The sequence below is a fragment of the Ammodytes marinus genome (assembly GCF_949987685.1).
Source record: "Ammodytes marinus genome assembly, chromosome: 17".
In the NCBI taxonomy this organism is placed as follows: Eukaryota; Metazoa; Chordata; class Actinopteri; order Uranoscopiformes; family Ammodytidae; genus Ammodytes; species Ammodytes marinus.
The window spans coordinates 7923353-8137569 of record NC_137221.1 but is presented as its reverse complement, the minus strand read 5'-3'; the positions used below and the strand labels follow the sequence as shown (position 1 = coordinate 8137569).

Genomic DNA, 214217 nt, shown 5'->3' with positions numbered 1-214217 from the left:
CAAAGAAGTCATTAGCTTTGAAGCCCACGTCCCACGGTGTGCCTCTTCTGTGGAATATGACACGGCAAAAGTAACATTTGGCTTTCAAGGAACATCTCAAATCATCTCACAGGTCCCAAGAGACCACTCAAGTAGATCTTACAAGCACAAATAATGAATGATCCAGTTGTATCATTTAAAATCAATGCTTTTAACTCTTGTGTTTTCACATTTGCAGGGGTGGTGTAGGTGTTGGCTGTGTCATTGACCCAGACTGTCTAGAGCCAGGTTAAGAGCCACAAGGTGACACTTTCCACGGTAATGACTTAAACGCATGAGAAGCATTACACTTTCTCCGACCTACTCTGTTGATCCCTGACCCGCTGATCCTCACAACCTCCGCAGAGACAGAGAGAGAGAGGAAGCGGTGTCACCTGATTGTCTTGTGAACTTCACAAACGCTACATTCTAATCATTCCTCACATGTTTAACTGTGAGGAATGCACAGAAGAGACAAGTCCACAGTTTTGATTCTAAAAAACCACCATGGACAAAAGCATGGACAGCAATTTAAGATCTAGTAGGCCTATACTGATTCTGTTATTTTCTTCCAGACAAGTTGGTTCAAAGCTTTAAAAGCCTTGATTGCAACATATTCAACGTATGGATGTGGAAAGCATATGGAAAAAAAGGCATTTGTCAGCCATGGAAATTCCCGAAAAAGACGTGTCCCAACAAGGGCAAGCACGTTGTTTCAGGGGGACATACTACACTAATGTATGTAGTAAGAAAGAGACCCTGTAGTGATTGAGTCATCTGCAACGGTAAACAAACGTAAAAAAAATAGTACATGAACTACAGATTATGTCATTGTCCTGTTTGCAGTGTAGAAACGGTTTGATGAATCACTCTTCCATAGAAAGTGCACATGGCTTGGGGTCAACCCTCCTCGAAACACACCCAAACACACACACACGCCATCAGGCAGCAGCAGCATCTGTGGCCTATACGCACACACAGCCTCGCAGTCTTGAGGAGCTTTGTGTCGAATCCTTAAATAATAACCCCCCCCCCCCACACACACACACACACACACACACAGCACACCACACAACCATCCTCACCCACTCACCCTCCCTCCCTCCTCCTCCACCCCGCATACATAAACAGACACTCTTTCTTCCTGCCGTTTGAGGATATATAATTCAAACAGACCCTGAAAAGGATTTCGATGGCGTGCTTCTTTGAAAGGTCAAGCCTTAAAAAACAAAAACTATGACTAACACCTATACACCTTGTTTTGTTATTATTTATCACGCTATGAGGGGTGGAGTTGGCTGTTTTAAATGCTGTATAAGCAGTTCATTAGAAGAACAACAGGTCGCAGAGGGCGGCAGGAGTGTGTGCGTGTGTCTGTGTGCGTGCGTGTGTGTGTGTGTGGGGCAAGCAGCCATGGAAGCGAGTGAGGTGATTCCTAGATGTGATGAACCGGTGTGACAGGGACATTGTGCTTTGCTGGCGTTGCGTGACTAACAAATCGCTGTGGCCCGCCGCTGCTGCTTAACCGCTCAGTTCAGCCAGGTTGGGGGGGGGGGGGGGGGGTGAGTGTGTGTGTGTGTGTGTGTGTGTGTGTGTGTGTGAGGGGGAGTGGGGGGGTGTAGAATAAGGGAGAAAAAAGAAGGGCGGGCATTCTTAAGTGGAACCGACGCTATCAAACTCCCTTGCGCCCTCCTTTTCTCCGGCCCTCTCCCCCTCCCCAATCCCTTGTCTTTTCTTAACCCATCTCGAAATAGCTTGTGGTCGCGCGCCAGGTTGAAGCCTGATGCCTGGCTGGCTGGCTGCCTGGCCCCAACGAAAGTTAATCATCTGGTTTTAACCTAAATCCCCCCCCCGCCCCCTATACATACATACACACACACACACACACACACACACACACACACACAAACACCCTCCTCTCCCTCCCTCCATATCCATCCCTTGCGTTGCTTCTCTCTCAGCTCGCTGGCACCCGTTGCTAACACCCCATCTGCCACGTGCCCCCCGCCCGTTCACCCTTCGTAGCATTTCCTGGCACACTTCGGATTAAAAAATGGGAGGAAGCGGAGATTTAGAAAAAGGTGTAAAGAAGTGACTAGGAATACACCAGGAAGGATAAGTGGGACCCAGCGTGCCTTTTTTTAGAACCATGACTCTTTAGGTTTGACTCATCGATCAGGCTGAAACAATTTGCACCACACACACACTTGCTCACCTGAGCAGGGAAGAAATCCCCTATCAGTTTACCTCCCTGACATCTGAGTGAACTGTGCCTTACATTCAAGGTGACACAAGTCAACACGCCTTCCCACAAAACCCACACAGAGGAGCGGCTTGGTTTTCTATGAGCATCATCACAGGAAATGAATTCCCCAGCTCTGTAGACAGAGAATCGAGGAGAAAGATTCACATGATACCATCATTTGAGAAGGGAAACTACTCAATGGACTCAAGGGTCAGTTCAGGCGAAGCAAATTACTGGCAAGCTTGTGAGTGTGTGCTCATGCTCATTTTCATTTTCATGTCTCATTTCTTATCTATTTTTTTTTGACTCACTAACTGAGAACATATGCCACACACAAACATAGTAGGAGAACTTGATTGCCTTTTATAACATTTTCATGGTGGATTTACGATAAGAATTACAAAAATATTCCATCTTTATAATCTTCATGCTTGGTCAGCTATAGCAGTGTTGCATGTGAGCAAAATCAGGTTTGGCTGCATCAAGTGTCAGTGTGTGAGGCATTTTGTAAATGTTTTAAATAAGGCCTCAGAGAGATTTTATCACCTTGGTTTGCAGGCTTTTCTCACTCAGCATTGAACGGGGCGTAGAGAGGAGGAAGAGGTGAGAGTATGAGAGCTACAGAAGAGGAACGGCAGCAGAAAGTGCTGCTTATGTCAGACAGAAAAGGGGAAGGAGAGGTCCAAGTCAACCGCAATCAACATAGTTTTGAGCGTCAACAGCAGGCTCCAAAAGAAGTGTGACATCTCTCGCCACTATCTTCCTTTTAAAATTCTCTCTCTTTCTCTCTCTCTCTCTCTCTTGTGAGTCACTGTACAAATTCCCTTTTAAAACCTTGAAGACATGATTGCAATTATGTGCACCTGGTAACATGTCCAGGCATATGCCTGATGTCATTGAACAGCTTGCCAAACAGTCAGCTGACTGAAATAGCTCAGAGATATTGTGAATGCTCTCCCTGACTCACCTGAGCTGGTGCGGTCGTAAGAGGTAAATGGGATATAGGCACGGTAGTAAACAAGGGGGGAGGAGGGAACTGGTGATGCGATCAGACCACTTAGTGGAGGCCAAGTTGAGGAATCTAACTCTGTGTTAATGTCCTAAGTAAGCGAACGCATTATGTCTTTACATGGGTAAGTCAGAAGTGTCAAGGAGCTGCACTATATAGCGAAAGAATTAGGGTGACATAATGGAAGTTAAGGTGACCGAAAGACATGAAAAAGTCCCTGACCTCAAGCTGCCAGTGACCTCATGTCCACTGCCCCGCATCCACACCCACACACCCACACACACACACACACACACACACACACACACACACACACACACACACACACACACACACACACACACACACACACACACACACACACACACACACACACACACACACACACACACACACACAGTGCACCCTACTTTGTGTGCGAAGAACTCGTTAGTCAGCAGATCTTTTGTTTCTAAGTAACCCTATGCAGATGGCCCAACAGAATGTTGTTATGTAAGACAGAATTAATATTTAGCACCAAAGCTTTAATCAGACCCTACAAAAACAGCATTGACGATTCCATGACATTTGAAAGTTTAGTACAAGTTTTTTAGATTTAAATATTCATTTTTCTAATGTGCAGTATTAGTGACATATCAGTGGGCTGATTGCTTGCCAGTGCTTGGTATATAGGTTGTATTGCATCTCTATATGTTATTAGGTGAACAATCTATCATAATAAATTCAAATGGGCTTACCTCATTGTCTGTGCCGTATTCAAAGGTGAGGTTGCGCGGGATGGATGTCATGGCTTTGGGCAAGCTGAAGCTTGGGTCCGACACCTGGTCCGGCACAATGTAGGTGCAGTTGAGGGCAAACTCCACTTCCTTCCAGCCACTCATGTCTCCTGGTGTGCTATCCATCTTCATCTTGACAAAATAGGACACACTGCAGGCAAAGGATTTGGGCTTGGGACTTTAAGTTTGGTTTGGTTCAGTTTGGTTTAGGTTGCTTTGGTTTAGAAGCACTTTGGTTTGGTTGCGTAGGTCTCTTGTCTTAGGTACGCTGGTTAAAGCTCAATATCTGGAAAAAAGAAGGGAGGAAAGAGATTTTAGTGCCACTGAAATATATTGCAATCATATTAACTTTCAGTCCAGAAAGAAATCATTTTGTAAAGCCCATTTTTAACGACCTAATTTAATTTGACATCTTTACCTACTTCAACTGGACAGTATGTTGAACAACTTTCTTTACTTCAACTTTTTGTAAGACCCACTATTTTCCATTATTTGGAAATGCGTTCCGGCAGGCGTTCATTAATTCCATTCATGGATAACCAAAGTGCATTGACACTGACCCTGGCCAACATCCCATCACAATAGGTCAGCTTGTCCCTTTCTGTTCATCCTGTCTGGTTTATCCATGTTGTATCTATTCAAGCTTGCAATCCTTGCAAGCAAAAAACATTTAAAATACAACTTACTTTCACACATTCTTTCAGCAGTGGGATCCTCATGTCTTTGGCTATGTCATCCCTTGACTGTCCTTTCTCCAATGTATCTTTAGAGATTCTTCTCAGTTAGATCCTTTGGGTATCCGCTCTTGCTTGTGGTCACTCTGTCACCGTCACCAGAAACACACGGGTCGGTATTGCGCCAAGCTTTTTTAGCTCAACGCTTTGGCCAATCACGGGCTGCTGTGGTCATGTGATTAAGCCATCTGACACACAACTGTTGGTTTCGGACAACAACATCAGTGACGTTGTCTTGGCCAGCAAGAGGCTGTTGTGATGAATGCTTACACACACACACACACACACGTCCCATGTCCACGCGCACACAAAGAAGACATGTTAATGAATGAATAAAGGGAGAGCAGATGGCTGGCCTGTTGCCACTGAAAAACACACTCATAGACTTTTGCTTGGTTTGGCACTTAATGAGCAATCTGCTGCCACTGTATCTCCTTGACCTACATCTCACTCTAGAACATCTTTAACTAAGACCCCTAAGACCCCTGCCACACACACACACACACACACACACACACACACACACACACACGCACACACACAGGCCCACCCACACAAATGGCTGGGCCACTGAAAACCTCCAGTCAATGGGCCCCCCTTACTCATACTTTACTTGTATCAATGTGTGTGTGTGCGCTCATCCCTAGGAGCTCAAGTGAGAAAAAGGACTCTTTTGTGATTATTATACTGTATATATTTTTTTAAATAGTAGCACATTTCTGACTTAATTACCAGTTTATTGTATTACCCTAAAACTCACACAATTGTTTAATATTCAACATATTTTTACAAAATAACATTGGTTTTCTTGAGTATTCACTGGGTTTATCACAGGAGCAGGCAACAACAAAGGACACTATCACAGATATCGCCTATGCCCTGAGGTGCAGTAAATAACTGGTCAGACATCCTTATGGTGTGACACCTGGGTCTGGTCTATGCAGTATGTTCAGTATGTGACATGGAACTCATGGAAACATTTTCAAATTGTACCTGGCTGCTCTTGTCAACCTGAAGACATAGGGACATTTTTTAACACAAAAATGTAAGTTACGGATTTAAACCTGTTTGTAGACTCAGGAAAATAACAGAGTAATAACCCTGTCCACGTAATAAGTATGAAGAATAACAACAAAAGGTACACCTGTTTTCTGTTTTACCTGAGGGGTCCAAATAGTTTTCACAATTCACAGAATAACACCCAGACACAAGTAGCAGAACGACTCAGGTAAAATAATCCATGTGCCAAAAATGTACAACAACATATCAAAACCAATATCAAAACCTCCTTATTTATATTTTATTTCAATTTCAATAAGGATTTTATTTACAGTTTTAAAATAAAAATATATAATAGTAATACATATATTTATTTCTTACAAAAAGATACTAACATACCCCATGTTTATTTGTGCCTTCACCTATTTATAGGTGCAGATGTAGGCCAGGTTATTCCAGCACGCATAGAAGAGACTTAGACACGTGTCTGTTTAGCGTTTACTTTCAGACTCACACGTACGCACTCTATCTAGTTATATGGAGCTCTGGGTCAGCTCACCTGGCTGACCTGCGTAAAGATAGCCAGGGCAGGAGAGAGTTACAACACAAGCAGGTCAAAAAAGGGAATGTGACTGTGAATGTGACTTTCTTTATGTGGTGATGCGGCCAGTGCAAAAATGAAGCACATGAAATGGATGAAATAAGAGTTTTCATATGTGAATGCTATGGGGAAAAAAAACCTGTGAAGTCATGTTAATTCATTACATTTACCACATGTGATTTAATTGTCATTTACTTAATTAAAAAAGGGAAATTACCGCTTTCACTCATGATGTCTAATATTTCACAGATGAAACATCTGGTTTCATGGTTATTTTATGGTGACAAACACAACAGAAAATGTGCAGAAAAAAAGATTTATTCTTCCATTTAAATTGTTTGAAGTGCTTTGTGCAGGGTTAGTGTAAGATGAATGAAGAACTCAATTCCTAATTTCCTTGTTCCTAAAAATAAGCATTCCTCATCCGTTTTTAATCTAAACAATAAAAAAAAACATTTTGTTTCCTGTCTTTATTTTAAACATTGTAATTATATTTATGTCCGTCATTTACTCCCCTTTCTTTCCTAACTTGGCAGGTGAAATAGTAAATTGGCTGCCATATGGAGTGGAGCTTTACAGGCGAGTGCAGCATTGGGGGTTGAGGGTGATGGTAGAAGGAGTGTGTGTGTGTGTGTGTGTGTGTGTGTGTGTGTGTGTGTGTGCGCGTGATGGACAGGGAGGGGATGCAGATTTGGGCTCTTTCACTGGCCTGTGCCTGGCTGGGCTAATTTCTCTAATTTGCAGACAGTCTGGGCTCAGGCTCAGGGCTCAGAGGCTAAAGACCCGGCACTCCAGGATAAAATGCTTGCAGACTCATATCACTCATGTACACACATCACATCCGGGACTTCGGATACTTCCAGACACACTTTTTCTAGGGAGGGAAACCTAACCTGCAGTTCAAGGTGAATTGGACACCAGACGAGACAAAAGGGATCAGTGGAGTAAGGACCTGAGGTCAGCTGTATTGAAGCTGTCTGAGACAGAGACAATCAGTGGTGTGACCTGTGATAAAGCTAAGCGGATGCTACCTGGTTGTTTTGCAACAGACTGGTTTAAGTGCACACAACACCTGTTGCCATTAGATCGTCTTAAATAACAGTCGGTACTGGTCTAGTGTCAGTTACAGCGCAGAGAAAGCTGCCATGCGCCTGTTCAGATATATCTCTGGAAGTCACAACTTGTGCAGGTTACATGTGGGATTCCCCAGGGTTTAGTGTTAGACCCGTTACTGTTTATCTTACACACAAATATGTGAGGGTTCCCAAGTATTAAAATGTATATTATTTGCTGATGATACACATGTATACATAGCAACTTTTGGATGCAGTGTAAAATTAATTGGTATTGGTAGAAAAAAGAATTGGTTAGATTATAATAAACTAATGCTTAATTAAAGAGGCAACGAGTAACTTTTAAATATCTTTTAAACAGCCTCATGTTTCCTCTCATAATCATAAATTACCTTTAACAGCAAACGAGACCATCAGTGCAAAGAAAGACGTTTTTATATAGTTTTTATTACTGCATTTGATCTGGTCGTACACCCAGTCCGATTTTCGGTTCACGCGTGCATGCTCTATGGTCACATATCCGTATTGGTCACAGATTTCAGTGTGGCGCAGTTACGCGATTTGAGAAGCCTATCCCTCCAGGTGAGGGAAGGGGAGCGGGAGCCTTGTTTGAGACAGTTGTTTGTCGTCATAATGACTGATAACGGGGCTGAACCATAAAAGAAAAAAAAGAAAATGCAATGAAGAAAAGCGAAAAGGGAGAGTGATAGTCGGGCGGGAGGGCGTTGCCAAGCAACGTATACACAATTTCACGCAGCGAACGTAGACTGCAGTGTTTACTCCTAAATGAATGAGCGGTAGCCTACTAAAACAAAGTTTACTTTGCCTCACCAGCATCATCAGATGACCATTATTCATCTGAAATAGTCATTATTTACAACATAAACACATTACCTCATCGTGATCCATTCTAACTAACTGCCATCTCTCGTTCATTCGCTTTGTGTGGGGACACGGACTCGTTCAGCTCCGTGAGAGGTGACAATGCATCAACTCATTGCAATCAGGTGTGTTTAGCACTTACTGGCATTAGTTGATGCTGTGTCACCCATAGACTCACGGAGCCGAAAAGAGTCCGGTGCCCTCACACTTTGCTTTCAACACACGGACACGCACCATATTGCTTCCTGATTATTTGAATCTGAACGCCCTGCACGAGCTAGAAAACAGCTTCACGACAGCTGGCGTCGTAATAATACTACCGTTTTTGTTCAAAGGTGTCGCCAACGTGCCGACTTACTCGTAGTGGCTTTAAAGTAAAACTAAATGTATCTTGTTTGTTAATCATTTATCAAACACAAAAAGTTAACTTATGATGAGTGAAATTGAAATAGTGTAAGTTACCAAAGTTATTAAAGCGATACAATTAAAAAGATACATAGTGATAGTTGTTATTTTTTTTTTCTTATTGCTTTACTGATGACTGCAGGAGTACCAGAACAGTATTACATTGGACTACAGGTCACTGGATCATCCAACCACAGCTAAATAAAACCTACAGCTAATGTACTTTGCATATATTTTAATTACAATGCAAAGATGTCATACATTCTTTACTGATTCAACTAAAAAGAAACATCCTAGCATATTATTTTCTGTTCATATGGTTATTTCACACAACCTTTATTGTAGCCTATACATATCAAATATTTCAATAATTAGCTTAAAGTACAACAGAGAACTAAGGGTCATTTTAGCACGTAGTACATCTGTCTCCTTAAGCTATGAGAAAATAAATAGGGCAATTAAGAGTATAAAGTAAATAATCCTATTGTTTACCCATCAGTAACCACCGATTCCACCAACTTGCACCACCGCTAAGCCCCATTACACAAGTAGCCCAAACAATGTGCAAATGTATCTTTTGATGATTGAATCCATGTTTGACAGTGTTCTTCTAAACAAAATTCGAGATAAAATAAAGAAAGTGTGTAGATACATTTGTAAAGACCTATCTTGTATTTTTCCCAATTAAATGTTGACTATATACAGATCTAATATAGTAGTTAAATATAATCTATATGGTGCTATAATACTTTGTACAAATAACGTTCATGAACCCAAACATGGAAAAAAAAACAGTAGAGTTCCTTTTGTATATCATCTAACTTTTGAATTGTATCTTTATATTTATTTTTGAGAACACTTGCAGATTAAGTAGACAACAGGACAACAAAAAAAAGAAAAGAAAAATAATCACTTTGTAGTATGCCGGCTTGCTGCATACTACAAAGTTAAGACGATGTCTGGAATGTGGATCAGTCGGGTTTTCAGATGCGGGTTTTCCTTTCAGTGAAAATAAAAGTGGAAACAATCTAGAGTCATGAAAGAAATGTGACAGCTCACATTGTTTGTTTACAGCTGCTTGGCCACGATTCAAAATCTATTCTGTAGTTAAAAAAAACATACCACCCCCCACCCAGCCACCCCCTCCAAAGATATGAAACGTAGGTGATAGCAATCACTCACTCTGTCTTTCTTAGTTCCTTGGTGCCCCCAATCCTTCCTTTTCTATTGGTGCTCCCATCCCTTGGTGTTTTTCCCAGTTCCACCATTGTAAACAGTAAACAGCTGAGCGGCCGATCCTAAGAGACACAGAAAGAGGATTATTTGGCTGTTAATGCATTGTTAACGCGGTGCAGTTGTTGCCCCTAGCAATAACCACATCCATTTTACCAGGAAGTAGATAACCCATAGGAAGTAGCCAGAGAAACGTCACCTTTTTTTTGGGGGGGGGGGGGGGGGTTGTTTTTGTTGTTTAATAAGGCTGACCATGGAGCTTAGTTTTCCATCAGATCCCTTTAACCAGAGGGATAATCCCTGCTGACTGAACCGTAAATATGGAAGGGTTACATTATTGCATTTAATCACCAACATGAATGAGCAATTGTTTTCCTGGAAGCATCTTTGTTTTTGTAAAGCTTAATGGACAAAGGTCTTTGGAGGTTTGAAGTGTGGTTGTTATGTGTGTGAGTAGGAAACCCTTCTTCCTTTTTGTTTCTTAAAACTCTACAATGCGTTCAGCGAAAGTTTTTTTTTTTTTGGAATCTAGTGTTTGCACAGTATGGCAAGAGATAGAGAAAATGCAACTACTTCTGTTGTGTGGCTTTTAGAACCATGTGTTTCAATACCAGTTTACACAGGCCTTACAGTGTGGCCTGGCAAACATCCGTCTTCTGTCTCAATCACTCATAAACTTGTTTGACGTGTTGAATTGCCTCGGGGTAACACTGGAAGTTCGCTGGAAGAGGCCTTTGTGTGGCAAAGACAATAAGATGACGGATAAGAGCTTTAAAGCTTATAGCAGTAATCATGTTTTCTATGGGGGGGGAGGGGGCGGACACAAACATCCTATACCAAATCTATAGTTCATGGGGTCAATGTACATAATCAGGTACAATTGAGACATAAAAAGAGGTCATCATTTTAATCTTAATGTGTTATCTTTGTCAATCTATTACAGAGGACAACTCCAGGATCTTAAAACAGGTTTAAAAAATGTTTGTTAGCATAGGAGGTGAAAAAAGAACAACAGAAAATCCTCCTTTTTTCCATCTGCCTGGAGATTGCTGTGAGGTGTTGGATATTGTTTTCGTCCAAGCACATTCCACCACTGCCTATCCTCTCTTCCATTCTTTTTTTTTCTTGGTCATTGTTAAATCCCATCTTTTGGAGGGGCTTAGCAAGTTGACTAATGTGAAAACTTCAATGTCCTTTTTCATTTTCGTATAGTCGAGCCCAGGCATATAAAGACAAAGATAATGGTGTACGTGGCTAATGACAAATGAAGATTTGAAATTATTTGATTGGATTTCAACTTTCGATTGCCAAAATATTTATTCTGTGGGACACTGACGAATGGATTTAAGGTTCATACAGTACATAAAAGGTGTCATTCTTAAGCCAAAGCATGATCATTATCCGATAACCAACGCATCACTGAGTTTCGAAAACATTGCAAAACCTAGGTTTATTTAGGGCATGCAATGGTTGCGCTTGTGACTTCAGGCCATCAATGACTCAAACGTGGCAATGAAACAATGACTCTGCAAGACTATAATCAATTTACTGCAACTGTGTATGACACACGCTACTCAGCCACAGACCAATTCTGCATACATACAGTTGTTAACGACTGTCCAACTCAAAACTGGTCACATGTGCACAGCACGGTGACTTCAAATGTGTGGAATCAGACACTCTTTCTGGCTTTTGCACGTCTGCTTTTCCTTATAAGGGTAGCAGGACATGAGAGCTTAAACTTTCACACCAGCATCTGCAGCATCAGCCAGAGTTTCTCAGAGATTGACACACCAAAATAACCATTCTCATTTTCACACCTACTCTAGGTTGCATGCCATCATAGAAGAGGAAGGAAGGAGGCAGATGAGCCAGAGGCCTCAACAACAAACATCCTTATCGACAACATCATCCACAGTTTGTATACCAAGCAGAAGAAATGCATACATTATGGTTGATCTCCCCACTTGTATGCAATCCACGCCACACACAAAACTTAGCCGTGTGCCATACTTTCATGACCCCTAATGAAGGAAGTGAAATACATTTAATGTTAATAAAAGAGCCATGATCGCACACTGATACCGGCTCTCAGTGTTCGGTCGGCGTTACCACCGCAAACATTTGCAGCAATTTTTTGTCACTTCTCTTTTCTCCAAAAAGCTGACAAGTCTTTTAGCCGAAGTCTTTTGCACGTAAAGAGCCATATTTGCGATGTATTGAATGATGGTGTGATTCTCGCAGTTAAGCCGTGTGAATGTTCACACTGTAGCTTTCAGCTGGTAGCAGCAGAATGGGCATGTATGGATGGGGCTGCACGGGGCCCCGATTGCGAATATTTGCTTACTATTTGAAACCGTTGCTAATCTGAAACGATATGAAGTAACCACATCCCATTGTCGTATTGGTATTTGGAACTTAATTCTGCATTACATGATCCTCACCTTATTAGATTATATACAAGTATGATCTCTTGTCAGCATGTTCTTCTACAACGTTCTACTTGACGAACAAACCGATGCAGTTCATTTCATCCATTGCTTAGCAAACGGTGTCGGACATGCAGGTACATGCTACCAGCGCACTGGTATCACTTTACCCCTGGCCTACTGTACCAATAGCCTCATTGTCTGATTCTGATTCGCCACATTTGGCAAATTGAGAAATAACAAAAATGTCCACGGTCGGTTTAACCTGAGGGGGATTTAATATTTTGTTATGTAAGAAATGACATCCCAGAATCACAACATGACTTAAATCAAATGAATCACCTAATCCTACCAGCATAAGACAACTTTCTGTAAGCGTATATGCAGTTTGAAACTTAAAGAAAGGTAAAATGCAGCTGTGGTGAGATAAGTATTCAGATCATTTACTTAAGTGAAGATACCAATAACACAATGTAAACATACTAAATTATATAAGTATTATCAGCTAAATGTATTTACGGAAAAGTAACAGTATTCATCTTTAAATTACACAGTATCACTTCCTGTACATTATTTAAGCAATAGCACACGAGAGGGAGCATGTTGTCGCTCTATATCAGCACTGCTGTGATTCGGTCGTAGGCACGAGTGCCGCAGAGAAACACAGCAGTGCTGATATAGAGCGACAACATGCGACCTCGAGTGTGCTATTGCTTTTATACAGCAGTTTTACATCTGAAATTCACAAGTTAACTTTAAAATGTTATCTTTAATCATTTAAGAATGTATTTGCTTCCGCCAACACAAATAGTTCGACAACAGCAATCAGAGCGGAGCGCGTTGCTAAGCAACAACTTTACGCGAGTGAACTCGTCTTGCTTTGTTTACTCTGGTCACATTAACCACGGCGGCCCGATGTCCCGTAAAAATCACCAAAGAAACGGAACGGCGGATCTTAATCTAGTTGGTAATAAGGTCCGCTGCCCAATCCAAACCCCCACGCTTAATTTCCCAGAGTTTATGAGTGTATTTCGGCCCGGGGGAAGTAACGTTATACAATGAGGTGGGCAAGCTAGGCTAGGCTAATATGCTGCGCTCGTATTATTCAGCAGCCTGAGTTTATCTCCACACACTATTGCTGTCTTCAGTAATAGTGTGAGCGACTACCGCACACTGTCTCTGTCTGTGTGTGGCAGCGATGCCCTCTCACAGGGGAGAGACTCGCCACAGTCAACCTGAGTCACACACACACAGATAACACACAAGTGAAGCTCCGGCTCATCAGTGAGCCGCGGAGTGATTTTGACAGTTGGTCTACAGTTTGGTGAACAGTCCCGAGTGATGTTGTTGGCTAATATCAGCACTCCTTCAGAACGCTCAGAAGGTCTCTCGTCCAATCAAATCACTCGCTCAGAACCAACTGCTGTATAATAGATTATGAATACTGATTTCTTCAGTGTATGTGTAACATTCTCTTTTGAGCTAAACCAGGTGGAGCTAGTTTGAACTACTTTATACATGTACCAGATGTTCACAAGATATATACAGTTTGAGGGGCTGTGAGATGATTAACTGGTAAGAAAGAAGAGAAAAGAATGTTCTTTCAGAACGTATTCAGTGTTTGGGCTGTGCTCTTATCTATCTAAAGCAATTGTATTTGTTTGTTTTTAATGTAAAGATTTAATCTGAAAGGCAACCAACTAATCAAATAAATAGTTGAGTTGAAAGCCCCATATGTTCCCCTGAAATGAAGTAAAGAAGAAGTATGAAGTAGCAAATTGAAACACAAGTCTCAAAGTGAAACGTGCAGTAATCACGTAAAAGTCACTGTCCCTCACTGCCAGGCAGTGATGATTGTAAATTGTAAAACTGATATGTATCTGTTGACTCCAGAAAGAGGTGAAAAAAACTTTTGCAGATATTAGACAGAGCAGGCTGTGCTGACAGATTATGCTTGATTAGCCAGTACCTGCTTCCATAATCTGTCCCTGCCACTCAATTATCAGAGGGTGTTTATCTCAATCCGCTACATTCTGAACTAATGAGACTCTACTAGCCTAAAACCCTAATTACTGCTAACTCTAGTCGTGCCCTACGGCATATGCAGTTCATGTCCAGTATAAACCCAAATCACACACGCTCTGACAATAGGAGCGTAAGGGAGACCATGTGGGGCTACAGAGGGTATTGGGAGACGAGGTGTGATGGGGAGGCATATAGGGATAATAAAGGGGTGATGTAAGGGTGAAGCCAAGTCTGCACGCTTTTGGCATGTGGTCAACAGGTGGGCCCCTGCCCCATACACCATCCCCTCCCCCCCTCCCACAATCTCACAGACCACCAGCTAAAGAGAAGGACTTTAGCCAAGATCTGTCTGGCAGACAGAGAGCGGGGGATTTCAGCACCAAATCCAGCGGATCAATAAAAATGTCTGCTAATTAGGCTTTCCAGAAAAAAAAGGAGGGGTGGACGGGACAGCGGGATGAGAGTGAGACAGAGAGGGAGGAGAAAGAGAAAGAATGGAAAAACATTAGATCAGCAAGTGATTCAGAAGTCTAGACACATAAGGAAAATCCCCCGACAGGCGTGCCACTGCCAGCAATGGAAATCAGGTGAAGTACATGAGGTAACATCACCTATCAAGGGCTCAATCTAGTGCAGTCTTGCCAGGCATCATGCACACACACCCTCCATCACTCTCTTCACCACAACCTCACATAGGCTAAACAGTGATCAGTTTCTCTGATCCCAATCCTCCCTCCTCCTCCTCCACCTCCTCCTCCTCCTCCCACCTTTGCTTTGCCCTCCTCCCTTTCTGTGCCCCTCCTTCCTGGACATCACCACTTTGACCTAAATCTCCTCATTTAATCTTCTTCTCCTTCTTCTTCTCGTCTTTTGGATAACAGTCAACCCCCCTAATTGTCTTAATCTCACTGGTCTTTTATTGTCCCTGGGGCGCGATGCGTAGCGCAGAACAAAAACATTAACCACAGATCAATATTTGGCATCAGGTCTTGACTATACCGCCTTGGTTTTGTTATCGATTGTCACTCATTTAGGGTCGGGCTGCACTGCTTATGGGTTTAATTAAAAATAAATACAGGGTGGGGCATATCAGTTTGAGAGACAGTTTCTGAATAACTGATATTATGCTGATTAGAATTTGAATCGTTATTCATAACTCAAATCATGCTTACATAATCAAGTGTTTTTAGAGCAAAATTTGATAAAAAGTTGAATGGCAGCGCTGCTTGAGGTGAAGGATGATATAGTTTACAGTATGGAAATGGGAAAAAAAATATAAACATTGTGTGCGTCTGTGGATTAATGCCAACTTGAAAGCAGCATTGCAAGCCAGCAACAGTAAACACATCCTTTAAATCTCCCCCAAGCCTCTTGTGATGCTCTCTAAATAAAACAAATCTGTACATGATAAATCTCTAAAATGAGAAGCTTATGGAATGGCACTCTCAGTTATATTACAATACGGCTTTGGGACTTGAGCTAAAAGATATTAGCCTCAGAGCAGGATCAGGCTAAGGTTAGGTTAGGTTAGGTTAGGAGGTGATTTGTATACAATTGTGAAATGACAAACTGCACAATAATCAAAATATTCAGAACAATAAAGGATTATCTGTTTCAGTGGCTGCACTCTGCACCATCTGCTGAGGAGCGGGGCAGCCGGTGAATAATGTTGTTCACTTGTGTGTGCGTGTGTTTGTATTTCTGTGTGTGCGTGCACGTGTGTGTGTGTGTGTGCCCATGCGTGTAAGTGCGTAAGTGTGTTTACCTCGAGGGACTTTTTTATTCTTTAATTTGCAATATGCAGATGTGTGTATTCTTGACTCAGTATTTCAAGATGTTGTAACCAGAGGATATCAAATATTCTTTATATGAATTCCCACAGTCATACTTTGTTTGTATTTAATGGACCCTTCAAATGTACACATCTCTATCAACGCACTGTAGTCATCACCATCCTTTTTCCCCTTATCACAACATCAACAGCCCAGCCCCTCCCTGCCTCCCCCGCGTCTCCCTCTCTCAGTGGGTGAGTCTGGACTCGAGGCATGGCAGTCAGATGACACCGTCTGACTGTGCTCCGTTGTAATCTGACATGGCTAATCTGATCGTTCTTGTTTTGGCAGATTGGCAAACTACCTGGCTCTCTCCAGCCAATTAGGGGCCCATCTGCACAGCACGCCGCCCCGCATGGCCCGGGCCAAAGCCATGCAGCCGATGGGGCCCAGCCAGCCATAGTCGGGTCCGCTACAGGGCTCAGCGAAAAGGCTCAGGGCTGTCTGCCTCCATAGCAGCCCCATCTGCCTTTGGCTTGGCCTGGTCCACTTTCATCCCTCAATGGCCCCAAAGATTAGGGATACTCTGCAGACTTAAACTCCAATTAAAGCACTTGTTGCCATACAGTTGTTAGGTGATCACCAAAGCTATGATTCATCATGAGGGTTAAATTGGCTACTTTGGCACCGAGTGTTGTCTAATTATCGCTTCTGCAATTCAGAGAAGGTTCCTTCTCTACGAAGTTCGATAAAATCACATTTGACAACTTTCAGATTTCCTTTTTTGCATTTACAGTGTAAGGGTGAGACAAAGTATTCTTTAAATCTCCTCAGGTAACTTTTAAATGTGTATGTGTCTAAATTTTACTCTGTTGATTATAAATGACCAGTAAGAGCAAACAATACCATCAGCGAAAACAAGCTTATTTTTATTTGGTTTTTATTAACGCCTTTGCTTGGGTCAAATTTCGAGGGAGCTAAGACAAAATGATAAACGTCAGGCAGACCTGAACATCCTGTGTTTGCCGAACGATAATACATCAAATTTGACTTTGCTTCACTATTGTCATCATAATACGTATATGAGAGCGTAGTATGAGACCGAAGACGAATCTCCACACCGTGGACAATAAAGATTTAACTAACTAACTAACTAACTAACCGGTATCAATATGAAACAGTTACATATACACCGTGATGCATCCTGCGGTCTCTCTTTCACTTGCTTCCTTAACAAATGCACGCGCCGCCAGCATATGGTGTCGTAAGAACACTACTGCTTTTGACCATAGCATCAACCAAAACTAAAAGTTCCTCGCAGCTACTTTAAACAATGTCAGAAGTTCAGAAATAGATAAGATACAATAGCAGGTTGATCATATCTCATAACATGAATAAGTTGTGGCTAAAATAAGTGTTGCAACTCTACTAAATATATCGTTGAAATGTCAGGATTTTAAACTAGATCTAGGTCTAACTCTTGTATTGCCCAACATCTTGCTTTTTATAAGAACCTATTTTTGTAGATGTATTGTGATCATTGTTTTGTTTTTCTTAGTTTTTTACTTTGTACTAAAGAAATACTGTCATCTTTGTCAGTGCATAAACTATATTAATGCCACTCGTATTCTTGTCTGTCACAATCACATCATTATCTACACACAACCAATGAGACAGAGAGGTAAATACACTGGAAAAGGGTTAGGGGCCTTCCAACAGCTTATTTTCTCATCAAGGCAGTCTCACTTAATCACCTTAGCTAAATTAGTTTGAAATTAGCCGTCTTTCTAACTCCCTGTCCCCCCACTCGCCCCCCGGCCCACCCCTCTTTTCACCCCAGTCGTTTTCACAGCTTTATGGATTAGACAGATTACACGTCTGAAACTCTGTTTTTGTTCTTTCCCTCTCTCTATGTTGCTGTCCCCATCCTTCCGTCTTACAGGCGTTAAGCCAAGGTGCACATTGTCTCAACATGTTGTTCAACCTCCAAAAATGTCACAGCTCACTCATTCTCACTAAAATGAGAATGAGTGACATTGCTTTGTGCACCATAATGTTATGAAATGCTAGCATTGCATAGCTGTTGACATGCTGAACAAAACAGCCTGTCGCTCAAAGAATAAGTGAAGCAAAACTTTGGAAATACAGAACCTTTCAATGGAATTGGGGATTAGTGGTGTGATATTGTGGTGTGATAAAGTGACAGAATGATTTTTTTTAATAACTTGATACCGGATCTTGCTTTTATGGCTTTGTCTATGTTCCCCAACACTAGAAAACATTGTGTATTATGATGATGTTTATGTGTCGAGATTCCTGTTGGATTGCAAATTATACAACGCAGGTCTGGTTTCCACATGTAGCCCGTTATTTTTGTCAGATGACCAAACGTAAACTGTCAGGTTATTAATATGGTTGTCAGCTGATTATTTTTAGTCACCCTATACGTTGTAGTCACGGGTTGAAACTAAACGGAAAACATAGGCTACATGCTGGTGTGTTTACCAAAGGAATAATTGGAAATGCATTTTTGAGAAAGCTTTGAAACCGAAATCAATGAAACTACTCAAAATAATCAATTATTTTGTTTTTGTTATTTCTTTGAGGTCAAATGTCAAGAAAAATCGTTAAACATTTTCAACAACCAGCTTCTCAAATATAGGGAGGATCTACTTTTCAGTTTAAGTAGGGCAATTTGGTTCTATGATGAGAATGGTAGGCCTAATATGTCATCTCATTTTAATCCAAACAGAAGCAAAGAGTTGGTGTATATGCCCCATCTCCAAAAACCTGCAGTTTTAATTAGTTAGCTTAGTATCAGCTATGGACTGTATTAATGCACAATTTCCCCCAAAGCTCATAGGACTACTTCGTCAGGTCTGAACACTCTCCTGCCCCAGTGCTTACATGCACATTACATAGGCCTACTCTTTCTTTTTACTTTCAGGCTTACAATAATTTTTTGCTAAACTGTTTAACAGTGTCTTTTGTTGTTGTTGTTGCTGAATGAGGCTTCATTTTACAGTATGTTATTTTAGGTAGAGGCAACATTTTATATGAATTTTGCATTTACACTAATTTCTCAAAATAAAAAAATTAAATTTGGATTTTGACGGTTGCCATATTAAAATTATCATACTTACAAATTGCCCGCGAGCACAAGTAGGTTTCTTGGCAGCGCGTGCCTGTTTCATGACTTGCCCTGCTGGAGGGTGACGCATAATTTCCTGTTTAGAACCAGCCCCAACCTCAGCGATTTTTACCAGCATCCAATAAGGAAGTGACTATCTATGGCTTAGAACGAGCCCTGGCGGTTTGTCTGAAGTGTGTATGACATGCTTTCACTTTCATTTCCATGCCCTATTAATTCGTTCGGGACGCTCTAAGTTCAGAACAATAATACTAATATTTTAAAAAGGGTAGGAAACCTCGTCATGGCGTTTAAGTATCCGGCTACGCGAAGAGAGGAGAGTAAGGTCAGTGTAAAAGAAGCCCTGCCAAGTGCTTTCTGTCTGTCTGTCATTCAGTGTTAAACTCTGGCGCATGCACACAAGCAGAAAAAAAGCTAGAGCAGGAAGAGAAAGAAGAGTCATATGGGGTGGAGGGGTAGAAAGGCAATGGCGAGTGAACGAAGAAACAAAAACAAAACTTTGAGACGAGTTGTAAAAGTGATTCAAGGGAAACTCTCGCCATGTGAATAAGTAGCGTTAGCTTTTTCTAAATGTGTTGCACGTGCACGAAACAGTGTCCGCGTGGAACAACATGTCCCGAACGCCCATTCAGTTTGGTCACTGTCCCGAGTTGTGATTCATTGAGACGTGTGTGTTGCAGTTAACATGCGTTTAGGTTTCATTATGACCACTGGTGTAGCAGGACTATGCGGGAATGAATTACATTTCTGTCTAACTTCATGACATCCTTCTTATCTCGACCCAGCACAACCACACACCCCTAAACACATATTTCATCTGGCAGTAAGGAAAACATGTCACACAAAGGGTGTCTAGTAGAGGAGAGTGAAGTAGCCTACATCGTCACAAACACTGACCCACTCCGTTTTGAACATGACAAACATGCATCGATCACCTCGATAGATTCCATGACAGAATGAAGGCAAACGAGGCGCACTAGTGAACAACCAGCCAATAATGGTTTTGCTGGAAGGAAAATAAAGATCTAATTTCCATGTTAGATTTATAAAAGTAAAATCCAATCTGATAAATAACAACATTTTCTAAGAGTGCATTTCATTGCATTCACTGTCATTCTTATATTTTGAAATAATTAAAATGCAGGATAATGGCAGACAGCAGTAGCCTTATACATGTAGCCTACAAAAAACTTCACACTTTACTGTCAATACACTGGTAACTGCTAGTGCTATAAATGCTTGCAGCATGTATGCTTTAATGCTAATTTACTTAGCATACGATTAAAAAAACACAAAAAAAAACACTTGTTTGTGTGAAAATATTCAAGAGTTTGTCTTCCAGTGGGGGGAACATGCAGGAAAAACCTTCTGAGCAAAAGGTTAATAATATATAATGTAACGTATCCTTTGGTTTTGAATGCATGCAGGATTAACTATCAAGATTAATCAACACATCTGACAGTCTCAACTTGAGCAAAACAAGTAGTGCATACCTGCTTTCTCTCTGATCTTTTGAGATGATGCAGGTGAAATTCTCAGAAATGATAATGTAATGCTTCTCAGGAAGTGTCCTTTAGCTCTTGTTATTATAACAAAGAAAATGTCCCGGCTTTGGTATGTCATTCACATCTTTCACCACAAGCCAACAGCGAAGTGGTCAGTTGGTTGCACTTTGATGTCTAAATGGAAAAAAAAGTACGCATACCAAGACTTTTAGTAAGTTATTATACAAACCTGATGTTTAATTTCTAGGCCTAATATTTTTCAAAACATATTATTAGGTTAATAGATAAGTACTGGAAAATGATTTTATATTACTGGATTACTGGAAACAAGAACTAGAACATCGTATAGATGCCTGTAACAAAGTACCACCGGTTATTCCAGTGCTTCCAAACCAGCTAAATATTGATGACTTATTTGACAGTTGGGAAGCACAGAATGCTCTTCATTTCCAAGAAAGTTGTGTAGTGTAAACCACGGTATTGAGCAAGAGATTTATCTTATTTGAACACCAAAGACACCTGTTTAACTTGTACCGTATGTTTGTTTTTGCAAAGGTGGATGACTACCATGGAAGTAAGATCTGCGATCCCTACACGTGGCTAGAAGATACCGAAAGTACAGAAACAAAGGTATGTGTTAGCTCCCGCAGGGCGCTGAAGCTGTGTCTTTACTAAAAAAACATCTCTTCAAATGTATTCTTCTTCTCTTCTTCCCTCTGTATCTCAGGCCTTTGTTGAGGAGCAGAACAAAGTGACAATGCCGTACCTGGAGCAGTGTGCTGTCCGGCCTCAGTTCCACCAGCGTCTCACTGAGCTCTACGACTATCCCAAATACAGCTGCCCGTTCAAGAGAGGGGAGAGGTATTATTACTTGAAATGTAAAGGTGGAGTCAATGGTTCTGGAGAAAGCTTGTTGTCAAAATCACTTATTTTTTTCTAGATCAGTGAATATCTCCTCTCCATCCGCTACGTACTGTGTGCGCGCTGAAAAAATATCCAGTTTTAATACACTGCCTTAGCTCTGTAAACTCCAACAGGCATGTCGCTAGCTACGATGAGCCTTCTTTGTTTACATGCCCTTTTGTTTACATACCACTTTACAGAGCATAGGCTGTGTATTAACACCAGATTTCTTTTTTCAGCGCGCACACACAGTATGGACAGGTAGCGGATCTTGAAGAGATAATCACTGATTTTGACAACAATCATTCTCCAGAAACACTGACTACACCTTTATAAGAAAAGGCACTGCATGGACATAAAAAAAGCTACACTTCAGAACTTGAATCTGAAGTAAAATAAAAGTACAAAAAACAACCAACCAATGCTTGTAGTCATGTCACTTCCTGTTTATGTTTCCAGGTATTTCTACTTTCACAACAAAGGCCTGCAGAACCAGAGTGTGCTCTATGTGCAGGACTCTCTGGATGGACCTGCCACCGTATTCTTTGACCCCAATACACTGTCTGAAGATGGTACCGTGGCACTGAATAGTGAGCCAAGCCGCACAGCACATACTGCACACACACGTCACCAGACATAGTAGGGACATAAATAAAAACAGTGTACAATTGTGTTTCCTCCTGATCTAAAACCACTACACTTGTATTTCTCTCTCTCTCTCTCTCTCTCTCTCTCTCTCTCTCTCTCTCTCTCTCTCTCTCTCTCTCTCTCTCTCTCTCTCTCTCTCTCTCTCTCTCTCTCTCTCTCTCTCTCTCTCTCTCTCTCTCTCTCTCTCTCTCTCTCTCTCTCTCTCTCTCTCTCTCTCTCTCTCTCTCTCTCTCTCTCTCTCTCTCTCTCTCTCTCTCTCTCTCTCTCTCTATCCAGTGGGCCGTCTGTCAGAGGAGTGTGAATATTTTGCGTACGGGTTGAGCAGCAGTGGTTCTGACTGGGTTACGGTGCATTTCATGAAGGCCGATGACCTCACCAAGCTGCCCGATGTCCTGGAGAGGGTGAAATTCAGCTGCTTGGCCTGGACTCACGATGGCAAGGGGGTCTTTTACAACCGCTACCCGCCTCAGGAGGGCAAAACCGATGGTTAGGAAGAGTCACCCAAACACACACACAAATGCACTGGCCTTGAAGAAACATGCAAAGATTATTACAACTGTATATCAAAAGCCCTAACCCCTCTGTATTACACTGAAGGCACCGAGACCACCTCCAACATCAATCAGAAGCTCTACTACCACGCCATCGGCACCAAACAGTCAGATGACATTCTGGTTGCCGAGTTCCCCGAACATCCAAAGTGGAACAGTTCAGCAACCGTAAGTCCGTAGTAATCTTGAGTTACTAAGTCACTCACCTATGTGCAATCAAGGTCACCGAAAGCTTTATAGAAGGTCATTTAAAGCTATAGTGTGTAACTTCTAAGTGTAACAGCTCCACAAAATTCTCGCTGTATTTCTCAGTATGGCAGCATTCACAAACGGGTGTCAAACTCCGACACTGGCCCAAATCCCAAGTAGCTCCCAAAAAAAAAAAAGTATAAAATTCATGAACAATCACCAAAGCTTAGCTCAAATGGATGCGCCGACAGTGTTGTTGTAATTACTCAGAATTCCTCATGGGGGAAACAGAAGTTACACACTATAACTTTAAATCTATATTACAAAAAATATCTGTCAATCTATTTTTTAATTTAAAAGAAATGGTGACCAAGCTGGTTGGTTAGGATCGATATGTCGCACCCATCAATAGAAGATGTGAGCAAGTTTAATTCACGTGCCTTTCTCTTTCTCTTTTTTTTGTTGCTTCATTTTGTACCAATCTTCATTCCTTCTTCTTTGTAGATATCAGATGATGGCAGATATGTTGTTCTTTCCATTAGCGAAGGCTGTGAGCCTGTCAACCAACTGTGGTACTGCGACCTTCAGCAGCTAGCCAATGTCATCACAGGTCTGTATCTGTAACTCCCATCGAGTTTTAAGCACTTCACATATTTTTTACAGATTAGTTAATATTTTGATTTATTTTTTAAATTAGAACTACAGGTGCAGTATAAAACCTTAGGTCTCCTTTGCCTTTTTTTTTTTTTTTTTTACTTGATCTATTTAATCGATCCTAATTTGCTGTAAAATTGTTTTTCAGTGATCTAAATTGGTGGTTGTTTTGGTAGTTGACAGCATCAATTGAAGAATAAAGGAAAAGTCCATGGAAAAATATTTAATCGACAGAACTTTTAAAAGGATATTGTTTAAGCCTTGATCATGTTCATTTTCATTAACATGGCCATTTCTTTTTGATAAATTCCATATATCTATTTATTTTAAAGGATATCAAACAATTTTGAAATGAAAGCCCATCCCAACTTCCCAGATTGCAAGAGGATATCCCACCATGTCCCTTTCTGTTTGTTTAAAAGTCCCACACCCAAAGATATTCAATCTGCAATGGTATATGACTAATAAATAGAACATATCATCAACAGAACCTGTATTCATCACAAACCATGCCAACTTTGCAGCTTAAGCAGCAATAGATAATATCTGAAGCTTCATATTACACTCATAACCATGCCATATTGTCATAAGAGTGATTTGATGCCAATGACTCAACGGTTAAGATTTCAAAATTCACTGGCAAATGCAGCCGGTTTTCTGATTTTTAACGTGACACTTTCTTGTGCAAGCCTATTGCAAAATGTATAATTAGTTTTTACGATCAACTGTAATTCAAATGGACAGGAGTTTTTATTTTTGTTATTTTATTTTAATTTTTTTAATTCTTAGCGCTTTGTTTACGCAAACCCGCAATGGTCAATGATAGAGTTGAAAATGACATTATGCAATGCATGCATTTGTATTTATCTCTTCCTTCAGGCCTGCTCCCATGGGTCAAGCTTGTTGACAACTTTGACGCCCAGTACTCCTATGTCACCAATGAGGGAACCTTATTCACCTTCCACTCCAACTTGGAGGCTCCTCGGTACTGTCTCATCAACATAGACATCCAGAAACCAGACAGACAGCACTGGACTACCCTCATACCACAGCACGACAAGGATGTCCTGGGTGAGACTCAAATGGGAATTTTAATAGAATATTCAGTAAATGACTAGTATCAGTTCTCTACAGAAAACAGTTCCTATGCCTGAAAGAGCATACAACATTTGTGCCCATGATTTATTAAACAGACCATTATTTTTCATGACAGCTGTGGGCTTGTGAAAGAGTGTGGGAAAACTCCATCAACCTTTAGAAATGCGTAAAGGGTGTCTACGTGTATGCGTAGTTCCACAATTGGGCCCTTAAACTCTTGCAAAACACCTTTTTTCTCTGAATATCTCTCCTAATGTTTCGATGACAGACCGACCACAACAACTGGGAACTTCTGTGTCTGTGGTCGTAGACCTTCGTCAAAGGGAACTCTGCGCAAAAAGTGAAACTTCTCTCATAAGCATTTTGTCTAAACTTTTTATTTTTTTTTGTCGTGAGTCATTCGAGTTATGGTTACTGTAACTAGTGTTCACTTAAAAACATAAAGCAGTGAATAAGAACATGTTTCTGCTGAGATGTGCAAAACGCAAGGACCTAACCAGTACAAATCTTAAGGCAAATCACAAATGTTAAAATTGAAGAAAAAAAAATGAAATATGATAAACTTTAAGTTATTAATCCTTTGTTTTCTCCAATTTCACTTTTTGAGTTTTTAAATTAAGGTTTTTCAAAACATTTTTTAAACTAGTTCTCCACTCCACATGACATTTGAACAGGTCAGATCTGAGCATAGAAGTAGTATACACTCATTGCCATTGTTTGCATGCAGTATACAGTAAGGAGTCAATAGTTACAGTACATAATGCTAACGGCATGTGATTCCATTGCTATTAGAGGGAGATTATTAAAAAATATACAGTATATTTATAATTTAATAATGCAACATTTATGCTGCCATTACATTGACTGTACTGTAATTGGCCATTGCCTACACTGATAAGAGTGCATTGTCTCTCTTGTGATTAGGCTTTCTTGGGCTCAGCTTGTTTAATAGCCTTGTAATAGGTCCAGTATTAGTTCAGTAATATGTCCATCAATATCAAGTCCTCACACTATTCTAACTCACAGTGATGATGATGGTGGTTATGGGCATCAGACTGTTGAGTATAATAACCCTGCATAAACCGTAAAGTCGCCGATCAGTTTACACTTAATTGTCTTTTGCTTGACACTTACAGCACTTAAAGGAAAAATGCCATTAATTGAATTTTGGTTTCCGTCTATAATAAACAAAGAAACCAAGAGAAGGAAGCCTAGTCTGCAGGGCTACTGCCATCTGCTTAGCTGTAGTCCATCATGTTCATGTATTACACAATGGTATATCAGACTGCCCCCTGCTGGCTTTTATAAGATTTTTATAAGAAGTAAGTGGATCGATTGCCCTCAACTGTACTTAATTTGTCTCTGCCTGTACAGTAACATCTCGATTAACTGAAGTAATCAATAGTCATGTTCAATCCATAGCCATAATATTTTTTTGTTAAATAGAGAATGGGCAGAGAGGAAGTTGTTATTGGTAGTAACATGAAGACAACAATAATATCGTCTCCCTTGGTTACAGTGTTACAGCTACACCTTGTCATGTTCAAGTTCCATATCACTTCCTTTTTTTCTATCCTTGGGCAGGCTCTGTCTCCTGCTTGAACCAGCACCACCTGCTGGTCAACTATCTCCATGACGTGAAGGATATACTGCAGCTGTATGAGTTGACTACAGGCCAACTGATCCGAGACCTGCCTCTGGATGTTGGCACAGTGGGGGGATTGAGCTGCAAGAAGAAACACTCTGAATTCTTCTACAAGTTCACCTCCTTCACCTCACCAGGTAATTCTGAATTTTTTTTTATTAATTGTGTTTAAGTTGTCTCATGTCAGTACAATGAATTATATACTATACTACTATAAATACATTTGACTAATTCCATATTAAAAGGAACTATCAATCCATAGAGGACATTTTTAAGTATAGTCAAATGATAAGAGTTGCAATTTTTGAATCTACTGAGTTTTGTTTTTTTGATAAAGTAATTTTTTTTTTTTCATTTTAGAAAAGATTGAAAAACACTGTTTAGTTTAATCCTTTGAACAGTCCAAACCCCAAAAAAATCCAGTTTATATTAATGTATGACTTAATTAATCATACAAAAATTGAAGCTGGAACCATTTAATGCCGCTAAATTAAATTATTTTTCTCATTTAAATGAAAATGTAATGTTTAAAAGTCTGACTGAAAAGAAAGACCTAATAACCCGTGTCTAACCTTTGTTCTGTGGTGCTCAGGGATCATTTACCACTGTGATTTGAGTGACACGACCCCAGAGCCCCGAGTGTTCAGGGAGGTGGAGGTAAAAGGCATCAAGCAAGAAGACTATCAGACCAGCCAGGTAATGTCTCCTCTAGTCATCTTTATCTCTAGACTATCTGTCTCCACGCTCAGACTTCCCCATTGTTCTTTCTTTGTACTGTTATTTCATTTCCTCGCATCTTCTAGTTTTGTTCCTTTTGTATTATCACATCAGCATATTCAAATCATGACGCAGATTTCACAGAATCTTATTCACTGTGATCGAGGAAGTGGTAAATGTTGTGAACAGCTCATTTTCCAGATATACTGTATATGGATAAAAGATATGTTGAAAGATTTGATATATCTTCTTCTTATACATGTACAGGTGTTTTATCCCAGTAAAGATGGAACCAAGATCCCCATGTTCTTAGTTCACGCCAAGGGCCTAAAGAAGGATGGGACTAATCCTGTCTTCCTCTATGGCTATGGAGGCTTTGAGGCCTCCATACAACCGTACTACAAGTAAGTACAACTGCTTTTCACCAAATCTCAAACCGAATTGACTACTCTCAAGATCAAGTAGACACAGCTGAACACTTCCCTCTTACAAAAGGTCCAAAGTGTAGGGGTAGCTGAATCTATATCAACTTTCGTTGTTATTCTAAAATCCTAGTTTTTTCATGATTCACTTTGTTCCCTCTGTGTGTCTTGTCTGTGGTCAGTGTTGCTTACCTGCTGTATGTGAGACACCTGGGAGGGATCCTGGCAGTGGCCAACATCAGAGGGGGCGGAGAGTACGGCCTCACCTGGCACAAAGGTACAAACAGTCAAAGAAACACACTCCTAAAAAAACATGACCGTGAGAGAAAACAAAATAGTTTGCTGTGAATCTAATTCAGGTTTCATGAAAGTTTTGCTTTGATATGTGTTTGCAGCTGGTACATTGGGGAACAAGCAGAATTGCTTCGATGACTTCCAGTGTGCAGCAGAATATCTGATCCAGGAACAGTACACCACGACCAGCCGCATCGCTATCAACGGAGCCTCTAACGGAGGGCTGCTAGTGGGTCAGTGTGTGTGTGTGTGTGTGTATGTGTGTGCGCGCGCGCGTGCGTGTATGCAGTGTTAATGTATTAAGCCAGATATGGAGAACGAGAGAAAATGAAAATGGGTTTAACGTTCTTCCCTGGAAACTATGATGCAACAGTGCATTACGTGTTTCATAAAGGAGTTTAAATTGTGCAAGTCAGGGAATACTGCTCTTCATTTTTCATTGCTGAAATCTGGTAATGGAGCTTTACCTCATGTTCTCCCCCATTTTAACAGCTCAGCTCCCATTTCCTATGCAATTTAACCCAGGGGGGCTACTAACAATACATATACCGTTTAAAAAAGCTGACAAAGAGCCAGCTAAGATTACTGGTCCACTGCTAGCCTTAGCTGCATTCATCACAATCCTTTGTAATTTTTCTAGTAGTTATCTGTGGCATTATTGCTAATGTCATATTCATCTAACAGTAGATAGCTGCTTAGCTTCAATTAATATAGCTATTAAACAGCACATTGAACAGTGCTTAATCACATCATTAACCAAAGGATGGCTGCTGGCTGCCATATGGCTTCTCACAAACCCATCTAATGCCTACTTCCCTGGTGTGTAAGCGGCCATTTAGGAGTGATTGTGTCTTATAGTGTGAAGTAAAGGGGAAGTATGTATGTATGTGTGTGAGTGTGTGTGTATTTGTAAGTGAATGGAATCTGTGAATTTACATTTAAAATGCACACACAGCGGCATGCGTGAACCAGCGTCCAGACCTGTTTGGCTGTGCTGTGGCGGAGGTGGGGGTGATGGATATGCTCAAGTTCCACAAATTCACCATCGGCCATGCCTGGACCACAGACTACGGCTGTTCTGACGATCCCGAGCAATTCAAGTGGCTCATCAAGTACGGAAAGCACAGACACACTACAAATACCTAAAATATATGTGCACATTAGAATAGGTTATAGATATCTTATGCTCACATCCTAATTAAGCTGCTGTCAGTTTGAATTATACCTGAAAGAATATTTAATTCTCATTATTCATCCCCTGATCAATTTGATTTCCGTCTTTTCTCAGTAAAACTAATTTAATACTAATTGGAATTAGAATCAGGACCATCGATATTAGGTATGTGACTGGTAAAAAGTGACAGCAAGCTTACAGTAAAATAGACCACTCTGCCAACAATGAGAACAAGGTTATAATGAAGTTCGCCTCTATCTTGTGTATTTCACTCACATTCTTATGCACTTATGCTCTTATCACAGCATCATTACGCAAGGGGAAAAAAGTATTTGATGCATGGACATTTTCCTTTCAACCAGTATCTCTTACCTTTTTTCTTCAGGTATTCTCCCCTCCATAACCTGCCTCCGCCACCATACTCTGGCCCTCCATACCCTGCCGTCCTGCTTCTGACAGCGGATCACGATGACCGCGTGGTGCCTCTTCACACCTTGAAGTACTGTGCGGCCTTACAGCACGGTGTGGGCAGCAGCGCCGTGCAGCGACAGCCTCTGATGGTCAGGGTGGACACCCGCAGTGGGCACGGTGCCGGGAAGCCCACCGCCAAGGCCATACTGGAAGACACGCACATCTTCTCCTTCATCGCGGAGACACTTGGGCTCAGCTGGAAGGATTGAACTGATAATGGCAGGGAAAGGTAGGCAAAGGATATACACAACCAGGGAGGCTTTTTTAAGGGTTAAGTGATTTCTCCAGATTTTTTCTTATGTTTGAATGAACTGGTACAGCTAAAGTGAATGGTTAGGGAAGGATCTAAGAAAAAAAACTACAACTACAAATATGAGTTATCATTCCAATGCTCTAAACATTTCTTACTCTGTGGATTACCTTTTAATCAGCCTTATACCAAGAGCCACTGTTTGGATCGCGAACTGTTCTTGACGCGCATACACTTTTCATTCTTGCTGTTCACTTCTTCGGTCTTGCTGCTGCTTTTGTCAATTGTGGAATTTTCTTTGGTTTGTTATTAAACTGTCCAAATATCACCTGTAATGTGTATCAAAGATTTGACTTGCATTTTTGTATTTTGTGGTCAGAACTATTGTTTGTTGAACGTTCAAAACACACAAATAATGCACACCTGTGTCCAACTATCAATGATGAGGGTGATTTGAACCATCACCAGCATTCTACTGCCCCCCTGTGGTGTATTATTACCCAAAATAATATAAACCAATGACTCCAACATAATGCGAAAAAACACCCCTATTGGCTCCTACATTAACCGATCAAATGCACAAAAATTAATGTATTTGCTTTGAATGCACACTATAAGCTCGGATTTTTTTTTTTATTGAACTGAAAGCATTAAACTGTGAATTTTCAATAAAATTTTATCAACAGTTGATGTTATTAGACCTGAATGGCTCAGCACCATTGCTGAAAGAAAGATTAAAAAGTATTATATTAGTTTAAAGCAGCAGTATCTTTATAAGGACAAAATCACTCTCATCAAAATGTACTCTGAAGTAGGTGAATGTTGTTCCCCTCCTCAGTGTCCCCAACTACTGTCATCTCCATGGTGTTATCAATTAAATGAAGGCGTAAAATAACAAAGAAAAAATCATTTTAAAAGCATTAAAAATATGGCCCCTTTCAGAGATTGTTTTTTTTTTCTTTTTTACGTTTTCATGCATTCACATAAAGCAACATATTGTTTCTGTAAATACTTCATACAAGTGTCTGAAAAGTGTAGGAAAGTACTGCTTGGGTGAATGTACATGCTTACCAGTCATTGACGAGGGGTGCAATTTTCACATATTCCACCAAGTGGCAGTAGGGGACTGTAAAATCCCCCTCCTGCAAGCCTCATCCTGTACTAAGCTTGAACCTCTACTGATGCCTCAAGGTCAAAGGCTGGAAGTCAGTTTAGATTCAACCTGCTCGGAAGCTTGACTGAGAGGGATTTTGTAGTTAAATAAGTCAAACAAACAGCAGGGTGCATTCTGCTAAATCTGCAGGTCAATCCGCCCAGCAGGGGGGAAATCAAATCGGACAAGTAGGATACACAGCTGTATAAAACAGAACACACATGAATGAGGGCTTACGTACGTACATAAGGCAGATGGACTAGTGCAGTTGCAGTGAAGTAAGATGCAATTGAAGGTGCGCGGAAAAGTCGAGAGCTAGAGGCGTATGATGATTGACGGCGTATACGTACGGAGAGACAGGGAGAGCGGGAACATGCAGACCAGCTGAGAGAGACTCAAAGTGCACTTATGTGGGGAGTCTCGGGAGGCGCCCAGACAGACGGGTGTTTAAACTGTCAAAAGAAGAGAGATTGGAGAAACTCTCCGGCATGCCGCCTCCAGCCAACCTCTGAAGTTGTCCGTTTGGTCACTCAGAGTTTAATCTGTGCTCAAGTGTGAAGTTCTGATTTTCGTCAGACTCAACCCGGGGCCTTATCTAAGTACCCTCTCGGTGGATAGATACAGAACGGATGGGAAAAGGCAGAGAGAAAGCAGGGGAAGGGCTGCATGAGGAGGATTTGCAGACAATGATTTTCTTTGCCACATGGGGCAAAGTGGTTGAATGAAGACGGGAAAGACAAAGCCGGTCATAAGCCGGACATATGAGAGACGGAGAGAGAGAGAGGGGTTTAAGATCATGCAGCAGCAAAAAAAAAAATCAAATAAAACTTTGCCGTGTCGCTCTTCTCCCAGGAGTGTCCCAGAGGATTTGGGGAGGCTTTTGCTGCTTGGTTTGCCAAGTTAACCCCCCTGTCACCTCGTGAGCTCATACTTCCCTTCCTCATAGTACACACAAACACACTCACATTTTTTGTACTTCCATCTTTGTGAGGAAAATCATTGAGATAATGCATTCCCTAGCCCCTAACCACTAAAACGAAATGCATAACCCCAACACTTACATTAACCCTAAACTAAACCTTATTCTAACCTGAACCCTAAAACCTAATCTTAACCATCAAATAGGCAATTGAAGAAGTGAGGACCAGGGAAAATGTCCTCACTTTCCAAAAATGTCCTCACGCCGATGGTTAAAAGCTTAAATTGGTCCTCAAAAAGATCCTTGCACACACACGCATGCATGCACAAGCAAACGCTGCCTTCGCATCGCTCTTCCTCTGGAGAAGCACCAACTTCTTTTTCCCCCGTCCAAAAGCCTACCAGCCCCTCTCCTCTCTCCCCCATCTCACACTCGCAGGTCCCCGTCCTGTCCTACGTTTGTTTACTTTACTCCCCCTCCATAATGCAAGGATTAATTTCTAAAAGCCGATTTGAGCTGTGGCACGCCTCGGCAAAGAACGGAGAGCAGAACTTTTGTGCTTGCGGAAGTTTCCCCTTCACACTAGCTTAGAGGTGGACTGCTCACCCCTTTATGCCGCCTGCTTTAATCTTCACACGGAGCAGAGGGAGCGGGGGGATAGACGGAGGACAAGAAGAGGAGAGAGGCCTCTCAACACACAGCTGGGAATCTCTATAATGTCTCCACAGATGTGTCGTCTGTTTTCCTGTTTGCCTCTGGGAATCCCTTTGCCTCCTCTGGCATTTCTTCCTCTTACATTTCTGAGCATACTTTTGTCTTTTATTTTCAAACTGCAAACGTTTATGCCATATTGTATTAAAAAGGTTAAGTTAGCAAAATTAAAATAGGTCAGAATGTTTAGTTTGGCGGAAGTTAATGGGGCTCCTTATTGTTGAGTCTAACAATATTTCTTTTTATAATGAACTGCTTATAGTAGGTTCTTAAAATCAAAAGCCGGCGGTTACACACACACCAATTCAATCAATCAATATCCTTTATTTAACCAGGTAAAAATTCATTGAGATTAAAATCTCTTTTTCAAGAATGGGAATTAAAACAAACTGTATATAAATTATGATTAGATATAATGTATCAACTGATTGTTTCAGCTCCACCACTAATGGTTGGCCTTTTTTTCAACGAACAATTTAATTATTATCAAGATGATTGTCAATTAAGTTGATGTGATTGTTTCAGCCCTGCAGGTCTTGCCGTAGAGTTCAATATTTCTTTGTGAAGTTTGATTCTAAAAGGAAATCTAGCACTTGATGACTTGACCAACACCAAGCTGCATCATGTCGAGTGCATTTTGATTTCCACGTGGATATTTGAATGCCTTAAACACGTCTGGAAGTGATGCATATGGGGTTTGACGATCCATATCTTGCATTTCGAAAAACACAATTTGTGTTAATCTCTTGAAAGAATCCCTGCCCGTCTCCCTGGCCCAGTCTCATTTACAGTGAATAAATAGGCAAATCTGATTGAAGATTTAGGCTCAAACCGTGAGAAGCCTGACAAAAACCCCGTGCCACTGAGGATAGTAACTGTGGTGGGATATGATGTTTGCGTACTAAGACTCAAACTAATAGCATTTATTATATTGCACCACGAGGGAATGTGATGCAGAGAGCAGTTGATTAGGCCGTGCTATTCAGCTAATTCAGCATGCGTGGAGCTGCTTAGAAGGCTCATGACCCGGAGCAGCCAGGAGTCAAATGTCAAAGCTATTTGTATTTCAAAATACATAATTATGTAGACAAGAGCCTGAGAACATACAGTTATATTTCATTATTATATTGTATGTCCCAAATGCAGTAGTCTGCCTAGAATGGCAGCATTGCAATTACTTTTTCTATTCTTTTGTGCAATTGTTTATCTGAATAACTGTGCAAACAGTTCTACAGAGCCATCAGTTACACCCTCTGTGTTTCAGTCTGTTAGACAGAATCTTAATGAGCATCACATGTAAATAAGCTTTACTGTGTTTGCTTCATTACATCTCAAATGCAAGTGAGAAATCTATGATAAGCCTCCCGTAATGAATTATCCAAATCCAGTGTTACAGCAGAGCGGGTTCAAATGGCGAGGTCTGCCGCGCAGCATCTGAAGAAGGTGATGTTTGATTGCGTGGGAGGGTTTAGAAAAGGCTTGCAGCTAGCGATGGCTCCGAGATGAAACTCATTAAGTCTCAAACTCCAATCCTCAACTCCAATAAGACTGTAATATAAAAAGTATGGATTGCTTCTGCAACTGAATGAGATAAATAAAAAGATCTGACTCTCAAATGGATACCCATGGACTGTCAACATACTTGCAGTTCATTCACATATTAAAAAATGCACATACACACAGTATTATGCGCACACACACACACACAAGCGTGACCTATCCGTGACTATAGCATGTGTGGGCACAGAAGCACGTACCAGCCCCAGCACACTCACTTGCACACCCACACAGTTGCCCACGGCAAACCCAGGCAAAGTTAATTTGCATTTACAATTATTTCACATTGGAAGGTGGGTGTTGTGTAATAAAGCAGTAAGTAATATAACTTTAGTCCTGGAGTGATGTTATAAGTTCACATAGTAGCGAAGAGTGTGACAGTAGGCTAGGAAAATCTGAATCCTGTTGTAAGTGGAAGCAGGGCATTAACCTTGTAACACATAGATAACCAAGTACTAGAGGCCCAGGAAGGCTTAAGGAGTTATCATTTAGACCCCATTAACCAACTGTTCAGTTACAAAATGCAGCTTCCCTGCAACGAAAGGCAACAAATACCCGAAACTTTACTGTGAAGTTCATATAAAAAAGGTCAATTCACCCAAGTGCCTTAAAAAACATGTTCCTACTCACCTGTAGTTTTGGTCTAATTTGGCCAGATTTTGAGATATACAAGATTTCTGCTGCCTCTCCAACATAATTGAAGTTAATTACATTTTTACGGCACTGGAAAGTAACACAAAAACAACATTCATTAACAACAACACTCATAAAAATAGTGTCTATCTGTCAGAGTGTACTGATAAGTTTCATTTTCTGAAACTAAAATGTCCAACTCAGTAAATACCTTGATCACAGTTATTAGAAACAATTGTATTGGCAAGTGAATGGGGATTTGAATTTGAAGTTTCACATTTAATATAAAATGAGAAGATGAGTAAAGACAGTATTTGCTTGTATTGGAGATTTTTTAATAACACGTTTTAATATTGCAACAGCCATCGGATTTTCTTCTAACAGGTAAAAATCATCAAAAAACTAACAAAAAAAGAAACTTTTTTTTTCTTCAGTTTTATATTCCAAACACCGGAATTTATGGCGCTAAAATTCAAACAAATAAAACCCTTACACAGTGAGCAGATATTATATTCAACACATTGTTCTTCAAACAAATTATAAAAATAGATTTAGCATTTTCAAATACATATGTACAGTATTAAACATATATCATAATGGTCACAGTAGACAGAGGGGGGAGTAGAGAGGGGAAAAGACTTGTTTCATTCATCGTGGTGACGAGGTCCAGTTTGTTGTGTATAAGCGATTGTGTGTGTGTGTATTTGTAGTCTTTTGTGGTGTGTTTTTGTGTGTGTTTGTGTCAAAGGGACCTCCCCAAAGTGTTTCTTCAGATATGTTGACGTGCGTGATAACATCTATAACGGACATATCAGTTTTATTTCATTTGATAAAACTGTTAAATAGGGAAGGAGAGTACAAGGAGAAACAACAAAAAGCTAACTTTTGTACCAAATACAAAAAAGTACCAATATTCCAGTCAAAAAATGCATGTACCTTCGATTTTGTATGATGGATGAATAATGCCTGTATAGGACCAAAAAAAAAGGCTATGGATGGATCACTGTACAGAGAGGATTATCTGGAGAAAATAAGTGCAACATAAAATTAAACATGAAAATGCAACCGTTACAAAGAAAATAATAACATTCAGTAATACTGTATCCATACTGCAACACACATGCACGTACCCACACACACACACACACACACAAACACGCTGTGATGTATTACAGCAACTCCAATGATAATGGACCTAAAAATAAATGTAGGCCTACCAAATCCAGTGTTCAAGAAAAACACAGATACTGTGTGTCATTAAAAACAAAATCCTACAGTGTTCCTCTCACTTCCTGTATAGAAAATCACTTATTTGTCATTTAATAAATCAACAGAAAAAGAAGATATTACTTCTTTAATTTTTTTTGAAATACTAGTTAAATAAATACTTTTTTCTGGAGAGATTTGTGTTACAGTCTGTAAACATAAATAAATATGGATAAATATCTGAATCGGGCCGTCTTCCCGAGTTGGACCTGTGCTCTGTACAGAGTATTAAATATGGGAGATTAATGTTTTATCGAGATGACATCCAGCGAGCTAAAAGGGGGGGGGGGGGGGGGAGAACTAGATGTTTTAGACGCACAAAGAAAAACAACTTCAAAGAACAGCAGAGAAGATGATAGATTAAGGAAATAAAAGAAAAAAGTTTGCGAAACAGACAAACGACATGACGACAAAGTTAATGGACAATCAAACTAGTTTTCAACCTTTCGCTCTACAATTGTATCCTGCAGCTTTTGTTTAACCCCAAAAAAGAAGAAAAGAATAAAGCAGGCTGATGTTCCTGAAAGTACAGTATGTCATCATCAACCATAGCTTACTGTAGCTCATCCCATCAGCACAGTTTATATTGTACGAAATAACACTGTATGCTAGCCCTGTTCATTCAGCCTCTAACCTCAGACAAACTCGACATGGGACAGCACAGTCTTAAGCTGCTGCTCGGAAACTTTAAGGTTACATTCACCCCATGTTTAATATTCCCAAATGTCCCTTTACTATCTGATATATGAAATCAGCTCTGATGTGAAATGAATGATGCTGTACTGTGTCCTCGCAGTAAATCAGTTAACGTCTAATGTGAGATCGGCCGTGCCATATCTGGAGAGAGAGAGTAATTTGATCCTATGCCAGTGAAATAGTTCCCGACTTTGATTAAATATATTATTTTCGAGTGAATCAATGTTGTGGTAAAAGGAAAGTCCATCCGAAATGTTAGTGTTTTCCTTGAGCACTAGTCTATGCCCGATGTAGTTTGCAGCGTAGTACAGTTGTGACCCTCTAGCATATTATAGATGTCCGCTTCAGCACGTCTTTGCTACGGTCAATATTTCACTCGTCTTTACATACTGATCCGGAAAAACCAGTGCGACGGAGCTGACAGTTATTGAAGGTCAAAGTGCAGAAAGAGGTCACACACAAAGAAAAAGTCATGTGACATCCCTCCTCTGTCATACTCCCCGTAGCGCGACGGCAACAGCGATCGTCCTCGGAGGGGATTCGTAGTAAAAAAGAAAGGACAGAATCAAGGAAGGCATGAGGAAGTGTTGGAAGGAGGAGTGGTTTGGAAGAGCTGTCTCTCTTTCTCCTCTCTCCTAACTCCTCTACTCCGACCCCGGCATCCGCTGCACGTAAGCGTAAGGGTCTGCAGCAGTAGCAGTGTGAGAGCAGGTGTGTCGACTGTTTGTTAGACCTGCACACCACGGCCGTGCATTTGGATGACCTGGGCTCTGAGGGTCTGGATGGCAGCCAGTATCAACTTCTGGTGCTCAAGGGAAGTGATGCCAAGGCTCAGTACATCTCTGTGGAAACAGAGATCAAGATTTACAAAGATTAGGTAAAAAATAAATGTATTTGACTGCTTTCATAGTCAGGGGTGAGTGCCATGTGCACGTCTTGTTTAAAAGCCACCTGAAAACCTGGTTTCCGATCTGAAGTGTTTAGATACAACATTCACTATTCATTACTAAACAAAGCGAACTAAAAAAGGTAAAATGTAAAGTTTATTAAAAAAAAAAATTTGTCACGGTTTGAACTCAAAAACGTTAAAATATTCTCAGTTTTTGGACAAAAAAGCAGCAAGTCTTCACAAAACAGAAGCTAGAAACAGATTTAGGATTTTTAATTAAAATATGACCAACAATTACGTTATTACCAGAATAGCTGATTATCTTTATGTCAAATAAATTAATTCATACGTTCTGATGTATTTACTTTTTCAGGAATGCAAATACAACCTTCATAGCCAACAACTAAAAGTTGTCATTAATTTATCCACACAGATATATTTTTGAATGATTTGTTTTCTTATTATCACTCATAACCATCCTCTTTAAACGTTGATAGAGCTGTATAAAGCCACTTACTGTACTGTCATTCGTGCCACGGACTCCAGGTAGCAGTATCCCGCAGCGGTGAAGTTGTCCTTGTATCGGCCCATGTCCACAGCGTCCAGCCACTCGCCCACAGAGTTAAAGGCTGGGAAGGAGGGTAGAGGCCTTTCTGCTAACGTGATGGATGAACTCAGGGTTCTAGAGGAGAAGAAAGAACTAGGGTTGGATTCTTTGAAGATTTTAAGAAATGAATGAAAAAAGCCACCCATTTTACTGAGCCCATATATGGTACCAGACCGTACCTGCGTGCCAGTGTGGAGGAACCGATGCCATCCGGGGAACGAATGCTTTTGCTGAGGGCTGAGTGGATCTGGCTGAAGCTGGGCCTCTCTGTCCTCTCCTTCTGCCAACAGTCCAGCATCAGCTGATGGAGATGTGTCGGGCAGCTTATTGGAGCCGGCAGCCTGAAACCATCTTCAATGGCTTTGATCACCTATAAATGACATGCAAAAACAAGGAAGACAAATAAACCGCTTAGAAAACTTAATAAGTATTTCCAGTCCTGGGATAATTGGATGAATTCCCGAAGGAGGATGTTAATACATGGATAGGCAAGATGGGGGAAGTGAGATAATGCAATAAAGGTTTGTCCTACTTAAAAAAGTTGCATAAGGTCCTTAAAACTTTTTTTTTGCCAAGAATAGAAGCCTTTGGACAGCAAAGGCCCTACTTGTGTAAATACGATTTAAAAAGTGCTGGCGCTTTCATTTTCCCTTGTCACTAATTACACCATCTGCAATGTTACATCACATAGTTTTACTTCTTTCAATAATTTAACTTATTTTGAGGCAGCATCCTTCAAGGTCACCTTATGAGTTATAGCGAAAACTGCTAAACAAACAATTTCACAGGGAGATATTGCAAACCTAAACAATATGAGCTGAATACAAATCTGCGGTAAGGCCTCGACTAGAATGACTTCCAAAAAGAGAAGGAACTAAACCGCATATAGAAAAACTATTATCCGAAGAGAAGAAAGGTATTATTATTTCGTAGAACCCTTTCTCTCCCCCTTTTCTGCATATTACCGACCGGCGCACTCCACTATCCTCTCAGCCCCTTGAGCTCCGATCTCAATAAAGAGCATTCAGAAAATGCTTTTCAGCATTTGACATTTTCTATTTAATCAAAGCGGCTAGGTAAAGGTCACAATGGATCACAGGTGGACAGGCCGATCAACAGTTCCGTTATGATATCATGTTTAAATTTAAAGTGGATTAATATCCCCGGCGCTCTACAAGCTTGACCTTTGCCCTCTCAATTGGAAAGTTTGATAATATGAACCAGGCTGAGAGGAAACTTTCTCTCGCTTTTAGAAAGGGCAACAGAAAAAGAAGGGCTCTGAAAGGCTAGCTATTCTTGTACCTGCTGAATAACTCATGCATATTAATATTGGACATTCAAAAACTGGAACATGCTAATCATCTGTTGCTTTTTTAACAACACCCCTGCCTGCATGAAGCGTAGGCATTATTTTGTGATGATAGTCATTTGCAACGGCATTAGCATAATTAGGGTTTTGGACTTGATGAATGATAATGATACTTAAAAAGATCATTGTCCTTCGCAATGTTCTGTGTTGTCAACTTCAGGTACAAGTAAAGATACAAAATATAATCTGCTCTCTTTTTTCTGTTTAGCAAACCTGCATCATGTTTTTAACTGAAGGAGGATGATTTACTTTCGAAAGTATTTTTCACCACAAGATGACGTCAATATACAGCTTCATCACCCACCCGCATTGATTTGGAAATTATAGGTTGGCCCATGACAAGAGGCAGGGTCCTATCAAATCGAAATAGCAAGTGCTTAACATTTCCCTAAAGAAGCAGAATTTTTCTATTTTGTTTTTAACACAGCTGGTTAGCACTCAAGTCGGGGACACACTGAGGCCACCAGAAGGGGGTCAACGCGTCTATTAGAGAAAACAGGATTGGTCATGGAGGCTGATGCAGACTTAAAGAGGGAGTCTTAGACCCTGCAAAAGCTTTCAGGGGTAACTGTGGCTTTGTGGCTTTTTATTTTAATAAGATCCAAGCTGGGCATGGATACACAGTTCACTGATAGAAGGAGGTGAGAAAAAGAGCAGGGGGACTGGTGAAGTGCAGATATTAGATTTTTTTTTTATTTTTTTTTAAATGGTGGGAGGAATATAAAAAGGAAGTGACTGGAGAGATTAATCGAAAGTAGCTTCCTATCTTTCTCATTTACACACACACATACACACACGCTTACGTCTTGGTTGCCCATGTCCCAGTAGGGTCTCTCTCCATAGGACATGACCTCCCACATGACGATGCCGAAGCTCCAGACGTCGGAGGCCGATGAGAAGCGGTGGTACTGGATGGCCTCGGGAGCGGTCCACAGCACCACGCTCTTCCCTCCGTGCTGTGGGGACAGTCAGAAAGGCGTGGACGGATGGAGAGGACGTGGAGAGTTCAGAGTCAGTAAAGCTTTTAATATTCCCTTTGAAAAGCTTTTGAACATTTTTCATTTCATTCAGATCAAAAGAATCTTTAGAGGAGTGGGTTCACCTTGAGTGGAACCCAAACATATCCAGGGGAATATTAGCGCAGAGTGAGATATATATATTTTTTTATTTTTTTACTCTTGACAGCTTAATTATATGTAACCTCAAGCAAACCTGACATGATACTTGTTAACACTCATTTGCTCGAAAGGTTCGTTATAAATATCACCCATAGACGTGTGAACGAACGTCCTACTAACGTGAGTGATTAATTAAGGAAGTAAAATGTAAAATATAGTCGCCAGTTAAGTTGACCTTCTACAATTGCGGCACACATTCATTTTCTCAAGGTTTTCTTTCTCTTACCAATGTGGTGTAGATGGCCTCTATCTTGTCATCCTGAAGAGGCCTGAAGCCGGATACCTTGCAGCCAAGGTTGGCATTAACCAGCACCTGAGATCGGGGAAAACAAACTGATTAGCATTGGTTTCATTCGAAAGGGAAACAATCTCAGTGTGAGAGCTCACCACCCTGATGGGCAAAGCTCTTATCGCACCACAGACAATTGATTGTTTGCAAGAACAAATGGGGTAGCTGTTACTCATTGTTTCCCACAAAGTGACCACTGCGTTTGCACTTTGAAAGACGGGGCTATTGACGGAGAATGCCACACAGCGAGACTTAGGATTGTGACAAAAACAAATTTCCCAGGACTGTCTCGTCACTTTCAGCTTCATGTATTTCTCGAATGCCATGAAACCTGCAGGTGAGTGCTTGTCAAAGATGTTTGGCAGACAAGGACAAATTGCGAAAAACCTCAAATAGCCTGGGACATATTCACCCCCTACTACGCCCACTCCTCCATCATCTCCTCCTCCCACCTGCTCCCTTACCTTGTGTGCGGCCAACCGTTTGTGGACGAAGCCCATTTCGGTGAGGTACTTCATCCCTGATGCCACCCCAGTCAGCATATCCATCAGCTGCATAACACTCATCTGGCCCTCGTGTTTCTGAGGTCACCGGAGGCATGGGATGAGAGGGAGATGGAAAATGAGAAAAGGGGAAGATAAACGGGGGAGGGAGGGGGATGAACGGATAAGGAAAGGAGAAGGAAAAAAACAAGGTGAGTGTATTATGCAGTGATCCCAAATAAGGGGCAGCACTTCTGTTACTACAGTACAATGTTGTGCTCACTGAGCCAAATCCCTTTTATTAAAAGAATAAAAAACAAACAGGCCTATTAATTCATATCCTTATAAACCATGCCGCAGTGGTTCACCCAGCGAAGGGGGCACAATAACAGTTTAGAGAAGCTCACAGCATGTTGAGGCAGAAACACACTCCATTTGTGCCATTAATTATGTTAGATTTTCCCTATTACTGTAAGTATTGCTGCCCTAGGACTGCACTATCATAATCATGCGTTTAGAATTGTTGGAAAAAAAATGCATTGTTTGCAAAACGGCCCCGAAAACAATAAGATAATGAGGCTTAATTGCGTTATTAGACAATGAGCAAACACGTCTGCATGTACTTTTTGCATAGACACACGCATACAAATTACACACACACACACACACACAAAATACTTACTCTAAGGAAGGAATCTAAGGCTCCGTTGGACATGCTCTCCACTATGATCATCATGGTGTTGCCTGGAGAGAGACAAAAAGATCAAGACAGTATGAATATGTGGTAAAATGGAGGGAGTCCAGGGTGGAAAAAAGGAAGTGAGAGAGGTAATAGAGACAAGAAAAAGGGGAGGGAGAGAAAAAATAGAGTGAGTCTAGTCCGCTTGGCAGCACAGCAGGCGTTGTGCAAAGCCATTCCTCACTCAGTGAACTGTGGTGATGCCAGGAGAACCTGTGTGGCTGCCCCGGCTGTCTCAGCAAGTTTAACGACCCTCTAAGACACTACACAAACACACACCAACACAGTCCAGGTATGCACGCTCTTATACACCACCCACACACACACAGACGTTCGCAATAGACACATGCCTGCTCACACACATTTGCACGGTGCCCAGGCACAGATGGCAGGCATCCAGCAGTGCTATGAAGTGCACAGAGGAGGAAAATAAGACTGCAGCAGTTGGAAGAGAGATGAAACAAAGAGGTGGGGTGGATGAGACCTTTATAGATATGTAGACAACTTGATATCGAAGTATGATTGTATACTAAAAGTTTTTACAAAAAATTATAAATTGGCCTTGTCATATCGTCAGTTCATGGTTTGCCAGTATTACAGGGCTTTCAGGAAGCCATTTGGAAAGGTGACCAACAACACTGGGGAAGTGTGAGTCAGCACACAGACAACCGCCATAATATGCCAGCCAGCATGTAATTACTTTTAACGCGAGTTGGAGCGTGAATCAGTGGTTTAACAGTGTGTTGGTGGGTTGCACAGGGGCTGGAATGACATGATACATTTTACGACAAACAAGGACCTTGCTGGTTTTCTCGCTAAAAACATGTCGTATTTTAGAGGATGACACAGAAATGCAGAGCGAGGGCAAAACTGAGCCTATGACAAAGAACAAACGAGGGGGGATAAAATTGCTGTCTGCTGCCTCGCGCGAACACAAATTCGAACACAGTCACACAGACTCATAAGTCCTCATTTGAATACATATTGAAAAAGCGAATCCATGAACTTTACTGTGTTGTACTGTTTCAAACAATGTGTTGCAAAATTGTTTCTCTGAACTAAATATCTCTCTCTCTCTTCCTGTTTCTCTGGTCTCTGTGAACTCAATCAGGTTTGCCGTAACAGCTGATGATAATTGAAAGATCCACTTGTTGAGGGGGATGAAATATAATTCTAGGAAAAGTAATGGAGGACAAACATCATCACAGCCAATCATGTTTAGCAAAGCTGCACAGTCAGTGGGCTTTCGTGACAAAACGGTGTCAGCGGTGCAGGGTAATTTAAATGCTAGAGAATCCTCAAATCAGAGAGTTGATGAGCTTCTAGAGAGATTGGCTATAAGCTATGCTGTATATTGGATATTTCAGCGACTCAACGTTTGGATCAGTGTACGTATGAGTTGTTTTGGACAATGCCAACTGGGCCAGGATTTACTATCAGTGGATTGTATTCCATAACCTGATCTGGTAGTCATGGGCTTAGTGCCATATCCCATTTATTCTCGAGATGGAAGTGTAATTTCCCTGCCACTCATTCGGCCTTTACACTCACGATAAGGCATAAAGACTTCACAGTAAAACGAGGGCCAATCAATGAGAAATTGATAGAAACATCATCGTCATAAAAGAGAGCAGCATATAGAGGGACTAAAGGGCTTCACTTTCAAGTTAAACACTGATATTTTGATGTGGTTCTGAATTAGGTAGGAGATTAGTAAGGAGGCTGGGTGCTGTTTGCAGGTGTGCTGAGTGTGGTGGGGGGGTAAGTGACGTAAAGCGGGTGATTTGTTCTCTCACAGTCTGTGGCTAGGTGTGTGTGTGTGTACAGTTTGTGTATATGGACGTTTGATTTGGTGCCAAGTAGGGACGCAAGCAAGCAGGTGTGTGTGTGTGTTTGTGTGTCAATGATAGTGAAAGAGAAAGTGAGCATATGGGACTGACTCTTTGATAGAGCATGCACATGAGTTGTGTGTGTGTGCACTGTGCACGTGACGGTGCGGGAGATTGGAGTGGATCTCGGTGCCCCGCTGGGTCTCTAGCACCAATTACTGTACCCTGCACATCTGCTGCCATCCTACTGAGCACAGAGTGCATTCGGGCACCGCGCCCACACACAAACACACACACGACACACTGTGCATCACTGTGGCAGTAACAAAAACTTCTCAAACTCTTTAAAGCTTCTCCCTTCACCTTCCATTCCCATTAACCTCTACCTCATCTTCTATCTCTTGTCTCTCATGTCTCTTTCCTCCGGGTTTCTTCTTTCAACACACACACACACACACACACACACACACACACACACACACACACACACACACACACACACACACACACACACACACACACACACACACACACACACACACACACACACACACGGACACTCCTTCCATCCTGTTTTCGCGCTAGGACCTAAATTGCTATCTGTCAGCGGAAAATGGGCCTTGATGTAGCTCAGCTGCTGCCAGCGTACCACATCCAACCCGTCAACCCTGCTCTCTTCTCTTCAAACTCGTCTTCTTTTCCATCCTCCTGTTCCGCCCTCTTCGCGGTGGGCCTTGACCTTCTCCATGTGTGTGATCTTGAAGTGGTCAGAGTATCCCAGGTCTCTTCCCCTTTCCATCACCTTAGCAGCTCATTCAGTTTTCTTCCGGTCTTTACCTGAAGTCATCACCCTCCTCTAAACCTGCGATTTAAAAAGGTCAAATTCCAATTTTCCTTTTTTCATATCCAGTACTGCTTCGGCCACACTTTTTCTCCCACTCGGTAATGGAGGAGATGAACCTCTCCTATGATAAAGGAAGTGAACTCTCTCATTCCTCCTTTGATCCTTGGATACCCTGCCTTCTCCTGTTCTTTCCCCAGTGGAGTCGCCAGCTTTCTACCCAAGATGCATTTCACCTGTTTGCTTGATTTCCCTCAAATCTTACCGGTGGTGATAACGCCCTCCAGCCGAATGATGTTTGCGTGGTCAAACTGTCCTAGGATGCCGGCCTCGCTGAGAAACGAGCGCCGCTGTTTTTCCGAGCATCCGGCCCTTAACGTCTTTATGGCCACCGGCAGTTCCCTCTTGCTGGGCAGCTTGAGGCAGCCCCGACACACTTCCCCAAAGTCGCCTGTAGGGGGAGACAGACAAACAGAGAAAGGTCATGATCTGGTATAGCATGTCATTAAAGCAAAAGTCATTGTTGCGGTGGACCAGGGTTTGACTCCGGCCTCTGCCGTTTCATGCATGTCTTCCCCCTCTCTCTCCCCATTTCATCTATGTCCATAATACTATTCAATGAAGGTGAAAACACCAAAAGGTATCTACAATAGGTAAAAAATAAAATTATCCTGATCGATTGACAACCAACCGCGGGGATTGGGGAGATAAACTAGGGCAGGTAGTGCAGGTCAGCCTGAGTGTACAGAGTAATATCTGTGCAAAGATGAAAGGAAAATGAGAAGGGGGGGTTAGACAGAGGGGGGGCACAAACATTTTGGGGAAGAAAAGATGACGCAAATGAACAGACACTATTGAGAGAGAGAAAGAAGGAGAGAGATGTGAAATACAAAGGGATCAAAGGGAGATCAAAGATGGCGTAGGGTGCAAGGTGAAACAGTGGAACATCAAGTAGAGACAAGGCGAATATAAAAGCCAGAAAAGCCGAGCACGATTTGGGCAAAGATCAAGTAAGACGCCAGTCTGATTGAACCGGTTTCTCCAATTTGTCTCGAGGCGAGGGAGGGGAAAGTGAGAAAAAAAAATTGCGTTTGACCAAAAATAACTGCAACTGTCGATAGGCCTCACTGTGATGATGCCTAAGCCCACACTGTGGTTTATCTTTTCGTGTTTCATTATAGAAAATAGAAATATCTCAGACTGGGCTTGAATGACTTCAAATTGGTATGTAAAGTTTGAAAAGGGTTGGCATTATACCCGGCGTGGGAGGTCAAACCATAGATGCTAATGAGTTGTGTTCTGTAAAAAATGTAGAGTTGAGCGTTTAAGCAGCTTGACCCATATTAAAGATTAAAAAGTCTGGATATCTCTCAGAGTTAAAAAGTGTAACAATCCTGCTTTGCTGTACAGTCACGTTGCTGGCAACGGTAACTTGCTATAGCCTAACGTTTAGTTATTTGGATGAGAAAGGTTGTAGGCGTCCATAAGAACACAGACAGGTCGGAACTCGGAACTACCAAGTCGGAAATTTTCGATTTCCGAGTATAAAGGAACGCAGCATTCAACTGAAACTGGAGCGCGACTTCGACATCATCGTTCTCAGCCACTCGCTCTGTTCGCTGATTGGACCGCCAAAAGTCTGGACGAGCAGAATTCCATGAACACACCGCACCCCCAGACTGACTACTGAAGTGAAATGAAAATTGAGCAGAAGTAGGTAAGCGGGCAGAGCCAGGCTACAGTCACGTACCTGTGTGCACAATTCTCTCGATCTTGATGCTGGAGTTGTCCAGCTCCTTGGCGAAGGCATGCACGGCTTGCATGAGGTCCTCACAGGTTTCTGGGTCGATGTAGGTCCTCCGTGTTGGGATCTTAACTGAACACACAAAAGCACAATAAACTGTAAGACGTACCTCACACAAATAATTAAGAAGTGTTCTCGCGAGGCAAGACTCTTTCCATAGGTCTTTGAAGTCAACAGGACAGCGACACATAATAGCATGCTTGTCTGCGCAGTGTCACACAGTCTGGAGGCCCAGTAGCAAAATGTCCACATGAGGCACAGAATAGAAAAAAGGAACCGCTCATGGATTCACATACTGCATGAGCAAATAAATACGGATAGCTGGCCAACTGTTTTGCTAGCAAAAAAGGGGTGTCTGCGGCCCTGGCAGTACCTATCTCTCCCTTTTATCTCCATTTTCACTCTCTCTCTGTCTGTTTCTTTTAACACAAAGCAAAACATTTCTCTGTGTGTCTGCATCGAGGCTCCAGTCAGAGGAGAAAATTGGCGCCTCTGCCTACTTCAAACATAGAATTTCTCTCCGTACGATTGTTCGACATTAGACCAAAATGTTGTGGAAGAAGCTTTTGCTCTTTAATCCAGAGACTGGAATCAATATTGGAAGTTTTACTGTGATGTTTGAGATAGCCGAGACTTTTTTTTTTAACTTTAAAACCCATTATAACTATAGGCCTGCTGCAAATATCTCAGTTTGACATGTGTTTAGTATAGACAAGGAGCATAGGCACAGACAATAACACTATTAGTAGGACAAAGACAAACGCATTATCCCGGATTATGGCAGCATATTTTATTTGTCAATAACCAAGGTTTTATGTAGAGATGTTATGGTCCTTAGTTCTATGGGTATGGTATTCCACTTATATGCAGCTCCATAATAAAGGGCTGAGTTTGTACATGGTATTTTACAAACCACTCTTGTAGATGCTATGGCAGATTAGTTTGGATTTTCTTGAATTAATTCCTCGAGCGGAAGCCTATGAGAAATGTTATATACTTTCCTAACTGTTTTAAGAAGATGTTTTTGTTTTTCATTAAACATGCTTCAGCTTATGTATTCATCACTTGACTAATTTTCCGTTTTTGTTGGTTTTGACCTTGTGACCTCAAGAGTCGGGGGGGGGGGGGGGGGGGGAGCCACAATCAAAGGCTCAGAGCGCGCAAATCTGCCACACGGCTTTAGACAGATGAGTGGGCTCTTCAACTGGGGCTTTTTGTCTTTTCTGCTTGCTCCTAAATGTTATCTCACACACACACACACACACACACACACAAAACTACAGACACACAAACACAGCATAATCTTCAGTTAGAAACTGGGGCAGGAAATAATAGACATTGAAATGCTGAGGCCGGGGGAACCTTAAAGGAACACCGTACTTGTAGCTGGCTTTGCCTGTTTTTGTTGTCAGTGTTTTTGGAGCTTGAATACATCCCGTAAATAAAGACAGCTTAGGAGTCAGTCAACAAACCTCCAAAAATAACATTACTTTGTGTCCCTCATGTACAGCTGTGACATTTGATAAATGGCTGAGTAAGTATAAAATAACGTATTGCGGGCTACACAACTCGCTTACGTCAGGGTTTGATATCAGTTCAACAGAAACCTGAGTCTAAATTCAAAATAGATCCAATATTATTTTATGTTGCCTTATCCAATCTTCAAAGAAAAAGAGCTTACATTTAACGATCACCTCTGCTTTCATCTTTCAAAGAGCTTTACAAAACAAATTATGTGACAGTAAGGACAACTTTCAGCTGACATGTTAAACTGCAAGTGACATTGACCATACCTCTTTGACTGTACACAGCAAATAAAGGCACTACATGCCTTTCAAATAGCCTCTGATGTGTACTTCATCAACTGTCTATTGTATTTACTGTATACTAACAACTAGCAAATAAACTAGCCAGCAGATAGCCAATAACCATTAACCAATGGACTATAGCCTTCAATTAGGTGACCTATGACCCCTTGTTACTACATGCAAAGGCTAATCTTCCAGGAAAAGGCCTGGTACTTTTGCCAAAATCCGGGCAGAGGCTCTGAAATGTGATTACAGCTATAGATCGACCTGAAGGATCCTATACTGCCTGCCTCATAACGGCTTATTGATCTAGCACACACACACACACACACACACACACACACACACACACACACAAATAAATAAAGCCAAAGTCCAATTATGAAGCAAATGAAACCTTTTCTATTCAAAGCCAAGGCTGAGTAAAGATCGAAGACTCTTTTCTGTCAAATAGGTTTTTCAAACACATTGCAGTGTGCAGTGCATACACACATACGTGCGCACAAGCATGAATGGGTGCCAGCATGTCTCATGAAAAGAAGAATCTAGGCTGGAAATGGCTGCAAACTGTCAAATACATATCTGAAACACACACACACACACACATGCCCGCATCATTGCCTCTGCGGTTGATTAGTTTCAGTGTTAACTGTGTCACTGCCATGAGCGATTGAGGGGAAACTAAAGCACATTCACACTTGGCTGCATAATGTTCAACAGACCACAGGGTGAGCATGCTGCCCAACCCACAATATTTTCATTCCAAACCTAATGGCCACAAACTCGTTGACGTGCCTTACTATCATCCCTCCCGCCATTCTTTTCCCCTGACATTACAGTGGACGACATCTAAAACTGGTCTGCTAATAGAGATGGCAGATGAGTCTCGGTCCTTTGTCCCCGCCCCTCACTCGACCCCCACACTGCATGTTTCTAGGTCACGCACTCCAACGTCTAACTAATGTCCTGAACAGTGTCACTTGCGATGAGTCTCTCGCTCTCTGCCAGCTCACCTCATCATACTCCATCCCGTCTCACTCACTCATTTGCCCTCCTCTCTCTCTCTCTCTCTCCCTCCCTCCCTCCCTCCCTCCTTCTTTCTCTCTACTTTATTGCTCACACAATCATTCTTGCTCTTCCCCTGTCCTTCCGTGTTAAACTTTGAGTGTGTTTTAAAGAGTCTAGCAGGCGAACAGATGGGAGGAGAATAGGGCTAACATTACACTCGTGACCTCACACACTCCATATTTTTGCAGACGGGGCAGACCGGCAGCACCATCGCAGCATGTTATACTGTAGTACACAGTCACGGAATTGGAAGTGTGTGTGTGTGTGTGTGTGTGTGTGTTTGTGTTGAATAAAGAGAACTAAAAAATATCTTTGTGGCTATATATGTGTGAGTGTGTTCAAAAGAAGGTGTGTGATTTTGAAAAGAATTGTGTGTTTGTGTGTGTATGTGTATTTCAGTGTGTATTGCTGCATTGCAATAGAAAGCTGGCATGTCTTTGTTTGGGCAGATTTAATTCCCGGCCGCATGGCTTCAGCTCATTATTCATCAGCCGTAGTGCTCCAAACCTCTCCAGAGAGCTCGGCATGCTGGGAGATTAAACTACGCAAATGAGCACATACGCACACATGCAAGTATACCGAAACATACACACACAACCACACACACACACTTGAACAATCTAAAAACACACACCCCATTAGCGAAAGCACTGGCACGCACTATTACAACCAAATGGGCAGAGATATGTCAAACTACTTCCATTCTGTCACTGTTAAAGCAAATAAGCCTACGGAGAGAGTTTTTTAATTTTTTTAAATCAGCATTTACAACCTTGTACAACATCATATACAACAACAAGATTTGACATCCGTTTTGGAAGCCCAATGTCTCCTCTTCTGGAGCTTTTACCCTTTTTTCCCTTTCACCCCTCCCCCTCTCCTCCCACTATTCCTGGCTCTTTATCTTTTTCTCCCCTCCTCCCGATTCCAATCTCTCCCCATCAAACTCAGCCTTGCACAACGTCTAATCGAGTGTGCCAGCATGCTCAGAGTTTGGCTAAGCGTGCACTCAGAATTTAGGAATTAATGCCGTGGCGCCGAAGCCTCAAAAGTCATCTGTAATGCACGTCTGTTTGTGTGTATTGGCGTGCACTCCGGCACGTGTAGCAGGAAAGATAAAACATCCATTGACAGATTGCTCCCACTATGCTTGGAGTTTGAGCATAAACACCAACACACACACACGCACACACATTTGGGATATAATGATCACTGCTGTCACTTACACTGGAAGTAAAGTTCCTCGTCTCCCTCTTGAGAGGCCTTGCTGTAGCCGCATTGTCTGCAAAGAGAAACAAACACAGGCATCAGACAGTGTTTTTTTTTGGTCCCCATTTGGCAGACACAAACAAAATACAAGAATCAGTTCATCTTGCAACTCTTGTGATAGATTATATGGAATGTGCCATAAATGGGAGATGAGCATAGAGGACCATGGATATGAAAAGGATTCGCCAAGGCATTGAGAAAGACTCCTGATGCAACAGTAAGATCTGAGGCTGAATAAGATGAAATCCTGCCTGGGTCACAGAAACACACTGATACGGGCTGGAATTGATGCCGCTATTGTTGTTTCACCCTGATGGGACTTTTTGTGTGAAAAAGACTCGAACGCACACACATTACAACAAAACGGTTTGCTTGTGTACTTTCAACTTCTACGTGCACACACACGGTTATCTGCCATCCTGCTTGCCACTACAGGGGGTCTGAAGAGGAGAGAGCTCTCTATGATCGGACTGCTGATGGCTTTTCGGCTTAGAGGAAAACTTGGCATACAAACACAATCCACACACACACACACCCACACACCGAACAATCCACACACACACACACACACACACACAGTAAGTGACAGATTACCAAGTGATGAACGGACATTGTAGACCCAGCCCCAAGCTTACTTTGATTAGAGAGAGGGAGGATAAACAAAAGAAGAGGGACACAGCCGAGGAATTGAAGCAAATGTGATGGTGAAATCCACAGTCCATCTGAGATGCTTCTCTCATACAGGGTAGCTACTACTGATTGAATAAATTCTAAATATATTTCAGAAATGTATGGAAAATATAAGGTTAGTTTATATAGGCCAAGTTTCAAATGAATACGTGAAGGTGGAACATAATTATTGTGGCTGGTTGCCATGTTTTCAGAGAATAGAGAGCACAGGTCTGGCAATTGAGCCTTGATTTGCAAATTTCTGAAGTTAAAACGTGAGGAGTGATGACATTCGGGGTGCAGTCTGTAAATTGAGTGAGTGAAGTTATCCATGCACGTCTCCATAGACCCAAATGTATGTAAGAGTTGTGTATTCATGTGCATGTCAGGAAAGCAAAGGATTGTATATATTTTTTTTTTCTTTGCATGTCCCTGTGAGTGTTTGCGCGTGAAGGAGGGAGAGACGTGACGTGAGGGAGAGGCTGACACATTCCCCGGAGCCTGTGTGTGCGGGCGGCAGCAGGGTCTGAGACAAGGTCAGCACCCTGTCTGTCAAAACACACCAGCAGACACATGCAGCACAGATCCTCAGGGCAGGAGGTACCAGACAGGAGAGGAGAGGACGGAGCAGAATTAATAGATAAGGGAGCACAGCGAGCGGAAAGGCAGCGAGAGGGAGGGCACGGAGGTACTGAGAGTAACAAGATGCAGGAGACTTAAAAGGGGGGAGGGTATGGCAAGGGAATGAGGCAAAGCAGCGGATTAATCATTGTGAAAAAAATAAAACGTGGGGAAGTATCACCGAGAGGCACAGGAAGTGACAAGAAAATAAGAGGTTACGATTAAGAGGATAATTGGGCAGAAGGGTAGGAGAAATCGTAGAAGAATACCGTAGCCCCTAATGCGCACGGTTAGGGGCAGGGGAAGGAGAAAGGAGAAAGGAAAAAAGAAAGAAAAGGGTGGTAGGAAAGAGTGCAGGGCCAGGATGGATGCTAAAGCTGCAGCTATGACTTAACATAATGACGGGGGGGTAGGGTGGAGTGACGATCAGCAAGCAGAAAGTAGAGAAATGACAGATTGAAGGGGACAAGCTAAGTGCTATGAAGGAAGTGAGGAGAGTAGGAGGCAAAGTAAGCCTTGGAGAGGAGAGGAAATAAGGAAGAAACAGGATAATTGGCAGGGCTGCGCAAGGTCAAAGTCACGTGACGTGATTCCATTTTCCATTTCCGTTTCCCAAATGTCACAGATGTGACATAAAGGAAATGGCAGATGCAAAGTAGTTCTATAGGGATGGTGGCTTGTTTTTTGGGAGCCTATATGGATTCTTAGACAACACTCTCAATGAGTTCATCTCATATTGTGGTAGAGCACCGCATCAGAATCTCTTTATTGTCATTGCACAAGGTACAATTGAATTGCGGTAGAAGCTCTCAAATTCAAAGAGCTGATAGGATACATGGATTGGGCTCAAAATCATGACAAAAAGAGGAGGAAATTATGTTTGGCCTATTGTCATTCTCTTGGTATGAAAGAAAAGGATGAAAAGAATGGGAAGGGGGAAAAAGGGAGAAGGGAGTAGTAGGGAGTGCAGACATGCCAGTGTACCTGGGCATCAGCTGTGTGAAGGGAGGAAGAGGAGAGAGAAGAGGAGGAGGAGGAAGAGTGGAGAAGGAGGTCGAGAGCAGCACCACGCTAGCAGGAGTTACATTGGACGAGCTCGAGCAGACGCTGCTGGGAAAAAAACAAGGGGAGGGGGAGGGGAGTGGGGGGAGTGCTCATGTCAATTCTGGGCTCTTTTCATTACTTTAAAAGATCTTCAGTCAACACAAGTTTGGATTGATAAATAGAGTCCGTTCTCCCGAAATCTAATAATTCGAGCGACTGGAGAGATAAAAAAAAGTGGAGGGTGCCAAGAAAACATGCAGGAATGATAAAATGATCATAGTTAGTCATTAGTATGACAACATATACAGTATATAAAAAAATATATCATAAAGTCTATTAAAGCATTTCCAGAAACTGCTTTTTGAACTGGAATTCTGAACCAATCTTTGAATTTCACACTTCAGACGAACCAGATGGCAGAGAGGAAAACGTGTGCTTGCCAAAACACTGCAGACTCTGGCCAAACTCTGACACCATCAGCTACGCCTCATCAAACTTTGATTTTTGCCAAGAATTTCCTGTCGAAAGTTGACCAAACTTTTTATTGGGGACTATTTTCTGCTTTGTACAGTAATTGCTGCGCTGGTGACTATCTAAGGCTGCAGGATGGTGGCCATGTTAATTGTAATGACCTAATGTCAAATAGTGTAATGTAGTGGCTCACTGATGCGTTTTTAATAGTCTTTGGACAACAATGGAGTTCTTTCAGCACAAGGCAATACTTGTTATCATGAGATGTGTCTTCATTAATAAAAATATAGATTACCACCATTACCTTTATGGCTAATGCAGCACTGTGGTTAAGTGGGAAAATGTCTTGTTTTGGTTATTTGGACTGACTGAGCCTGGATTGTGTTCATTGGGGTCAAATTTGTCAAAAAGTTCATCCTGTCCAATAATAATTGACTATGAATTTCATGAAGCCATTACGTTCATGCATTTTTAATTAACATTTCTGATGACCTGCAATCAGGTAATGTTTTTTCTTAGCTCCAATCTCATTGGCCCAAATGCTATCTCTTGTACACAGCTTGTCGAAAAGCATTGAGAAAAGAAAACAGCAGTCACATCAGAAGCATAAGGGGTAATGCATCTTTCCCAAGGGTCCTATATATTTTCAGAAGGGAACCATGTAAGGTGAGTCAGTGTGCAAACTAGACTATAGCTTATAGTATACTTATTCAGGGTGATTTTAAAGATAAATATCCTCTGTATACTATACATAATACTTTGTTTTTATGCGTCTCAATGGGACATTGAATGTCTCTTGATTTGCATGGGAATCATCATATGTGCATCCCACACAATATTGCAATTCTTTTTAGAACAATGAAAAAGGATCAGATGCCATGTAAATGTATTCACTGCTTTCTCTCTTCTTAATAAAAGGGAGGTTATATAAATAATCTGAATAATATGCGAGAGAGCGCAGGGATAGAATCGGAGCTGACAGGTAAAGTGAAGCTGGGGGAATTTAGGCCAGCTGAGACTTATGTAGGGCAGAACTAACTTTTATCCATCTTAGGTTGTATTCATCTGTATTAATAAGTTAAGAATATTCAAAATGGTGACGGCTTTTTGGTTTTCTTCCATTGCCAGGAGCTGAGACATGCAGGCACTGATCTGTACATGACACGCAGGAAACTATACACTACAGTGCTTGAGACCTTTTCTCTTGGCACACCCATCTCTCCATTCCTTCATATTTTACCCCTTTGAATCTCACTTTTTGAGACTAAATTGCCAGGAGTCAATGGCCCTATGACCCCACTTGTTCCTTTCTCCTTGATCTCCTGCTCCTGAAGACTTGTTGCTCACTCACCAGACAAAGACACACACACACACAAACAAACACACTCACACACACACTGTTGTTGCCAGCGAAGGCTAAACCATCTCTGAACTGACCGGTTGAGGATGTTTCTTGGAAAATGTTTGGGCAATGTCCTGGAACTCTGGCTCAATCCCACTCTGTCAAGGACCAACGGACTACTGTCTCTGTGTGTGTGTGTGTGTGTGTGTGTGTGTGTGTGTGTGTGTGTGTGTGTGTGTGTGTGTGTGTGTGTGTGTGTGTGTGTGTGTGTTGTGTGTGTGTGATGGATTACAGTTTTCAAAGAGGATGTAAATACAAAGTACTCATTCCTTTGAGCTCCATCATTCTCTTCATTCTTGGACATTGTCACTTTCACCTTGTCTGCTTTGTTACAGGGTAACAAGTACAAGTGATGATTTATAACATGATGAGATATAATGGAGCATAGAAGTCGGTACAGCTGCACCAACTGAGGAAGCAAATCTGGAAAATAAGAACCTACCAGTACTTCTATCCTCAAACGGCAAACATACTGTGAAATATGACAGTGGTGCATTGCGTTGCAGTGTAGACACAGAGTCCACGTATGCTAATAATACATCCCTTTATATAGAAAACAATAGACAAGTTGGCAGATGCAGGTGTGTTTTGGACTTCAGGGACAGAATAGCTGTAAAAAGAGGCCGAGCCGGCTTGCTGCTGACACATACCTTACACTAAAAATGAGACATTAAACCGGATTTTCTCATGTCCTTGCCTTTGTGTGTGTGTGTGTGTGTGTGTGTGTGTGTGTGTGTGTGTGTGTGTGTGTGTGCATGAGTGTGTCTGTCTGTGCAGTTGGACTCATTTGCATGTGTCTGTGTAAGTAGGCAGATCGATGTAAGCGAGACCCTCCAGCCGTGTAGCCGGGAGCGGGCTGTCTTTGCAAACACGAGAGCACGATAATTGAGGCATCAAGCCAGTCCCTCTTTGTCTCTATGCAGGACATGAAGAGCAAGTTAATGGCCCAGCAGCCATGAACAATGGAGACCATGTGATGTAAGAGAGAGATAAGCATTATTATTGGGTGCTATAGGCTGTGTGCATAAGGGGATGACGCTGCCTGCCCTCAAAGCAACAATATACTACAAATGTTATGTGTGCGTGTACTCTGAGTTTGCACATTTTTGCATATAATGTTGATTGTGTCCTGTAGTGAGCCTGCAAGTACAAATCTATGCCTATATATTCCTTAATAGAAGTTTGACTGACAGCACCAGTTTGTATGCTGCTGCTGCTGTGAGTGAATAGAGCCCATTTCTACACCCGGTTGACTCCATCATTGCTGTTTGTGTGTATCTCGAAATGGTCCGGTGGTCTCTACACATCACAATCCCCCTCTTTATATGGGTTAGACGTACGCATGGAGAAGGCACTTCATCCGGCTGAAAGGTGGCATCGATGCTGAGTGTGTGTGTGTGTGTGTGTGTGTGTGTGTGTGTGTGTGTGTGTGTGTGTGTGTGTGCTGTTACAATGTATCTGTAAATCCCTCTGGATGGATATCAATTGAAAAAAAGTTTGTTTTCTGCAATGTGTGTACCTGCGTGGGAGTGGATATGTGCACCCTGCTGTGATTACAGTAAAATGTGGTGTGTGTGTGTGTGTGTGTGTGTGTGTGTGTGTGTGTGTGTTTTAGGCGTGGGTGAGTGTGAGGCGAGCTGGCAGAATATAGAATTGGACAGGAGTCAAAGACCCCCCTCCCATCTGCTCAGTTGAATAAAACATGAAAGTTTGTGTCAGGATATACTTGTGCAATAAACAAGACAATGAGGTGTGCACACGGCACATCAGCACTGAACCAAAACAAGGAATACTTGGCTGATTGATGAAAGCTAGATTGTGTATGACTTTGTTTAGAAGAACCATGAACCTAAAGATACTTGCCACAAAGACTGACAGAGCAATGCTTTCAAGTATCACACACAAGGGAGTGAAGTGGTGCATTCTATCAAACTCTAAAACTTTATCCCACAAACAGTCGACGCCATAGACAATGGTTCAAACTCCATCAGTTTATCACATTTAGTTCATTCAGGTCTGGCAGGTTTTTTTTTACTTCCCGAGTTATGTATTATGCTTGTCTATATTGTCTTTTAGTATTTTATCGGACCACTGCCTGCACTTATTTGCCCAAACGCAAAAAATGTTGAAGTAGTCCCACAGCTTGTGCTAGTATCATTAAGGATCTTGATTACATGTGGCTATTTAACCTTAACAAGTGATGCTTGTCTCAATGTTAATCATCAGAGGCCTCTTTAAGTCAACAAATAGTTCACAAGTGTATTTGTTCCTTTCCTTCTTAACGGTTTTGATTAAAAAAAAAAAACCACTTTCAAATCACGTAACATAACATTTGCTTAACCTTTACTCCTGGTTAATGACAATCAATGCAATTCTAGTCCCAAGTATGTGGGTCTAAGTGTACCGGGGCTGCCACTTTAAAATAGAATTACAGTTATAAAAGCTTCTTAAACTGATTGCTGCTCTCTGGATGGTCTCTCACAGCCGGCAAAGAAAATCCCCTACTTTAAAAGAATCTTGATTTAATAGGACTGAGCAGTACGCTGAAAAAAAATGAGGTCACACTGGAGGAAGTCCATACTGTTACCTGCAACTCAAACTATGTGCTCTAAGTTAAATACTTACAATTGTCCCAAGTCGTCTTCTTAAATATTTATCTTAAATAAATAATGAATAGGGAAATTGGGCTGTCCACTTATTTTAAAAAAGCACAAAAGACTTTTGACCTCCTTATAAGCGGCCAGGCAAATTACTTGTCTTACTTAAACAAGTGACACTGCTTTGATCTCTCTCTCTCTCTCTCTCTCTCTCTCTCTCTCTCTCTCTCTCTCTCTCTCTATGTTAAAACTAATGAGATAGCCACTGAACTATGAACTCCTCACTGAAATAAATGATCAAAGAAGAAGATTTTTGGACTCTGACAGAGCTTTTCCCCATCGACGCAACCCATTTATCAAGCTCCTTCCACTTCTTTACGTCGCGTATTACACTATGGCGATGGTTATCGTGTCAATGTGAGCCATTCTCTCTCCGTCACAAAACACTTTGCTTTCAAAGAAGGGACTCCTCCTATCAACAGGATTACTTTAATCTGGATTATTATGGCGTAGTGTGTTGTGTCTATGATGGAGTGTTTGAATACACATGTGTGTGTGTCGGTGTTTGTTTGTGTGACATGCAACGGGGGTATTAGGATCGAGATGAGAATGACAGAATGAGCCATAGGAAATGCATAGTGGAATGGAGAGTTAATCTGTTGTGTGTGTGTGTGTGTGTGTGTGTGTGTGTGTGTGTGTGTGTGTGTGTGTGTGTGTGTGTGTGTGTGTGTGTGTGTGTGTGTGTGTGTGTGTGTGTGTGTGTGTGTGTGTGTGTGTGTGTGTGTGTTTAGGTGTGTGTGTACATATCTACCTCCTCCAGATTAGCAGGCCCACTCCCATAGAGAGCAGCATGATCAGGGCTGCCACGGACACCACAATGATGATCACCACCGGGCTCTGTTCACTGGACGCAAGGGCCACTGGAAACAAGTGATAAAACCAAATCATTACACATTTAAAGAAAAACACTTTGCTGGGTGTAGAAGCATCTTTGTGCTCACACACGCCACACACACACACACACACACACACACACACACACACACACACACATACACACATTTAAACACACCAGCGTACAGGGCACAAATATCCAATCCCTGCATACTCAGAGTGAACAAGAAGAGGAGATCAGAGCCAAATTAAAGTAGATGCGCATTGACCTTTTTAGAGCCGATTTAATTTCATAGAAGGTTGGTAAGAGCTGAGGGTAAACTGAGGTTTTCCTGTTTTAGAAAGCCAACAACCCCTAATGGACCATTTACTTGTGTTTGTTGTAGTCAATCTGAACTACAATCATCAACAAAACAGGGTACTTTAAGAACCTTTTCCTGAGCATTTAATCCCGTCGCATTATCTTCATCCATACATGGACTTGAAAAATTCAACCAGTTAAACATGGACAATTTTCTGCTTGTCCATGTAGATTTGAAAAAAATAAGGTGAAAGGTTGATGTAGTGACCACTTTTATCATTTATCAAACATACTGCTTCTAAAGTTTTCCCCACCACATTGTAGCTGTGCACCTGGCAATGCTTACTATTTGCTTACAGTCAACCTACAAATAGTAACTAACTCATTTTTTTTCCAGGCCTGATTTTCATTCACGGCCACTAGAAGCTGCTGTGTTGCTGCCTTGTGATATTTCAGCTCTCCATTCTATTGACACTTACCCGAGGCAAATGCAGCCAACTGAATATGCATCGTTCAGAAAAACTTTTTCTGCAAAGTACAACCTCTAACCCTAAAGCTAAAACTAACAAGCGCGCACAAACCCATCCGCTGAAAAATAGATCAATAATCTTTGGTGGAGCTGGTCGCGGGCCAACTGTGAAAGATATAGCGGTTGTTCAGGGGCAGGTCTCAGCTGAGTTGAACTGTGTAAATGGTGTGAGGCAGCTCGGCAGCGCTATATTTACCACTATGAATGCTCAACAAATCCCTATCCCTGGAGTACAAAAAAAGATTCAAAACTAACAAGTTATGCCAAGTATAAGGCATGAGAAACAGACAGAAACACAGTCACTGAGTCAAAACCCCAGACCCTGGGGTAGCACAAAGGACACAGTATCAACTAGGGGTGTTATGATACATGGATATAGATCAATATATTGATTAATTGGCGAAAGATCCAACCGCATCCACCCAACGTCAAAAAACCCAAACATCGATGCATATAGCCGTCTTTAATGCACACTTTTATTTTGACAATCTCTCTGCTTGTCTGTTCCTGACACTATTTCAAATAACTGAAATTATGAAATCGTATTTAAGTTGTTTTATTGTGAGTTTATATGAATATAACAGGATGTGTTTAATGGGGATATGATATCTCATATCGATCACAGGTACCCTGAATAAATTTGAATCAAAGTCATATCGCGACAGACTTTGTGATATCGGCAAACACTGTTTCACTGTCAGTGTCCAATGAATCGATCTACTATCCTATCGGAATGGAACCAGCGATTCGGACACCCAATGATCAACTTTCACTAAGGAGGACCATTTCACAGCTTATATTGCAGGAATGAAATCTTGGATCTTCACACGTATATTCTCAGACACAGTCCCATCCTCCCTCTCCGTCTCTCCCCATCACTCTACTCTCACTCTCACCCTACAGCCTTACGCCTCATGTGTGGGCTGGCCAGGTGCCTGCTGCAAGAACCCTAATCCGCCTGGCAGTGCTGAGAGGAGTCAGTGGAGAGAAAACTGAAGAGAACCGGGGGGGTGTAAAACGGATACTACTCACACTCGCCAAGTGTCTGCAGCTCCAGGGGCGCGCTGTACGCTCCGTAGTCGATGGGGGGAGGGGAGGAGGACGACAAAGAAGAGGTAGAAGAAGAGGTAAAGGAGGAAGAGGAGGAGGAGAGAGGAGAGGAGGATAGGGACGAAGAGGGAGCCGGCGTGGAGAAGGGCCGGATGAGGAAGACGTATGTGGTGCCAGGCTTGAGGTTGTTGACACTGATGCGTGTGGCGGCGGTCTTCACGGTCGAATAGCTCTGGTCCTTTTGTTCCTGCGGAGACAAGGAAGTGAAAGTGAGAGATGGAGAGAAGCAAAGAAAAGAGAGAAAAAAACAGGATGGATAGATGGATGGAAGGAGGGGGAAGATTAGGTGGGAACCCGTTTTGCCAGATGCCCTTGTTCGTTTCCAAGACACGGTCCGTGATGCCGGGAGACGTGGAGGCGTGTGAGACAATGGTGTGACCAAATCAAGGACGTTTGGTGGCGTTCCACTTATTGAGATGGCGGAAATGTGTTTCAAAGAGTCGGAGGAACTTTCAAAAAGTTGCACGTTTACGTCGGCCAAGTCCAGGAGTTCTCTTTCAATAAAGTAGCCTCGTTCGGCGCTTTGGAGATACATGAATGTCATTTCAGACAGTAATGAAAGCATAGCTCTATTCATTTTAGAGGTCTTATAAAATAAACCATTGTTGGTATGACTCACACCTTGCAAAAAGCGGGCACACATTTAATTACTCCACTTCTTATCTTTGCTTCGGTTCAACAAATAACCCTTAATTATGTTTAGTTTGAATTCTTCATGCCGTCTGTGCGTCATTAAGATCACTCCAATTAAGTGTATACTTGTACAAACAACTTTGATGACAAATCGGTTACAGGTGAATGGGTAAAATGAGGTAACCCTGGTAAAGCTAGTAAGAAGGACGTTTTTAATTGCGCACGACTCTACTTGTTACATATTGTGATTAGGATTTTGAACTGCGTGAACCGGTTTTTATTGCCATCTTTATGGAGGTCCGACAATAGCCTTGAACAGTAAAAAAAAAACAGAAAGGGAAACAAAGTGGAGTGAAATGATCTTTGACTATAGGAGCTACTGTTTAACGAGGTGATCCTATTGAGTGAACTGATATCATACAGTATGTGCATCAGACAGGATGACAGAGTAGGCAATGAGAGGAATAAAAACACAAGAGTTCTTAGAAAAGATTGCTGGGAGAAAAACAACAACAGAGTCACAGATGACGTTCTTTTTTCTTTTCATTTTTGAGTAATGAATACACAGCCCAATTAATCACGATTAGTCACGGCCATTTTTAGCCATCACTGTCGTCAATGCTGTGTCATTCATCATGAACCAGACTAAAACCCTCATAGCCTCAGACCTTGAACAGTTACAATGGCAGTATAAAAAAATGTTAACAAGTTAATAAATATCAGTCGGAAATCTGTGGGGCCCGCAGTGTAAAGTGAATAGAATAAAATACAAAGAAAGATAAAGGCTACACTACACTGATAAAGCAAAGCCATAGTTTGCCCTTTTATAGGCTCTTTGCTGTCGCTTAGTTTGTATTGCCTTTTTCATTTAATGGCCAGTCAAAAATATGGTTGCTAATATAGTGCCTTTTTTCTTTTACATCTAGTCTCACAGAGCACATTCATTCATTTATTTCCATCACTGCACTCTTACAAGCATATCATCAAGTCTTTTTTCATCCCTCGTTTATATCCTCCTCTCTCTCTCTCTCATTCTGTTCTAAAGATGTGGGAGTAGTAGCAGTAAGGAGCATGGCTTAATCAAATATGGCCAAGCATAGAGAAGAGAGGGAGGTGTGAAAATTTGGGCGAGAGTGCGACACAGTCCAAATACAGACCTGAAGGTGCCAGAAAACACAGCGTAAGAAAACTGAGGCGGAGGCGTGAGCGTGACAGCAGTGGTTTACGTGCATGACAGATTTACTGCGAGGAGTATGACTGTCGCCGGGGCGGGCCACAATCTGACTAGGTGCTATGTTTTAAATGAGCTTGATAGGGCCCATGAAACGACAGCGACAGCAAAAGAAAATGTGGCAGTAATATGGACTCAGGGTTATAGCTAATTGGCCCTTCCAATGCACTCAAAATGCATGATTTATAAAGGGATAACTCCCTAGTTAGGAGTTGAAGACAATAGTGTGGTCTCATGGAAGTGGATGCAAAATACCATATATGGTCACCATACATACAAGTTAGCAGGGGTGCACTAAAGTCAGAGGAGACATGATGTCCATGCAGTCACCATGGATACCAAATATAAGCCAATCCTGATATTGCTATTAATATTTAAGAGTTTAAAATTAATCTAACAATAACTTATTGCTATTTTATTTTCACAGAAACATGATATACAATATTTTTTTCCCCTTCTTCTTTAACCCATTGATGACTATGGCAATCTAGGATGCATGTCCTTAATGCCTGAGGGTTTTCTGAAAAAATAGTACGAATTGTGAAGTCTACCAAAACCTTAATATCTAAGCCTGTGTAGCACATAGAAACATGAAATAAAATACATTTAAAAGTTAAGGTTCACATGTTTTATTTAAACATGCTCCCATAGCGCTTACAAACCAACAAATATTTCTAAAAATCGTCAAAATTAGATGAATTAGAAAATTATTAAATATTGTTAATAAATAGATGCAATGTGTTGTGTGATTTTCGTCAGTAGTCTATAGTAGACCTTGATTCTGCGCACCAAACGCCACTAACTGTTCTGTCGCCGACATAGCTGGCGTATTTTTTTAATTATTTTTTTTATTTTTATTTTTTTTGATTGACATGATTTTCGGCAAACCACACAACTTTTGGGTGGTCACGTGGTCTTAAAAAATCAACAAAACCCACCTCATGTGTATTTGAACCAATGACAGTGCATTCAATGCTGGGAATGCCATGAAAATTAGATAAAGTAATAATGCTGCACGATGCAGCATCAGGCAGGAGAGCCAATGTGGCATCGCGCAGCAGCCGTCATCAATGGGTTAAGGCACCCACCATCTTTTTTTGGAGGAGTACCACAAGTTCAAGTTACTTAGTAAACCCCATACATACAGATACCGATAAATGGTCCGATAAATTTCAGCCGTGCAGATGTATCATTTTGGTTCAAAATCATTAATCACATTCTTAAACATATTATTTTAAAGGTTAAGACAACTTTACTTCATATGGCGAACAGGACACGGAGAGAAGAAAAAAAATTGCTGCTGTATATATGCATCTGTATTAGTGATGTATAATAAAAACACACCAGTGATATGTACAGATCATGTACCGGTGGTCTTACCTTCTCATAGTATTTGACCTCATACTCGGTGCTGCTGATGTTTGGGTAGGAGGGCTGCCTCCACACCAACGTGATGCCCTTCTGCTCGATCTTCTCCGCTCGCAGCTCACTGATCAGAGACGGTGCTACAGAGAGAGAGAGAGAGAGAGAGAGAGACACACACAGAGAGAGAGAGAGAGAGAGAGAGAGAGAGAGAGAGAGAGAGAGAGAGAGAGAGAGAGAGAGAGAGAGAGAGAGAGAGAGAGAGAGAGAGAGAGAGAGAGAGAGAGAAAGATGAGTGTGAGGACTCCAGTCTCATCTAATATACATACAAAAGCTTGAGGTGTTTTCTCTAGGACATCAGAAACAGTCTTTACTCTCCTGCATTTCAGAATTTTTACACCAAACTCGACTGTACAGGCAAAAAGACAAAGGGGTCAATCCTCAGTCAATTCTCTTACAAGCTGGGTTCTGATAGAAAGCATACAGTATATACTCCACTGTATTCTCAAACCTGTAGTGTGTGAGCTAAAGAAACATGGATTGTGGGCATTCTAGAGAGAGATGGGAAAGAACGAGGCAAAGGTAAGCGAGAGGTAACAGGTTAATTATTAAAGACAGAGCAGACAACTCCATCGCATGGATACACACTGCATAAGTTACCTTGTGTGTGTGTGTGTGTGTGTGTGTGTGTGTGTGTGTGTGTGTGTGTGTGTGTGTGTGTGTGTGTGTGTGTGTGGCTTCGAACAGCACTTGGGTCGGTACACCGGGACTGACAATAGATCAATACACATATGGATTGACTGACAAGTCCGTATCGACACGAGACTAACAGATGGGGAGAGGCTCTTAATCCCAAACTCCCAAATTTCCTCTCATAAACTCTCTCACTTAAAAAAAATAACCTCAGAACTTTATTTTCTGACTCAATCTTGGAACGTGCAGCGGTTGAAAAAGAAAAAGAAGATTACCCTGACAGAAATGTGATCCTTTATTGATCACGGTTAAAGAGGAGAAGAAAAAAAATGAAGGATAAATTATCCCCGCTAGAGATTTTCCAAATTTAGATGGTGGCACTGTTATATAATGGCACCGGCTCGCCAAGCAAACAATTTAATTAATGGGAAAAGAGTGACTCTTTGTTTCTCTGTCAACAAGTGACAGGCAGCGGCATAGTATGATAATCAGCAAGCACCACCCACTCTCGCTCAAGTGCTAATTATGCCGTGTATATAATGAAGTAGCGAAACAGGCTGTCAGTCAAAAATACCAAGAAAAATAAAAAGGGAATGCCGAACCGTGCCGTGAGCTCAGCCAAAAAAGGCCTTTGTGTTTTGGGAGGAGCTGTGTCATTCAGGTCACATGGATGGAATAACGAGAGGGTATGGTTGATTTCTGTCAGTTATGGATGATAATTATTGCTGTTTTTTTTTATACTTTTTCAAACGCCGTTCTATACTCCCCTATGAAAAAGGTTCACTTCTTGATTTTTTTTTTTTTAATTTTCTCTCTCTCTCTCTCTCTCCCCGATTCTTTTCCCATTCGTCGTCTAGTTTTTTAATTTCATCCTTTTTTTCCCCTCATCCCCCGCCCTCGGTCACGCAATCAGTTGACCGGCTCCATCTTTCTTGCTCTTCTCACTTCCTGTTCATCTCCTATACCTGACCTTTAGACATCAATTCATTCTCTGCTTTCCTCGCTGAAAACAGCCACACTAATGAATATGTTCTGCCTGTCACTCACCCGGGAGCAAGAACTGTGTGAGCACCAGAAATGCACCTGCGTAAGCACACAAAAACACACAAAAACACACAAAAACACACACACACACACACACACACACACACACACACACACACACACACCTCTGCTGCAGCTCCTTCTCCCCTCCTCTCAAACAGCAGGATATTACAGTCATTTCTAGGCAGCGGATCAAAGACACACTCTCTTCGTCTGTAAGATATTTCTCTCTCTCACTCTCACTGTCCATCCCCATTTGTCGTTTTTTTGATGTCTCAAATACAGGTATTTATCCATTATTCATGGTGATTGTTTTTGTTGGAGGGAACAGTTGTAGGCGTAAATAGACTGAAGCCCTAATCATTAGAAAATAATCCAATTCCTCCCATAGTACATGACAAGCAGCGGGAGAAAAAATATAGTACAACGTTTGCAAGTCAGATGGGCCAGTGGTAAAGGAAAAATAAAAAGGTAGGTAGGATGTAATATCGGATGAGGGTTGAAAGTGAAAGGAAATTCTAACAGGTGCCGCCTTCCTTTTTCTTATACGAATACTTTACTAAACCAAGCAACCAGTGTCGACCATGCTCTACCCCCAGGGCTATTGTTTGCTATTCTTTCCTTCTGTGTGAGCTTAATAATGCATAGGACTGGTGCCTGCATGCCTCCAAACTTCAGATCACACAGCTCAATCTGAAAACATGAAGAAATAGGTGTGCACAGTTTCTGCACAAACACACACACACACACACACACACACACACACACACACACACACACACACACACCAGAGGGCGCAAATAAAAAGTAATACAGCGGTTAAGGTCGTGTTTTCACCTCTGCAGTGGTGGGGTCTCCCATCTGTGGCGGACAAACAAGCAGTGGCCGAACAGTTTTAATACCCTAGAGGCATTCACTATAATCTACAAACATAGTGTGTTTGAACATGGGTGCGGTATGCAACATAACATGTATACCAATACACAGGATCAGACTTTCATAACTATTCAACTTTTTTTTTCAAAATGCTTCTTCATCCTTTCACAGCTTCTAAAACATATTTAATCAGGAATCTGATGTGCTCTGCTGCTACTTCCATTTTGTGATCTACTGTATCACTTCTGAAATGTCTTCTTGAAACTTGGTAACAGTAGTCACAAAAAATGATGAGAAAAGTTTAATCTTTTCTGGACAAATTACTGTCCATCTCTAACAGTATTTCCTAGTCAAATTCTGATACTATGTCAGTATCCATGAAGCATCTGGACACAACAATGGAGCCATTAATACTATGTGGATGAAACAGTTTCCAAGCTGGAATATATTACATGCCTACCACTTTAACACAGACAAACCAGAGTGTTTGGCAGCAAACGTTAGGTAATGTTGGGTTTCGGTGTCGCGTTTGAGAGGATGAAATCGATTCCGACTGCTGTATGAAATGGCTTTTTGCACTCGCACATGTTCACACACACACACACACACACACACACACACACACACACACACACACACACACACACACACACACACACACACACACACACACACACACACACGCACACGCACACGCACACGCACACGCACACGCACACAAATTGCACAATGATTTTCACAAGCAATATAGGAGAGGTGATGGCCTTATGGGCCATAAGACTCTCCAGCTTTTCCAGCAGAAGTACACAGCAGCTATTTTCAAAGCTTCATCATAGAGCAGAAATGACACGGCGGACACACTGATAGACACTCATCACCAAGATATACAGCCTCCGATAAGATCCGCTATGAAAGCTTTGCTGTATACCATACCCATCACTGAAACAGCTAATGGTATATAGACTTCAAACGGAACACTATGATTGGGCCGAAAAAGTGAGGCAATAAGGAAGTAAATCAGAAAGAGTTTGAAGCCAAATGGGTTGCACACGGATGTACCACGCAGGGATTTTCAGTCATTCTGCAAGAACAAGCTAGGGACCAGATTCATGAGGGTTCGAAGGATTTCTGCTCTGCTTATCAGAACCGGTTTTTGTTTTAAACCGAACTGCTTGAACATTCTGACACCCTTAAGATATTTGTCACAAACTCAAGGGTGGTCAATGAGGAAAGTGAAGGTTCTGACCATTTTCATATTTTAAACAAATTATGTAGAAAATTGTTTTTCCTTAAAATAATCAAATCAGATTTCAGCTGCAGTAAATGGTAACTTGTCATTTATTACCTAATAATCTTTATTTGTTAAAAGAGAATGTAAATATATTCTCTTTCTCGCCACATACTATTTTAGTACTTGCTTTCTGTCACTTTGTATGCACAGTTCGCTGATTCCCTAAACCGTGACCACTAATGAGAGCAACAAACACTTTCTTACAGCATTCTGCAGTACATGCTTTACTATGCTAGTCGGGCTCCTTTCGCTTCTTACTTCCCTTAGCGATAACATTTGGCCCTTTATAACTGTCGCCAAACTCTGCCATGTCATAAACACTGCACACTGTTTCCCAAACAAATCCCCAAAGTTCCAGTTCAGACCCAGTTCTCAATCCCCCTATCCTGCAGACACTGGGGGGTTTATATGGCAGCTCTCTCTAAGCTGAGATCTCCATGGCAGGTAGATCCATGAATAGACGTTTGGCACAAAATGGCAGCGGCTGCTTTGGGCCATCCCCCTTGCCTCCAATGGTGTATATACCCAGGCATCCGGGGTGCAACTGGCATCTCCTTGTCGTTATCAGAGAGGACAGGCAGAGGAGCTGCTATCCCCCGGGGGGCCACCGCCAACATCTTGCAGTGTCACTTCTATACGGGGTCCTCTCTCTCTCTCTCTCTCTGGAAATTCTCTCTCTCCGCCTCTCCTCCTTATCTCTCCATTTCCCTGAGCGCGACTCTGTAACCATCTATGTTCTCGGGGGACTCCGCTGTTCCCAATGCAGGCCTGTTTGTACCTCCGCTGAGATGACATCCATCTTGTCAGAAGGGAGGGAGATATTCATTGTTCTACCGCTCACCATCTTAAAAGGTGCACTATGTTACTTTGGGTGTGTAAGAAACAATTTAAAATTCCTTAGCTATATTCTCATTACTGAAGAAACAAACTTTACTCGCAGGGAAATTGGACCCCTGGAACACTGTTTGAAATATAGGAAAGTTTCCTGAAAAGTTACTGTCTCACTGTTGTTGTTTACAGCAGCAGGGCACCACCGTTTTGTTTATAAAAAAACATATTCTAGTCAAAAATACGGTTGCAGGTTCCTCAAAATAATTCAGTTTTGCTTTATGATGATAGAATTATTCAATATTAAGAATTACATGTAGAGTAAATATGTTTTGGAAACTAACCGCAGGCTCTGCAAATGTCAACCAATCCCACTCCTCTCAAACAGCATGTAGTGCACCTTTAAAACTAGCTACTAGCTCTTTTTTTTGCCTGCGCATATTAGCAAGTGGAGCCGCTGTATGTGTGTCGGGTATAAAGATGGTAGAGCAAGACGCGTAGCCAGCTGTAAGTGGCAGGGTCGGAAAATGATTGAGAGAGCCGTATATCTTGTCAAGGCCTGTTGGTGATCAAAGGGTTAATGGAAAGCGAGAGTGTTGTTACCGCGGGGCTCAGCATCACTGCAGGTTAAACGGATGGTGCAACCACTTATGTGACTGACACCAGAGGAGTGGGGAGCATTACAACGTCTCCTTTGGGTCGGGCGGTCCCCGGAGCTTTCTATATGCGCTGTGTGCCACGAGCATTTCTGGCAATGGTTTCAAAATCCCAGTGGAGTGAAGCACATTTTAACATTACAGTATTGTGTGTCCAGAAGCTAAACTTTTTTTAAAAATGGAAAGGATTATAATAGCGTTGCATTTCTGTAGTTCCTCGCTTGTTTTTTTTTTTACCCAGATTTTAACTTTCCAATGTCCTGCTGACAGACAGCTGTCTCTTTGAAGCCTGAATCCACCGCTGCATGCTTTCAACTATCATTTGGGAGGAGGAATACTGTTGTTTTCTCTCAAAGTAATTCACTCCTTGTTGACTATACTGCCTAAATCAAAAGCAGACCGTTAAAAGAAGTTTCAGCAGCTCTTTGCAAACGAAAGAAAGAAAGGAGGCAGGGGTTCGATCCCTCACCTCCTGCCACATGTCAATGTGTCCCCTGACAAGACACTGAACCTAGTTATCTTGCACCCTGTGTGGTAGCCATGAGTGTGTGTGTGTGTGTGTGTGCGTGTGTGTGTGTGTGTGTGTGTGTGTGTGTGTGTGTGTGTGAAAGAAAGAAAGAAAGAAAGAAAGAAAGAAAGAAAGAAAGAAAGAAAGAAAGAAAGAAAGAAAGAAAGAAAGAAAGAAAGAAAGAAAGAAAGAAAGAAAGATGAACTTCCAGCAATGGTAAGCTCTGGTTGCCCCTAGTCTCATGAGAGACTGGAGCTCGTCCTGCTCGTATATCTGCATCCAGCATTAAGAGCTTCCTGCATTACTAGGACGTGAGCGGCCAGGCAAACCGAGCAAGGCTGCAGGTACATCTGGCTGCCAGGGAAACCGAGCCATGCTCAAGGTACATCTGGCCGCGTCAGGCAAACCGAACAAGCCTCACGATACTTCTGGCTCACTCAAGGTCAGTGACCAGCAGAGCTTTCCATCCTGGCTCCACAAAGGGAGCCTGGAAGTTGGTTTTAAGTCTCAAAAAGCTCCTATTTATAGACTTTCCACCAGAGATTTATGAGGTCAGAGATGACATCACACCACCACCTTAGTTCTACTGTAGAATGTACCTAGTGCAGTGTGGAATATTGGAATATTCTGTGGCTTCTATTGGTGAAAGTTCTAGAGTGCAACGGTCCCCTAGGAAACCACGCTCATTCGAATAATTCCAGAAGCTACAGTGGCCTTCAAGGACAAGAAGCTAGATGCTACAGACTGCATCATCCACTGCCTCAACTCTTTTCACAATACCAAGTGATGAGGAGAAGATGTGTTGATCCATTTATTGTATATAGTACTTCTTTGACTTCCAACAGGTGCAATTCACCTGGACACCCACTATAAAAAAGCATAGCCTTTTAGTCGTTAAGTTTGTCTGTTCTGTGCTAATGTAGAAACATGGCAGTGCAACAAGGCGGCCTCTGTGTGTAGCGTGACCACTGACCTGCCCTTATGTAGATATTAAAGGCTCATTCTATCCAAGGAAATTAAAGAAACAACTGTGTTTGATCGTGGTGCACATTACATTACTACACGTACAATCGCACGCATACACTTTATATAAATATATTTGTAAGGAGTATATATAGACCTATATGCGTACGATTTTAAATAAATAGATTTGAAAAAACAATGTATTAGTTCCCGTTTATATAAAGAAATGCTCTATTTTAAAATCCATGTCCCATGATGCCTAGCCCACTCTGTTTGGTCTGAACAGGAACTGAACTTAATTGTTTTACTGCCATGTGATTTCCATGTTCTAGTCCAGATGACACCACTCAATTGATCCCTTGAGTATAAATAAAGGTTAATATATAAAATATGATGGGCTTTAGTTTTCAGAGTATAGACAATAGTAGAGTAAATGTCACTGGTTTTACAGGTGTAGCTGTCCATGGTGCTGAAACTATTTCTTAACTATTCTGGACGGCACCAACCACTGTAACGGGACAATGCAACTATTGATCTTACCCTCTCTTCCTCAATGTCTTTTTACCCTAGCACTTAATAATCTCGTTTGGTTTATTGTGTGTATATATGAGTATGTGTATTTATCTTATTGTGTTTTTGATTAGTATGTATTTACTTGAAAAATATTATATTTCAAAATCGCAACATCTTTATTCACCAGGTGGTTTGTACGTGCATGCATGTGATTGCGTCCTAATCTAATGATGTTGTATATGGGAGCAGCTCCCCCCACCCCGGGTCTCGCTAACTTGCAGCGGGTCTTGCTGTTTCAATCTGTGGCTATCGACCTGCCTCAGCGGTGGAGCGCTATCTGGCAACCTGTCCCCGATTCCCACACTGGTCTAATCTGCCCTATCAGCATCCAACCACCTGGATGCCTCAATCCCAAATACACATAAATACATATACACACACACATACAATTATTCCGCTCGGCTTCAAATAGCCATAGTAGTAGGGTCACGCTGTAAGATAGGGTAACAGTGGGAAAAGGACGGGGAAGGGGCACAATGATATTATCCATGATCCTGCTTCAAAGACAGGTATTATCTCGGGTTATTACCATCCCTGTCAGTAAAAGGGGGGAGGGGAGGGGAGGGGGGAAGAGGAGGGGCTGTGTTTAGAGGGAATTAGTCGTGTCTAGGTGTAACACACACACACACACACACACACTTGTATATTTGTGTCCAAGAGGGGGATGGAAAAGTGCAGGGAAGACACCTGGATTGGTCACATTTCCATACGAGATTATATGTTGCAGGGCGTTGATGTGCCAAGGGGTGTGTGTGTGTGTGTGTTTGTGTGTGTGTGTGTGTGTGTGTGTGTTTGTTTGTGTGTGTGTGTGTGTGTGTGCGTGTGTGTGTGTGTGTGTGTGTGGCTGTGTATGTGTGTGTGTGTGTGTTTGTGGCTGTGTGTGTGTGTGTGTGTGTGTGTGTGTGTGTGTCTGAATGTGTGTGTGTGTGTGTGTGTGTGTGTGTGTCTGAATGTGTGCAAGAGACATGGTGATTGTCTGTGTAATTGAGAGGAGAGTGTCTGTCAGTGATGGGATAATTAAATGTGCCAGTCAGTAGGCTCGGTGGGTGGGCAAGACAAAGACCAGAACACCTGACTATAGCAAAAAATAAACCGATCAACATACCGGTCCTGGATATAACATTTACAATGAAACGTTGGAACATTTTCACACATACAGTACATGCTTTTAAAAATTCACAATACGTTTGCGTCTGTGAACTTATGATCAGATCAGAGGAGGGTGAAAAACAGGGGGAAACAGAACATGAGGGTGTGCTGTACGTCAAAAACAAACACCTATAACCCGTGGGCTCAGCCTTTACAGAGCTTACAAATCTGTCAAATCTGGCATCCCGCGCTCTCACCGAGGGAGAGAGAGGCCGGGCCCGACTTTGCTTAAACTGCTCTTGACAGCTGCACACTGACTGATTCTGAACACTCTTCTGGGCCCAGTGTGCTCTAGCCTGCAGGTAGAGGCATTGTCTGATCACGACACGTCTGTCAAGCCAGACAGCCTCTGCCCGCAGCTCCAAACAAATAAAAACACAGGCTCGACACACACACACACACACACACACACACACACACACACACACACACACACACACACACACACACACACACACACACACACACACACACACACACACACACACACACACACACACACACGCACACACACACACACGCACACACGCACGCACGCACGCACGCACGCACGCACGCACGCACGCACGCACGCACGCACGCACGCACACACACACACACAAAGAAACACAGAGTCTCACAGTGTGTCTGACCCAAGCCGGCTGCAGGAGATTGGCTGTGAAAGCCAGAGAAAAAGCTATATCTGCCCGGACAGACATGCAAGGAGAGCATACACGTATACGCGCTCACGTCTCTACATCCTCTTCCCTTCACTACTGACACAGTGCAAGTGCAAACTCAATCATGTGGAGTTCAAGTCAAACACGTTTAGAGCGGAGGTGATCTGCAAGGTGTGAAGAATGCAGTGCTGGAGGTAGTATCACCTGCTTTGACTGAAGCAAACATAGCAATACTGCTGTTTGAAAACACTCAACTACAAGTCCTTTAATGACCATGCCACTGAAGTAGAAACAAAGTAATATTGGTAAATTGTATAAGAAGTAACAGTACTCATAATTCAGGAAAATGGACCCTGTAAGTGCATGACATCATTATCACTGTTGCATTAATGCAAAAGTAGCTTTTTTGCTGCTTCAGTTGGTGGACATGCAGAAAGATTGTTACGGTATACTGTATGTATTATTATCAACTGTTTGTAAATTATGTAAAAGAGGCGTGTGTGTGTGTGTGTGTGTGTGTGTGTGTGTGTGTGTGTGTGTGTGTGTGTGTGTGCGTGAGTCTGTGTGAGAGGTGCGTGCTTATGTTGCTTGTGCGTGTTTGTTGCCGCTGTTGGTCTAATGAGCTGAACTGTCTATCACCCACCTACTGCTGCATCAGAGCACACTGTCATTCACAAAGACAGCTGTGTCTCCAAACAACTCTCTCTCTCTCTCTCTCTCTCTCTCTCTCCCTTTGGCACAGCAGGACGCCGCCAACCTCCCGTCCCCTCCAGCAAAGATGGCACGCGCACACGCACACACACACACACACACACACACACACACACACACACACACACACTCAGGCTCTCTCAACAGAGGCACGATATAGACATCACAAAAATGGAGAATGATTTGAAAGTTTGAACTTTTCATCCCGGTCTCTTTGCGACGGTAAGAGTTGCCTATTTCTCTATACTTCTAAAGGCAGAAAATGTGCATCAAAGACAGGCCCTCAAGCTGTTGTATAATACTCGATAATATGGAGTGTTTGTGTCATCCACTATACCTTCAAGCGTTGTTTTGTTCCTATAAGTGAGCGACACAATTTCCCCGGGACAACAAGAACCGGCTATGCAGAATCCACACACAGAACACACACACACACACACACACACACAGAACACACACACACACACACACACACACACACACACACACACACACACACACACACACACACACACACACACACACACACACAAGCTAAAGAGGGGAAGAAGAAGAGTGCCTCTTCATAGACTCCAATTATAAGCCAAGAGGTAGGCAATTAAAATTCCCATCACAGGGTGAAAAGGCATCTTAAGTGGCTGGGCTATAGTCCTGAAAAGTAGCTTGATGACTCTATTCATTTGGTGCCCGCTGAAGCCTCACCTTCCCATCACTTCTAATTACAGAGTCAAAAAATGATCCAGGCAGAAGGGCTGGAGGCTGTATGTGAAGGAGAGAAGGTTGGAGAGGTGTGAAAGGGAAGAAAAAGGGATTTTTGGAAACTGAATGACCAAGAAAGCAGAGTAGCAGTCCAAAATGACATGAGTGAGATGTACTCAGAAGCCCAGACTTCTTCCAAAATCCCTTTGTATCTAACTCCTGTCATTCAAACATCCAATATGCTAATTTCTTTAATTCCTTTGACCCTGTAGGAAAGGACAAACCAGCCCCTAATGCAAAGTGTCAGTCCATTTGTCCAAATACTGTTCCAAAGGCGAGTCCATTTTAATCTGCTTTTACCCCACTACAATTGAGAGGGATTATTTTTCTTTATTGTCTTAATGGTTGTTAATGCACATTTTAAAAGCAATATTTATGTGACCGCTATACGTACTGTTTAGATTTCATACATAAACGTCAGCTTACAAAATAGAAAGCATTGTTCAAGATTTTAAATTGTGGTTCCAAACCATTTTAAACCTGTGACCCCCTAGACAAAGAAAGTAGTCACTGGTCCAGGCCCTCTAGTAATTGTTTTATAAAAATGGCTATGGGTTGGTAGCATTTCCACTAAAAGAATCTTGAATATTTCACAAAAATACAAATTTATCAGAATAGTCAAACAAAAGATCAATGCAGATGTGTTGCAGAACTACCCCCATTAGTATTATATACATTGTATGTTATATACATTACAGCAGCCAAGATATAGATGATAAAACTGCACTTTCTGTACTGTACCAAGATTTCAAATACAGGACTTTTCCAGAAGGGGTGTTGGTGGAATACTCTTACTTGAATAAACAATCTTACTTCTCCGATTTCTGCTTCCCTCAACTTTATAGTTTCATTCTCCTGTATTCTTACACTTTGCTGGACATCCTGTGCTGCTTGTCTCACCTTTCCTCATTTGCTTCCAGTCAACTTTCTCTCTTTACGCTCCTCTACTCTAACATGCTCCCCATTCAGCTTTAAGATACTTGTTCAAACCCCCAGAAAAAAAGTTTCTCCTGCATGCATACCAACAAAATAAATTCATTCAAAAATTCATTTTTTTTGCTCTTAACCGCATGACATCCTTTCCCTTGCACCCAGAAGGCATTCTGCTCACAATGCTACACCGCTCGCTCACCTTTCCCCCTTCCCTTTCCACTTCTTTATTCATCCCTCTCTCCTCTCCTCTCTTTTAAGCGTCCATCTCTCAGGCCCCGTGTAGCTCCGCGGGGACCGGCCATCTAAAGCCAGGGTCGGTAATCCTCTCAGGATATTGAAATGCCAATCCTTCCTCCTCCCTGACCCGCACCTCCACATCCCTCACTGCCTCTCTTCTTCCCCCCGCCTCAGCTAAAGCGCTTTGGATGCACCACTGGGGGCCACGACATTCAACCAAAAGTCTGATTTGCTCACACACACACAAACACACACACACAAAAAACACACCACTGTGTTGAGGCAAGACGTCATTACCGCATCCTTTCTTGCACATACACAAATCAAGCATGAAACAATGCACCGGGCGTATGGCATGCGAGCTTGGCAAAGAATAAACACACACACACGCACCGACACACACACACACACACACCCGTATATGCATCCCTAATCCACAGCTGGATAAGGGGCCCCATGAGCCCTGGGCAAAACTGATCCCCCCCATTTACCCATCCCCTATATGCCTCGTCTTCTCACGCGACTCTAGTCATGTTTCTATCCCTCCTCTCTTTTATTCATCCATCCATCCATCCATCCATCCTTGACACACCATGCAAATACTCCCCCTCCCCCTCTTCCCCTTTGCCTGGAGAGGCCTGATAATAAACCACAATCTGTCTGGGAGGAATCCACTACTCCACTGTGCGTGATGATGTGCAATCACCCGGTCGGAGGAGGAGATGGTTTTAAAAAATATGAAATTTTTATTTGGTTTTAATGGAGGCTTTTAATTTCACTAGATTAAAAATGATGTTGCGGATGCTTTTCATCCATTAAAGAAAGAAGATCTTAGTAAATGGACTCCCTGTGTGTGTGTGTGTGGGTGTGTGTGTGTGTGTGTGTGTGTGTGTGTGTGTGTGTGTGTGTTTGTGCGTGTGGTTGGGTTTTTTTCGTGGCACTAATGTAGCACCCGCCCCTGAGCACCCTCTCTCTCTCTCTCCCTCCCTCAACTCAGACCGTGCCCTTAAATCCGCTGGCTTTCCTTGGCCCCTCAGCTGCCAGCTAAACCGTACCAGCCTGCTACTAACAAGCTTACCCTGCCCAGGAAAACAAATATGGAAAGAGAAAATATGGAAAGGGGGTTGTGGATAGAGAGAATAGAGAGAAGTATATAGAGGTGACAATAGAGAGGGCAGCAGCATCGGAGGGTGGGTTTTTAAGACAAGGGGCCGAGGGAAAGAGATGAAAGTGGTTAGGAGGAGGAGGAGGGAGAGAAATTACTATCTAAGAATAGTGAGTTTTTGGGGAGAGCAGGAACGAATATGGTGGGGGGAAATGAGGAAGGAAATAGAGGGTAAAAAAAGATGAGCTCGGGATGCAGACGGGAGGAGGAGGTAAAAAAAAAGGTATAAAGAGATGATGAAGTGGTGAGAGAAATGGAAAAAAGGGTGTGTGGGTGTGTGTGTGTGTGTGTGTGTGTGTGTGTGTGTGTGTGTGTGTGTGTGTGTGTGTGTGTGTGTGTGTGTGTGTGAGTTTGTGTCGTTATGGGCTGTTCCTGCTGCAGTATTCATAAAGGTCACTGAATTTTGATGGTGTGTAAAGCGATGGTGTGGAGATGCACACACACATGTACGGACACAAGGCTGAGGTCAGTGCCGGAAGGTTTTTTTTGTTTTCCATTGTATACCTGACCTGGCTGCACATGATTTAGGAGGTTACCACATGCTACTGCAGATGAGCCCTTAATGATTTAGTTTGAGGCGGTGGATGGTAAAAAGTAGACAAAAACTTATCTGTGTTATTAAAGAATAGCAGCAGTGTTGTTATTTATGGATCAGAAAGGGATTTTTTATCTGGCATTTTCCTTGCAAAGTCAAACCAACTAAAACAACAAGAAAGATGCCAAGTAATTACATTTCGGTTTCAGTTAGTTAGTCTGAATGTCAAATTTAATTAGGTGCGATTTTATTTAATTTTTTTCAGGGATTCAGTTATTCGAAGACAACCCAAAACCTGCTTGGTTAAACAATGATAATTAGAACTTCAAAAGTATATTTCATTATATGGATGAAATGTCCCTCCACCTCAAGTTCTATTTTCATCTCATGTTGACAATGCAGACTATTTTCAACCAGCGTTACTGGAAAAATTATCCGTGCCCACTCCTATTCCTATCGCAGCGCTCTAACACAAAGGCATGTGTGCACACAGATATTCAAACCGCACCGCACCGCCCCACACTTGATCCTCAGGGAGAATTGTGGAAAGCAGACGAGAGGGGTTTAGGTTATCTATAGTTGGTTAGTTGTTGATCTGAATTAACGCTCTGCTGGTCACAAAATCCCAGGTTTTTCATCTGAAGCTGACATGCGCCTGGTGAAGACAGGAGAGGTAAGACAACATACAGGAGAAGCCATTCTAAAGCACATTCCCAAATCTAATACCACTTTCTTTTAAAGCTCTTTCCCTCACACACATACACGCACAAAGGCCGAGGCAGGCAGCTTTAAACAACCCACACCGAATGTCTGTCTAAATCCTCCCTGACACAGAGAGTCTTCTGAAACCCCTGCAAACACACTCTCCTAACCCCGTGTCCAATCCCTCTGGATGACACGGCTAGCTGGGACAACTCACACCCTAATACCCCATAATAACCACAAATCAATGCCATGACAACTGCTGACAAGACAGACAGATAGACAGACAAGCAAAGGGGAGATAAAAGGGAGAAAGGTTGAAGGAACTGTGGGGATAGAGGGAAAATAAAAATCATCACCACAGGTTTGGCCTTTTCAAAAGTAGCGTCCCTAACCTAAGCTCAGGGTTTTTGGCTAAACACAGTTCAGTTATAGATTGCTAGCCATGCCGGCATCAGCTGTCTTATCTATGTAAGATAAAGAAGACTGGACTAAGACAAGACAAGACACGTTCTTGTAAAACAGCCATCTATAGATGAAGTTTTAATGCACCAAAGCTCTGGAATAAACTTCCACTGGACTTGAGGTCCGCTTCAACACTCGGCTCTTTTAAATCAGGTCTGAAGACTTTACTGTTTCCGTTTTAACCTGTAATTTTAAATTTTTATTTATTTTTATTCTTTTTAAACTTTTTAATTATTTTATGTTTTATTTATATTCATGTTTCTCATTCGCTTTTTTTTATGTATTTTTTTAATGTGTGCTCTATTCTTGATGTGTTTTTGTTTTTGCATCTGTAAAGCACCTTGAATGGCCTTGTGTCCGAAATATGCTTTATAAATAAACTTGCCTTGCCTTGCCTTGCCTTGCCTATAGCAAATGGCTCAGGTCTATTTTTATAATATGTAACTATATATATTTGGCAAACAAAAAATGCATTGTGAACTAAAGGAAAGGGTCTACAAAACGCACAAAAAAACGAACGCGGTCCTTTAGCCTCTCAATCACAGTATATGGGTCAAAATGTCCAGATGTTAAACTTACATAACACTGGTCACACCACAACATTGGTCAGTAAGAGAATGTGGGCCACTGGGAAGCACAAACAAATTCATTATAACTACTCTCTCAACGTAAACCTACTTAAAGCCACCCTTCTCTGAAAACACATAGTGTCAATCGGTCATGAACCCGGCTTTCAACTTGTGCCAGAAGACTGGATTTGTGTTTGTTATTCAAATGCAAAACCTCTTATGCCATGGCTATCACAAGCAAACTGTGACAGCTCCCTTAACTCACCTTTAAACCAACCAGAAAACACATACTGATGGGTGTTGCCTTCTCATCACTCACATATGACACCGTTATCCATTCATTATGCAGAACTCTGAAGCTAATATCCAATTTGTGGCAAAACGACACTGTTTGCCATTCTAATTTTCTCATAATGTCTCCATCACCTGCCTACTTGTGCATCACTTTTCAGTCTCTGCCTTAATATCATACTTTTCTTCATTTAGCTTCACTCTCTTCAGAATAATGTAATAATGTTATTTTTGAAAAAAAGGAATTGCAAACAGAGTAAATGAGCCTATTCAAAAATATTCACAGTAAGTATGTGTGCGTAGGTATGTGTCAGTGTTCAAACCAGATTGTGTTGTAGAAGGCTACATTTTCTAAGTGTGTGTGTGTGTGTGTGTGTGTGTGTGTGTGTGTTCGTTTGGTCTTTTTCACACTCAAGCTCCTCTAAATAGTGCCTTTGCAGAGCTGGTTGACAGGGCTACTTGGCAAAGTGATTTTTCAAGCGCCTGGCTAATGGCCTGCTGAAGACTTCTGCTGATGAAAATGAGATCCACCTCCACCTGTGAGATAGAGTGTCTACTCTTTCTTCAACGACGGCACACAGTCAGTACAGGGTAAGGGTCTGTGTTGCTATAGGCGTACGTGTGAATGGAAATAGCCAACAGAGGCACATTTGGTTTTGAATGCCACTCTGTATGTACAACAGCACTATAGGTTGCTGTGTGCATTTTGAGAATCTACATAAATTACCAGCGTATTAAGAGGTCACTGCAAATGTGCACATGCATCTAAATGTGTGACTGCATATACTTTGTGGGCGTGCGTGTGTGTGTGTGTGTGTGTGTGTGTGTGTGTGTGTGTGTGTGTGTGTGTGTGTGTGTGTGTGTGTGTGTGTGAGGGGGCATACTATTGCTCAACGGACAACTGCTTCCACTAATGTTGTAAGAACTGAACATGCTTTATTTAAAAATACCTTAGAAGTCCAAGGTTTTATTTCACTTAACCAAGGTTGCAGATTCCCTTGTGTGATGCTATTTTTGGATCTGCCTTTTAGTAGACTGATTACAAAGAATAACATCCTTTACGAATGTAAGAAAGACGCAGTTGTATGGATGAGAACATAAGAACAATATATAGCTAAAAAGTACAAGTATCACTGCAACTCGCACCTTAGAATCTTGGAGGAAAAAATATAAAAATTCTGATAAATCAATGGACTTCATTTAAGTGCCTCCCACAGGAACATGTGTTCGAATTGAGAAACATATACAGCAATCTATCTTCAGCTGAGGCGTAATGTAGTCAAAACTGCACAAAGCTTTTTAGGGACATCCAAGAGTGTTGAGTTGGCTCAATTCAGTGCTTTTGCTGCATCATTCTATTACGAAATGCGGAGTGGCCTCATTCTTTTCTGAGCCATAGTTTGTTTCCTGACTGTGCAAACTGAAAAAGTAAAAAAATAAATAATAATAATAATAAAGGGAGAAGAAAAAGCCTTTCCTTGTGCTTACCATCATATATGTGAATCTGTGTAATACTTTTATAGTTATTCATTTTAACGATCAAACTGGGGGGACTTACTGGGCAGGCTCGTGGACACATTGACCTGGGTGTAGAACCTCTTGTTGGGCAGCAGCTCCGACACTCCGTTCAAGGCTTCCACGGTGAAGGTGTAGTTGGTGTTGGGCAGGAGATTGACCACTGTTACGGTTCTCTCGGTCAGGCCCACCTGCTGAGGCACGAAACCAATGCTAGCCCCGCACGGCTCACACTGCCTCCCCACACACCTCCTGCACCCCACGCTGTAGGTCAGGTCTGCCCGCCCTCCTGTGTCCGACGGGGGGTCCCATTCAAAGATCAGCGTGGACTGCTTCAGGGTGTACACCAAGTCTCTAGGTGGGGAGGGGGGTCCTAGAAAGAGACAAGAAGAGTAAGAACCTTGGAATTAGTTTTTTGTTTGTTTAGCCCTGAATAAATTGTTAGTGTCTTTTGGAAACAAAGATAGACTCAGATAATGGAGAGGGGAATTCTCCATTATCTAAAGTACCGGGAACTAAACGGTATAGGACTATAATATGTTTGCAAACAGAACTGTGGGCCCTGCTTCTGTAAACAAACAGCAGTCAAACAGGAACTTTAAAGGTATCTTTCTTTCTTTAAACAGTGTGTGATGGAAGTTACGAGAATATACCTTAGAAACTATTCGCTTCTCTGACACCACTATATAGTACCTAAATAGTGCACCTTTCATGTAATATCTGTGACTTTAAATGTGGAGCCGGGCATTAACATATTCAATTCTGACATAGTTACCTGCATGGCTTAAAGAGATAGGTCATAAATACATTGCTGAAGCCTGACATTACTAAGGACATTTGGTATTATGATGTGATCGCATGAGCTCCGTTTGCACGTTGAGCTATGACATACATGTTTTATCCAGGATTTGCTGTCAACGGACAATTGTTTGGATGAGAGTGATGTGACCCTAATGGGAAAAGGCAATTGAAAATGTTGCTGCGACACATGTATATGTGGCATTAGTATGGTTCGGCAGCCGGATTAGAGAGGGAGATTATTGGTGATGCATACAGACAGGAATGCACTCGGTAACAAAACTATAGGGCTCAAAGCAGTAGACGTTTGTTTTGATGAAATAGAATAAAGAATCCTGCCTGCTTGTTACTTTATTGACATTGACTTGTTGTCCACTATGTACTGATGTCAACAAATCCTCCACTTACCATCAGTAAAACAAAGTGAGTTGCCAGAAGGCTTTTTAACACTCCTGGCACATGGTTGTGATATGACAGGCCCATCACAAAAGCCTAATTTAACACAGTGTGGAGGACGACATTTGCAGTGGGACACTCATGGGAGAAAAAGGGACAATTATAATCCATCTGTGGACTAAACTTGATTTGTCTAAGCCAATTAAATCATCAGGAAATGACATCATACACTGTCTGATGCACAGGGCTTTGGACCACATGCATGTGACACAAAGTTAAGACAAATATACAGTCCAGTATTTAACAAAGGTCTGTAAAATGTCAGGCTACAGGGCTGCATCTCATGACTTAGTCAGTGTCCTGACTGACCTGTGCCTTTTCCTGCAGGTCCCTCCACACTGAGGCTGAATGAAGCTTATGCCCATTAAACGGCATGAATTTTACATGTGTCCTTGTGTGTGCTTGTGTGTGCTTGTGTGTGTGTGTGTGTGTGTGTGTGTGTGTGTGTGTGTGTGTGTGTGTGTGTGTGTGTGTGTGTGTGTGTGTGTGTGTGTGTGTGTGTGTGTGTGTGTGGCTGCGTAATGAATAAGTAAAGGTGTGCTAGCTTTGTGCATGCTGTCCAACACGTCACACACCACAGCTGCGTCCCGCTCCCAGATACACGCGTAGCAGGGAGTTATATAAACCGAAAGAGCAACACACACACACACACACACTAGGCACAGCTGGCCCTTTTATTCACATCTCTCTCTACTTCCGTGCTGCCTCAGTCAGCCTTGCCCTCCCTCTTTCTCTGAAGTTTTTTTTTTTCTATTCTCTGTCTCTCGTCATCTTTGAATTTGACTTGACCTCCCCAACTCTCATGCCCCGTCTCTGTACCATATTTTGCCCTCTTTCACTCCATCTGTCTCCATAGTTTCCCCTCGTCCATCAAAAGGGCTCCTGGTCTCCCTCTCCACTGCTGCTCCAACATTACATAATAGCAATTACGAACTTGTACTTGATGTTTAACAATATTGACATTAAGCCTAAGAGGAATCTGCATGTGTTTCTCTAAGCCAGCTGCTATGACAAAGCTCAATTTTCCATGACTCAAAATATGAGTTCATTGTTTTACTGTATCATGACACCAGAAAGGTCACACTCACAATACACCTGGACACTCACCTAGGAGGGGCATACAGTAACATTAAGTCAAGGGAGTTTTATTTATATAGCCTTATATCACAAAGAACAATCTAAGCTAAGAAAAAAACATAGCCAATGTATTATCAGAAACAAGCTAACAGGAAGCTTAGATGGTTGGCTAACATTTGCATGCTAGCTTAACACATTGGCTAGTATTAGCACATATTTACATTAAGGGTCAATCATTTAGAATAAGGTCAATAATATCTTTAAGAAGGTCAGAAGGAAATCCAAACTTGTGTTCGGGTTGGTTGGATGTTTTCATTTTTCATTTTTTCCATTGGGGTCTATACAAATTCTGCATACATGCATTTCCGAGTGTCCGAAATTAAAACTTTTTATCCTTCCTCGTCAATGGATCCCACATTTTTCAAAAAAATCCATTTAAGGAGTCACACACTGGCAAACATCATGCATTACTTTGAGATATTTTTTCTATTATAGTCATTATGCTACAATCATCAGCCATTGCCGTTCTGTCAGCAGTAATTCCACTCTGCCAAAACTGAACGCAGAGAAACCATTTCTGAGTCCCCAAGGGAGACATTTCCCTTTAACGCTTTCCAAATTTTTAACTCCCACCAAGAATTATTTACCAGTGTGCTGTGATGGAAGATGAATAGTCATCATTACAGAAACTGTAATTAGTCATGTAAGGAAGGATGAAAATAAAGATCTTATTACAAATAATGTAGCTCTGTGTTATTTCACCTGTTTTTATAAAAAGGGAAATTAAGGGTATATTATAAACGAGATAGCCGTTGCATCTTACTGTGGTAAAACCATTAGGGGTTTGGATTCTACCGCGGCATTAATGACAGAGGGGAACGAATACAATGACACTTTTATTATTCTTTAATTGGGGGAGATAATAATTGTGTGCACATCCAAGCTCACCCATCTGACAAAATCTATTTTTTTTCTTTTGATCTTATGATTCTAGATTCACCAACTTTCTCTCTTCCTCCATCCCCGTACCGAGCGGTGGATTAGCCCAATCAGGGGCAATGATCATAATTACTGAATCAATAGTGTAATTAATGTGGCCATTAGGCCGCTGCAAATGTTATCACACCGGGATCAGAAGGCTCGTGGGATCAATATTGTAATTATACACCCACCCACCCCCCCTCCATCGCGGCTATACCGTAAAAGCGAGAATGACCACACACCTATATGTACACACAAACTCTATACAACATACACACATGCAGAGGCCTGTAGTGACCCTACAGTTTTACTGTCCTGAGTACTTCCTGGATATGGAGCCCATTATTCCGCCATCTAATTACTTAGGTATATCAATAGGCTGCAGAAATCAATAGGCCTACCCCTGTATAGCCATTGTATTATTGGCATTGTAGTGCATCTTTATTGGGCGGAGAATGGTATTCGTGGGTATTCGAGAATGGGGTCAAGGCAAGAGGTAAGAGGTGAGGAATGGAAGGCTATAGCGCATGGACAGTGGCGGGATGATATTATATAGAGCTTGTCGCTGGAGGACAGAGGGATGAGATTTGGGTTTTGACAGAGGGGAAGAAGAATGGGGTGATAAAACGCATGGGTGAAAGGATGAAGAGGAGGGAAAACGAGGAGAGGCAGTTGGGCGGGAAAGAAGAGCGATGAGTGGTCCCGTTAAGGAGACAGACAGTGAGAGAGAGAGGGGAAATGTGCGCACAGGGTCAAAAAAAGGAAGAGTGAGTGTGTGTGTGTGTGTGTGTGTGTGTGTGTGTGTGTGTGTGTGTGTGTGTGTGTGTGATGGGGGGGCGGGGTGGAGGGGGGGGGGTTGTCTGGTCCGGTAAATTGGGGAGGTTGGGGTGGTTGGGTAATGGGATCTATAGCAGAAAATGGATCTGTAATGTCAAGAGAAAAAAAGGTGGAGGGATAAATTAAGGGAATGTACAAGGTTAAGCAAAAATAGATGGGGTGATGGGTTTTTTTTGGGACGAGTGCATAATGTCGCCCTAATGACTGGAGCCATGAGGGACGGATGGGGGATAAAAGGGTTAAAGGTTAAGAGGCATAGAAAATGGCTGCAATGGCTGGATGGATGTGTGTATACACATTGGATGAAAACCCCAGCGCATGTCAAGGAGAAAGTCCAACCTCAAAACATATAGTCTGGATATACCAACTACATAGCCATGGCCCCTACACATTGTCCAACAAGGGTTGAATGTATTTGATATTCTTACAAAGTACTACATCCCAAACTGTTAATTAACTCGCTCTCAAAAATGACAGCAAATGATGTATGATGATTACTGATGCTATCAAGGGGGAAATAAGTAAAGAAGAGCGAGATCTAACCCTGTTTTAAGCATACACAGAACTTGCCCTCACAACTTTATCAGCAGCAGAGCAGCACAAGGCAAGTACCCTGTCTCTAGTTCTGGGACTGACTATTTCCTGGTCATCAATCTGGTTAAGACTAAAAGAAAACACCTGACATGTCTTCTGGATGATTTTTTTTTTACACTTGAAAATAATGTAATGCTAGACTAGAGGAGTATAGGTATACGGTTAAGGAGAGGTGAAGGTTGGGTGAAATGAGACACAGGAAATGGGGTGATGAGGAGATGGGAATGAGGATGGATAGAGAGAGACAGAGACTGGAGGGGGTCGCCGCAGGTCAGACAGAAAGGTGCTGAATTTCAAATTGGGGGGGGGGGGGCAAGGATGCAGGGTGAAGGACAGGGTAAGCCGTAGGGGCAAAGTGCTCTTTAAGATGCTAAATGGCTAGCGGGTAGAGCAGATAATATGAAAGGCTGAATGCGTGGGGCGGGATAATGATTGGCTTCCGAAACATGAGAGTGCTCGCTTAATGCAAAAAAAAATTCTTAATGAAAACGATACGGTGCGTGAGGGATATGGTCTAATGCTAAAAGGACAAGGGTGCAGTTAGATAGGACACACACACACACACACACACACACACAAAGACATATACAGTATAATGGTATTACTTGTGCATGGTGCCGAGGGTGTGTCCAGGGGCGTTCTGAAGTGGTCCTCCTCACACACACACACCACAGACCCTTCCTCCTCTGCCACACTGTTGGCCGGGCAGGGGAAACACTCCTGCTGCCGGGAGGACATCTTGTAGGAGCCACGGGGACATGCTGGAGAAGAAGACACAGAAAAAACGGTACGTTAGACTTTTTATCAAAATAATATTCCCGCTTCTTTTATCTTCACAAGGGAAATCCCCCTGAGAACCACATTCTTCTGGCAGATCTCTGAACATTGTTATGTTAAAAACGAATGTAAAAAAACACAAGCTATATTTCTTTGGATTGGGTAATAAAAAAAATTCTCCAGCTCTTGTTATAGAAAAATAAATGTAAAGCCATTTTTCCCCCCTAACCGCAGCAGCAGAGTCCTATAAAGCCTAGGAGAGAAGCTCTAATCTCCCCTTCAATTCACGAGAATAGGAACAGAGAGACAGAAAAACTGAAAGCGCAAAGTCAATCCACAGGGAAGTACAGACACGATAAAAAGATATCATTAGGCGGGGAGAAAAAGTAGAGAGATGACTTTGGCTAAATCCATCTGACACGCACGAAATTCTCACATAACCAGTGATCAGCGAGCGGCCTTGGAGAATGGCATCAAAGCAGGGCTGCTGCTGCTGGGTTGAAACTAGGTGATGAAAACGGGCCAAGGCAATGTGGCAATGTGACAGCCGCAAAAAAAACAAAAACAAAATACTAATTATGTTGTTGTTTATTCCCACAATTCCACTAATTACTTGCTATATTTGTCTTCAAATCTCTATCTTCTATCAGAGACAACAAACTCCTGCACACGAGAAGAGAGACGCTGCAAAAAGTTTAGAACAAGGTTGATAAGCACTCATGACCTTATACGTGCAAGAATACACACATACACACCATGTAACAGAAACGTATTGAAGCATGTGTGACAAACACACACACACACACACACACACACAAATGCACACCGTATAAAAGAGGTTATTTTACACACACACACACTCTCTCTCTCTATGCAGTTTCATTTTCCACTTTCCGTGCCTTTGTAGCAGGTGATAATGGGTGTGAAATCTAGGGAGCCGGCTACCCGCTCCATGCTCTGGTCTCCTCCTGCTTGTGTGACTGTCTTCTAAACAGCGGGTCTACATTAACAGCTCTGGTATGCTCTCGACTCTTTTAAAACATGTGTCTCTCTCATCCCTTTACCACTCCTTTATTTCTTTCCTTTTCTTCTCTTTTCTACCTTTCCGTGTCCCTCTTTATTCCACCCCTCTTCTCCTAAATTTAACTCTCTCTCTCTCTCTCTTCCTCCTCCCTATTAACTCCCCAAGGTTTGAGTGTCTATAAGACTGATATTCAGACAGAATGGCAGTTAACACATGTTGTTTACCAAAAGACTGTTTGCTGGGGAAATAAGTGACAACACACAATGAAGTGCGATGATTTGAGAAAATACTAGACACAGGAGAGACAAAAACACCCCTTGTTTATCTGTGTGAGGACATCTCAAAGACAAGGCAATCTCACTTTTGGATACTTATCATAAACAAAGAGAAGACCAATTATTGAAAGTCTAGACGAATGCAATTTAAACAATTGAGAACATTTACTCAAGGTTGTGGCTACAAGCATGTCTTGGCAACCTAGCCAACTTTTATAAGTGTTTTGAAACAAACAAATAATAATTGTATTCAGAATTTTAATAGTTATGATTTTTATTTTTTTTTATAATTAACTCAAACATTTTAAACTATGTAAAGTGTGAGACAGGCGAGTTGAGGCACACATACACAGCAGGTGCATGACGCACACAAAGCTGCTGTCCAACAATGATTTTGGCACCCCAATGTTCATCAAAACACAGGCACAATAACAAAAGGGGCCTCAGTTATCCCGACATCTTTTACTCAGCCACTGGTACAAAAACACACATAAAAGGCCCGCCATCACACATCGATTAGCAGTCCTCGGCAGCTTCTCCTGGCTCGGATTGGAGTGAGTGTTCGTGCGAGTTTATCTGCTCCCTGTGAACATGTGTGTGTGTGTACTGTGTATGTGTGTGCATTTATGTGTGTGTGCGTGCGTGTGTGTGTGTGTGTGTGTGTGTGTGTGTGTGTGTGTGTGTGTGTGTGTGTGTGTGTCTTGCGTATCCAAGACTGTAAGAACCTTGTAATCGACTTTCTAATATGTGTCATTACACAGAGAAAAAGCCTCTCGCTTTCAGCTCACGGCTCAGCCAAAGCACGGGGACATAACAGACACGCATACAAACACCCTGTCAAGCAGAGTCTCTTTGTTCCTGACCATGCCTGCCGCTTACCCTTCCCCTTCCCCTCGCCACGCCAGAGACTTCAAGTGTGAATAGCTCGCGAATCAAGGAAAAATTATGCATAGATCTATGAGGACAGAAATGGGTTCTTCTTTTGAATTTTTCCCTACCCATCGTGCCTAAAAAAAAAAGAAAAGCAGGCCATAGCCGAAATTCGTGGCTGGCTGCAACTCTGGACTTATCTCTTCAATTCAGCGTGGATACACACACTTTGCCAGCGCACCTTGTGAAAATGTGTGTCTAATGATAGGGGCGTATCAAGACAATATGTGCGGCTCAGATAACAAAAGAAAAGGAGCTGGCTCGTCACTCTCCACAGCCAGGGATCAAGTCAAAGTCAAAGGCAAATGCCAACAGCCAATGCCAGCAAAGGTCACATCAGTCAAAATGGGCCCACAGCCATCTGCCAATGGGAGAATGTGGCATCTCTAAAAAAAAACACATCCACCTGACAAGAATGGAGAAAAAAAGAAAGACAAGAGATGTTTGTAAGGAGGATCACTCCAAGCATGAGAAGAAATGTTGTGATTTGTATTGTATCCCTTTGCCTATCCATTCCCAAGGTCTACGAGTTAAAGTGTAAATGAGAGTATATATTGGGATGAGAAAGGGAGAGGGGTGTGGTGAGAGAAATAGAGAGACAGAAGGAGAGAACTGCCAGGACAGCTGGCAAACCAACTGATCAATTTGTCCGATGTGCCAACGGGGAGCCTCCATTAAATGGAACATGGTAGCGCATGATGTACGCACGCGCACGCACACACACACACACACACACACACACACACACACACACACACACACACACACACACACACACACACACACACACACACACACACACACACACACACACACACACACACACACACACACACACACACACACACACACACACACACACACACACACACACACACACACACACACTTCTTCAAGGTTTAATAATATAGATATTCAACGGCTTGCCAAGTCCTATAAGGGTGCAGTGGCAGGGGGGATGGAGGATGGGACTGAAAACCAACTGCTGCGAAAGATAGTTAAGAGAGACAGACACACCAACTGACAGACAGATGGTGTGTGTGTGTGTTTGTGTACGTGTGTGTGTGTGTGTGTGTGTGTGTGTGTGTGACAAAGGAAGACGGTACGCTACGTACAGTACAAAGAAAATACATTAAAAGACGGAAGAAGAATGGGACTCCTTCAGCTTGACAGAGAGACAGAGGCAGAAAAAAGAGATAAGCCCAGACGTGCAAGGCATACAGATGAGACACACTGAAAGACTCAGTGACAGTGGGGAAAGACTTAGGTCATCTATAGTTGGAATATATGCAAACGGTATAGCACTGCTCTGCTTAGCATGCACACTGGCTACGAGCCTGTGCAGTGGTAGAGCAAAGTGAGGAAAAATATGAAAGCAAAACGTGGTATCAATCTAATCAAATAAATGAAAATAAAATATTCATGACCGAAAATGAGACTTTGAGATATGCCAAGCGTTTCAAACATCTAATGAATAAAAAAAAAACTAAAAAGGCCAAAGAATCCACATTTCAGTGAGCTCACAAATTACTTTTAATAGACTTTTGTCTTTGTGGGGAAGAAATCAATTTATAGTTTGCCCTTCTCGCTTATCCCCCCCACCCTCCCTTCCCGTTCTTTCCTCTAACCTTAAACATGCCCATTAATAAATCATGGAGCACTTAATACAATAAATGTGAACAATGAATTGTTTCCTTGCCTCGCTGACAGCACATTAATTAATATTAATAACACTAAAAAGAGGTTTGCATTAGACATTTGCACACACACACACACACACACACACACACACACACACACAGACACACACACACACACACACACACACACACACACACACACACACACACACACACACACACACACACACACACACACACACACACACACACACACACACACACACACACACAGGAATAAACTCAAATATGCATTCAAAACTGAAAACCTAACATTTGCAACACACAGGACTAAATGACATTGTCACTGGTTTCCGGGTCACAGTTTGATATTATATAAGGCACTTAACAAACAAAAAAAGAGAAAAAGGGGCGATGACACGACGAGATGGAATGCAGGGAGCTTTTATTCAGATCAGTGCCCTCTGTGTGGCTGATGCTGATTCAGATGCTAATTCTTTCAGCTATAGTAGGCAGCATAAAATAAATGAATTCTCATTACCATTGAACGGTTTGAAGGTGTCTTCCACACACACACACACACACACACACACATGCAAACAAACACCCACACGCACACAACTCTAGGTCAGATGGGTAGGCGGGTTGGAGAGAAATTATTGATTGGTACTTTTTAAAGAGCTTCAGGAATTGGCTCAAAGTATACAATAGTGTAATGATGAAGTTATGTGAGGCCTAATATGCATAGCTGTGCTTTTAGCTAAATGCAAATGTCAGCCCGCTAACATACTCATGATGTCAATGCTAGGGCGCTGATGTTAAGCAGTAATAAGGTTAGCTATTGCCACCATCTGTTAATGAGCACTTAGCACAAAGTACAGCTCAATGTCAGAAGTTAAGGACATTTGATCATATACTGGACAAGTTACAAGTTTGACCCGATGATGGCTCTGGATTTAAATTCACAAGTTAATCCAATTCATAGAGGGAGGCATGAATATGTATTTCACAGCATTTCTTTCTAGGTCAGTACATTATAATGGTGGTTAAATATTACATCTCTTTAGTATTTAGGCTGTGGGACTGATGAAAAGAAAAGCAATTTTCTGACATTTTCAAAGGTCTGCTTTTCGGAGACAACTATTTTCTCTAGCGCTATATGCAGTGTCATAACCCTGTCTACTCATCTAGCTGCTGTGAAGACGGGACTAAGCCATAATTCATTACAGCATAAATTCCTGTTATCAGCTCAAAGTAAAGACCTTATTCAACTCTGCTGCTGCCATGCCATTAAGGTCAATGCTTTTCATTATCATTACATTCTCTTGTTCTGCCCTCGGTTACCACGGTCTGACAACACACAGGAGGATAACTAGCCGACAATGGCGCCATGGGTTTCGATGTCAGCGGTGCCTTGTACAGGCTTTACACTGGAGACATTTCTAATTATGTGAACAATGAAATGCCGAATGTAGCATGTATATATGCACAGCAACAGACGTGCACATTAACACACATGCACAGCACACTGACATGGATGTAAACACCAATAGATTACTCCACTGGCTTCACACAGGTGTAGCCTTCACTACAAATTATTTAACAATACCAGAGGGGGTACATGACGGTTCAGACTTAACAAAAAGCTTTTGTGTTGCATCACAGCACCGTTGCGGTAGGCCAGTACGGTTTTTATAAGACTGAAAGTGCAGAAACGAACAGATCAAAACACACTTGCACTCTTGTTTTTAAAACCATGACTTGAGAGAGAGATTATAAAAAAAAAGCAAAAGAATGGCAAGTACTTTTTGTTGGAAAAGCCATGAAATAAATTACTGTGATATTGACAATTTTGTGTTGCTAGACTATTCAAACAAGTCTTAGCTTGCAATACATTGGTGCTTTGAGCTTAATGCTTAACATAAGCACACTGTTATGAAAGTACTATTTGTCAAGGTCCGCCATTATGGCTGAACCCACTAAATAGTCATTCTACTCAATGCTATTTACTAAACACAAAGTGCAGCTGAAGCTAATGAATGGATGGATGTCAAGAAATGACATACCAGAATTTTACGGCAATCCATTCAAAATGGTGTAACACAAAATAAGTCAAATAAACTATGACTACCAATAAATATATTATTCATACACATGAATAGATCAGATGTATGCAAGGAGAATGCATGTGTGCATTCCATCTACACACACTTACTCACTAGGCTGAGGCACTGCATCACAAACAATGCAACACACATACACACAGTCAATCACCGACTGTTGACTTCATCTTTTCTCAGGTTGTCTGCGTCTCTCTGATATACATGTCACTTTTGACGCATCCATCTATCCCATCTCATCTTTTTTAAATAGCTCTTCTTGACTGCTATCAGCTCCGCTCCCTCCATCAGACAGTGCCCAGCCCACACTCTATTATGTTCACTCAGTCCCTCCCACCCATTTTGATGTTTTACTCCCCTACCTTTGCTTAATGTTATGCAGGATTTATCAGAGGCTGTGAAACAAAAGACTGAGATGGAACAATTTCAGGATATTATCGCCAACTCCCCTACCCTACGCATCTCTCAAACAAACATACATGCACTGTTTGTATACATGTTAAGCTATTTGGCTGTTGTTCTTATCCATTGAGCTGCAATAAGCAAACACATATTGTTCGGGGGACTTAATTTGTGACTGAGCTGATGTTCTGCAGTGGATTTAATACCTTGCGTTTGAGAATCTTGGGAAAAAAATGCTCACATTCAGGTAATCCAAAACAAATAGGACTGTGCAATGCTTTGAGCAGTGCAAATCAAATTCCAGTCACTTCTATTGGATTGGAGGCAGAAATGCATTTGCCACTGGGGTTAAAGGTGAAGTTAGTTATTCTGGAGAATGCTTGTTGTCAAAATAATTTGTCAAAATGAATGAATATCTCCTGATGACCTGTCGATACTGTGCGTTTGTGTGTGTGTTTGTGTGTGTGTGTGTGTGTTGAAAATACGTCTGGTGTTAATTCCTAGCCTAGGCTCTGTAAACGGCATGTTGCTAGCTACCGTGGGCCACTTTGTTGACATACCCTTTTGTTTACATACAGTTTACAGTGCCTAGACCGTCTATTAACACCAGATTATTTTTTTTCAGTGCAAACTCAGTACGGACAGTTAGCGGGTCTTGAGGAGATGGTCAATGATTTTGACAGAAGCGATTTTGACAAAAAGCATTCTTGAGAATCGACTGACTCCACCTTTAAGTGTAAAATATGCTGTTTTCATAATTTTGGATGACTGACCCAGTAATTTATAATTTGACGCATTGGAACATCATAAATTAATGTTCACAGTTCACATCTTAATGACTTCAGAGGTTAGGCCTGGAGCCATGGACCCTGGTTGTAATATCATCTATCTCTGGCCCCTGGGGGCTGAAACAGACCATACTACGACATCATCAAACCTCACCTCAATAGTGAGACCCCGACTGTGGGATCAGCAGCCCTGACCAGCGGACACTGTGTTCTATTGAGGTGTTTTTGTTTCCCCCATGTGTGTGATTGATGGCTTCCATTTGGCTCGCCCACACAGGCATTTATCTATGTCCGTGCCTATCCTAGTAACATGTCGCCCGCAAGTGTGGAAAAACCAACCGACACATTTAGGTTGCAGGAGGACACTGGCACACACACACACACACACACACACACACACACACACACACACACACACACACACACACACACACACACACACACACACACACACACACACACACACACACACACACACACACACACACACACACACACACACACACACACACACACACACACACACACACACACACACACACACACACACACACACACACACACACACACACACACACACACACACACACACAAAAGGGTTTAGATCATGTTAATTTGAGTGTAATATATTGTGCATATGCGTGTGTGTGTGTGTGTGTTTAAGCAATAGTAGAGTGGTGTCCAAGTCATTTACATCATAACCATATCGCCTGCAAGTCAGCAAAACATGTGGCGTGTGCGAATTTCAGGCAATTTCAAGTTGAGCGCTTGCAAAAGAGATTCAATGTTCTGCCCTTTCTCAACAGTCATGCTGTTGTAATGACTCTGTGCGTGTGTGTGTACATGCATGTGTGCACACTGCACACCGTCTCCCCTGTCCATCATGCTTCACTAAAATACAATTCCACCTTTAGACTGAGAGCAAAGATAACGCTCAGGTAAGAGAAGTGATATTGATTGGTTACGCTGCCCAAGGTTAGACACATAGCAGCCTTTTAGACACTTACATCCTTCTCCATTTGCAGTGGCAATGCGATGTATAATGTAATTCTTGACTTCATCCGATTTTTCATGTGTAAGTGCATATCTCCACAGTGTGTTTGGCTGCACTGCGAGTGGGCTGTATAGAAGAACTACAGTGCGGAGAAAAAAGTATTGAGCGGAAAAGCTGTCAATATTTGTTTGCTTTTGTAGGAAACTGAAATAAAAAGAGAACAGCAACCCTCAGACGAAGACAAAACAGCTAGTAGGCGTGAAGAAAGTCAATTCAGACTTGATTTCACTGCGAGGTGGATCTTACATTTTCTAAACAATTAATATTATATGTCACAAGAAGGTAAGGGCATTCACTGGCTGAACTGCTAAGGTGAGTTTGAAGACCCCTCATTTGTGTACTGTATATGCGTGTGTTTGTGTGTGTGTGTGTGTGTGTGTGTGTGTGTATGTGTGTGTGTGTGTGTGTGTGTGTGTGTGCATGTGTGTTTTACGCTGCAGAAAAACACAGCAATCATCGCAGTTTATAGTCAACGTGTGTTGTGTGCGTTGAACCGGCCTGGTTGTGGAAATGACCAGGCATAATCTCTCAGCCTGTGTGTGTGTGTGTGTGTGTGTGTGTGTGTGTGTGTGTGTGTGTGTGTGTGTGTGTGTGTGTGTGTGTGTGTGTGTGTGTGTGTGTGTGTGTGTGTGTGTGTGTGTGTGTGTGTGTGTGTGTGTGTGTGTGTGTGTGTGTGTGTGTGTGTGTGTGTGTGTGTGTGTGTGTGTGTGTGTGTTTGTTTGTGTGTGCATTGAACCGGCCTGGTTATGGAAATGACCAGGCATAATCTCGCAGCCTGCAGTCTGTTGTGACACACCAGATTCCATTTGATCCCTTTGAAATCAGCCATTCAAATCTGAGACGTGAACTTGAATGAGTCTCGCCTTCTAATGACATTCCATTTTTCATTTGCCTCATCCGAAAATCAGCCAGTCGCGTAAGGACTGTGACCCAGATATAGATAAATCGGCCTGATAAATTTGATTCCCTAAGAGCGCGGTTGGGTGAGCGCTGCTGCATATCTTTAAGTACAGAAGAGAAGAGAGGAGAGAAGGAAAAACTGTGGAGCAGTTCATTCAATCTAGTATCTTGTCCCAGTGTTAAACGAGAAGAGGCCACGGGTAATCAGATAGCTCCTCAAAGCTCCTATTAGAGTCACTTACACAGGACCAGGATAGGGAAAGGTGCATATCTCTGTGTGCTTATGCGATGTAATTATGTATATGAGTGCCTATATGAGGGCTGTGTGTGTGCACCTTTTAAAGCAAATGAGTGCCCCTTAATGTTTGCAAATTTAAAAAAAGGTGTGTGCTTGTGCACGCATGGAGCAACTGAAGTATCAGAGGTGTGTATTCTAGTTTGCAAACATTGGTCCCCTGACAGACTCTGCTGAAAAGAAACAACCCAAAAACAGCAACCCTGTAATACATGCAACCTGGTGCGTCTTACAAATTGTATTTTTGACACAGTCCAAGGGAGGTATTGATGAAAAACAGTGGTAATATTTTTGCACATCGTGGTGTGCTACTGTTATGCATTGTTTTTGCGAGGTGTTTCTAGCTGTTTCTTTTTTAACAAATGTGTAAATGAAGCAGACACAAAAATAATAGAAACACCTTTCAATGTGATGCTGTCCAACACACCACACCACAATTTAACAGTCAAGACAGCATATAATGATAACTTGAATTTAATTGTTGTATTACATCATACGAGTGTTCATCTCCTGCGTAAACATTTAAGGTGTATGTACCAAGGCCATGAGGTCTAATCTCAGTGGTGATCCAATACTTTTTCCCTTCACAACAGCCAGTTATTATGACAGGTATTGTGTTCAGTTTTTCCGGTTTCTTTCAACAATTATCTAATATGAACTTCCTTTATTAAAGTGCATTGAAGACATTTACTGAATCCTGAAGCAAAAAATTCAAATAATTCTCCTTCACTGAATATAATAAGTGATTGGAAAGAAATCCAGGTATTGTATGTGGCTAAACACAAGTTGAGTGAGGGAAGCACTTGAGAAGTTGCTTCGAAGTTCAATAATGTATGTTGGTCACCTATAAGCAATATAGATGGTCTCAACAAATGCCCCATAAAAGGCGTCCCAACCCTAAATAACTGTTCAATAATTAATTATGATGAAACTACTGTCGCTATTCATTTTAAAAGTTCCAGGCACACACATCTTTCCTACTGTAGAACATTATTAAGTTTCTACACACTCCACACTGTAAAGTCCTGTTTTCAGCTGAACTTCTGAGGCAAAACTAATCCTCCCTCATCGCTCATCCCCTCCGACATTTGAGATCCATCGTCCTGATCCAAAGTTATTAAAAAGGGCTGAACAGGCTGCAGAGATGGATGGAGATAGTGGTAGGGGGTCACTCCGACCATAAGGCTGATTAAGTGGTTCCACTGGCAGTTAAAATGTTTTTGGAGGCTGTGTGTGTGTGTGTGTGTGTGTGTGTGTGTGTGTGTGTCGTGCGAGACCCCATGCTATGAGGAACAGTTGGTCTATCAAGGAGATGGATGAGGTGGGCCGTTTCCCCAACCCCTCACCCCCCCATTGGGTTTTTAACGGCTGAGCTCTTAGTCAGGGATCAAAAGACTAATACATAAACATCATGCATTAAGAATGTGTGAGCTTGTCATTTCAGACTCTTTCTGACTTTTCAGCATAACACAAATGCCCCAATTTTTTCTTTTAAAAGCATACATTCGCACACATTTTCACAAGGATCCAAAATCCACTGTGTGTGTGTGTGTGTGTGTGTGTGTGTGTGTGTGTGTGTGTGTGTGTGTGTGTGTGTGTGTGTGTGTGTGTGTGTGTGTGTGTGTGTGTGTGTGTGTGTGTGTGTGTGTGTGTGTGTGTGTGTGTGTGTGAGTTTCTCGCTTCAGAAAAACACAGCAATCATCGCAGTTTACAGTCAACGAAGTCTTCCTGTGACAATCACAGCTCAGAGAAATTGCTTCCCCGGGAACATTTTTTTTGTGGAGAAACACGCAGAGCGGTGAAATGCAAATGAGCATGCTGATTATGCACCAGACTAATAAAACAGCTAACGGTTCAATTGCAGAGTTTGCACCAGAATGTCTTGGTAATTTGTGTAAATGTAATGGAAAAGAATGATTATCATGTTCCCAATTTACCAAAAAGATCCATATGTATAAGCCTGATTGTATATAAACATGTATAAATAACTAAAACGTGAACTTTCATTCACCCATTCTTTCTTTGAACAAGTTCTTCAAACATCGTAACCCAGCCTTGGAATCACAGTCAAGGGTGAACTAATGTACACACTTGTTACCTACAGTAAAACATACACACACACACACACACACACACACACACACCAAAGTAAATGCACATAAAAATACACACGTAATCACGCCGCAGTGACAATTTACATAGTTTAGTCTGCCTGTTGGTTGAATTAAAAAACGAGGCCCTCGCAATACAATCAGGGGCCCGCAATTAAGCTGTGAAGGTAAAGCGGCCTTGACCTTGTTGTGTAATTAACGGTCTCTTCTTTCATTAATCCACCCATCCCCTCCCTCTCCATCCACTCGTTCACCCAGTCGCCTCCCTCGTTCCGAGCAGACGTTTAATTAAGACATGCAAGATGGCGTCGCAAGGGGAGTCAGGGGACACAAGTCAAGCAATTAAGGGACGGAGAAAAAGAAGGGATTAAAGGAGGCGTGGAAGTAAAAGAAAAGGGGGGAGAAGGAGGAGGAGAGAGGGTAATAAGCAGACAAGACAGGAGGTGTGGAGAAAAAGTGAAGTCTCTTATCCTCTCCTCTTTTTTGCTGTTAACTTCTTTTGCGGTTTGTATTCCGACATCTCAAAAAGATGCTCTTATCTTCAATTTCCCCCTGCACAAATCTGTCACAACATCCTCTGTTCTACACCGCTCCAAAACATCTCCTACAAGGTTTGAAGAGAACGGTCTTCAAAAAAACTATGAATCTTTGAATGTCTGTTTCTGATTGGAAGGGTTCGCCAAGTGTAATCTTCCTCCTGGCATGTACAAAACATACACATAACTCTGGGAATACTTGTAGACCAAGGACTCAGCCAGGAATTATGTTCCAGACGCTGTATAACATGCAGGGACATTCTGAACCAGACAGTGAGTCATCGGGCAAAGTGACTCAAGAAGCATTACATCGCATGTGTGCACTTCTGTGTGATTGCAACTGTGTGTGTGTGTGTGTGTGTGTGTGTGTGTGTGTGTGTGAGTCCATGTTGAATGCAACTCTCTCTCTCTCTGTGTGTGTGTGTGTGTGTGTGTGTGTGTGTGTGTGTGTGTGTGTGTGTGTGTGTGTGTGTGTGTGTGCTTGTATTCTAGTGCGCAACAGTCTCAGGCGGGTATACAACGACACACCATACAACACAGCAAGCTATTGGAAGATCAGAGCGTTGCTAACAATCTGTGCTTAAAGGAGTTATTTCTACATCAAACCAACTGTTCAGAGAGCGACTATAAGGAATCAAGCCGGCACAAGCAGCCACGGCACACACTCTCAGGAGTCAGGACCCACTTTGCTGTTCCATTTACTGCCTCACTTAGCCTGGTCAACAACCATAGCCTAATACTGGCACAGTACCGTGGTGAGAGCCAGCTTTGAAGAGGGTAGGAGAGGCAGACAAACAGGTGGCTAGAGACTGGCTGCACAGTCAGACTAAAAGTGGTGGTTGAACACTTTTCCGTTAAAAGCGAAGTAGACGAACGTGGGTATAGCAGAGCAGTGAGAGTAGATTGAGCGTAAAAATGTATCTCTCTTTCAGTCAATAAAACTTAATTTAGCCTTTTTTTTCTATTTGATTTCTGTCACTGTGCCAGTGCAACATCTTAGGGTGATCCATAATAAATATGGATAAACACAATCTGCTTCATTAGTTTCTAATTAAAGGCTACAATTCCTTAAAGCCCCGGGCATTTCAGAAAGTCTAGTAATCGACACAGCAATACACATAAAACTATAAACTTAAAGCATGATAAGACTCGTCCCTAATTTATGAAACAAGAGCGGGGGGGGGGGGGGGAGGGGGTCCTGATGATAAACAGTCACTTAGAGGCATAATGGCACTGCCAGATGTTAAAATCTACTGACCAGACAGCCCCGGTGCTTGTCATAATTGGGTAGCACAGGCAGACAGTCACACACCACAGTGGTTATCAGCACCACTCACAATCAAACGCTGATACACATGCTACACTGGGCTGTTTCACGCTCCCGCTGCACATCCACATTATACGGCTCTAACTGCTAAAGATGGTCAAGTGTCCCTCCAATGTCTCCGCTTCATGTACTTTTACACAGGTGCTATGAATGTTGTTCATAATGGCTGCTGAAAGTCAGAGTTAATCTACCTTTACTGTGAAGCAAAAGACTTCCTCACATTTGTCCCTGTTGGATTATGGTGGTGTGTGTGTGGGGGGGGGGGGGGGTCACAAAATGGAGGTTGACAAAATTTACTGAATAGTATATAATATACCACAATCAGGACAATTGACCAACAATATGCCAAAATAACAGTTGATTACTCTGCTACTGTGTGATTACAAGAACAAGCAGCAACATTTATGCCATGGATTTTGCATTGTTACCAGCCTGCAGTCAGGTATATAATCATTAGAGTCCACTCATTTAAGGTATTGCATGACTGAAGGCTCGTGAATGGAAAATTATACACATTTTCCAACATTACAAGTCAATGAGGGCTGCCCGAATGCATTGCTAAAGCCCTTATCATGGCATAATGGACAGTGAGGGCTTTAGTTTAGAGGACACATCAGTTGTGGCATTGAAATCTGGACCAAACAAGGCTACTGGCTACATTCGGGGAGACCTTTCGAGCGGCACGGCATTTGAAACACATTTTTAGGTTATTTTCATTCTTCAATGGCAGAAATACTCAACGATCTATTAACAAATTGGCCACGACTAGAGTTAAAACTCTAAAATACTTTATGTGTGCAGCAGAATAATGCTATATTGAAATCTGACTGGCTATCCATATACCCTTGGCTTACTGCGTTAGTTTATTGACCAAAACATGTCCAGTCAAATTGCAACCAAACATCTATTTCCTCAAGGCAAACATGTTCACACCAAACAAACTGAGTTCAGTGTGTGAAAACGAAGGCTTTGGAGCCTAAGGAATCATAACATGAGTCATTCAAGAGACTTGAAAACTAACACATCTATATTTATAGGGAGGAAGCAGACAGTAACAGTTTGGTGAACAGAATTACATGAAACGCGGTTGTTTGAAACTCTTCCGCACAGTGTGAAGATGACACAGGTCACGGAAGGGAGAGAAGGCAAGACAAACTAGCAGCATTATTTAGCTGCTGCGTGGGAGTGTTGTGTGTGTGTGTGTGTGTGTGTGTGTGTGTGTATCGATTTGTCCTTCCCCTACAGCACTGTTATGCACCATCCCTCCCCTTTTGCATTTGTTGGGCTTTATTTTCACTACCTGCATTCCTGTTGGCTCCTCACTTGGAACTCTCTATTGCTGGGAGGCAAGCCGAAGCGAACTTTGAGTGTGAGTGTGAGTGTGTGTGTGTGTGTGTGTGTGTGTGTGTGTGTGTGTGTGTGTGTGTGTGTGTGTGTGTGTGTGTGTGTGTGTGTGTGTGTGTGTGTGTGTGTAAGCAAAGAGGTTCAATATAACCCCCTCCAACTCCTTCCCTTTATCTAAAACTAAGCCTCCATGTGGGGGCCATGCTGTAAGAAAAGGCAACAGTGATTATACAGTTCAAGTCCTTGTTCTCCATACAAGCAAAACTGGATGCGGTATTGATCCGACAGCAGGCTTTGCCAGTGATTTACTTTGAGATATTTCTGTACTCAGTACAAAATAATGGGGTCATACATGCAGTATACACACACTCATTATCGAGTTATTTTCTGTGTTGTTGTGTACAATGCTGCGGCTAAATCAGAAGAATCAACTATTCAGGAAATTCAGGCAGGGGGGAAAAAAACCTTTAGTGAGTGCTTGGGATTGTACAATTGTGTTGATGTTTGTGTTGGTCTGTTACATTGTATTTTTCCAGGAGTTTTTTCGAGCCCCTTTCTTTTGGCAACACATACACAATGGTTGAGCCAATTATGATTTGGATATTCCCTCCGCTCCATCAGTTTGTCAACATCCGAACAGCTGATCACAGCAGAACTAGAGCATCAGCGAGGGGAGATTGTATTATCCCTTTTAGGAAGAGTGTATTTGGCCATACCTCTTTCTCTGTTCGTGCAGCTACTGAGTGGAACCTCACCCCCATAGCCATCAGAAATCTGACCCCATATAGGTCATTCAAATGCCAGTTAAAGAAATGGCTCATTGATAACCAGAGCTGTTTACATTATCATTAACCTGTTCATGTTATTGTCTGCTGTTGTCTGATTGTTGCTCTGCTGTGTTTTTATTGTATATTTTAGCTTAACAGTACTTTTTACTTTACTTACTTTTTAATAGTACGTTTTACTATAGGTGTGTTGTGTTATATAAATGTGTAACTTATTTTCTTTTAGGGTGACTTTTACCATCTGTCTAGGGACTGCAGATGAAAAATAGCCTTCTGGCTAATTCTGGCATATTGACAGAAATGTTTGATAATATGCACTGACCCTGTATTAGGATTTGTTAACATACAATGTCATAGGATTTGTTAACATACAATGTCAGGAGACTTACCTTACATAATAAAATATTGTATGAGAATGGCAATATTAGGATTATTTAAGATCATAGTTTATATGCAAGACTAGATTTTAATAATCAAATGCACTCCAGTTCATCTTGCCCTTCTGCTTCTCGTTTCATGTTACTGTCTTAACCTTTCCTTGGAACAAATGCCATGTGGTTCTGCATAGAGGGTGTCCGTATGCTTGACTGAACTTATTTAGAAAACCCCTGGAACTTCCCAGTCCAAACACTCTCCATCTCTTTCTTCACCTCTGTAACCAACACACAGTTGTTCTTGTTCTTTTCCAGCTTCTCTCTCTCTCTCTTTCCCTATTCCCCCCTTCACACACACACACACACACACACACACACACACACACACACACACACACACACACACACACACACACACACACACACACACACACACACACACACACACACACACACACACACACACACACACACACACACACACACACAGAGAGCCCTGCTGTGCTGCTGTCCTGCCCTCCGCTGTGCCGTGTCCTTGTTACAGAGAACAACTGCCTGTGGCACATCAGCCGCTTGTCCTCGCTCACAGGGTCAGCACTGGTGCAACGCTTGCTCAAGAAATACTCTGTACAGAGTGTGGGGACAGGAGAGAGTGGGATTTTGTTTTAGCACATTTAGCCTATAAATGCAGTTGGTCAGACCGCAAGAATTAAATATGAAAAAGAACAAAAAAATTACTACATTCAAGAGCAAGAACGAGAACTATTTGGAACAACTTTGGAGAGGCCGGACAGGAGACAAAGACGTAAAGACAGGAGGAAGCTAGTGAAAGCATTTTCATTAGAAGAGATGAAACTATGATTGCTTTCAGGTAGGGCCAGGGGGTATTTTTCTATGAGTAACTGCTGTGGGCCAGTCGAAGGAGGGGTGTGGGGAGGGGGAGCGGGTGGGTTGCTTGCCAAAATACCTTCCCATCTGTATCGGAGCCTCTCCACCTCCCCTACACTCTTCTTGCCTTCTGCTGATCCGCATCACTCTGTTGGCTGGCCTCGTCCGCCCTCTCTCCTTCCATCCATCCATATCGTGATGTCCATCCGTCGCCTCACTCATTCAACACGTTCTCTCTCTTACTCACTCGCTCTCTCTCTCTTTCCTCCCACTCTCTCCATTAATACTCTCACTATCTCCGTGCCCCGAGGAGAGAGAAGGGAGTGAGTGGGATCACGCCGTCCGCAATCCAAGACCAAAATGAAAACATCCGCGTGAACACACACACACACACACACAATCATCCAGAAGCAGAAACACCCACCACCACCATTCCCTTCTTCTACTTAATAATCTGCAGGCTTTCTTCAAATATGCTTGTAGCTTTCTTGTTGGCAACTCTGAAAATCCACAGTGCTGGCAGTTTGCTGAATGTAATTTCCCTTAAGCGAGCTTCAGCCCGGCTATTTCTATAGTTTGGATTGAATAACTACGCATGACATGGTGCAGTGTCACACGGTATCTACACTTTGATTGAAATTGCGAGGGGAAATGGTGAGTTTTACACAAGTTGCGTAAAATGATATCAATCCCTGCTGAATCTGTTGGGGATTGTTTACGGAGTGCAGTGAGCAGTTGCCATGGTAACTAGGGGATCCATTGTTTTAGTGGTAGGGCTATACAGCTGCAATAAAGTGATATGATGAAGTCATGCGTCGTCCATTGTAAGGGTAAATCCCATCAGATAATTACTGACATTTAAAACATGTTCTCTTCATTCGGTATCATGGAGCTCCTGTATTCTGCCATTGGGTGGTTTTTGACTTTGACAGTGTAAATAAAATGGAGGTAAAGCACGAATGACATCATCAAGAGGTAAGCTGTGTTGTAATGTTCGCAATTTAACTTAAATAAAACCTCAATTGTACAATGCAAGGCAACATTCTCAGCTCCTCACTTAATTTGTTGAAACAAAGTGTACAAGCGCCATTTCGGGATCAATTGTATAGCAACCTCAAGGACTTGACGGTTTATAGAAATACACCAGCCCACACAAAAATCCACAGCAAGCGAGCAAAATAAACTTTTGTAAGAGAGGCAGCTAGTGTGCAGACTGGAGGCTGAATGGTTTGAACAAGGGAAGCCCAGGGACACACAAACACACACAAATTGCTGGTGCTCGAAGCGACGTGACCGCAACATGACCAATGGGAATTGAGCCTGTCTAGACCCAAGACAAGTTTAGCTGCTTGTAGAGGAACAGAAAGAAGGAGGCAAAGGAAGAGGTATAGGCTGAATGGATGACTTGTCAGATGTAAGGATATACAATAGGAGTCCTTCTGTATAGTTTTATTGTCTGGCTTGCAAGGTTTTATGTCATTTAATGTTCCCTTTCTCTCGCTGTCACTTGCCCCCCCCCCTGTCCCTCCCTTCAATTTTTTTCCCTTAGTCACAGTGAGCAGTGAAAAAATAGAGACAGAGACAGGTAAACCTCCTCCAAGGACAATGCCAAACTTTCACATGAAGATGTACTTTCTTGCCTGCCAAGTGTAACTGTAAGATAGCAGTTTTGTCAACAAGTGTTGTTCTGTGGATTTCTTGGGCACATGACAGGAACACACACACACACTAACCCACGCACAAACAGACACACAAAAGCACAGACAGACACAATAGCTTGATGCAGTATTCAGGTGGGTTGTAAACACGGATTTTCTGGCAGACATGGTGTCAGAGGACAAAGAGAAACCTACAACAGTGATGTGAGAGAAGGGAGAAAAAAATGTGTGGTAGCTCGCAGGAAAGTGGTGGAGACTCTCAAAACACACACACACACACACACACACACACACACACACACACACACACACACACACACACACACACACACACACACACACACACACACACACACACACACACACACACACACACACACACACACACACACACACACACACACACACACACACACACACACACACACACACACACACACACACACACACACAATGGCCCCCAGCTAGCTTTTTTCTCTCTCCATGTAAAGACATGGTGTTGAAATAGCCAAAATAACAGTATAAAGATTGTGGATGATGCATTGCATTGTTTACCCCTCTCGGCATGTGCAACCACAAAAGTTAATGTATATGAGAATTGAAGTTGCTCAAACACTGTGATAAAAACAGATAGGTACAGAAAGGTAAAACTCTATCAAAAGTCGAGCCCTTGTTGGGAATAATATGAAATATTGCTTCCAAAATGTTTATTTATCCGGTTGAAGCAAATCGGACTTTTGTCAAGACCTCAACTGTTACCCATTTACATAACATGCACCCACCCACACGTCTGTGCGTCAACTTGCTATTTTGGTTTTTGTACTGTTTACACACACACACACACACACACACACACACACACACACACACACACACACACACACACACACACATCAAGTCAAATAAAAGACACATTACAAAAAGTAAGACGGTTTGCCTTTGGAGAGATCAGTTTGTCGCATTCTCAGCACATATTTTCAAACCTTGGTGTGTGGTGTGACTCAGAGGATGACTGACAACGTACTTACAAAGACAGACTGTAAATGAGCTACATGACCTGTGTGGGCTTTGACAAGTGAAGTTGCCAGCAAAATACTGGACTCCAAACTGATCTCTTAATAACATACCAGTGTCACGATCATTCCAGCATCAAATACCACAGGAGTTATATATCATGGATCTTATTAGCATTCAGTACTTCTGCTAGACATTGATGTAGCCTTAATTGCAACATTTAAATAATAACTCCGAAACCCTACAATTCAATTTTAACTGTTGGGTTTTAAGGGTCTTTCCTATTAGATCCTTGTCCTCAGATGAACAGGAAAAATGTAATGTAACATATTCCCCACTAATGTACACACACACACACACACACACACACACACACACACACACACACACACACACACACACACACACACACACACACACACACACACACACACACACACACACACACACACACACACACACACACACACACACACACACACACACACACACACACCTCATCGAGACACATGTTCTGACAGTGCCAGCTGGGCAGATTAGACAGCATGACAGTTTATTAGAGAGGAAGTGACATGAGCAAGACAGGAAACAGCGCCGCCTTCACATACACAGCCAGGTCCACTTCTGCTCAATGCAGGACACACACACACACACACACACACACACACACACACACACACACACACACACACACACACACACCAGGAGATGCAGATGTCAGCTCTGTCACACCACTAACACACAGACACTGTGCACACTGAGTTAGACCACAGAGATTCCTGCAATATGTGCATCCACACGATGATGTGTCCACATGACAACTTCTGAAGTATTTCTCAAACCTTTCTTGCGTCTCCAGTTTATCCACAAGTGACTGTGGAAAAGATTACATAATACAACACATTGTATATCATGTTTCTTATTGTATATGTTTGGATTTTGTATGTATGGCTCTTGAATTTTGCATTGTTGAAATGTTTTGAAGTTGCTGCGTTCAACGAAAAGCTGCGCTAGTAAATATTTTATATTTGAACAATGGGCAAACATGAACCATATGTTTAGTATGACGGGGTAGCTTGTATTGACGAAACCATCATACGTTTTTGGATATATTTAAGCCTCTCTCAGCTCATTGTTTTGGCTTTATTACGTTTCAACACAACAAAAAAGAAAGGAGAGAAAAGGTGGACTATACTTTCCAAAGGATGAGCTTTTCAATCCATGATGGGAAGTGGAGATGACTCTGCAGTTCTAAGAGGGCAGAAGGAGGGTCATTCCTATTACTGGGAGGGCAAGAGGATCAAAGCTGGGAGTTAGTGTGGTAGGGTGTGGGGGGGCGGGGGGGAGATGCAGTGGAGCAGCTGGTAGGGGCAGAGCACAGATCAAAAGGCTGGTGTCCAGGTCTAGACCACAGGCCTGGGAGGTATACGCAGCTACAGGCAGCCAGCAGTGACTATCAAGACATTTTTTTTTTTTTTTTTTTACATCAACGTAATGGCCGTAAATGGAACTGGCAACAAACACAAACACAAACAATTAGCATGAGCGGTGTCGCTAGCGGAAACATGTTACGGCAAATGACTTCAGACAAACGCAACTCGTTATGTGGTGCATATTACATGGCAGCCCATTCTGATTATAGTCCAACTCTTTTAAAACCACACACAAGGGGAAATCGCAAACCATAAAAGTATACATAATCGTTTCCTTTTTTATGAGATTAAACCGCTCGTAGCAGTTAATATTGTTTGTTTGAAAGTCTCCATGTTCTTTTTATCTAATGAATAAATTCCATAACTTGTGTTGACTCTACGTAATGACTTGCTAATTTTAATTTAATGCATTAGTTTTGCCAAGCGTTTCCCAGCATAGTTATACTCGATGCTCCAAAATGTGTACTTTCCGCTTGGCTGCTTTGCAGTTGAGCATGTGTTTGAGGGCATGCGTCCCACTGTGCCCATGAAGAGTCCTCATTAGTATTTTTTCCTCAAGACACTTGTTGTGCTGCTCTGAAAAAATCTACCACTGAGAGACGGTATAATTGCAGTAGAATGGGGTCTGTGATGATTCAAAATGGGCCCTTGCACTCATAGTTACAGGGCTAAATGGCCATGGCGCCCGCTGGGTGGTATTCAAACAAGGCATGCCTCTCTGTGATTGGCTAAGACACCCTAAGCACCTTCTGGCTGAATTAGCCTGTTTGTTTTTATTTTTTCTGCTGACACAAAATTATACATAAACCAATGAGAGTCAAACAAAAAATAAATGTAGCATGCTATATTTCTCCCTTGGGAAGTAATGCATGACTTCTGTTAAGCAGAGAAACCACATTTCTCATGCACACACACAAACACACAGACACACACACACACACACAGTATGACAAAAGAACATGCAGAGAAATAACACACAGTGGTCGATAAATGACAAAAACCATTAAGAAATCCATCCTTCCTTTTATTTATACCTCCTTGCTGTCATTGAGTGAATGTGATTGGCTGCTGGTAGCGGTTGGTGGGAGAGGACACAAAGGGGAGAGAATGTATGTGTGTGTGTGTGTGTGTGTGTGTGTGTGTGTGTGTGTGTGTGTTTTGGGGGAGAGGGGGTCTGATCTATATCGGAATGACGGGGTAAACAAAGGTTACCAGGACAACAGTTGGCAGGGGATTTGATAAAGTGGCTGGGCAAAGGCGGCAGGCACCAATGAATCTATTCTATCTCTTTGATTTTGGCTTGGGGTATGAGGCCTGTTTGTGGCGGACACACACACACACACACACACACACACACGCACACACACAATCTGGTAAAGCGATAACGGATTGAGATGCAGACTATTCTGATCGCAGCAGAGACAACCACAAAGCTCCCACAAGGAGAAGAGGTCAGATGTGGAGATACCAAATGCTGCAAGGAAACCAAAAAGATTGTGTGCATGAACATGTGTTTTCTCTTCTTGTTTTTGTTAAATACAGTAAACAATACAATACCAACCCCCCTGCATAAAATGTATAAGCTACTGCAAGTAGAACTTAAGCTCAGTGTGATAACGCCTCTTAAATATAAACAGTGTGTGTGTGTGTGTGTGTGTGTGTGCGTGTGCGCGAACGCTAACACTCTGCAAACCTATTGATTCAGTATGAACACGCAAACAAGCAGCGGCGGCAGAAGAAGGAGACATGTCGATATACAATCTGGAGAATTCACACCTAATTGTGTTTGATCGCAGGTCGCTACAGATCAATAACAGACGCTGGCCAAACATGTTTAAACACACATACAAGTCGGCAGCGCACGCAACACACACACACACACACACTCACACACACACACACACACACACACACACAATTCATCTTGCTTTTACTCACATAAAACCCTTTTATGAGATGAGATAGGAGATTTGAGAGTTTATGATGAATCAATTAACCAAGTGGTCAATACAATGTCATCTCAATAACATCTCACTCCTTCTGCTGGAAGAAAATGCAGCGGTTCAGCTTTTAACAAAGGCTAGCAGGCAAGATCATATCATTTTAGCTTTTCTTCACTCTAACTCTACCCTGTATTGTATGGATGTAGTGTACAGCAGATAATGTATGCATGAGACACACTGACATGGCGTGAGACTGATTTTCAGTGTAGCGCCCAGCGGCAGGGTCGGATGGGGAGACAAGGGGGCCAACGTATGGGAATTGAGTAGAGGGGTGTGCGGAGATGAAAAGTGCCAAATGAGATAGAACGGGAGTCAAGGAGAGGGAATAAGCATGCTTCATGAATAATTAAATCTAGGCCATAGCCCTAGAGATATTGCATTCAACACACACACACACACACACACACACACACTGGGCAGGTCACTTGTAATGGAGGGATTACTCTCGTGCTCTCGTGACAAGTCAGATCTGATCCAGAGGAAGTGCCTCAGGCAGAGCGGAAAAAGGCAGAACGGAGAAAAAGGGGGTGAAATAAAGAGAGAGAGAGTGGGGGGATGGAGGAAAAACCCTGTGAGGAGGTCAAGTGGTTTTACAAGCTGTGGGCTCTCTCATTATCTCCATTCATTGTTTGCTTTTTTCTTCTCCCTTTTCCTTTTCCCAGCCTGTAGGGTTGGATTCAAAGCCCTCCAAATCGCTCTCTGATGTCTAGTGGTTGTCTTTTCCACGTTCAAAAGTTAACGTGAAGAAGAAAGGGAAAGAGTGTGTGTCATTGTTTTGATGGCGCGGTGCAACAGGCTTTTTGTCGCGACTTGAGTGGAACTACTTGTAAGGCACATGTAAGGAGGCCCAACATCACTCGCCGACTGATGTGACTTATGTCTCACTGATGTTGTTGTGTTGTCCGTTGCTAACCGCTAGCAAATCTGGAATTATGCTAATACAGAAGAAGGGGTGAAATACAAGACAGAATATTGTTTATCTTCTCTTGAGTCCATGTGATAGCAGTGTACGACCCTGGCTCAGTCAGACGCTCTAAGATCTGCCGGGGACAGATGTTATTACACAGTCTGACAAGCTACTTTAAAGTCAGGAGACACATCCAAAGCATGGCTCCCACCCTGCCCTCTTTCTCTCTCTCTCTCTCTCCCTCACTCTCTCCCTCCCTCACGCCCTTCATCTCAGAGTGTGTTACATGGGCATCTCTTGCATTCCTCTCTTTCATCAGTCCACCCAAGTATTCCAACAACAAGCACAGAATGAAAGAGTTCATTTCAAGAGCAGCCTGTGTGCACAAATAGGTGTGTATGTATAGTATATGTGTGTCGGGTGAAGATAAGAGCATAGAATTAAAGAGTCCGGTTTTAGACTGGAGCAGCAGGGGAGTGTGTCTCGCTCTGTGGGAGAAAAATTCACCTCAATCTACCCGACAGCACTTGCACAATAAAAACACACACACACACACACACACACACACGCAAAACGAGCAATCTGTCAATACTCTCCGAAAACCCAAAAGTAAGTGGAGTGCACCTCCCACACATAAAAAATGCCTTTCCCGTTGGTGTGTGTGTGTGTGTGTGTGTGTGTGTGTGTGTGGCCGACCCTGACCTTCGACCTCCCCGTGGAGTCCTGGTGCAAACGGAAATGGAATTTTGCCTTCAGGGATCAATAAAGAATCACATTATAATTATTGACAGCCCAGGCTAAACTGCCCACCGCTTTATAATCCATACCCGCATCTATGAGGTGTCCCAATGTAAATAAACCTACAGAACTACTGAACCTATGCATAACAATAAACTTTGTGGCCCAAAGTATGTGTACACCCAAACAACAAAGTATTAACAGACAGTGTTTAGAAGATGGTGTCTCTAACCCTCAGAATAAGAGAAAGAAATAGAGAGAACGGCATGTAAAAGTATGAGAAAGAAAAGTGGAGCAAAACACACACAGAGAGAGAGAGAGAGAGAGAGAGAGAGAGAAAGAGAGAGAGAGAGAAAGCTGAATCAAAAGATGACAGTATAAGACAGATGGTTGTGGAGAGAGACAAAGATGAGAGATGAAGTGAGCGAGAAAGGAAGACAGAGAAATCTATGCAGGACGGGGAAGACAGAGAGGGATGAGAGTGCCCTTGACTAGAGCCACTGTTATCTTGACGCTTTATCAGTGCTGTGCTGATCTGTGCTGCAGAGAGCACACAGACAGACAGACAGCGGCCATACAACATGGCTCACATCGCAGGGACATTTAGCACGGTCTATAAACCCTGCGCTCACACTAGACACCGTACACACACACACACACACACACACACACACACACACACACACAGCCAAGAAGTGTATTTATGTCCAAGAGCCAACGCTAATGGCGCCGCCGTCATAATGACAGCTATAGATGCAATCGGTCCAAGCTATTTCTTGGTTACTGATGAAATGCACGGCCAGTCACGGGTGTAAAATAAATCACAAGGGAGATGGAATTTCTTTTGTTGTCTCACGGTGGAGAAAGGGAGGCTCAGTAGGAGAGGGAAAAATGAGGATAACGCGGCTTCTTTAATCAATTTGAAGGAAGATCAGTGAGAGCTACAAGCGTAGAATGGAGCCCTCCAGCCACAATTTGAGCCCGGGCGATAGGCTTTTGATGGTTGTTTCATCCCTCAAATTGAGTGGAATAGGAATTTCCAGCTTGTACACTGTCTAACAAATGTACAGAGAACTCCCTTAAATAGGAGGTAATGATGGTGCTTTTCACTGACGCTGAGGTGAAGGGATTGTGACAGGCACCACGCACGGCTCTGAAGAGGCTTCAGCTGCGATAAAGACAGCGTGACAACACAATGACTGAGCTCCGTGCGCAGTATGGATGTAGTGGTTGTGTATGGCTGGGTAATTGGAATATCTAGGCTTTGTGTGAGGGGGGTGGGGGGGTGATCAGTGGTGCGTGCCTGTGTGCTAATCTGTAGCGTGTGGAGCATACATGCCACATGCATTGTGTGTGTGTGTGTGTGTGTGTGTGTGTGTGTGTGTGTGTGTGTGTGTGTGTGTGTGTGTGTGTGTGTGTGTGTGTGTGCGCGCAAGAGTTTAAGATCCAGATAGCGTGGAACATGTCTGTCCTGTGTATAAACAGTTGAGCTCTTGCTCTCTGCCTGAGGGTAATTCCATGCTATAGGAGGAGATCTAGGAAGATGTTAGATGTTAGCGTGTGTGTGAGTTGCTGGTGTGTCTCCATTGGGAACTTGGTTCTTCGGGGTTCGCTAGGCCCGTTTCCTTTCTTCTTCTTTTGCAATTCCCATATCCCTTCTTCCACTCCCGGTAGCCTAAAGCATTAGCTTATACCCCTACACACACACTCACACACACACACATATGTTTATACATATCTCATAATAATGCGAATGCCATTAATGCTACATATACACAGTTCATGTATGATAGGAGTGGTTGTTGGGGGGTAATTAATTAGTGATAGCCAAAGTCCTAGGAGGTGAATGTGAGGGGAATATGTACTGAAGGGGCCAGTATATTCAAATGATCAAAAAATAGTGTGCTGATATGTAGCTATTTTGACACCAACAGGTTATTTCAATCAATATTTCTTATCTCTCCTTGAGAAGTCTTTGCATTTCATTCCAGGCTGAAAAATCATTCTCTTTAGGCAGCTGCAAAGGGACCAGGTTGGGGTATGTCATTGAAAAGAGGCATGTCTTGCATGATTGCGAGCATGCCTTGGCAAGAAAACCACATAAACTGCAGTGACGGAGAAGTCTAGGGAGGGACAAAAAGGGAATGGATGGAGAAGAGGACAGCAGCCCGGAGAGAAGAGTGAAGAGGGAAAGCTGGAGAGACGGTGATTATGTGAAGTTGGGAGGAGAAGAGATGGGGTGACGTGTGAAGTAATGAGGCCAGAATGAGGTCTGCAGCTGTGGCGTGTCCAGCACAACACACACACACACACAAGGCACACAGTAACACACACACACGCACAAACAGACACACAGACTAACACGCAAGCACTCAACTGAAGCCAGCCAGCCGTGGGGACTCCAGAATGACAAATGACAAATGTGTCTTCAGGGAGCGGGGCAGCAGGAACTGAGAGTTCTGCAAGGGTTAGAGGGAAACACAAATCCCACAACACCAAACCACACACACACACACACACACACACACACACACACACACACACACACACACACACACACGACTAGACAAGGAGAGTAGAGTGTGTGAAGAGACATAAGGGCAAAGTGACTGGTCATGTATACTGTATATGAATATCCAGTTACTGGTATGTACAGTAGGCGTGTTTGCATTTGGGCAATATGATCTACATTTGTCAGACATCATGTCAATGCCTGCGATCAAGAGGTGACAGCACACGTCACTACGGACTCAAACGGCATTTGACAAGCTGTTCTCATGCAGACACTCTCTCCATCTCTCACACAGTACACACAGTACACAAACACACACACCATGTCAACCTACAGTGTTGTCTACTTTATTGATTTGTTCTTCTTTCTTCTCTCTTTCTCAGTGTGTGTGTGTGTGTGTGTGTGTGTGTGTGTGTGTGTGTGTGTGTGTGTGTGTGTGTGTGTGTGGGTGTGTGTGGGTGTGTGTGTTTTCTTTGGTCCCTCGTACCAGGGGTGTTTACAAGGCTTCCTCTGGGTCAAAGACACAAACCACTGGAAGTAGAGGGGGAGAGAGAGGTAGGAAGACAGAAAGAGAGAGATAAAGAGTTGGAGGAAGAGATAAGAGGTTTGCCACCAGGGGTTATTAGCTTTATCACACTGAGTATTGACTCAACCTATCGGGGGGGAAGGCTTTTCTGGGTCGCAGTGTCGAATATGCAGCCCACACACACACACACACACACTCTCAGAAATCTCCCCTAACTTTTGTGTGTGTGTGTGTGTGTGTGTGTGTGTGTGTGTGTGTGTGTGTGTGTGTGTGTGTGTGTGTGTGTGTGTTGCTGTTTACAATGAGGGAACTGATCAAACAGCAAACAAAGTCAAGGAGCCCACACAGACACAGCAGTTGGCAACCAAAGTATCCCGTGCCCTGTGCACTAATTGGCATCTTCCTCCTGTGAGATTCACGGAGGGCCTCGGACGGACAAACACACACACACACACACACGCACACACACATACAACACACACATTTATCACACACACCATTGCTGAAGGACGCGGGGGCATGGGAGAGGCTCAGACAAGCGGGGAGAGAAAAAGTGGCGAGGAGGCGAAGGTATCGATCAAAAGAGAAGGAGCAACAGCGTAAAACGAAGGAGAGCAAGACGGAGAGATTTAGACTGGCTGGGTATCGGAGAGTGTCAGTTAGAGGGATGGGGGAGGACAAGTCAAGGGGAATACAGAGAGGAACCTAAGCGTAATCCCCCCATGCAGGGTTTAATGGTTGGACCCAGCGGTGGAGGGCTCATGAGCGGGAGGTCCGAGGATGGATCGATCCAATCCCCTCAGACAGGGGGGGGGGGTAAAACTTTTCGTCTTTGACAAAGAACAGGCTGAAGGGTGAAGAAGAGCGGGAAAGACAGAGAGGGAAAGTTGGGGAGAGGGTGAGTGAGCAAGCCAGATAATGAGAGAGAGAGAGAGAGAGAGAGTTGAAAAGAGACTCAAGGGGGTGTACTGTTGGGTCGGTAATAAGAATGATCTCCGTAATGCTGTTTGGCCATGCAGAATGCCTGGGCAATGCAGAGCGGAGAACACGCTGAGTGTGTCACGCAAAGTGCCAGTCAAGATTTAATTAGAGCTCCTTGTTAGAATATCCTACAAGCACGCTGGAACATACCACTAGTTGGAAATAACGGACCGATCCAAACCTTATACTGCACTCTACATACTCAAGAGTGAAGCAGAAAGACACAGGCACAACCATTTGCAGACATATATTTTTTCCTACGTGACTTAAGCTCTTTGGTTAAACACAAGCACCTCCTCAAAGCTCCTTATTTCCTTTTAGGCACAATTACATTCAAACACACTCAGTAAGATAAAGTGAGCTTAATCTTACACCATATGTATATGGTCTGAGATATGTAATTATAAAATGTGCCCTTTTTTAAGTTGCATAACGTCCGTGCATTCCATTTTGACTGTTTTACGATTGAAAAGAACGGAAGTGATTTTGAATGCATAATGCATCACTTGGGTGCAATGGATTAATCAACAATCTGTCTCCACTTTAATGGAATTTCTCAACATTATAAATTCAACCCATGAATATAAATCAAAGCGCAAAACTTTTTGGAATATTGTCTCCCAGTGAATTTACACCACCCCGGGATCTTTTCATTTGCCCTCCCTTTTAGTTTTTTACATTTCACAGCCTTTTTCAAAGACAGGTAACATTTCCAGGCATCCTATCCATCTTCCATCACTCACTTTTACCATCAAACCCGTCATCCCTCCATCCCTCCCTTTACCCCTACTGGTATAAATCACATCAGTGAGCGGAGCAGAGCAGTAAGAAATCCCTGCTTTTTCCAAGGGAGGAGATAAGGAGTGAGGCACAGACAACTGGATTTAAATAAAGATATTTCTTTCCCTACAGGGCTCATCCCAAAACTGGGAGTGTGCATGGACATTTGGTTTGTGTGTGGGTGTGTGTGTGTGTGTGTGTGTGTGTGTGTGTGTGTGTGTGTGTGTGTGTGTGTGTGTGTGTGTGTGTGTGTGTGTGTGTGTGTGTGTGTGTGTGTGTGTGTGTGTGTGTGTTTAGAGGGGGTAAAAGTAAAAGGAGAGGTGTAGAGAGTATATGATCTAGCGTGCAAAATTGGTTGTGTGTGTCCAAGTGTGTGTGTGTGTGTTTGTTTGTATGTCATGCTGATAACTGCATTATAAAAGCAATCTGCGTGGCACATCTCAAGCTGAATATAAAATGATTTTTTTTTTTTTTAGCATGCAGAGTTCAGAGAACAATCAAACGTGCACAAACACACACACAGACACACACACACACACACACACAGACACACACACACACACACACACACATGCCTGATAACATGCAAATCCTGACACCCGAAGGTCAACTGAGACTCTCTCCCGCTGAACTGTAACGGATCGTGGGAGAAGGGCGGAATATTTACTGTTTGTTCCCTGGCCTTATCGGAGGTGTCACATGGAACAAACACAAACACACGCACAAACACACGCACAAACACACACACACAGCACCTTTTTTTCACTATCTGGTGTCGCTGTAAATTTACTGCATCTATCCTGTCCCCACAAAACAACATGAACTATCAGCCATTCCCGTGTCACATGACCGGTAAACAGAATACTGAACCGTTTTATAGGAACATAAAGTGTTCAGGAGGGAGCTTATGGTGTCTTATAAGACCTGACAATCGCTTTGTAGACATACTCATGCGCCTGTGATTCGTCCATATGGAAAATCTATCTGCATGCAAACACACAAACGACCACAGCGATTAATGTAGCTGATGCAATATTGGAAGATTGAGGGGACATGTTATCTCAGTATGCCTATAGCCACTAGTAAATAGTGTTGAGATTGTTGTGTAAAAGACGCAGACACACAAACAGGCAGTAACAATTTTCCGATTAATCAATCATCATACGTCTAATAATCCATCCTGTCAATCCATCCTGTTAGTAATTTGTCATGCACAAATGCTAAACATGTTTGGATTTAGGTTCCTTTCTTTCAAACGTTTCTGCATTCTCCATTTTGTATCATTGTAAATGAAATATATATGAGCTTTCATATTGCCATTCAGACAAATCAAAAGTTTTGAAAAGCTTGAATCTTGAGCTTGAGGGAATGGTGATGGGGCATTTTTCACAACCTGAAACATTTGGGGAAAAAAACTGTTGACAGGTTAATCAAGGCTGAAAATAATTGGGTGTGTACACCGACTTTGAGCAGTTCATCACCATGTTATAGGGGAGAACGGGGTAATTTGTCACATGGGTTGGATGTCACATTCGTTATATCTCGCCACCAGAGCGCGCTAGCTCTGAAATGTTGATATAAAAAAGGTCCAGAATTGGGATCAGAGGTCACATACATAGACTTCCTTGGAGGAAGACAGCTGCATTTCAGGTGAGAGGATGTTTTGTGTTTTTCATGTCAAATTCAAAATATTTTGCTTCTCAGTATTTTTCTTCTAGGCTTTTACACAATGGGTTTATAACAAAACACTTGTTACCCTCAGAAAGTGTGAAGGGTAAACTATAGTTTAGATTGTGGTTAGCAAGCTAATTAGTTGTCAGATGGTTGTTGGCCTTGATACTAGCAAGAAATTCAAGTTGGGGTTGGTCGTCAAATTTTTTGGGGGGTTGGTTGTCACATGTTATCTCAAGGCTGCAGCCAGAAAAGGAACCCAATAACGAAAGAAATTGTCAAGCTGTATCCTCACTGACACCCCAGAGAAGGAAAGAATAGAGCAGGAAAAGGCAGCTAGCAAGCAAAAGAAAAAAGGGCAACAAAATCAAAACAACTCAGTGCATCCCAAACTAGACCAGCTGCCAAGGCTACAGAACGTTATGTAGGCCTATTTGTCAACTTGACAATGCAATTAAACATTCAAATTTGGTTCTGCCTCCTTGCCTTATTTTTAAGATTTTTCCCATTAAGATAACATTGTGACAAACAACCCCATAGTGTGTGACAACCGACCCCTTGATGGGGTTGGTTGTCACAATGTGTCAGAGTGTCTTTGATGGTAAATTACTTCTTCATTACAATAAGTTGGAAAAAAAGAGAGACACACATTTCTAGCCAACACCTTAAGCTTCAATTTAATGTAGGAATGGCTATTGACAGATGTTTTGGTGATGAGCAATTCTCACTAGAGTAAAAAGTGTGCCTACTTACCCCGTTCTCCCCTACTTGCTGTATGTAGCCAGGGACTTGTTAAAGATCACCTCCAAACAATATGTGAAAACGTATATGAATGCTCACTTTTGAATAACAATGTGTGTGGTTTTTTTCTTGAAAAAGGTCAAATAACCAGTGAATGTATTTTTCCCCCTCATTGAATATATCCAGAGTCTATAAATGTGCCAATCATCGTTTCTTTCAAAAGTGTATCTACATAACAAGAGGTCTCATCTTACAGCATTCTGCACAGTGAAGCCTCAACATCCAAGTGAAGTAACAAGTAAAATACATTCTTGAGCTGGGGAGTTCAACTAGCGTAACAGCAGCAAAGGCACTGAGGCACACATGAGCGCACAAACACACATACCTCATACAAATGCCAAAAACTATCTCCACCAAACAGTATCCCTGACTAAGACAATGTAACAAAATTAAAAATACCCAAACTCTGTACTCAGGGAAAAGAGAACAAAGAGAAAGAGAACATTACATGCATTATTGATAGCATGTGTATTGGGTTTCCCCTGAAATTACCAGGCGAGAAACCAAAAAAATTGCAGTTCTCGGCCCTGTTTTCTGGTAGATTGAATTTAAAAACTACAAGAGCAGCACTGGTATGTTTTCATGAGCACGCTTCCAAGGGGCGTCACTAATACCTCCTCAGCGTGGCTCGCGTTTGCAAAAGATTATTCACAATTTATCCTTGATTTATGTACAATCCCTTTCGCTGTGTAATCAGAGAGGCAGTTTATGCATTAATTCAGAGCATTATTGTGTTTTTTTTCTCTCCACGCCACCTCCCATTCATTCTCCTCTGTTTACATCTTCTTAATGGGCACAAGAGCACATTTGTCATTGTTCTATGGGTAGGATTGAGTAGGATTTTAATTTTTTTTTTTTTAAATCTATTCTAAAATATTGCAGTCAGCACACACTCATGGTTGAGCAGGAATCTCCCTCCATCCATGCTTTTTCTGACTTACAAGCTCCTGCACTCAAGCACTTCATACTATTTTTTTTTATGCCCCCAGGTGAAGCCCACCTCCTCCTTTTTGCCGGTGTCAGTGGCCTGAAACTGTTTTGGTCGGGCAAAGTGATGCATGTCAAAATTTGATGGGACTTTTATTTTTTTTGGGGGGGTGGGGGGTGGGGGAAGTTTTGGAGCTGAAGCGGAGCCCGAAATGTTCTGAGGTCCTGGCCTCAATCAAAATAAAAGGCAGGAGAGGAGCAGAGAACAGAGGCTCACCGTAGATATAATCCTCCGCCTTGGTTTTTTGAACGATTGAAATGTGGAAGAAGGAGAGGGGTGGAGCAGAAAGGAAGGACAATACAGTGCTTAAAAAACAGTACATCTGTTTTCTAAAAAGGGTAAGAGGTTGGAGGAGAATTGGCGAGTGAGTACAGAAGTAGAAGAAAAAAAACAATCAGGGGACCTTCATGATATTAGCGAGGAGCATAAAAGAGCTGCATACAGACAAAGACTGGCAAAATAAAAAGTTGTGGTGAATGCACAACTATATTCTCACAGACAGCAGACAGTAAACAAGAGTGAGCCCGGGAGTTTTTTTTCCTAAGCGTCTCGATGCTGGATGTGAAATACAAGCTGAGAGGGGTTTATGCACTGGCGGAACGAGGAGAGGGTGTAAAGTAAGCAAAGGAAGAGAAGAAAAGAAGGGGGACAGATAGGAGGAGAAGTGTTGTTTTGCTCGCCAGCCCGGCCCTCCTCTGGCCCATGATTCATTGCAAATGAAATGTCACCCTGGCAGGCAGTAATGCAGGCCGGCCCGCTCCCCTGCAGCCTAATTGAATTTTACAGGCACATAAACAACAGTCAGCCGGCGGGTTTGCGAGAGAGTGAGAGAGAAAGAGAGAGAGAGAGAGAGAGAGAGGGACAGAGTGAGAGAGAAAGAGAGAGAGTAGTTATTGATGCTAGTGTTTACAGGTGGAGGCTTCTGATGTTCCATCAGAGTGTGTGTAAGGGCCTCTGGGGGAACATTGCACAAAGCACACAGATGGAGGGGACGCCAAAGCAGGCCTGCCACTAACACGACTCCCTCAAGACACGCGCACAAATTTACACACAACCATGACACTAAAACTGTCTGCGCTCGGAGACACATATTTGCTAAATATTGCAACGTGCTTTTACAAGAATTACCAGAGCTTGGCGACCGACAAGGATGCTATTAGACTTTGAGCATTTTTCACTGCGCTTCTTAAAATACCAACAAAAAAAAACAATGGTCCCATGGCTTCCACCCAAAAGTTCCTAGAAATGAACAGCTTGCATAAGTGTTTGAGGAAGGCTAATGTCATTTTTTTTAATTACACCCCTAGAGTGTTTTCTTGTTCAGCTCACAGCAGCTGAACATGCACTAAAAAAGGCATTTTAGCATTACAGCAATCAAGCATTCAAAACATCAACATTAGAGAATAAAGTTTCCCTAACATAAATCAACCCTTTTATTTGAGTTTAAATGGACTACAGTCCCCTTTCCAAGTCATTAACAATTTGGCTGTCCCTTCAACTAAAACTCCACTGGAAGCCAACCATTACTAAACTATAAGCTGTCAATCATGTGTATCTATTTCTGAACGTTGGCTCTATATTCCCTCTCTAGAAAACCATTCGATCATAGATATATACCCAAAAATAAATTGCCTTTAAAAGAAAAGAAAAAATTCTATGATAATAAACCTCTTGCTAAATACTCTTCCCTGACCTCAGTGTGTGCTCTGTCTAAAGTTAAGTGAGATATGCCGGCAGAGCTTTTTTCCTGCAGTTGACAGCCGCTGTAGAGACTATAGTTACAGTCAGCAGTGTCCCCTTAGGCCGCCTCGAGGGCCGGGCCAATTTGTCCTGATAGAGAACATCACCTCCATGACAGGCTGGCAGACAGACAGGCAGAGAGAGAGAGATATACCTGCTGCACCGGTCCAGACTGATTCCTGAAGCAGTTGTCAACTTCTTTGAATTGAACAAAATGGGATGGAGGGAGTGGCAAACAATTGTCTATACTAGCAATATTGAGTAGATACGAGGCATGCTTGAAGGTATTTTCATTATTAAGTGTTATGCTACTATGACTCAACTGAAATCAACCACACTTTCAGTAGTCCATTAGACTGGGAATCAGGATAATAATTGAAAATACTGTACTTGAACTGTAGACACTATAAATGGCACAATTATTTCGGCATACTCAGCAAAGGCAATCTTTAAGTGAGAACCGACAAGGGAGGATTGACATTTATATTGAAGAGAAATTGTCACAACTGACAATGCCACTTCCTTTGTTTATGTTAGCAGTGCAGTTGTTCCCACCGGGGTTATCTATACTCCTGGATCAATTGTATTGTGGACGAGACGGGCACATTGACAACAGAGAACATACAAAGAGAGGAGACAGGTGGGGGCCGTCAGTTCATTTATAGCCACTTGCGGCTCTTACACAGCCTTTCTCCAGCCTCCCTGGCCAGTGCACTTACCAGGTACCACATACAAAGCAGCATCAGCCTTTTAAAGGAAACTGTCATTCTAAAGCTAGCGGATGCTCAAAGAAAACGCTGCCTTTTTTTCGCCGCCTGGCAGAATGGAAATGAGCTGTAAAAACATGGGTTCAAAATGCTGACCATGGAAAGTCCAAGATCCAAAAACTACTCTTACTACTCTCCTCCCTCATTTCTGCTCAAGTTTTAACTAAATCCATATCTCATGGACACAAACATATTTATGAAACAGTTCTTTGGCTCAGACAAAGGGATTATTTCAGCCTCCCGTGTAGCTCTCCTTTGAGATATGGCGGTGGTGTAACCAAAACCCAACTCCGCTCTCCATCCATCTCCATCCTGCCGCCGGCACGTCTTGCAAATGGTGCCTGCTTATTCCTCTGCCAGCCTATTAAGAAGCTAGTCTGCTTGTTTTTTTCGCCGTCTGTCCTGCCCTCTGCCCATCTGTCTTTCCGTTTAATAGTTCTGTGGCTGGTCCATCTACCTCTATCTGGCTTACAATTGCTGCCTCATAAACTGGGATGAGATTTATCCACGTGCCAAATGAGAATAACGACACGGGATAGATGAGGCTGGCGAGATGAGATAACACGGGTGTAGGGGGAATGTTTTGTGAGGGGTGAGGCAGCCTACATATGTATGTGTAAGTGTGTGCGTGTTTGAGTGCATGTGTGTGTGTGTGTGTGTGTGTGTGTGTGTGTGTGTGTGTGTGTGTGTGTGTGTGTGTGTGTGTGTGTGTGTGTGTGTGTGTGTGTGTGTGCAAGCATAGTCCATGCATTAGGTTAAAATAGTGAAGACTGAAAGGTATGAGCTGTGGAGTTCATTGGTAAGAAGACAATCAGTATCCATCACACTTTCATATCAAGCTGACTCCTCACGTCTTGGTTTTATTGCATGTGTGATTCATGTTTAAAAACTGTTGAAAAGCAACTAAGAGACAGAAGAAGTAGGACTTCTTTGGATTTAAAAAACAGAGTTAGTGTGTGTGTGTGTGTGTGTGTGTGTGTGTGTATGTGTGTGTGTGTGTGTGTGTGTGTGTGTGTGTTAACTTGTACAAGCTTCTTTCTGAGGACCAATTTAAGTAATCTAAGAGTGAGGACATTTTGGCTGATCCTTACTTCTTTAAAGGACCCTTTAAGGGCAAAGGTCAACGGAATGCATGTCGTCAATGAGTGTCCTCAAAAAGACAGAAGAACAAGAATGTGTGTGTCTGTACATGTATGAATGTGTTTATGTAAGATGTCCCCTGACGCAGCAGGACTCCAACCCTCCCTGCTGACTCTGACCTTCCCTCCAAGCAGGCGGTCCTGTTTCTCTCTCTCTCCCCCTCCTCTCCCCTCTCTTTCCATCCCTAAATCCCTACTTTCTGCCATCTCGTCCTCCCCTCCATCTTTCCTTCTGTCATCCCTTGATCCACCCATCCCTCTTTCTCAGTGCGACTGGATGATGCTTTGCAGTCCTTGATCCAGAGCGCCGAAAGGGGCTTCACAAACACACCATCCATCAACGCCGGCAGGGCCAGTTATAACCATATGACAAGCACACCATTCATTTAGTGTGTGTGTGTGTGTGTGTGTGTGTGTGTGTGTGTGTGTGTGTGTATGTGTATGCAGAGCCGGCCCGAGGCATAAGCGAACTAAGCGGTCGCTTAGGGCCCCCGACCGCCAGGGGGGGCCCCTCAAAAAAAAAAAGATTTTTTTTTTTTTTTTTTTTTTTTTTTTGTGTGTTTGATATTAACATCATATTATGCAAATGTGAGTTAACATACAAAAAAATAATAAAATGTTTTGGTCTAGATAATTAATAGCCTAAAAATGTAATCAGTTCATCTGGGAGGTAATCCGAAATTATCTGATCATGTCACGTTCACATCCATGCACAGTGTGTATTGAGTTTATTTAAAAACAATTGGAAATGGGGCTGCCCTCAGTTGCCCATGCACTGTGTATAGTCTATAGCCTATTTCAGCCTCGTCTGTGGAAAAAAAGATACAGTAGCTGGACAACAGAGTTCTTCTGCTTCGTTCCTCTCACTGAATTTAAATGCATTCATTATATTACAGAGAAATATGTCCCATAAAGAAAAAGAGCACCAAGCCCATCCCAGAGGACCCTGCATAATATTTAATTTTATATTAATATTTGTATGGAAAATCCACGTGTCCTTCTTCAATAGCTTCTAATTCATTATTATTCAGATTCATGCATTTCACTTTAAAAAGGTTAAAAAAATCTCCCGGGGGGGCATACCCCCGGACCCCCCTGTCTAACATTTTCGCACAGCTGCACAGTGGAGGCACTCGCAGAAAACACTGGGTGTGTGAATGATATTTAACAAAGATCTATAGTTTCAGCAGCACTAACATTGGAGAGGGGCCCCCTAATCATATTTCGCTTAGGGCCCCCTGAAGGCTTGGGCCGGCTCTGTGTGTATGTATGTGTATAATGCATCTTGTCATGTGTCCCCAACAACACACACATGGCACACACACACACAATATGAACTGCAGAGCCAGCAAAAGGTAAAATACGAGCGTCCGACCGTGCTTAAATAGGCGTATCACTTTAATGAGTTTCCATGTGGAATGAGAAGGAACACCGAGCATCCATGTTGACCAACATGTTCATGTGTGCTTGTGAATTTCATCAAAAAGAACAGTACAATGGAGAGCCCAAACTGTGCATACGTGTGTGTGTGTGTGTGTGTGTGTGTGTATAAGTGTGTGTGTATGTGTGTGTGTGTGTGTGTGTGTGTGTGTGTGTGTGTGTGTTGCCCGGCAAAAATGTACATGGGCGGTCATGTGTGAGCTTATTTTTTCTCTCAATGTTTGATTTTTCAATCTGTGCAAACAGAGCTACGGTTCACTGCACTATGGAGACTCTCACTGTTTCACACTCCGCCCTCTCAGTGTGCCCTGTGTGATGGATGATAGGAAGGGAAAATAACTAATTCAACAGTAGATTTACATTGTTCTGTATGGCGTGTAACACAATACACACACACACACACACACACACACACACACACTGTACATAGACACACACTCGGAGAGACAGAGTGAGGAAGGAAATAAGGGGAGAGGGAATTCTGAGCTCCAAGGACAAACTCTAGCAGGCCAGGGGTTACATGTTAGCTTGTAACATGTGCTAATGCATTGCTCGCTCACTCATGAATTAAAACAGTTATAAAATAATGGACAGCAAAAAAGGAAAAAAACATACAGTATTTCACATCGTCTGCATTTGCTAAATTGCAAATGGCTGATTGTATGACTCTTCTGTGCTACCATTACAATTTGTTTTTTCATTTACAGCCGTCCATGTATTGTCAGTATTGTGTTGAGAAGGTTGCCAGGAGACAAGGATGCTGTGTAACCTGTAGAGAGGGAGGAAGACAAAGGGAGTTGTTTTGTCCTCCTGGAGTCTTGTTTTAATGTGTGATTTCTTCAGAGACCCTTCTGAAAAGATGGAATCCTTCTATTCAGATGGTGTTGATGGTTCCTTTTTGTCGCTCAGTGGCGTTAGGTCATCACAGGAAATTAAATCTAATCAAGCTAAGACAGGGAGGCATGGAGTCTTTTCAGGCTGTCATTATCTATCTGTACCTGTGTGTGTGTGTGTGTGTGTGTGTGTGTGTGTGTGTGTGTGTGTGTGTGTGTGTGTGTGTGTGTGTTTCCTGCTTTGCTATTCGTGAGAAAACTTCGAGACTTCGAGTTTTTTAAGCAATCTAAAAGAAGTCTTGCAAAGTGTTAAGAATTGTGTTTAGGGTGGCTATGGTACATTGAAGGGTTGTTTCCAGGGCAGAGCTAATGGGCTTAAGGCTGAAAATGGAACTATGCATTGATTAGGGGTAAAGCAGTAGTTCCAAAACGTGTTGAATTGTTAAAGGTGGTACCTATTCATCTAATTTCACTCACCATTTTTTTTAATTAAATGTTTTTTTTTAAGAAACCAGAAGTATACCAAGCATTTTTAAGGAAAAAAAAGCAATGGTTATAGAAATGTAATCTTTGCAAACCCCTAAGGGTGCCCCGGCCGCAATTTCAAGTGGTTAAGGTATCGTATGCACTGATTTTGAATGAGTCTTTCTTCAAGTGAATGTATCAGAGCCCCTCTCTCTTTCCCCACATACCCCCACCCTTGCACACACCCACACAGACAGACAGACACACACACACACACACACACACACACACACACACACACACACACACACACAGACAGACACACACACACACACACACCTCAAATCTCTCAGTGTGCCAGTAGACTAGAGGCTCTGCAGGAAACCTCTATACCGCGGCACAGTGGAAATGTCACCCATAACACTCGCCTCAGGATGCCAATCACTTCACATTGCGCCCCACCGTGTGTGTGTGTGTGTGTGTGTGTGTGTGTGTGTGTGTGTGTGTGTATGTGAGAGAGAGAGAGAGAGAGAGAGAGAGAGAGGAATAGAATGTACTATAGCGAGACAGAGAGAATGTCCTCGGCACACATCCATGTGTGTTAAAAGAGCATGTAACAATTATCGATATAAAGTCTGCACACAAAATCCCCCAGAATAGAAAATACGATAACGCCAAATTGATGTCCAGATGTATGAGTTTTTTTTTTTTTTGTTATGCTTTTACCCGGTGATGTGAAAGCATCTGAATTGCCTCTAAGTGCTAATGAGCCTGTCCATCCAAATGAAAGATGGGCTGTCTAGTCACTCGGAAGACTACAGGTGTTTGTCGAACTATGCTTGATTATAGTACACAATGAGAGTGTGTGCGTGTGCATGTGTGTGCGTGTGTGAATGTGAGTGAGTGTGCTGAGCGGTATGCTGGCTTGGGTTACGCGTGAAGACAGAAACAGATGGAGTGGGTTATGGACAAATAACGCAAATGAGGCTACGAGAGAGAGAGTGGGAGTGAGCCCATGTCTGAGCAGCACGCATATGTGCTGTTGTTTGTTACCGCGTGTGCATGTAGGCAAACACACGTGTCGGAAAAATCCTACATGTACATGCATATGTGTGTGTGTGCATGTAAGGAGGAGGGGACTTGAGCAGCAAGGCGCAGGTGTCCCTGAAAATGCCATCCACTTTGAGTGGGGGTGAAGTTTAACAGTGTGTGTATGAGGGAGGGTGATGACAAATGTCAACAAAACGAGGGAAGGCAGGGGGATGGAAAGCCAAGCTGGCACAAGGTGGCATGCCAGGCCCCCTGTGCAGCTAGGGGGGGGGGGGGGGGGGGGCACTCTGTCCGAGCTGTGAATACAGAGAGAACAGCCTGCAAATGCACGCACATCATCCCATATGCAGACTAGCAGCATGTATGTATTGCATCACAGTGTCACATTCAAAAACACATGTATGCAAAGCATTATAGCAATGCACAATAACGAGGTATGTCTTTAATAAAAACTGAACAGTGAAGTTAGTTAGAAGCTCTTTCATCTGTAATGATGAATGGAAAGAAAACTTGGAACTCAACCAAATATAGACATGTGTCAGTGAAGGTTATCAGTCAATTCAGTGAAGGATATTTTGAAGTTTAAATGCAAGGGGATTTTCTGTTTTGGTCTTTGCCACTCACCAGATACTTTTTTAATGGAGAGTTTTGAGGCTTTAAACCTTCTTGGACCAATCACATTGTTTATGTCACATGAACATTGTTGGATCAGACCAATAGGAGAAGTACCCGCTGTGTATATGCATGTGACTGGTATCCGGGTAAGATAAAGACTTTTTCCCATTAAAATATCATTACAAAACAGGTGAGACCAGTATGCTAAAAATAAGCCTTAATGTGACTTCTGTTGAGATTTACTTTTCAATAAGTGCGTGGGCCGCTGCACCTGCTGTCTTTGGAGCATTTTTCCACAGAATAAAGCACGGTTCACAGAGGTTAAATGGGGGCAGACAGATCTATAGGCTGATCCCACATCAATTTTGACCAGATGGAAAGTTATTAGTGGAGGCTGAATAGGGAAGGAAAGAGGTGATTGTGCGACAGCGGGGGCAATCGCTCGACAGCGCCTTCTCACTTACAATGTATCATTCTTAACCCAGGAGGAGGGGGATGCAAATGAATGGCAGCCAGGTTGCATGCAGACGTGTATACCCGCACATATTGCGTCCGTGCATATTTCCCAGACCCCATACTTTGTTCCCTGGAGCCCAAGAAAAATCATTAATCGACAAGTAATGAAATCCGTCTGTACATGCCACACTTACAATAACAAAGCATCATTTGTAAGCTGTCTCGGGCACTAGCGTCCTTCTGCTGTGCCACCGTAGGCCACAACAAATTACACAGTCTGATAGAATCAGGCTCATCTTCAGCTCGTTCTCGCCCAATCTTTTCAACTATTTTACCAGAAAGGTTCTCACGTGATTCAGCCACACTCTGCGTCACCTCAAATCCCTTTTTCATTACTTTTTTCTGTTCATAATTTCTGGACTTTATTAACAAATGTTTAAGTATAGGTATGTCTGCTTAACAAGAAAATAAACAGCAGACAGTCATAGTCACTTGTCAATATGTCATTAACTTTTATCTTTATAGTTTTCCATATAGATATATTTAGTCTGATGATGTGTTCCATGAAAACCACCGGTCCAAAATTCCAACTTTTATTCGTCCAAGAAAAAAAAACTCAGTTTTTCAGATTTGTGGTATTATTTCAGATAACCCAACAGATTGATTTAATGGTGTCAACGGAAGAGCTAGGGTTATTTTATCAGCCCATGACAGGATTCTTTCATAAATTCAAAATAACGACATTTCAGAGATGAAGAGTTTTTACTAGATAGCAATATTTTGTATAAAAGAAACATGCATAAATATCGCTATTTGTAAATGACATATTACACCAACAGTCAGCTAAACATGCCTCCAAACGGGAGGGAAAATGCTGCTGCATCGGTTTGATGATAATCTTGCCTCATCGTTCCACTTTGACTCCTATTCTATTGTCCCTTCTGTGTATTATGTATGCTGCTGAGTAACGTAACTTCCCCACATGGAGATATTTCAATGTCTTACTATTTTTTTTTTTACCTGATTTAAATAATCTGCACCTAAAATTTGAGCAAATAATCTCAACTCCCATTGTACATCATTGTATACACAACTATATATGCCTTAGCAATACCGGTATGACAAGAAAAAAAAAACAATCTTATTTGTCCTAATCATCTCTTTGTACGCCTCGCTAACATCATATACCCGTCACTTGCTTCTATATCAAAGACCTTTCTCTTACAGGACACTTTCCCAGTCTTTTGCTTCGGCTCAGTGAGTCTGGGATAAAATGAGGCTGTCACGTCGGTTGAGTTAGCAACATGATTAAGCTGGATGCCCCAACCTTTTCTAGCTTTGATGCATTCATGTCGGCCGTGTTTAATTCATGAGTCTGGTGCGGAAGATTGAAAAGCGGTAAGAGGCGGGAATATAGAGGGGGAGGTAGAAGGGACGGATGTAACACGTTGTAATTTGCGAGTTTATCCCCCCCCCACCATCTTCTCAACTCCATTCTGCCCGTGGCCAAAAGTTACCTCGTCTATTCTCTCCTCCTACTTTTATTTCCTTTCCATGCGGTCTCTTTCTACTTATCTCTGTGCGTGGCCCTGTGCGACCTGTATTTTTCCTCTCTTCCAAATCAACTTTTTATTCTGTTAACTTCCTCTCCCAACCGTCCTGATCTTTGACTCTCACCCGATACTCATTTATTTCTACTTTTTTCCCCCCTTTCAGTGTTCCCTCCCTTTTCATCCCCATTCCCCATCTCTCACAGACATCTCCCAACATACTCCATTGTGTGCGTTTGAAAATCCTCCTCGGCTTTTACAACACATATGTTATGCATTCGTCTCTTGTGCACGGCAACTAACAGACGAGGAACCACGAGAATTCTCTGACTGCTCCTTTCTGCAACATCATCATTTATTTTCCCACCTCACCTCCTCCTCCCTCCGCCGACATTTTCATTTCCTTCCATACCCATAATGCACCCTGCTTTCTTTCTTTCCTGCCTCTCTTTCCCTGCGTGAAGGACAGCATAGAGGAAGGATGAATGGCGACTGCTTGGCCTTCCTCCAGCTCACATTTTCAATAACCAAAGGGACATTTTAATGGTTGCCTTGCGAGTGAGCACGCACGCACGCACACACACACTAGGTGCTCATAACGTCTATGTGGGGAATGTTTCTACATTTCTATTAGTGTGTGCAAATGTTTGTTGGTCCGAGTGTGTGTGTGTGTGTGTGTGTATGTGTGTGTGTGTATTTTCCCCGTCTGCACACTTGTTGTATGCCTAGCTGGCAGACTAAATAAATACATCAGACCGTGCCGGGCTCAAAAGAACACATTTGTCATTCTCCCAGGAGGGAGAACGTGAATTATTTAAAACAAAAGCCGGGGAGAGAGAGCGATGACTAACAGTGGCCAGTGACGTGGCCAGAGAGGAGAAAGATGGAGAGGGATGGAGTGTGTGTGTGTGTGTGTGTGTGTGTGTGTGTGTGTGTGTGTGTGTGTGTGTGTGTGTGTGTGTGTGTGTGTGTGTGTGTGTGTGTTTGTGAGAAGGGAGGGGGGAGGGGTTGTACCAGATGGGCAGTGGTGGCACCATGCCAGGAAGAGAGCTAGGTTTGAAAAAATATGGGGTAAAAAAGTGTAATGATAAAAGAGGATTCAGAAGATGTAGGGAAAGTGGGATTGGTAGTTGAGAAGTGTGTCTCTCATTTAAAGGCACAGATCAATTGGAGGGAATGAGAGGGAAAGGAAGGCTCAAGAAAATAAAAGTCAGAGAAGAAGAAAAAATAGGAGGAGGACTTAGGGCAGAGACAGGACGGGTTAGGGACGGATGAGAAGGGACAACAGACCGAAGGGGGAGATGAGTGTAACAGAGGGAGCGACTTCAGAAACATATGACTGGGCACTGGTGCCAAATTTGGAGTGCACACACATTTGCGCACACACATTTGCGCACACACATTTGCGCACACACACACACACACACACACACACACACACACACACACACACACACACACACACACACACACACACACACACACACACACACACACACACACACACACACACACACACACACACACACACACACACACACACACTCTCTCTAAATAATTCTCCTATAGCTTCTCCAGCAGATTTCAGCCTGTTAACCTAACTCAACCCTGCCTCACCCGCCACATGGTCTACACAGGGGGGGCAAGGGAGAGAGGTTTGGAATGATAAAAAACAGCATGTTAGAGAGAAATACTGAAGACAAAGGGAGTGATGAAGACTGAACAGCAAAGGTAGAGAGAGAAACTAAGAAAGGCTGTAAAGGAAGTTAGCGTGGCATCATCGAGATCAGTGGGGGTATAAATTAAGAGTGTACTTCTTCAGCGGCATAGGGATCGTATGGGGGGTAAAATGGGTGAGGGGACAAATACTGTAAAGGAGGGGGGGGGAGAGAAGGAAGGCGTGCAGTAAATTACAGAGGAAAGGGGGAAAGCAATAGAAAAGGAAGTGCAGGGTGGTTAATGTGCCTGGAGCCGGATTGTGGAGCAGCAAACAACAGAGATAATAAGAGAATCTGCTGAAGGCACGCGCCACACTCGGTAATTATATGGAAAGAGCAGGCTGGCTTAATTAGAACAGGATGGAGCTCATGAGTGTGACAGACACACACACACACACACATACAAAACACACACAAATACAAATGCATACACACGAAACTCAGCCTTTGCGAGGTGAGTTATTACATAATTAATTTTTTTTCCCGTCGGTCTGTTTTTTTCCGCCGCCGGCATTTCATAATGAGAGTGGAGAACATTGTGCTTGTGCTCATCAAGGCGATTACACGTTGCGCTCAAATTCAGTGAATGCACGGCGGGTTAAAATATATAGTCGCAAACGCTGTGTGTGAGTGTGTACCGCACGTGCAAGTCCTGCTGACAGTGAGCTAGAGCTAAAGGGGATGGATCTACACCTCCGTATATATCACTTCTTACTGCTCTTTTCTTTATTCCATACCCCCCCCCCCCCCCCCCTCCACCTCCCTAACTTCTACACCTTTATGGCACGAGAGGAAAGCTGACTGGGCACATATGCTAATTTTCAATAGCATCCTCCTTCACATTTACAATCCCCCGTTCACTTTAACATGAAGAGGCTGATCAAGTGCCACCACGGTCTTCAGTCTTTCTGAGGAATTTGGGGATTAAGCGTTTTCTCATCCACTTTCTTCTCTTTGTCTCTTTAAGTTGAGTCACCACAAAGAAAGGGAAACAGAATAACACCATGTGCATTCCCCTGTTTTTTTAAGTGTTTCTACATTCAGCTATTCATTCAGTTGTTGTTCACAGCAGGCACGTTGAAGATCTGACGTTGTAATTTACTAGATTCCCAACAGATTTCAAAGCCCAATTTGACAGTCAGTGGTAAACTGCTTTTTACCGAAAGGTTTATTTTAATGAATGCACAGCGGGGTTTCAAAAGCCATTCCAAGGTGATCATATCATTTGATCATTAAATGCCTGTTTTTGTATCTCGCTCTACTTTGACTTCTATAAAACTTTCTGAGCCTTGTTTTTAAAATTGTAATCCATTGGGACTACAAATGGGTGTTTGGGTCCGTAATGTTTTGTTGTTTTTATTAGAAAAATTAACAAATATTGCTCGGCGCACCGGAAAGCATCCCAGCGTGCACTGGGGTAATGGACTTAAGCATTAAGGCATTAAGGCTAATGGTATGCTTCCTCTGCACTCTAATTGTTTTTACATTGTGTTCAATACAGTTCCCCCATGTTATTAAATGAGTCATACAGACTAGTGCGAAGATGTGTGAAATGCAGGTGAACTTGTGTGGTCATTACAAAGTTTCTCACTTCAGTCAATAAGCAATGTAATAATCTACCCCTGTATCTGCATTACAATGAAAGAGAAGTAGCAGTAAAGGTTTAGTATGTCAAATTGTGCTTAAATTAAAAAGGTAATCCAGTGGGTGTCTTCATTGCATGCCGTGCAGCAATAATCCTCTTCTCTACACTATCTGCTTACACCATCATCAGTAGCTACTCACTGGCTACTCAATATTATTGACCTGCACTGAGACACTCACTTACACAAATAAGCCTGGGAGTAAGTAAGACATAGTTACGGCGCCTGCACAAACACACACAGAAATGATTCCAACATCATGGTTATGAAATGTATTCATTATATAATGTTTCACAGTCTAGCAGTCGGTAATGCACACAAACTCCGTTACACATACACAGCTGTCATCGCACTATCTATTAATATCAGGCATGCAAAGAGACTTTAAGTCTTTCTTCCAGACACAATATGACATCAACCTAAGTTGTAGTTGCACGTTCCGCAGAATTCTACTGTGTGTGTGTGTGTGTGTGTGTGTGTGTGTGTGTGTGTGTGTGTGTGTGTGTGTGTGTGTGTGTGTGTGTGTGTGTGTGTGTGTGTGTGTGTGTGTGTGTGTGTGTGTGTGAGTGTGTGTGTGCAGTCCCAAAGCAATTTCTCAGTTTAGTGGAGCATTACGGCTGATCAATAGCTCTGTTGCAGTGGGAGATGTCGGGGTCGGGGCTGCATATTCATACCATTACGGCTGAACCGAGAAATGAGGCACTACAGGGGGAGAGCGTGTGTGTATGTGTTAATATGTGTGAATGGCTAAATTGCTCATGGGGACAACGACAGGACCTGTCATCTAGTAGACCACACGGCTACCCGCTATACTGGGACCAGGGGAGAGACTCTCTCGCTCTCTCTCTCTCTCTCCCCCCCTCACTCTGGGGCGGCAGTGGCGAAGTGGGCAGAGACGTTGCCTCTGGAGTGCAGGGTCAGAGGTTCGATCCCCCGCCTACCCACCACATGTCGAAGTGTCCTTGGGCAAGACATTGAACCCCGAATTGATCCCGATAGTTAGCTTGCACCCTGTGTGGTGATGCTATCGGTATATGAATGTGAGTGTGATTGGGTGAATGTGTACAAAACAATGTAAAGCTCTTTGAGTCTGTGAAAAACCAGGGAAAAGCGCTATATAAGTGGAGTCCATTTACCATTTACTCTCTCCCTCTTTCTCTCAGGACTTCCTGTCTTCATTGGTGCCGTCACTGGACTTGGCCATTCTGTCTCTCTTGCTCCGTTGGCACAATGCCTAGCTGGTCCTATATTCTTCGTGTACCTATGCTTGTCCTTCAAAAGCTTTATTCTCCTGTCACTATTAGAAATGCCATATATCTCTCTGCCTCTCTCTCTCTCTCTCTCTCCTCCCCTTTGTCTTTCCAGTGCTTTCCCGACTCACAGTGTACGCTGGTTTGTCTGTCTGTCAGATTTTATTTTTCTGAGCTCAGATTTTTATTGTCAAAAAAGCATTGTGGGTAATTACAGAAAACGGGTCAAGCGAAACGTACGTTGTCTGCAAACAGAGGAACTGCCAATATCGCTGCGCAATCTTTATCTCCAACTGTCAAACACTTACTGTCGGACCAGAAATTCCGCCACACTGCAAATGTTCTGCATAGCTGTGTTTCATCCAACTTTGCTGCTAAAAAAAATGTCCGCTCTTTCCCTCTCTTTATTTTCCTTTTTTTTTACTGCACCACCTCTAAAAGGCAGAATGTGTTCTTAGGAGAAAATATGCAAAACTGCATAAAAAACTGTTTAAAAGGTATAAATAATCCAACTGATCGTAGCTTTTTTTCTGTTCATCATCAGTGTCCTTCTGACTTGGACCAGGTGTGTCTTTCTTCCCCCCTTACAGTTACCCCATACAGTCTGTACCCACACTTCTTGGGCCAGATGCCTACATACAGTATGTAATGTGAAGTTATATGAATGTGTGCAAAAGAACAAGTCAAACCCCCCCCCCCAGTTGCCATATAGATATATCGTTAAAATGATTCTTTCAGGGGGCGCCCTTAGCTCAGTTGGTAGGGCGCCCTTAGCTCAGTTGGTAGGGCCCCCCCCCCCCCCCCCGGGCCGGGCCCAGCAGCAGACCCCGGTCGTTCTCTGCATGTCACTCCCCTCTCTGCCCCATTTCTGTCTCCCTGCACTGTCAATAAAGCATAAAAATGCCCCCAAAAAAATATCTTTAGAATGAGCCTTAAAAAAATAAATAAAAAATAAAAAATAATTATTTAAATGACAATAAAAAGTCAACTGAATAAGTGTGATTAATGTTACAAATTGCATGAGAGGTTTTTTGTCGGGCTGTGTATCTCTATTGCTTTACATTGTTCATTAACCTTTTGCATCAGCCGACAACCAATACCTCAAAACTCTACCAAATGACCCTGATCCAGTACAATGTATGCAGTCTGCCATTATCTAGTGACTACAACGCCCATTGCATTGCACAACGGCGCAAGATGGTCTGTGAAAGCCAGCCAGCCCGTTACAGTCAAAGGATAACACTGATGCCGCTGTATGAGCAATGGGTTGTGGGAGAAAAAATCCAATAGTGTCTTTGTTTACGTCAGAATGCAACACCCACCAGCTTTACACTGACAATGCTATATGTAAGTGTGTGTGTGTGTGTGTGTGTGTGTGTGTGTGTGTGTGTGTGTGTGTGTGTGTGTGTGTGTGTGTGTGAGTGTGTGTGTGTGTGTGTGTGTGTGTCAAACTCAACAGCGCATAGTCATCTGAAGAAAGAGTACATTAGTCACTGGTGTGACACTAACACCCATACATTACACCAGGACTGCTCATACACCAGGACTGCCATACGGTTCGCATACACTACGCCTCACATGTCGATATGAGCAGCTTCACTTTTGACTTAAGTGTGAAACGAGGTAGCATCGCTGATACATCGAGGCCCTCGGCATTGATTTCATTGTCTGCGTTGAACAAAAGCAGGCCAGGCTTGGATTGAAATTGAGAGAGAAAGGCTATTCTGTGATTCTGTTGAGTGTCTATAAGAAATAATGTAACAATAACTCTATCCTTGTTTCAGCACTTGTTAACAGTGCTTCACTTGAATTGTTCTCCCTTTGTTCTCCCTGCTCACTTGTAATCATTTATGTTCCTTCTCTTCTCTATAAAATGAACAGCCTCACTTTTAACTTCCCTACATTCTCTACATCCATCATCCGCTTTTCATTCTTTCACGACCCGTCTCCCTCCCCTATCTTTATCTTCATCTTATGAAGTAATTTTTTGTCTATTACTGAGTCCTGATTATCGAAGAGGGAACTCCACTGATTTTACAATCAAAGTCTGTTTAGTGGTTTGTACTGCTGCATATGTTGGAAATAAATGCAGTGAAGCCTTTTGTGATTCCAGTTGGAGGGGATTGAATTCACATGAGGTAGAAATATGAAAAAGATATATAGGTTTGGAGTTCAATCCGTATGTCTCCCTTGGGCGAGCAGCTTGATGCTACATTAGCCGCTGCTAGCACATCACTCCTGACACTGACCAGACTACCTGTGGTCAAGTCGTGAGTAATGAAGGCACCGGGTTTGGACCAGGAAACGTGTGCATTGCTAAATCTGGGGAGTACTGCGCTTACACAACCAATGTCTGTCAAGGTCACCAATTTCCAATACAAAGGTTTTCATTGTAGTGCAAATGAATAGTCCGTGTCTTTTGTCGTCTTTCAACATACTGCCTCATTTCTGCAACATTTCTGAAAAGCGAATGTATTTCACTGGAACAGGCAGAGATAATCATACAGTGCCGACAGATGTTCCTAATTGTTTTGAGAAAAATGCCACATTCAGGACTCAAAAATACACAGAAGTATATTTCAAAGCTGCAAATTGCATTCGTATCAACTTCCCTCCCTGCTGCCTCTTTTTATTTAGTTCTTCCCTCCTGACAAAATCCCTTCTCTTCCTTTTGTTTTTACTTTGTCCTCTTTCATCTATCCATGCAAACCCACTGGTCTGTTTACTCAGTCATTGCCTACCTTCACAGCTGCTGTGTCCCTCCTCGTAGCCGGCGCTGCAGCTGCACTTCCCGATGGGCACCAGCCACTCCCCTTCGGCGCTGCAATGCATCCTGGGAGGGCTGTCCATGTCCACTTCAGAGTTGTTGACGCAGGCGCCTCTGACCTCCACCAGCGTGGAGAACGATGCCTCTGCCACCGTGTCCGGGAACACTGCCAGGTTCTGCACAGTGGCCAGGCAGCGCTTGTAGTACACACGCACGGCCACTAGGGCAACGCAAGCGCCCACGTCTTGAAAGGCCAGGTGGAAGCCCTTGCGGTTGAGGTGGCCTATTTCGCGCACCTCCGTATTTAGCTTCATCTTCCTCTCGCCCAAGTCTCCCTGGGTGAAGCTCTCGTCGGCAGCGATGGTGTCTATTTTGGTGTAGCGGTCCTCTCGCGTGACGCCTCCCAGGTCCCTGTCCGTCTCCACATAGAGGAGGTTGAAGGTCTCCTTGCAGGTGCCGGCCACCCCTGGGATGCTGTTGCAGTCTCGCAGCGTGAACTGGAGCTCCACGAAGATGCGCTGGCCGCCCCGCCGCGTCACCCAGCCCGTCTGCAGCCAGTTGTTCTGCTGCAGGGGCTCCATGACGTTACACACCTGGTACGTCCGGATGGGTTTGTACTTCTCATCCACACCGCTGATCTCCTCCCACTGTAAAGATGGAGGTAGAGAGATACAATAAAACAAAAAGGTTACATATTTAAATGTATTGAACCTACAACAGCAGGAAGGGAGGATGGTCATGTCAAAAATGATGAAAGGCCATAGTTCAGTTAAAGGTGTAGTCAGTGATTCTGGAGAAAGCTTGTCAAAATCAGGGAATCGATCACGGTACGCTACCTGTCCTTCGTGCATGTATACTGAATAAAAATCTGCTGTTAATACACAGGTACCGGATAGTGGGAGATATATATCCAATAATTCAAACAAACAATAAACAACAAGCATTCTACATAGTCACTTATGCCACCTTTAAAACAACAAGAATAAACCCTGTGAGTGAAGTGATTATTTGACGGACTGAAAAGGAAAAAGCACAAAGTGAAGTGGGCGGGAGGCAGGCAACAGATATAATGGAAAAGAAAGGCAAAGGAAATAGAAAGCAAAAAATCCAGTGAGTTCAGGTTAATGGTCTAATGACATACTCTGTTGAGTGGGTGTGTGGGTGTTCGGAAAAAAAGCATTGGCACTCAGATTCTTTATTAAACGTCACAGAGGAAATGACAAACTGCACATCCACAGTCATTACATCAGCTTAAAGTGGTGTCTGAGAAACGGCAGGTCGCACCTTGGTCGATTTTTTCACTGGTTTCTTTTGACCTCATAATGACATGCAATGGCATTTAAGCGGGTGTGCGTGTTGTGTGCCTGAATTCTGCTATGTCACTCCTAGGACATATGTTATTTAAAAAAGAAAATATACATTAAGGTGAATCTATAAATTGAGGTCGCCAGGTGGAAACAGGTATTTGTTCTAGACAACTTATTTTCCACTGTTGCCTCTTTCTAAATACAACCATCAGTTAAGAGACTGTGTACAAACACATCCGGCCATATGTATAGGACATTAATTGTGTGATAATTATTAATAAGATATTAAGGTTTTAAATGGGTTAAACATTCTTACTTATAATTAAACGATTTGAAAACAGATGTGCCATTGTTACATTACATTCATTCAAAAGGGGGAAGCAGTTGCAATTTTTAGTTTAAGTTAAGTGGTGGGTCTAAAGAAAAATGTCTTGTTCACACACACACACACACACACACACACACACACACACACACACACACACACACACACACACACACACACACACACACACACACACACACACACACACACACACACACACACACACACACACACACACACACACACACACACACACACACACACACACACACACACACACACACACACAGTGAAAATACATTATCTGGGATGGTAATTTGATAAACTGCCCTACTGCCAAGGTGACTAAATCAAAGTGGATAAGATGTGTTCCATCTCAGTTCTATTAGGGGGCTGGTAGTAGGTGAATCCCACCAGTCCATTACTCTTACATTCAGCTCTGCATGAGGACCAACAGCCACTTCATGCAGACATGATGATGCAACACAGTCATGCTACATCATACATGTGTGTACACGGCGCTGTACTGTATATGTCAATGCATGCACTTTTTTCCAGCACCTGCTGTTCATCTAATGGAAATCTGAGGTGTGTTACGCAGGGAAAAGGCCATCCTCCAGGTGGGAGGTTGGTGACAAATTGCTTTGGCGGTGTCATGTTCTTTAAAAAGGGCTCCTGCATTCGTCTTGCAGTCATAACTTATAGCACCAAGGTTTTTACAAGCCCGATCGATTGATACCATTTATCCGTGGCAGCATATCTGTGTGGCAAGGCTGTACACTGCTGTATCGTAGCCTGGATTACAACCATCAATAACAAGTAATGATGAGCTCTGGAATGGATGGGGGGGGGGGCAAATGTGAGATGTGGGAGTGGCTTAGGCCAGCTGTTGAGGGAGCAGCTGTGTTATTGAGGCTAGCAAAAACAAACTTACAGACAATGAGAAATGCAAGTAAGCACACTTACCCCGTTGGGGGGATATGACGTCCAGCCCAGCTCTGCCTGTGTCTCTTTAGAATTCAGCAGCACCACTAAAAGGAAAAACAGAAAAAAAAGCATATGGTCAAAGGGGGAATTTGGAAGGGATTATAGGAGAGCATCTGCCTTTATGCTATCTTGTCAGTATAAATGAATTAGTCAAAAGTGTGCCATGAGTGCACAACAACAAAACACGATAAAAAGGCTACCTTGTACAGAAAGAGTGGTCTTCAATTTCCACGTAAAACATTTCTGAAAGTCTAACAGTTTAAGTGCGAAATGACATGTTACATTTGCAACAAAGAAAGATGGAAATGAACATAGAGGCAGGCTTGTTAGAATCTGGTGGGGGTGAAGGCATCCTTTGATAAGTCCATTATTACCATCTGGTGAGGACTTAAGCCTGAGCTTTCAAAACAAGCCCAAACACAAAAAATACTCTTTTGCTTTTGTGGATGCAGCAAAGCAAACACTGGATGTAAAAAGTCTGCGTTTGGTATTTGTATTTCCCTTTCAGGACCACGGACAAGGCACATGAGTGTGCGTAGAGACTGTTTTCAGGACCATGGACAGCTACCGAATTTCAGTGGAATACTGTTTAGTTAGCATTAGCTGCTCATATAAATGTTACTCAGCAAGGCCAAGTTTGCTGAAATTAATAATGTAAGAACAAAAAAATATGTGATAACGACTATACTATATAGCGGAGGTACTACGGCTAGACTATTACTAACTTTAAGAAAACATTGTATGTGTACACCAATTTGCTTGTTTTGTCCAATTAAAAAACTAAATTCCACAGAGACTCAGTTAACAAGGATCTAAAAGCACTGACAAAATAACAATCCTACCTCTGTATATTTGACATTTTCCTTGTAAAATAATAAGTTGAATAATCAAACAAGTATTACAAATATTTCCTTTTCAATGGACTGTCTTTTTTTAAAGCAAGACCAAAAATATTCTAGTTCCAGATTCCTTAAGTTGCAGGTATACTTCTGAATGTCCACGACTGCAGAATAGCCTTTGTTAAAATATACGCCTGTCAAAATAAAACCAAAGCCACCAAGTGCTTTGGCCCCCTGTTCAAACCAAAGTTGGCATAGCAACCAAGAAGCCACAGTTCACTAGTCATGATGTATTTGAGTAGTTAGTGAGAGAACGGCCATTGTTTCATGCTTGGTAGTATGCAGCATCTGCACATTTATCTTCATCTACAATGTAAAATCAACATCTGTAGTGGCATATGGTGAGCTGCATTAACACCTCCTTTTTAGAGGATTTTGCTGATATTAAAGTTACTCATGCTTTAAGCTTGTCTGCTTAAAAAGGCCCCCCCCCCCCCCCACTCTCTCACACACACACACACACACACACAAACACACACACACACACACACCCAAACACTGAGTTATGGGATTTCTACTCCAAAAAACCTGCAGCCTTGAGGCAAAAAAATAGACAGCCAGACAAAGACAGCTATTTTTCAGTCTTTTACTTTGTAATTTAAATTTTTTTTTTGCTTTCAACCACTTCAGGGCTGTCTAGAGAAGGCAGTCGACTCGTTCATAAGTGACCATTACATTTGACACCTGAGCAATTCTGACATTCTTGGAAAATTGTCACTTTGATCTCGTACTCGCTGCCACAGGCCAAATGTTGTGCCGAGGACATTTTCCAAATGAGCCACAAGAGTGGAAGCCTACGCAGTCTGACTCAAGCTGTAGGTTCTTGTAAGACGTGATGACATTATGAGATATGTTACCTACTGACTAATGCTCTGACAGGGAGGCTATGGACTCTGATATGAAGAGGATGTGGTAGTCCACCCAAAAGGCAAGGATGATTTTTTCATGTGTCACGCTTGCAAGAGCAGCAAGTGTCAAAATACACCCGTCAACCCACTGGCTGAACTTTCCCAACATGCATACAACCAGCAAAAAATAAACTGAGAAGACTCTTTTCTTAAAAGGTGTTCTTTCAATTTTGTTTTCAATCCCAAGGCCATGACTCCATCCACTCAGGAGTAGAGTGTTATTAAACACATGGCTACACAAACGCTATTTAAGATGTATAAAAAAGAAATTTCTACTCCTCTGTGCCACAGCAGTGTGGATAGCCAAAACCCCTTCAAGGCCAATGACATGAGTGAATAATTGTTTCTTCGTTTTTTGGGGCCTTGCTTGAAAAGTATCGACACTTGGCTTGAGCCTAGGGAGAGCCTTGCTTGGACCATGAGAGATCCTTCTTACGAAACACTTAACATTATTGTTTTTGTTTTGGGGTTAACACTGCTGCTGGTTTGCCCAAAGCATGGTTCTGTCGTTAGCTGATAACATGGAGGCATTTGGAGAAGATTAGGGAGAAAGAGAGAGAGTCCAATGGTGGTGGAGAGAGGAAGTGGAAGGGCGAGAAAATAATCAGGGGAGGAGGATGGTGAGGAGAGCCAACATGAAAGAAGAGGGTGAAAAACAAAAAAAACAGCAAGAGATACAGAAAAAAAAGAGAAGGACAGGAGCAGATGAAGTGCAAATAAATGAATACTCCGGGGTACTTCACAGAGGGATCAGTGTGAGCCTTAGAGAGCAGTCAGCCAGTCAGTCAGAGAGAGAGAGAGAGAGGGACTATGAGGCCAGAGTTGGCACGACGATCACACAATGAATGCATAAGTCCTGTAATCACAGCCTAGTTACACAGACTAATGGGCCTTTAGGGTGGAAAGAGGGGGAGAGAGAACACATATAGAGACAGATAAGAGGCACAGATGGAGAGAATAGCAAAGAAAAAGTTTCGCAATGATAGTCAAAGCAGAGTATGGAAGGGTTACTGAAAGAGAGAAGGAAAAAATTCGAGAGAGTGCACTGCACATGGCAAAGAAACAAAAGTGCTCCCTCACTGGCGTCCATATTTTTGAATAATAGCCCAGGACACATTAGCGACTGAACACCAAGTACCAAAGGTTGTTTCATAAATAATAACCTATCATTACATGGACAATGCAGATCTGTGTGCTAATTTCTTGTCCTTTTGGCCTAAGTGCTTTTAAGGACACACACACACACACACACACACACACACCACACACACACAGGGCTGACACAAGACAAGACAAGGCTGACTTTCATCTCTAATAGATAAAACACAGTCACAGCCAGATAGACATAAGAGTGTAACAGAGCCTGGTCTGCTTTAGCCAAATTAAATGGAGAGCCTAATTAAAGAGAGCATGCTTCATATAACAGGTCATAACAAAAACTGAAAACCTAGTTGCTTGTTGGATGTTTTTTATGTAAAATCTAAAACTAAATTGCCAGAGAAGAGGGCGGTGGGGTAAGAAAGTTCTTTTAAAAGAAAAAGTAGACATTTTAGAAAAAGTTGTTCAAAAGATGAACTTACTAATCAATAACAGGAAGGTACAGAAACTACTCAATGGAGGAAAGGGTATCTTGGTGCCCATCTTCAAATTGAAATGTTTCATTTTAGCAAGCTCTCAAGTTCTAGGAAGCGCTCTATTGGATGAGAGGTATGCAAAATAAAGCTGGCTTCCGACAGCGATGCTGAAAAAAATAGTTGTGTGCACTTCAGAGTGGAAATACATCATCCGTGTTTTTCTCTGAAAAATGAGACCTTCGTGAAGCCTTTCAGGCGGCAGAATGCATTATGGGAAGAGTGGCGTCTTTAATATTATGTGTGTTGTTGCTGGTTGTGTAGTATGGAGGTGAAGTTTTTAAATGGATTTCTGTTGCTTTTGGTGTGTGTTTTGCAGTGAAGGGCTTTCCTTTAAAGCGTATTTTGAGTTGAAGTGTCTCTTTCTACCTCCCTCACTTCACCCACTCTTTTTGAATCTTTCTCTGGTTATTAGGATGTATAAATTGAGTTGTTTGGCCTTTCTGACACACAAGGATGAGGCACAGTGACAGTCGGTGTTGGTGCACCAGTGGCACTCAAAGACTAAAAACTCACCTTTGTCGAGCATGTATAGCCATTTTCTACACAACAGAGACATATTTTATTTCCCTTTATAGTGGTTGAAAGCAACATGGAGACAGCGCTGTAAAATATGCCCATTGCAAAGACTTCCAATGAATGTGGAGGGTTCCTTTCATCTTTGCTTGACTTAAGTGAGTGTGCTGCTGACCTCCACGGCCAAGTGATCAACAGGAAAAAGAGAAAAAAATAAAAGTAGTGCATGCCTAGCAAACCTAATGTAAATAGTTAACGTTTGACTTGAGACGTCCTGTCACAGACAAAGAAATCAGTCTTTGTTGAAACACGGCTAACAAAACTACGCAAATCTTGCACACAAGTATCCAGCCATTATTTGTTTTGCATACAACCGGAGAGCAAAGAAGAAACTGAATCTTTAGACAGGCTTAAAGACGGATGGAAAGAGTGATAAGGAAAGCATACAATAAATTAGTACAGAGCTGTAGACATAAGAATCCAGTCGCACTAAAGTCACCCAAATTGGGGATGGAGACATGACTTGGATTAGGGTTAGGGTGGACTTGACTACTGTGAGGGGCTCGTCTGAGACATGACTCCCTAAACACTGATACAGGCTACAGTTGGCAAGGAAGATATGATTCATTGAGAAGCTAAATAAAAATGTCTGACAAATTTGAGGTTTAACTTCGGTATATCTTTGGTATACCTTGACAGACTTGAGATTTGACCTGTCTTAAAGACTTGAGAAATGTTGTATCACATTCAACACTTGGCTAGAACTCGTCTTTATTATATTACGTGACTTGCCTTGATTTTGTATGCCCTAAAAGACCTCAAACTACAGCTATGATTTACTGAAAAACTTAGCTAGAGGACTGAAAACCATGTCAAGAAAATAAAAAATACATGGGTATGTTTTAGCAGGGGGTATGGTCCCCAATGAGGGAGACTGGCGCTTCACTTTGTCCATGAACAGAATTAGCAAAGCCAAAGCACCCTCGAGGGTTGGTTGGGATTTACAGTCTTGTCCGAGGACTTTAGAGCAGTGTGGGGGACCTGGGACTTTGGATGGTGCCGGCATAGCAGCACTTCATATGAAGAATGATGTTCCCGTTTGTCACATCACCCTGCTGCTCCGAGACGTGGGAGGGAAGATAATATATAGTTCAACACAGACGCAATACAGTAACACTGCTGCAGAACAGATAAAAAAAAGGATAAATGGAAGGGGATATGAAGTGTCACATAAAAACACAAACAAGCACATAAAAAGATAAATGCCGTGTATAAATGGACATGCGCGCGCAAATCACAAACAAACACACACACACACACACAAATGGTGGCCAGGAACTCACTTTTTTCCCCTGATACAATACACATACATGCACACACTCAAAGTAAGCCAGTGGTATAATAATAGCAGTTCTAACAGAAGAGCACATTAACTTCAAATGGCACTCTCCTTTTAACAGTCATTACACTTTCAACTTCAGTAATGTGACATTCTTTAAATACACTTGGCTGTCCACTCGCAGAAGCCCGCCATGCAATTACCTACATGATGCATGACTATAGGGGTGAAGGGGTTAAATGCCATTATGGTGCAGTGCATGTGTCTCCCATTTAGTACAGTAGACTTCTTTCTCTTGTTCTTTTAATTGTTAGAACAGTTAGATCATTGTTAGGTCATAGTTCTCTCTCTCTCTCTCTCTCTCTCGCTCTCTCTGCCAGTCTTGAATCTGAATGACCAGCTGTTTAGACAAATGGCTTCCAGGGAGGGAGGAATAAAGTGAGTGAGTGTGTGTATGTTTGTATGTGCTCAAGCAAATGAAAGAGAAGAGTCATTGAGTGTGTAAAAGCAAAAAGAATGAGTGTTTCAGGACAGAAATGGGAGAGGAGGACCAAGCTCAATCTAGGCAAAATGTGAGGAATGGCAGTGAAAAAAATGAATGGTTGAGTCAATCACCTTAGGAAGAAAAATAGATGCTATTAAAGTTATAACTGCTGCAACTGAATAAAATACACAACTACGAGGCACTTTTATTTTATTACTATATGTTCCCAAGCTCAAAGACAAAGTATTCCTTCATTTTTATTTCACAGGCAGATGCAGACAAGAAGGAGAACCATGGAAAGATTGGAACAAAAGGGAGAGAAAGAGAGGAGAACAGAGGAAAAGAGACACCACAGGCCCAAATTACTTATTTGCAGTGGTAAGGTCTTGTAAAAGATCGTAATTGGTTGTCTGGATTAATATAGTGGGAGCGGTGAGAGCGCTGTCAGGTCTTATTGTCACGACAGAGTAGCTCTTTGGTGCAGGATCGAGAGCAGCAGCTAGGCAGAAGGTCAACAGAACAGAACACGGAAACATACATAAGAGTTATAATAAAAAATGAATTAAGATTTGTAAAGAAATGGGGGGGGGGGGGGGGTTTAGTCAATCTCAGATGTTACATTTCGGGAAATCCCAAGGAAAATATAGAAATATGGGTTTGGGATGCAAATTGTAAAAAAAATTGAAAATGTTCGGTGTAATGGTATCGAACAATGAAATATTAACCGTCTATGCCAGTTCTACCAGCCAGACTGACAAAAAGTGCAAATATGCTTCCTTAGAGAAAACAGTTCAAAAGGCCACTGTAGCCTACAACAATGCCATTGACCAGAAAGTCCTTAGATAAAATACACAATGCTTCACCACTATACTGTTTTTTTAATGCTCATTTTTCAGTTACTTAATACAAGTAGCCTTTCCCAGTGTATTTTTTTTATCCAACAACAATAAGCGTGGCTTTCATTTAATTTGGCTCTTATGCAACCAGATATACCTATTATGTTATGCACAGCCCCATTTAAGAAACTACAGCAGAAACAATATCAAGCTGAGGCAATCAACTGTGAATGTGCATGCATGTGCTGCTCAGTGAGCCAGCTTTAAATGGGCTTGCATAACATAATGTCTCGCAGAGTTCATGGCCACACAGGATCAAGAAAAAGAGTGCAAAAACACTGCATATTTTAAAGAGTATTAGAAGTTGGTATGAATAGCCTCTAATTCCATCTTTAGACATAATTAAATGCAAGTGGGCTTTCGTACATTGCTGCATCGGTACTGTGTGTACAGTATAAAGGGGCTAGATAAATGGATGCTTGATTGCGGACCATGCCAAATTGAAATGTTAGGCTTGTTTGCCAGTAAAAAGGGTGCATGAAACCCAGACTGAACATGTGATTAAAGGCAGATTTAGCAAAGACGCACAAACTTTCCCTCAGCAGTTTCTCTCGCTGTTACACTCGCAAACAAACAAGTAATAATTATATTCCCTTGTTGCGGTGAGAGGCTAGAATGTTAACCTTTTTGGAGTGCAGAAGACTGTTACAAATGTCATAAAAAAACTAAAGCTTGAAGCATAAGTGGCTTGCGTGGCATTTATGTCCGCGCGCACAAACACACACACTGGTGTGTTGTTACCTTCACGTCAACACGTTTATAAAAGCCAAAAGTGTGCATGCATAAAATAAGTGCACCTGCATCAGCACACGTCATGAATGATTGGGCTCCAAACTTTAAATGCCAGCATTTATCGGATACAAGTTTGTGTGTGTGTGTGGGTGTGTGTGTGTGTGCGTGCGTGCGTGCGTGTGTGTGTGCGTGCGTGCGTGCGTGCGTGGGTGCGTGCGTGCGTGCGTGCGTGCGTGCGTGCGTGCGTGCGTGCGTGCGTGCGTGCGTGCGTGCGTGCGTGCTGCCAGCCTGTGAGTTTAAACTGCTCTGTATACACAGACCACTGGTTTTTAATTCTGGGGATGCCTTTGCTTGCCAGCCTTTCAGAGAACTGTTAAATAATAGAAGCCTGTATCTTTGCACTGTGCCACTATACATCCTCCATCTTCTCCCTTAGTCTCTCCTCCTCAGTCCAGCCAGCCTAGCTCTGCAGCCCGCAGACTGCATTATTTAACTACAGACACTAATTCAGGCCTCTATGTTGAACAGAACATGCTGTGCCCGGGCCTTATAGTTTGATGTCAGTGCAAAATAAAGCAAAAGAAATACATGGAAAGACCGGGGAGGCAGAAGAAAGATATTTGGGTTGGATGAAGATGAAGAGAACACATGTTTTGTCCTCTTTGGTTTTCATGTCCATCCTCCGTTTTGTTTTGCCCTCTCTCTTCATAACTTTTTTTTCGCTGTTTTTTATTCTTTTAAATGTAATTTATAAAAAATGCTAACAATGTGACTGCACTCTTCGTAATATTGTCTATTAAATGCAATTGTCTAGTGTATCAATGTTTCATGTATTTATTTACCCTTGTATAGCACTTTGAATTGCCTTGTGTCTGAATTGTGCTATATAAATAAATTAGCTTTTCTTCTGTTGTGCAATTTCACTCACCTGCCCTCACCTTTTTCATTCTTTCTGCCCCCCCCCTATTCTTTTCCATGTACATCCCCTTGCTCCCGCCATTCCTGCCTTTCTCTTATTCATAAGTGAGGAAGGAGAGAGGAGAGAGGGGGCATTACATAAGCACAGAGGAGCTCCAAGGTTTTATGCTGACTTTGTTTCCCCACTGGTTCAATTTGAGAACCACTTTGGATTAAATTAGGTCGTCTTCTTCCACATTCACCTCTCACCGTCTCTTTCACTCTCTCCTTTCTCGCTCTGCTCTATTCTGCCCTCTTCTCTTTTTATCCACTGACAGCTGAAAGAATGAGAAGTACCTGCAGCAGTGCTGGTGTATAGAGAGCGGACTGGGGGTCAGCATACACAGAGAAACAGTATGTGCACCCGATATCATATGGTGCATAATACAGTAGAATCTCCTCTCAAACATTTTGTTATTGTCTTCCTCGGGTTGTTTTTCTCTTCCTTACATACTGCTCTCACCCCAGGGTTCAAGAAGTCCACCAAATTAAAGAAATACATGATTGCACCATGCACACAGACACTTACAGGGACCGTATGCATTGTCTCCCCCTCCTATCTTTCTATAGTGTATTGCAAATCAAACGTCCTGCTGTGCAGAGATAAACAAAAAACAAACCATGCAGTCACTGAATAGACGCCACGACAACAACATTTCACAGAAAATTAGCCTTCAAAAACAGCTTTATAGAGAGAAACGTGTTTTATAAAAAAAAAAAAAGAGAGGACTTGCTAGGAAGCCATTGGTGAACCAGCAATTTCCCAAAACAGTGTCTGCAGTGGCACAGCACCCTTTTGCATATACGGAGCACTTCAAGTGCAATTGCAATTTTCTATTTCTTTCACAAAACCCGAAACGTGTTATTTAGAAAAAACTCATTGATCTCAAAATTGCAAGAAGGCGTGTCTCATGTCTGGCAGACTCAATTCAGGACTTCAGGATTAATATTGGAATAAAACTTTAAAGAAAGCGTTATATTGGTGAGTGCTGCCATGCCGCCCATTGAACAGTGACAGTTTAAACAATCACCTTGCTCTTTGAATACTTAGCCTGAAAATAAGCTATGTAGAATTTCTTCTCATTTCCCTTTTTTTTAACTAGGTAATAATATCTTCTGTTGAGCAGAAGCATTCTCTTTTTAAAGGGGACATATTATGAAAAACAAAACATTGCAGGTGTTTGGGCACCCTTTTAGGTTATTGGGGTCTCTACCAGCACACACAAGCTTCAAAAAAACAAATGTGTCAGTTTCTTCAGGGATGCTTTTTTAGAAAAAAGGGGGATTTGAAGGTTTCTTCCAAAAAACACAGACTGGTGACGAAACCGGTCGGTTTTCATTACCATAAATACTCCCACGGGAAAGCTTACCAGAAACTCGGTAGTTGATTGGCAAATCAAGACGCCCCGTTGGTAATCACACACAGCTGAGCCTCCACTCGCTCATGCAACAACAGAGGAGAAGCAAGCTGCAGTGTTAGCTCATCCTCAAGCTACCATCACACCCCAGCCTCGAAGCAGACCGGGGCTGAATGGATTTTTTGTTTGGCTATGCCCAGCAAAGGTTGGCAATCTAGTGTGATCTGCTGTTATACTGGAGTGTGGAGGAGATTGTGCCTGGAAGACAGAGAGACACTATCTCTCCTCTGGAAATGTAAGTAGTCCTATTTAAAAACAAATCTGTCCGTTTATGAGTTCAATGTGTGTAATGTGCTTTAATTTATCCCTCCTATAATAACCAACGCCGACTGAAACGAGAGAATGTCTCTGGGTTAAGTAGTTAGCGTTAGCGTTAGCGCCCGTTAGCTTTTATGCTAACGGTTAGATCTGTGAGTCTGTCAGTGACAGCCCGTGAAAACAGACGGTAAAACTGTATGTTGTGTTGGAAACTGAGTATTTGTTTGTTGTTGACAGTGTGTAGTTATGCAAGCAGTCGTGGTACATGCAGCAGTAGACCTATTACATCTCCAGTGTCATATAATAGACAGGAATAGCCTACTGTAAGTTGCCTCTGCTGCTGTTTGTTTCCTGTCCATTATATTTCAAAAAGCACACAGTATCACTCAGAACTCGTTTCTTCTTGAGCAAGGGCTATACTGAACTTATTAGTGGCCAATATATTTTCATTAGTTTGTAGCTTTGCCATAACTACAGATGTATCATGTATGTAGGCTACACATGATGTAACATTGAATGTGCCATGTTTTACAGCTATCTGGGTGACCTGACGGAGCGTTGACCCACAAGGACCGTCACACTATCTGTTCCATCAGAGGACTGTTCACTGGGTGGAACAGGTGGTTTTCTTCAGGGCCCACCAGCAACAACTGGACAGTTGCATACAATATGGCTTTGCTTCTGTTTGAATTATGTACACTTTATATTTCCATTTCACTGGCTATGAATAAACTGCTTTATTTTTAAGTATGGTTTTGGTCATTTTAAAATGTAATGATACTGTTTCAAAGAAAACATCTTCAGAGAGATAAAGGGTTGAATTAAAAAACGTATAAGTCAATGCATGTAGATCGGTCTGAAAACTAGTCCAACATCCTGACTATGAAAATGTGAGTTTCAAGTAATCCTTTACTACACGAAGCAAACAGTGACAGTAAGCAACACAATACATGTTTTAACAGTAAAACTTTATTATAAATGAGTGATCACAATACAAATGATACATTACCTACTAGATATTGAAAGGGTGTCAGATAATTTGCAGCTCTGACTGTAATTGTTTCTATATATTTTTTTTTACAAAAGATAATGTCTTTCCAGTGGATCTTGACATGATACATTCCTTTCCTGCCACGTTACTGTACATTTAGAGAGTTTATTCATAAATACTTAGCTCATATTCTGTTACTGACTGTGACATATTTAAACTGTATTTACCTGAGGATAATGTCAGGGAAACCAGAAATCTTGATGCAATTTTCACAGTTTTCAGCTCAGACTCCTGCCTGACCAGGTTCAGTTGTAAAGCTTTTGGTTTAGAAGTGATAAGTGTGCTGATATTTGCTGTAGAAATGAAGGTAAACATGGTAACATCGATCTCCATGCTGCATTGGCCAAAAGTAAACAAAACTGACAGCTGGGCGTGTGCCATGCCCATATAGGTAGGTATAGAGTAAATGAGCAGGGCGGTGCATGCACGCCCATGTAGATAGGAGGGGGGTAGATGTCAAAACCAAATTTTTTAGGGAGAGGCCAAAAAAGGCCTGAAAAGGCAATGAAGAAATGGGCATTGGTAGAAAACTAATGGGCTTTTTGTACAATAGACCATTAAAACCTTTTCTAGTAGACCTCGGAAATACACATTTAAACCCGAGTTTTTGCATAATATGTCCCCTTTAAGGCAAGGCAGAGTTTTACCGCCATAAAAAAATTGGAGCTTGACATATAGTTTATAATAATAAAAAATAAAGCATATTAGCATATGACACACAGGCAGATAGTTATGTTTGTCTTGTCTTACATAACCTTTGCAGACTTGCCCTTTACTAAATATAGGCAGAAAACATCCATTGCCAAGGGAAGAAAGAGGGCTATGGTTGCTTGGATATACATTAAAAATTTATTTTTAGTTGTGTTTATTTATCTTTTTCCCCAGCAACATATACAAAATCAAGTGGTGCTTTCAGTGTAGATTTGAATCAAAATTGTAGGGATAGTCATCTCTCCATGTCTATGTGACCAGCATTGATGTCCTGGTTGTGTTGCTGGGTGATCCTATATGAAATCACACCAATCACAAAGCCTGATTATTGTGTGTGCCTCTACCCCGCCACAATCTGAAGTACTTAGCACTGTGATTGAAGGCTTAACCCCGGGGGGGAAATAACATAGGTACATATTTACATGCATACAGTACAGTACAGGACACACACACAGTGCATCATAACCTCGCATGGGCTGTAATGTAAAATACATCACTTCAATGGCTGCGTGGCTGCTTTATAAAAGTCGCACACCACCTCATTTCAAAGAACGCTGTATCTTAGGGCCATGACAGCAGTATGATGTTTTGAAAAAAGCAGCAGTTAAACTAGGTTAATACATATGCATTAGCCATCTGCTGAGTATGTCAGTAATAGTGTATTATTTCACATTCAACATAGATGATAACCTCATCTTTAAGCCCACTTAACGTTATGCGTTTAAGCTTATTTTTTAGGATGTGTGCTCCACCCCATGTCATGTTTCTGAATACAAAATTGATTCAAGATATTCGAAAGCATACAAATGCATGCAAGGATATCTCATCAAATCACACCGGTTCAGTGACAGTGATTTTGAGTGTGACTTCGGGGACCCATGTACCTCACCTAACAGCATGACATTGAAACAAATAAAGGCTAAGTTCACATATTTATATATCACTGAGGACGTTTTCAGCACAGCAAACACAATTATATTCACCTCCGTCACATTGGGTTGACAGCAAATATCTCTTAGATAAAACCAAAACTAAGTGAATGACAAGTTAGCCACAGGGATGTGGGAGGATAGCGGCTTTTTGTGATTTGGTTAAACTAATCCTTTAAGCTTTCAAACAGTTGCTAGATGATCCTTTTATAAATCCATCATATATTACAGTGATAGATTGATATCAACCAGCTTTTGGTGACCACCATGTCCCCACATCAAGGCAATGGGCAGCTTGTTCTCTACAGAAGGCTTTTAGCAGCGCTTAGCTTCTAGCTCGGGACTGGTATACATTAAACCATTAAACTGACTAGACCAGGGGTCTCCAACCTTTTTTCAACTGAGAGCTACTTTGAAAAAATTAAAGTGGCCAAGAGCTACTTGTATCAAATCGCTTATATTTATTTACATAGCACACATCAAATGAATTAAGCTTCTGTTTGTACACGTGTGAAATTGCAATACCCAATGCTTATCATAAATAATTTCCCATCAAAGGTCCAAGAACACATTACTTTACACTTTTTGTGGGCCACATATCAGTGAAAATTGACATCAATGTCTGTATTACACTTCTTATTGTGACGCAACAGTGTTTCCCCAGGAAATGTCTTAGTCAAGGTGGTCACCACCCAGGTGTGGAGGAGGCGCGGCGCAACGCGGTGCGCCGAAAATTTTGGGGGTATTTTGCTCAAAGATGCCAAGACGCACTACATAAATAAACAACTGCTTATTTGAATAAAACAGACAACTGACCTTACAGTTGTACATTTTTAAAGTTCCTTTTTGGATAGGGGCTGTTGTGAGATTATTGTGGACAATTAGGCCTACTGTGATGCGATAGCTTATAATTCATTAATGGTTATTATTAGCCTACTTGCTTGATTTCTTTTTAAATACAGAGGTTATTGGTCGTTTTGGAACATGTATTTCCCAATTTAAAACGCAAAAATAAAGCAGCATTGAAATTCAGAAAATAAATCTTGTATGGCTACTATAGCAGGCTGTTTTACAAATAACTAAATACAATGTGTTTTCCCCTTAAAATGATTAAATACATTTATGCAAAGGTCAAAGACAGTGCATGCCGTAGTTATGCATGGCCGCATGCAGAGCCGCAGAGCAGCACACACACCAGCTGATAGAGAAACGCTTTGAGACACATGTGAACATTTATTTACCGCAAATCGCAAAGTTTTGACCATGGGAAGAGGTGCATTTACCTTCATCAGATTTTAAACTTGTAAAAAAAAAAAAAAATTTTTTTTTTTTTTTTTTTTTTTTTTTTACAAGTCGGTCAACCTATCAGGCGAGCTACTGAAAACCCGCCCGCGAGCTACCGGTAGCTCGCGATCGACCTGTTGGAGACCCCTGGACTAGACCATTTGACAGTACTGTGTGGGAGTGGCCATATCAAAACAAAGAGTCTCCACGGCAACAGTTATTGTTTTTAATAGAACGGGCGGGGAACTGCAGTGATTGGTTCAAAATACATTTTGTGTCATAAGAACCAGAACATGCCTCATCTAAACCGAATTTCTGTGAAGTTCATCATACCTAAATTAGAATATATTTTGTCTTAATCTTTTCAGAGGCTAACTATCATGTGACCAACTCCCCAAATGACATAGTTAGAAGGATTGTTTGGATTTGGGTTTACAGGGGTTTCTTAAGGATCCTCCAGATCATTTCCTTTTTCATCGCCGTCTCTCTTGTCTTTTCCCAAAAGCCACCCTGCTTGTGTCTCATAGCTGCCCTAAGGCAAACACTAGTTCACCCTATCTCTCCTCTTTGATTCTGTCTCTGTCTCTCTTTCTCTCACTGTCCCGTTTCCCTCCCTTCATTCCTTTTACCTTGAGTGACATCACTTCACCCACCATTAATTAATCTTTACTCTTTCTACCCATCATCCGAGTCATGCCAGCGCCTTTGGACCTCGAACATCCCTTTGCCGGTGTGTCCCCCGCGGGGCCCAGCGCTCCCATTATCCTACACATCGCTCTCTGCTGCATCGATGAACGATAGAGCAGAAACCGATGCAGGAGAGTTATAGATAGAGGGAGGAGAGAAGAATGGATAGACAGAGGGCAAGATGGAGGTAGAGAAGGGGGGTGGGGGGCCTGGAGATGAAATGAGGTAGGTGACAGATTAAGCTGGGCGGACAGAAGGTAGGAAAATACATGAGGGGTTTGGAAGATGATGGAAGGAAGGGTGGAAGGAGGGAGGGAGGGAAGGGAGTGCCATTCGTCAATAGCCAGCAGCAGCATGACCTTGGCGATCGATGGGCCCTGACAACCATTCGGTCAATAGGCTCCATAACTAGCTCTGCTAAGCAGGGACCGCAAAGGTGAGAATGGGAGAAGATGGACGGATGAACGAAGGTTAAGGTAACATGGAATGAATAGAAAGAAAAATTAGTTTCAATGGTGTGTTTGTGTGTGTTCATTGGGAGCGCTTTTTTTTTTTTTTAAATTGCATTTTCCTTTCCTTTAGCAGGCACCATGAAAACCATCAAAGCCTTCCTGAATAGTGCCTCTGTCCAGATAACCGATCTCGACTCGTGTTTGTGCCGATAGAAGAATCATGAGGCGTGTATAGATAACAAGACCACAAACACCAAAAAAAGAAAGTGAGTCATAAGTTGAGTGAACCTTTCAAAGAATGAGAGTGTGTGTGTTTGTGTGTGTGTGTGTGTGTGTGTGTGTGTGTGTGTGTGTGTGTGTGTGTGTGGACAGAGTTCTCTATGTCGGATTGTTTCACAAAACCGGTTACTTATCCTTAAAGTGCCCAACGTTTCTTGCTCATTTAAAGATAACCCTTTAATGATCTGCTTGTGCAGCTGGCGATATTAGATTCATATCAGACCGGGGCTCATCTGAAGAGTCAGGAAGGCTGCTCCACAAGAGACTCACCTGCTGCTGCTGCTGCTGCACTCGCTCTAAGACACACACACAAAAAATATCAAGAGACCTACACAGGGCTTGAAAACCATGAAGTGCCAGAATATGTTATAATAGGAAAGCTCCACAGCATGTCATCCATTCTTGATAGGCACACACACACACACACACACACACACACACACACACACACACACACACACACACACACACACACACACACACACACACACACACACACACACACACACACACACACACACACACACACACACACACACACACACACACCCTCATTGGGAAAACATGGTTATTAATTATCGAGCCCAGGCAATAAATAAATAATGGCGAGTGGAGCTGTATACTGTGAGTGGTTAGAGTGCCAGATTGTGCCACACCACAGCAGCAGCAGTAGCAGCAGTAGCAGCAGTAGGTCAGTAATTAATGAAATCAAAGAGCTGCTCTAATGAGAGACAAAGAGCTCTTCCCTTAATGATGACTTGCCCCCGGGTAAACAGGAACCCCGATAGAGGATAGAATGCAAAATTAGGCAATTGCACGCTGGTATTAAATAGGCTATATCAATGTGCACAGACACAAAAGTTGCATACACACTGCATGGGCAGAGACAAACACAGTTCAGTCACAAAAACAAATTAACGCAAAATCTTTGCAGTCCTGTGAGAGGGCACAGCCAGCTTATGCTCCTCATTTGTGCGACTGGCTGCTGTGCGCCACAACCCCATATTCCATCCTCCACCCTCACCCCAGACATTATCCAATTTCATTTCTCCACAGCCAATTGTTTATTTGCTTATCACCGGGAAGATAATGGAACAGAATTAATCTTTCTAATTCCCCTCATTTTTCAACGAACCAATTCTAATGTTTATGTAAATGGCCAAGGAAGGAAAATATATTAAAAATAGGATGGGTTCTACTACAGCGCGGGCTGACTGGAGGATTTAATTATCAGGGCTAATAACTTGTTTTGCTCTCACAGTTAACCACAGGGCCGCCACACTGTCGCTTACCACTACACTTCCCCCTGGAAGCTGAAGCCCTTAGGCGGACGCTAATTTCAACTGGTGGCGAGATACAAACCAAAAGCAAACAAGGATATGTTTTGCTCAGCTTGCCATTTTAATTTATCAGTTGGTTTGCCTGTCATGGAAAGGGGGTGTGTGACTTTGCTGTGAGGGCAGATACTCATGTGTGTCTCACTGCACAACATGCCATTTGACTTTAACCAATCAAAGTTTGAATCCAGCTGGGGGCTTTTAGTTGCATTCCCCCTCTCTGTTGCTCAATGGCTCCTGTCTGATCCCATGCTGTATATACTATCAGAGAAATGTCAACAAGGTTAAAAAGGTCAAAACTAGTAATTCACACGCAGTAAGTGCAATGTAGTGTGAGCTGGTTTCACTTTTACTGTCTACGTGGCGGCTGTTGTGCAGATTGTGGTCCATTGATCACAGGGTTGGCAGTTCGATCCCTCACCACTCAAACACTGAACCCCAAATTGCCCCCGATGCAATTTTTCCAGGTAAAAAAAATATTGTATTTTTAGGGGCTGCAGCAAAAGACAGAAAAAGCCAATTACTCGATGGTTGAAGGTTTTCAAATGGGAGAATCTGCTGCTTTTCGTTTTTGACAGTTTATAAATGCAATGTTTCTGAGGTACGGTGTGTTCGGACAGGTCAAACAAATCGAAGAATGTGATGACTGATGCATAAAGGGCATTTTTGTTTTCTGTTTTATAATGTTTCATAGACCAAATGATTAATCATTGATTGGAGAGGAAAACATTGGCAAATATGTGCTTTTAAGTATTACAAAAGTCATTCAGTTAATTTTCCATTACTGTACTTCACACATACACTCACATTTTTCCTCAACATCTTTGCTCACATGCAAAAGACACGAACATGTGCTCATGTAAGGCAGAGGACAGCTGCCAGTGTGTTTTTCTGACTGCATCCCGTACGCATGTGTTGACTTTGGAAAAAATGCGTGGAAGTGTGTGGTAATGGAGCCAAAACCGTATCCTGCAGGACAGACATGTAGTGAAGGCAAGAGAGGCAACATGTTGGAGTGGCAAGAGCTGCAGATGGGGCCTGACTTAATTATAGTCCATCAATATGACAACTCAGCTTTCACAAATCACGCCATTAACTCGCACGCTCGCACGCACACACACACACACACACACACACGCACACACACACACACACACACACACACACACACACACACACACACACACACACACACACACACACACACACACACACACACACACACACACACACACACACACACACACACACACACACACACACACACACACACACACACACACACACACACACACACACACACACACACACACACACACACACACACACACACACACACACACACACACACACACACACGCCTAGAAATTTGCTTTAGAAACAACATTTTCATAATTAGACCAGACTAATAGGACAGAGCAGTTGGCCCGTTAAAAAATACACAGCAGTTTTAGATCAAAGGATAGTGTTAAAGTAAAGTTTGTTTCCTAGATTATGCTATCTACATTATTATTATTAGGGATGATCAAAAGAAATAGTATTAAAGAAACATTAACGTAGCCTACCTTTGGCATGTTTTATTTAATGCCTAGGTTTTTTTTTACACCGGTCAACCTTTATAGAGAGAACATTAGCTAATGAGATATCCAGAGCTTTGAAGTAGAATTTTCTTTTTACATAATACTTAAAGTAACAATTAGTAAGTCAAATATATTCAGCTCCCCCATTCAGTCTGTTGTAGAACTTGTTCTCACTGTGTGGGCGATGTGTGTACAAATGATGGAGCCTGGAGAAACAAGATATTTCAGGGGCAACAATTGTGTCACTTAAGGTCTTAATATCCTTAAACATCCCTTTTTTTGACACAATGATTAAGACGATTCAACGTCAATGGTCAATGAGCTTTAATTAAGACAACAACAGTAATCAACTCTGAGAACTGCAGACCAAAGCAGCCATTACATTTGATTGAATATGTAGTGGTGCAGAAACAATCAAAACACCTTTCCTGAACATACACATCCCACGCATAAAGCACTTCCATTACGATAGCTTGAAGCCCTGCGGTTGACTTACTGACCCCTGAAGGTTAAGGGGGGGAAAGGTCATCTGTCTTGACCTCTAAAGTCTTCCAGTAGAAACATGTACCAAACAATCGCTACAGCTCAAAAGGTCAGGTCACTAGAGGTCTCGGGCCTATCGAGTGAGTGAGAGGCAGCATCGACATGGACCAGTTGTACACAAACCAATGGAAGGGTGGATTGCAGAGGGTGGATTTGATCAAATGTATGTACACCTCCTCATTTTACAAGCAGAAAGCCTTCAGGCATTTTGTACCCTTGTGTGCAAATCAGGGAAGATGTATTGACTGAGGCATTTGATCATGAGGTGCTTTGAGCACCTGACACAGGTGGCTGCAAAGGGTTTTGATATGGAGGAGACAACCTCGGGAGCAGCTAGTTTTAAAGAAAAAAAAAGAACAAGGACAAGGTTTCTGTTGTAATGTGTGTCTTTTTAATTCTGCTCAAATATATTCTACTTTCTCCAACTACACCATGTAGTTGGAGAAATAGTACTCAATCTGATTTGATAGAACATATACACATAAATAACCTAACACATCCATTGCATTGAGTTTTTATGCGGTCACTATTGGGTTAAAACATCCACTGCTCTGGACTCCAGGGAGCGGTTTTGTGTTGTGTGAAGCAGGTCCTTCATGTGCCACAGACAGCTTATGGCCATGTTATAGACGGCTAGAGCGGAGAGAACGGACAGAGAGAGGGCGTAACACATCCAAGAGCGGGGGACAGAAGGATGAGGCAGAGGGAGGGAGAGAGAGAGGGATGAGATGACAGATGACGGGGGCAAGAGTGGGGTCGTGATTCCATGACTGCTGGAGCCCTTCAGAGGCGAGTAGCATGGCACATGGCATCGCTAATGAAATCTGTGCATTCACTCTCCCAGCAATGAGAAATGGGCCCGGCGGGCGGGAGAGATTCAAGAGTGATAGAGGGAAATACAAAAATAAAATAAGAATTGTTTAAAATAAAAGGTGGAGTATGGGAAAGAAATAAGGATAAATTGTAGAAAGTCAAGCGAGGTAAAGTGAATCCAAAAACGAAGGAGGTTGGAGAAAGACGGCCAAGCAGAGAGTGAGTGACAGAGGGAAAAGAGAGAGGATGCCTCATCTCCATACGCCGTGATGGCAGGCAGATTTGAATACAGGGCCCGTCTCTCCACGGATCCCCTATAAATAGGGACGAGGAAGCAAACAGCCAGGCAATTCCGCCGCAACACCAAACACAATGCCTGATTGAGGGCAAATTAAAATGCAAATGCAACGCTTCCCATTTTTTTCCCTTCCAGATTTCACCTGCAAGATAAGCGGAGGGACCTCTATTTCTTTCATAAGTGCAAGGATGTGTGTGTGTGTGTGTGTGTGTGTGTGTGTGTGTGTGTGTGTGTGTGTGTGTGTGTGTGTGTGTGTGTGTGTGTGTGTGTGTGTGTGTGTGTGTGTGTGTGTGTGTGTGTGTACGCATAAGTGTGTATATTTGTTTGTTTGTCAAGCTTGAAACGTGGGGGGAGACGGGAGGGTTGAGACTTGAGGTGAGGTTGTATAAACAGATTAGATTCAGTCCTCTCCGCGAGCAGCATTTCATTTTTCAGCGTCACCATGGCTGCCATTCCCTCTGCCCCTGAACCACCGGCAAATTTGACAATACCTTCAAAAAGGCCCTTCACTGATGAAATGAAACGTTTTTCAAAAATAGAATTACATAAAAAAAAAACTGATTAGAGTGTTTTATTTGACACATGAAACGTTAAAACTTTATTTTCGGCACCTTACCTCAGTAAGAGTCAACCGCGGAGAGGACATTTAGAAGCATTATGAGCCATTTTACAGCTCGGCATAAATCAGCTTTTTTTTTATGAGCACACAAAGGGGGTTTTAATTGTCGACAGATTCTGCTTAATCCCGTTAATTATTACAAAGCCACCACTTCGCCGTATGAATTCAAACCCCTTTCCAAGTCTGTCAGAAACATATTCAGCTTCTGCGGTCACATGGTCTCAGTGAGCAGAAGGTTTGCAGTGCGAGCCAAGCACGGGGCCAAATGTCGAGCGCCAAAGAGCTGCCCGGTGACCAATGGTTACACTACTGTTTGAATCATGGCACAATCACACAAGCCATTTCCCATTTATTAAATGGATACAGTGATTTGTTTTAGACAAGGCAAGAAGAGGAATGGGGAGGGAATGACACAGAGAGGGGAAGAATAGGCATAAGAGTGCGGGGGGGGAATTGAGAGACAATCCGAAACACCAAATGAAACACAGCCAGATAAAAGGAAGCTGAACATAAAAGTAACTATGGCTAACAGCATTTTTCCTTCAAGCCACTTCTTTGACTAACCAAGTTAAATTTTTTATCAGTCAGCTCCGTTCTCAGGGGTCGGTCAGCTAAAAGCATAAAGCATTCCCTCTGCACTAATGCTGTACATTTGCCTGTGTGTGTGTGTGTGTGTGTGTGTGTGTGTGTGTGTGTGTGTGTGTGTGTGTGTGTGTGTGTGTGTGTGTGTGTGTGTGTGTGTGTGTGTGTGTGTGTGTGTGTGTGTGTGTGTGTGTGGGTGCGTGCGTGCGTTTAAGCAGGCTAGAACTAAGGAAACTGTTGAGGCTGCAAATGTGCAGCTGTAGGCATGTCGTCACTTTTATTTTTGGCCTGTATTACATCCTGTACATCTTTAAATATTTTCAGAACGTATGCAAGAGAGGAAAAACCGATGGCACTTTACAAGGACATGGTAATGTATTCACTACAAGCTTGGACTGTCTGCTGTTTGGCAATTTCTGAGCTCTTGGCGGCTTTACAGTCTTAGAGCTTGGCTTAGTGAGAAAATAAATAATGAGAGAGCAGCAACCACCAGCATTTTTAAGAAATCGGGGTAGCCGCTTAAAGAGGGTGGTGGGGTCAATGTTGAAAAGAAAATTCGGACTTAAAACAAGACAGGGGGACACAGGAAATGTCTTGAAATCTTCAAGAAACCGTTTATCTCCGCAACAACTCCCGAGTCCCGAGACTAATGCTGGAAGAGAGACTGCTCTGAGTCTTGGTATAGGCTCAATGAACGCTGGTTAGTTTGATAAGTGACTCAAGTCTTGTGGTGCGATATTAGTCATACGTCTGAGTGGTGCTGCCTGCCACTCTGCGTCATTATCAACATCCACCCGAAGTCCCACAAGGACACACACACACACACACAGAAAAATGAGACAGTGCACAATCTTGACTGCAGTACATTAACTAAACAGTGTAGGTTTGAAGGTTGCTGAAAAGCCCTAAGTCGCTCATCGGCTTTGGCACTGAAAGTCGAGCACCAGTTGTGTGCTGCAGACAAATTATTCAGCGGTGGAAAAACAATTACATTCCGCCCCAAACAGAGACCGATTTACATTCACATGTAAATCCCCAGACAAGCCTGGCCAATGAATAGGCTTCATTGACTTCCTTAGTGGCATTTAGTGATTTAGTGGCAGGCTCCTTCAAATGACCTTCCAGCAAAGTCCATTACTTTAGCTTCTTCCAAAACACACACACACACACACACACACACACACACACACACACACACACACACACACACACACACACACACACACACACACACACACACACACACACACACACACACACACACACACACACACACACACACACACACACACACACACACACACACACACACACACACTTCAGAGGAGGCAGGTAATTCACCATTAACTCAAGCCACTCAATCCCTGAAACACTGCCAAGTTCAATTGTGTGAGCGAGTTAGATGGAGTTAAGAGAATGCGAAAGAGAATGAGAGAAGAGGGGACAGATGGAAAGAGCAATTGAGAGAGAGAGAGAGAGAGAGAGAGAGAGAGAGAGAGAGAGAGAGAGAGAGAGAGAGAGAGAGAGAGAGAGAGAGAGAGAGAGTGTGTGTGAGAGAGAGAGGGACAGAGGGAGAGTGAAAAAGGATGAGAATGTGGAAGGCACTTTATTCGGCCACTTCCTGTGCAAAAGCATTCCTTCCCATCTGCCCTGGAGAGAGCATCCCAGCCACCTCAGCTCCAAACCAGTCGGACCATCTGACCACTCCGGCATGCGCTCACCACAGAGATATACGCACGTAGAGATAACTCGCCCGTGCAGACTTTTATTAATGCACGTGTAACCCCCACCCTGAAAAGATACTACCTAGAACAATAGCACAGTATATAACTTCACATAATGGTTTTCTTGTGATGTGTTCAGTGCAATGTAAAAACTGGATTCATCCGGCCGAACAGTACACAGGTACACAAACAAGAACGACCAGAACGACCACACACAAAAAAAACAAGGGAATTGCCTACATCACTATCAGCCTCATAATAACCCTCGGTAACCCCATTAAAATCAATTCATCCATGGAAGGTGTACCCAATGTACACACACAAACAGAAGCTAATACACACGTACCACACATGGGAAAATGTGTTACATTTGAGGGCAAACCAATCACTGCATGAGAACCAATTCTTCTCCACACTGCAGTCCATGTAGGCAGAGCTGTAATAACCATAGCTAGCATTTAGCTACAGGCTGGATTGGGCCAAGGGGAGATACTGAAAAACCATGTTTGCATAATAAATGCTTTTCAATATTTGCTATATCTTCTCTTATTATTGCATGTCATATTTACACTTCAAGTTGGAAACGTAATATGTTTCCTCATGGTGTTGATACATTGTGTGTGTGTGAATATAATGTCTCATGTTATTGAGTGAAAGCAAGCAGAAAAAGAAACATATGCAGTCAGAGAGAGGGTTTTTCTACCCAAAAATCTCAAATCACATAAGAGAATTCCTCGTGCTTTCTGCCTTTTAGGATGCCAGAATGTGGATCAGGCTTGCAACAGTTGCTTAGGATTTATTTTTTTAAATACGTGTGCAGTGCTTGTCTGAGGGCTATTGGTGCTACAACTCAATTTGCATATTTACTTAGCAAATAAAGCATCTGTAGTATTTCTGGTTCCGGCAACTGTGGTATAAAAACAAGCAAAATTCACTTAAAATCTGTAAACTGCCTGAAGAACAATGTCGTTTGATATGCAAGTGAGAATGATTGATGCCTTTAGGCTTTCCTACGCATCATGTAAGTACAGCGTGACAACCCTAGAGTTCATTGAGATCTTACTGTAATAGCCTATTCCGCTTTGGCCTTCAGTGCTCACTGTTTTGTTGACGGACAGACAATCACTGGCTGCTCTCCCTAGTGACTGATTAATCAAATGCCATTGCTCTCTGAGTGGCTTGCTGACTGACACACCAGAAGACAAAAATGGCAATGGTTTGTCTGGCTGACTGGAGTATCAGTTGAGTAGTTTTCTGATGGACTGCTGGCCTCCTGATTAAAAGGCTTACTGTCTAGCCGTCTTGGTGGTTGCTATAGGGTTGCCAGGATTACCTGAATAAATGGCTGGCTGTCCGGCCCAGCTGCTTAACTGACTAACCGATTGGCTGTTTTGGCCCACTAATTGAAGGACAGCTTAATTGTTTTGTTTTTTTCCACTTACATTCACAGCCGAGGGGAAGCCGAGAAAAACAACAGGAGCTCACTCCACCCCAACATCCTGCACTGATGACACACTCTGATTGCAATCACAACCGGGCACACATAAAAATAAACACATAGAAAATGCACACAGACGCACACACATTCAGAAATGCACGTATGGCCTGCATAATAGCATGCATAACAAGTGGCCAAGAGTGCAAAAGCCAGAACAGTGTGTACAGCATAGGCAAAGACAAAAATAAGCAGCAAATATTGGCATATATAGTTCCAATATGAAGAAAGTCAACTCTATCTACAACTCTACTTGCGGTTGCTCACTGCTTTGACTACATTTAAGGACGTCTTTTTGCTCTCCGATGGTGGAATATCAAAGGTAGTTTAAAGTTACGGTTTGACTAAGGCCATGGTCATGGTTTCAGTGCTGTGATGTGTTAAAGCCCCCTCTGGAGTTGTTGACCATTAGAAGCGCTATGGTGCTATGTTTCCACAAAGTCCCCGAGTTGTGTTTGTATCAAGGAGCATATCTGTGGTCACACATGCAACTACAAATGTTATAGGAATACACTGTAGCCTACTTTTTTTTTCTTCTCTTATTTTTTTTTTTTTTTAAAGCTCCCATATTATACACTTTTCGGTTCTATTATAGACCATATTATATGGTCTTAGTGGTCCCTAATACGGTTTTCTTTAATTGTACTATGCTGATGTTCAGCTAATCTCACAATGGCCTATTTTTTAAAAAAGAGCTGCAGCTCCCCTCGTAAATATACAATCTTTGAGCTCCCCCCGCCCCCTGTCCGGAAGCGAAGCCAAATACGCCTCGCCCTCTGTCTGTCAGGGCCGTGGACCAATAAGAAATAGGGGTGTGGGCTGCACAGTGGAAGCTTCTGGCTTTCCAGTTTGTGAGGTCAGAAAAGGGGAGAATTCTGACTGGAGTATATTGGGTGGGGGAGGGGTGGTGGTTTCAGAAAGGGGGAGAGTGAGAAAAGGAGAGTGTTATTTTTTTTTATATTTTGGCAGTCTCTAGGCACACCGTGGACCCATGGATATGTTAGAACACATTGAAAAAGTGCATTTAGCATAATATGGGACCTTTAACACACATTTTGGTGAGAAACATTGAACTTTGTCGATAGGAGAAACAACCCGAACCCTAAAAGATTGGCTTTGGTGCTTCAGTCCGGGCTAGGAGTGCAGATTTTTGACCAGGTCAGGTTGAACCATATAATTGTAGGCCGGTGCAGTGTCCTACCACCTTTGCACACAATTTATTTTTCTTATGACGTTTTTACCTTTTCTCCTCTTTGTTCTCCTCCACTGCCCCTGCACTCCTGCAGTCTTTCAACGCTTCATTTCCCTCTTCCCTCTCCCTGATTCGGACTGTAAACTGAGCACAATACGTATCATCCATTCCCAGCCCGCCACTTAGCCTTTTACAGCCTGTTCCACTGTCCCACCTGCACTTTTCAATAAACTGAGCAGATCAGGTCCCATGCTGCTATGCTAACCTTCCTTGCCACTCGCCACCATTACATCTGACACACACACACACACACACACACACACACACACACACACACACACACACACACACACACACACACACACACACACACACACACACACACACACACACACACACACACACACACACACACACACACACACACACACACACACACACACACACACACACACACACACACACACACACACACACACACACACGAGCAGATCCCATGCTGGCGTGTTAACCTGCCTCACCCACTCAACCCATTGCATTCGTTGCCATCTACGCTACTCACACCCAGTCCGGTCACTAACACCCTTTCATTATGGATAGTCTTCTCCATGGGGGGCTATCACTTCAAAAGACACCCTTTGCTTTTCCTCCTTCCTACCGTGTCTGTGAGGAGAGAGAGGGTGCAGATGACAGGGTGCGATGAGGTGTAGGGAGTGGGTGGGAAGAGAGACTAGGGGCAGGGGGGGGGGGGGGGGGCTATCATAAAAGTGACTGAACTGGAGCCACGCAATTTATGTATTTATTCATCGCGGAGGAAGCCGCGCATTAAAAGGTTGGGCAATTTTCCAGGTCACTGACCAAACCCACACTGTGAGGTAGAGAGGGGATGAAGAGGACAGGAGAGGAGACACGGGGTGAGAGAGAGAGAGAGAGAGAGAGACATAGAGAACCACTAGAGAGAGAAGGAGCCACTACAATGGCAAGCTGGTAAAGGCGATATTTGCAGTCAGACACGCAGCAATGCATTTGCACATCACCTGTGTGTGTGTGTGTGTGTGTGTGTGTGTGTGTGTGTGTGTGTGTGTGTGTGTGTGTGTGTGTGTGTGTGCCCCCCCTGTATGTGTGCACATGCTGTTTGTCTGTTCGCAGGAGGAGGTGAGAAAAGAGTGTGCATGCCACTGTGCTTTGGGTACGCTTTCACGTACGTCTGTCTGCACTAGCTGTGGTTAATGAGTTTGAAAGGTCAAACGCCTCTCAGAGAGATTAATAGGGTTTCCTAGGCACGGGGGGGGGTAATGGTTTACGAGGCCCGGCCGGACACATTTCCAACATGACGGTCATTACAACCTCGGAGCAGAGAGGGAAGAAGAAGGGAGGGGGGGGGAGGGGGGGGGGGGAATCATAATAAAAGACAAGGACGACAATAACTGCCGGGCTGCAGATATCTGGGTAAAGAACAGCGTGTATTTCTCCACCGGATGAATTGTTTGTGAATCGTTCTTGCGCTCGTGCATGCAACTGAGCTTTTAGATAACAGATTCCGCTGGATATTTTATCCCTCGTATGAACTGCAGTGGGTAGATTAGGGCTCTAAATAGAGTTTTTAAAATGGATCATATCAAATCCTCTTCGTTTATTTAAACAACTTTGCATAATATCTAGTCGGCGTGTTTGCGGCCATCTTGCCGGCAGTGTTCGAGAAATGTTCTATCATATTTGGTTTTGAAAAGGGCTACTCCGCTGCACACAGATGACACTTGTTGTTCTTGGGGGGGGGGGAGGGAGGCTCCAAAATGCTGACTAGACTGTCAAGCTGTGGAGAATCGTGGGGATCTACATATGTGAGGAAAGTTGAGTTAAACCGTAGGTGGCTCCAGAGGGGGTGGTGCAAAAAAAACAGATAAATTAACTCAAGTGATACAGCTTGACTCGATGCACTGACTTGAATGAAATTGAAAGTGTGTCTTTGAATAGCGGTAAGTATTAGTGCAACTGTGCCTGAGTGCGTGTGAAGTGCCATTCTTCACGGTATGAATGGAAAATGCTTTACAGAATGTATAGAGAAGAAGAGAATTCATAAATATTCCCTCCTGTATCTATATTAGAAGAGGCTAGAGACGGTTGACAAGAACAGAGTCACTGGAGAGGCTTGATGTAGCGTGTACTGAGGTGCGAAAAAGAAAGATGGGAAGCGCAGAAAACTTGCAAATATATGATCATGGTTAATAATGATAGGGTGCAATATTGTATTCTCCGCTCCAACACACACCCATAAAATGCAAGTTCTCTTTGCGCGTGTCATAAGGTTGGACATGGCAGAGGAGGAACAGCAGACATGAAAAGAACATTAAGGAGAAGTATTCACACAGAGAGAGCGAGTGTGGTTGACGCCGACATAGCAGAGCAAAGATCAAGAGTGGAGGCTAATGGCAGAGGGATGGCGTGTAGAGGTAGGTAGGTAGAGGTGTGTGTGTGTGTGTGTGTGTGTGTGTGTGTGTGTGTGTGTGTGTGTGTGTGTGTGTGTGTGTGTGTGTGTGTGTGTGTGTGTGTGTGTGTGTGTGTGTGTGTGTGTGTGTGTGTGTGTGTGTGTGTGTGTGTGTGTGTGTGTGTGCGCGCGCTTGCGTGTTCATAAATCTGTGCATAGAAAGATGCCGTCTTGTGTATTTAAAAACATGTACAGCATATTGCCAGCTTGGTACATAGGCGCATGAAGAAAAAAAAAAGTACTGTGCCTCGTGTTTGACAAGATGAGAGACCCACTCTCGTCTGCTCTCAGGACTGTTACATAAGTTGATCTGGACTACTGGACAACATTGCCTCAGCTGCAGCAGCTTACCCCAGGGGCTCAAAGCATTTTTGATGACCTTGTGCACAAAACAGCATTTGTTTTCCCAGGACTGATGTAAACACACTGAAATAGGGAAATAGTAAACACTGACAAGCGAAAGCATCACTCTTCAGCAAGGGAACTGAATGGATATATGTTCACATCAGACAAGGTTGAGGTTGTAGTCAAGTGAATATATCAGCATTTAAAATTAAGATATAATGCATTATATCTCCAATTCACTGAATATATGATTCACAAATTGTCTCGCCATAAGTTATCTACAAAGTCAGTTTATCCTCTAGGGAAGCAATGGGTAACTGCATGTGTACAAATATGTGCAAGTGTGTGTTTGTCATTTTGCCCATTCCAGGACCTCTGTCACCTCCCTGGCAGTGTTACGGGATAGCCCTAAACCAGGCTAAATTGAGGCTGATGGTCTCTCAGCCAGCAACTGAAAAGGGAGGGCAACGCACTTAACCTTTGGTAAAGCGCCGCCAAACAAACACAAACACACACACACACACACACACACACACACACACACACACACACACACACACACACGTTAGGTTTCCTTTCCCATCATTTTCCTCACAAAATCCGGTTCTTCAAGAAACTGATGCATCCAAGTGAATTTTTTTGCACCATTATGTCTCTTTGCACAACATGTCTTTTTTTGTTTTAGATTATCCTGTGTGTTCTTCTCTTTTTTGCATGTTGCATTGTCTGATGGAGACGGAGATCTAAGAATGTCATTGCCAACAACTGTGCCTGTATATGTGGTGCATATGTCCAGTAAACAAGCCTGAACTTGATAGCCAGTGTATTTGGCTGGTTAACTCAGATGGAATGAACACTAGTCTTTGAAGCCTAAATGAATCTGTTTTTCATACTTGAATGGAAATGAGTGGGCGATGATGCTTCCTCCATCGCAAAACAAGGAAAGGAAATAAAAATGTTGGGAGTGTGAGGCTGACAGAGTTGACGAAACTCTGCCGAGTTGTCAGTCCAATTCCCAACATGCCCACCCACATCCAGCCTCGCATTAATGCAGCAAGTGTTTACTCTCAATGCAAAACACTCTGCAAGCAGATTTCTGCCAGGAGCGCACACACACACACACACACACACACACACACACACAATACACACCAGTGACATTTATCAATCTTTAGACACCTCGGGACTGAAACGCCTGCCAACATTATCCATTAGTATCTTAACCAAATGCAGAAAAATATGAATAATGTGTTCCAAGCATCTGTATTAAAATCCGGCAAAAAGATGTGATGCTTGTGGTGTGTGGGTGGGAGGAGATTTATTTTTTTAATTAAAATTTTGAGTTATATTTATTAGACTTTTTTGCATATAACCTTTGAAGAACCTTTAGAGAGCAGGCCCTTGAGATGTTTACTTAAGACTCTGGTATGAGAGCATTTGCTAAAGTGGCTCTGGTTGATGTCTCGCTGTGGACTTCCATGTAGCACTAGTTAACAATGGTAGCATTTAACCACTTCTTATTTTTATTTTATTTTATGTTCATTTCGTGTAAATTAATTAACCTGGCGTGATTCTACTCTTATTACTCATGTACCTCTCTACCACAGCCATCGTTGATTTGAGCCCACAGTCTCAACTTCCTTTTCCATGCTGAATTAACTTGGCTGCTGCCATGATTTAATTATCACCCACACACATTAATAACATTTCATCGTATTCTAATGTAATTTAGCGTAACAGCAACACATTGGAATGTATTAAAATCAACAAAATGCAATTTGTCTAAAATGATTTAACTCTTCCACATATACGTATAAGTACTAGAAGGACACACACCCACAGGCTTTCGCATTGACACACACACACACACACACACACACACACACACACACACACACACACACACACACACACACACAGAAGAAGATGATGCTTCAGCATAGATTCATCCATAAAAACGAGTGTCCAAAATGTTCAGTTCATCCGCAGATCCTCCATCTATCAGAGGCAGCTGCGCAGAGCCCCTTCCTCACTGTCCAATATGGCTGAAACACCTGCAAAACCCCCCATCTCTCAACACACACACACAGATAGCTCTTTCTACCACTCTCCTACATCCCACACACACACACACTCCCACCCTTTCCAATGGCTCATTCTTGCCGATCCAGCAGAATAGCGCTGAAACTGTACTACTCCCTAACAAAAGAAATCAGGTGACCCTATTGAGATCCAATAAATACCCATACTCTCTCTATCTCTCTTTCTCTCTTCCACATGCAATCCATCAGTCTCGGTCAATGTGGCCAAGCGGAGTGGGAGGTAAGTGGGGACCTAGCTGGGCTTGCTGCATTGACTTGTTATTGGAGCACCTTGGTCTATTTGATTACACGTATACCATGCAAGAGCTGCGGAACAAAGCGGTGGTGGCAGCTTACAATTCCCTCATCACCTGCCTTTTGTTGGCCTCCAATCTTCTTCCCGTCACTCGCTCATCCACCATTGCTACAGCCCAGCCTCCCTTATCCCTCACTCCTTGACCTGACACACCCTCTTTTACCCTTCTCCTGCTTGTCATGCATCATTTTTTTATGGATAAGACTCTTCTCTCTCTCTGTCTCTACCCCTTCCCTCCATTTATTCATTCATTTCACCACACCTGTGACCTATGTCTAAGCGATCCTCTCTCTTCTCTCCCTGAAAATGACGGTGTGTCCCTGAGGTCACGACAAGAGAAAATGTCGCGTCGCCATCACGCCTGTCATCTTCACAAATCACCCTGACCTTTGGTTCTCACAAGAGGTCACACACAGTCATCTGATCCAGCCCGCACCGCCAATGGTCCAAGGCTATCTTTCCTTCACCTGTCAAAAGATGGACCATTGGGCGCATAGGGATCGGAAAGTAGCAGTGGAGCAGAAATTTGCTTGAAGTAAACCTGCATCAATCACAAACAGTTAGTCCCAAATGGTGCCTTGGAGGGCGGAGTAGTCACACTCCTCTACCAGTCTGGCAATTTGCTGGTAAACCCACTATTAGTCAATCAGATTGCGTCTAAAGTAGTAATTATGAAAGTCAGTAACCATAAATGAATAAAAATAAATGGGTCACTTTTAATAATGTTACAGCAACTCAATCACTGGACATAATGTTGACAAGGGATGACTCTGATAACCTTTTTAAAACACGGTATATCAGTGTTGTTTTGATTAAGGTTAGACAACTAAAATTCTTGCTTGTGCTTATGGAAAGATTGTGGTGATTGGGGCAAAGCAAAACTAGCTCATAGGACGTGGCCATTCTGAGCAGACACACACGGGGTCAATGGGGACGTTTGACCATTCTCTTCCACCAACCTCAAAATTCCTGCGAAAAAAGACATGACACACTGACACGTAACATAGGCCGTGGACATACAGTATATTGCGTGCAGAAGACGAAGGGGAACCCCCTCGAAGAAAACCCTTGCTCAGATGGATGCTAGTAGAATGTGGAATCCAATATCCAGGCCAAAGTCCACACTACTGAAGACTTGTAGACTTGAGGAACCAGTCAATTTCTCATTACCTGCCAAAAATAAGCTAACTTCTCAGCAATTGGTAAATATTTTAGTTTTAAATAGACCAGTGTGGATTTCAGACATGTTTAATAGCATTAATAGTGTGACTTAATCCCACACTAATCCATCACAAATCACCACTATGAAAAAAAACATCAGAAATGGTAACATTTGAGACACGAGGGGGGTTTTTCCAAAGCCCAGTCAGCATAGTACTGCTGCTGCTTGTAAACAATACGCTGAAGACCTGCCAAGAACTATATAGTGCCGTCAAGTCAGCGCCGGACCATTCTGACAACGACAAGGCATCAAACAAAACAACAGCCGCACACAAACAGGATGATGCCAGAGGTTACATGGAGACTCTCTCTCTCTCTCTCTCAATCAATCACTCTGCTCACTCTCTCTCTCTCTCTCTCTCTATCACTCCGCCGCTATTGTTCTATACCTAGCCCGGGCCCTGCTCAACTTGCTGCAGAGTGGATGGAGGGAGGATAGAGAGAGGGAGGGAGGGAGGGAGGGAGGGAGAGAAGGAGGAGAGAAGTAAATGAGATCCCGATGAGATGCCAAGGTGTGTTAGTGGTGAGGCGTGGGGGAATGAGAAAAGGTTGCCTGAAGCGAGGGGAGGTGGGGTGGGGGGGGGAGTGGTTAGTGATTGACTACGTGTGAGGCGCAGGTATATATGGGATAGTGGACACCCGGCTTTGTCTGCCCGCTCCCCTTACCCTCCCCAAACCCCTCAACAGCCCCCCCGGTCATATGGATGTTTGCTTAGTCAGCTCAGGATAAAAGGGAGGTAAGGGAAGGAGAGGAAGGGAGGAAGAAGAAGAGGAGGATGACATGTGAGAGAGGGGCAGCGGGAAAGAACAAAGGAAAACAGGGAGACAGGTGGTGGAAGGAAGAGTGGGAAAGGAGGGAACAAGTACAACACAAGAATGTAGTCTCTCTCTCACACGGAAAAATGCGGTTGTTGGCGTATAAGGAGAGATTTAATAAAAGCAAAGGGATTATACACAGACACAGGGGCAGTCTAACAAAAATGTAATGATCAAGAGAACGAATAGTGTAGTAATATGAGGATTTAGTAGATGCTCTCTTAAAGAACACAATCCCAAACATAGGGAAGAAGACTTATGCACACACTTCCTTTGTTAAACACAGCTCTAATGGCAGTTTCCTGCTCTAATAGAATACACGCAGACAGGTAGAGGGGACATCGCCTGATTTAATAGGGTTATAACGGCAGAAGAATTTAAAAAAAAAGAACGAAAACTAATTCTCCCCTGGGCTTTCTCTATCTCCCCAAATCCTTACGGACAGCGAGAAGAATTGCTGCCAATACCGGCCTTCAGGAGCACATTGCTTTCACAGCAATTAATCGCTGTCACAACATCAATTAAACAAAAGCTAGCAATCCAAATCCCGGCTACCCAGCATTCCAAGAGAAACCAAATCAATCTGGCAATTAGTGTGCCGTGTGTGCTGAGAGGAAGTGTGTCTATATAGTCTGTATGTGTGTAAGAGATAGCACGAATGTGTGAGAGGACATCTGTGTGTGCGTGCTCTAAAAGAAGGAAGTACCAGATAATGTCACACCATGCATGTGTGCCATAATGTGTATGGTTGATGAGAAAAGCTTGCATGCATGTCAAGTGAGTGTGCATTCGATCCTGAGCTGCGTGTGTGCATGCCGGTATAGTGCATTAATGTGTGTCAATGATGTATGGCTGTGAAGTGTGCCAAATGTACTTTTCTGCAGCACATATATAGGTTACTGCATAAGTGTGTGTGTGTGTGTGTGTGTGTGTGTGTGTGTGTGTGTGTGTGTGTGTGTGTGTGTGTGTGTGTGTGTGTGTGTGTGTGTGTGTGTGTGTGTGTGTGTGTGTGTGTGTGTGTGTGTGTGTGTGTGTCCAAAATCCACTCAGCTATACCTTGCCTATACAGAGCTCCTTCTTTAGAAAGAGCCTGGGGGTCTGAAGCCATTATGTTCTTTTCAGCTTCACAATCTCCGAACTGATTAGGATCACTTTCCAGAGCTTAAACTTGAGCCATGCAGCCACTGAGAAACCCACACATTCTATATGTACTGTGCGTTAGTTTGGGATGATATAAGTTATTTAAATATATATCTTGTGCCAACTTGTGGGTGCAGAAAGTATTTATCTGTGGCAATCAGCCAAGTTGCCGATAAATTGTTGGACCAAAGCAGGACCTTTCCCAGCTCTCCCTCACTCTCTCTCTCTCTCTCTGACACACTTCAGTGAAGGTGCACAGGGGGCAATTAAACAAGCCAGCCATCCAAACCACGGTCCCTACACAACAGCATTACATCTTGACTATAAAACACTTAGTGATTTGTGCGTTGTTCCCCCACGCATTACTGTTTAGATAATGAATCGTGGTTTAATGCGGATGGAAAGACAAAAGAAAAGTAACAGAGGCAAAACAGCTGCCCTGCTGTTTTAAAGTGACAGAAGGGATTCTTGTTAGAGGAGCACTGTGCTGTGAAAAAGAGGGAGGAGAGTTGCATGTGGTGGGGTAAGCAATAAGGCATCAGCCCTAATGCATCCTGTCGTCCAAGCCACCACAGCTTCACTGACTGTTAGAGGATGAAAAGACAAAGAAACCAGTTGCACCGTGATGCCCTGACAAAAGCTCTCCAAACAAAATATAAAATATGTGTGACAACAGACCCGGGCTTTCTCTCTTATAACGAGCACAGCTGCCTGAACGAAGCTGACTTCTGCTTTCTGAATAAATCTGGAACTGTGGTGGGCTATATTCAAGCAGACAGTGGCTCTTCAATGAGGCAAGAGAAATGCAAAAATTGCACTCTGTCTTTGTCTGTATGAAGAACAATAATGCAAGAACTTCAGTCCGTATCATATCAGGGTTTTTTTTTTTATAAGGATATGTACTAAAGTGTGACATTTATATAGGCTATTATTTTATTTTGAACAGTTCAGTCAATACACCAAATGTGTTTTTCCAGTCGTTTTTTTTCATATTTTTCTTTTTTCTCGAAGAAAGACGCTTTGAGTTCAGTGAGGACAAAAGCGTAAATCTGTCATTGTACAGCTTTTTGTTACGCGTCTCTCCATAATCAGGGAAAGGACTTTGTCTTTCCCGTGTGCGTTTTGAGCCATTTAAAGACTGTTTTAACTCCAATTCTATACATCCCTTCACTCCCGTCACTGGGACAAATTAATCTGCTTCCCATCACTGGACAAGTGCAAAAATGCCAAAACTCCTCCGCCGCGGACATCTATCTGTCTGTCGATCAAAGCTGCTCGCTCTGCGGTGCCCGGCTTTTGGGCACAACCGAGCCAAAATAACACACAACACAACGTTAACACACATACCTTCTTCGGCCTGACAATGTTGGTCTAGTTTCAGCAATAATATCCAAAGCAGCGAAATCAGCGTATTACGGAGATCCATGTTTGTCTGACCAGTTCCGCGGGGCTCTTGTCATCTCTCTCCAGCCTGCGCGCAACGCACACAGCAGCAGCAGAGACGCACTCAAAAGTGATTTGAGCGAAACGGGAAGCCGTCTGTCTGGGCGAGTAGTGCGGGATCCAGGAGCCACCAGGACTATTTGATATCTCGGGGGAGGGTTTTACGCACGAGATTGACACCGGGCGAGCGCAATGATGTGCAGTGTGGAGACGAGGGTACGCAAGGGTCGACCTATCAAGAGGATGCAGTCTGAAATCTCCGCGCGCCAGGTGTTTCCAATGTAGTCAACACCGCATATAAGTGCCTTTCTACAGACTGTATGGTTTTGGGAAGCGGAGAGGGTTCGTAATGTTCGGACGTATAGGTTTTTATGGATGTGACATCACAGGCTGTCATAGAGTTTGCTGAGGATTATATTCATCCGATACCACTTGTTAAATGATCTGAGTGCTTTGAGACAAGTACAATGCCAGATACAGCATTTGTGGCAGGTGACATTGTTTGCAACACTGATCATTATACGGGTATATATGGATCCAAATGCACACAACCTAGGAATACAAATAAACAGGACAATATCAAATAGCGCTATCATTGAAAGAAAAACGTAATAAAAAGGACTTGATGACTACATGCCTGGAGATAAATGAGTTGAAAGCAAATCCTACTGCACATATTGTCAGCAGTATTGTCTCCTACAAAGGGGTTCAATGGGGAAATGAGAAAATAAAAAAATGAAATATGTGCCAGTGTCCTCAAATCCTTTGACATGAACAAAGAGACACATTGAAAAGCCTACTTGGGCAAAAAAAAAATCCCACTCAAAATTAAATCAACATAATTGATATAGTTTAACATTTTACACTCTTTTCTTTTCACACATGGTCCACCCAATTTCCTGCAATGGAAATCATTACGAATATCAAGGCACTATTGATTTGATGCTACTTACAGCGAGCGGACATGTTCATAGTATTCTGGGGCCAAGCAAATGTTATCGAACTATCCTAGTGGGTTTGTGTGCGCCTCTTCGGGAGAGCAAGGAGAGCCAGATACATTGAAAACAAGGTAGTGCTGTTTCAAGGCTTTGCATCATTGTAACATATAGACCGAGGCGTTGACTGCATCTATACTGTTGTATACATGTATGTATACTGTGTTTTGTTTTGAGTATACCAGTGATGTGAACACACAGGTTGGATCTTAAATGAGTGCACATGCAGAGACGAGGGCTGCAAGAGTTACAAAGGGGCTCTCTCTCCCCTACACGTCCCTTTTTAGAAATCACCACATGGTTCATTCAAAATTGTAGATCTTGTCAGCACGGCTCATTGGGAACATTTAATGCTGTTAATTTAACTGAATTAAGTTGAAATGTGTTCTTATCCATCAAATTCTTCAAAGAACTATTCATGCCAAGTGGCCCTGTTAATTAAAAGTGGAAGTCATGAGTATATTTATTGGTTGAAAGTATCCTTCTCTTTTCACTCAAAAACCGAAGCTTCCTCAAGACACATTAACTTGCCCAAAGCATTGGCCTAACGATATTGAGCCACCACTTGGCAGGTCTTGAATATGTACTGCCAGCCTCGGCTATGGAAGCTACTTTTTTTTTTAAACTTTAATGGTGCGCTAATGAAAAGGAAAGTGAGCACACCTCATTTTTCCCCTGAAGCAAGCCCTGCAACTGCCGGACATAAAACAGCTCTGTAGTAAATGCAATAAGTACTTTAAATATGGCACACACTCAATCACCTCCCTCTGCGCCCTACAGTATGCACACACACACACACACACACGCACCGCAAACGCTCCCCCACCTCTGTGCTCCATAATCAACGGTTAGGCGTATTACCATCATTGTCACCTAGCCCTTCAGTCCATCCCTGATGTCCCTGCTCCAACCACAGGCTCTCTCACACACACACACACACACACACACACACACACAGATTATGGGCCATCAGCCAGGCTGATCCTCCCCAGTAGGGGGGCTGGTAGCCTCAGTTCTGGGAGCTGATGAACACGATCATCTGTCCTCTGCTGTGGCCATTACTCACCAAGGACAGAGGCCAACAGCCCCACTCACTCACTCACTCACACACTCACTCACACACTCACTCACTCACACTCACACACACAATCTCTCCGTGTCTCTCTCCTCACAGTCCAGTTCAAATCCAGTTCACACACAGCAGTCTATTGTGTGCGCTCACGTCACATACCACCACATCTGTTACATTTCTAAACAATTTTCTGAAAATGTGCCGTCATTTGAATCGTCCATTTTTAAAGTTAAAGGACGAGGACAGTGTTTTTTTAGATGTTTCTTATTGTCAACAATACCTACGAAATGACCAAAATCAACAATGTGTTAATCCAATATTTAATATCAGCCTTAAGTGTCTAAAAACAATCCTCCAGCTCCATTGGACTTGCTTGCTCTCCTGTTGCACAAATAGAGTCCTTTCTCTCCCTCTGTCAACACATACCAATACAGTATGGCTGAATCTGCTGCAACGACCCCCAGCTGTATGTTTGCATTATTGATCAAGAAGGCAAACATCAGGGGATATAAAAAAAACTGTGTAAATTGCAATCTGATTTATAGAGGGTTGGGGGGTGGTAAAAAGATGTCAATTCCAGCACACATTCATATATATGCAGCTCACTCTGGTCGCTTCATTACTATGCAACAATGTCATGCTGATGCTCTCTGCTGGACCTACCCCCTCTCTGCTCCCCCTCTCACACACACACACACACACACACACACACACACAACTCATGTCATGTCAGGACAAGTCAATGTCAATAATATGGATGCAGGAGGACGTTGAACAACCTCAGGTGTTGCCAATTAGGTATGGCCAGTGCAGACCGGTTAAAAAGTCAGGCCCCACAACAACATAAGAGAAAACCTTAACATTCACACAGAGACACAGAACGACAGACACACATACAGGGAGAGACAGAGAGAGTATAGATAGCATGCAAACTAGGAGGAAAAAAGAAGAGAGGGGATAGTGAGAGAGAAACCCAGAATGACTGGAGACGATAGAGAGAGAGGGAGAGAGAGAGAGAGAAAGAGATAGATGGAAAACAACAGAGGATTAGAGAAATGCAAGGCAATCAGAAAAGATTACAGTTTTTTTTGTTTTTGTTTCGTCAGCCGGACAAACATGGATTTATCAAGACTATTTGAACTCGATTAAAAAGATACGTTGAGGCCGAGAACCGACCCTCTCTGGGAGGATAAAGTATCGCAGAACAACCATCACCAATTGAAAGTAAAGGCGAAATACAGGCGTGAATTAGGATCCCTGCATCAGCCATGGAGACCAAACAATGCAGTTTAGCTACTTTGCATAGGTGAGGGGGAAAAAAACGCTATCGGTGTGCTAAAGTAACACCAAGGTTCTTAGCTGTGAAACATTGAGAGCTAACACAGTCGTCAAGAGTGACTGTTAGTTGTTTAAAGTGATGTCTGGTGCATTAGAGAGTGAGAGAAGGAGAGGAGCAGAGTCACTTGACCTTTTTCGTTTCTCTGGACGTTTCCCCTCCTGTCATCCGAACAGAACTAGGTCGGGAACAAAGAGATAATGGGAGAAACGGTGTGTGAGCACAGGCATGAATAATATAAATGTAAATGTACACGCAGTCTTAAGCATACAAGTGTGACTATTTAAAATCTTGACAATCTTGTCTCGGTCTAAGACAAAGATAACTTGACTGGAGTTTAGGTCCTGCGGGGATATCACTTTACAAACACACACACGCGCACACACAAACACACACAGTCACGCACACACACACACACACAGTCACGCACACACACACACACACACACACACACACACACATAATGCCAATAAAAGAGATGAATAAAGGATTTTTTTTTTACATCTTTATTAATTTTAAAAAAATTAATAAAGACATTGGTTTTAGTGGGGGTCTGTAAAATCGCAGTTTGGAGGGGACAACTAGCCCTAGCCCTAAACCCTTGATGTCAGAGGGAATTGGGAACAGCCCAACAAATGAATGCACAATGTATAGAGGTAAGGCTAAAGTTAAGGCTAAGGGGTACATTTGGATTGTGCCTCACTCTCTAGTTAACAATGCAGACTTTATTGTCCTGCTAACAGAAGCAACCATGGTGACAGCTGGTTGTAACGCAGGTTCAATTTGTATCATAGACCTGCTTCATATGGTTCCGCTAGGAAAGGGGTAATTGTGTGGACATGGTGTAAGCTGCAATTTCGAGAGGTGAGCATTTTTCTTCTGCATAATGTCGCGGTAAATCTGTGACACCCGTTGGGATTTAAGAGAAGCACAGGAAAGGGGGGAGAAGGGTAGAGAAAGGGAGCGAGAGAGTGAGCGTGAGGAAAGGAAGAGGATGAGTGGAGAGTAAATGGGGCGATGAAAGTAGAGAGGGGATGTGGCGGAGGAGAGAGTGGGGTGTTTGATAACAGTAGGCTTCAGGTCCCAGATGCATTGCACCATATACATGTGTTATTCCCAAGACGGGACCCTGTAAACGCTGCCAAGTGAAAAGGTGTTAATGTGTCTTTGAGAGAGATATACGCCTACACACATATACAGTACACTGGCACACACACGTACGAGGATGTGTCGCGTTCACACACACACACACACACACACACAGAGCAGTGGGGACAACCGATAGAGAGGGGTTCCAATGGTTGCAGTGGGAGAGGTGTCACTCTTTGCTTTATTCAGATGGGTGTGCAGAGAATGGTCATTCCCTTTACGGGATGATTAACTGCCAGGCGTTAATCACACTAAACATTTCATTATGAAATTAGATTACAGATACGCTCTAATAATATCTCTGGACAGATTGCTTTTATTGGCTTAATTAGTATTTATAGAATGGCCTGTTTGTGACTTGTTAGTGGATTTATTGCAATCATACTATTCTTTTATTAATGTCAATGAGATATAAACCTTTTTGGTGTGGCTGGGCCATAAATCAGCCATTAAAATGTTGTCAGGGTCATCGCATGTGTTGTAAAAGTGAGACCAGAGGGACGATAGGTCATAGCTGATAAACTGGAATGAGATTTGTAGCATTAGGCATTTACCGGGATGCTGTGGAGCCACTTTTTTTGTATCCATCTTTAAATCTAAACTCTTAACATTAGTCTAATGTGAGAAGTAGGTCACACCGTTGTCCCGGTGATGCTTCATGGGAAAAAAGCAGCCCCCATGGGAGGATGACTGTCATTGGCTAATGAGTCCTTGCCTTGCAATTGGTTCCGGAGAGCAAGAGTTTGTGATATCATCAGGGTTGTTGGAAAAGGGTTTGAGTCACATCAGATCATGGTATAGTCAATAACTCCACTGCAAGTCAAAGTTCAAAATATTAATGCTTAAGTGAACAAAGGGAAATATTTTCTGAAAAATGTACCTCAAGTATCAAAAGCTTCATTATTTTTGTTCTGCATAAAAATGGCCCCTGAGACTCTTTTTTTTAAATCACAGATGGGATTAGTAGATTGTTAATACTGATGCAACAAAGGAAATCACTCTTTGATGAGGGTCACAAGGCAAAGACATTGGGAACCATGCATTTAACCTTTAACAATGTGTTGTATTCTACAAGCTTATCATGTTTTATTTTATTTTTTTTATGTAAAATCTTAATCTGAAAAATAACAACTGCAGCTGTCATACAAATGTTGAAAAGATAAGCACGGCATTTCTAAACTACAAACTCGTTGTGGCGTAGCAGTAGACAGTAAAGTGAAATAGATTAACTCAAATAAAGTACAAATAAGTAGGCAACAACATATTTACAATTGAATGTAAAATGCACTCAATCCATCGAGTTTCCGTAAACCTGAAGTATTCATTTCACAATAGAATTGATGATCAAGAGACTTCCCCTCCCTTCCCTCACAATCGTTTCTCTGGACTTTGTTATGGGCTGCTGACATTGAGTCTCAGAATAGAATGCACTATGAATAAAACCGTCCTCAACTTGATGTCAGTTGTCATTTCAGCGATCGATGCAATTTCAATGACGGATGCAACCCTCCTCCACCCCATTCACCTCCAGTCCTCATCACATCATCATCAGCATCATCCAGACCTTCAGCTCTTCACCACCTCTAGAGTCTAGGCTCCATCAGGGGGGGGGGGGGGGTATTCTGCTCAGCCCAGGATTTCACTGCCCCCTTCAGATGATTTCGTGATGGGGTCTAATCGCCAAAGACTCCTCTAAAATCTTCAGCACATTTGAATGAATTCATTGTTCATTGTTCACTTAAACCTTTTGTTCATGAAGTCTCTCAAGATTGAAATAGGGGAAGAAGACCCTCCAATTACTTTGGTAACACTACTCATAGATGCTGTCGCCGACAATAGAGACTCTTATGCAATTAAGGTGAGGTTGCTTTTGAACCTACAAGGTAGCACAGCAGGGTTCAATTTGTAATGCTTGCCAGGAGCACAATCTCGCTTACAGCATTCTTGCTTCCAATTTTCGGAAATTAGGGAGGACAAGAACATCCGAGAAACGACAAGAATACATAAAGTTTGAAGATAGCTTTTATTTTTGGGCAGAAAAGATAAACATGGGAAACAAATCCTGCTCTGTTGTAACCCAAAAAAAAAAAACGTTTTATCTTTCCTTTGTGAGGCTCATCTTTTAATTTTGTTGCCAGAGTGGAACGGAAGACGAGGGAGGGGTGGAGGGGCAGATGGACACGGAGGAAGAGAAGAGATATGTGGAGTAAAATGAAAACGTTCATGACACTCAGAAAGAGAGAGAGAGAGAGAGAGAGAGAGAAAGAGGGGGACAATAGGTGGAAAATGGAGGACACAGTCAAGGCAGGGCCAAGCCAACTGTCAAGTAGCCATGTGGCAGTTTGCAGATAAGGGGCCCAAGACTAAGGAATCAGGACTATACAGTGTGATCTACCGCTCGCCGACGCATTCCCTGTATATGACATCTGCCCGGCGGTCTCATTTCTCAACCACAGCAGGCCGTTTACTGAGGCGACTCACTCGGCAGGAACCTGAATCCCATATCCTTATTCCAAGGGATTGTTTATTCCAGCCACCACTGCGCGAGCGCCAGCATTTGTAAATATCAATACAGATAGCCCAGACCTATCGTGACTTCCGATAAAGTTCAATTATACAGTTCACACAACCGCACGGCCTTATAGTTCGCGTGGAGCTGTGTGCGTGTTTTATCGGTTCCTCTTTAGAGGGATGATCCTTTTATATTTAAATCTGTGTGTGTGTGTGTGTGTGTGTGTGTGTGTGTGTGTGTGTGTGTGTGTGTGTGTGTGTGTGTGTGTGTGTGTGTGTGTGTGTGTGCGTGCGTGCGTGTGCGTGTGCGTGTGTTAGTTCAGGGTTGCATGGCGCTTTATCAGACACTGAATACACTGTGCAGGTGATGGGAGATTAGGGAACGCCACTGTTTCCAATTTTCAGAGCCGAGTTCAGGAAGCCAGGAAAATAGAACAACTGTGAATACTTTTGCCTTTTCTTCACCTTCATTTTGTGTTCCTTCTACTCTTATCACTCATTTTGGTCTGTCTCACTTCTTTTCCTCCTCCGATTTGCCTGCTTTCTCAGCTCCCTCCCTTTTTGCCCTTGTTGTGTCCAAGCCTGTATCACTTGTAGTCAAAATTATGTAAGAAGGATATTCATGAAAAATCTCTCTTTCGTATTTTTACTAAATCAAAACTACTTGATTAATAGTTTGTGTTTAATAGCTTCGGTGTAAACATGTTAGACCAAATTCTCATCAGCTAAAAAATGTAAAAGCTTTAGCTGTGGCAGAAAAAAATATGCAGTGTTCATATTTTAACGCTAAACAGTGAGGAGGAGCCATGTTAAGAAATGTGCCAAAAGTGTGAACTATCAACGTAGCAAAACAAAGCAAAACCAATTTTGCTGCCTTGAGCTGAGTAATGTAAGCACAGCATCAGTATGTGTTGCAACAGCGAGACGCCGCAGCATTACATTTTGTTATTAATAACGATGTTGATTCCTGCAGCCACATTTAGGCCTATGTACATTTTTTCTTCTCGTGGAGAGAAACGTGAGAGAGAGGAGGGCAAGAAAAATCAATTGATTTAAGTACGAGGGAAATAGAGAAAGAAAAACAGAGAGAAAAGAGTGGGTGGACCGCGAGTGAAAAATGTGTTGGTTTGTCAGCATGGGCTGGACGTCTCTGGAGACACAGAAGGAAATTCATCACAAGAGACAAATTATATTGCAGTGGTAGCCCTCTTTCCTTACAGTGTGCATGTGTGTGTGTGCGTGTGCGTGTGTGTGTGCGTGCGTGTGCGTGTGTGTGTGTGTGTGTGTGGCCAAGCGTGCAGGTTGCAGATTTACAAGTAGATGAAATGTGTTATTTCATGTGTTTCGTGTTAGAAAACTCTTTAGCATGTACGGACCAGGTCATGCACGGTTACCTTTGAGCCGACGCTGCACAATAACAGTGATTCCATTAGTGACGGTTTAACCTACACACCCTTTGACAATGACAGTAAAAGGCAGCATTGATGGATGTACGTCAAGGTTTAAATTGTATTACAAGCTTTTATTGTGATAGATTATTCCATGTAAGCACCTAATCATTTATTTCTTTATATTTTATATAAGTTAGTTTAACTTGTTTGATTTAATCCTATATACTCCACAATACTATATTTGCTGAATGTAGTCGACTAACATATTTATATGATACAGCGTGCCATTGTAAAGTTGCAGTCGCAATTGTTTGACACTTGAACATAACTTCATGTTGCAGAGTTCAGCCTCTCTACACAAATACAAATTGTGTTGTGACATGTGTGACACGCTGTGTAATTAAGCCGCTACTTAATACAGGGCACAGGGTGTGTAAATTAGATTACGGCTCCACGGCAAATCAAAGGTAGTTTAATCATATCTCTCCGCTGCTGCAATTAAGACATGCAACTGTCTGCTCGCTGTAGTCATAGAAACGTGCAATAAATTGGCTCTTCACCCTCCTAGAGTTTGTCATGATGAGCATTCGTAGAAAATAATGCACACGCAGACACACACCGCCGCAGGGAGATGCTTACATATCATAGTAAAAATGCTTATTTTAGTTTAGATTGATGGCAAACCAAATCTCATCATTTGTTGTTTTCTTTTCAGAATGTCTTAATTTCAGCCACATAATACGTGCATAAGGTGCAAGCGTGTGAGTGACACTAGATTTTGGACTGCCACAAATGCTAATATATGTAAGTTTTATATTTGTTCAAAGTACACATGTGTATTTCTTTTTGTTTTTAAACAAGTAAATATAAGAAATATTGAGAGATTGAACTGCAGAGCTTGTATATTCACACATTGGTGAGAGAGAACTTTCAGGAGAAAGAGAGGTCTCCTCAAGGGTCCAGCAGTGGCTGGATAGCTGGCAGACATTCGGTTACTCTGGGGTCAAACTGAAGGGACAATAAAAAGAGAGAGAGAGAGAGATGTGCATGGCCCAGAGAGGAGAAAGAGACAGCCTCACAGCCAGACACCTGCGTAGATGTGAGGCATTATGTGAGGTCTGTAGCCAGGGTCAAACTGTTTTTACCACCCTTGTTTATTCCTTGCTGCCGGATGATGAGGACTTTAAATTGCACTAAGATTGCATCTTACAAAAGGAAAAATGAATATGAATATTGTGGTTGGAGGCTGGCAACAACATCGGGCCGAGAGGTCCACTTATACAGTAGAAAACCAATCTCATATCAATACACCGCCATAGATTGGACTGCAGCGAAGGACTGCCGCGTTCATCGCCGTTATCTTTAAGCTTAACAGATGGCAGATCTTCTTCTCTCTTTCTTTTTCTGGCCTCTCTCAGAAGAAAAAAATAAACAACAGAGGTAGATTACAGTTGATAGCTCGGTGCAGAAAGAGGCTCTCTCCGAGTGTGGGCTGTTTATCATTACAACGGAGACAGTTCTGATAGTCTTTGTGAAAATGATTCCCTGTAGTGTGTGTGCCCAGAAATGAAAAAGGCGTTGGAACTATTTCTAACAAGTTGTCGGATCTTAAATCTGCATTGTAGCTGCGTAAGCCATCCTCCATTGGCCGTCCCCGCTGATTTGATAGGCTGTTTAATCCAAATGCCACGGCTGGCTCAGTAATCCATCCACCATCCCTGCTTTTCTAGCTCCAGTGTACTTACTAAATGAAACAAACGGCCAATGCCAACTGGAACAAGAGAGCATGTTGCTGCAACATAATTCAATGTTTGTATTTGGCCATCTTATGTAATAATATGTCATTCGCTGTGGTTATGACAGGGGGAAATTACTTGAAAAGCCATTAATGGAAGCTAAAGCTATTACTGTGTCGCTTTGCTGAATAAACAAAAAGTTGCCATTGTGTTGTTGCTGTGTATTGTAATGATGCATGCCACAGAACACAGAAACACAGACTACTTACTATTACTTTGCTTTCACTAGGGACTTAGAATGAGCTTATGACCCAGGGGGCACAAGGGTAAAATCCTTGCCTTCGAATGAAAGAGACAAGGGGTTTGATTCCCAGGACGAGTAGTTGAGCTTGTGTGAATATAATAGTCATTTGGGACAAATGTCATACCCATGACACCATGATACCCAAATTGAACATTTCTAGTAAAAGAAGGGGCAAAAATCTCCCAAAAGCATCATCACTGGTGAATGTATTCAGGACACTCTTGGCAGCATTTATCAGCCTGTTAGTATGAATGATGTCTTTGCGGTTATGGTTGTATGTTGTTATATGCTGCTGGGGCAAGAAAATGTGCAGCCCACACATAGCCTGAACCAAAACTTAAAAAAGACTTGAGGCTATATATACAGGCCAATGGGACTTTTCTTCTTTAATATTTCCTCAGGATCCAAAAACTTTAAAACTGCCTGTGTAACAGAAATTACAAGGGACGTCATCTCTGCCACTTTAGAATGTGATTGCTTGTACATCATATTTTAGGCTGTCTGTCAATCCTTAAAAAGGAAGCTGTCGAGTCATCATGCACAGCCGTGTTGACATAACGCGACAACTGCCAAACATGGCCACTATCAGCTTTGCTTTGTTTACAAGTACATGATAAGAAGGAATGTCAAGATCCTTCAAAACTCTTCTCGCCTCCAGTGTGTGCTGACGCTGCTCAATATAGCTGGGGCAACAGGACCGTTTGCATAATTGATCAAACCTGCAGCCTATGGTGCAAGGTGTAGCAGGCCAAAAGGATGAAGTGCTTAGCATATGCAAATCCAAAGCGGAATATTCATGCATTCCTATTGCCGTCCCGCCCTGTAGATTTTTCTTGAGGCGTGTGAATGAAAAAATGGTTACTCAAACATTTTGGATGAACTTTCTTTTACCCCTCGATTTTCAATTAAACATGTAACACTGTTTTGCATGGGGCTAAATATGGCTAGTGTTGGCATGGGGGGGAAAACATGCAGATTTTCTTTTTAGGAGCTGCTGCATTTTGGCACGTTGTGTTGCATTATATTTGCTTGTATGGCATGTGCTCAAAATTGCCAGTGATTCTTTTCAAGTGGTCCCAAGAAGCCATTTGCGTGCGTTATGAGTGCTCATGATTGCTCGCGCATATGCCTTTCACTCTGTGCTTATGCTTTGAGATTGCATCTTGTCTTCAAATTGCCACCTGTGTGCCACTTGCACTCATGTAGAAATGCAATGACATTTTTCTTTACAATTTATTTAGAAGTTGTGTAAAAGTCACCTCTAAAAGCATACATTAGGAAATGTGAGCCAACATGGGAGTTAGTATGCAGAGTGGGTAAAAGATTTCCCTTCTTCTCAGACCCGGGTCGTGAAATTAAAAGGCCAAATATGGGCACCTGAGGCCTTGGGGAATTAAACTGGACCTTGGAGCCAGTTGGTGACAAATTAATTGGAGGTTCTTATTGCTTTGACCAAAGATCAGTACACTTTACAACTTCATTAAGATACAGCCGAGTAAAAAAAGTTGGTGTGTGTAAACCAGGAATTCGATTAATATGGAAAGTGCACTGCAACAAATACACACTTTAACCAACTCTGGCATTCCTATAAGCTTAAGCTATAGAAAGCATTGCACTGGAGCATTGCCATCCTGCTAGTTGAGATGCTTTATGCGTCACACACAGATTTTCGAGGCTACAGTATCGAGGCTATTGTGTGTTCTCCCCTTACTAAACCATGGGAGTGCTGACATCACACAAACCTCAAACTGCACAAAGTGTTTCTCCTTGTTTAAACATGGAGCGATCACAGAGAAAACACTTATGGAAATATGAGCTGACAATGTTGACAGTTTATTTACTTTAGTCGCTCTAATTATGCCCCCGAGAAGACACAATTACTGTGAATTATTCACACATAGACACACACACACACACACACACACACAATCACGTGCATGCAAAAACATACACATAATCAAATAAACACAGTATGCATAGGGGAGAACGGGGTAATTTGTCACATGGGTTGGATGTCACATTCGTTATATCTCGCCACCAGAGCGCGCTAGCTCTGAAATGTTGATATAAAAAAGGTCCAGAATTGGGATCAGAGGTCACATACATAGACTTCCTTGGAGGAAGACAGCTGCATTTCAGGTGAGAGGATGTTTTGTGTTTTTCATGTCAAATTCAAAATATTTTGCTTCTCAGTATTTTTCTTCTAGGCTTTTACACAATGGGTTTATAACAAAACACTTGTTACCCTCAGAAAGTGTGAAGGGTAAACTATAGTTTAGATTGTGGTTAGCAAGCTAATTAGTTGTCAGATGGTTGTTGGCCTTGATGCTAGCAAGAAATTCAAGTTGGGGTTGGTCGTCAAATTTTTTGGGGGGTTGGTTGTCACATGTTATCTCAAGGCTGCAGCCAGAAAAGGAACCCAATAACGAAATAAATTGTCAAGCTGTATCCTCACTGACACCCCAGAGAAGGAAAGAATAGAGCAGGAAAAGGCAGCTAGCAAGCAAAAGAAAAAAGGGCAACAAAATCAAAACAACTCAGTGCATCCCATACTAGACCAGCTGCCAAGGCTACAGAACGTTATGTAGGCCTATTTGTCAACTTGACAATGCAATTAAACATTCAAATTTGGTTCTGCCTCCTTGCCTTCTTTTTAAGATTTTTCCCATTAAGATAACATTGTGACAAACAACCCCATAGTGTGTGACAACCGACCCCTTGATGGGGTTGGTTGTCACAATGTGTCAGAGTGTCTTTGATGGTAAATTACTTTTTCATTACAATAAGTTGGAAAAAAAGAGAGACACACATTTCTAGCCAACACCTTAAGCTTCAATTTAATGTAGGAATGGCTATTGACAGATGTTTTGGTGATGAGCAATTCTCACTAGAGTAAAAAGTGTGCCTACTTACCCCGTTCTCCCCTACTTAGTCACGTAAAGATTCATGAATACACATATTTTGCAACATTGATTGGTTCAGAAAACCAAAATAACATGGATCTTGTTCCAACCTGAACATAACCTAATCTAACCCTTGAAACACAGTAACAACGCCAACATTGTTGTGTTTGTCTACTTAGCTGTAATTGTAGCTGACATCTAGACAAGAGGAACACAGTCATTGATACAAACTGTTGTGGGCTGTGTTTGTGTGGGCAATTTTTGTGTTGTGCATTTTCTTTCCGATGCAATAGCGCTAATGACAGGCATCTATCTTCACACACAGGGCTCTTCCTGTGGTAAGTTAGTGTGTGTGTGTGATTTAACCAGGTGCTTGACGTTGTGTGGTGCTTTGGTATTATTGTAGCTTGTGGGTTCTGATATTGGATTCCCAGGCAGGAGGGTGGTAAGGATGCATTGGGCGTCCCGCTGCTCTACTGGTAACAGAGCAATATGCTGAGGAGAGAAGAGATGGGAAGAGAGGGGGGAAAAAACAGCACATTTTAGACTCAGAAAAAGAAAATCCCCTGCAGCCTGCAATTTAGGCCCTCTTCAGGATGGGCCAAAATATATTACACCAGCAGTGTGTCTGATCAAAGTTAAGCGCTATCAAAACCGTGCCTGCTGGAGTGTGAATATAGACGTAGCACGGCACAGAGCAGTAGTCATCTCATTTTATTCTAAATGTCTACCTTGCTATCCTGTCACTGGTCTACGTCCTAATTATGCAAATTACACAAAAGCTCTCTTTTCTGAGCTGCCTGATTGTTCCATGAAGGGTGCCATCCCTCACTCATGAGCCTAAAAAATCCCTGTAATTATGTTCCAAAAGCCCAGCACTAATATAATAGGGGTGTCTACGTATATCCACAGCGATTTGTACTTGATTGGCTTCATTCACAGTGGGTTGCATCTTGCATGTGCCACTCAAATTATTGCTGCATTGTATTTCCCAGTTTTAAAAAAAGGACATCCATTTAAAGTAGAGTGTGGAATAATCCAGTATGAAACAAGAGGCCCCCTTGCATCAGTGTCTAACAATAGTGTATTATAGAAGTTCCTAAAATTCCTTTAAAGTAAATGTTCAACACGTGATAAATATATTCTTCCTACGGTATGTTTGCTGTTGAAACTCAATTTGTTCTTTTTCTGTGTGTAGGTTGAACAAGATACATAGTGCTTGACAGTCAGCTACAGCTTCAAATGTGTTGGTATGAACATTCTGCAAACGTTAAACAAAGCCAGGTTAGCTGTTTGCCCATGCCTTTTAGACTCGAGCTAAGTTTGGCTACAACATCTGTAGTTGTGAAGAATAAATAAAAAGTTAAGTTAGTGACTGGAAAAGACTGGACATCAGTTCTGCACAGTTAATCGAACGAAACCAGGCTATCTGAACCACCAGCCCTATACCAACAACACTTCCCACCAACTTTGCCTGTGGGCTAGGGGAGTGTCAGCTTTATGGACTGTGTACACCAACAAACACACTCATTCTGTCTGGCTCACAGCCTGGCCCTGCTCTATCACATTACTCTTCCAACCACAGGCCAAAGCATGAATCTTCATTCAGGAGCGATACGGACAATGACGGAGAACGGGGATGGAGGCTACACAATGACTGCAGTGAGTCAGTGCTTGTAATGTGATTTGTCACTCCCTCTGCTCTCCCTCTGATGTGATTAAGGGACGGGCTCGGGCCGGCCGTGTCAGATGAGATGGTGGCCTCCGATAGGACAAGCAGAGCACACAACCAGGAAGTGCCCGGGCCCCCGTCTGCAATCTGTCACAACACAGACCCCGGGAATACCAGATTGAAGAACATGAGGACTGCACAAGATGTCAGGGGGAACGCAAAAGTGTGTTTATCTCCGTGTTGGTGTGTGTGTGTGTGTGTGTGTGTGTGTGTGTGTGTGTGTGTGTGTGTGTGTGTGTGTGTGTGTGTGTGTGTGTGTGTGTGTGTGTGTGTGAATGAATTAAATTGACTCGACAGCCTTTTCTATCTCATTCTCTCTTACACACAAAGACACACACGTACACATAAATCTGTCTGCATCAGATACCCGATGTATTATCTTAGGATCACACACATCTCTCACTTTTTTCTGTGTTCATGTGGTGCGGGGAAAGGGATATCTATTTTACAGTTGTCCTGCTGAGCTTTTGAATGTTGCTTCTTACTTTTATAACAGCATCTTTTCCATACATTATTTTGGAGCTTTAAAATAAGCTTTGGTTTCCTTTTTTATCAGTTGTTTTGCTATAACAATTTGGTTTGGTAGCTTGATATTTCAGACCACATTTAAAATGACTGTCTACTACCTGCCATCTTCATATTCAATATATAAAGTGTGGCTTCACCAAAACGCTGTGTACATCATTAGAAACTATTCTCACTGAGCATATTTCACCTTTGAAGAAATGTCCTCTGGGAAGAGGTGTGGACAACTCTATTTTGAATCAAGTTCAAATCTGAGAGGTTTCAAAAGAAGAACATTCCCCGAGGCTATAAGACTCCTGAAAGGCATACTTAATGTACTTTCCAGGTACTTTAATCTGTGTTACATTTTGTTCTTGTTTTAATTGACTATATTTCAATACGATAAACTTGACTTTTAAACATGTAAGCATATTTAGTTCAAGTCGATACTGTACTTGATGTGACCCATTGACAGCACTAACCAAGTTGGAAGACAGGGCACATGCGTAAGCCACATCACCTCATCTCTTCATTGTTTGCATTGTATTTGGATGGTGAATGTCATTTTGAATGCCATACAGTCTGTATTTGTGATGATAAACACACAAATTCAATTACTGTTGACTTGGTAGACTCAACTGACTGACTGTTCAGTGCTGAACTGCATCTGTCGGGAGTCATTTTCCAGTTTTCTATGCTAAATGGGATCATTTTTACCACCAGATTACTTTCTCTTTAGTGTTATATTAAGAAGTTTTTTTTATATTATTCAACAAAAAGACAGACAAACACTGGAAGTCATTTCTGTTTTCGCCATTGTACAGTGTCCTCTCTAATTGTCCACAGAGATACTTGGCATTTGGCTTCTTTGTCTTTTTACTACTGTTTTCTGCCTTGCAAAAAAAACATAACCAGTGTAATATTTTGAGACAATCCATTGTCTATATTTTTTCAGCTGACAATTAGTACACATGAAGGAGCTCTGCAATGGCTGCCAATGAGACAAAAATATAATCACAAGGCCCCCATACGCATGTTCAACAGAGAGCCACTAGGGCTGAAGCTCTCCCTCTCACATAAAACACATCCTCTCTGATTAAACCTATTTTTCTCTCTCTCAATCTTTTTGTCTCTCTCCCATTTCCAGCACTCCATCCCTTCATATCTCTTTTTTCTCCCTTCATTTTCCCTGTAAATCCTCATCATTGCCAATCCTGTTTTTTTGTTTTCTCTCTTGCACGCCCGTACTCCATCCCCCACTCACTCTCTCTCTGACTGGTAGCTTAGAAGGGGAGTTGGCAGCTGCCAGCCCAGTAGATTGGATGGGAGGAGGAGAAGGGGGGTGGGGGGGGGCTGGTTTGCGGCTGGCATGGCTTTTCCAACTTGGCACGGGTTAGCCATGGGTGAATTTGGAAAGGTAACCTGCCCCCACTGCCAGTGTTCAAGGTTAGGCTGGCTCTGCCTGGATGCATCCAATTGACCCCCATATGTTCAGCAGGGGTAAGCTGACCCACTCTCAAGTGCTAGTACCTGACCGAAGGGTGTAGAGATGATCACACACATGCCTAGACATGCACTCACGCCACCAACGCATGCAATAATGCACGCATGGCCTCAATTCTCTGCCACACACAACCATCGCAACACGCTTATATACAGTCCACTCGCACATGAAATCACCCACTGACTCAAATCCAAAAGGAACTCAGGCCTTCTTCTTTTTCCCCCCCTTTCCCTCACATGCCATTGCATCACGCACATAATGCTTAACTTCCTTTTCAGCATACCATACCACGCTTGCACAGCTTAATCCTCCACTGCTTCATTCATTTTCCCTTGGTTCAGCAGCATCACGCTATAGCAACCTGTAAAACATATTTCACAACTGCCGAAGCGCATGAGACCTTTAAACTGCTTAGTAACCCATCAAGGCTCTATTTCATCACCGCACGCAACTCCGCCACAGTTTGGCTTCAGATAAGGCGCGTCTTCATTTGCAGAGATCTAATTGCATTGCACTCGCCGACAGGGATGTAAGTGGTGCGCTGGTGGAGGTAGGTGGAAGTGGATGAATAAATAATGAATCTACTTCAACGCTATCTTTAATCCTTTGCAACCCCCCTAGTGAGCTGACTTCAGGAGGTGAAGGCACGCATACTGGCCCAAGCTAAATATATACTTTATGTCTTCCTCTCCCTCATCCAAGCTGAGGCACTTGTGTTTTTTTTCTCTCTCTAACTCTCTCACACACCCACACACAAACCCACGCACACAGGCCTTCAGGATTACAATACTGTAAAACATGCCGAGCCACACCTGCAAAGCCTAGTGTGTTTGCTCACCTATATATAAGCTATAAAAAAAACACACGCACGCACGCACACACACACACACACACACACACACACACATGTGCAGAGATACACACATCTGTGTAGAACAATGCTGGAGCATCCCTGTGTCTTTGCCTAGGCTAACATGAGGCTAATTTTCCAGATAGTATCTGCTGCTCTCCGTGGTGGAGCGATAACGCCTTGGCTGCACATTACAATCAACAAGCCAGAGAGGTCGTACCCTCGCCTAGGATAACAACTGCAGGAAAAATGTTTATCTCTGACTATCAGCATGTCAGCTCACCTCCCCCCCTCCCTCTCCAACCTAGCCTTCAGCCATTTTCTTACGATTTTATTTATTTTTTTTCGCCCTCGTCTCCGTGACCTCTATGAAAGCACACAGGGAAAATTCTTCTTCTGAAATCGTCAGAAAAATGCAGTGGAAAGAATGAATAAGAAGGTGGAGGGGGGAAAAAAATCCAATATTCTAACACAGCAGAGGGAGGAATCCCATTTTCCACCTGCCATTCCCAGTGTTGGCAGGATAATAGCAGGCATCCCGGTGCTGGGGTAAGCTGTGATAACAAATAGCTCAATCTGCTCTGTGTCTTCATCTGCTGGTTCTATCTCTCTCGCACACACAAAGCCACAGAATTATGATTAATAGTTGGGGCCAGAGGCTTGGATCTGCTCAGGTATATACTGTATATAAGAGATATGTTTCGGTTTAGAAGCCAACCTACAACAGTGAGGTCATAAGCTTCTAAGAAAGTGTAGAAAAGAATGTCAGCAGGGAGGAGAAATTCCCTGCTGTTGGTTGTGGTTTTACAATAAGTGAAAATGGCCCCAAAATGGCTTCTTGAATTGTCTGCATTAAACATGAGAAACATTTAAAAAAGCAAAGATCTTTTTTCAGCCCCCATTATGACGGATATAGATCCAGTGCCTGTTGTGACGCAGGCTGTTTCTCCAGACTACGGGCAAAGTAAACGGTAATAAAATTCTTCTAACAAGTCTGTTTTATTGCCTTCCTACTGTTTTCATCTCATTCCCAGACCCTCGCCTCACGCTCCTTAATGGCCTCAGATTTAAATTCACCCTAATGAGGCGTGGAGGAGAGGCAGAGGAGGGGGAAAAAAGAAAGAAAGGCTGAGAGGAGAAATGGAGTCCATTCGGTACTTGGATAAAAGGTCAAGGCTAGTCGGCTACGGACACATTGGGTCATTCAAGGGCACACAAGGACTCATCAAAAAAAAATAGCAATCATGGGCTGTTTGGTGAAAGTGACTACGAGGAACTTTAAGTTTGTGTTGATTCTAGCGGCCCCTTTTGGCGCTTTTCCACCGCATGGTATCAGCTCAACTCGACTCGACTCAACTCGCATTTTTGGCGTTTCCACCGCAATTTCATGGTACCTGGTACCTGGTAGCGGCTGCTTTTTTGGTATCGCCTCGCTCTAGGTTCCAAGCGAGCTGAGCCGATGCTAAAAGGTGACGTCGGCAGACGGCTGGCCACTGATTGGCCAGAGACTATTGTCTGGCCAATCAGTGGCCGGCCGTCTGCCGACGCTTCTGATTGGCCAGAGACTACCGGCTTCATTCTGTTGTTTATTCTCCGCAACTCTCCGGGACTTTTGAGTGTATTTACTAGTGGTGGGCCGTTATCGGCGTTAACGTGCTGCGTTAACGCCAGACTCTTATCGGCGATAAAAAAAATATCGCCGTTAATCTCTTATTCCACCTCCTGTTCGGCTCAGGGGAGATGGTTCCCTCCAGGGCCAATGGCTGTTCGCCGTCGGGGTGAACCCCCTTCCGTGTGTTCTCTGGTCGGGTAATAGGGACTTTAAGCAGCGGTGTTTTAGGGACGGCTACGGCGCCAGGGAAAGATTCCAACGGGCTCCACTATCACCTAGCAACACTTAGACCGGCTACTTGCTGCAGTTGGTGTAGCGCTCACAACGTCAAAAACCCATTCTGCCGTTGTAAACAGACGGACTACGGCTTTGACTCGCTCTGACTACAGCGATAGGAGGTGATGACTTAAATTCTCGAATGCTCAAAATTCTACTCGACCGCCGTAGCCGTCCTCTCAACCGTCGTTGCTTAAAGTCCCTAATAATAGCCGGGGGCCGTTGTTGACACTTGAGGAGCCTTTATTGCAGGAGCGAAGCTTCTCTCACACACCCGCCGCTCTCTCTCTCCATCACTTGCCCACGACACACACCACCTGGTGCGTGAGATGCCCTATTCCCAAAAAGGGCTACGCCACTCTTACAACACTATTCTCAAAGTTGGGTTGCGAATTTTAGCGCGGATGTATACCTGGCCGAATTGCACTGTAGTGCACGAGTCAGAACGAGTCCGACTTCGCACCTGTGTACCACATCAAACGTAACGTGCTGACATGGATGCAGCTAGGAAGCCGCCGGGTTTGCTTCAGGAAAAATTTATTTTTAAGAAGCTTCCCAATGGAAACCTCGACAAGACCAAGGTTGTTTGCACATCACCTAAACTACAGTTCAAAGTTCATGTTTAACTGAATAAACAGTTTGTAAACACAAGTACATCTTGTTGAACATTATTTATTTTCATCACCAATTATCATAGTAGAACAGCTTCCTCAAGCAGTTTGTGATGCATGTTGGAAACAGGAGATGAGCCCCTGTTCTGATGCGCCACCTGGCTTGAGAAACACGTTCTCAAAGACTTACTTTGATTCATTATTTAGGGAGCACACACATCTAGATTAATTCCAAAATTCAATGAGATTAATCTAGATTAAAAAAATTAATCTATGCCCACCTCTAGTATTTACGCTGCGTGCAGCCTACTCTGGCTCTCTTTCATTTGATTTCCATCACAGATCCGAATTTTTTTTCCATATATTCACTAAGCTCACCCAGTGTTGGTTGTTGGGGAAGTTACTTTTAACATACGAGAGGAGACATGTAGGGCAGCTAGCAGCTAGGCTAAATAGAATATAGCCAGCTGGGACAGACATGATAGCGAGCGATTACATTACAAACCTCGGACTGAACTGATTACCTCAATAAAATATTCAGGCTGAGACACGGCTTGCATTTGAAAACACGTATCCTGAAACAAGCACTAAACAGTGAACTTTATCATGTCCGTGTTTACGTGCATAGGGATGTACGTGACGCATCCCTACAGCTGAATGTGTGGCAGAGTCACACATCGGGACAACAACCATCCCTTTTAATGGCCCGTAGCAATATTCTTCTACTTCTTTTAGCAAACAGATACAAGGGGGGTATTTCTTAAACATTTTTCATCCGTGTTTTTGGCGGTTGGTTCAGTTAATAGTGCAACAACTGCTCGTAATTTCTGCTTTGCTACTTTGCTCAGGAGTAGGCTTTCAGCCCCTTACGACAACCCCGCCCACGTCCAGGAGGTACTATTTGCGGTGGAAAAGATATTTTCTAGAGCGTGCCGGCAGCGTGTGCATTTGTTAAGGAAGTGAGTGAAAGAGAGACCGGAGGATGCATCTCGATGAGGTAATGTATTTATATGTAAGACTAATAATGGTAAAATAACAATGGTGAATCAAAATAAAACTTAAAACCTATGTTTTCCCCCAGCAAAGTTAAGTTTGTGACATTCGATGATGCTTCATCACTGATCCACATGTCACAAAAAAAACAGTATCTGTGGGAGAACATTTCAGAGACAAAGTTAATTGGAGCCAATAGGCCAGACTTTCTGTTTAACTTGCGCTTTATTGATGTGCAGCGGGGACTCTGATAGACGTGGACACTGGGCATTTGTCATCCATCAACTAGTGAGGACAGCCTGCTGTCATCACCTCATGGGACACGTCATTTTCATTATTTCTCTCTCTGTCCATCTCTCACTCTGCTCGTCTATCATCTCATCTTGTGTGGGGTGTCGAACACTGACCTAAATAGGACAAAATCTCACACAAACACACACAATCACACTTACTAATGACAAAAACCCACACATGCAAAACACAAATTTTGAGGACAGAATTCACACCACCGTGCTCACAGGCATGTTTGTTCACACACACACACACACACACACACACACACACACACACACACACACACACACACACACACACACACACACACACACACACACACACACACACACACACACACACACACACACACACACACACACACACACACACACACACACTTCTTCACTGAAGTGCAGGGTGGAAGTAATCTACCCATGAATATTCCATCCCAGCAGCAGTGAGCCATTTTAATTATCAGCCCCTCCCAGGCCCTCTGTGAGGTCTAGCCCAGGTAAATTAGGCTCAGCTAACACCCCGTCTTCAACCATACCAAATTCAATATGATGTCAAATAGAGCACAGCGGACTCCAAGCACACACAAAGCACACGCTCTGTTGTGCCGGTGGGTCCAGAAGCTGGACGCGTATGACACAAGTGTGCGTGTGTGTGAGTGTGTGTGTGTGTGTGTGTGTGTGTGTGTGCGTGCGTGTGTGCGTGTGTGTGTGTGCGTGTGACAGATGGGGAGGGAGCGGGAACAGACAGTTGCTGCGCTTTCTAAATATGAACACACACAAACACACACAAGCATGCACATGTCAGCATTTAGGTATTACTGTTATGGCCATACACTATGTATTCCATACATATTGAGGTCAGATATTGTTGCCATGGTTGCAAAACTAATCTCACATATCCTGCTGTTCAGACCTAATCAGTGCTCTAAAGAGGTTTCACCTCCCCTCCATGTAATCTCTATTCATATCATACTTACATTGTCCGTCGCAGACCAGATAGGGTTTTATGCAAAACATTCATATAGGTTCAATTATCATGTAGAAAAGGTGTTTGCATACAGTAGGTGTAAGGAGAAGCGTTTTGTATTGTATCATGTTTTACTTCCTCCATCAGTTCCACTAGCCTGGTGCTACGAGACCATCGTACTTAATTTCATTTGTACAGAAGGTCTGTAACTGCTCTATTGGCAAAAGTTCACTCACTTGGAGGCGGGTGTCTGTTGAAGTTTAAAACTATTGGATCTGCCCAGTGCCACTCTGGATCAGCCAACCAATCGCATAACGTTTGGTCGTGAGTTATGTCATGAGCCGACTTCTGACGGTGCGTTCCAGTTGTACTCGGAAATCGGAAATTTCCGACTTCACTACATGTTGTAGTTTATGGATCTACCAGTACCTGGCAACGGTAACTTGCTTGAGCCATAACGTTTAGTTATTTGGATGAGAAAGGTTGTAGGTGTCCATACTTCAGATGCACTGGAACACAGACAGGTCGGAACTCGGAACTACCAAGTCGGACATTTCCGAATTCCGAGTATAAAGGAACGCAGCATTCAACTGAAACTGGAGCGCGACTTCGACGTCATCGTTCTCAGCCACTCACTCTGTTCGCTGATTGGACATTGGAAATCTGTTGGAGCAGGATCCCACTAATACACCCCAGCCCCAGACTGACTACTGACGGGAAAATGAAATTTTGGCGGAAGTAGGTAGGCGGGCGGAGCCGGGCTACAGTTCCACTATATTCCTCCTCTCTTTCTTTTCTTTACCTTTGTTGAATCAGAAAAACGTCGCATTGGGATTGTTATCCCTCATTCAAGAGATAACTGGCAGCATTAAAGCAGTGTTAGTGCAAAGATTACGATTGAGACAACATTAATACAATAAAATAAATGCACGTTTCGTTTCTGCCCTTGGGGGTATCGTAACAAGTTAATCTGGCCATGTTAGTAGAGGGTGACAATGCAGTGATCTTCTGAAATTAAAATTCAAAACCACGATGAGTAAAAATCCACTTTAAAAGCAGGCTGCTAATGCCTCTCTCCGAGCTCCCGGCTTCATCAAAGCAACTCAGTTTGGACTGGGATCAGGTAAGGACTCAAGTAAAGATATCTATCATCTCTTATCTTCTTGATGTTTTAATCTACCCCCCCCAACCTCCTTCTTTCACTCTCTTCCTTGGCCCTATGGAACAAAATAGAGTGGAAACAGCCAGACCTTCACACAAACACAATCTTCAATCTTTCCCCTCTCTCTCTCTCTTTCTCTCTCTCTCTCTCTCTCTATGTGGCTCCCACTCTCTCAGGAGTGATCAAAGGGCCCCCTGAGCGGCGCTAGCACATTTAGACCTACTAATGGTCTGCTCCCTGCTCCCCTCTCCGTCTCTGCCACACTTCTAATCACAAAGACATTGCACTGTTTCTGATCTGTGGAGACCGGCCTTGCTTGGCACTCCATTATCATAATCAGGACAGGTCAGAAGACGGCTATTTAATTAGCCAGCCCCGAAAAACACATCATTTCACTCACAGGGGCCTGGGCAAAGTGTCTACAGTTCCCCCCTTGGTAGAAAGATTTACCACCGCATTTAATCTGTACGCTTTTACAAGTGGCTAACCAGGTTTTCCATCTGACATGGAGCGATGCCGAATGATATAATTCCAGGAATTACAGCTTTGACAAGCTTCAGAGCTTTGAGGGTCGACTGAATTTTTTAGTCGCCCCATTAAAAGACTGTACGGGCAGTCCAGCTGTCCTGCAGCTATAAATGTCTGTTTTATTCATTATGGCCAGTTTGCAAGAAGAAGAAGGGTGAAGTCGTGCACAGGAGACAGCAAGTTTTTTTCAGAGAACAGTCAACGTGTAGTGATTTTTACTGGGGCATTTACTCTGAATTAATCATTTATTACAGGTTCATTTAAAAGTGAGCACAAAGCTGAAAATAGTTTACTTCCATCTGTTCTACAGCGGGAATTTCTTTACTCTAAGGTTACCATTCAAAACAAAATAAATAGCTTTGAAAACAGGTATTTTTTTGTTATTATCATTTTTTTTTAATTGCAAATGTTCTAAAGCCTTCTGGAATAGCTGCATTTTCGAACAATTTATAATTCAAAGAACTTTCACAACACAATACGCATTCCATCAGATGGTTTTCTACATTAGGCCTAATGGACAGATGTTGTACAGTTAACATAAGGGCTGCTGTTAATGACTATTTTGATTAGGGATTTCTTTTTCTGTTTTTCCCCCCTAAGGCTAGTCCCCGAGAATCCATTCATCAAAATACCTGCCAGTTATTTTCTTGACTAATCTATTCATCGTTTGGTCAATACAAATAAAAATAAATCTGAAGTGGAAGTGGAAAATGCTTACTACAACTTCCTGGAGCCCAAGGTGAATTCTTAACTCATTGATTTTTTTTCCTGACCCACTGTCTAAATCAAAGACATTTAGTTTAAAATGATATGACACCTGAAAAAATAGCAAATCCTTACATTGTGAGTAATTTAAAAATGATGCATAGATAACACTCATGCTGTTGAATACAGCACTCCTGAAATAAATCCTTCCTAAGGTTTTAATGTTGGATTTCAGTTCAAACTCTTTGAGATGGTGATTCAAATGTATAATCATTGTTGGGCTGTATTGGCTTTTAATAATACAAGCTTCAAATATTAAAGTTGTGTTTACGTATATGCTGTACACATGGTGTTGATAATATTACAAACACCTTTCAGAGTAAGGCACCGCAAGGAATAACCTTCAGAAATGAATCCACACCTGTCTAACAAAGAAAACGGAACATTATCACACTTCATGCAGGTAGCATTTATTGAAGAACTTTTGTTCTTGAGTGAGTGGGGACAAGCTTGGTTTAAGTGTATTTTTGCTTCTCTCTGAAACAACTCCCTGCAGAGTCCGTGTCCCTGGCCCATTTTTCTGCATAAAAATAAAGTTCCTGTGCATGGTAGCACGTGTATCCAAATTATTATTCTATTTGCAATGGTTATACATATCACATTTATGTATAAACTTATCATTATACACATTTGAATCAACCCATTGAAATCTAATTATACAATCCACCAAAAGCGTAAAGCGACCTTTGCCTTCAACTGTCATTCATACACAATACAAATTATTTAGATACAGATGGCGATTATTGGTCTGCATGTGGGAGAGAAAACTGTGTGTTGAAATTAGTAATTAATAATTGTAATTGTATTTATATATATATATATATACACACACACACACACAAACATGTAGTGTGTGCATGCAGCAGTGTCCAATAATGTCAGCTGGCACAAGCTGGCTCCAATTTTCAACCATGCAAGCACGTCATCACTTTGACTGGGACAAGCAAAATCAAAAGAGTGTTGCTCATATCCACATGTTCTCTGTATACCTAACATTTGGGTTCTAACAATTTCACATATACGTGGGTGACTAGGTGTAAACGTTGGTCTGTGATTTCAATGATGCGCAAGTTTCACGTAGGATTTAGTCAGTACCGACAGACAGAAGTAAAACAGACCTCTTTGAGCCAAATACATGACATATTTCCTGAAGGATCTTACACTTTGCCTAGCAATAATTGTGAGTGTAAAGATGTATGGGTTGTTGAGTGAAAACAACAATTAACTTTAAAGTGCCAGGCTTTGCAAATGTTATATTTCAAGTATAATATTAGTAAATTCATGTTCATGTGTACACAACCTAACTCATTAGTGTGTGAGCTGTTAAGCTGCTATGAAAGTGAATGGTGTTATGTGTGTGTATACATATGTATGGGAACAGATTACCGTGTGTATCAGAGCATAACCAATCTTCTTATACTTCAACATATTATTATGCATTAGTGTATTAACTTATTCCATCTGCTTCTGTAGCAGACATATTATTCCAATCTGTATGGTCCCTTTCCTAATACGGGTAGGGAATTATGAAATAGCCATATACGGCAGGTGCACATTTATTAGCCAGGTCAGAGGTAGGAACCCGGGCAGCATGGAAGGCTGGTTGGTTCTCGACCCAAAGAGACCAAGAAAACAGAGACACAGAGGAGGAAATGGGTGGAAGAGGAAATATTAGTTCAGTTTACACTCATTTAGTTTCTGTGACTTTGCCAACGTTCATTTGTATTCATTTTAGGTTTTGTCTAGTTCCATTTATTCGCACAGGGATACACCGGAGTGAGAAATTAAACAATGGTAAGTAATAATAACCTTGGAAAATACATCCATCACTTAAAAAGGAGAGAGAGAGAGAGAGAGAGAGAGAGAGAGAGAGAGAGAGAGAGAGAGAGAGAGAGAGAGAGAGGAACCTTAGTGGAAAGGCATTGTGTCATGGTGTCATAAATATTCAGTCTTCATGCCTCCTCTCTTTCTTTCTTTCTTTCTCAGGTCACCGTTATGTTCGTTTCCTGCATAAATCACTTGAGCGGATTGGAGTTCACACCATTCAAGTATGTTACTGTTGGCATGCAAACAGAACCTTCCTCTGCCTGATGCGAGTGGATGGCTGCCTGAAGCTGATCTTCAGTGTTTGTTTGCATGCGTGTGTGTTTATTTGTGCTTAAAGCATTTGTTCATATTGTACATAAACCCGTTCGCACACAGCGCACTAGTTTGCATGTGTACCAATCTGTACTGATTGCAGCAATCTTACAGCCCTTGTGTGGAGTGTGTGTGTGTGTGTGTGTGTGTGTGTGCCCTGAATATTACAGCAGAAAATCCTTAAATAGAGATCACTCCTCTGACACTTTCCCCCCACCCACCCCCCCCCCCCCCCCCCCATGTGGCATGATGTGTCGTGAGACCCAGATCTGTTAAGAGAGGAGACCGATTGCTGCAGCCCCACTTCCACTACAAGCCAAGTCCTGCATGTTATCAGATGGATTATCATGTGCACTCTGCTGCATATGTCTAAGATAAATGCAACAAAAAAAAGGTCAATGATAACACGCTTCCACTTTACCCACAGATTTAGAAAATGTAAACATTTGTAAAAGGAAAGGTTGGAACATGGGATGCATACATCTGACATGGTTGCACTGCTGGAGCACAACTGCAATCACTGAGGATTACCACAAGAAGTGGTACACTGAGGCACCACTATATAAATATAGTGAGTGAGACTATTGTCAAATATATGCAACTTGTTTATAATTTATGTCAAACGAAATTTGCTGACTTTCTTTTTCCATCTTTTACCATCATAAAATTACTATTCAAGATGTTTTACTTACATTAACATAACATGTGTAGCCTATTTAATATAAAGTTTTTGAAATCTAAATTTATAATACATTTTAGCAAAAATCCAACTTTTCCAAAAGTCCTACGGTAGAAAAGAACAACGTGTTCACATCTGTGGCAGATTTGAACAAAGGCTTCAGGTGATCACTTAAATCCATCCATCTGTGCTCACAGTAGTTTTGCATTTTAAACAATAACAACTAGATGCTGGAAATATTCTGCATTCAACATCTGGAGAAAAAAAGTTTGTGGTGGCAAGAGGGGAATCTGAAGTCACAGGGAAAAAGAGCCAGAAGTCGGATTGGAACTCGAAAAAGACGAGACTTTTGGGATAATCCGAGATAATCCCTCCAGCAGAATCTCGGTCAAAAAAGCAACATATGGCCCTCGGAGACAAAAATAAAAAAGAGTGTGAAGGCAAGCAGGAGGACAACTTCACAGCCAGAGTTCAAATTGGGACAGTCTGAAATCAGCTGTCAGCTTTACAAATCTGCCTTCATTCAAAAGTTCCCCCTGACTCAAAGCAAAACCCTCAGTGGACAATTTAAAATAGAAAGGATTAAAATGCCACTGCTCTTGAGTCAATGTGTGCTTCCTCATTTAGGGCAGAAGGAAAGCACAAGCTTTTTTGACCACAGTACGTTCAGGTAAGTCAGGATAAAGTCACCCTGGCCAACTTTCAAGTAAATCCAACGTAAATCAATGGGAGATGAGGGGGGGAAATGATGCGACTACAGTGATAATGGGCCTGATTGATTGGAGGGATCCCAACGGTGAAGGAGGTGGGGAGCGACTGAATATCTGCAGTGGTGCTCCACGGTTTTTCATCAAGATAGAGGACATCCCTTCATCTTTGTGAAAGCACAGGGAGCACGGACTAAGACAAAGAGAGATATGCCACAAGACGGCTGGACCGGACCTAAGAGAGAGATGGCGGAAAAACTATAAAGGTGCACTATGTAACTTTGGGTGCATCAGAGAAGTGAACATTTTCTAAGGTATTTTCTCATAACTGAATAAAAAATTTTTACTCCTCTGAAAATTGGATCCTTGGAACACTGTTTGAAGTTATAAAGCGTCTTGAAAAGTAACTGTTTCACTGTTGTTGTTCACAGCAGCAGGGCCCACAGTTTGGTTTACAAACATATTCTAGTCTGACGTTTGGTTCCAGGTTCCTCAAAATAATTTAGTTTTGATTTATGATGATAGAAATATTCAATACTAAGAATTACATGTAGTGAAAATATATTTTGTAAAAACTTCAGGCCCTGCAAATGTATACAAAACCCCATCCTCTGAAACTGCATAGTGCACCTTTAAAGTCAGTAAGGAAATGGAGAATTCACTTTCTACCATTCTTCTTATTTTTAACGAGTGAGTAGGTGTTAAGTGCCTTCACAACAACTGCCTCATTATTTGTTTCCCATCAGGGTCATAACTCTTTCCACAGACACGGACTCCTTCCACCCACTCATGGTTCTACGGTCATTAGCACAGAACATTGCACTTCTAAGTCTATACAGCTAACTCACACACCAAACGTACACACACAAACAACTATACTTGCTTTTTCACCTTTGTCTCTCTCTCACTCACTTTCTCCCTTTCTCTCACGCCCCACCTCACGGAGCGCCCTTCCCTTTCGCTAATCCCACGGACTCTTTTAAATCGTCCGGGCGCTCCAGATTTCCTCTGCCATGAGATTAAGACGGACGCTGGTCTCATTAGTGCCTCATTAACACATCAGATAGCCGGCTTAACAGGGAGTCAGAGAGAGGAAGAGGACCTTCAAAAAGGAGGGGGAGTGGAGAAAAAAAAAGAGCAAAAGAGATTATATAGACGTGAATTTGGTTCTAGTTAGTTGCTAAATAAAAAAATATGCTTGAAAAGCCTTGTTATTTTCGACGGCGTTCTTTTATTTGGCGTTTGTTGAGTGGAACCTAGAGCTTCAAACAGCGCCAGGGAGAAGAGCCCCGCTGGGAGAAACATGAACACGATTAAAGACTGTTAGCAAGGAAGCAAGAGGAGGGAGGGGGTGTGGAGTTTGGTAATAACAAGCAGTATTTATTGTTGGCGCTATACGCAGATGACTTAATACCGTTTATTGTAAGTAGTGGCTCAAGCAGGGACCACAGGTAGCCTACAGCAGGAAAAGGTGAGGAGAGTGGCCTTTATTGATGCAGTACAGTAAAATAAATATATACAGGCACTTCTGATTGTATACCTACATAACTGTTAGTAAAATGCATCCATCTTTCAGCCAATCAATAAGAAAATGCGTTGAAACATCATCCCTGATCATGTGTGCTTCCAAGTCACATGGGAATCCCACAGCAATCAGTGGCTATGTTTACATGAAACGAACACAGGTTTAACTGGATTAGCTACCTGGCATGATTGAACAGTGGGCGCCTTCTTGTATTAGCCGATCGTGTTGAGACGATTACTTGATGTACAGACGCTTAGGAAAGAAAAGCGAAATAGGAAAAGACATTTTGATAAGCAGTAAGTGTGTAAGGATTGAAAACTGTGGGACTAAGAAACTGTAAAAATAATATGAATAAAAAATGAGTGTTTAAATTAAAAAATGGATTGGTAGAACGTTTTTAATTAGGGCTTTAGCTAGTGCGCACGCTCATACATTATTTTAACTTATTATGGATCTATGAATATTAATAAAAGGTCATAATTACTAGACATATTGTACCCAGCCTGGACTCAAAGACAGAGAAATACATGAGCTAAGGAAAGTTGACAATCAAAGTCCAAATGGAGCAAATGCTATGATACCCATGTAATGATCAACTATCCCTGTGACTGCTATTGTCTATATGAAGCTCCTCAGACGCAGCCCTTCTTCTCTAGTGCCTAGTCATATTGGGCTAAGTCCCACCCCATCCCCACAGGCTTTATTCCCCCCCCCCCCCAATTTAAACAAATTGTGTCCCTTCTGCAATTACTAGCAGAGGCCTTAATTTCTGTGTCCGCAGATCCCACTGTCAACCCATTAACCCATAGGCCATCCGCTGTGGCTGGCTCCAATAGCAGTCAGCAGGCTGTGGCCCGTGGGGCTTAACATAGAGTAAATCCCACATATCAATGCTGCAGGTTTAAGCTGAGCAGGCTGATATATCTGCCAGCGCTGCAGGGGTTCAGGCTGGGCTGGAAGCATGCCAGCTGGGACGTCAAAACTACTAATGTAGAAGTCATAATTTACACGCTAAACGCTCTTCTCAGCTGATGCAAAGTGTACAGTAGTTTAACACCTCCCGCCCCCCAACACGGCAATGCTCCAATCACAGCTCAGCAACCAGAACCGGGAACATGTTAAAGCTAAGCAGCCAAGTAGTGTGATGCTAGAATTAAAATATCATTCCAGTCTTGGATTTCTCCTTATCATGCTCCACACTCTCAAATCTGTTTGTATTTTATTTATTTCTTATATCACGGTAAAATTAGCATATTCAAGTCTGGGACTTTTTGTCAAGCTGCTATGACATAAGATATGAAATCCTGTTGGGAAATTGTGACAAGCATTTTCATTACATGTAATGTTATAGTCATTTTATTGCAGAATATGTTTGCAAAACTATATCTTCTGTTGAGTATACACAGTAGTATATGTTTATCTGCATTCTATTAATCCTATTCTTCCGTCCATATCTCAGGAACGCTCATACTCTTCGGAATAGATAAATATTTACTGCGGCAAGATAAATGCCACAGTACGACACTTGGGCCCGATAAAGCGCTGACATCTTTGTCGTTATCGGCCACCGTGGAACACGTTGTTTCTTATTAAAGCCCGAGTAGTTTCTCAAACTGGTGGACACACACAGTCCTCTACTCTCCCAGTTAGACAAACAACTCACGTTAACGTTGCTTCTATAGGACAAGGCGGTATAGTAAATTATGGGGAATAATCACATGGCGCCAGCAGACGCACAATAACTGCCAGGCTGTCTTGATTTCTGCTCTACCTGTTATTGACTAATGACAAAACTAAAACGCAGGTTCCACAAGGGTCCGCAATTTATCATCACACATCGACAGCATGCTCGCAGAGGGGGGAGAGAGAGAGAGAGAAAGACAGAGGGAGAGAGAAGGGAGGAGAGACTAAAAGAGGGAGATGAAGGTGAAGAGAGATATGCTGAGGCATGAATAATGGAAGGAGTGTGGTGTGTGTATTCCCAGCGCTCGCAGAATTACTCTCACTTTGCAGCATTTAATCAATGACTCTCCCTCTATATTTTAAATCCCTCTCGCCTTCCCTCCCTCCCTCGATAGCAGTTTTCATTTCACGGCGGGGTCATTTGCGTATAGCGATATGCTCTAATATGACCGCCCTACACACATACACGGATACATAGCCTACACAAACGCACACTTGCTCCGAGAGAGAAAGGGACGTGGGCAATAACATCTCAACTTGTAACTGTGAAAGATGAGTTTCTGCTTCTTTACAATTCTCAAACGTATGCAGTCTCTCTCTCTCTCTGTCTCTCTCTCTCTCCCTCTGTCTCTCTCTCTCTCTCTCTCTCTCTGTCTGTCTCTCTCTCTCTCTCTCTTTCTCCTTATTTCCACCAAAACCTATTCGAAAAGCACCTTGAGAGAAGATCATTTTTTAATGTGGTTTAATTTTTTCTTTCACCTGCTAAACTCTTTATGCTTTGTTAAGACAGCGCCATGCAAGATAATTCATTCTCCAGCATCATCATAGCTCAAGCAGCAGCAGGTATGACCTTGTACATGAAACATTATGGAAATGTACTGTAATGTTGTAAAGAGAAACTGATACAGGAAAGCAGCATTATACAAGCCTGGTCCTACCAGACCATCGTACTTCATTCAATTTGTACAGAAGGTCTGGAAACGCTCAATTGACAAACGTTAACTCACTTGAAGGCGGGTGTCTGTTGAAGTTTAAAACTATTGGATCTTCCCAGTGCCACTCTGGATCTGCCAACCAATCACATAACGTTTGGTCGTGACGTATATGTCATGCGCCGGTTTCTGACTACAACTGAAACTGGCTCCAACCTCAACGTCATTGTTCTCAGCCACTCCCTCTGTTCGCTGATTGGTCATGTAAAAATATATTCTGATAAAGCCCGCGAATGTACTACGGACACAGACTGACTACTGAAGGGAAATAAAAATTGAGCGGAAGTATGTAGGCGGGCGGTGCAAGGCTAGCATTATACCTCATGGACCAATGACAATATTAAGGATTTATACCTCAAAATGTACACACTTTATCCCCCATTCTTACCTGACTGCTCTATTTTACCTTTTCTTAAACAACTCTAACTTTAGAATGTGCTGATTTATGATGGGGCTCAATTAAAAATATTAACGTTACAGTCATTTCATAACAGCAAAATCACAACTTCAAAGCCTGTACCCTACATACATGTACCTGCTTGCACAGTGCTGACTGGGACGAGGCCATGAAGAGTTCAGGGAAGAGTCAGCCACTGTGTTTCCTTGGCAAGAGAGAGTTTTCCACCGATGCCAGAGACTAAAGGAAGAAGGCCTTCTATAATTAAGCCAGTTTATTGGCCCCTGGAGAGTCCCTTCTCCTAATGCAATTCCCATTCAGCCTTGTTTATAACCCTTTATTCTTTCTTCATTTCCTTCAACCAGGGAGTGTGCAATCTTTATCATCATTACACATAAAGAAGTGCTGTTTTGTGCCCGCTACTACGTGCGGATACGCGTCTATGCATGCATTAGTACAAATATGCTACACACGCACACACACACACACACACACACACACACACACACAAACACACAAACACAAACGCCCCTGACAGGAGAGAGAATGCTACTTAATCGTGAAAGACTTGTGCAATCGCATATCAGTACAAATGTACACAGACGCGTTTGCTCGAAATCCAAGACAAACATCGATGATGAAAAACAAACTCGCACGGGAGTTGTCAAATACTCCAGTCCACACGGCCCTTTGTAGCACACACACACAGCAATTAGACATTACACACACACTGTATGTATATGCAAGGACGAGAAGAAAAACATATCAGCTAATGATGTGCATCTGATCGCCTCAAAGGTTTGGAATGGATTCTGAGCCGACACATCTGTCATTTCACACGTCCCCGTTTCTCTGCCACCCCTTTCAATTATATGTTTATCTTTGTAGTGGCTGAGTGATGGGATGAGCCCCTATCTGCTACTGATCGCAGTCCAGAGGCGACAAAAATAGCACATTCTCCTTATCCTGCTATCAACACCCCCACCCACCATCTTCCCCCCCGAGACTTATGCAAATACTTTTTTCCTGTGATTTCACTTCTCTTTTTCTTGGTCAGGTATGGTGCTTTTACTCCCTGGATTCTGCCCGAGACAAGATGACAGGCTGAAAAAAAAAACGATAAACAACTGAAAAGAAATGTATGCAGGAGGGAGAGAGAGATAGAAAGGTAGACAAGGGGGTTTGAAAGTGTTGTAGAAGAGACAGAGGAGGAGGAGGAGGAGGAGGCACATCGAGGGAGGTGTCACTCTTTAATCAGATCTTAGCTTGAGGTTGATTCCATGTTTGCAATATCACTTTAACTGATTTACAGTATATATCCTTCCCTGAGTGGATCCTCGTGGGGTGGAGAGGCACTTTGCATGGAACCATATCACAAAAAATGAAAATGAAAACGGGGAAAAAATCCGACAACATTTTTGGTTCATTTTATGGGCTGCATTTTTCGACATTAACCATTGAATGTTTTAACATACATTAATTATCTTTTTTTCTCTGTGTATTTTGCCAGAATCTACAGCCATACTTAATTATTTATTGATGCCGTTTACACGTCATGACAGAATAATTGACCCCTAGTGAAGAGCAAACGTCGAGAGATAATGAACAAAAGAAGAGACAACCTTTCGTGTTAACCTGGTGATTATTGCATATCCTGAGGAAATGCTCATTTTCTTAACAAGGTAATTAACTAGTGATCTAGAGATAACGTAAATGAATAATTAATGAGATAATTAAATAACCTTTTGTTTTCTCCCCATCACGAGAAAAATGACTCATAACACGAGATGACGGCATTAAATAATAATTCTCAGCATGCCACAAAATTCAGATTGCCTTTAAAAGCACTAAGGATTCAACAGAAAACACAGGGAGGACTGGAAAAAGAAAGAGGTGCCAGTGCCACAGTGAGAGCTGTTTCCTTTGTGCTGCCATGTTGTCTGAAACTTTTCATCTCAACTCCTTTAACTTTACTTTGCCCCACTGCTGTGTGGAAAACTACTGGCTCTGCGTGCGGTATAAAATCAGATCCAAGTTGAAATTCTTTCCGACTTGCTCCTGTATTAAGACAAAGTGAGTTTGTCTGGCTGCACACGCTGAGGTATATACAGTCACCACAGGTATCGCCAAATGAACCAGGTCTGAAACTTTGCAACACTTCAACTTGAAATAGTTTCCTGATTGAACTTCCACTAAGCTTCATTACCTTCACGATGAATTTACATGGAACTGGTAGGCTACAGGTATACGTCTAATTTTAGAACAAATTATTATCTGCTAAAAGCGACGGAGCAACACTTACAGCAAATGTGTTAACAAGTTAAACTGTGAGGGGAAAAAAACACTGTACGGGGGTAGGAAGCGTTAATTGGCCCTGAATGCATCACAAAGCAGAGTCGACGAGGTGGCAGGTTTCATACACCAGCCTCCCGCTTTGACAATTTCATCGGCTGTCACACACACATTTTGAACACTATTTTTTCCACCAACACACACACACACAAATACAACAAGGACCCGAGAGTGTGAAAAGCAAGACAGCGATCAAACTCACAGAGTAGCACAGTAGTAAAGAAGAAAAATTGGGGAGACAGAGCGGGAGGAATAAAGGCAGAGGATGTAGAAGAATAAGAAAGAGAAGAGGAACGCTACATCCTTCATGACATCCTCAGGATTAGTCTAAATCTGACAGGTCGCAATGAAAGACGAGCTGGGACCGCAGCGGGCGACAGAATGAAACAAGTACAGGGGGCCCCGGGTACAGGGCAGACGACACACACACACCTACACACTTATACACACATGCTATATAAAGACATGTCCGCTGAGTATTACTATACCTGCTGTAGCACAGTCGAAAAAATCACTAACATAGAAGATGAAAATCTTTCCAGTTTAAAGAGTGTGTGTTATGTTGCCTCTTTACTGTATGTCCGTGTGGGAATGTGTATGGCCAGTGGATATCATACTGAGGAAAGTTTTCTTTTTTTCACCCCTGTCCAGATCTAGATTTGAAACGACTCCTTGCTACAGTCTTCTAATCGGGATCCAAAGAGATTTTTTGAACCGTTCTTCTCAGAGGTAAAGTAAAGATGAGGTTTTTGGCCGATATAAAAAGGGATATATGCGTTCAGCTGAGGTGAAGGGATGAGTTAAGAGAGCATAGCACTTTCTCCCTCTACTTTTTCCCTCCTTTTGACTTTCTGGTGAACTCTCTGGGCTCCCCTCCCTCTTTGTGAGAGTGCCGTAGGACTGAATATTGGTCGGAATAAAATGAAATAAGGCTCTTTCAGACTCTGGTGTTTTTTTTCCCCCTATTCATTTCTCATCCTCACTTTCCCCTCATTGGTTTCACTTCTTATCTCCTTCCGTTCCCTCCTTCTCTCTCTCTCCATCTGCTCATTTCCACTCAACTCTCACTGACTTCCTCCCATCATCGCTCAAACTACTGCTTCAGAAAAATACGCCTGAAAACGACATGATGCAAGAGAAGCCCACGCTTTTGCAAGAGACGACTTGAACTCGAAAAAAGCGATTTTAGTCTAGACAGGCGCGTCTCATAGATTTGGGAGTATAGGACAAGTCAAAGCACAAAATATTGATGGCAGCGTTTAAACGACTGAAGTTACACATCAAATACACCTCAACCAAAAAACCCTTTGTATTCAAAGATCAGCTGCAATGTCTTGTATATTGTCTTTTATATATTATATTATATTATATTATATTATATTATATTATATTATATTATATTATATTATATTATATTATATTATATTATATTATATTATATTATATTATATTATATTATATTGTTAAATGTCTCCAGTTCAATGTCTCTGTCGCTCGAAAAGAGACAACTGGTAAGAAAAGTAAAATTATTCTTTAAAAATTCACCTCACCACTGAGATCCGCATTGACACCTGCCGGCAGTTACGCTCCCTTGATGCTCAAGGGTTATCCCCTCCGTTGCTTTAATGTCTTTAGAGTCTTGACAGAATTGCCGCTGATTACAGTTTGCTATTCTTACGGTTGTCAGAAAACCTCATCTCCGCATTTCTATTGTTTATCTCTCAATACCTCAGAGGCTTGAGTAATGACGTGGCCAAGATTAAAAAAAATAAAAAATAAATCATAAAAAATAAGAGTCAGTACAGTGGTAAACAAGTGATGAAATAGTTCTCCATTGTTGACCAGGCACAAGGCCCTCTCCTCCTCGCCTCCCGTCTCTCCACAGCCGAAGCTCTGAGATGGTTTCACTGGAAAATGAGGCGTCTCTAATGCCGGCTAAGCTCTTAAGCTGCTCATGTTTGACGCTTTTGTTACCTTGGATTTCTCTCTCTCACTCTCTCTCTCACTCTCTCTTTTTCTTTTGCTTTTTTCCCTTAATTTCTTCTACTGTAACATGTTCACTTCTTCCACCTCCCTCTGCATTTCTCTTGATCCTTTTCCTGTCTTTCTCTGTCTCTCTCTCTCTCCTCCCTCTCTCCTTCATGTCTGCTATCTCTATCTCCGCCGCCCCGCTGAGACTTGTATTGTTGCGTTTCGGTGGCTGCGAGTTCGAGGAGAGGAGCACGGTCAGGCAGAGGCATAAACACACACACACACACAGCACCAAATACATCTGCCATTTACACACACACACAAGAAAAGTCCCAAGTCCTCAGCTTTTTCAAAAGGCGCCGCATCTTTGGCGAGGATCTTCATTGACTTCTTCTTTTTCTTCCCCAAACAAACCCTGTCTGATTGAAGTAGGTCATGTTTCCGTACAGCTGAATGGCGCCATGAAGAGATTGTGTGTTTGTCAAAAGAAGTAGACAACAGCTCGACAGCCACTTGCACATTCAAAAGGGTTGGAAAGTTCCCATCGATCTATACCAGCCCAGAGGCAAAGCTTTAATGGAAGACGACTCATGCAAGTTGCATGTGTGACAACAATAATCCCCAGCACTTGGTTTTTGGAGTGGTGTTTGAGTCCCTGAACTGTGGCGGCTTTTAGACAAACAAACAAAAAGAGATAATGAGATTTAAAAGAAAATCGTTGTTCATTACGTTCGCAGCTGTTATTTTTGGTTTTTGGCATGATCAGACATCTAAATGGTATGGAGGGAGCAATGACACTAATGCTGGGCTTACACTAGAGGACTTTTAAAAGACTTTGATAAGACTGAAGACTGAAACCCTCTTACATCTAAAGACAATCAACTCACACCTGAAGACAAATAGTCATTAGTTTTCAGTAACAGAGTGAGATTTTGAAAAGAGTCAAGACAGGGGGTCTCATATTGCAGGACTACAACTAGATTCCTTTTGAGATTAATATTATTTCCGCAAACACGATAGTGATTATTTAGGCTAATTAAAAAAAGGTTAATTCAATGCGCGCGCCACAACTCCAGCACGACTTCTGTGATTTCAGTCCGACATTGGAAGATTGTCTGCGACTGTCAAATCGCGTGAAAAGTCGTGTAGTGTAAGCCCAGCATAAGCTGCAAAACATTGATACTTTTGGTCACTCAAATGTCTTGCAGAGTTGCAAGATTTGTCTCTGATATCGTCTGACCTTTAGCCCTGTTTTTCTGATTAGTTTTAGAGGTTTGTCATAAAGAGATTAGCTGACCAAGACATCTAAACAGGGGACACCGTATCTATGAATACTGTATATACAGTATGATAGTCAAATTTAAACAGTCAAAAGTTGCTTTTGGAAATGGTTTTATCAGTATAAATAGTTTTCCGTGCCTAACCCAGCATGAAGTCTCTCATATAGCCTAGTCAGTCTTAAACAAAAAAACAAAAATGAAAATTGATTTATACCAGTATTTCTTTTAAATGATATGTTTTAACATTAATAACTAAAAAAAAATACGAAAACATTACTCCACGTTAAACCTCAATGTGCAAATAGATTAAACATCAATCTAGAATAAAACAAATCTGGAGTCAGAATAATAAATTCCACTGCTTAATTTAAATGAGCTGAGCCATCACTTATTTCCATATGGTCCCCTGAGAGGGACCTGCAGCATGTGTGTGTGTGTCAAAGTGTAATGTATAGGATAGAGAGAGTGTATAAGGGAGACATGGAGAATAGGATGCT

At 42.5% G+C, this 214217-nt stretch overlaps 2 protein-coding genes across 2 annotated transcripts; one reads left to right on the top strand and one right to left on the bottom strand.

Moving 5' to 3' along the window:
• Nucleotides 1-19501: 19501 nt before the first annotated feature.
• Nucleotides 19502-30745, top strand: LOC307263707 (prolyl endopeptidase). Its single transcript, XM_080044928.1, has 15 exons — nt 19502-19677; nt 21413-21487; nt 21585-21718; nt 22220-22350; nt 22685-22894; nt 23006-23127; nt 23653-23758; nt 24682-24873; nt 26485-26682; nt 27138-27241; nt 27530-27666; nt 27867-27961; nt 28080-28211; nt 28934-29090; nt 29538-30745. The coding sequence occupies exons 1-15, from the start codon at nt 19636-19638 to the stop codon at nt 29830-29832; spliced, it is 2130 nt and encodes a 709-aa protein (XP_079901054.1). The 5' UTR covers nt 19502-19635; the 3' UTR covers nt 29833-30745.
• Nucleotides 30746-37511: 6766 nt separating this feature from the next.
• epha10 (EPH receptor A10) lies at nt 37512-174787 on the bottom strand (the record flags this gene model as incomplete). The annotated part of the gene is made up of 19 exons (XM_080046098.1): nt 37512-37650; nt 38215-38379; nt 38484-38674; nt 40477-40629; nt 41078-41164; nt 41605-41721; nt 42305-42366; nt 45297-45482; nt 46782-46907; nt 50938-50993; nt 53255-53380; nt 58596-58704; nt 60541-60805; nt 63863-63987; nt 81010-81339; nt 86315-86470; nt 136699-137371; nt 139323-139387; nt 174709-174787. The coding sequence occupies 19 exons, from the start codon at nt 174785-174787 to the stop codon at nt 37536-37538; spliced, it is 3186 nt and encodes a 1061-aa protein (XP_079902224.1). The 3' UTR covers nt 37512-37535.
• Between the last annotated feature and the right edge of the window lie 39430 nt (nt 174788-214217).

Excerpts from the sequence above, each read along its gene's own strand:
- LOC307263707 (XM_080044928.1), top strand. The coding sequence starts at position 19,636 with ATGGCGTTTAAGTATCCGGCTACGCGAAGAGAGGAGAGTAAG. Across the intron at positions 22,351-22,684 it reads TGGTACCGTGGCACTGAATA|TGGGCCGTCTGTCAGAGGAG; the intron begins GTGAGCCAAGCC and ends CTCTCTATCCAG. Across the intron at positions 24,874-26,484 it reads GCACGACAAGGATGTCCTGG|GCTCTGTCTCCTGCTTGAAC; the intron begins GTGAGACTCAAA and ends ATCCTTGGGCAG.